We start from the raw sequence: 288358 nt of genomic DNA on the forward strand, positions 1-288358 counted from the left end.
CCATAAAATCGAAAAGTAAAGTAACTGGCAGCATATTAGGGGAAGGATCAGTCGTCGAAAAAGATATATTTGTGGAAAACACTCTTGTACAGGCTACACAACCTGAGAATTGTAAATGGGTTTGTTCGAATTGATTCGTGGACGAACTGATTGTCTATTTTTAGATGAGGAAGGGGACAAACTTGGTTCTAAAGCATACCGAATGAGAATAACTGCTGGGGAAGATGAAGAAGCAGATATATCAGCATTGTCCAGTAAATTCCCCCACATAAACGTTGATGTGTATCAAGAGTCTGAATCAGAAGAGGACGCTGGATTTAGTGAGAGCGACGAAGAAGAATTATCAGATACTCTCTCTCAAGCTCCCGATGATACAAAAAGTAAGATAACAATTAGGGGAGTAACAACTGATTTTTACAGACTTTTAAATGAATCTTTTTTTATGGCTGTTTTGAAGGGTCTTTGAATTGTGAAGTTTCCCAATAGCTTTCAGGTTCTCTTTTGGCTTTTTGTGAATGTCTGAGTGAAGCATAGTAGTTTGATGATGTTGCATGTTTCACATGTTGACTTGTGTTCAGAAACATTATTAACTTCAGAACTTTCTCAAAAGTTTAAAGTGTTCATTTTCTTGAGATGTTATGACAAAACATATTTAAAAAATGAACCGTCTTTGTATTCACTAAAAAGAAAATGGACCTTTGAGTCAAATCATTTTTGAAATTAATGTAAACTATTACTTTACGGAATTTATTTATTATTAATTTTTTTTTTGAACCAACTCATTGTGTCACGAAACTTGAGGTGTATACAGTTAATTACAGATTAACTTTTCCAAATTTTTATACCCTTTCCGAGTTTTTTTTTTTTTTCATTCATTATCACTGTCTTATCCTGTGAAGACTCTTCATTTTCAACTAATATCAAGAAAAAATCAAAGAGGTTAAATTTTGTTGTATGAATTATATTGTCATAACTATTTGCATTTTCTGATTGGTTTTTTCACATATTTTGTCAAATTAGCTGATATATACTTCATTGCTTACAAATTTTTCAGATTAGTCTATAGTTCATTATGTTACTGTATCTCGCTGAACACATTTACCGCTTCTTCATCTGCAGAGTCTTTAGAAGTAGCTTCTTTTTTCTGTTTTTACTGTTATTTAAGAACCAGAAATATCTGTGAGTTGCTTTGCTTCCATTTCATTTTACTCAAAACACCAAAACATGACTAATAGTTTCCTTTTCTTTTTAGTGTTCTTTACTGAAGTAATCGACAGCCTAACCAGGGGGTTTGATGACAATCTGCTATGCGATAACCTTATTCTTGAAATCAATTCATCCCGATACGCATATAATGTCACTGTGAAAGAGGTGAATAATCAAATTTTTCTTTGCTCCAAAGGATGCTATTGATTTCTCTAATAACATTTACCATGACCTGTACAAAGTTTGGAATCAGTTTCCCACTGATTGTAGATAAGGCACAGCATGTTGAAATACACCTTCTCCATTCTATCGAGCAAGTCAAATTTGCTATGAAGAACTCCAGACATGTAAGAAATGAAGATCTGTGAAATTGCCGGTCATTTTGATATTTTAAAGATAGATGTAACAATGAAGAGGTACTCATTTTGCTGTTAAATGATGAATGGTCAAGTGGTCATCAAAACTTTTTGCATATGGAAAGTTAAAATGACCATTAATGTGTATCCTATTGTTGTTTTATATCTGTTTTCTCCATCTTTCAAGTAAATCACTTGATTTTTCATTTATGTGATTAACTTTAAAATTTCAGTTGAAGTTGAGTATTTTTTTCATACAAATTTTCAAATCTTTCTGGTAAAGGATTTGATATGGAGCACTTATTCATTCTGAGTTGAAGACTCTAGTGTATTTGTCATTAGTGTCAGTTATCCTGTTGATTGGTCAAGGCTTCACTTCAATGAAATATTGAGAAAACCAAATGGAAAAATAACACAAAGAAAACAGCAAATAAGTCCGGCCGTACACATATTTGCAGTTGAGGCAACCACAATATTGTGGCCCCGTTGACTGCACCTCGCGGTTGACCCAACCACATTTTTGTGGTTGACTTGCGTTCTTATAAACCGTACTTGCAATTGAGGCAACTGACATCTATATTTTGTGGTGTCAGAGTTTAGTGCCAGTTTCAATATGAATTTTGAAGAAGAAGCACTACTACTTCTTATTTTGAGGAGAAAGAGAAGACGTAGGACGGTACAATCGTTTTGGGTACATCCACTTCTTGTTGTGAGACAACAGGAAGGAAATTTTTATATTTTGTTTGAACGTGGTTGACAATGTTTCATGGTGCATTTCATTAGTTCGGATTTCCATTGTCTAATATGATATAAATTGATTTGAAATCCCTGAGGAATCTGTAAAGAAATCAAAAAGATTAGCTGAAAAAACAATTTTATTACGTATAGTCAGTGGGCATACTGGCTGTAAATCAAATCATCTAAGAGAACAATTCGTTCAGGCCAGTCTCAACATCCTACACAGTAGGTTAATGGACTGACACCTATCAGAAAACAACTACTCCCCTGGCTAATACCACGAAGGGCGTTGGATTATATCTGACAGGTGTCAGTGCAGGATTCTTCGCAGAAGTTATTCCTGCATATGCTGTTGGCGATACAACTGCCGCAATAGATTTTCAATTATTGGAACACACTTGTAGACCGGTTTCGGGCTGTTTGGCCACTCGTCAGTGCAAGGTAGTGTATATTATCAACATAAAGTCGATGATTTCCGATAATTGAAAATCGAATTCCGTCAGAGTATCATTCCTCGAACTAAGCTGAAGACTACAACAAACAACAGGTTTGTCGTCGCCCCATCTGCCTGTGAACGTCAGTGGGCATACTTGGGAAGTATGCCAACTGACTATACGTGAAAGATTTCTTTCTTTATACGAGGAATTGGGCAAATTTCGGATATGCAGTTGGTTACCTCGTTCACAGGCAGATGGGGCGACGACAAACCTGTTGTTTGTTGTAGTCTTCAGCTTAGTTCGAGGAATGATACTCTGACGGAATTCGATTTTCAATTATCGGAAATCATCGACTATATGTTGATGATATACACTACCTTGCACTGACGAGTGGCCAAACAGCCCGAAACCGGTCTGCAAGTGTGTTCCAATAATTGAAAATCTATTGCGGCAGTTGTATCGCCAACAGTATATGCAGGAATAACTTCTGTGAAGAATCCTGCACTGACACCTGTCGGATATAATCCAACACCCTTCGTGGTATTAGCCAGGGGAGTAGTTGTTTTCTGATAGGTGTCAGTCCATTAACCTACTCTGTAGGGTGTTGAGACTGGCCTGAACGAATTGTTCTCTTAGATGATACAATTTTATTAAGCAAAAAACTGAAATTACATTGAAATAACATACAAGCAACAACCCGTAAACTCTGGCAAGACGAAAAAAAATTTTTAATTACTTCAGAATGTCCATTAGTACTTTTGATGAATTAATTAGAATTTTGAAATAAAAAATTGAACGCTGTGAAACCAATATGAGAAAAAGTACAGGACGGTGTACGCGGTTGGGTACGACTGCAAGTTTGTGGTTAGTGTAGTGAAGTAATAACCTGAACAGCAAATAAGTGTCAAAAATCATCTGAATATGACAACTCAAGCTGATGAAAAATACCACTTCTGAAATGAAAAAAAATTGCATCTGCTCAAATGAAATTCCCATGCAATATGACTTGTTTGCTGGTTTTTCAAACATAAATGACATACATTTTCATTCAATAAATTCTCAAATGAAGCATGATAAATCAGTACTAGGGTAGATAATTGCTACAACTTCATGTCCATTCTCTTTCTAACGGTTTTCAATTTCAATACCTGACATGGTATCAGCAAAAGTAGTAGTTGTTTTAATCATATATTAACATTATATCCTATTCTATGGAAATCTTGTGTTGAATTTGACTTACTCGATATAAATTTATTTCATTTCCTCAGTTGGACATTTTTCCTCTAAATTAAAGAAACATTAAGGTCGTCTTTTAGTTAAAAAATGTTAATAATAATAATGTTTATAGGTAAACTTCAATGTAGTCAAAGCTATTCTGATTATGTCTCTCAGGCAGCCTACTGGTGTTCAATATTTTTCACACTTGTCTCGTTTACTGTCCTTCTTTGCTCCGATCCTGAAGAATTACATTCGTAACGAAAGTGCGATGGAGGATTGTTTGCAGGCTATTGAAGTAAGTTGGATAAACTGATACGTGATATGTGAAAGGTCGCCCTTACTAGCTTGGCCTTTGAGATGCGTAGTAGAAAGGGTGAAAAGTCCCAACTTTTTTATGGATTTTCATTGAGTTTCAATTGATTTCATAAAATTAACGAATTAATTTCTTCTAGGATGTAGCAATTTCAAACGAAGAACTTAAAGAAAAATGGGTTATGTTTGTTCTTCAATACTTGTATAATAAAGATTATGTGACTGAGGATGCTATATTGAAATGGTACGGGACCTTGGATAAGAAAGAGAAGTTCCATTCACAAGTTAAACCCTTCACTGACTGGTTGGAGCAGGCAGAGGAAGCTTCCTCTTCTGAAGAGGATAGTAGCGACTGAATAAATCTAATTTTTGTATATTTTTGATAGATGTTAATGTTTTTTATCGAAAATATATCAGAAACTTACTTTTTGCTAGTCATTTTTATAACCGAAATAATTTGATACGTTCATCTTGAAAAACATATATCGTTGCCTTTATTCAAAGTACTTTTCAACCAACCCAACTCATCAATTATTGGCAGAAAGAAACGTGAAATCTAATCGTTTTTGCGACACAAATGAAACTGATGCCGTCAAAAATATTAACACAGAAAATTGAAGGGCTGACTTGACAATGTCCTGTACTCAGTTGTACTCAGCACCTCTGGAATGAAATGCTGAAATTTATTGGATCTCTTCATTATTTTTTTGGCAAGAGTGCCGTAGTTTGGGAGTTTTTGATACTATATTTCACATGGGCAAGCAGGACGGTCTTTAACCTATTGGAGGCCCTGGGGCTCTATGGGGCCCTTATGACTTTGACAGAACACTATTTTGTTAGAATAGACAAAGAAAGTAGATAAACAAGGTTAAATATTCATTTTTATTAACAATCACATGAAACGAATAGACAAATGTAATATAGTTCACAAAAGTAACTTAGCGGTGTGGAAAAATTTCTTTAACAAATATTTTATTAAATTTTACATATAAAACAAATACAATTAAGTGAGAATTAAATATTGTTGTATTAGAGATTGCACTAAAGATAAAAACATAGTTATATATTTAGTTGTATTTTGTAACAGTGAATAAGAGAAATCGAGGTAGGTAACAGGAGTCCCTAGTGGGCCGGTCGGGTCCCCATTTTGTTGCAGGTAGAGTTGCGTGGTTGTAGTGAACGGCTGGGAGGGCTGTTGGAAGAGAGTACAAGCAGTGGAGGCCTCGTAGATTTCAGTCAGTTAGTTTGGAACGCTGGTTTGGAGAGTTTGGTTTCAATTTTCTATGTAATTTCTCAATTAAATTAATTGGTTAATTCAAACTTGGAGCTTCATACTTCGCTTCGTTCGCTTAATTAAAATGGAGTGAGTCACACTGATGAGTGTACTACTGATGATTTTTCTTTGAAATGTGTATGTGCTTAGTATACCATTATATACAAATTTATCTAAGCAAGCCTGATTTTTGGGCGAGAGTAGAATAGCTTCGCGTTTGTAAAAGCTAGTAAGTTGGTATTGTAGACAGTAATTTTGATTCGATTTCTTCGAATTATATAAGTTTTTTGTAATAAATATTGGTTATCGTTTGATGGTCTGACAGGAACTAGGGATTATGTATTTGGTCTGAGGGGTGTCCCTATCGATCGCGTTGCCCTGAGCACTTGCCCAAAGTGCCCATTGGGAAAGAGGAGTCTGTGGGCAAGGCGTCCAAATGCTCACATCAGGAATTTTATAGGTATCTTATGGCCATGTATTTTGAATTCCACATGGTTCTTCAGCATTAATGGTGATGCGGAAATTAGAAAGCAAATTCATTACGGAAAACCTAGGCTTTCAATAATATTTTTCATTTTTAGAGAGATTAAATAACGTATAAGATTGAGTCTTGAGCGAAATATTTGAGATTTGGGTTGTAGTATAACAAAAAGCGTATATGTCTTCTTGAATTCAATTGTGTTGCGCGCCATCTGTTTATCAATAGACTAACTGAATTACGCACAGCTTTATAACTTAGCCAATTTAATGAAATCTGAAATGGGAAAAACGACGAAGCAGAGAAGAAAAACGACGACAGAGAGCACAGAAATATATCCTCAGACAATGACAGAAAGCTTTGTATATAAATTAGAAATTAGTTAGACTGTTGTTGTTATACAGTATTATAATAGGTGGCAGCAGATTGCAGTGTGTTGATCAAAACAGGTGCAAACTTGTATTTTCAAGAATCATCCTTTCAGGAAATTATGAGTATAAGCCAAGATTTGGCACTTCCGTCAAGTGCTGGCGTTCGATGCTGGGTTCAAATAGATACATCTTCGATCAGATAATTTTCTATTATAGCTGTATTTTATCTAGTTGAGCTTGAAATAATTCTGCTACCCTAGTTGGTTAACGAGCCATGTTGCTCATCAGGTGGCTCCATGGGTTATTGTCATGACCTGCCCAAAAAAGAGGCTGAATGTAAAGGTTATAGCGATTCATGCCGCTAACACCAACGTCAAAAAGTTGATGAATTGATATTCATAAACCATTCCATAGAAAATATAAATAAAAAATATAGTTAGTTGCCGCTAACCATTATTTCATTATAACTCGGGTTTTTCAGGCTGGCAAAAGTATGAAAAGGAGCACATCGAAGCCATGCAGTCAAAACCGATACGTCAATAAAAATGAGCAATTGTTATTTTATAATAAACTACATAAAAAAATGAGTGAAATAATAATTTTAATATTTCAAATATAGCTCTGAATTTCACATGTTTTTATTTTCAGAGTTCTCAAATTTAGTATAAAAAAATAAATGGGTAACTTTTTGAGAGGCCATTGGAAAGTTCGCATTGCCGAGCACAAGAAACACACACAGTCAGGAATATCAGAGCATTTGGAACCCATCAACAAAACATCGAGTGGTCCCAAGCAGAGATCGAACACAGAGAGGAACGCTGCTTTATGAGAAAATTCATAGAAGTCGCATACAATGTATTCAGCTAAGATAGCGTAGAGATACGCAACATACGGAAACCCATAATCAAGCGAAAAATAGCCAACTCCCACCAAACGGTCATCTCCCACTAAAACCAATGAAGCGGAAAGAGGAAAGAGGGAATACGTGAAAGTACACGAATGACTCATAAATAGTCATCTCTCGGAGGAATTAGTCTAGTACTCACCCGAAGATGATTGTGAATACTAACAATCGAAACGGGGTGAAGTAACTTGGCTTGGAATCTCTTAATTTTTTCTCATTTTTAATTTTTTTTATTTAATTGCTCTATTTTCCACTTGTATTTTATTCTTCTTTGATTGACGACTTGTTTATTTTGTGGAAATTCATGTTCACTGAGGATGATACACTATAAAAATCCCCTTTATAGTGTGGTTTCATAGTGTATCCTCAGTGTATTTTATTCCACTGTAATTTCATTTCAGAGTTTTTTTTTGCTTAATATAATTGTTATTTTCAGCTATTGTTTTTAATTTGTAGTGGTTCTTTTAGGGATTTCAAACCATTTTATATAATATCAGACAATGGAAGTCCGAACTAATGAAATTCATCATGAAACATTGTCAATCACCTTCAAACATAGTTTCGAAGTTTGGCCAGGAAATACACATGCCACACACGGTCAAAGGCCTTAGAAATAGCTTTTGATTCTTCATGTTTCTCGATTGCGTTATTCCAAATATAGGTAACATGTCAGAAGGTCGCCTGTTGATCTTTGTTTCCGTGTTAGGAATCACACATAAGACCTCGTTAATCCTTAGCTCGCACAAGTTTCGACTTCTGAGGGTTGTCGTTCGTAGGGGTGCGACAGCTGGTTAACGGAAAAACAGATTTTAAACAGATTTTTTTAAACAGAAAGCCATATTGATGATCGCTCAAGATGTTGAAGCTTTCCAGATATTCAAGAATGTGATGGTTTACGGCTTTCTCCATGATTTCTGATATCACTGATAGCAAAGCAACTGGTCTATAGTTATTTGAAAAGATTTTCCTTGCCCTTTTTGGGAATAGGCTGAAAGCGAGCAATCTTACAACAAGAAGAAAAAACCCCTTTCTTGTAAGAAGGTTGAAAAGTCTGCAAAATACTTAGTGAGTTCAATTGCGCCCGTTTTAAATACGATGACGGGCACGTCATCAGTATCAATTGATTCTGAAATTAGTTGTTCAGAAATGTTTACAGAGTAATTACCATCTTCGTTGAGCATTGGATGAACATTTGCAAAAGCGGCGTGAATGTATAGGTACATTCTTAAATTACGAAGAAAATAATTTACATATGCTTTCTCCGGCAATTGCTGAATGATCGTCTAAAAATACTGATTGAGGTATATTTCAATTATTTTGTTTTTTTCATTTTACACACATCGGAAAAGTCTAGGGATATTTTTATAACATACTAAATATCATAAAAATAAATGCATGAGGTCGTTTAATTTCGATTAAATTGGTACACTCGAAAACCCTGTAGATTTCTATGGGTTGAACAAAGCCTGCAAAAACGGTAACTAATCTTTTATCAAGTTTTTTACAAACTGTAGGTTTTCGGCTAAAATGAATAATCTGAAAGTGTCGAGTTTGTACATTCTATGCAGTTCTTGCTCAGCAATTAAACTGGAAATATTGTGCTTTAACATGGAACGCCATCACTTACCATTGGCTGAGATGAATAGAGCTGTAGGGCTTCTTCAAGGTGGCATGCGACAAAATGATGTAGCTCTTCGTTTGGGGGTCTCCCAAAGTGTTATCAGTCGATTGTGGCGGCGTTTCCGTGAAACTGGCAGTCCAGCCGAACAACATCCAGGGCGAGGACGCGCTACAACTGCAGTTCAAGACCGAGTTTTGGTCTTAACCGCAAGAAGACAACCGACAATCATAGCACCTGAGTTGGTTAACGTGTTGCAGCAGACGCACCAGGTAACCATTGGTCGTGATACTGTCAGAAATCGACTGCATGAAGCAGATCTCCACAACAGAAGGCCACTTAGATGTCCACCTTTGTCGAGAGGCAATCGCGGTAGAAGATTAGAGTGGTGTCAAAAACATCAAAACTGGGATGCAAATGATTGGGCCACAGTTTTGTTTACAGACGAATCCAGATTTGGATTTCATCCAGATTCTCGTCGAGTAAGACTGTGGAGACGACCTGGAAATAATGAACGTTTGAGACACGTCCAGGAAGTCCACACATACAGAGGTGGTACAGTAATGCTATGGGGCGGAATCATGATCGGCGGCAGAACCGATCTCGTTTTTCCAAATCGCTCCCTCACAGCTCGACAGTACCTCGACACCATTCTTTTACCTATCGTCCGTCCGTTTGCTGGTGCTGTTGGTGAAAACTTCCACTTAATGCACGATAATGCTCGTCCACATGTCGCGCGTCTAGTGACTGACTGGCTCACCAACGAAGGAGTTGATGTATTGCCATGGCCAGCACAATCACCGGACCTGAATCCCATCGAGCATGTGTGGGACATGCTTCAACGAAGAATTACTCCGCATATGGGGAACATTCACACAAAGTTTCAATTGAGAGAGCTTTTAATCGCTGAATGGGCAAATGTACCTCAAAAAGACATTGACAATCTCATTTTGTCGATGCACGATAGATGTAGGGCCGTAATAAACCAGCGTGGAGGCCATACTTTGTACTGATTCCAATTTGTTTTGTATTATGATTTTTTTTCGGGGTGCCAAAGAAGAGCCATATTTTTTTTAGTTTTGCTTATATGCGCACTCAGTATTTTTGACCATTTAATAAATTTTGTTGTAAGTTACATTCGTTCAATAATCACCCGTCAACTTTTTTTTCCCTGAAGCGATCTAAAAAAAAATTATTGCCATTTTTAAAAATATCCCTAGACTTTTCCGATGTGTGTATATGCTTATAGAAACTTCTAGAATCAATGAGGATTTCATTTTCAATATTATTTATATAGATATCGCAATCCCTCTGAATCAATCGTTTGAAATGTCAACGTAATTGAGAAAAAAGTTGATACAGGTGGAACAAAATTTAATTCCGCATATCCTGCAAATAGCAACACTTTGGCGTAATAAGGGTAATGAATTAGGCGTCACCTGACATATCAAATGCTCCCATTCAAAACGGAGAGCCAGGACTTATATCGAAAACTTGTGTTAATTAATTATCACATTAATTAACTTCAAACCGAACCCGACCGTCAGATCAAGTTAGGAGTTTGGTTTTTGGAAACGCGATATGCGCTAGAAAGAGAAGACGTTTCCAGTCAGCAATGTAGCTTTCAGATTCCGCACATATCAAACCCTACTTGAGACAAGCACGATGTAATTTAATTAGAGGTTTTAGAGGTATAGTGACTGAGGTGCAGTTTGGGGATTTGGGGATATACTTCTCTTGTGAGAGACAAACGCGTCTTTCATGAACAGCCTTATTCAGGAAATTATAATACAGAACATTCGCCGAGAATACGTCTCTGAACCATGAAACTCAGGTCAAGCTACGCCGAAATTAAATATACCGGGTGTAAACCGATTCCGGATCACTCTCATAACTTTTTTGTCTCTCCTGGTATCAATGTGGAATTTTGTTATTTCCAATGGTGTCACAATTCGGATTTATTGGATGAAAATATTTCCTGTAGCATCTTTAGTTTCACAGAAAATTATCCCAATTTTGATTCAACAGTTCATTATACATAAAAATATTCTATTTTGGTGAAGATATACTGACTATGACTTTTTTTGTGAAAAAAAATACGTATAGGAGACTCAATTATTGCCGAAAAAATATAAGGCATATTCAATCGAGATGATTATTTAATCGCCGAATACAAATAGATAGTAGTGTGTGGTTAGCCTTAGGTCAACCTTTGGGAAACATTATTTCTGAGATTGAGGCTAGCCGCACACTCGCACACTGGTGCCTTTAGTCGGATAACTTTTAAACGCGAAAATAGAACACATTATTTTTATGAGAAATCGCACTAAAGCGATATTTAATAACAACAACAGAAAAATTTCAACACGTTCAATTTTTTTTGAGGCTCAATTATTGCCGAAAAAATATAAGGCATCCACAATCGTTCATGATTATTTAATGGCCGTAAATGAATAAATAGCAGTGAGCGGTTAGCTTTAGGTCAGCCTTGGGAAAGACTGATTGCCGAGTCTTAGGCTAGCCGCTTATTGGTAACTTTAGTTGGACAACGTTTTGAACGCAAAAATAGAAGATATTAGTTTTATGAGAAACCGCTCGAAAGCGATTATTTAATAACAACAGAAAAATTTCATCACGTTCGATTTTTTTTGGAGACTCAATAATTACCGAAAAAATATAAGGCATACACAATTGGACATGATTATTTAATGGCCGAAAATGAATAGATAGCAGTGTGTGGTTAGTCTTAGGTCAGCCTTGGGGAAGACTTATTGCCAAGTCCTAGGCTAGCCGCACATTGGTAACTTTAGTTGGACAACGTTTTAAACGCAAAAATAGAAGATATTAGTTTTATGGGAAACCGCTCGAAAGCGATTATTTAATAACAACAGAAAAAATTCATCACGTTCGATTTTTTTTGGAGACTCAATAATTACCGAATTGTGTATGCCTTTATAAGGCATACACAATCGGACATGATTATTTAATGGCCGAAAATGAATAGATAGCAGTGTGTGGTTGGTCTTAGGTCAGCCTTGGGGAAGACTTATTGCCAAGTCCTAGGCTAGCCGCACACTGGTAACTTTAGTCGGACAACGTTTTAAACGCAAAAATAGAATATAATATGTTCAAGAGAAACCACACGAAAGCGATTATTTAATAACGACAACTGAAAAATTTCAACTAATTCGATTTTTGTAGACTCAACTATTGCCGACAAAATAGGGAGCACATTCAATCGACTAGATTATTTATTCTTCAATAATGAAAGATACTAATTTGTGGTTAGCTTCAGACCAGAATTTGGGAAAAAATTATTGTCGAGTCTTAGGCTAGACGCACACGGGCAACTTTAATCAGACAACCTTTCAAACACATAATTTATTATGAGAACACACAGATTCAAATATATAATTTCAACACGTTCGATTTTCTGGAGAATCAATTATTGTCAGTTTTTAATTGTGAATAATGAAGATTTACGCATCATGAAAGTATGTAAAACACAAGGACGGTCCTTGTGTAAAACATATATTGTCATCAGTTGTCACTGATGAATTAAGTGGATGAATGGTTTGTGAAATATTGTGTGGCAGGGATCGATTCGTGAGAGAAATGTTAAAACATATACAGTCTTTGTTTCAAAGTAAAACAGTTCTGATCACTTTTCAGTAACTAAGTATACTTTCTTGTGAGAATTCAAAGTAAAAGTATATTTTAGATTTGTTCGGACAAATGAAGTGGTTGTTCCTTTTCCAGTATAGACTTTATTTTCGCAAGCAGAAATGCTGATTCTATGAAAGACAGCACTATTAGAGAACACGCTTCTTAATAAATCTCTTGGTTATCCTTTTCCTGGTGTTTGATGTGTTACTTTTTGTTATTGATGAGAGTATTTAGCTAATAGTTATCAAAGTTCACCCTCTCTCTTCTGCTACGGCCGCCACTGCGACTCCCCCAGAGGAAAACCACATCACGGGATCCTGAATCAATATTAATGAGCACCTGCACAACTTCTACGACCTGTTTCCGCCATCCGCGGCTAAATTTCAATTCGAATCATAACCGAAAGTAAGGCATAATTTGATGATAAATGCTTCGGCGAAGACTTGATATCCGAAAGGGTCAATCCCAAGAGCTACTAATGGGCGTCTCGGCGCCGCAAAGAGGGACGCCCCGATAGATTACACCTTCGGGATTCCAACTTCGGAAGAGCGTAAGTTTCCGTAATCCCTGATTTGCAAACGGTTATTCCCAGTTTGGCAACATCCAACTAGGCGGATATGGGAAATGGCAGTTGTTGAACAACTGCTAATGGTTTTTAGTTGAAAAAAATAAATAAATGTGAGACAGGACTATTTTCTTTGAACGTCGCGTCGGAAGTACGTTCTATGAAAGTTTTTATTCTGAAAATATTTAAGTATTGGATGATTTATAACTCCATAGTAGTAGTAGTAGTAGGTAGTAGTATCTTTATTCATCATTAAAGCAATCTACAAATCTTTGCAGTTGAACACATAAAATGCTTATCAGACTAGTCAAATATGGATTTACATACTAGTTTAAAATCTTACTATTAAAGTAATTATATAATAAAACAAAGATTAAAAAGAATTCATTCATTAAATGTATAAGATTCACATTAAAATTATCATATTGAAAAATATTCTTCCAGGGAATAAAATGCCTGATCAACAAGAAATTCATATAGTTCACTTTTAAATTCATTCAAGTTATTTGGGCCAGAACATAATTCCAAATATTTATTATAACATTTTATTTGTTGATATCTATGTGATTTTTATCCAAGAGTCATCCTTGAGAATGGTTGATATATTTTGTCCTTATTTCTTGTTTCATGGTGGTGATTATTTGTATTCTTAGGGATATTTTGTTGTTTAAAATCTATGATAAGTTTGAATATATAGAGACAAGGCAGGGTTAAGATTCCAGACCTTTTAAACAATTCTTTACATGATGTCAGAGGCGAAACTCCCATCATACTCATTAGTATTTTTTTTGCATGGATGCATCATTTGCATACCTTGATGATCCCCAAAAGATAAGACCGTATGATAAAGCACTCTGTACATGGGCGAAATATACCATTTTTAAAATATCGTAGCTAACTGTATTTCTTAACTGCTTTAATAAGAAACATACAGAGCTCAATTTAGCTAACAGTTTATTGATGTGTCCTTCCCTTAATGTGTCTATTGTAACTCCTAAAAATTGTATTGATTGAATTTGTTGAATTATTTGTCGATTCATTTTTATAGTTAAATTAGGATCGTAACTAAGATTTTTGGGTAAAAATGTCATAAAAAATGTTTTATTAATATTAACAGATAATCCATTGTTTTGACAGTAATCATAAAATGCTTGGGCGCTTATGTTTGCTCTCGCACAACATTCTTGAGCTGTTTGGTTTTTTAAGCAGAAATTTGTGTCATCTGCAAACACAATTTCTAAATCTGATTGTTTTTCTAAGTAAGTTAGGTCGTTCATGAATACTATGAATAAGAGTGGTCCAAGTACGGAACCCTGAGGTACTCCCTGCGTAACATATTGTATATCAGATATACAATTATTTAGCACAATACACTGGCTTCTCCCATGCAAATATGATCTCAGCCAGTCATTGCCTATCCCTCTCACACCCTGATATTCTAATTTATCAAGCAGTAGCACATGGTCTACTGTATCAAATGCCCGACTTAGGTCAAAGTAGAGCGCAACGTGTCATAAACAAAGGACGTAAGTTCATTTAGGGCAGTGATAGTAGATTTATTTCTTCTAAATCCATGCTGAAATTTCAGTAGTATAATTATTTGATTCAAGAAAATTAATGAATCTGCTGTTGCAACATATGTCAAAGACTTTAGCAAGCTGACTTTGTAGACTGATATTTCTATAGTTTTTTCAATCATTTTTCTCTACTTTGTTTTTATATATGGGTATTGATTTCGACCGCTTCAGTATATTGGGATATTCCCCACATATGAAGGACTCATTGATGAATTTCACTAGTTCGGACTTCCATTGTCTACTATATAAAATGATTTACAAGGAAAAACATCGTCTTTTGTGAAGAATTCAAGGCATTTTGTCGAACTACTTGGGTCAATTGAGGTGACACAGGAAGATCTACTAATTAGTTTCGACGTGGAAAGCCTTTACACCAACGTTCCGGTCGAAGAAGCACTCCAAATCATACAGAGAAAGCTATCCGAAGACGGGAACCTGAAAGAGAGAACGAATCTACCTATAGAAGTAATTATGGAATTACTAGGATGCTGTGTACGAAACTGTTATTTCCAACTGAAGGACGAATTCTTTACACAAGATGAGGGACTGCCAATGGGATCGTCACTTTCACCAGTCATAGCCAACATATATATGGAGTGGTTTGAAACTCTGGCCATCGAAGAAGCCCACAAGAAACCTCGAGTCTGGTTGAGATATGTGGACGACACCTTCATAATATGGAACCATGGGAATACTGAACTAGACGCCTTTCTGAAACACATCAACAGCGTGAGACCTTCCATCACTTTCACAATGGAGAAGGAAATCCACAATGAATTGCCATTCTTAGACGTTTTGGTGAAGAGGACCGACACTAAGTGGGAAACATCTGTATACCGAAAACCCACGCATACGGGACAGTATCTGAACCACGAATCCAACCACCATCAATCGACAAAAAGAGGAATCATCAAGACTCTATTAGACCGTGCTTTTGGGCTCTGTAATACAAAAGAAGGTCTCGAGAAGGAACTAGACATCATCAAAAATGATCTTCAGCCGAATGGATCCTCCAAAGCGATGGTAGAAAAGACTTTGGCTAAAAGACAGCAGGAGCCTCGCAAGGAAGAGAAGCCATCACAACCAGTGCTTGCACTTCCCTAAATCAGAGAATTATCGGAGAGGATAAGAAGAATTGGTTCTAAGTACAACATTAGAACCTGTTTCAGATCCGGTAACACTATCCGTAGCAGCCTCACGAAAACCAGGCCCCCAAACGCGGACTGCGATTCCAAGAATTGCATTTACCGGATACCCTGTGAGTGCGGAAAATCCTATATTGGTGGAACTAAGAGGCCATTGAATGTTCGCATTGCCGAGCACAAGAAGCATACACAGCGAGGAGAAACCAGCAAATCAGGAATAGCAGACCATGTTTGGACCCATCAACACAACATCGAGTGGTCCCAAGCTGAGATCTTGCACAGAGAGGAACATTGGTTCAGGAGAAAATTTAAGGAAGCCGCATACATGTTGTCCAACAACGTATTCAGCCAGGCCAGCGTAGATATACGAAACATATGGAAACCCATCATCAAACGAAAAATGACCAACTCCCGCTAAAACGGTCATCCCTCACGGAATCAGTGAAGCGGAAAATGGAAAGTAGAGAAAGTGAAAGTATTTCAACGACCTATAAAATAGTCATCTCTCGGAGGAATCAGTCCAGTCATCACCCGAAGACGATTGTAGATACCAACAATCGAAACGTGACTTGGAATCTCTACACTTTATTTTTATTATTTTCTTTTTTGCATTCCTTTAATTTTTATTTATTCAATTATTATATTTTTACTTGTAGGTTATTTCACTATCATTTCATTTCAGGTTTATTGTTGCTTAATATAATTTTTATTTTCAACTATTCTTTATTAATTATTCTTTTTTACTTGTTTCAGGGATTTCAAATCATTTTATATAGTAGACAATGGAAGTCCGAACTAGTGAAATTCATCACGAAACATTGTCAATCACCTTCAAACAGACTCATTGATGAGATAACTTAAGGACTCACATAGAACGTGGGCAGCTGCACTTAGTACTCTTCCACAAATTTCATCAATGCCAGGACATGGCTTCAGCGATAATCTTTTTAATATTGATTCAACTTCAGTGGCTGTAACTGGGGTGAAGAAAAAAGATTTTAACTCACGAGGAGGGAGTTTGATATTGTTATAGTTTGGCTTATCGCATGGAACATCTACAAAGTACTCATTAAATGCATTCACTATACATGATATACCTGATATTTCCTGTCCTTTATAGTTTATAGTATCAGGAACGGTCATACTTTCTTTCCTACTTCCCTGCTTCATTTCTCCAACTATTTTCCAGCTTTCCTTCATTATATTTGTGCTGTTAGCTAACCTGTTATTATTGTAGGTATGTTTTGTACTAATTTTTAGATTTTTGTATATGTTTTTCAAACTCGTATATATATTTTTGATAGTACCATTATCAGTGGATTTAGCTAATCTAGACATTTCACAGACAGCAATTCCGGTCGATAATTTGGCTACATTCACCATAGATCATAATAAAATTTTAAAATATTCGTTCAACGTCAATAAGTCGACAACTACCTTCGTGTGTGTCCATAGCATTGAAGGAGAAAGTATTTATGAACGATAAATACAAAATTTCATCCAATACCCTAGATGCGGATGAAATCACTCTTGCTGCAAATAACAATTTGATGAAGAGAGTTAAATAAATGCCTGGAAGTTAGTGAAAATGTCTTCGAACATATTTTGGAATAGTCTTTATATTTTGTGTGAAAAGCCAATGCAATATTTTTGCTTTTATGAAACATTTATTAAACATTCATTAAACAATTCATTGTTTATTCATCCCTAATCCTCTCTTCAATAAAAACCATGACGGCAAATTGATAACTTTAATAAACTTTCTGTAACTGTTAGGTTAGGTCCAAAGTGTGTGGATCTATTCGACCCTCCACTGCAACCCGCAAGGGTTTATTGTGGCTCACACCTATTCACACTCGATCAAATACACCCAGCTTCTTAACGAAGCCGATCAGTTTGCATGTTGAGTGGTCTTTCAGATCAGATGGTTTGAGTACGGCTCTACCGAACTCTAAAAACCTGATTCGATCTCCAGCGGGGCAGGCACTAAGTATATGCTCTGCTGTTTCATTGTTATTGAGGTAGTCGGATAATAGAGGTGCAAGATTCCCACTTTGACACGTTTTTGCACGTCAGCTACACCTGACGATGCCTTAGATTCAGCCGTGCAGAAATTTTTCGCCTCTGGTTTTGGTGAGACCTCACTTGAGCGTAAACGTTTGCTAACCTGCTCATGGGGGGTTTGTTCCTCCACCTGGGACAGATTCTGCGTATGCCGCTCAAGAATTTGATGCAAGGCGGTTTCATAAGGTACTACGCTCTTGAGGAGACGACTCAGTCGTTTCTTGGCTGCACTAACAAACCTTTTGTGTGTGAAAGTTATTTTTTTGCATGATCTACACATCCATGAATAGAGTTACTTATTTTCAAATTGATTACTTCCTTCCTTTCTTTGGAAGATTCCCTCATCCTTTTTTTGTATCAAGATGGAGTAGTAGAAAGCCAAAAACTTTTTTTCCCAAAAATTAATCACTCCTAAAAATATAACCCCTTCAATTCCAATGAGATTCCTCTTGACTGGGAATAAATCAAATAGGTGAATGAATGTCATTACGATGTCATCGATGACATAAGCAGATGAAGCTTATTCCGTGACATTAAAAATCGTAATTCATGAATGAAGTGTGTGTATTTTCTATAATGTTATCCAATTTGGTACTGAAGAGCCTTAGGGCAAGTGTCTTAAGTCGAAACATCGATGTATACCAGTGAGGATGACAGTGTTCCATGTAAGTGCAATTTGTTACCATTAATTTAAAGTAGAACTTAGTGAATGATATTTGATTTTAATTCCACAACTAATGTTTGAAATACAAACTGAGTAGAGAAAAATATCTTCTGTATAATTCAGTGTTCATATAGAAGTATTTGTTTCGAAAGAATTTTCTTCTTTCATGTAATTCAATGTTTATATGAAAATAGCTGTTTCAGGAGGACTTTCAGTTTGTGTGTTAAAGTTATTTTTTTGCATGATCTACACATCCATGAATAGAGTTACTTATTTTCAAATTGATTACTTCCTTCCTTTCTTTGGAAGATTCCCTCATCCTTTTTTTGTATCGAGAAGGAGTAGTAGAAAGCCAAAAACTTTCTTTCCCAAAAATTAATCACTCCTAAAAATATAACCCCTTCAATTCCAATGAGATTCCTCTTGACTGGGAATAAATCAAACAGGTGAATGAATGTCATTACGATGTCATCGATGACATAAGCAGATGAAGCTTATTCCGTGACATTAAAAATCGTAATTCATGAATGAAGTGTGTGTATTTTCTATAATGTTATCCAATTTGGTACTGGTAATTTGGAACATAGACAATACGTTTTTTTGAATAATAAGGCATCTGATACCAAAGAAATAAAAAACGGAGTCTACCAAGGTTCGGTTTTGGGACCAGTTCTATACTTGATTTATGTGATTGATTTCAAAACTGAAGATGACCCTGAGATTACGCAATTTGCTGACGACACGTCATTAACGCTCCAAAACACAAATTACGAGGCTATAGTTAAAGAAATGAAAGTAGCAGAATCGGATGCTAATAGATGGCTGACAAATAATAAATTAAAATTGAATACAAATAAAACGCAACATTACTTTTTTACACACAAACAACTGCCTATAGACCAAAATGAATCGATTAAATTTCTTGGATTCCAAATGGATCCAAAGCTCTCTTGGGAAAAACATGTAGATTTTATTTGCAAGAAATTGGCAACGGGCATTTATATTATAAGAAGTTTAATGGGCATCTCATCTATTGAAACCATTATCACTGCTTATCATTCACTTTTTATGTCCCATGTATCTTAAGGTCTAGTACTCTGGGGCACTCGCCTCATGCAAAAAGAGTGTTTGAACTGCAAAGAAAAGTTTTGCGAGTTATCTTCAAACTGGGATATCAAGAAGACGTTAAAACAACATTTATTAATAATAAATTATTTACATTACCTTCTCTTTACGTCTATTCATGTATAAATTATGTAAAAAAAATCCTCACTTATACCTGAATCAAAACGATTTTCATTCACATAACACCAGACAAGCACAACAGATTAAAATTGAATTCACAAGACTAAATCAGTGCCGTTTTTCGAAAAATTATTATGGTCCTATTTTATTTAACAAACTACCAGAAGATATAAAAAACTTAAATACAGCCTCGTTTACAAATTATATGAAGAATATCTGCCTGGAAAACGCTTTTTATAGTATCGACGAATTTTTATCATTTGACTTCAACACCAACTAATATTTTGAATTTACAATATACGTATACAGTGATATTTATATTGAAATTGTTCACATCTCATTTCCTTATTTGTTTATTTTTTATTTATTCATTTAGTGTTTTTATGATATTCTTATGGTATATGATATTTGACAAAACCTTATAATACTATTGTATTTTTTTATGGCGAATAAAGGATATTCTATTCTATTCTATTCTACTGAAGAGCCTTAGGGCAAGTGTCTTAAGGCGAAACATCGATGTATACTAGTGAGGATGACAGTGTTCTATGTAAGTGCAATTTGTTACCATTCATTTAAAGTAGAACTCATGTGAATGATATCTGATTTTCATTTGACAACGAATGTTTGAAATACAAACTGGAAGATTCCCTCATCCTTTTTTTTGTATCAAGATGGAATAGTAGAAAGCCAAAAACTTTCTTTCCCAAAAATTTCCTTTTTCGTTCAAACACAAGTTACATGTGAAAGCAATGAGCTTGGTAATTCAAATTTTATTCACCAAAATAAAAAAATAACCACATAGTAGTAAAAAACACTTACAACTCCGCTCGTAAAAAACACAATGACTGCCCCTATCTCAACGGTGCTCATCAAATCACTTTTCCCAAACTTTTTGCGGGTCCCGGTCAGAAATCAATCAAATATCAAAGCAGCACACGCATTTTAAAGAGCCCGAATAAATCCGGCTTATGCAAGGTCTAATTCGTATCAAGGGCGAAGCCGTGGGAAAGGGATGGCTCGCCACCACCCCATTACACAGTCATTGTGTGCGACGTCCTCTGCTGATACATCGTCATTATGCAATTTGGAAGCTTTTTACGGTTCACGTGAAAGACAATAATGGAATTATTGTATAATCAAATTACGATTCAGTTGACTTTCGAAGGTATTCATGCGTAAAAGACACGCTCCCTAGCGAATTGCGGGAATTCATGGAGTGCAGAGTGATGATATGCCTTTGGGAAGAGGTATTGTCCAGAAGAACAACTCAACGGTCAGTCCCGGCTTAACACAATAATAAGAATGTACCGAGAGGTTTTATATGCTCGGTTTCATATTATGTTCGCCGAAGAATGCGATTCTTTTGTAAACTGAACGGGAATACTTGTTTTGTTTCGAAGTTGAATAATGCCGTGTAAATGAAATGAAGAAGACTAATGTTACAAACGTTGCTAGCGCGACGCTTTCTGTGTCTAGGTTTTTGGTGAACCATCCTGTCGAATAAAAATAATATAATTAGAGTAATATACGTCCTCAAAAATCTCGCCTACCGGCAGTGGCGTAAAAATCTCAGTGCCGAAAACCGAACTAAAGTCTCTCCAAATCCAAGATAGAGTAAAACAAAACAAAACCGAAGTTTGATGTTCACGTGATCGCCCAGTGTCAGATGGAAGGGGCAGCGTTCATTGGTGAATTCGCCTTCTTGGTACGAGTTCGGTACCAGCACAGAGTTGTAATCAGTCGTTTGTGTGTTTGTGTGGCGTGCGTTATAGTATATTGTTTAAAATTGTTTTCCAAGATATCCAGTACAGACACTGCTGATGACACTATGGGCTATTCTCTGAGTCCAGCCAGGAAACGATCCAAAAAAAGACATTTGAGTGTTAAGATGAAAGAAGTGATTTTAAATGTGTTCAAGAAAGAGATGGAAGAAATTGAGACATCGACTGTCGACGAAGTCGTATTGGAAGTTTCCGATAAAATTGGAGTGTGTTGCGCTTCGATTTACAATGTTTTGAGGAAATATAAACAAAATCATACATTTTCCAAACCGAATACAAATCAGAATCGTCAAACCATTATAAAATCGATAGATGATGCTGATAAACATGCAATCAGGAGGAAAGTGCATGAGTACTTGTTCAGAAATGAAATACCCACGATAGACAAAGTACTCACAGAAATAAATGAAGATGTTTTATTGCCAAGTTTTAAGCGGTCAACATTCCATAAAGTTCTGAAACATTTGAATTTTGTATGGAAAAAACGAGGGCGCAATAGTTTATTATTGGATAGAGAGGATATTGTGTTATGGAGGGGAGAGTATTTGACCAAAATTAAATATTATAGGAAACAACAGAGAACAACTCATTATATGGATGAAACCTGGGTTGATGCTAGTCACACTACCCCTAAAGCATGGGTCGATGAAACTGTGACCTCATCTAGGAGGGCCTTTCTAGATGGACTATCCACCGGATTAACAAATCCATCAGGTAAACTTATATTTATATTAAGACCTGCCTCAATCTCAATATAAAAAAAGTAACCCTCTTCATAATTTCAGGTAAAGGGAAACGGCTTATTGTTTGTCACATCGGCAATGAGAATGGGTTTGTTGCTGAAGGTCTGTAGTGTTTCGAGTCGGAGAAAACTGGAGATTATCACGAAGAAATGAACGGTGAATCTTTCGAGCAGTGATTTTCCAAAGTTCTTCCCCATCTGGAGGATAATGCTGTTATTGTAATGAACAATGCACCTTATCATTCGCGACGGTTAGAGAAGATTCCGACAACGTCTTCAAAGAAGGTTGAAATCCAAAATTGGCTGCGATCAAAGAATATTAGCTTTGAAGACTCAATGCTAAGAGTACAGCTACTAAAAATTGTCAAGGAGCGCAAGCTTGAATACCAAAAATATATAGTCGATGAGATGGCAGCAGGCCAAAACAAAATTGTCCTTCGCCTGCCTCCATACCACTGCGAGCTCAATCCCATCGAGTTAATATGGGCGGATGTGAAGAATTTTGTATCTCAGCAGAACATGATATCGGAAGTCGAGCAAAGATGTGTAAGCTTGATAACATAATAGAGGCACAAATCGAGCCACTGATAATTCGATTGGTGAGGATGACATTACTGATGAAGAGACAAATTCATCCAGTTGAATAATTTTGATTAATATTCCTTTCGATATTACATAAAATAAAAATTATCAATAAAGAAATAATTACGTCTCTTCTCATATAATGCTTAAGTGCGCTGTGAAAAATCCAATGAGAATCTTTTTATATTACACATATTATCTACATTTTTCCCGTTACACTGCAAAACTTGTGCATTTCACTCGTTATTATAAAAAAGTTTTCCTAAGTATGATATAGCATTTGCGATCAACAAGATGTTGGTTCTGAATACGACCCTGGCCAATTCTTGGGATTTTCAATATCAGGCGCGTAGGGCATGTCAATGTTTACATCCACTCTATCTTGTATTTGAATTTGCTTTAGGTTTGTTGATGCTCGCAACAGCTGCAAACTTAGAATAAATGAAAGAAAAGAACTGACTTCACATTCAGAGATTTAGAGATAAAACTTGCTAATTCGAACGGGTCTAGATCTTTCTGATCGGTAGCTAATGCTGTTAATCAAAACTTTACGAAATCCACAATTCCACCACAAACGGGGAAAATTATGACATGATACGACATGACATGACATGATTCTAAAGGTCATTTGAAGGCCAAAGAAAAAAAACTAATCAATACAGTTTCCTCAAGCCTAAACTTGCTTGAGTTTATGCTTGAGGAAGCTATTCCAAAGAGAAACACGTGTCCCGGTTTTTGTAAAACCCTTTTATAGTGAAAATTATACAATAAACTGGATTGATTAGTTTTTTAATATGGATTTTCATCAATTATCGGCCAGTTCTATTCAATTATTGAAGGCCAAAGATTGGAAATGGTAAAGAAAGTTGCAAGCAAAAGAAACGGTACATTGCATGTACGATTTTTCATTCTTGGCTGTTTAACAGTGGCCTTTTTGTAAAAAATTGAATCGAGTACAGACCGTTTCAAGGGTTCACCTCTCATTAGTAAAAGAAAGATTCGACACCAACAACAGTGTGTTAACTTCAACGAGGCTCCACTGCGTGTATGAAACCTTCGTCTAAACCTTCCTCCCAAAAGCGGGAAAGATACATCTCATGTACCAATACTCTAACAGCAAGCAAAATGAGTCTGACGACTGTATCGAGAAGAGATACATACGTATGAGAAACGTATCTACACAGTAGGTTTCGGTAAATACCTACAGGAAAACAACTACTTTCCCGGCTCATACCACGCTGGACATTGAATTATGTCTGACAGACATTCAATTCAGAAAGTTTTTTGAGCTGAGAGTAATTGGTGATGATTCTGAGTAAGTCAAGGTCATAGAGGAACGTAATTTTTTCCGCTGTTTCTTTTCGAAAAAAAATTGTTTTTTTTAAATTGTCCACGACATGACCAAGGTCAAATCTGAGGTCTCCATCGAATGGCCAGGAGAAAAAAGTGAACACATTGTTAATTTTTTTTCTTATCAATTCCGTGATGAAAAATATGGATTCCCACTTAAAAAATCACATTGGCATTCAAATAATTTGCAAAGACGTGGTCACACTGATTCTTTGATTTCCTTCTACCGATTCAGATCATATTTTTGAGACCTTTGTGGAATTTCCTGAAGGGATATTTTCCGGACCTGTATCCGGGACCCTCTCCTAAACAATAATCCGATCTCTGGCTTTCGAGTTTTCCATGTTTCACCTCATAGCCGCAGGCCCGAATTTCTAATTAATGTTCCGTATGAAATTTAATTAATTAGACGATATTGAAACAATGCAGAATAACTTTGTTTTGTTTTACGGTGGAGAATGCCGGATCTGCCTTATATATCCGACTAATATTTACAGGAATATTACAGTACAAAACCGCAGGTTGTAATTTATTCATATAATGGAAAATGATTTAGAAGTATTTGGATTGATGGAATAGACGAAAAAATTGTAATAGCAAGAAACGTCAACGACATGTTTCCTTACGGAGACGCCATCTATAGGATCGACAGAGAACTCAATCCTCGATTATCAGAGATGAATGAGGCTCCTCAATGAGGTCATTTGCAACGTCAAGCTCCAACATCGACCGCCGACGAGATTCGTTACCTGTTCTTCGACGCAGCTTTCACAGCAAAGCAACAAGTTGGAAACCAGAGCACATTCATTATTCAACACCAGACAGTGTTGTTTCGACCAACGGTGTCCCACAAGGCTCTATATTAGGACCACTTCTGTTTTCTTTATATACCTCAACAGTTCCGAATTCCATTGAACATTGCACTGCTCACTGCTATGTTGACGATACACAGATTTAATCCAGGTATTGTAGTGACGGCCTGTAATTTCATTGAATTTCTTCACAACTTTATACAAAAAGCATCAAACTGTTGTCTTCAGATAAATTCTAGTGAATCTAACACAATGTTATTTGGTCCAAAACACAATTTGCCGTTTTCTGGAAATATCAAAATTACTATTGATAATGACCAAGTAGCTCTTGTAGAACACAGAATAAACCTTGTTGTGGAGATAAACTGTAATCTAAGATTCGAAAAACACATAAATAACTTTGTTCAAAAATCTTATCTATCCCTGATATCAAACTACTTCTGTGTGAATCATTAATATTGTCTATTTTTAACAATATCAACTGCGTTTACGGCCTTAAAATGTATCAAAAGTCGTTTACAAAAGTACAAAAAGTTTAAAACTCTTGCCTAGGACTTAAATATGGTGTTCGTAGACGCGAAATAATTTCAAATAAACTAATAACTACTGGGTGGTTGAATATGGAGAAGAGAATATTTGAATTGAAGGGGTTATATTTTTAGCAGTGATTAATTTTTGTTCATATAGAAGTATTCGTTTCGTGTAATTCAATATTTATACAGGGTGATTCAAAAGTACTTTGACAAACTTCAGGAGGTGATTCCTCACAATATTCTAATACGAATTGTCCAAATAAATAAATGTCCGGAAACGCTTCGTTTCCAAGATACAGGATGTTCAAGTTTTATTTATATTTTCGTTTTTTTCAAATAACTTTTGAAATACTGAACTTGATTAAACGAAACTTGGTAATAGGAGGTTTTTGAGGTGTCGATTTCGAACCTGATGTTCTTATTGCTCTTACTCATAGGGGGCGCCACCTACATGTCTTTTTCTTTTTTAAAGATTCATAACTTTTTTGGGCGTACTTCTAGTAGATTTTTCAGTAAAAAAATCGATTCCTCTATCATATCTACGTAAATAAACTACCCTTGTTACTAGTCGCTGTAAGCAACCGTTTTCTACTCGTTTGAAGAGGTCATTACTGTTGGGTACGTTCCTTTATGACATCCTTAAGCAAAATAGTTATTTTTGTATCAAGGGTGCATAATCAGTATTTGTTTAAATAAAATTTGCAAGAAATGTCAACATTTTATTTCAGGAAATTTTGAATATGTAGAATTAACTAAAATAAACGAAACTAAATTGTATTCAAATAAATTGTTGGAAGTGTCCACCTTCAGCGAAGATACAGGCAGTCAGTCGTCTCGTCATTGAATCTCGTACCCGCTCAAAAATTATTGGTGTGTTTCTTATTGTTTCACAGGCGTCTACTATTCGGTTTCTTAGATCTTCCTCATTCACTACTGGAGTCTTACAAACTAGTGACTTCAAATGTCCCCAAAAATAAAAATCTATCGGGTTTAGATCTTGGGACCTTCGTGCCCACGCCTGGTTAGGTTCTTCTACACCCCTACCGATCCATCGATTTGGATAGACTGTGTTAAGGAATTCCCTGGCTGTAAGTTGCGCCATTCAGTCGAAGCGGAAGAAAGAAAGGACCTATACATTTACAGAAAATTGATACTGATAATGCCTTTCACTAACTGCGTGCGGATTTTCGAGAGCCCAAACATGGTTGTTATGAAAGTTTGTGATAGCATTTCGGTAGAAGTTTGCCTCGTTCGTGAAGAGTACATATCTTAAATATTGAGGATTTCCAGCCAATTTTCTCAAAAACCATTGACACATAGTAATGTGTTGGGGAAAGTCTCGTGGCAAAAGAGCTTGTACCCTTTGAATATGGTATGGATAAAACTGTTGATCGTGGATAATTCTCCAAACTGTGGACTGAGTAGAATTGACAGCTTCAGCAATTACTCTTGTGCTTGTTTCTGGATTCTCCTCGAGAGAGTTCAAAACAGCTTCTTCCAATTCTGGGGTTTGGACTGCTCTTGGTCTTCCAATAATATCAGCTGCCCTCTTAAAGCTACCTGTTTCTGCCAAACGACGGTAGAGACTAGCAAATGTTGGAGCTGAAGGCAGTACTCGATTAGGAAATCGCTCCTGGTAAATACGTCTTGCTTCGCGCGCATTGCCATCCGCAAGGACATAAACGAAATGCATATCGGCTAAATGAGCATTATTGTTTAAATGATCCATTTTTTCAAAATAAGTGTTTTTTACTTCTACTTACGGAAACTTCAATAAAACGTCTAACTGTCACAAAATATGTAATTACCAAAACTACTCTCAAACGTCAAATTCATTTCCAAAGCATTCTTCTGAAAAATGCAAAACATTGAAGTTTTCAAGTCCAAATATTTAGAAAACGGTTGCTTACAGCGACTAATAACAAGGGTAGCTTATTTACGTAGATATGATAGAGGAATCGATTTTTTACTGGAAAATGTGCTGGAAATAAGCCCAAAAAGTTATGAATCTTTAAAAAAAGAAAAAGACGTGTAGGTGGCGCCCCCTATGAGTAAGAGCAATAAGAACATCAGGTTCGAATTCGACACCTCAAAAACTTCCTATTACCAAGTTTCGTTTAATTAAGTTCAGTATTTCAAAAGTTATTTGGAAAAAACGAAAATAAAAATAAAACTTCAACATCCTGTATCTTGGAAACGAAGCGTTTCCGGACATTTATTTATTTGGACAATTCATATTAGAATATTGTGAGGAATCACCTCCTGAAGTTTGTCAAAGTCCTTTGGAATCACCTTGTATATGAAAGTAGCTGTTTCAGGAGGACTTTCTTTCAGTTTGTGTCTGAAAGTTACCTCTTTGCATGATTTACATATCCATGTATAGAGTTACTTATTTTCAAATTGATTACTTCCTTCCTTTCTTTGGAAGATTCCCTCATCTTTTTTTGTATCGAGAAGGAGTAGTAGAAAGCCAAAAACTTTCTTTCCCAAAAATTAATCACTCCTAAAAATATAACTTCTTCAATTCAAATGAAATTCCTCTTGGCTGGGATTAAGTCAAATGGGTGAATGAATGTCATTACGATGTCATCGATGACATAAGTAGATCAAGCTTATTCCGTGACATTAAAAATCGTAATTCATGAATGAAGTGTGTGTATTTTCTAAAATGTTATCCAATTTGGTACTGAAGAGCCTTGGGGCAAGTGTCTTAAGGCGAAACATCGATGTATACCAGTGAGGATGACAGTATTCCATGTAAGTGAAATTTGTTACCATTCATTTAAAGTAGAACTCATGTGAATGAATGCTATCTGATTGTTATTCCACAACGAATGTTTGAAATACAAATTGAGAAAAGAATCTTCTGTATAATTCATTGTTCATATAGAAGTACTTGTTTCGAAAGATTTTTTTTCTTTTATAATACAAATGTAAATGTAATACAAATGTGAGAGGTACACTAACGCCACCAAAGTTTAAAACTCAATTTTTCAAACGTTGTTTTTTAATTCAGAATATTCACTATATACAACTCTTTACCTCTGGAACTCAGACGTTTATGATTCACAAAATTCAAGTTAAACTACAAGCAATATCATTTTTCGTTTTCCTTTCTTTACACGCTTTATATTAGCTTCACATGTACTTTCATTATGCTCATCAATAAAGAATACACTTTTAAAAACTATTGTTTTATTGTAGGGTTCCATCAAGAATTCCGCTTTCCAAAAGTGTTCCGTCGCAAAAAAAGTTTGAGAACCGCCGTCATAGACAATGGAACAAAATCTCTTTCTCTTTCTACTGTACTAATACTTTTTCACTTGAAAGTATTCAAAAAAAATCACCAGTTCGAGAAGTAAACGCTACTTGAACGAGTGCGTTACTCTCGAGTTCGAATAGTCACTGAGTGTCAATAATGGGCGCAATATCCGGCGACACGTGACCTGTCGGTATCAGTATCCGCAGCAGTCACGTGTCGTCCATCTCCTCCAGATCTGAGCCCATAATCCACGCTCCAGCGGATCCATGACCATCCCCTATTATTGTTGTATATTTTTTGGCGTTGTTTCCATAACTCATCTGCATAATCTTTAATTGTGTTTGTTTCGTTTCTGCAGACGAGGTTTTGTGACAGTTTGTTCCCCCTTCAAATGAACTTGTCCGGGGAACGTGGCTTAAATTCGTGATTTTTGTAAATTGTGGAAAGTTACTCGTCGAAGGAGAAGGCGGGGACATCAAACTCAAACATCAAATATACAGAAAAAAGTAGTAGTTAATTGGAGAAGAATGAGGCTACTTAGTGAAACTTTCGAATAATGACTGATTTTTTTTCGAATTCACAAAGTGGAAAGAAAAATACTTCAAATAATAATAATAATTATAATCATAATCGCCATAAATATTTATATATATATATATATATATATATATATATATATATATATATATATATATATATATATATAAATAGTACACTCCATATTTTGTTTGAAGGTGATTGACAATGTTTCGTGATGAATTTCACTAGTTCGGACTTCCATTGTCTACTATATAAAATGATTTGAAATCCCTGAAACAAGTAAAAAAGAATAATTAAAAAAGAATAGTTGAAAATAACAATTATATTAAGCAACAATAAACCTGAAATGAAATGATAGTGAAATAACCTACAAGTAAAAATATAATAATTGTATAAATAAAAATTAAAGGAATGAAAAAAAAAATAATAAAAAATAAAAAGTGTAGAGATTCCAAGTCACGTTAGTTCACGACGTTTCGATTGTTGGTATCTACAGTCGTCTTCGGGTGATGACTGGACTGATTCCTCCGAGAGATGACTATTTTATAGGCCGTTGAAATACTTTCACTTTCTCTACTTTCCATTTTCTGCTTCACTGATTCCGTGAGAGATGACCGTTTTGGCGGGAGTTGGTCATTTTTCGTTTGATGATGGGTTTCCATATGTTTCGTATATCTACGCTGGCCTGGCTGAATACGTTGTTGGACAACATGTATGCGGCTTCCTTAAATTTTCTCCTGAAGCAATGTTCCTCTCTGTGCAAGATCTCAGCTTGGGACCACTCGATGTTGTGTTGATGGGTCCAAACATGGTCTGGTCTCGAGAAGGAACTAGACATCATCAAAAATGATCTTCAGCGAAATGGATACTCCAAAGCGATGGTAGAAAAGACTTTGGCTAAAAGACAGCAGGAGCCTCGCAAGGAAGAGAAACCGTCACAACCAGTGCTTGCACTTCCCTACATCAGAGGATTATCGGAGAGGATGAGAAGAATTGGTTCCAAGTACAACATTAGAACCTGTTTCAGATCCGGTAACACTATCTGTAGCAGCCCTCACGAAAACCAGGCCCCCAAACGCGGGCTGCGATTCCAAGAATTGCATTTACCGGATACCCTGTGAGTGCGGAAAACCCTATATTGGTGAAACTAAGAGGCCATTGAATGTTCGCATTGCCGAGCACAAGAAGCACACACAGCGAGGAGAAACCAGCAAATCAGGAATAGCAGACCATGTTTGGACCCATCAACACAACATCGAGTGGTCCCAAGCTGAGATCTTGCACAGAGAGGAACATTGGTTCAGGAGAAAATTTAAGGAAGCCGCATACATGTTGTCCAACAACGTATTCAGCCAGGCCAGCGTAGATATACGAAACATCAAACGAAAAATGACCAACTCCCGCCAAAACGGTCATCTCTCACGGAATCAGTGAAGCGGAAAATGGAAAGTAGAGAAAGTGAAAGTATTTCAACGGCCTATAAAATAGTCATCTCTCGGAGGAATCAGTCCAGTCATCACCCGAAGACGATTGTAGATACCAACAATCGAAACGTTGTGAACTAACGTGACTTGGAATCTCTACACTTTTTTATTTTTTATTATTTTCTTTTTTCATTCCTTTAATTTTTATTTATTCAATTATTATATTTTTATTTGTAGGTTATTTCACTATCATTTCATTTCAGGGTTATTGTTGCTTAATATAATTGTTATTTTCAACTATTCTTTTTTAATTATTCTTTTTTACTTGTTTCAGGGATTTCAAATCATTTTATATAGTAGACAATGGAAGTCCGAACTAGTGAAACTCCATATTTTTTTCCACTCAACCCCAAAATTGCTGCCCCACTTCATCAACTTTATCGAAATATTAGTATAAAAATGCTTTTGAAGAACATCGAAATAAAAATTTTAAAATATATTTTCTAAATAAGCTTAAAACAATAACGAACGATAAATACTAGTTTTATTGTGAAAAAAGCGGCGGGGGCTTGATATGCAAAAATATGGCACAAAGCGCCCAAGTTTTTTTGACAATAACACTAATAGGTAGCTATTATCTATTTTTACTACGATTTCCTAATTCTATGTTTGGAGAAAAACTTAGTTGATTCGTCTCAATACCACGCTATATGTTTTGACATTAGTGTTATTAGTGACATTAGTGTATTTAGATCTCCAGTCCAAGAAAAAAATTGTTATCTATTAACGATCGACAGAAAATGAAGTTATTCTTGGTGTACTGTTTTCAATTCTGTTTTGGTAATTGCGGCACTATTAGAGAAAAATAATGTGTTGAATTTACTTATAGATGAAAAAAATTTGTCCTACGAATATATTTTTGATAATTTAATTTTTTAAATGGATTTATATTTTTCAGAACATCATTTCTTCAACACTTATAGAAAAATACGTGTTCCACATGCTGAATAAAACTGAAACTATTCAGTCAAAATCTCAGAATGAAGTGTTTCTTGAATACGTTGTAGATTTTCATCAAGTACCGACCGATTCCATCAGATATTATTATAATAACGCCTTTGATAAAGAATCATAATTTTCATTTTTGGGAAAGAAAGTTTTTGCCTTTCTACTACTCAATCTCGATACAATAAAAGATGACGGAATCTTCCAAAGAAAGGAAGGAAGTAATCAATTTGAAAATGATTATACATGGATGTGTAGATCATGCAAAGAAGAAACTTTCAGACACAAACTGAAAAAAAGTCCTCCTGAAACAGTTACTTTCAAATAAATATTGAATTACACGAAAAAAAAAAAATTCTTTCGAAACAAATACTTTTATATAAACACTGAATTATACAGAAGATACTTTTCTTTACTTAGTTTGTATTTCAAACATACGTTGTGAAATAAAATCAGATATCATTCACATGAGTTCTACTTTAAATGAATGGTAACGAATTGCACTTACATGGAACACTGTCATCCTCACTGGTATACATCGATGTTTCGCCGTAAGACACTTGCCATACGGCTTTTCTATAATGTTATCCAATTTGGTACTGAAGAGCCTTAGGGCAAGTGTCTTACGGCGAAACATCGATGTATACCAGTGAGGATGACAGTGTTTCATGTAAGTGCAATTTGTTACCATTCATTTAAAGTAGAACTCATGTGAATGATAACTGATTTTATTTCACAACGAATGTTTGAAATACAAACTAAGTAGAGAGAAGTATCTTTTGTATAATTCAGTGTTCATATAGAAGTATTTGTTTCGAAATAATTTTTTTCTTTCGTGTAATTCAATGTTTATATGAAAGTAGATGTTTCAGGACTTTCAGTTTGTGTGTTAAAGTTATTTCTTTGCATGATCTACATATCCATGTATAGAGTTATTTATTTTCAAATTTATTACTTCCTTCCTTTTTTTGGAAGATTCCCTCATCTTTTTTTGTATCGAGATGGAGTAATAGAAAGCCAAAAACTTTCTTTCTCAAAAATTAATCACTCCTAAAAATATAACCCCTTCAATTCAAATAATTTTCATGTTCTGAATTATTTACCTATGCATCACATTTTCAATTATTTTGATGAACTTTCATAGATCTTGAGGAACATAACAAAAATTGAAAGAAAAAAATTATGAAAATTAATTTTCGTTCTGATGAATCTTCCTGGTTGACAGTTTTTTGAAATAATAGGGTTTTGGCACTTGACAAATTTGATTACTGAAGTGGAAAACACGTCAATCCAAAAATCCATTAATATAATAGATCCTCCGATAATCATAATTTGATTATTCCTTTCCAGCGAATAGAAATAACTACTTATCTGAAATTTGATGACAACAAAACAACTACCAATTAGTTATTCCAAAGAAATTACGCTCTGTTACACAGTATTGTGTTAATTATTGAACGTTCTGTCAAATGCATAAATGATTAGTAGGAGTCACAGTCGAATGGAAATTCGTCGAGGAAAAACTTTAAACAAAGGACTGCATTCAATATGAAATTGAATGGAGTATTGTCGGAAATAATTTCCTAATAATTGTTCTCTTTTTCTTCTGGAAAAAACAATTTGAATGTTATCTTGCAAGTGAAATTAAATATATTTCAATTATTGAATTGACGGTTGATGAAAACGTTGAAGTTATGTGATAAAATAATAATAATAATGAAGGGACAATAACTATAATTATGTTTTGACAAGATTTGGATTCTATGTTAGGCCAGGCTGAATGTTTTACAATCGGAAATTAGTCGTTATACGTAAAACATTTTTAAAATCGGAACACTTATGTCAAAATCGGAAAGTAAATGCAAGTTGGATTAAGTTTTTTCTAATTACTAACCTTGCCCAGTTGTCAAAATCGGGTAATAGATTCTAATTGGAGAACTTTTTTTTTATTCTCTTTTTTTTGTTACAACAACTGAATATCAAACCGAATATAATTATATACAGGGTAAATGAGAGAGTAAACAAATAATAATGAATATAAATACTGAACATGTTCCTCCTGACGAAAATCAAGTAGTTTTCATGAAAAAGCTCTAAAACAACCCATTTTAAACTTATCATTTCAACCTTTTTCTTTAAAAAAATATTTAAATACTTAGCTAATAAAGGACAATGAATCTGTTACCTGTATGAGACAAACAAAGATGACATATTTCAGAGGCGTGCTGTTCTGTTTACTTATGTTCCGAGTTCCGAGACATACTGTGACATGTCATTTTGTGCACCTAACCTATCTTCCTCTTTATAAATAAATAACAAAACAACTGTTGTTTATGTGGCTTGTGGAGGTGGTATTGAACTATAATTTATATTTTGCCTTAATTGTTGATTTATAAAGATGATTTTCCTTTTTTAAAGTAAAATATCTAGGTACGTATAAATTATTTCAACTTGATATAGGCGCTGTTGCCAATATGTAAATTAGAAACAAATTCCTTTAAAAATTAAAACCCAACCTTTGAAACATCAATTTGAATACTTTTCGAAGTGAATTTGAAAAACTCTTGAATTAAACTCAACTTTATTTTGTTCAAACTTGCATTTGCTGTAATAACCCAAATTGAGGAAGATTTCCCATTACGGTTTCCTGTGAATACTGTTTAAGTCCTAAAAAACTTATAGAGTCTCCATGTTTTTAACTTAAATGCATATTGGGTTATTTTAATCAGGTGTACGGGGTTACTTCAATCTAATGATCAAAGTAACCCCGTATTTTGAAGAAACTGCGGTTTACGATAAAATTTCGTGAAAAAGTGTTTTTTCACAGTATTGCCTGGTTTATTTTTGTTACAAAACAATGCCTAGGACTTATAGAAAGCCGCTTGGAAGTAGAGAGTACAAAATTATTCGGATGCAATCTATATCAGACGGACGTTTGACGATTCGTGGCGCTGCAAAAGAATTCAAAATGCCCTATGGAACTTCATACAACAGATATAATTGATAACACATAAATAGACCTGGAGCTCAAACTGTATTCACTGACGCTCAAGAAAAGGTTATTCTTAAATCGTAAGCAAAGTGTGCCGAATGGGGGTTTCCTCTAGGTCTGTTTGATTTGCGTATGTTCGTTAAGGCTTGTTTAGACCGAACGGGACGAATAGTTGCAAAATTTTCCCGGGTATTGACTGGGCCTATTCGGTTTTACGACGTCATCAGGATTCTTATAGTCAGCGTGTTGCAGCTAATATAAAAAGTGCTCGAGCTGGAGTTTCCAAACAAAATATAGAACAATATTTAAAACATTTGGAAAGTGTTCTTAAAAATGTTCCTAGTAATATTTTCAACTATGATGAGTCAAATTTAAGCGACGACCCGGTCAAGAAACGCTATATATATCGACGAGGAGTCAAATACCCAGAAAAAATAATAACCTTTTCCAAGAGTTGCACATCTATCATGGTTTGTGGGTCTGCAAATGGTGTTTCATTACCACCTTAGGTCATATATCTATAAGAGCACACATCTATATGACACTTGAAAAGAGAGAGGGCCGTGTGGCTCACCCTGTTGCGATGAGCCTTGTTGCTCAAGAGGAACTAGATACAACCGAAGAGCAAGTGGCTGGATTGACAGCTCAACATTCCGAGACTGGTTTATGATTTGTTTTTTGCCACACGCGAAAAGACTAAACGTGCGTAAAGTGTTAATTGGGGACAATTTGTCCTCTCATATCGATGAAGATCTTTTACGACTATGTGAAGAAAACGATATCAACTTTGTTTGCTTGGTACCACACTCGATCCATTTGCTTCAGCCTTTGGACGTAGCTTTTTTTCGCCCGATGAAAGAGGCATGGCGAAGTACATTATCGAAATGGAAAGTTGAAAACTCAAAGCTGACCACGGTTTCAAAATATTCATTTCCGAATGGACGAACTATATAAAGGGAGGCTACGTCACAATATTTGCTGGTGATACAACGATAATCATAGCAGGCAATAATGCTGAGCAACTCATCAGCAAATCTGAACATATTATTGATCAGTTCAGTACCTGGTGCCAAAGAAATAAGCTCATTCTAAATACTTCTAAACCGATCAGTGTTAACTTTCACTTCAGAAGAAATATTCCAATTGGTCTAGTTATGACATTAAAACTTCTGAAGAAATGAAATTTTTAGGGACGTTCCTAGACGCCAATCTAAATTGGGAAAGGCAGGTGAACTATATATGTGCTAAGTTAAATAGAGCATATTATGCCATAAAACAGCTGAAATCCTGTTTGGATGAAACTGCCTTACTCAGCATATATTATGCCATGGCCTACCCTCATATAAGTCTTAATATTATGGCTTGGGGCAGAGCAAGGGATTTTTCCAGAGTCTTCATAGCACAAAAACGCATCATAAGGCTAATCTTCAATATGGATTTCCGGGATAGCTGCCGGCCAGTCTTTATAGACAAAAAAATATTGACAGCCCCTTCCATCTTCATTTTTAAATGTATTTCATTTGTTAGGCAAAACAATAAATTATATGATAAGACTGCTTCAGATCACAGTTATAATACAAGAAACGGTGTTCTTCTAAAAATCCCTCAGCATCTCATGACACGCTATAAAAAATCCCCTCAGTATAATGCCATTACGTGCTTCAATAAACTGCCAAATGAAGTTAAAAAAATCACAAGTGACAAGGTATTCCATGATTATGTTAAAACTATGCTTTTAGAAAGAGGCTATTACAGTTACCAAGATTTTTTAATTGACAATCTCACAAACAATCAAATTCACAGTGGGCGAAATTTTATTTAGATTAAATTATGTGAATGATGTAAAATGTTTAGTTAATTTGAGGGCATCTATGCTTACTTGTATATGTGTGTATATATGTATGTGTATATATGTGTATATGTGATTCTGTGTTCAATCTCCAACTATTTTTATCTTTACTAGCCTGTAGTACAACTGACTTACCATATATACCCAAGTGTATCAAAAATGGTGAATAAATATTATTATTATTATTATGAAACAAAAAAAATTGAAAACACTGGTGTGGTACCCCCGTTGAATAATGAAAACGGTGCTATCCAACGAAATCTTATAAGCGCAATCAATGCAACAGGAATATGACCGTTCAACCATGATCAAGTGTATAAGCGCTTACCACCTGATGATAGTAACGTTGAGGCTGAAACTGAGAGCGTTCTGACCGAATTATTAAGAACTCAAAGATTTAGAGACTCCTCCCATACTGTCAAACGAAAGAAAAGACTAAATGTTGCTCCTGGAAAGGGCATTTCTGAAGTAGATTTAATAGATGACCCCTCGCCAAGTCTAGAAAAAAAGCGGAAGGTAAAGAAAACTAATCAGACAATTGACCCACCACTTGAAGAAAACATATCTGATGACAACGAGACTGTAGATGAAACGTTTGAAGAAGAGGAAAACGGGAAAGAACATGAAGAGGAAGAAGATAATAGATTGAGCGAAGGTCGTTATGTATTGGTGACATTTAGTTCTCAGCGAGGAAAAAAACATATCGTTACGTATGTTATATTAATGAAAGAACTCCGCTAGTAGTTACCGGCTTAAAATCGTGCCAAAATAAAAAAAAAACCTTCAGATTAATTAAAGACGACATTTCTGAAATTGAACACTCTGCTATTGTGGCATACCTGCCTATGCCTACCTTTCAAGAAGGGACTGAATTGGTTGTGTTTGCTTATGAAATCAATGAGAATGAGGTTTAGAGCTCAGGAGTTTGAGTTTTTTGTTTTAAAATGTTAATTTTAAATAAAATTATAACTAAAACATCTTTTTTGTCTATATCAAAGTCACCCCAAGTGTTTCAAACAGCTTTATTGAAAAATCTTGCGGATAGATTTAATTTTTTTTTTGAGTTACTTCCAAATGACATGAAAATAAGCATGTTGATCAAAGTAACCCCGTTCAATATATAAATTTGATCATGTGGTTTGATTTTTTTTCAAAGATTAAATAAATTAAGAGTTTTTCAAGTTGATTATCGGGTAGAAGACGAAAAACCGACATTATTGTTTTTTTACCGTATTCTTCTGCCAATTTATACAAAAAAAACTGAGTTCTAAAAATAAAAATTGATCAAAATAACTCCATTTTACGGTACTTATTTTAAAATTGATTACTTCCTTCCTTTCTTTGGAAGATTCCCACATTTTTTTGTATAAAAATGGAGTAGTAGAAAGCCAAAAACTTTCTTTCACAAAAATTAGTCCCTCCTAAAAATATAACCCTTTCTATTTGAACTAGAAACTTATTCTCCCTGTAGAAATTCCGAGGAACCACAGTGCGAGCTTGTTTCTATTCTAGACGATGAATACCTGCACATGAATGTGCTTTGAAGTTGAGCTTATTAAACATACTTGCTCTCAGTTAACATACAAGCCACAATAGCTACTTTCGGTGTTGCCAACTATTAACTTGACAAAGCAAGTCATCAAAAGGACTGTATATTTCGGTCGAATAGTTTCGAAAGATAGGAGTTTTGGTGGTTGCATTGACGATATGGAAAAATATACATTCTTCTGTTGTTTCTGAAGACTCTATCATGGCTTCAGAGTTTAGAGCTAGGTTTTATTCTTTTGTTGTATATTGATGATGTAACAGTAAAACATCTGGCAGGTTCACTTTTTTGTGTGATGTAATGTCCTTGAATGCAAAAATCAGTTGTGATGTCAGATCTAGTATCATTCATTATTCAAAAACGATCAGACTTATTATTAATTATTATTTATTCAGGAATATCCATATTCCCAACATTTCTGGGTTTTTATTCCCGTGGAATGACCCAACTTTTTAAATTCGCTAAAATAAGAAGGTTAAAAATTACCCCGAAAGTTTGCTATCTGACTTTTTATTCAAAGGCAGTTATATTTCTGGTCAAATGTACTGATTTATCCTTTTTTGAATAATTTTGAAAGGTTTTTTGATTCTAGAGGAGTGGAAATCCATAAATGCCAAGAATAACGTAATATTTGCACGCTCGATGAACTTCGTATAAATAATAATTTTGGAGAAACTAAAATCAATTTCTTTGTTTCAATGTGACTCGAATCAGTTCCGGAATAGAAAACCTGTATTTCAGTTATCTTGTTGCGGAATGACTTCAGATCATACAGAGAAAGCTATATATCTGAAGATATCTGGATCTAAAAACTAGAACTAGTTTACTGTAGTCTTCACTGATTGAATTCACACTCCCAGAGGAATGCCAATGAAAATGCTATAAAATCATTACATTCCTCAGTGGGCTCAAAAACTGGAGAACATAAAATACCCTTGCTCTTGGATCTCAACGAGCTTAAAAATGAATTGAACATAAACATAGAAATAGATTTCTCCACTACTATTTCCAGATGGAGGAAGGATTCTTTACCCAAGATAATGAACTGCCAATGGGTTCGACTCTTTCAACAAAAGAGTACCGATAAAAAGTGAGAGATATCTATCTACAAAAAAACAACTCACGGTGTATAGTACCTAAACCAAACAACACAAATTAATCAAAAGAGAAATCTTTGAGAGCCTAATTGAACCCTAATCTACAAACGAAGGGGAGTTTTGATAAGAAACTGGGTCATATAAGGAAATATCTTCAACATAATGGTCCCGAAAAAGCTGGTCTTAGTCAGAAGACAAGAGATCTGCAAGCAGAGAAATTGTTGCTACTAATGATGTCCCACTCTTATGCCAGAGAACTTTTGGAAAGGATGAGAAGAATTGGGTATAGTGACATTAGAATCTGCCACCAAATGCGGAAAACGACTTTAAGAATTCACCGTATACCATGTGAGTGCTGAAAGGCCTATATCAGAACACCAAGAAGTAGTTGAGAATTCCTAATGGCAAACCCAAGAAAAAAACCCAGCAAGGAAAAACCTGTGAATCATGACATGTTTGACCCCACCAACATAATATTCCAAACAGTGCATCAAGTCGTATGATACTGGGTTTATCCACAGGAAGGAAAAATAAAGTTTGATTAAGTTGATAAAATGGATATGAAATGCATGCATATTGAATAACGACAAATTCAGCAGAGATAGTGTCTAAACAATAATTCTGATAAGCTACACAAGAGTAAGATTTTGTATGAAATGTTATAAATTCAGAATGGTAATTGATTTTGAGGTGTAGTGGCAATTACAGAGATTTATAAAAAATATTTTCCCTTCTAATGGCATTTCATCACTAATTACATTGTCATGTTGAAAAAAAATTGGTTAGTATTCACTTTATATACTACTTGAAACAATTTTCAGACTATTCGATCCCACCTTTTCTAATTTGGCAAAGGAATCCATCTGTCAGAATGATGGTGATAATAATGGTACATTATTCCACCATTTGCTAGTAGTTAACTTAAATGGGTGAGTACATAAAAAATTACAAACTGCCAAAAAGAAAGAGGAAGTTTAATGAATATCAAAAATATTTCTTTAGGGATGGCTGTCTTGATTTTTTGAATGTTTCATTTTTAAATCACTAAAGAAGAAGTCGGAAGCTGAAAATGGGTATATTCAGAACATAATAAATATTTCATTAACTTTGACTGAATTTCATGTTTTCAAAACAAGCAGTTCTGCTGTTTGGACTAGTGCCTGTTTCCGATTTATTCTGAGCCAGATGTATCAGTCCCATCTTGTATACTTTTTATAGTTTTTTCTGTCTGTTTCGAAAATGAATGCACGGTCAATTTTTGCTATTTATTATCATCATCAATGATGACTGTAAGAATACATCAGAATTTTGATTTTTTTGACCGAAGAGTAGTTTTAAGGTATATCGCATTGTGTAGTTGGCATTCATTATCCATCTAACCGTTCATGAATACAACCCCACCCTTCGTAAAGTAAACAAAAAAGTTCCCACTGTGAATTAAAATTAATCCTATGATGAATCGTGAAATGAGTACCTATGCAAATATAGATCGCTGAAAGGAAATACCGTAAGCAAACATGTATAATTAATATGGCTGTACATATGCTCCATCATTTTTTTTTGTGCTGCTGTCAATAAGACTTCCGAACCTATTGAGTACCGGATCTGGAAAAGAAGAGAGAAAAACGAAACTTTATTTGTAATGGTTGTCAAATATGCGACTTGATTTTTACTCCAAATTAAAAAATGAAAGTTATTGGTTGAAAGAGTGGAATTTTTGCAATAGTTTATAGGTGAATTATCATTTTTCTATTGTTTGGCCCTTTTCATTCCCTTTGAATGTTTGTAGACAAAAAGTTCAATAGCGATAGAGAATAACCTAACGATGATGTTAAAATATCAGTTGAAATATCAGCCATTTTTCATGCGAATTATTTAAATCCTCCAATATTGATCACCAAATATTTAAATCGGTGTTTTGTTTTCCAGTTGACATGAAAATAAATACGGGTAATATATCTGTCCTCTATTCTGTCCGGCACTATATGTATTCATTCAGAGTTTTCCAACTAAAAGTTGCAACTTTGTTAATTTGTCATTTTCTTGATGAATATTTGTGTGAACCTATTACAAAGTGGAGCAGCATAAAGAGGAGAAAACTGAATTATGCCTATCACGTCTATCGTGATTACACTGAGAAAACAGATTTTTTTTAATCTAATTACGAGAATTTGTTACTGACTGAGATGAATATGTTGTTGACAAATTATATTTTCGACTCAAAAAAACTCGAAGATTCCCACGGATAAAGTATGATGAGCTGTTTTCTCGGGTTTCGCTCCGTGTTCTGTGTATTTTATTGGGGATAAAATACACAGAACACGGGGTTTCGGCAAAGTCTCATTTGCCATCTTCTGGTGATGTCTGGTTTTTCAATCAGACTTCTGGTTGAAAAAACTAATATACTATTAGAAATTACGAGGTGGAGAAATCTGTATATGAAATTTATCACTGACGAATTACTTATCTGATAACATCAAGTTGTTGGTATTCAAATTATTCAATTTATATTTAAGTAACTCAATTACAATGAAAATTGTATTGACTGCTTCGTATTCAACGAATTTTGTTGAAAATAATTACCAAGGCATGCCTAAATGAATGGTTTATTTCACATCAAAAAAAATTTTCCTCAGATCGCAAATCGAAGAAATTGTGGACATCACACAATAAATGATAATGTGGAAGAGAAATACATAAACAGTGAACCCGCAAAATTTAAAAGATAATAACCAAATTTCACAAAATCTTCTTTAGATCACAAAGGGAATGCCCACCCTTTATATAAATGTATTTTTTCATGTTTTATTGTTCTTTTGCAGAATGATGAATTGAAACCGTTCAAGTTTCAGGAGTTCTTTCGATAGATTTTAATTTTTTCAATAATTACCAGACCATTGATTATCATATGAATTATAAAAGTCAAGCCTTCATTCCATCAACTCGAACATGGTCAGCCCAAACAGCAAAGAGTGTAAATTTTGTTTCAACCCCCATTCAGCATTTCACTCTGCTATCGGTTCTCGAGATCACGTTCATCTAAATGAGAGTTGTGCTAAATCTGTTTTTCAATTTCTTCCTAGTTCGAACCTCATTCGAATTCTTTTCAAATCCGAATATAATCCAGTGTTAGCAATTCTATAAAAGCTAATATCCTCTATTGGAAATAAAAATCCATTTAAATCTACGGCACCGGCCTTATAATAGAATCAATTGCTTTTATCTGGGCAGTTGCAATTTTAAAATAGTCGTTCAATTATTTGCAGAAACTTATTTTCGGGACCAGTTCCTTTCTTCTAGACAGTGGCGTAACCATAAAAGGAGGTTGAAAGGGAAATTACTGTGATGTTGTTATCGACAGATCAATATGGTGAATGCTTCAGTGAATTCAGTCTCCAAAAATGCAAGAATCATTAACATGTTTTGAAGTTAGTCTGATCATTTCATTATTCTATTGAAAGACTATCTGAGAGTACTGGTTTATCCCCTAAAAATTCTTTTTAATCTTATCTTGAGAACGTCAATTTTTCCTGAATTTTGGAAAACTGCCAAGGTTTGTCCAAAACATAAAGCTCAAGATCGATAGGGAATCAATAATTATAAACCTATTTCAATCCTGAACAACTTTGCCAAGCTTCTAGAAGCAATTCTGTATAGTCATATCTATCAATCCTCTCGACAAATAATATCTGATCGCCAACATGGTTTTGTAAACTCTAGATCCACCATCAGTAATTTAGCTGTTTTTGATCAATATTTATGTGAATCGTTAGACCGTAGATGGCAAGTAGATGTGGTGTACACGGACTTCTCTAAAGCATTCGAGAGGGCTAGCTATAAGTTACTAATTTGTGAACTTTTTTGCATGGGTTTCAATGAAATTTATTGTCAACTTTTGGAAACATAGCATAGCGGACGTAATCAATACGTATATTATCGCGGCTTTTCCTCAGATGTGTATTTAGCAACCAGCGGAGTCTCGCAAGGATCCAATATTGGTCCCTTATTGTTTCTAATATTATTAATGGTATGTGTAACTCAATAACTTGCAATAAATTGATGTTTGCTGATGATTTGAAACTGTATACATCTATAAACAGTTTAGATGATTGTAACATTATGCAAAAGGAGATTGATCTTTCACACAATTGGTGTCTCGAAAATCGCCTCCATTTGAATATACCTAAATGTAAAATTGATTCATTCAGTAGAAAACTTAATACACTAGAATTTCCTTACCACATTGACAACATTATATTGGAAAGAGCTGAGAATATTAGAGATCTAGGAATATATTTTGATCATCAACTAACTTTCAACTACCCTATTAATCATATAATAAATTCAGCTTACCGCGCATACGGTTTTATAATAAGGAACTGCAAAATTTTTTCATAATATGCTAACCTTGACCTCTCTGTATTTCAGTCTGATGAGGCCAAAACTAGAATATGGGTCCATTATATGGAATCCCATATAAAGGGTGTTTTTTATAGAGGTATAGAACTTTAAGTTGGCATTACTTTTCAAGATGGCGACCGATTTAACAGCTGTCAAGTGATTTATTCTAGGTTTGGTTTGGCAATTCATCATGAATAGACTCACGCCTGAACAACGCTTGCAAATAGTGCAATTTTATTCCGAAAATAATGGTTCTGTGCGGAAAACGTATCGCGCACTACGTCCATTTTATCGTCGACAAAATCGTCCATCATTACTAACTTTTTCATTCCTGAATTGAATAACCATGATGTCCGGGAGATGTGGTTTCAACAAGACGGTGCAACATGCCTCACAGCTCGTGCCACAATAGATTTATTGAAAGACACGTTTGGTGACCGCCTAATTTCACGTTTTGGACCTGTGAATTGGCCTCCAAGATCTTGTGATTTAACACCGCTAGACTACTTTTTGTGGGGTTATGTAATGTCATTGGTCTATGCGGATAAGCCACAAACGCTTGACCATTTGGAAGACAACATTCGCCGTGTTATTGCCGATATACGGCCACAAATGTTGGAAAAAGTCATCGAAAATTGGACGTCCATATTGGACTACATCCGCGCCAGCCGTGGCGGTCATATGCCAGAAATCATATTTAAAATGTAATGCCACAAGATTATCTTTCGGATAAATAAAATTCATGTCAATCGAATAATCCATCGTTGTTTTATTGCAACTTAAAGTTCTATACCTCTATAAAAAACACGCTTTACAAGCAATACACATCAGCAATTGATGGAGTCCAAAAGAAGTTTTTAAAATTTCTTACTTTTAGAATGACCGGAACTGATCCTCCAAGAAACTGTGATTACCCTGATCTGCTATGCAGATTTGACTTTGTGGCCTTAGAAAAAAGAAGAAATCAGGCCTCTGTTTTATTTCTATATAAGCTATTGAATGGCAAATTGGATTGTCCTGTAATATTATCAGAAATTGATATCTTTGTTCCAAGAATATCTTCGAGGCACATCAATACTTTTTTATGCAACAGGGCACAAACTAACTTAATGTTGAAATCAACAATCAATCTGATGTGTCGTAATGCGAATAAGCTTTCTACTAACTCAATATTTTTTGTTGCAGAATTTGTGAAATTAAAAATGAGTCTCGTGCGTACCTATAAGTCATTTGAGTTTTTTTTATCCAGCCACAACGGCATGTCACGTATGATTTAAAAATAGTTAATAATAACAACAAAAAAGTAACGCACTATCATGAACATAAACATTGAAAAATAAAAAAGCATGTTCAATGAGAAGGCTGACACTCAGACTCATCGATAATTTTTTTAATGTTTGCAGTATAATTTGATGCAGCCATTCGAATACAATTATTCAAATGTTCATCTGTAAGTCGATTGCGATATTTGTTCTTAATAAACTTCATATTGGAAAAAGAAGATTCACACAAATAGGTTGAACTGAATAATGCTTTCACTTTCAAGGCAACACGGCATAGAACTGAATATTTGTCTTTACTTACAATAGGCCAGATACATTCAGTACTTGAGACTAACGATTTTAAGGCTAAATCATTTTAAAACTCAATGACTTCCATTTCTGTTGCAGCGATGTCTTCGCCAAAGTTCTGCATAACACAAGTTGCAAACTGTTGGATATCAATTTCCATAAAGGGTGAAACAACAAACTGCGCTGCTAAAGCCATTTCATTGAAATCCTTAAAACGATTTTTGAAGTTATTCTTCAGGGTAGAAATTATTTCTACATGATATTTGTTGTCATAGGGTTCTGATGGATTTTGAGATATTTTTTCTGAAAGAATAGGAAAATGCTTGGCATCGCTGTTAATTAGGTTTTGTTCCCAAAACTACAGCTTTTTGATGAATGCTTTTATATCAGAAATCATTTCCGCTAGTTCTTTGTCTCTCCCCTGAAGCTGCAAATTAAGTTCGTTTAATTTCTCTGTAATGTCCACGAGAAAATCAAAATCTCTAAGCCAGATTGAATTTTCTAGTTCCGGAGTCGGTTCATTGCGTTGTTTGAGAAATTGAACTATGCCAGATAGGACATTATTAAAACGTTTCAGCACCCGTCCTCTACTTAACCATCGGACTTCAGAGTGAAGGAGTAGGTCCCCGTATTGACAGTCAACTTCATCGGCCAAGGTTCTGAATAATCTTCTTTGTAACGCTCGAGCTCTATTCTTGTTCACAATTTTTACCACCAGTTTCATAACGTTGTTTAGTTTCAGGAAATTTCCATATAATGCTTGCTGATGGATAATGCAGTGGTAACAGAGAAATTGCGGAAAAGTTTCATCTTTACGACATAACGTCACCAGACTCTTATCACAACCCACCATAGCTGGAGCGCCATCGGTTGTCAAGCCTACCATTTTTGATATTGGAATTTTCTCGGAAGAAATAATATTTTTTAAATGAGAAAACAACTCATGTCCAGTAGTGTGTCCTTTCAGTGGAATGAACTTCAAAAGATCTTCTTTAATCGTAAAATCACTAAAAACCATCCTGACGAACACGGCCATCTGGGCAGTGTCAACGACATCTGTTGATTCATCCAGTTGAAGTGAAAAATAAACACAGTTCTTAACTGTAAAAAAATATCATTGCTCATCACTTCATCACTGTATTAGCAGAAAGTTGCATAGCTTTTTTAGCTGAAACTATCTCGTCTTTAGTTGGCAAATAACAAATCAGCAGCTTCTAAAAACGCCTGTTTTATCATTTCCCCGTCTTCATAAGGTTTCTTTTTTTGTGCAATTATATGGGACACACGGTACGAAGCTTCAGTTGCAGCCTTATTTTTGTCGACTGTTCTTAAAAATATTGATTGTTGTCCAATTAACTGCTTTTTTAACTGTTTCAGTTTCTCTTTTCTGGCGGCAGAATGTAGTGGGAATGATTTTTCAAAATTAGAATGTACAGTTTTATGATGTCTCTCAATATTTCCTTTTTTAGCAACGGAGACCGAAGTATTACATAACAAACACACATTTTTATCTTTAACTTCTGTAGAGAAGTATTGTTCTTCCCATTCCGAATGAAAGTGGTATGTCTTTACCTTCTTACAACTGCTTGCCATAATATTATTTCGAACACTAACGAACAGATCGTTCTCGAACACTAACGCGCTGGTCCGGCTGGTCGGTTCTAGCCGATTCTAGCTTGATGGCGTCAGCGGTAGATCGCTCACCGCAACGTTGCCGCTGTTTATGTTTAATATTATGACAATTAGATTTTTTTGTGGAATTTTCGGAAGCTTCTCTGATTTGTGCAGTTTGTATTTTTGAAATTAAAATCGTTGTGAGAGCTACCAGATAACGAATTATTATTGATGTAGAAGTGAGGTAATATGCTTCAGGTGATCATAATTGAAGAGGTACTTCAGGTAAAGGTTCAGATAATTTTTGAAGGTAGTCTCAATTATGGTTACCTGTAGTACATAAATATTAGTGTAAGAAGCAACTTGTAGTATTCAAATCACTGTTGACAAAGTTACTGTGCTAGCGAAACATGTCGTGATATATTTTTCAAATAAAGTTTGTGGAGATCAAATCGTGTGCTGTAGTTGTGGTGTAGAAAAAAAAGAATTAATTACTCAATTTACAATCTTGCTGAGAAATAGATGTTGTTAAGTAATCCTTTTCAAATCAATTACTGCAATCTCAACCACTGAAAAAATTCAAACCCCCTTCTCAACCCCCACCCCTTTGAAAAATCCACTTTAATTCCTGCTAAATATTTGACACGTTGTATGTGACAGTAACCACCTCTTCTATTTCGCCGTACGTCACCCCCACCTCCGAGGCAGATCCAAGCATTGGCGTGCGCGCCCGAAAAGCTCACTCAAAAGCTCTCATCGCGAAAGCTCCGTCCGCTCTCCACTCCGAGTCGAAAGCTTGCCGAAGAAAGACGTGAGTTCAGCTGTTTGCCGATCATAAACATTTGCGATCCACGTACACGTCATGCTGGTTTACTTGTTGAGATAGGTTGCACTTTGATAAGTTATCATCTCGCGTGTTTTAGTTCGTTCTGACGGTGTTGGTTTTGTTTATTTTTGTGTTTTGAGTGATTGTTTTATTTTTCCGGAAGCAGGACTCTGTTGGGGACTTCGGAAGACCGACAGCTTCAAGATTAAAGCGGTGAGTTGAGAAAGCTCTCCAATTGCAGGTTTTGACAAAGATTCTTTCCCTCAATGTATAGAAACGATGAATAAGTTGAAGGTTAGGTTGCTTTTACGACAATTAAATGCTCAGGAACTGCCTAACTGATTGAAATGAATATGAGTTGGTGCTCAACATTACTGTTTTTGAAGGTAGTTGGAATTTTTGGAAACAAATTATTTTCAGATATTTTACATAAAACCAAAAATTTCGTTCTTTAGTTTATGTTATCGTTTTTCTGTTGATAATATAAATATGTATCCCTTGTTCATCAATGTCAAATGATCAAAATACATATTTATGACCCTATGATTTTCAAAATTTCGTGTATACTCAAGTCATTTGCTTGGCAAAATTTCGAAATTTATCGACGTATTTTATCTGTTTGAACTTGGTACACTCGGGATATAACACTTGAATGAAGTCACGTGGTTTTACTTTACCGGTAGTCGTTTGTTTCAAAAGTAAACAACTCGTGTTTTTATTATATGAGCAATGAAATATGATATTATATGATTCTATACACTCATATGTATTTGAAATTTACGTGGAATGCTTCTTCTCATTTGGATTTTTTGATAATAGAAGATGTGGTTATATGCAAAAGTAAAGGTTGCACAAGTAAACATTGACATTGTCATTATTCATTCCTTTATGGTAATGATTTTTGTTTTATCGTTGAGAGTATTGTTTATCAGTGTTTTTAATATGGTTTTCCAAACGCCAAATAGATTTCACGACGTCTCGAAACGTAATATCCCAACATTAAGATTTTTCTTATCAATATTGTCCTTATAGTACAAAATTAATGGAAAAAGGAGTATTTTCAATAGAGACTGGGTTATTTCGGAAAAAAGCTTGTTCGTTTTATATTGTTACATAGACACTGAATTGAACAAAATCACATTTTCCCGCATTTCTTTTCAATTTCGGGGAAACGAGTTCCCCTAAAAAAGAAACGGGAATGTATATAGTACAAGTACTTAAATTTGATCTAGAATTCATAGACAGGGACATAAGTATATAAAAAATTTCATAAATTATTTCAAAACGTTGCTAGTATCAGTTTTTATCGTTTCCGTTCATCCAGAAAATGTATACATTCAAATAAATCCAGTTATTTTATTAATTATACCAACAAATAGTAATGTCTGTTTATTAAATGTTCAACTCAAGTCTTTTCATTTATAAAACACGTACATTTTACACTTTCAATTCGTTTTTTAACATTTTCATAAAAAATTGTGGCTTTTTGATAGCAGCTGCATAATTTGTGAAAAAGTACGTCCTTTACTTTGCCTGCAAATATCAGACATGGCATTGATTTCTTTTCAGGGACTATGCAGTTGAAATATTCTTCAAATAATATTTGTTTAAAATATAAGTATTAAAACTATTCAAACAATCATCCATATAACTGGAAAACTTTCTTCGATACGAAGAATTTTTCTCTCGTTACAATGCACAATATTCCTACTTTGTTTACATGATACACGAACCGCTTTCCTTCAATTACAAGAGCAATTATCAGCGTTTTAATGAAACATTACCCACAATTTTCAGTAACGAGCAACTGTGATAGTCAAGCAATATACTTTAGTGCAAAACAATTTTCTTTGTAATTTCGATAAAGACCTATTTCGAAATGTTTCACTGCTAAGTTTGAAATGAGATGGTTACATTTGAAGTTTCATTAGTTGAGTTGTTATATCTAAAGAAGTCGCCGTTATAAAAATTATCCAATTGTCGAAGAAACAAAACATAGGAAAACAAGGAACTCAAGAACGAGAAGAGTATTACATTTCTGGAGATTGGAAAAAGTATTTGTTTTGGACTATAATTTTAGATAAATCTGTGAGTTCCATTCAAATATTTGAGGCATTCTTTAATACAGAGCATTCCAAAGTTTGATATTCAGTTTTGATTCGAAAGCATGATTACAATTTTTTTTTGGTAGTTTAAACAATTATATTTGAAGAAATTTGTTACCATTTGCTCTTAGTTATAGGAAAATTCAATTCTCTATTTGTTGTTAACTTTTATGAACTCAAAATGATAAATCTAGATAGCTGATTCGACTTTCTTCTCTGTTGTTTATTTTTTTGATGATATGTTTATAATCGACCAAGACACTTCTGTAAATTGATTGAAATAATTTAACATTCAGGTCGAAGAAAACTAATGAGCCCATTAATTGTTGACGTCTAGTAAAATGATGACTTAATTGACTCAGGTATTCTTAATTAGAAACCTACAAATGAATTGCAACAACTTGTTATATTTATTTATATCAATATCATATCAAGAATGCAAATGAGATATTTGCATATATATTTCTTGCTGTAGACTAGGAGTTTGATTTTCATTTCAATTATCCATCAACTGATTTTTAAAATATGAGGTGATGTATCAAACATATCTTTGACTATCTATGATACCTAAGATAGAAGTATTGAAATCAATACCTCAAGCATCGACCATCATATATCAATACCTCTCATTTGACGAATATTAATGAAGGGTATAGGGGAGCGAGGGGCACGTTGTTACAGGGGTAAGAAGTTACATGCCTTTTTTACCAGGATTTTAAACTCTTTGGTGGACATGTCTGGACTCATGTGTTTTCTTAGAACGTCGGGCATCACATACAAACGATTAGTGACCCGCCAAGCGCCAAGTTGCTAGGTTGTGTGCATGTGACTCGATTTAATCCAAGTAAGTAAAAAATTCTATAAGAAATTTTTGATTTTCCCAAAATTTTCAACCTTGAAGGTTCATAATATATATACCTTTTTGTGGATTTAGAAACTTGCAATTCTAACATCTTAACCATGCCACACAGCCATAGCCCCCTACGACTACGAGGAAATATCTGATAGACCAGAGTTTCGGAGAGGATACACCGAAATATGTCCTGTGGGGTTCAATAAAACTATTGGACGATTTCTACATTCAATTTGCAATATTATTTTTTTCTACTATCGATATCCTTTAATAGTGACTTCAATTTATATTAAAAAATGTGCCAGGGGGCAGGTAGTTACAATTTTTTGGGGTAGGTTGTTACATGTAAGAAGTTACCCCAAAAAGCCCCGAATATGTAACAACAAGCACCAAATTGGAGGTAAGTTGTTACAATCGATTTTTTTTTGTTGAATTGTCCATTGTCAAAAAATTACATAAATTTTAATAACTTTCAATCATATTTTAATAGCTGAATAGGCATACTAAGGTCAGAAGCAAACAAATGTATAAATTATTTGATTGCTTTTGTAACAACGTGCCCCCCGCTTCCCCACGATCGTAAACACTCTCCCCTTCTTAAATTTTCGATGTAACGAATAATCAAGGTTTGGCAAAATGTATCTGAAAAAGGAATAATGTTTAGTACTTTTCGATAAGAAAGACAATAGTGTTGAATCGCCTGTTCAATTATTTTATTTAACGATATAAATGATGACTTTAATGGCTTTAATATGAGCTTGCATGTTTTGGATGAAAATAACTATAACATGTTGCTACCACACCATAATTTGATTTTATGCAAGTCTGAGTGAGTTCCAAATTTTTATGGTACCAAAAAAGTTGTGATATCAGCAAATAGTCTCAGTTTATCAGATATATCAAGATCAACCAGAACACTTATCAATCAGTAAAAATGGGATTCGGCCCAGAACTGATTCCTGGGGCACGCCTCGTCCCGTCCTCTCCATATTGCTCAAACTGCCTCTCCCAAATTCCTGTAAGTCGAATACTTTTGGAATCATTAGCTATACTGTGGTATTTATAGTAGTTTAGCTTCTTCGACAGAATTTCATGACGTAGACAAAAGCCTTACGTAGGTCAAGGAAAAGGACTGCAGTCGTCTCATTTTTATTCAGATTCATTCAGGCTTTCTCTCATGTCAATGACACAGCTATAGTTGCAACTGGAAATTCTTGGGACAAAGTGTTCACAAATAATGAAGAGATATTGCAGAATATCCAAGTATGGCTAAACTAAAACTTATAAACATTTTTAATACTACAAAGCGACCAGCCTAATGAAGATACACTCTGTATACATGAAGTTGAATGTGAATAGAAATATGCTCTTGACCTTTAACAGAACACAAGAAATAAAATACTTGAGGGTCATATATTTGGTCATATATTTGCTTCCTCGCATCTGGACTATTTGATTTATGGTGAACACGAAGTAGTGACTCAATTAAATGTGTAGGATATGTCCTATATGGACATTTTCAAACTTTTACAATGAACTGAGTTTATTGTATAAGTTTCATTTGTCTTTTCTTCAGTATGATTTCCTACCACGTAGTAACGCCTACATCCATCAATTTAGTATGTTTTTAATTGTCAGAGAAACAGAATAATCACAGCACAAGCAAATCTTATGCTTGAAGTCTGCTGAGATGCTAGCTGACAATGTATGCGATCACCATAAATATCCATTTTGTGTATTGAAAGAATTGAATTGAAATTTGTGCAGAACTCTCCAGGCTGTAAACCAAACATTACGCGAGGTTTTCTCTTTTGTGCCATAAAAACATCAGCCAACCCAGAAGACCTGTCACCTAGACCGATGCCGTATCGAAGCCTTGAGGTAATTTAGGTGTAATAAATCCTCAGCAACTGACCACTAGACGAAAGGGTTTTCAAATTGCGATACTCTTTGATACTCTACATTTTGAGAGTGCTGAAATTGAGCTTGGGGTAAAATTACTTAGATCATCAGAAGAAACTCCTTTGGTAAGGGGTATCGTTAAAGCTGGCTTTAATTTCGAAAGGGGGATATTTGCATTTTCTTCGTTGGGATCTACACTGAAGCAGGTGGTTGAAAAAAATTTTGTATGTCTGAAAAAAATGAGCGATCATCAATATGGCTTTAGGAAACAAAGATCAACAGGTGACCTTCTATCGTATGTCACCCATATTTGGAATAACGCAATCGAGAAACATGGAGAATGAAGAGCTGTTGCGCTTGATATTTCTAAAGCCTTTGACCGTGTGTAGCATGAGGGTTTGCCACACACGGTGCTAGGGCTTGTCAGATCCTTTTAGTGTATGGCTTTTCACCTTCCTGAAAGAAAGTTCCCTGCCAGTGACCATCGATGTAAATCTCTCGGATACTTTCATCATCAATTCTGGTGTTGCCCAGGGATCCATATTGTCACCAACCCTTTTTTTTGTATATCAACGACTTGTTGGAAAAAAACAAGAATGTCAGGACAGACAATTCCGTTTTTTGCCTCGATAAGTTTGTTGGGGGTTGAAACTTTGGTAATATAATAAGCTCCAAACAATTTGGATTTAAGTCAAACAAAAATACTCATGATGCCATATTTTCATTTTTATATGAAGTGTATAGTAACATTAATAGACGGGAGATTACAGCAGCAGTCTTTTGCGATTTCTCTAAAGTATTTGACTGTGTTAATCACGAAATTCTGCTCAGGAAACTTCATCTTTATGATATTGAGGGTATTACTCATTAATGGTTTGCATCTTATCTATCGGGTAGAAGTCAAAGGATTAAATATACAACAGTTTCTGATGTTTCTGACATATCTATCGGAGTACCACAAGGATCAGTACTGGGACCTACCCTATTTCTACTCTATATCAATGACTTGACTACCATTGATATAGAGGGTGAATTTACTTTATTCGCCGACGACACTACAATATATTATGGTGCAATACCAACACAAATGGTCTATATAATGCCATTTGCTGTGATATTTCCAAACTTTCAGATTGGTGTACCTTTCAATGTCTCAAAAATTAAAGTTTTATCCTTTAATTTCATTCATTGATAATATTCCTCTAGCTTCGAATTTGTAGCAAACAAAATTTTATCACTGTATGCTGTAATCATTTCAGAAACAGTTTGTTTAGTGCATAAACATAGAACAGAACTTGCCTCTATTGTCTCTCATTACACCACACGCTAGACCCTGAATTTAAGTCTTCCCATACCTAACACTACTTTAATTAAAAATTCTACATTGTATAATGGTCTCATTATATAATCAACTTCCTAACTACCTGAAATACGTAGTAAACTGTGCTGAATTTCCAAAATCTACAAAGGATTTTCTTATCGAGAGGCCCTATTATAGTTTGCAAGAATTTTATAACGATACCTATACATATACATATTTTATACACATTTGTTTCTATACATTATTTTTGTGTTTGTATATGTATGTGTGTGTGTATTTATATGTATATATATATATATATATATATATATATATATATATATATATATATATATATATATATGTTTATATATTCATATAGATATGTTATTTTGTTCATTTGTTTATATTGCATTTATATTGTATATAACCAATGTTTTTCAGAGAATGCGACTTTCAAAATTTTTATTTTTATCTTTATGGTAGGACTCTAGATATTTTTATCAATCTACTAGCTCATATTCTGATTTCATGCACTTGACTATGTTTTTTTTTTCTCAAAATGTTCACCAAAGCTTTGTCAATAAGAGCTTTTCTTTTTGGACAATAAAGCATATTTATTATTATTATTGTTATGTATGGAGCTCTGAGAATGGTGCCTGTTCGAAAAAAAAATGAATTCAGTGATTGCAACTTTTTTCAATTGCTGCTGAATTATCTTTAAAGAATGAGTTAAAATCTGTTTACTGTGAAACTTCCACAGTAGCCTTGTCCGGTTCCTGTCAATAAATAAGAAATTTGTCTCGCAAAAAGGTAATTTTTCTTTTTCTTCTGAAGTTGCGAACGAAAATCTCAATTCCTTCCAAAGCGTTTGTTTTGAAATCGACTATTCGCTACAATGTTTTCCATTTCAAATATCGAGTATTAATTGCCTATTTGAAACGACCATAACTCTTTCAGACCACTAATGAAGTCAGCACCTAATCAGTTTTGATAAATGGGAATCGGCAATAAATTTTAATGCCGCGAGATAACCGAGGAATCGAGCTTCTGTATAAAACTACAAAATACCAACCGTTATTTGAATAATTTACTTTTCATATGCGCCTGGCGTATCGGGAGCCTCTCGGGCTAATCGAAAATGTTGAAAAAAAGCATCGCCCGTATAATTGGATTGCTCAAAATGAAACGTCGGGAGAAATAAATTGATAATTAAATATTTACAAGCAGCAGCTAAGGCATTAAAGCCTGTTAATGAAAACGGGTTCATTAATAGCGGAAACCACTAGAGCTAGCGTTTATCTTTCTAGTGGACAAAACCACCGTGATTCGTGATACAGAGACGTAACCAACTTAAACATTACATTCAATGGCAAATGATAATCTGAACGCTCATAAATTATGTCAGAAATAATGCTGGGTCTTCAATCTGAAATCTAAGGAGGAATTACAAAGAAACTGCCCATTTTGCATATCCCATTAAGAGGAACAATAAATTTCTGGAAGTAGAATTTTTTCTATATATAATACTCTCTCTCGGAAAATGAATCTCATCAACCGATTTCACTACACCTGAATGAAATTAGATAATTCAAACTACATTCTAATATTGAGATCGTCTTCTGATGACGCCAACTTAGTTGCCACCGAGAAAAATGGCACAGTCTAGGTCTGGGAAAAGTGTTTGTTCAAGTTCACATTGCCAGAATTGTTTTTTCAGATGGCACTTTGAAAGTTAGTTTACTCATTTCCAGTCCTTGAGACCTGGAATCCATGTCATGGTTTTCTATGAATTTTGTTAGATGTCTGGTACTTCTTTAATGCAGTATTACGATAGAACATGCCCCACCAATGTTTTTCAAATAGATGATTCTTAACACTTTATCGATCGACAGCAACGAACTTTCTATTCTAGAGAAATAGAATACGTCATCAGCTTTTAGTTGCCTTAGATATCTTGGTCTGGTTGATAACTATTTGAACAACTGAACCCAATGTATCTTGGAGTCTTTGTTGTTATTCCCCAAGGGTTTATTCTTGGCCCTGCATTAATCGTGATGTCTAATGTCTACATTGAAATTTACAATTTTACAAAACATTTAGCGAAGTGTGAAATACAAAATAATAATGAATCCTTATGTGTAGTGACTACATTACTGAAAGATGAAACAAATCTGGTACTTACAAGGAAAAATATATAACGAATCTGGTACTCACAAAGAAAATGGTGAGGTTAAGAAAAGCTTCGAAACGCTATAGACTTTTCAATTGATTTTCAAAGACCTGAAGTGACACATTAAACAGATGTAAGTTATTATGATATTGATTTCCCAGCTTCAGAATACGAGGAATCGGACTGTTCAAAGCATAATTGGAATGGGCATAATTTATATGAAAAATGTCAGGATTTCCCGTATCTGTCTGTTTGATATGAACAGTTATCAGTTGAAGTAGTTCTGGGCAGTTTATCTCACCATTTATTATTTTGAAGAGGAAACTCCGGTTCATAGAAATTCTTCTATCTTCCAATGATTTTTAATTCAACTTGGTTAAGAGTTGACTATACTCATATTCATTTCGTTGAATACCAAAGTGAAAAGCACAATTCCTTAAAAATTTCTTCTGAACATCCTCAATCAAATCGATATTTACATTATAGTATGGGTCTCATATAACCGAACAATTTTCAAGAATTGATCTTACGAAAGCACAATATAAAATCTTTTTGGTTTTAATTGAAAAATCAGTAGAAATTCTCAACACAAAACCTAGTATTTTGGGACTTTTTGCCACAATTTCTGATACTTCAAGATTAAAATTAATTTCGCTATCAAATTCAACTCACAGATCGCGAACAAATATTTCTCTTTTAAAAGCTGTATTATTCAATTTATATTTGAAGAATATTGGACTTCTAATTTTAGCGAACGTAATGATTTGACACTTATCGATGTTTACCTTTAACAAAATATTTCTCCACCACATGGAAAAAGCTTCGAGATCTTTTTGAACTGATGTGTTATACTTCATTATTTCTCATTTCTATAACTATTGTTGCAGTTGCGACAATTGTTGCGAAAATTTTTTGTTGGCGTTTAATGATTTCACTGAAAAACATGGGAAGTATTGAAAACGTCAAAATAGGGGTTAATTGAGTTCACCCTGGCTGTTTAAAACTTTTGATGCAATCACACTTTTGACATTATTCTCTTCATCGCGATTTCATAAATATTTTCAATCCTCACTTAGTCATTATTTAAATATTTTTTTCTACCAGCATTCTACTATAGAAACAAACTTATAAAAGAGTTATAAAACAGATCCACACATGTACCCGATAAATAAACTTTTTCTTCAAACTACAGAAAATAAACTGTTTTCTCACTTGGCTATGCCATAATAAACATCAGTGTAAATACATAATTGAGTATATTTGTCTGAGAAGTTCGATAAATATTGAGACATGGTTTGGGAATAATCGCCTCGTGTTTGATTTTATTAGAAAAATAAGTCAGATTGTTTCAAATATTTGGAATACGTTAAATAATTCAGTTCCTTACTTCACTAATTCATAATTAGACTGGAACCAGAAATATTATCTGCTTTTACGGATATATTTTTTTGTTATCTACTCATCTAAACTAATCTAACTTGCAAATGAAAGGCAACCGAGTGAATGAACATTTTGGTATGAACCTATTCCAGTTATAGGTAAATGACTATAATTTTCCATATAATGAGACCAATGATTGTATAAAACATGCTGTTCAACCTGATAAAATAAGTATTGAAATGTTATTGTTCTGCTGACCAATAATATTGTCATTTCCCATTTGTTTAACTACTGTATACGAAAAATATCTATGCATCTAGTTGGAAACAATCATTTATTTTTTCATCAGCTAAAATTGAGAAAGCTGAAAGTACGAATAACCTCTGCCCCATAAGCATTTTTTGCGTAATTCAGCATCTTACCATATAGTAAATTAGGATCAGAAAACGGCTGAGGCGAAGCTCTTTAGCTTACAGAGACAGGCTTGTCTGTCCATCAGTCGTGCCATCAGTATCACACCGTCAGCGACCATGGAGATCCTTCTAGATCTACCTCCTCTACACATTTTTCTGAAGAGAGAGGCTTGAAGGACTGCATATAGACTTGTGCACATTGCCAATTGCACAAACCAAACGCAGAATGCAAGAAACTGTTGGTTGACACTGGAAGTCACAACATTCTGGAAATGACCTCTGACTTTATGGCCTCCAACTGTGGAAGGTCATCTTGAGTTTAGACAGGTTGGAGCCTGGCTCCCTTACCCTTTGAACTGATGTTTGCCAGAAGGACAAACGGGTCATAACTGATGTGGGTGTTGATGCTAAGGCGGCATGAGTGTCCTCAGCCATCAGTACCGCCCTTCACGGTGTACCTCTGCCTGGCTGGGGTGAGTTGGATGAAAACGTTGTTCATCTTTCAACGGAAGATATAGGAGCCTCATTCGACAGAGTGTCGGGGCCTTCTATATCAGGAGGGGTCGTCTACAGTATAATCCATAGCTTTCCTGACTAATGGGTTTTCATGAGTTTCTGCACCATCGAAAACTCTCTGATTTCTTGACTGAATGGACTGCCGAATGGAAGGCAGCTGCAAATCTCTGCGGATGACTTCATTCCGCACGAATCAAGGAGCATTCACAATCATCCTCATAAGCTTGTTTTGCAATGCCTCCAGAATGGCGATATTAGATTTCGCCGCTTGTCCTCAGACGCCTGAAGCATACATGATGACAGGCTTGAACATCGTATTATAGATGGTAATTTTGTTTTTGAGACTCATTTTAGATTTTCTATTGATCAGAGGGTACAGACGTGCTATCCGACCCTCGATCTTTGATTTGACGCTCGTAATGTGCGGATTCCAAGTGAGCCTACGGTCTATTAGAAGGCCGAGGTACTTTACCCGCGCTTGCCAGTCAATCTCCCTTCCAGAGATTCTCACTTTTCTGGCCGGAGAAGATTTCAGTCTTCCCATGGTTATTGCCTGAGTCTTTTCCGGGTTCACTCGGATCTTCCAATCAAGGTACCAGCGCTCGAGGTCGTCCAATGTACGTTGCATATAGACGACGTCGAGCTCCCGACCCATGGAAGATAAGAGAAAAGCCGTGTCATCGGCGTACAGAGATATCTTCACAACGTTGGAGAGAGCACGGCCCCCTGTGGCACTCCAGCAAGGATCTCTGTGTTATCAGACAGAGATTCCTCTACTCTAACCTGAAATGTCCTGTCTTTCAGGAAAGACCCGATCCACCGGACGAGGCCCCGAGGCAGGTCGAACGCGTTTAATTTGTGCAGAAGACCTTCGTGCCAAACACGGTCGAGGGCTTCGAGATAACTAATAGAACAGTGTGCACTTTTTTGTTGGCGTTTAACTCGTGGATGGTGTTTTCGACCAGCCTTAGAGCCTGTAACTCAGTGGAGTGGTCTCCCCTGAAGCTAAATTGTTCATCAGGCAGAACATTTCGGTCCTCAACTTCTTCGTTGAGCCTTTGGAGAACAACTCTTTCAGCCAGCTGACGAGAGCAGACTAATCGGGCGATAGTTATGTGGGAACAGCGGGTTCTGACCCTGTTTTGGGATCATGACGACGACCGCATGCTTCCACCTTCTGGGGAAGTGTCTGAGGGCCAACGAACTATTTATTATGTTTAGTAAGCATTCAACGCAGTTGTCCGGGAGCCTCTTCAACAACTTGTTGGTTATTGAGTCGACCCCCGGTGGTTTCTTAGCCTTTGCGGCCCTGATATATCCCTTCAGCTCTTCCACAGGAGCCGGACGACGTCATCATCGTCATCTTTCCTGAGGAGTCGGTGAACCCGGTCTTCCAACAGCATATCGCTGTCGATTTCGTCGTCATCGTCAACGTTAAGCTGAAACAGACGTTCCATCGAGTCAGCAAAGGCTACCGCTTTGTCGGCGGGGGAGTAGCATACTCCGCGCTCTCCGTGAATGGGTGAGAGAGCAGTCTTCTTCCCCTTGAGCCTGCGAGTGACTCGCCAAAGCTCGTCACTCCCAGGTTCAAAGGATTCCAAAAGCTCTTCCCACCTTTTATTTCGATGATCAATGATAGCCTGCTTGACTTGGTTGGCCATCCTATTTGCCGCGATTTTATCCCCTGGGAAAAATGTTCGCTGATAGAGCCTTCTTAGGCGATTTCTCTCTCGTATCAAGGCTTTGATACGAGGGGGAAACTCATTGTAGCTCCTCAGCGGACACTCCTCCCTAGAGGAGGCCGCTCGAAACCCATCATTCACGGAAAGCTCGAAACGCTTGACTGCCGCGTCGAGTTCGTCAGGAGGGTCGAGTATCTTTGGAGGGGCGCGCATCTCTCCGAGTTGGACTGTGAAGACATCCCAGTCCGTCTTAGACTTCGTGCAATAATCAGGGAAAGGAAGATCATCGCCCAATACCAGGACTACTGGGTTATGATCAGAATCCAGTTCCGACAAAACGTAAATTTCGCTAGAGAGACATTTCTGAGAAGCGCAATGTCTAGTACGTCAGGCCTAGTCTGCCCGCGATAGTACGTAGGCTCATCTGGTTCCAGCACTAGATATTCATTCGATTAGTGGCTCTGCTCCATGGTCTGTGCTTGACGTTAAAGTCACCAGCAGCAATTGTCGGAGTGTTGCTTCCCATCAGCAGTTCATCCAGTGATTCAGGGAGTAATCGATTGTTCGGGGGATTGTAGACCGAGATTATTCTGTGACAACCCCTACTCAGTCGAATTTCGACACCTACAGCCTCAGTTCCGTGTGAACGGGCACTGTCAATACCGTATTGGACACATTGAAGGGATCGTTTGACAAAAATGCCAACTCCCCCTCCAGCACGTCCAACACGTTCTCTGTGAGAGAATCTGTAGTTTGGAATGACAATAGATTGCCTCCAACTGTCAACTACGAACTGCCTTAAAAAGTACTATTCTCGAGTAGAGAGGACTCCTCCGGGAGAGGGAAATATTAAGAGCAGATAGTTGTTGGTTGACAGATGGATCAAAAACACCTTCCGGTTCAGCAGTACTTACTAATCTAGTATGAATTCATTAACATTGCTGAAAAATTCTACATTTCTCGAAATGAGAAATGGTGTTCCTCAAGGGTCGATTTGAGGAGTCAACGCTGTTGAAATGATGATGATTTATTCATAGCCAAACAAGATTTGTCCATGCTTACTTATAGCAGTATTACTTTAGAACGATGTAGCGAAACTTGTTTTTTTGAATGAATCAGAAATGCCTTTGGGGTGGAAAGGGTTCATACAGAGCCGGATTAACCCTAAGGCAGAGTAGGCAACTGCCTAGGGGCCCAGGATCGACAGGGGCCAGTTGCAGTTCGCAAAAAAACGTTTTATGGATCGAAAATGATAATCAACTATTCTTTTTTTTTTTCAACGCATGTAACACTTCATACATACAGAACCATCTAGTATCTAATATTAGAACTACTATAATCCTTCGGAACGCAACTGGACTTCATTCACGTTGGGGGAATCCCCGATTCGTTGGGTGCGTTCTGTAAGCTTCCGTAGGGTGATAATAATTTGTAGCGTAATAATTCCGAAACTTTCGAAATACGTTTATTACAATAGGTGAGTTTTGCGATTGTGAAGTAAATTTAAAAAAGTTTTAGTGTGCTTCGTGTTTGAAGACTTACGATTTTCACATACACTAAAAGTATTTAAAAAATTCGGAACGCAGCGAGTAGGCGGACTGTTTATGTCGTTTTACGTTGAGGAAATCCCCGAAAAACACTTTATGCTTAGTGTTTACTATGAATAGGAGTAGAGTATTAGTTCTTTTTATGAAAACTGTCTTGAAAAGGAAATAAATCTTGATTATAAAACAGAATTAAATAAGGTAAGTTTAATAATTATTTGTGACATTATAATTTGACCAATATTAGGTACGAAGATCTTTATTTTTCTGAAAATTCAACCATTTTCTAGTCATAGTTTTTTATTTACACATTTCTTTCAGAGAAAAAATGTCCGATCAGCCCGTGAAAAAAAAGCATTTGAGCGATGCAGAAAATGTAAAAAGCGGCTAGGACAACAAAATAAACGTGATGAGGTATTAAAGAAAACGCAAAACCTTTTCCAACTAGGATTTGTTCGTCAACCACTCGAGAATCAACCTTTTCCGAGTACGTCTGCTGCTGATCAAACCAGGAGTTCCAAGGCGGACTCAGGAGATATTCTTAGCGAGTGTTCTGAACAGGCTAACCAGTATAAAAAACAGCTACTTCAGCAGGTGCCGAGGCAAGTGAGGCTGAGAACGACGTCCAATCACCACAACAAAACGTAGCCTATCAAGTTGTAGAATACCAGAACGATATTGGCTTTTGGCAAAATACTACCAAAGAAATACAAGATTATCGGTGTATCAGAGATTTTAACGAATGTCAACACTTTGCCTCTGTGATTTTTCTGCTTCAAACCGTCAATACGAAGATTTTTTTCTCAGTCAATGTTTTTTCGTAAACATATAAGTGGTGGTAAAATGAAACGTGAGTGACTCATGTATTCTCCATCGACTGGAAAAGTATACTGTTTACCATGTGTTCTTTTTGGTGGCGTTGAAAACCAATCACAGTTTCAAACAGGATTTTCTGATTGGAAAAACGCATCGCATAGAATTCAATTCCATGAATTAGTAGACGGCGTTGTCAAGGCCGAATTGACACTTCTATGGAAATTGCATACAACAAAGAAAAATAATATTGGTTCAATGTTTTACAAAGGGTGGTGGTGTCAGTCATAACATTTTTAGCATCCCGTGGACTAGCATTTCGTGGCAATGACGAAATTCTTGGTTCGGACGATCAAATCAAAGAGGCTTGTACAAAATTTTATGAGCATTATTCCGAGGACATTGAGCATGAATTTATAAACGAGATGGTGTAGTTCAAGTAATTCGTCTTATCATTGGAGGATGCGGGAAAGATAACATTGTAGCTGCTGAAGAATCGTATAAATTGATCCTTAATAATATGGTTCAATCAACTTTCCCGATTGTTATGGTAGCATTGCAAATTTATAGAAGTTTGATGATAATAAACGCGACAGGAGAACGAAATTTTTCAAAATTGAAATTATTAAAGAATTCTCTTCGAGCAACAATGTCTCAACATCGCTTAAATTCATTGTCGATAATAGCAATTGAAAATGATGTATTGGAAAAGGTCCACATTGAAGAAGTCGTAAAAGATTTTATATATAAAAAAATTAGAAAAGTCCATATTTAAATCAACAGAAGGTACTGAAATTACTTCACTTTTTCTTTTGTTTACTGCGTTTGGTTAAATATATATTTTGAATTAACAATAACTGAGTCGCGTTTAATTTTTCATGATACACAGATTTCAAATTTCAGAACATAGAAAACACCTAGACTTAGGGCGGAATCAAACGTACGCGTACTCTACGCGTGGGCTGCGCGGGCGACTTTGTACTAACACGCAGCCAACCCGCGTTGAGCACGCATAGAGCCTGCGTCTGAACTCGCCCTTAGGACGTCATCCATGCCTTTATCGGGAATTGTATTCAGAAACGTGGGTAGAAGGCAAACAAATACACCACATGATTTAGTCAGTCAGGGTAGGTAGAAGAAGGGGCCCGAAAATAGTATTGCCTACAGGCCCATACAGGGTTGATCCGGCTCTGGGTTCATACTTGGGATACTATGGGACGATGCAAGTCTAATATTTCAAATCGAATCGTCTAGTCGGTTTCATCAAGACAAAAGTCTGGCGCGATATGAATCCCTCGCGGAATTAATTCTCCTGTCTCCCATTTTGAAACCACTCCAGAATCCGCTCCCGAATCATATCAAATCTTCCAATTTATCTGCGAGAGTCGGTAAGAAGCCGACGCTCTATACGAAACAAAGCAATCTCATCAAGCGATACCATCGCACATTATGACGTATTATTAGCGCATTACGGCTATTGGAGAGCGATTCAATTATTGGAATTGCGCCGTTGCGGAGAGCCAGGAAACTACGATCAAATATCGCAGATTTTCACTGGAGATTACCTTGTTTTCTTTCTCGGGATCCACTCCACTCGCTCTCGAAAGCTCACTTACTAAATTTAATCAAGACTCGCTGTACGAACGGTTGAATAACAAACACTGCTAAAACTGTTGCTCCGGGAAATCGGGAAGATTTTCGAATACCCCATTTTCGGATTTTCCCACAAGAAGATTTATGTGGGGGATACGTGGATATGACTGAACCAGCTCTGATATAGTTTTGAGAAGGTTAAAAAACACAAATGACGAACAAAATAGAAAGTGAGGACATATATCCCAGCATTTCCACTAGCTATGCTCAGTAGGCATTATTAATTCTTTCTAGGCATTTATGAGACTTCACTCCTCCGAAATGAAAAAAAAAAGTCAAAAATTTTAAATAGCAAAGGGGGTCGTGTGGCACCTTGTTGGAAAGGGATTTTAGTCTTCTGTTCAGCAATATAGAGTGTTTCAAGTTTGGTGCAATCATAAATGAGAAAATTAATGTTTACAATTGAATTTAATGTTCAAAATGATGGTGGTCATTTTCACATATTCACTTCTTGACAATAACTTGATCTATTAAACTGACCATCCCTGTAACACGTTTTTTACTAATATTGAATCCTGGAAAAATCTTTGAAGATACTGAAATATTAGACAAAAAGCCAAATAAACAATTAGGCTGCTGTCATTTAGGTATTTAAAGTCACTTAAAGACGTCAGTATAATATTTGTGGACATATTAAATTTAATTATGGCTCATTTGTCCGAGACTCAAAGAATAGACGTTTTAAATATGATTGGTTGTGGTAATAAAACAAGAACTCAAAAAGAGGATTGTGAAATTTTTAATAATAAATACCCTGTTCAACATGTGTCTCAGTCTACAGTTAGCAAAATTGAAAAAAAGTTTCGTGAAACTGAACATGTAAAAATATTGGAAAACTAGGTAAAAATGTTTAATTCACTGATGAAAACAAGTTAGATGTACTTCTAGAGATTGAGGAAAATCCGCATAAGACAACTCGAGAACTTGCCGCCGACAATGATGTAAGTAAATCATCTATTTTGAGAGTTTTGCATTAAGAAAAATACCACCCTTACAAAGTTCAGTTGGTTCAGGAGTTAAATGAAGATAATCCTGATAGAAGACAAGAGTTCTGTGAATTGATGATGGACAGAATGAACGCAGATTTGCAGTTCATAAACAAAATAGTGTTTTCTGATGAAGCGACGTTCCATTTAAAAGGAACAGTTAACAGACAGAACTGTAGATATTGGAGCAGAGAAAATCCTCACTGGATGTGTGCGACTCACACTCAATATCCTAAAAAAAGTTAACGTTTGTGCTGATATAATTAACCCGTATAATAAAATCCATATAATAAAATTAGCACCCCCACGAAAATTTTAAATAGCAAAGGGGGTGCTTATAATTCAGAAGGGGTGCTGGAGGGGGATAATATTTTCATACTGTAAATTGTCAATTTAAGAATAAAAATCGACCTGTTTCAGGTTTTTTTCACACAGTACATAATAATGCTAAAAATGAATTTATTCCATACATATGGACCGCACTGTATACTAGACCATCAACTTTACCTGACCTAACCTAACCTAACTAGAGCTGACTTAAACCATAACGTTTAGTCTTTCATAATAGTAAATCTCTGTCTACTATTAGAGCTAAAGTTTTGAGTTTGCGAAGTATAAGTTAAAAGAAGTTTCACATGAGGTTTTTTCATAAAGCCAGACTGATTTCCATACAGAATTTCATTTTCATCAACGTGTTTGATCAATCAATTATAAACGACCAATTCCAGGACTTTTTCGATAGTCGGTAGTCGCTAACACGAAATCAAATAATTAAATTCAAGCGCATCTCTTGCAAGTTGATTTCCTAAATAAAAGCATATTATGGAATATTGAGTAAATTTTATACACAAATATCATAGATTTTCATCAAAATCATTCAGTTTTACCTTACAATTTCCACATTGTTATTTTCAGGACAATTCCTGAATTTATTTATAATGTCCATTGAAAAATAGAACAAGATCGATCGCATCCAAAAAACTATTATAATGGAAATTCTGTGTTCTAAACGAAACACAAATTCCCAGTATTAGGAGCAGGCAGGACCTTCTGGCCGTTGAAAAATAACAATTTTCAATTTCCCCAAACAAGTTTATTCAATCACGATCCACTCAAAATTATATTTCTACCCGACACACACACGCACATAAACAAATCCAATTACGGCAGCATTTATTCTGACAGGCATTCCCTCTTTTGACTGGTCTCATATGTTAAGGGGTAGTGCGGCTCCAGAGGCAGACTGGAAAGCTTTTCCAAGGGGGATTCGTTGAAGGTTTAAAAAGGCAGAGGACTTGCTTTAGTGATGTACGTTCCATATTATTTCATTTTTATATTTATTATTTATTTTGGGTGGAATGGAATTATTTATTTATTCACGGGCAAGTCAGTTGAACAAAACAAATACAAGTTATTAAGCGGAGATATCACTACATAATGCTTGAGTTATTTGTTTGATAGCACAGAGTACAGTGAGTTCAATAGGTCCTTTTGATGAAGAATTGTTTTGTTTTTTCAATTCACTTAAAAGTACCACTGCTTAAATTTACTAAAAAAAAATTCGTTAGCACTTTATAAGACGCAAACTTGGTTGGTGAAATGATATAGCTCCCAATTATGGGCAAAACGTTCGGAAATAATCTCTTTATTGGACCATAGCTACCTAGTCCGGATAACTAAAGTTACCATTTAGACCATATCGCTGTACTAGAACAATAGTAGGACAACTTGAAAAATGCTCTTTCTGCAGCTATACTAGGATATGTTACATTCAAAACATTGAGTGTGAAATAATCGATATCTCACTATTGCAGTTTGTATTTTTTCAAATTTATTGTTCATTAGTAGACGTGTTGAAAAGTTTGTTTTTTTTGTTCGATATGCGACTCATATCCTCATGTTTTGTGTTGTGAAATAGTATGACATTTTGAGTTGTCTCACAGTTTCCCCAGCTATAAGGATTTTTTATATAAGGTATCTTCAAGTTATCCTCGTATTACATTATCGAATAATATGTCTCAGTTGTTCAGTACGAATAAACAATATTCAATCTAATAGTGACTGCTTTTTGAAATAACTTCATATTGCTCCACGTTAATATTCAATACCTAAAAAACATTCCAAATACCTTGGAGATGTCTTTGTATTGATCCAAATAAAGTTTAGGCTAATATAAAAGTATTGCGTATCATCGAAGAGAATCCAAATTCAATTTATTGTAGAGATACTTTTGATACAGAATCTTAAAAAAATAATGATCAGTCAAAAAAATATCGAAGGAAATAATAGACCTAGTGCAGCGTATATTAACAGGCCAAAAATATCGTTTGAAAAACAAACAGATCTTTTGAGCTTACTCAAACATATCCCAGTAGAACATCATGATTTCTTAAAGAGTTTGAAAACCTTCAATGAAGGGCAGAAGGTAGATCATGAGAGGAGTGAGTAAACTTAAAGTAATTAATACCCTTTTTTATACGTTTTGTCATGAAAGTTCCTATTTTTATGCCAAGGAATAGTGCCTAATAGTTAGTTTTGTTTATTGTTAAGAGTTTATATTCGTTTTATTGTAAAAACAAATATTTTTTTCTTCCTATAGCTGTTTTCATTAACTCGACATTCGAAGGACAACTTCAGAAACGAAAATAAAAGACAAATTCTCAAATTTTCCTCAACAATCCATGCAATACAAGGTTATTGTCAAAAATGAGAAATGACGTTAAGTTTACTGATGTTCAAAAAATATAGAACAATGCAAGGACTTACTCAACAAAAGTAGGAATAACTTATACCAAAAACAAAAAAGTAATTTCAATACTGAGACAACTTCGAGCAAAAACCAAGATATCTTCAAAATATTTTTTTTCCAGTGTAATACAAAGATACCTTACAGAAAGAAGTTAAAAAACAAAATTGACACTTTATAACAATAATGATATTAACATTAGGCTTCCATATACTTTAGACACCAAACACCATAAAATGACATTGTCAGTTTGAAAAATGTAAATATCAGCTACAATTACAACATTAAAACTCAATTTTCTCAAAACAATGTTTGTCAAGTTGTCCTAGTATTGTTCTAGCACAGATATATGATCATTGTAAAATGCAGAGTTGAAGTTTCAGAAACAGGGATACTCAATATCAAAATTGAGCTCTGAATATTTGTATATGAAGATATTATGCACTTGCAGACTGCTTTCGTGCTATTTGGCCACTCGTCAGTGCAAGAAAGTATCTATCAAAAAAAAATTATAATAATAATATAATATATTTCCATAAACATGATTGTGTCATACAATAAATGTATAAATTAAAAAATGAATAAATATATGGTAAATATAACAGTTAACCCACAAAAGGATATATCCTTGTGGATGAGGAGGGACTGCACAAATTTTAAATTTTTGGTTACAAAATATAGCATTAACGCAGTAAAGAGCATTTCAGCGAGTCATTTGAGCAATTCTATAACGTCTATAGAGGGTCGTCTTCAATAGGGTATGTGAGATAAAGAAGTTACACAAATTTATAATCGTTCCGATAACACGTCAAAAACATTTATTTGATTATTTTAGTAGTATTTTTAAACTGACTTCTTCATCTCCCAACAACTTCTGGAGAATATTTCTTTTCGAAAATGAGAAAAATTCAATGGAACGCGCGTCAAAAAGTATAAATCCACAGTTTTAATACATCCACAACTCTTTCTTCGTTCAACAGGAAAAGTGGTTCATTCGTTTTTTCATAATCTAGAATCTTATAGCTCCAGTATCTCATTCGACAATGAAGAGAACTTTCAGAAAGAAGTTTGTCATTTATCATGTTATGTTTTATCCAACAATTAATCGAAACAATTATCCGAAAGTATATCTGTTTTATTGTAGTGACAGTTTCATTTTTGTTGAGGAATTAACAAGAATTTAATCCACCACCATGTAATAGGTTTTGTTTTATCGATAAAAAAAAGTTGTTGATAGAGTTGTCACTGTCAAGTTACTTAAATTAATTTTTTCTGAGATTTGTATATTTATTTTCATTAAAGTTGTTTACTGTTGAATAATCCTGTATTCGAAATATTTTTTACCGAATTTCAAGGTTTCCCAATGACTCTTCTATTGACTATATTGATGATAGATATATTTCAAAACCACACAACCCTTCATTTGAAAGTTTTAAGGGAATTGCTTTTACTTCAAGGAAATTGAAGTGCAGGTAACATAAATTAGAGTGGTCATCACAATTGTCCTTGGAATATGTCGTTGGAAAGGTTTTCGAAAGCAATGTACCGCACAGTGTAGCCTTTTTTCAAAAAGTGAACGTACATCGTTGATTGCCCCGGTACTCCGCCGCAGAGCTACTGTACAACGAATAAATTATATTTTATTCCCCTCACAACGCCGGCCAATCTATAGTTATGTTTGTCTTGGATGGTGCGAGAGTAGTCTGATTTTTTATTAGACTTTCGACCCACTGCAGTCAGGGGAGAATTGATTGAATATGATCCCGTGGTATTGTGTCGCGAGTTTTTGAATAGAGTTTATACACGAGTCTGCAATTATGCTGACAATTGTTGGAGAAGAACAGGATGTAGCCCAAAAAGTGCATTAACCGACCCCTCAATTGGTATTTTACCCTGCTGAAGATTCGTTAACAACTTATGAGAAATGGGATTCACTAGATTCACTAGTAACTTCTCTTAAAAGAGTATGCAATCGCTGACATTTTCTCGGTTACATTTCTTGTAGGGAGTTTTAATTCTCATTATTCGTGATGATCTACCACTACGTGGTAGGACAATGGATTGGCCGAAGAGGTCCAATTAAATGGCCAGCACGATCATCAGATTTTACACCACTTATTGATTACTTTTTGTGGGGATATTTAAAGTCTAAAGCTTATGCTACAGAGCCAGCCAATTCGGATGAATTACGTCCTAGAATTATTGATGAATGCCAAGCTAAAACTCCTGAGATGTTGAATAATGTAAGAGCAAAATTCGAACAAAATCTTTATTGTTGCATGGAGCAAAATGGCGCACATATTGAACATTTACTGTAAATTTCCTATGTGAGTTGCCCTTATTAGGTGTTCCTTTTTTGTGTGTGCTTTAAAAACAATTATTGGGATTTATTAACCTTAAAACAGTTTTTTAAACTTTTCTGTATCATCAGCATTCAAGGAAATCAGCAGGTTGTATTCGTTGTGTAGGTAGGTTTTTAGTATGATTCACTTTTTTATCAGAAGCATATAATATCCACGTCAAAAGGCAACCTTCATAAGGAGGTGCCACTCAATTTACCTAAAATGTAAGGGTGGTAACCAACCCCATCCCCCGAAAAAATCTTCTCGTAATAAACAAATAATTCTTACTTTTTTACGAAACCAAATGGACACGTATTAGCAGGTTGTCATAAAAAGCAAAAATTTATTTTTTTTATGAAAGTTCTGAACGTAAATTGTACCTTAAAAACAATTTAATTTATTTTAGAAAGAGTTGAACTCAATAAAAATACCTTTAAATCTTCAAATTATCTCGAAACTTAATCGTTACAAAAATTTTCTTTTAACAGAGATGTAAAGGTATTCGAAAGACCTTTAAAACAAGGTGCCACTCGACCTACTTTCCCTATCTAAATAAGGGTCGTTGGACGCACCCCTCCGAGGGGGTGCGTACTATAAAAATTTTTATTAGTCTGAAAGGTGTCATCCTTCAATTATAAATCGACGTATCCGAGCTTTTTTTAAAAATCTTACTTTTTATATTCAAAAACGGCTCTGTTAAGTTTTCGTTGTTACACACTGTATAAAACGAACCTACATACAAAATTTCAGTCTCCAAAAATATAGCGGTACAAAAAAACAGCGATGAATAGGTAATTTTCATATGTAAACGCGCCCCTTTTATCCCCAGGAGGGATCCCCAGTTGAAATATTCAAAAATCTTTTCTTGTTGTACATCTTCAACATAAAACGGACCTACGTACCAAATTTCAGCCTCCAAAAATATAGCGGTTTGGGAAAACAGTAATGAAAAGGTATTTTCTTATGTAAACGATCCCCTTTCACCCCCACGGGGGGCGCCCCAGTTGGAATATTTAAAAATCTTTTTGGGAAAGAAAGTTTTTGGCTTTCTACTACTTCATCTTGATACAAAAAAATTGGGAACCTTTCTTTCTTAGTGCGTATCTGAGACCTTAGAAGCACCTATTTATCAAATTTTAGCTTCCTAGGACTCAACAGAGATGAATAAGTGAGTATAAGTATAGACACTTGATGCGGAGAGTTTTTTTTCGACTCTCCATAAGAGCATAAACAATTTTTACAATTCATTAAAACAACCTAATACGTAAATAATTATTTCACTATTTTGATATTGAAATCTAACAAAAATTGATATGTCAAATTCACTGAAAACCTATAATGAAGTTCGAATTCCAAATGGGAATTAATGAATAATATGCTTGATATTTTCGGAATTATTTGCTCTAATACCAGCATACATCGAATAATACCTCGCCTGGCAAAACAAATTTTAATTAATATCATTTTAATTAGTGTTCGTCGGCACAAATATTAATCAATAAGTAAATAATAGTACCTGGAATTTTTGTTTCGGAATAGAACAGTATGAAATTTCGAAAATAGCTTGTTCGAATTCAACACATGCCTCATCCAATTTTAATTGGGGGATAAATCTCTTTCATTAAATGAAATTCAGTCAGGTAATTTTTCACTTCAATTTACATACCTATACAAACATCCTCTTAATTGAATAAAAAACGCATTGGCTAATGAAAACAGTATTGTTTTCGATTCAATAAAAAAGTTTGAATTCCATCATGCGAAAAAGCATGCTGGAAATAATTGTATATTTCATTCAAATGGAAAGTACACACAATGAATTTTTCAACTTTGAGCTTCAGTGTATTCAGGTTTGATAAAGGAACCCACTATAAAGCTGAAAATATCAATGTTACGGGTGTCTACAAATGGATTATGACCAAAATTTGAAGGCAACAAGAGTAACAGAAAAAAATTTGAATTGAATTTTCGTACTTTGTTCATTCAATGTTCATCATGATATAAGCCAAGGAAGTAGTTGTTATACGATATGTATTAGTCAGATCGTACTGTGCAAGGTGAAAATTTTGATTTCAATATTGTATATTAAAGCAACTACATGATTTTTTCCGCCAAAAACCGTCATCTAAGGGCAATATCAATCTAGGTCTATTTTTCACACCCTGTATCAAATAGAGGATCCTATCAAAATCCTCAACGAGATGAATACAATTAATTCCGACAAAAAATAGGATCCTTCCAGATTATTGATATTTAAACAAGTGACAGCAGACTTGATTTATACCCTTAATATCCTGGTGGGAAGTTTAATTCACGTTTTAAAGATTTCCAAAATTAAAAAGATTGTAATATAAATGACACTGTTATGACGTGCCGAGTTTTTAACTTTCATTATTAAAAAATATTATTTCTGAATCTGCATTTCAATGTGCTTCTCTCTCTCTGCAACTTTGACTTATATGAAAAATTAAATTAGTGTTCTGCTCGTCAAGAAATTCATATAAAAGTAATGAAAATATTTTATCCAGAATTCAATTACGGTTGTTGAAATGTTCTTAATTAAACTTTTCATCAAATGCTTTCGGAAAAATTACATTCATTGTAAGTCCGTTCAGTCGGTTCCGTTGAAATGTAGCGCAGAGGGAATCCAAGAAAACTGTTAATTACACGCTGAAGATAGTACTTTGGACTACTATACAGGATGTACAGATAAATACTTTGTTTTATGTGCTTTAGTTTTTCTGAAAATCGCTAATTTCTACAGGAAACAAACTATCGTGACCTGACATGGAAATGAAATGCTATGAAAACGACTTCAAACCATAATACTTCACAACGCGACGTTTCAATCGTTAATATTCATAATCACCTTCTGATGATTACGGCACTATTTCTGATACTTCAGAATTATTATCTGGGTTTGTTGGACTTGAACTGCGTGTTCGAGACTATTTATAGGTTACTTGAGCACGCTTATCCCTCTTTCTTGTCCAGTTACCCAGTTCATGCACCGTAGTCCAATTATTCGCTCAATTAGAGGTCTCCATACATTGCAGATCTTCACACTAGCCTGGCTAGATGCGTTATTACGCAGATTTTCCAAACAACTCAATAGCCCTGTACAATATAGGGCTGTACAACGGATACCTTTACTGCAGATGATGCAACAAGGGAATCTCTGAAACGAATATACATATATAGTCAATCGTTGTATGGAAAGAAACTCATTTTCGAGCGCTTGGAAGTAACACCAGTTCCGAGAACATCTAACCCCAAAGAGTATAATTTGAGTGTTATCAGGTGCTTTGATCTGCCAAAGTTCTCAATCTTGTAGATGCATTCGCTTATCCTCGTGGAACGAGATGTGATTACCTCGTGTCGAAAACTCAGTCGAGTTCATTAGTCTCTCTAGTAATTGCCTGCAAGAGGAATGCTCCTCTTCCTGCTCTCTCATTGTCGTGGACTATGCGACTTATGAGTTTACAGGCTCCAACTAGTACCATTGTGTCATGTAGATACTCCAAACTCAGAATTCCATGGCCTTGCCATTGTCGGGGAAGCGGCCGATTTGGGATAACAAACTCTTTGGGGAGTAGAGTAGAGTAAAATTGGCAGTTCCGGTAGGAAGATTTGTCAGAGTTCGTGCTGATACTTGCCATTCAACTGAATATCAGAAATGTTGTTCATGGGTATTATTATCAATCGTAATGGAATTTGCGAAACATGTGGACTCAAATCTTCGATATAGAACCAGATTGGAAAGAAAATAATGGATAAACAATGGTTTCACCTATATAGGTCGCTATATTCTCAAAGTATCAGAACATCGCAATTCCTGGAGCCACGGTTCACGTTTGCAAGCTTGGTTTTCGTTAGACTATCATGGATGGTTTATTCGGAACTGAAACAGTTTCTGAATGTAGACCCAATTCATCTCATTCTATCCGACGGTCCACTGAAGAAAAGAAGGAATAGAATTAGTTGTGATAGCTTCTCTTCCTTGCGTGGCCCTTGTTGTCTGCTGGCTCTTAATGATTGTTATACTAACTGTTTTGAGTAACAAATCTGTTGAAGATCTTTCTGGTTGTAGCTCAGTTCTCTGCCGAGACTTGTACGAGTATTGAGTAGACTGAAAACCTGATAAAACGTTCATAACGATTCCTCGTTTCGTAGATTGGTGGTGGCTGGATTTGTAATCCAGGTGTTCCCTGATATAAGTTGATTTTCTGTATAAAGATGTTAGACTCATTGTTGGCCCCATTCACCATCATGTCTAGAAAGTGCAGACCATTTTCAGTTTGCAATAATTTTCTTAGTACATCATTCTAGCACTTATAGACTACTCATTTTAGTAACGTCGTACTGGCAATCAGATTGCGATTGCTTCTGATAATTTGATAAATTGAATCATTTAGAAAAAAAGGGATTTTTTTTGTAGCACTTGAATGATTGGAAGTAGGTACTTCGACAAATTGGGAGTGGCTATTACAGCCTGTCTTGTGAATTTTGGATAGTTTGAACAAGTGCCGTGCTTCTTCAAGATCTGTTATAGTTTTCTTTCTTTATAAACTCTAGAATTCAATTTTCGTAGATATCGCTTTTCATCATCAATGCAATCAGGTACAATAGCAAGGTTCAGACCTTTTCCAAGCAAGGATTCCTCTACAATCCGTGAAACAGCGGGGAATCATATTGAAGGCTTCGTGAATGTCTTGATTCGGGTCTTCAATCGAGCTTGGTTTCCTCAACAACCTTCCTCACTGCCGATTCTGTAACCTCCATGTGTTGGAACATCTTTGAACATGTTCTGCTGATCTTGCTGAGAATTTTCGCGAAATCTTCTTCCAAAGGATGTAGTATTCTGAATTCTTCTGATCGTTTGGTGGTATCCTAAAGAAGGACTAATATCTTCCAGCGGTGGTGGTTGATTTGAGATCTTATCGAAGCTCTCTTGGCTAGTTCTAATATTCGTTTGGCTCTTTCTTCTGCGATTAACGATATTGCCTATAAACTATGAAAACTTCGTTACACTTTCTCGATTCAAGTTGCGCTGATGCTATTATGCCAGCATAGTAATGAAGAATAGATAATCACAGGTTTGAAATTGTTCAGTATGACCAGATAAGGCCTATCCAAGTTGCTGCTCCATAGTTGTTTACTTCTATAACCAAATAAATCCAACCGTTCAACGAAAGGTTGCATTCACCAGGGCATGAAATTTCCTTGTGAAAAATAATCCATTCCGAAGCTGACATATATTTTCCTCAATATATTAAGGATCGAAGGTCAGTTCTCACATAGTTGCAGTATACTGACTTCACCCACCAGCCAAAAGAGGCTTCTATGATCCTCTCAGGTAACCTGTTGCCATCCAGGCTGGAATGTACAGCTCTGAAGTTGTACATCTGTACTGTACATTCGATTAGTCAATATTGCAGGTCCTATGCGAGTGCCTGGAGTTATCATCAATAAGATAGTGTGTGTTCGGGGGGAGTCTTGGCCTACACCTGCCGATATAAAAGTCAAAGTGCTGTGGACTTACACTCACCCTCCCTACTCAACAGATACAGATGGTAATATTGTACACACCTCGTATAATTTTCCATGAATAACCGACTCTGTCAAAAGAACATCCGTTTTTGTCGGTCGCCATATTCTTCCATTCGTACAACGACCCGAAAAGTAAAAAGTAATTCACTGAGAGCCAATCCACCGTGAAGAGTAATGCCAAAAGAAAATTAGATAGATACGTCAAATATCAATTTTCAATTTGAATCGGCATGTCGGGGATTTAAAGAAAAGTGGCCCGACCCTCTCGCCGGCCGTAATGGACTTGAGAAAAAACGAATTTGTTTTTTTACGCTCAAATAGAGAAACAAAATTGAAAAGGAAACTGTAATAAGATCGGTTCGTCCACTTCAGTTTCTCGTGTTGTTTTTTCGTTTTGTTCTGGACGCAATCATGCATACTCTTATCCGTTTATACCTGCACCGTTATTTACTGCTTTATATTTCAGGGGGAAATTCAATTTGAAAACGGTTATGGGCAATGATACAGGAAGGGTCATAACTCTCATGGTATCGATTTCGTGAATTACATTCAGGGTGGGGTTTCTGAACTGTGGATTAAAAAATAACACTGACGCATCCTCTTATCGTTCTTCTAGATTAGCAAGGTTGCTCGTGATGTTTGGTTGTATGGTCAGGCGAATGGTTTTTTTCTGGATGGAATTCAGTATCTTTCAGGTATTTTTGGAAACAAGGAGCATTATTTTGAAAAATCAAATCGGTATCAATATTTGTCGTAGTGTATCCAACTTTCGAGCAAGAAATAGCGTTATAAGTTTTGAAGAAGCTGCCTTTTTACTAATTCAGGAATATGATTGTACTAATTCCGTTAATCAGCTGTCGCCCCCATACGACGGTCGCCCCCCTACGGAGGTCTTACCTTTTAACGTTGCAGAATCATTCCAGCTTCAACCAGATAAATTTTCTCGAGAAAAATATCTGGTTGAGGCGGGAATCGAACCCACGGCCTTTCGATCGTGAGTCGGGCGCACTACCACCGCGACCAATTCCCGTACGTTGACGAAAGGCAAGATCCACCGAAAATTTCGCCGCTGTCTGTGAGAGTGTGCAGGAGAATCCGACGCAGTCGATTTTGCATTGCTCTCAAAAACTCATCCTATCTGGACATGAACTAGAAACCTCCCACTCATGTTAAAGAAGATATGGAAATTTCTCTACGGCCAGTGAATGTTACATTTATGTGAATTGAACTCTGCTAGTTTTACGAAATTACTGGAAGAAATTTTTGTTTTTTATAATGAATTAAGGTACATAATTGTTGATAATAATGGCAATAATAATATGTTTTTTGATATTAACTATATTTTTGTATTGCATTTTATATTATTATATTTTGAACATCATTATCATTGTTTCACCAATTGATTTTTTCAATTTTCTTTCTCCCAAATCGAAAAAATTGGCCGTGATCGAGAAATCCCTGCTGGTGCCTCGACTCTACAATAAAAAATTGTAACTCACTCTCAGCGGAATAAACAATGAAAATTAATAGACTGGAGCACATGTTAATCAGTTTTTCCAGACGTGCGCACCAACTGCGGCAAAATTTACAACAGGATGCGCTTAATAGTTGACAAATTCAACAAATTTATTTCACACCTACCGCTTTTTATACCAGCTATTATGACTGAGTTGACAGGAAACGAGGGGAGGAACTAATTTGGCAGAGGCAGGTCGAAAAAGCCAAGCAGTCAAATTATTTTCTAAACATCCTAATCGTTTCGTGATGCGTTTGACGGGTGTTTCGAGATATGAAATATTGATGTGGTATTTTTATACCAATGCGACGTGCCTAAAGGTTTTAATTATTCTTATCAAATCAACTCTGTAAGATGTGTTAAGATTCAGATTGATTGATTCATTACAGTATGTTGAAAGTCGTCATTTATCGCAAAAATTGTAAGAGCTAATCAAATTGGCCATCGGAAAAGAAAATAACAAAAAATGTTTAGTAGTCGTAGTCCAGTCGTTTTAGGTTTTATCTGCGGAAAAATTCCCATTAGGCTGAATTTTCGTATACATCTTTATTACAGCGTTGTAATTTTGCGACATATTGCTCGGAGGTCATCATGAAATTATCTACAAAGTATGCCTCCTTTTTTTTACATGATTTTCCCCGTAAGCACGATCCATGATATGTAATAATATATTTTTTTTATTCAACGAAAGTCATTTTTTGTGGAGGAAAAAATCAGTTTTTTATCGACCTTTTTTTTTGGGTAATTGTTACCTTCCACAATCTGAAAAAATATAAAAATTATAATGGAGAACTTTATACAAGTGTAGAAGAGCAAACTTTTTAGTTTACCCCGATAAGTTACTGCGTAAAAATCAAAGCATTTTTCACAAAGAAAAATCTTCTATTTATCAGTAACTTGTCGTATTTCACAATTTTGCCTATCACAGACGGTGAACATCGGGTGGAATGGAATAGGACAAGAAAGATTACCAATGAGCCTCATTCTAAGAGACGTAAGCTAAAAGAATCAGCGTATATTCTCATGTCTGGAGAGAATTGTATCTCGAATAGCTCCTTAGAAATAGACCGTACTTGGCTACCCATCTTGAAGAAAACTTTGGATAGTGGCGAAATGGCAACAAACTGATATCGGAGAGTACCTTGTATTACATCGAATATTTCAGTTGTCAATCAACAACATTGACATAATTTCATAATTCAAAACTTCTTTGACATCTGTCGAAGAAGTAAAGAAATAAGCTCTCAAAAAAAGGAATAACTGCGTATATATTCGAATTTTTATCCATTTCTGAAGACGGAGGCAGATTTTGGCCTCCGAAACGTAAAAGATAAGTATGATTTTTTTTTTTTTTTTGATAGGCAAAATTGTGAAATACGACAAGTTACTGATAAATAGAATATTTTTCGTTGTGAAAAATACTTTGATTTTTACGCAGTAACTTTTCGGGGTAAACTAAAAAGTTTGCCCTTCTACACTTGTATAAAGTTCTCCATTATAATTTTTATATTTTTTCAGATTGTGGAAGGTAACAATTACCCAAAAAAAAGGTCGATAAAAAAAATATTTATTTTTTTTAACAGTAAATAATTTTTTATTTGATAAAAGTAATCAATTTGAAAATAAGTAACTCTATACATGGATATTGATTACTTCCTTCCTTTCTTTGGAAGATTCTCTCATCCCTTTTTTTGTATCAGATGGAGTAGTAGAAAGCCAAAAACTTTCTTTCCCAAAAATAAATCACTTCTCAAAATATAACCCTTTCAATTCAAATTTTTATTTGAATCCTGAAAAATACACAAAATACAAACTTCAGTATATAATTATTTTGTCATTCCTCGAGTGGACTTATCCACGTCGAGTGGACTTATTCTTGTATTCAAATCAATGTCCACAAACTTTCGAACATTTTACTCCAATTTTTTTGCATCCACATTTGCCGCCACAACCTTTGGTATAATTACAAAAGATTGTGTTCAGTAGATCATCGGGTGCTGGTGATGATAAAGTTTGGTATTGTCTATAGAATATCATTTTTCCACTCCCCACCCTACTGTTCTGGATCAATCTCTCTTCCTAGCCAGTTTTGTATTTGATAATACACTCGATAAATATGCTGTTGAACTGCTGAAGAAGTAGGTGAGAGTAATGGAAATTTCACAGCTGTGCCTTGTCTTATTACTATAGCAAAGCTACAGTATCTGTAATTATCTATCAAATATTCTGATTTTGGAGCACCGTACGTTGCTAATAGAAAATGTATTCCGGCATTGACAATGACATTTCGAGAGCAATTTCCCTGCTGGAATATTTCTGCAGAATTGTTTAAATCGGATTTTTTCGAACATTTTCATGACTTTCATTTTTCCTTTCCCAAAAAGTGCTGAAGAAATAGAATATTTTTCTTGCAATGTGAATACTTGTTGAGGCTATCAGTCGAGTATATCAGACTATTCACAAAAAATGACAACAGTATTTCTACCGAAATCATTTAATGAATAAATTTTCTTATTAGTTTGAAGTTAGTTTGAACGTTTCATTTCTTTAGAATTGATGAATAATGATGATATAAAGTTCGAAAACTTCCTCAAAGTAAGTAAATTTTTCACAAAATGCCCAAGTATTAGATAGAAGTTCTTAAAACACCTAAATACATGAGTAAAAAGCAATAGAGTTTACGCCTTGGTATACGGTATACAATGCCGTATGGGAATGTATTCTAGTCGCTTTCTCAGCGCTCTACTGTATAGTTGATTTTGAGAAAAAATCAAGAGGCATTTTGTTGATAATTTCACGACGGATAATTTTCATAATGACCTCTATTGACCTCCGAGCAATAGGTCGCGAGATATAGCAATAAACTTATTTTTGTGATCTTTTGACTTTTTTTTAACCAGTATGTCGATTTTTCTCATCTTCATCACAACGCCGTGATGAAGGTGTATACAAAAATTCAGCTCACTAGGAATTTTTCCGCAGATTGGGCCTAAAATGACTGGACTATCATGATAAAGAATTAGGAAGAAGGATCCATTCGATATAGAGCAAGATTATATGTGAAATATCTTTTTTGATAAAACGTCAAAAAGGAAAGTCTTGCATCAATCATTATAATTGGATGAGTAGTAAAGAGTTTTGTTCTTAAAATATTTTAAAGCCTCTTTTATTGTAACGAAGTACCTAAATCAATTTGAATCCAACGCATATTATTATCACTGAACAATTTCAATGTTACTAAAAGGTTTTTTGTTTTTCTTGTGCATAAACACAATAGTGAATTGGAGTATAAGTGGAGTATAAGCCAAAATAGAAGACCAAATTATCCACACATATTTTACGCTAGTTTTTATTGATACATGCTTTGAAATTTTCACCTATTAATTTTACCAGAATGGATATTAGAATTCATAATGCAAAAATGTTAAATTTGTAAGGTGATATGAGTATACCTTCGGTATGAGAAAATGAGAACAAAAAATAATTTGCGAAATGACATTAGAATAATGGTAATCACAACAGTTACTGCTGGTTTTGAATTGCTTGGAAATGATTTCTTACATTGATTACTTGAAAAGACAAGCTGAATCGCGGTTAATGCCGCCGAATCTTCATCTTCCCATTCTTAAAAAAAAATATTATCAATTAAAAGTTGACATATAGAATTCACGTGTCTCGTTTCCTTGATATTGCCATGCTAACTGTTAAAATCTGTTTTTTCGTTAACCAGCTGTCGCCGCCTATGAACGACAACCCTCAGAAGTCGAAACTTGTGCGAGCTAAGCACTAACGAGGTCTTTCAACATGTGATTGAGTGGAGCAAATCACCCACATTAACCTACCAGGCTACCGTCTCTGCAAAACAAGTGCGTTAAAAATTGGAATCAAACATTCTCAGGTCTCTAATCCAGTTTAATGTATGTAGCTATAATATGAATTCCATTGTTCGCATTTCATGTTTGATTTTTGTGAGATCAATATCGAAGAGTCCAATAAATCGTTGTGATACTTCCTCGGGTACAGATGTGATTCAAATATTTACTGCTATCAACGCGATCGATTTGGCTGTCTTAACATTATTGAAGCTTCGTTAACGGTCCTGCAAAGGACTACCAAATTGAATCGACCTGACCAACAATGCCCAATAAATTTCAATAGCATCGCATATTGGCATTACATTATGAATCCCAGCATTATCCGATCAGCCCGAGGTTGAGGGCTGCTAATTCTGACCAAACACGACAACCATCTCAAATATACACGCCGAGAATCGCTGAAACAGCGTTGGTATTCCTGCAAAGCGAATTTGAACTCTCTGTTGGTAATCCGGTCAAAATAGACATTTCCATTTGCAGTAAGTCGCTTAGAGTGAAAAACCTGTACATGTCTTATAGAGATAAGACATTTAAAGATGAAGATGTTTTTGTTTTGTCATCTGTCGATGTTGTACAGCAGCTTCAACATTCATCTTTATAACCATGAATATGATGATTTATTCTTCAAGACCAAAACCTCGATGATGTTCAATTTAAAATGATGTATATAGGTAGCGTTACAGTGTATATTTTTATTCGGTAAGACCATGAAAAAATGAATGTCATTCATGATTGTATAAATCATTGGAAAGTGAAAACAATAACCCAAGTTGTACAAAATAGCTATATAAATTAATCGTTCATGAGCGGTAGATTTTAAATCGACACACCACCCCAAAATTAAGATTCAAGGTCATTTATTCTTGTACGGTACACTTTTCTAGGATTTTCAGGTGCATCAACTAGAACTAGCTGCATTAGACTGAAACCCATTTACTTCAGGACTGAAAAAATCATACACTTTTAAGAGCTATCATCTGACCCCCTGAAAATTCAACGAAGGTCTAGAATACACTGACTTGGCCAAGGCATTTGACAGAGTTAACTACGGGGTTCTGATCCTGAAATTAAAAGCATTTGGTTTCACAAACAACACACTTGATTTCTTTCACTGCTATCTGTCCAACAGAAAATAGTTCGTACAGTTCAACAACGTATCTTCGTTCGAATTCACCGCTACTTCGGGAGTTCCGCAGGGCTCGCTTTTGGGACCTCTCCATTTCGTGTTATTTGTTAATGACGTTTCTCGGTATATCGAGCATTCTCAATTTCTCCCAAATGCCGATGATCTCAAGCTTTTTAGAAGAATCGAAAGAGAAAAAGATTCTGATATGCTTCAAGATGATCTCAATAATCTATCGACTCACTTTTCAGTATCTGACCTATCTCTCAACGAAGCTAAATGCAAAATAATGAGTTTAACACGAAGGAAGTCACCCACTATCAAGGACTATTTCATTATTCACATCAATTTACAGAGAATCAATGAGATGAAAGATCTCGGGATCATTTTTAGTGGTGTGTTCAGTTTCTCTAGGCACACTGAATACTTGTTATCTGAATGTTATAGAAAAATGAGCTTTATCTTAAGATCTAGATGTGAATTCAATCACGGTACTTGTTTGTTACTGTACAACTCCATTGTTCGTTCTAAGCTGGAATATGGTTATGTCATTTGGAATTCTTTTCCATTTGGACCTTTTTATATTCTGATACTCTAGAAAAAGTCCAGAAACGATTATTGAGAACACTCTTTTTCAGAAAACACAATGTTTGGCCTTTATTTATATCGTATTCTAGCTAATTACAAGAATTTAATATGCAACCATTGAAAGGCCGCCGTAAGTCTTCGGAAGTGATTTTTGTTTTTATCATTCTCAGTAAACTCAAAGTAGGTACCTGAAATTTTCTATACTATTGATTTTATGTACCTGACGTGAGAGTGAGAAGAAGAGACAATCAATTTTGTGTCTCAAACAATTTGTCTCCTCTTCAACAATGTCTCGAAACAATTAACAAAATGGTGAGGAACTGTGAACTGGATATATTCAGTAAGTATTACAGAGAGACAACTCTTTCAAATGCTCAAATGTGTCTGAATTTTTTTACGGTCATTATATTATTTATTGTTTTATATTGTCATATTTTATATCGATTTTAACTGTATCAATAGAATACTATATTTAAGGAACTTAAAATAAAAACTGTGCATCATGTAAGTGGAAACCATTCTGTTTGTTGTTCAGTATAAATACATTTCAATTCTATATTATTTTAATGATGATTCATATAAAAACATTTCAGAACGATGGCACCACTTTATTATGGCACAACAAGGACATTCCTACCCTTCAAGATGCCATCTCAGCTGACATCAACAAAATCAAAGAATGGTGCGACTGCAATAAGTTATCATTTAATATCAATAAAACTAGCATACTTACTTTCCACTGCAACTTACCTGAGATCTGCCTTGGTGACAAAATCTCAGACAGGGTACATAATTATAAATTTCTAGGATTGAACATTGATGATAAACTGAAATTTAAAAATCACACAATAAACTTGAGCAAGAAGCTTGCCTCAGGTTGCTATGCACTAAGAGTGATTTCTAGAGAACTAGGCTACTCCCATTCAAGAGCAGCTTATTTCACTCTAATAGAACCCCATATTAAATATGGAATTGCCTTCTGGGGAGTCTGTTCTAGACATTTATTTCAAATGATTTTTGTGCTCCAAAAAAGGGCTGTCCGATATATGTGCAAAGCAGCTCCCAGGGATCCATGCAAACCTCTTTTCATAGCTCACGGTATTTTAACAGTAGCTGCCCTGTTTATCTTGGAATCAATTTGTTCGAGAAAAAAAATTATTCTTGTGCATCTCCCCTTTCCTCATATAATACTCGTAGCCACAATAGTAACATAGATCTGCATATTCCTGCTAGCTCCTTTGTTAGGGATTCAATTATATTCAACGGGATCAAACTGTTTAACCATTTACCAGCCCGTATTAAAAAAATTATAGTGCTTAACAAATTCAAGAAAGCAGTTAAAATGCTACTTGTTGATAGGGCCTATTATTTAGTTCAGGAGTATCTTCACGATTCACTTGAATCTTAACTTTTATTTCTATGTCTTGTTATTTCCAGCTGAATATCTCAGTGTATTTAACATTTTTAGCTTATGTTTATTGTAGTTTGTTTAAATTGTGTATGTTTTTTTATGTAGATTTTTGTATCTTACATATTATTCATGACTTTGTCTACAAGATGTAGTTCTTCAGACAAAGTATATTTGATTGATTGATTGATTTACTTCTGTGAATATTTGTATGTGTTCTGTATCTGTATGTATTCGATCACATAATATTTGTATGATCTACAGCCTTTATTTTCCCTTTTTTAACAACGACAGAGCTGAGAGAAATGCGACAACTCAAAATTTTTATACTTTGATTTCCAATACACACAATATATACTATTCTGGTTGGACTGGTAGGTATTCCTGCAAAGCGAAATTCTATCTCTCTGTAAAGTGCGGTCCGGCTCCGTTAATTGAATTCTGCGTTTGCGGATGCTTATTACCAAATTAGGAACGCTTAATTACCAATATGTTTTATTAGTAAACACGACTGCTCGCTTACATTAGGCCGCATTAGCGTTCAAAGCTTTACACTTCTGTTAAACGCTGGCCGCTTATTCGGAACTGCAAATACTCCGGAATATTCGAACAAAGCCGCTCGAGAAATCTAAATATGTATTTTGCTCTGTGCTGGGATAATTAATATCACTTCGGTGTTGATTGTGCCGTTATTTAGTCAGTTGTTTCTGTCTGATTAGTAGGGAAGGACGAAGAAAACTGGATACTTACTTCGGTTCTGAATAACATAATCAACTTCTGAAACAAAAATGAATATTCTCTCATTAAACTTTCAAGTCAACAAGGATTGTTGGTATCCAAACACCAGCAGGTAGCATCGGCAACTCGGCTCTTCTTACCAAGATGTACCAATTCTTTGAATTATATTAACATTTTTTGACCAACTACAATGACTCTTAATATTGAAGCCAATCGGTTCGAAGTTCCCAGGTATTGCTCCCAGAGCAGGGCATTATCCCACTTTCAATAAGCAGTTTGCTTGATGTTCTTGATAAAATAGTGATAGATCTGTAAATTCCAGCAAAAGTCTCCTAGTCCCTAGGAGGGCAAGATAACCGCCATCACACATCTCTCACTCTATTCTTCTGGATAAGCTGCAGTTCTATGGAATAAGAGGTGTAGCTTTATCGCTCATTGCCTCATATTTAACAAATCGTTTACAAGCTGTCACATATAACAGCTGTACATCTAATTATAAACCTATCAAACATGGAGTGCCCCAGGGCTCAGTCCTCGGCCCACTATTGTTCATCATTTATATCAATGATCTTCCTAATTTTTTACATCCCTATGAGTCAGTTTTATTTGCTGACGATACTATGCTCATCTTTTCAGGTGACACCTTGCCGGATTTGCAACAGTCTGTAAAAATTTCACTCTCAAGTGCTGAAACGTGGTTTTCATTAAATAAACTAAAACTGAATAATGAAAAAACAAAGAATCTCACCTTTTGTTTGCCTAGCACTATGTCGAGTGATAACAGTGTGAAATTGTTAGGCATAAACATAGATAGTAAATTATCTTGGCAAAATCATACGGATGATCTACGAGGTAAATTGGCCAGCTCAATTTGTTTGCTCCGTCAACTGAAGCCAATTACAAGTTTTCCAACACTCAAAAATGTATATTTTTCATTATTCCACTCTGTCATTACTTATGGTATTGTACTCTGGGGGAACGCCTCTAGTGCTGTAGATATTTTCCGACTTCAAAAAAAAGCAATCAGGATACTTGCCAATGTGAGTTTTCGTGATCACTGCCAGCGTCTCTTTGCACAATCACGCATATTGTCTTTGCCTTCATTATTCATTTTCTCGGTTCTGCTCGAGATCCACAAAAATCGAATGTGTCTGCGCAAACAATCCGATATACGTATCGTTTTCGCTTAACCAAATCACAGAAAAACTCTCTAAATTATAATCTTTACAACCTGTTACCGCAGGAATACAAAATCCTATCGAACAATAAATTCAAGAAGCGCTTAAAAGAATGTTTACTAACTAATTGTTTTTATTCTGTCAGTGATTTCATGGAGCATTTTCGACATCGCTAGTGTATTTCTATGAAGTGCACTCGCCACTGCGACATTTTACAATAGCTAGTAGCAGTGTACTATATTTAAAAATTTTATTTTACCTTATTTTTGTTTCTCTATGTGTTGTACTCTTTTTAGATATTATTTGGACTTACTACTAACATTATGTAATGTAAGGTAGTCAATAAACTTTCATTCATTCATTCATTCTTCCATCAGATTCAGGAATGATGATTCAACTCCACTTTTCTTCAATGTTGGGATGGTTTCATTCGCAGTGAATGATCCAACACCTCATTAGTATTTTCGAGAAAAACTCTTGTAGGAAAGTTGATTTCAAAAAGGTTCTAAGGAAAGCTCAACTGCTCTAATGGACACATCGAAGAATCTTAGGAAAATGTTGGGGCTTAGAGCCCGGTATAAAACCACTTGGTACATGTGATACCAATGATTACGTACAAAGGCTTGGCTCAATTATTTGCATCGCATCTGCATCTGCATCGCACTATTAGCAGCCATGAAAATCCTTCTAGAGTTATATCTTTCCCGTAGAGAGAAGAGTGAGTCCAAACTGAATTATGCATATTGTCAATTGCAAAAATCAGGGTTATGCGGAGCCATGTAGACTACTGGCTTGCAGTGGAAGTTACAGAATTCTGCGATTATCCTCCGAAATAATGCCTCCAAGAGTCAAGCTAACTTTGCCTCATATATCCCTATTATCTAGTAGTAAGAACTAGATTCTCAAGAAAAATGGAATAATGAATACAGAGAGCTGTTAGTATACAGTCACATTCCAGTTCCAGTCCAGTTCGGAGATATCAAATTGCTCAACACTTGCACCCATAATTCAGGTGGAAATCTACCGCATCAACCATTCCGGCTCATCCTGTAAATGTGTTCCTATATCTGTCGATATATTTTATTATAAAAAACAAAGTAGCATAAGGTTGTCATAATAAGAAAAGTCAGGTTGTGAAATTGATTATTTAAAAACCAACATTTTTAATAAAAGTATTTTGAGTTGTTCTAAGCAAGAATTAATTCCACAATTAGTGACCCCGATGGTTAAGATGTTCTTGCAGAATTTGAATAAACAACGGCTGACCGAAATTTTACGGCACTTTAATCAAGAAACGGGAGGAACGTTAGCTGACCTGAAACTTAAACTAGAAGCCCACATCCATCAAGCTCTCCCAGAAAGTGTAAATGCTCACGGTTTTGATTTCACTGATCTCCTTAAAGAAATTGAACAAAAAAAAATTAACTTGGAACTTGACGGTGATGCAAACTCAATACGTGAACTTGAAAAAGCTAATAACTGCATTACCACTGACGAAATAATTAATAAAGTGAACGGTTTAGAAATCTTAAGTTCAAAGCTAATACAAAAACTAGATGATAATAATAAAAAGCTGGGAATGTATGAAAACTTTATGGGTCACTATGTACAAAACACTTCAGTTAGTGAAAGAAAATTCAACGAAGTAACACCTTCTTCCTACAATTTTACTGGGAATCAGGGTTTCAGTAAAGGAACAATTGCAGTGTTCAAGTGCTGAATTGGTGTATGGAACAACCCTCAGGATCCCAGGAGGACTGTTCCTTTCACTACTTATTAACAGTTTCTTCAAAATCTTAGAGAAAACATGATGAAAATGAGAGCAACGCCTGGAACTAATCACGATAAACGAAAAGTTTTCTTGCAAAACGAAATATCAACTTGTTCCCATGTGTTCATTAGAGTTGACACTGTTAAAAAAGGCCTTCAAACACATTATAATGGACCATTCAGGGTGATTAACAGAAACGAGAAATATTTCACAGTATTAATCAATGGAAAACATAAAAATATTAGTATTGACCGTTTGAAACCAGCTTTTGTTGAAGAATACGAGAGAGACAGAACTGGAGAAATTACATGTGAAACACAAAAGATACAGAGAAGCACCAAAAAAATTGTTCATTTCGAGTGATCATCTTCACTGGAGGGGGAGTACTGTGGTTGTCACAATAAGAAAAGTCAGGCTGTAAAATTGATTATTTAAAAACCAACATTTTTAATAAAAGTATTTTGAGTTGTTCTAAGCAAGAATTAATTCCATATCTTGGATAGCTAAGCAACCCTCGAAGCACTTGGCTCTCACTGGAGATCGCCCAATATTATATTTCATCAGCCTGCCGACTTGCTTTAATTATTTCCATTTATAAAAAAAAACGAGTTTGATTCTAGGAACCATGGATCGATCAGTTTCGTATCATGTGTGATAAAATTATGGAAAAAAATATTGTTTAGGTCCTTCTACCTTTATTTTTGGTGCCCCTCAAGGTTCTCTGTTGAAACACACTTTATTTTCATCTTATGCCTTTGATTTGCATATATTCCTCAAATCTGATCATCAGACCTCAACGTAGTACAAAGACGAAAGCAGATTTCAATGAACTTCTCTATTATATTTCGAGACATCATTATATAATGGAATTTCACCCTCCTCACGATCCAATACTGGTAAAAACGATTGATGGGAACACTACTTCAAGACCTGTACTCTATCAACAAACTTTCCAAGATGATCCAACAATAAGCTGCAGATACAGCCTCATTTCTGAGGCTACACCAATCATTTCTTGAGGAACTTATTATGATCTTTCAGATATGGTCTACTATACCTACCACTATAGTATGATGAATGTAGAGATCATTGGAGTTTTTCTCTTAGTTTAATTCGTATATGTTGCCTTCGTCTAGATGATTCTCTCTATACCCTGGAGCGGATAGAAACCAACAAACTAAAGGTAGTTTTACTTTGATGTCAAAGAAAGTGAGATACTGTTCGTCATAGACATTTTTCGTGAGTCCAGATATATTGTTCGATCTTCGCAGCTTCAACCCAGACTGATCTGCTGGTAAAGCTACCGGACTGAGTCATGACCGGTGGGAGAAATCGTATCTGGTAAAGTTTGGGTCGGTGAATGATAATGAGAGTATTAGGAAAAAAGTAATGGAAACTTTTGTGCTCGAATAATCTAACAGACTGATAACATATTTCTACACATCTACTGCACATCTTGAGGGAGGGGCTTCTCTCCGGCCATGACTCAGTCGGGCAGCTGTATATTGGTTCTGTCCATGATAGTCTTTGATAGAATTATTCTCCTTCATGAGAACCAAGTTAGGATGAGACAAAAATTATACAGTATAAGAATTAGGAGGGGGTGATTTCTCGTACACCAATCGTAGTTGTTTAATTATTCAGATATAGGTATAGTATATCTATTTGTTTATATACCTTGATGACCAAGTCCTGTGTGGAGTTTCTATTTCTCAGTACTTTACGACCATTGAGAGTTTAATAAAACAAATGTAACGAAAATGACGTAACAAATTACTGCATACACTTAGAATTCGACTAGTTTCTGCTGTTAATCGTCATACGGTCCATTAAGAAGATTAGTTTCGCAATTATAAATATTACTGCTATCCTCCATAATTGCTTTTTTAATAAATTATACACCTCCGTTTCTGAACGTAGTGAGTCTCACTTATGTGTTATGTGCTCATGGCGTTCTTCTGTAATAACAAGCCATTTTAATTAAATTTCCTCCATTCACTATATGAATATTCCCTGAAAGCTCCCCTCTCTCATAATTAAACAAGACACACGTCACCCAAGCTGAAGGGGAGAGAATTTCATAAATTTGATCAGCAGTTAAAATCTAACAACCTCGGTTTAACAACAGACTAATTGCTATGGTAGGCTGAATTTGCCGGGAAGTGAAGTGTCATTTCTTGCGCAGAATAGATAATGGATACGGGACGATTGGGGAGCTTTCATGAAGACACCATTTTGCTCCATCTGGTAATCAAACCAATATAAAAAATCCTTATAAAAACAGCCTATTCATCAGAGTTTAAAAAAAATTCCATCATACTCCAAGAACAGTAATACCACACTATGGGAACTTGAGGGTAATCTTTGGGAAAGAATATTATTTCTAAAAAAAATGATTTGGTAGTAGATGAGAAATTTCGAAACGAGTGAGGAAAACAGCAATGAATATATTGAGAATATTCATGAAGGGAATCAAAAAAGACCATTCACAGAAAAACGACGAAAAGCTAATCTACATTTTCATATATCGAGAATTCTCAGAGTTGAATTACCCAAAGAGTCGAAACCTTGTCTTGTCTCGTCTCATAATTTGTTTAATTTTTAATCATCTTAACCAAGTCATCAAACTTCAACATTTTATCTGAAAGATATATTATTGGTCCCATCTATATGATATTTCACCAAATCAGGTGTTCACGATGAGTTTGAGCAATGAATTTTTTTTCTGTGACGGGAAAAAAGTTTGATTTTATCTCTTTTATCTCTGATGACAGGTAACAAAATGTCACTTTTCATGAAATTACTTTTTTCCCCGGTCCCTGTGGAAAAAGTGATGAGTACTGGTCTGTAGCACCTACACCAAACACCCTGTATATTCAAAAATTATATCAAAATATAGCTCTCATGAACTCCTAAAACTTTTGTATGAAACATTTTTGTGTATCTCCTTCAACAAACCAGATATTGCCTGTCACATAAAATGTGGGACACCCGGTATATATATATATATATATATATATATATATATATATATATGACAAGACTCAAAAACAACAATGTGTAGAGATTTTCACAGCATCACGGAAAAGTACAGATACAGAAGTACAGCGAGGACACCCTGTACATGTATTGAAACCCACAGGCTTGACAGGAAACAAGTACGAAAGAGTGGGAAATATAAATTCCAAGATTTGTGTACCAAAGTTCATTAAATGTCAAAAATCGGACAACTGATATAGGTTATAAATAAATGTCAGAAGAAATCTAATTGATATCTGTTATGAAAAATTGGAAAATAAATAATAAACTAATTGTAAATAGTTAGGAATGGTGAAATATTTTAAAATTATTGTTATAGACTATTTCCTTAGATACGGACATCAAGTGATGCTTTTGAAAAATATGTATAGTTAGACATAACTGAGGTTAACCGTTTAGGTACAAAATTGTTAAGTAAAGATGAATCTAAATTTAAGAACAAATGTGAAGATCATAGAATATATAGTTTTTTTGATATTGAAGTTGAAAATTTGTAGTTATGAAAATTGAGAGGTGGTAACTAAGGAAAGTAAGAGATTTTCAACTTTTTTGTCAAGAAAGGAATTCTTCTCAAGGTGACGAAGGTGAACACCACGTAAAATTTTCTGTCTCCAGAAATTTAAAAAATATTATAAAGTAAGTTATAAATAGAATATAATTGTATTGTATACGGATAATTAAAAGTGACTAAAGTAAGGGCCCACCTGATAAGTCAAATTTCCACGATCCAGCTCCAAAGTTTAGAAAACTCACACCACACTCACCAATATTGGAGGAAAACCAGGTATTTACCGATTCCCTGTTAAATAAAATATGTGCATATATAGAAGAAATTGTCCAAGAATGAAATAACAGAACAATTGAAAGAAACTTTGAATCCAGAAATTTCGTTTGCAAACAAATCACAGTGACCCTGAATAATCAATTGACATTTTACACAAAGAGTGCGTTCAGATATTCACACTGAATTAGTTCGGTGTAGGTTTGGAACATTTTTAGAATTTTCTCTTTTGGTAATTTATATATTTTTGAATTCAACATTTCTACATTTGTTATTAAAATTGTTCTACATTTTCTGAAATCAGTTATGTCTTTTTCAAATTTCTTCACAGGAACATCTGCAAGTAAGATCAAATTTGGGTAAGTAATCTTAGTAAGTAAAGGTATAAATTTAATTTTTCAATATTGAATCGTCGTTTTTCCCGTCACAGAAAAAAATTGTTTATTATACACGGGAAAAATATTAGATTTTAGCTCTCGGTTTTTTGTCTCCCTCTGCTTCGCGTCGGTAACACAACCTCAAGCTAAAATCTAATACTTTTTTCCCTCGTATAATAAATAACTGTTTAGATAATTATGTATTCCAATACAGAACCTAGACAACTCTAATATAATTACGAAGGTATTGCTTTTTGATTTTACCTTGAGTTTGCAACTTTTGTAGCACCCTTATGTTTCTTAATATATAAAATGTATTTGAACATGGAAGATATTCGAGAAAAATATTTTTGGGGGTCTTTTTAAACATAATAGAATCCAAAACAATGCTTTTCAGAATTTTTGTGCGCGCCAATTTCAAAAAAAGGTTTGAGGAATTTGGAACTGGTTTTCATTAATGTGTCGTGGTAAGATTCACTTAACATTTGGTGTTCCATTCATACCAATCGGTTCGTAAATATAAAAGCCTTGTCAATTTGAAGAAATACGACAAATATTTGTAGGTAAAAATACTATGAAAACATTCTTGAATTGATTTGGCTGAAGCTGTAATTATCTGCATTTATATTTTGTTAGACCTACAGCAATGACTTTAAATTAAAGTCAACGAATTCTTTCACGTTTCCAAATGAGTAACCGCAGTTTATGAAACGAAAAATCCGCATTCATTCTGCAATTTGTCAAACCGACACGAAATCGAGTGTCCACTTTGATTCTCTTTGAACTTCTGATGGGGACTAAAACGTGGACAAACACTCATAAATGACTGAAATTAATATTGGAAGCAATGCGCGGAAACCAACATTAATATATGCGACGGCTGCTTGAAAGAAGGAGATATAAATAGACAGCCCGTCGCCAAGTTAAATATGAAAGCGAATCCAACATAAACATCATTTTTCAATTATTTCTGTTACGTTCAACCGAGCATTTACTGTAACGACAAAAATATTAAACTATGAATAACTGAAGAGTGTTCGGCTTTGTCAATTTTGTTGTACCGGTCACTGAATGTCGGGGATAGTCCAGTTAATGACTGTTTTCCCATACTTACCTATAATTTTTGCCAAACAGCACCATTACTTATACAATTTTTAATTAAAATCTACTCATCTTCTACTTCAAAATTGACCCTGTACCGAAAGATGATTTTTCCTTGAGGAAGAATTTCATCTTCGGTTCGGAATGGGTAGATTGGGTAATCTAAAAGTTTCAATTTTTCAACCAATAATCCTATATTTTCAGACGGTTTTTCGCGAATAACTAAAAAATATGTATTTGAAACGAATGTTAGGGTTAATGGTATCTGTAGATACAATACAAATGAAGTAAGAGCTTGTTAACAGATTCAAAGTGAAGTAACCAGATCATTTCCAATGGAAAACTCAGAGACTATTTTTAGAGGTGCTTGAAAAAAACCTTTATTTTCCTCAGAAAATTTTCCCATCAACAAAACTAATCGCCTAATTACCTCTCCAATTGAAAATAATACTTAACACTTCATAATTCACATCATTAATGTCTTTGTAATATACTTTTGAAGTTTAACCGGTTGAAAGTATACAGTTTTGAAAAGGAAAGCATCTTGAAGTGAAAATGTTTTTTGTAACTCAGCAAAAAATTGGATTCCCCTATAAATAATTCAAAAAATATTGATGAGACAAAAAATATAGCTGTTTATATTTATCAATGCTTCAATTCATGGTTTTGTCAGTTATTTTGAAGAAACATTTTTTGTAAAATTACCACTTTTCACTTCAAACTCAGTATTTTTCAAAACTAAGCACTTCAAATGCTCAAACTTCTAGAGCATATTACAAATTCAGGAATTAAGTGAATTGTATAGTGATTACTATAATTTTCAATTGGGGTGGTAATTAGGGAACGATTTTCACATTTTGTCGTCGCCAAAAACATAGGAACAAACATTATTTTTGTCATGCCTCACTTAGAAAAAAAAATTGAAGGTTCCTTCTAACACCACAAAAAAGCTTTCATGAGTTTCCCCCGATTGTTTTTTGTTTTCTCCACGTCAAAACTTTCAACTTTGGACAAATGCGAAGCAATTATCATTTTGCATCAGATCTACAGAAATAATAAACTTTTTTTTTGGTTTTTTCTTAGGTGACACTTTTACTAAGAATGATTTTTTCGACAAACTGCTTTTTGAGTTATTCGCGAAAAACCGTCTGAAAACCGCTTGAAAAATCAACCTTTGGACCCGCGAATAAATAAAAAAATATCTTTTATTTTTCGGAAAAAAATGTATAGACTGAAAGTTACTTGGAATTGGCCAATGGATCTATTACTGGAACCATTTTCAATAAATCTTTCGTCACCACCATGCTACGATATCTTTAATTTATTAATTCATTACGTATTATCATTTATTCTTGAAATTACCATAAGATTGAGCCAAACTTTACTTTACATACATATAATAAGCATTACTGAACGAACTATCTATTTACCCTTCCCAAAGCCCTAGAGAAACTGTTTGTCATCTACCCTATTATCATCGTCATCACAGTCATTGTCGAACAGTTTATGCTGCTGAAATAATTAGCCAATTAATATGAAAAACAACAACAAAACAATGAAAAATTCAGAATCATGGTTGGTCTCCTCTGCTAGATAATTTCATTCCAGATAATAACTTCATCCCTATTAACTACAGGCTATGATCTTTCCTTACGAATATGCCATCTAGAGGTTCAACAGAAAGTTAATTCATGAATAACAAAGGTAACTAAGACTTTCCATAATAGTCTGTTGCAAAGCAAAGCTTCGTCATTGACCACCTAATAAGTTGAAATCAGAACCTAAACTCCTATACCAGACAACGTTGTTTCGACTCGCCATAGACCTCATCAGTAATGCTAGGCTGATCCATGAATGCATTACCTCTTTACTGTAACCAAGTATGAGAACAATTTCTCAATTTAACAAACTAATCAATAAGAAAAGTTATCGACTAATTTTTTTAAAGATTATATAATGTAATAACTTTTTGGATATTTCTTTTAGATCACCTTCATGAAGATTATTCATCAATTTGGTTGAATTTTTGGTTTGTGCAAGGTAATATGCCAAGATAATTTGGTGAATAGTTGCTCATATTTCTAAAAGAACATTTCTGTTATTCTAGCAAAATATAGTTGATTTATAATGTGATATAGGCTATCAAAATATTTACAGTGTCTCCTATAGTAATGAAAACGATACCCACGGAATATATTAGTCATTTTTGTGGAGAAAAAAACATCGTTTTTGATTCTATTTGACATTCAAATTCGAAAGTATTTGAAAAATCCTTGATTGCAATGTGTTCATATATTTTATAAAACCACAACACGTGTTTCGTTAACGATTGCTCCTTCAGATGTGTTCCGTTCGATGAACAGAAATATTTATTATCGTTCTCAGAATCTATACATCCCGTGGGATTGATGCATTTCAAAAAGTTCAGCCTAATCTCAACGACAGAATTACTGTGGATGGGACTTCTCCACTATCGATTTTCGACTTCGTAACCAGAAACAAACTTCCAGGAATCCGCATTCCTCTCGTTTTCTTATCTAAATAAATCTCCTGAAAATTATGTTGACACGGGACGATTATCTTTATTTGTATAACTTTAAAGGAACGGAGTAGGCACCTATCTCGAGACGTTTCAGGATATTGTCAATCATTGTTCGATCTGTTTACAAAGTCTTGACCGCGATTCTGTTGCTCCTTCTTCTTCTGTTCGATTGTTTTCCTTTCAAATACTCAGAAACAAATTAAATTTTCGTCGTTCCGGATTCGATTTTTATGGTAATTCTGTTTTTCCAACTAGAAAACTAATTTTATTCCGGGAAAAATAAATCGAAAATGTTTTTAGTGCGGGTAATAAATGGGGTGGAATGATAGCTTCTATAGTTTTGAATATCTTTGCTTTATTTTCTTTACATTGAAAGGAATGAAATTTTCTTGAAATTTCCTACAAAGTATAATGACTAGAGTGTTATATTCAGCTAGAGACTGCGATGTTTTTGATATGAAATTCTTTGAAATACATTTTTTGAAGGAGTCATTTCTTCTGGAAGTTTTTAAGGTTTACTAACATTTCAAATATTACCACTGCGTAATATAAATAACTGAAGAGTCCAGTTAGTAAATAACTTACCAATTGAATAAATTTTGCCAATATATATAACTGAGCAACCACTCAATTACAAGTAGAATTGTTTTATTAGGTATGCCGCAAGGCTCAGTTCTTGGTCCGTTCTCATTAATAATTTACCATATCAAACCTTTCCATTTTGAAATGATATAACTGTTTACAACTCAGATTCAAATCAACATCGAGGAATTCATATGGTTCAAACAAAATTGGTGAATGATTGAAATCTGATAACTCGGTTAGAAACCGCAAAACCGGGATTAATAATTTTTTAACATTAAAATAATGGCTTTACGTGAACCTACTTTATATCCATTTTTTAGTCTTATTGAAGTAGATACCAATCTAGATATGTATATTAGATGTAAGAATTTGCATAATCACCCAATCAGGAATAGTACCTTGTCAAATCGATCGAGTTTATCATCCAAGAATTTCATAAACTTCAATTTTTACAAAAAAGTACCAGACTCCAAAAATCTCAATTCATTTGAATTTGAACTAGCTGTTAAGCTGCTGCTGAAAAACAGCTTTTACTGTGTTTTTGTGAACTGTTATGTGAACTGAGTGAATAATTTTAATATTCACTTTGCTGGATGATCACATTTTCATGTATAGGTATGATGTTACATCTATCTTACTTTTACATACTTGTTTTTTGTGCTGTACGAGTATGTATGTTTTATTATTACCTATGTATATTACATGTATTGTAGATTTGGGCTTGTGTGATGAACATTGCTCAGAAAACACTAATGAATCTATTCTATTTTTTTACCAGTGTCATGCTCGAGGCGACTGAGACTTTTAGATTAGATGCACACAATTCAACGCGTTGCGTTGTACGGACGTTGTACGGGCGTTACACACGCTATACGAGTTCTTGGTTTTGAGGGATATTGAATCTGTTGTGAGGAATGAGAAGTGCCGAATTCATTGGAACTATTCATTTCCCAGCCACAGGTTAATGCAAGCTAATAAACTTATGTATCAAATTGGGCTGTTCTTGTCGAGGAGTTTTCAACTCCGGGTAAAAGGAATGTTGATCGAATGGTGGAGGAAAAACAGATGAACTGGGTCGTTGGTGGAATAATACTCTTTCCATTATCGTACCTCAAGATAATAACGACTTGCCACACTAAGGCAGAAATTTTGTCATTTTTGACTCATTATCTGCTTATGATGATTATACAATATCGGAGCATAAAATACCATAAACCTTTGTCTATGAGTTTTCTCATGTAGTGGTATTTTAACTGATCTTCAGATATGAATGATTCGTTGAAAAACGTCTATTTTTTTGAATGTATCATTTTCGAAATGAGTTCTGTACCGTTTGTAAACTATTGATGTTATTCATTCGTTTGGATGTGTATATTTCTCGATGAATGTTACAGGTTCGGATTTCCATTGCCAAAATAAATATATTAGAGAACTATGATAAAAAAATTAAGTTGAAATGAATGAAATATTAGAATTATTAAAAATACTAGAAATAACCAGACCAAAATCTTTGAAAGAAGTAGTTAAAACATGAAATATGAATGAATTAGGAAAGGAACATGTAATTTGTAAAGAAAAGCCATTTTTTGAGACCTGATATGAAAATGATATAAAAAATGGGCCAAACAATTCGAATTCCAAACATATGCAAACTATAACAAAATATGAAGAAATGAAAAATTGAAAATAAAATAATAAAACCAATAGAAAAACGCAAAATATTGAGAAATGGTAAAAAAAAACTGAGAAAAAAGATTTACTTCACCTGTGCGTTTTCAGCCACCATTTTTTAGACAACGGAAGCCCAGAAAACTATAAGCTTATAATTGAATAGAACGGGCTGATACTTGATGAAAATCCACATCAAAACTTATTAATACAGTTTATTGTATGATTTATAGTGGAAATCATACAATAAACTGTATTAACGAGTGTCCGATTTCCAAATCCCATTAAGAATTTTACCTCAGTGCTTGTGCATCCCTATAAAAAACTCTAGGCTTCACCTCTCGCGAAAATCAAACAGCGAACCTCATCGCCCCTGGGAGTAAAAAATTTTGGGCTACACTGGTAAGAACATTGTTATAATCCGCACTTGTACTATGCCACCCATCATTATCACTAATATTACCGTACTGTTGATGAAAAGTGAAACAGACTTACATAAACAACTCTACGGGGCGCGTAAATTGCTTTTCGCAACATTCAGTATTATTTATATTTCCAGTAGAACAACAAGCATCAGTGCTTGCAAAAAATAGAGCCAATTAATGATACCACAATAACATTTACATTCGGGACGTGACAACTGTAGCTCGATACTCAGTTAGTGCAGGGCCGGACTCTGACTTTCTTGTTTTTTGGTACTTTGAATACGGCGATTTCCACTTCTTTTTTTTAGGTACAAAACACAAGCGTATCTCCGATTTGTACCTTTCTTGGTTGAATCAAATGTGCCAAGTTACTTGAACACTTTCCTTGAAAATATCTATAGAAGAGAGATAAATCTGCAACCTTCATTCGATGTTCCAGACTATCAAGGTTGCAAATGATGTTCGCGTCTCCATTCAGGCGGATGGCTCCAAACAGGAGAACAATATTCCAAAGGAGGTTTGATCTGAGCATTATAAAGCAGCAAACGTTGCTTAACTATTTACAGTTTTCTGGTGCGGAACAGTGTTCAAAGCTTTCGAGAAGCAGCCTTTGCAATTCCAGCGACATGATTGTGCCAAGACATTGGTTATTATTTCAAATACCAACAAACTTATCGCAGCAGGAAGCGGAAAGGTGTGTCTTGACATTATTTCATCCGATTCGGAGACATTTATGTTTTTGGAGAAAATCGATGCCTGGGTTTTTATGGCATTGAATTGAACCTGGTTACTTTCACCGTAATTGGAAATCACTTCTAGATCCTCATCAAGATATGCAACCTCCTGCTGCCGGTGAAGATGTGCATCCGCAGCCAAAATCCTGGAATCCAAATGGAATGTGCTGTCGTCAGCAAAGCAATAAGCAATAATTTCAAAAACTGCAACCTCACTATTGGATCTCCACAAACTTTTTTTGAAAAAATACAATCACAACATGTTTCGCTAGCACAGTAGCTTTTTCAAGTGTATGAAGCTACTGTGCTAGCGAAACATGTTGTGATTATACTTTTTCAAATAAAGTTTGTGGAGATCAAATCGTGAGGTTGTAGTTTTTGAAATTACTATGGATCTTCATCAAGTAACGGCCGAATCAATCAGAAAAAAACAATAAGTAATATATTGGATTCTTTTTTATTCCAATATGGGATTTTCAATGGCAACTTTACAATTAATCACTTGATTCAGTTTTGAAAACTTCTTTTTTCAATTAACCTTCAGATCATAGACATGACAATATGGACTGCCCGTTATATCACTTTTACATACATTCCAATGCGTATCCCATACATTTTCGAAAATGACGTCACTGCACAAAAACGCCATCAGTAATGTGGGTTGCATAACACTAGATCTTTTTTATTTCTTCAAGTTTTGAAAACTTCTTTTTTCAAATAACCTTCAGATCATAGACATGACAATATGGACTGCCCGTTATGTCACATTTACATACATTCCAATGCGGATCATACAAATTTTCGAAAATGACGTCACTGCACAAAAACGCCATCAGTGATGTGGGTTGCATAACACTAGATCTTTTTTATTTCTTTAAAACAATTAATGACTAGCAGTCATTAATTGAATAGCAGTCATTAATTGTGAAGTTTTGAAAACTTCTATTTTCAATTAACCTTCAGATCATAGACATGACAATATGGACTGCCCGTTATGTCACTTTTACATACATTCCAATGCGTATCACATAAATTTTCGAAAATGACGTCACTGCACAAAAACGCCATCAGTAATGTGGGTTGCATACCACTGACCTTTTTTATTTCTTTAAAACAATTAATGACTAGCAGTCATTAATTGTGAAGTTTTGAAAACTTCTTTTTTCAAATAACCTTCAGATCATAAACATGACAATATGGACTGCCCGTTATGTCACTTTTACATACATTCCAATGCGGATCACACAAATTTTCGAAAATGACGTCATTTCTTCAAATGACGTAATTTCTTCAAAGCTAAGTGAAATAAATTGATGGATGTAGCCGTTACTACGTGATAGAACATCATCATAAAAAATGAGAATTGAATCTTCCTTATGCGTCCGAGGGCTAAAAAATGTTTTTATACCACTTCCATTTGTTATTAACGTTATTACAGTTCGTCCTACTGGGGTATTTTCAAACGAATACAATAAATGTTACTTGTGAAGCACTGTTTGGAACCTTTGAAAGAGAAAGATCTTCCTCTTGAAGATGATCACATAGTGATCGAAACACGTGTCGAGGTGTTAAAATAACGGTTTGGTGTTGGGAAAAAACTATCCTTGTTGGACGAAACTGCAGTAACATTAGTTACAAATAAAAGTGGTATAAACACTTAGGAAGTTTCAATTCCCATTTTTCACCAAGTGAAATATTTACCATTCTTGATAAAATTGAAAAGTTGATAGAGAAATGCTGTTGCTTATTCAATTTTGGTATTACAGTACTTTTGCAGCCTAATTTTTTCATAAGTCTTCATTTAAATTGGGGTTTCAATAAAATTGTACCGACCCTGATTCCTCTGCCTATATAGGACGATAACGTTTATAATAATCAGCTAATTTTGTTCTGACGCAAAATAGTAATGATTTGAACTCATTAAATGTTACACTAATTACGAGCAGATAAGGATAAGCCAGATCTCAATGGAAATAGCCTGCGGGTTGTATCATTATTGTGTTTTTGAGTGCAATGAAAAAACCGACACATGCAATATTATATGTAAAAGGGATTATGGATATTCATTAAACGAAACACATTAATTATGCGATTTCGTGATTTTCTAATGTTAGTTATGAAAATTACATGCATATAATAACACAGGCATATAATAATATTAATTGGACAAGTTCTGGTTGTTTACTTGATCCGTAAGATAGCCCAAAAATTATTTAAAATAATTTTCATACTAGTATCGAAAAAACATTCAATGTATAACTCTGATGGTGACGATTTTTTGTTTCATGAATAATTATTTGATATCACGACACACACCTTGGAGTGCTCATGATATGAGAGGTATAGTTTCTTTTTCTTAAAGAACAATTATATTGTTTCAGGCTAATACTTCAAATGGATTTTTCAGTACTTGAATGGGACTACGTTTTTTACATTCCAATCAAATAGTCACTTTCATGTTTGGGTTATGAGTAATGTTTTTATCTCATTTGCCAATAAAAATTTTCAGATGAAGTTTTATTCCAGAATAACGACCGATACCGAAATAAAATACTGCTTATCTACAATGAGAATTTTCTATGAAAAATGCTGATTTTTTGCGACAAAAATGAATTTGCTTCAAAAGTTATAAAGTCTTTCTATTTCTAAGTTCTGTCAATAGTTTCCCCGAGAATAGTTCGCAATTTTTTCTGAAGGAAGGGGTATTGCAGCAAGTAAATGAGTACTCTTTTAAGTTAGTCCAAGCTTTCGGAAAATTTTATTTCTATCATCAGGGAAACTACAATAATATAAATTTTACAGTAAAACCAAAAATATTACATGCTCAAGACTTACATCTTATGTGAGGGTGGTTACATTGATGTTCAAGAAGAAATGATGAGACATTGGTGAAGATGAAACTTGATATACAATTCTGAATGATTTATATATATATATATATATATATATATATATATATATATATATATATATATATATATATATATATATATCAAGATATATATCAAGTTAGTAAGTACTTTTTATCTATTGTTTTACAATTTTGCTTCAATGTTATCAATTTATTGTAGATGTGTTGATAAAGGGAATAAACATTCTCGAAAGCTCGACCATATAAGTGAACAAGTGGTACTATTATATATATATATATATATATATATATATATATATATATATATATATATATATATATATATATATATATATATATATATAATAGTACCACTTGTTCAAAAATAGCATTTGACTTTTCATTATTATATGCGAGCGCTTTCTATAGCAGAGTGTGCTATCATTTTCATGGCTTTACTCAAACTGAACGTTTTATCTTCTTGTTTGTTCTTTTATACGGTTAGATCGCCTTAGTGAATTTGTTATACGGATTCCTTTATTGACTTGTTTTATAAGTTTGATGTTTTCTGGTGGGGGAAAGTTATGTTTGGTTTGTATGGCGTTATACCTTTGGATCAGTTTTTTCTTGGTTTGGCTGATATAGAAATTGTTGCAGTCCGAGCATTGTATGCTGTACACTCCGTTTAGGTTTTTGTCTTCTGCAAATGGCTTTATCAAATAACAAACAAAATATAAGCGAATCGCTGAAAACAACTTCCATAATAGGAAGGGGGAAACAAAATAATATAACTTTACTTCTTTACTTTACCTTTACTTCTTCATCTTTTAATACTCATTTGTATCAAACAAAGTATTATGACCTGTTGGGCACGGTGTTCCACAAGGTTCAATCTCTGGGCTCCTGCTCTTTGTTATTTAGGTATGTCAATGACATATGTAATTATATGTCTCCCTATAAGTCCATTCTCCATGCAGATGACATAACTTTAAAATATAGCGATCAATCATCTAACATTCCACAAGTAATGGAAGAAGCTGAAAATCTAGCAAATTAATTGAAGTTGAATAGTGACAAAACTCAAAATCTTGAGTTCACCACTGTAGGTTCAGCTAACAAAAGTGTAAAATTACTTGGTATACTCTCGACAGTACTCGATTGTCCTGTGGTAGTTTGTGAATATCCCTGTTATCATAGGTGAATATTTATTTGTTTATATGTACGTAGGCAACCCCTGTGTTCCTTGATATTTTAAAATTTTTACAATTTAATTTTTTGTTTTATATGTTTATTTAAGAATGCCTACACACCTGACTTACTACAAACATGAAAATAAACATGAATAAACTATTCTATTCTATTCAATTATATGAATCTCCATTACATCTGAATTCATCGGTTATTTCTTACTAAAAAATCTCGTAACAACTGTGCACTCATAAACCTGAATGTCAGATAAATAAATCCATTCATAAGAGTATGTAAAATATGAGTTTGCGCTCACGTAGATTAAATATAGTTGTTCATTAAATATAATTCCCTATCTCGACCGGGTTTTAAAAATAACCTTCGAAAAGATCATCAGTGTGTCATCCGTCTATCATAAATTTCGTGTATTTCGAAACTCCCACATAAATATTTGTCGCCACTATGAAAATATCATAAATCCTCAACATCCCTGAGACTTCAGTATGCGTTTTAGGGGCGTAAGAGACTGGTATTTTTATTTAAACAGCTGTAAGAGTCATTTAGCAAATTAAGAAGATTATCTCAGAAACTTCAGATGACAAGTGGATACAAAAGTTGGGATGCTGGCAGATGTTGACTTTGGTGGCATTAAAAACCACCCACTTAGCGGAATTAGGTTCTTAGAGATATTTGAATGCGTTGCCTTGCACAAATTGGATGACTTGTAGATGTGCTGAACATTGAATTTTGAAGGTGTTTTCAATTGGGAACGGGCGTACCTGAGTTTTTTTGTATCTGATTTCCTTTGACACTTATTCATGCAGATTCAAAAAAATGTTCTGAAAAAACTCATAAATAAAATAAATCAGTTGCTTTGTTGATCACTCCTTTGATATGTGAATCAAAATAAGATAATGGAACTGAGTGCTCAAGAAAATGTAAATGATGACGCTCGCCTTGGACGCTTCAACACATCAAAAACTGATGAAAATGTTGAGAAAGTGAAGAAAATTTTTATGGACAATCATCGAATCACTATCAGAGAAGTTTGCTCAAGATGTCGGCAAATAGGTTGGCTCATGCCATGCAATTTTTTCAAAAATTTTGGGCATGTGGCATGTGATATCGAACTTCGATCCAAAATTGCTAAATTTTGACAAAAAAACCATAGCATGAGTACTGTCATCATCTGGCAGGAGTGCCAGATGATGACAGTACTACCAACTGATCGCCCAGGAATTATTGAATGACGTAAACGGCGAACCAGACTTTCTGAAAAGAGTCATAACTGGTGACGAATGACAGTTATGACAGAAATCAGAGTCTAAGATCAAAAAGAGTACGCCAAGTTCGATCGAATGTGACAGTTTTGCTCAGTGTTTTCGTTGATTACCGTGGTGTAGTGCACCACTAGTTCTTACTACATGGTCGTACGGCTTTTGCATCACCACAATGCACCTGCTCACTCGTAATTGCTTCTTCGTGATTTTTTGGTCGAAAACAACACCATGGTCATGGTTTGGCCATGGTATTTGCCAGATTTGGTCCCCTGCTCCTTTTTACTGTTCCCAAGATTGAAAAGACCCATGGAAGGACGATGTTTTGCGACTATTAAGGGAATAAAAACCAATTCGCTAAGAGAGCTCAAAGACATACTAAAAAATGCATTTCAGAACTGTTTCGAAGGTTGGGAAAACGCTAGCACAAGTATAGTATGCCTTAGAGAAACTACTTTGAAGGAGACATAACAAGATTTGATGAATAAATATTTTTTGAGAAAAATGAAAATTCACCTCGTACAATAACTCTCCCAAGCGTTTTCATTTATGTACGGAACACTTGAGAAAACTATTGTATAATGAAACACATGTTGCGGTTTTGTAAACCGTCTAGTGAAAATGTCACAAAAAATTGTCACTTGAAGAAATAATTTTTTTGATTTCGAAAAGTTTTTTCTGTGGATCAGAACGAAATTTTAGGAGAGTGGAAATAAGAAAAAAGTCATCAAATAGATGTAATGGAAAAGAATTGAATGAATTTTATTGAATAATTCTGAGCAAAACTTTTAAATCGTTATGAAATTTTTTTTACATACCTCAGTGCTAATCAACTGCTCGAAAATTGATTTTTTTTGTTTTTTACAGGTGAGTGACTGGACCAGAAGTGTACTCAGGAAATATGTGTTAATTTTCAAACGATATATTAAGGTATGTACTTTTGTTTGAAGGTGATTGACAATGTTTCATGATGAATTTAATTCTTTCACACTTACATTGTCTGATATTATATAAAATGATTTGAAATCCCTGGAAGAACTAATAAAATATTATAATTGTTATTTTCAGCTATTCGTTTTTTAATTCTTCTTTTTTATTAGTTCTTTCAGGGATTTCAAATCATTTTATATAAAATCAGACAATGGAAGTCAGAACTAATAAAATTCAAGTTATGTAATCATTTACCGAAATTAGCTCAGATGTGAGTTTTTTAAATACAAAAAATAATTGAGGCTTTTTAAAACAATTTTCTACGAATCATTGAGTGATAATGGATTATCGAGTTGGAGCACTAACAGTCTTGTATGAATGTTTCAATATAAAGTGAAATATCGTTTAAATTTGTTGTTTAGTTTTATGTTCTTGAGCACGATATCAGATAAGTGACAAAAGTAGATGTTTTTGACAAATATATGCCAAATCCTGTAGTATAGGATGAATAGGAAAACATTATTATTTGCAACAAAATTCGAAATATTATTATTTAATAATTTTTGATATGGTTGATGGTCTCCGTTCCGAATAATCTATTTTTCAAATCTCTATTTACAGAAACACAACAAAAATTCAATATTTTAAACTAGAAGGGCCTAGTACAAGTTTTGTGACAAAAAATCACAGATATTTGTTTAATCTGCAGTTTATTTTTCTGAATTAATTTCAGTGCAGCCTAATATCTACATTTAATTTTCAACAGAATTCAAAATTTAGTCGTTTCCAATCATTTGTTTCGATATACAATTGATGTTCCATGTGTTGGAGATTTTTCAGATATTAAATCAACATATAACATTTTGTTCCATATCTCTGTTTATCAATGAACTCTTTTATTTGGTAAAATTTGTGAAACAATAGAGTGAACATATTAACAAAAATTGTTATCTCCGCGTTTCAAAAAACTGAAGAGTTGGCACCTGCGCACTCTGAAACCAATATCGTAAAAGTGATGCAATAAAACCACAATATTTCAAGAGCCTTCATATAATGGTAAATTTCGATAAAAGTAATTTATCTGAGAGGTCCTGTGCCTGTTCTGTGTTGTCTGAGGAGAGTGCTTCATCGACGCTCCTCTAACTCACAAGGATATTTCCAATTTAGTTAAAAGGCCTGGCCGTTTCGTTAACTTCGATTCTTTATAAGAATCGACACTTATAACGGTCGAATTATGGGCTTTATTAGATTACCGCTTTTAAGTTATGAACCCATAACTTGAATTAAAATTACTCGGAAGAGATTATCCGGGAGGCTGGCAGACTCGAATAATAAACCTTGATCTGCTAATTGATGTATAGGATTTGTGAAAATTCGTTCCTTTTTGCACGAGATATGCTTTATACACTGTTTCCCAATAAAAAAGAGTAATGAATGCTCATTACAAATGTAAAACGCTAACACAGTGCTAAAACAAAATTTTGTGACATCGTTACGGTTTGCCACAGCGATAATAGGAGGTACATCCTATATGTGTATCGCAAAAGGGTCGCAAACAATAGATTTTATGTGCTTTCAGGTCGATTTATTACTTGCAGTGGCGTGCATTTGGGTATTTAATCAAAAATACCTGTTAAAACTAATAGCTAAGTTTATTCACTTATATGCAATCGATATCATATTTCGAATCGTAATTAATATGTTTACTCATTTGAGAAGATGTTTGTTATGAGTAGAAATCATGATGTAAATCATTTGTAAAAACCATGATGAAACACAAACCTATACCTATACAGTGCTTTTCTTTAATGTCCCCCCCTTTTTTGAAACGGGTCAACTCAAAAAATTGAAATTTGGGATAATGAAATCAATACATGAATACTTTATTTTGAAGTAAAATTGACAGATGAATCTTTCAAGATGACGACTGGGCGCTATCTGGAAAAAAAATTAAATAGAAAGGGGGTCCTGTGCTACATCAGTTTGAAGCTCCTGACAAATGCTTCACAACCCTAGAATATAAAGTCAATACCTTCAACTAATACAAAATGGCGGAACTTTTAATAATTGCCTGAATAGGTACATTGACATTTAACTACATAATATGAGGTAATAAGCTTAAGGTCAGTTCAGAAGATGCTCGAAATGGTTGCCTTGAACTTCTTGATTATATGAACAGCCTATCCGATATTTCACGCCAAACATTTTCTAACACAGTAACAATATCTCTACAAATATTTATTATTCTCTGCTGCATATCCAATATTCAAGCAGGTTCAGTTTCGTACAACTTTTGCTTCGAATATCCCTATAAAAAAAACCAGAGGTGTCAAATCTGGCAAGTGGGCTGGCCATTCTGTACGACCTCGACGGCCAATCCAACGACCGGAAAAAGTACTGTGGCGGTGTTCCATCTTGTTGGAATACAATATCCATATCGAATTCATTAGCATTCGCTTCGACGATTTCAGTGATGAGAGGGTGAACAGTAGTTTCTATCATATTCAAATATAGTTCCCTTGTTGAATTTTAATTAATAAATAAAGGTCCTACAATATGGTTTCCCAATATTCCTGCCCAAACGTTTTTTCTGGATATTGGGTATGTGTTTCCCAGAAAACGTGAGGGTTGGTGTCACACCAATATTGGCAATTTTGTCTGTGAACATTGCCATTTAAAAAAAATGTACATTCGTCACTAAAACAAATATTGGGGAGATAGGTAGGATGCCTTGCAATGGTTTCCGTCATGATTTCGCAGAATTCTGTTCTTCGATCAGGGCCATCTTCAGTTAATTGGTGTACCATTTTGAATTTGTATGGATGATACCTATTCCTCTTCAAAAGTCTCCACACGGTAGAAGCAGACACCTCACAAACATTCGCGACGGAATAAGTAGACTGTTCAGGATTTACTACCATCTCACCAATTATTTGCACTTGCTGTTCTTCCGGAATGGACCGATGACCTGGGGGCTTTTTGTTATGTACATTACCAGAAGTGGTGAATTTGGATACAAGTTTTCTCAAATATTTTCTACAGATAGGACGATTCGGAAACGCTCATTGAAAATCGTTTCGGTCTCGTGAAAGTTACGCGTCGCACCGTAAATATCACCATTCATTACCAATGGTCAGAATAACATATTTTTTGTATCCGAACTGATCAATCTAGCTTCATCAAATTTTCACAGTCTATGTATGCTGATGATAATCAGCACAAGCCAAAATACTATTTCTTGTTTAGGAATATCGTGATAATCATTGGAGTGGTTATATTCTATTTTATATTTGGAGATAAAAGTAATTAGATTGTTCGACAAATTTTTCTGCTTTATATTTTTCTATAGCCTATGAAAAAAAGTTACTTCGTCCAGCTTGAAAGTAAAATTTCATCTATGCGCAATACTCATTTTCGATGAGATTTAGCCAAAATCCTTCTGAAGCTTCAATCATTATGTCACGCTCTTCCCAACCAGTTAACGTCATCAAATAATTTAATGAATCATACTTCATGGTCATTGGAAATTTTAATTGTATTACTTATTGGTATTTGAGATAATATTCAAATGAGCACAATAATGCAAGTTTATGTAAGAAAACATTGTCCGGTATTGATGAAATTCCTGGTCTTGTTATAAAAAACGTTGCCAAAGTAATTTCTGAGCCTTTGACTCATATAGTTAACTCCACTTTCATAGAGGGGAGGTTTCCTGATATACTGAAAATGTCAAAGGTTTTGCCAATATATAAAAATATGGGCTCGAGATCTGACTGTGCATCTTACAGGCCTATATCGCTACTTAGTCAGTTTTCTAAGATTATTGAATACTGTTTCTATCAAAGATTATATGATTACTTTGAATCATTTAGATTATTTTCTTCTAGTCAGAATGTTTATAGAAGACATAAATCCACAGTTGGTGCAATTGATCAACCCATTAAACATGTGTTGGAAATCTTGGAAAACAAACAGCAGACTCTGGGGTTATTTTTTGATTTGAACAAAGCTTTTGACCTCGTTGACCATGACATACTGCTACACAAATTGCAGTGTTATGATATACGTGGCCCTGCATTGAATTGGGTTAGATCTTACCTGACTGGCCGTAGTCAGCTGGTCTGTGTGAATGGAATTGACTCTGTAAGTAAATGTATAGTAAGAGGGGTACCTCAAGGCTCTATTTTGGGACCTCTTGTATTTTTGGTTTTTATTAATGACCTCCCGAAATTTTGTTCGAAAGCTTCCATTACTATAATTTTTGCGGATGACACTAACATCTTGGTATCTGCGAAAACTATGTCCGAAGTAATTGTCAAAGCTAATGAAGTTACTAATCAAATTGAGGAGTGGTGTTCTACAAATGGCCTGCTGCTAAATTCTGCCAAATCTCATATGCTCAACTTTGTTACTAAAAATATAACTATTGATAAAAGCTATTTGTTAAGATTAAATAATGAAACTTTACATCAAGTTAATTGTATTGTTGATAATTGTTGAGTATTGATATTGATAATAAACTTACTTGGAGGTTCCATGTTGATAGTGTCAAACTGAAGCTCAGTAAACATATATATTTACTTCGTAGGCTGAAACAAACAGTCTCTTTTTATGTTCTCATGCTTTTATATCACAGTTTAATTCAGTCAGTGATTCCTTATGGTCTTGAACAGAGGGGCTTATCAGCTAAGGCTGATGAAGTGTTTGTTATTCAGAAAAAGGTAATCAGAATTCTGGCTGGAATCTTCAAGTGCAAACTGCAGGCCATTATTCATTCGCTATAGTGTATTAACAATGCCTAGTTTGTATATCTACCAAACTCTGATATATATATATATATATATATATATATATATATATATATATATATATATATATATATATATATATATATATATATAAGAAACAATATTTCAATTATTCCTGGAAATGAGCAAATCCATGAATATTTCACCCGAAATAACCCTCAACTTTATCAGCCTTATAGTAGATTGACAGTATCGAAGAATCACCCCATGTGCTGTGGGGTTAAACTATACATATAATAAGCTTAATGATGACATTAAGTCCTCAAACATCAACGTCTTCAAAAGGCAGCTCAAGGTTTTTTTATTGCAGAAAGCATACTACTCTGTGGATGAGTTTCTCTTTGAATCATAATTTGATTGTAGCTTAGTAATTCCATTTTCATTTAAGTTATGCTTTGTATTTGATTTTTTTATGATAGTTTGACCTGTTGTATCAGCCAGTATTTTATGATGATGTTTGCCTAATGTGATTGTAAATGAAAACTGATTCAATAAATGTTTGATTGATTGATTGATTGATTTATGTCTTGCTCATATCGTTATCAAGTAAGTGATGGTTTTCAATCATTTTCATCATCCCTGTACATGAGATGATTGTTGAAATTTCAGCAACGCACCAGTCGCTCCAATTTCCTTCATTACAGTATTTAACAAAGTCTCTAACCAATTAAAACCTCATTTGTGAGCCGTTCGATTTTTTGGTGTCATTATACGGTAATTATACAAAACGCCTAATGGATACCAGTTCCTTCTAAATTTCTGTCGTTAAACGCAATTAAAAGAGAGAGGCTGAATGCAAATGTTTTTCATTTTCTCCTGTTTCAGATTCTCTAGCATAAACAAAGAAATGTTTAGGTTATAAATGTGCCCACATGAGAGATTTGGAAGGCTGTTGAGAACAATTTTCCTTCTGCTTCGAGAATTTGTTCACTTCTGCAAGGGTTCTCATTGAAGTCTAAACATTGTATAGATACATAGACTATCAATTTGAATAATTTACGACCTTTACTATCTTTCTTCTGCAGTAAATAAAATGAAAATGTTGAAATGAAGAAAGCAATCATTTTTTTAAAATTAACTCTATTAAAATGTGAGAAGATAATGCAAAAAAATAACTTTCAGTCACAAACTAGAAGAAAAAGTCCCTTCGAAATAGCTACTTTCATATAAATACTGAATTACACGAAAGAAACATATTTTTGAAACAACTTTTATATGAACACTGAATTATACAAAAAACACTTTTCTTTATTGTTTGTATTCCAACATTCATTATGCAACTGAAACTGATATCAATCACAGGATTGCTAGGTACATAATATAGTAAATGGAAAATTTAAAATGTCACTCAATATTTTCATTTTCTGGTTTGCGATTATGGAAAATTCGCTTTCAGAAGTCACAGAAATATTCCTTGTTGTTTTCTGGGTTTTTAGTCTTCTACAGTATTAAAATTAAGGTCTACTTTCAAATGTGAACAAGGACAAATTGAAAGATCATAAGAAGCTTAATATTTCTTTCTTATTAGTCAGTGGGCTATGCTTCCAGTAAACAAATCTAAAGAAATTGCACTGACGAGGGCTAATGAGCCCGAAACCGGTCTGCAAGTGTGCCCGTTCCAAAATTGGAGTATGACTCTTTCAGTTGTATTGCCAATTGCATATGCAGGAAATTTTCTGTGAAGATTCCTACACTAACGCCTGTCGGATATAATCCAACACCTTTCGTGGTATTAGCCAGGGGAGTAGTTGTATTCTGATAGGCGGCAGTCCATTCAACCTACCGTATATGTATATTCAAGACTGGCTTGAACGTTTAAAGTTAATTTCTTTAGATTTGCTTAATGTTTCTTCAGGGGCTTGTTGTATTCATAAATTTTGCTCACACATAAAATGAGTGTATAATGTTTCATTACTTATTTTTTCAGTGGGCGTTTTTTTTTTAATTCGAAGAAGTTATTATTATTTGCGAAAAAGGTGGTTTCCAAAGAATCATTTTCTTCCAGAGTTTCCAAATTCCATTTATCAAACTGAATAGATATAAACACTGACAACATTTTCGTTAAACGTTATCTTATTTTCAAAATGTTGTGATGTAGACCTGAAGTGTATGCAAGTCTCAACTATAGGGTGCAATCCCATGCCAATTTTTTTGGGGGTCTTGAGATAACTCTTAAGAATTCATCACCCCTTCCTACCAAGAAAAAGATGAAGAAACCATCGAACGTCCTTGACGATAGTTTTTTCAACTATGATTAAACCCACAAGAAAAAACTAATTTTCAACCCGAGTCGAGCCCGTCCCTGATTATCCGCCGACAATTTCCAATTTCCTCCAGTTAATAAAACGTTTCATTATTTCACGCACGATTTACTGACAGATTTTTCACGTTATGCGACAGGAAAACTTTCATAAAGTCTCGCGCACTGATATGACGTCCAGGTGGAACGGCTCGTTCAAGTTCTGTCTCTTTTTGACACGTGTTTTCGAACGAGATCAGTTTTGAACGTACGACGAAAGGGAACATATTGTACATCGGATAGTCCGGAAAAGGGGGATAAATAATGTGAAGCAATAATAAAAGACAGTGGCTGCTCAGTGAGGGTTGTTGTAGTATATTGGCACGAGTGATGTAAAAATTTAACATGTATAAAGTATAGGAAGGGTCCTAACGGGATGGATTTTTTGAAAAATGTAATCATTTTCCTAATCATGTACTGAATGGTACTAATAATTGTAAAGGTTTGAATATGTGAAGCCTATTTTCCGAGTTTTTTGGTTGTGGTCTGCAGGTTTTTATGCCTGACGTTTTAGTCATGTTTATCCTAGATGGTTTCATTCTGATACCATGAAGAACATTAAACAGAAGGCTAAATTCAGAAAATTTCAGGAAATTTAGACGTGATGAGGATATATTTGAATTCCAACGTTTACGTGCTTTGATTAAAAGCCAAATAAAAACCGCACATGATAACTATCTTGCAAAACATACAAACAATGTTGTCTAGAGATCCTAGCAGATTCTGGTCATATGTTCACTCTAAGAATAACATCACAAGAATATCAGGATCAGTAACCTACTTAGGAAACAAACTGGAGAATCCTCAAGATATTGTTGATGCCTTCAGTAATTTTTTCAGTGAGGTGTATTTAAAATCTGGCTCACTTTTGAACAAAGTTGGTACAGTGGATAATAATGTTCATATTCATTTTTACCCAATTCAAGAAAATGAGGTTGTATCTGCAACTAAAAAACTAAAGGACAAACTGACATCAGGCCCAGATATGATCCCATCATTTTTGTTGAAGGATTGTGCAGGAGCATTGGAAAAACCTTTAACGACAATTTTTAACTCATGTCTGATGTCTGGAACATTCCCAGATATTTGGAAATTAGCTAAAGTATGCCCTGTATACAAAAGTGGTGAGAAATCATATATAGAGACCCATCTCTATTTTATGTATGTTTTCTAAAATTTTGGAGATTATTTTATATAATCGCATATATACTTCTGTACAACGGCAACTATCTCAACATCAACATGGATTTGTTACTAAGCGTTCTACTGTTACAAATCTAGTCATAATTACTCAATTTATTTCCGAAGCATTAGATAATAATGGCCAAGTTGATGTTATATACACGGATTTCTCTAAAGTATTTGATAAAATTGATCATGGTGTCTTGCTCAAATAAACTGATGAGTTTTGGTTTTTCAAATACTGCCTGTCAGCTGATGCAATCCTATCTGACATGTAGAAAATAATTCGTGTCCTATAACGGTTATAAATCTAGAACGTTTATAGCTTCTTCTGGTGTGCCTCAGGGCTCCAACCTAGGTCCTCTTTTGTTTTTATTGTTTATAGGAAGTAGTTGATTGTGTAAATCTTCAATCTCAATTACAATTTCTTGTTGCATGGTGTAGCAATAATAAATTGAAACTCAATGTGGAGATATGTGAAGTAGTGTGTTATAGTCGAAAAAAAAAAGGTTTATACATTTCCTTAAGTAATACAGGATTCAGATCTGCTGAGATGTAATGAGATCAAAGACCTAGGGGTAATATTCGATCATAAATTTACATTTGGTAGACATATTTCACAAAAAGTTTCAGAATCTTTCAGAGCTTATGGTTTCATTATTATAAAATGCAGAAACTTTCATAATATTAAAACCATGAAGCTGTTGTACTTCACCTACGTACGTTCGAAGATAGAATATGCAAGTATCCTCTGGAGTTCATTCTATGAGATTCATAACATAGCCATTGAAAGAGTTCAAAGAAAGTTTTGTAAATATCTAATTTTCAGAATAGATGGTCCCTACCCTGAGAGAGGTATCAGTAATGATGTCATATATGAACGTTTGGAACTTTTTAGTTTAGAGCATCGCAGAAAATGTGCGTCGCTCATATTTCTATTCAAGTTAGTGAATGAGAGAGTTGACTGTCCTAAAATTCTTAAACAAATCAACTTCAATGTACCACGGCTAGCTTCACGATTTCAATCCATTTTTAGACATCTCAGAGCAAGAACTAATATTATGCTTAATTTCCCAATATATGTTATGTGCACAAATTTTAATAGCATTTGTGCCCATGGTGATTTATTCTTTACTAACCTTCATAACATTATTAGAATTGCTAACATGTTTTCGAAGTAAGTAACTAGAATTAGTTTTTCTTTTTTGTTTATAGTTAAGCATTGTGAATAAAATTTGATATGGTCCTGTAAATGGGTAACTGTTGGACAATAAAGCTATTATTATTATTGTTATTCTACTAGACATTATCAAAGGCGATGTGGTAATAGTCACAGTGCTCTAGTTTGTGCTCAAATTGTTGTTCTCTTGGCTCTGAACACAGTAACTATGATGCTAGTGTTTGACTCTGGTTTTATATTATTACTAGTGGGCGTGGTTTGGTTTGTTTTAATTGGGTTACTTGACCATTTTTGCGTACCTTCAAGGGCAGGTTGCCAGATTTTATTAATGTTCCTTGCCTCTTCTTTTCTATTGAAATTATTCCGGTGTTTTTTATTTTCAATTGCCCCTCTTAGTAGTTGAGAGTTTTATCGAGTATTACTGCATTTTCGAATGATACAATGTGACTGTCTTCTTTGTGGAGAGCATGTTAGTGACAAATAATTTTTTTTAAAGTAATTCAATCTGAATTGCGCCCGTACGAAGCTGAGAAGGGTCGCTACTTGAAGAATAATAATCTTTCTGAACCATGGTGTTTATTTCTCAACTTGTCCTGTCCAAACATTCAAAATCATAAAAGAGTTGCTTTACGGTCCCAACGGCGCCTCGTATTATGCATATAACGAATACTCAACATTCATTACGAACAGTTGATAAATATCCATTCGACCCACTGCGTTTACACTTGCCGTAATAACTAACATCTGCGATGACGTCACGACAAGCACCACCAACAGAGAACCACTTGTGGTCGGGTGCAGCAGCGGCTACGGTATAACTAATCCCCGAATTATCCAATAACTTTAATGGATATATTGTCCTCCCAAATTGGGCTTTAATTAATAATTTCGGCTCTCCGGCTCATGCATACCTCACAACAAGCACCGTGCATTTCTTATTGTGCCATTGTGTGCCATTAATGGCTTCTCGGCTCGAACGGGAAACTAATGATCTTTATGGTTTGATTAGATCCATTAGTGTGAAAGAGAACACGCGTTATTTCGGTATGAAGTGAATTTTGTGGCAGGAGAAGTAGTTAGAAAATAGTGTCACATCGATACCTGACGAGTATAACTTTTCAGGAATCAAAATGAGTCGGAAGAAGAGAGATCTCTCTCAGATACATTTCAGTGTACAGCGTTTAGAAAGTATTGTTTTCCGGCAGGTATTTGCCAAAACTAACTGTGTAGATTTTGCAGAACCTTCTGTGTGCTGGTGGTATTACCCAGCACCACCACATTTTCAGTTGAAACATCATTCTTCTTCTTCTTGAATGAAAAACAAGGATCAATATCACCAAATGAACCATCTCATACGCAGAACCCTCTCTCTTCACTGAACACAGGTACTCTTTTATCAATCAGTGGTATGGCAAGTTGGTGAAGAGACAATAAACGAATTTCTGTTACATCTAAACTCTTTCGTTTCAAACTTCAATTCACAATGGAACAAGAAACTTGAGGGGCCTTCTTGTACGATCTTGTGAACAGTATTGAAGATGGTACGTTGGGCCACAGATTGCACAGGAAAACAACATACATAGACAGGTATCTGAACAAAAACTCTAATCACCAGCCACAACTGAAGAGAGAGATAACTGAAACATTGCATAGAGCGGTAAAAGCACCTGAAACGTTGCCAAAAATAAACTCTCACTTTTTTAAATATAATGGGTAGAAATTGGGTAAAACGGTTTTTATGAACTTTAACCTTAGGAGGCCATTAACACCTGGCTGTAATTTTGCTCTATCTGAAACAACTAAGTTCCTTGGCACCTTTATAGACAGCAAGTTAACATGGGAACCACACATTGACCACGTCTGCAAGCTGCTTAATAAAGCTTATTTTGCCATTTTACAGCTTAAAGACACAATTGCCAAACAGGGTCTTGTAAGTGTGTACTATGCATTAGCTTATTCACATATTTCATTGAATATATTAACCTGGGGACGATCGAGTCATTTACAGCGCGTCTTTGTTGCTCAGAAAAGATTACTGAGACTGATTTTCAATATAAATCGCTTAGATAGCTGTAAAGAAACTTTTATAAATAATAATATTTTTGCGGTACCTAGCATTTACATCTATAAATGTCTGGTGTACGCGAAAACTAATATACTTTCTTTCAATACCTCTGCGGAAAGGCACATGTACGATACACGACATAAAAAATTATTGTCGATACTTGGGCATAAAACAGCTGCATTCAAAAACTCTCTATACTATAACTGTATTATTTTGTATAACTGTGTTCCTCAGCCTATGAAAGAAATGACGTTATCTTCATTTACAAATGAAATAAAAAAATATTTGATGCTGAATGCTTTTTATAGTATAGATGAGTTTATTAAATAGAAATAAATGACCTGTCAAAGGGAAAATAGGAGGAATGAGGAATCTAAATTATTTCCTCATTGTGTAAACTTTTTGTGCAATGTAAGTATTTTGTTTTATCCCATATACACCTGACAAATATTGTGTTTTGTCTCATATACACCTGTTTTTTTGTGAAATTGACAAGTTATATTATACAATCATATTTGTAAATATGTTCATGTGTGAAAATGTGATGATTCAGTTTTTATTCATCTTGTTACATGACTCTACATTTATTTGTGACATTTGTGATATTTATTTGTGTGTGATATTTAAGTGACGTGCCAAATATACACTATTGTATCAAATATTGGTAAATAAATATTCTATTCTATTGACATATTGTGATATTCTTTTATGAAGATAAAATAAAATATTTTTTTCTATTGAAAAAAGGTTTATTACATAGGACGTAAAATGAGACGAAGGCGAAGAATAACATTATTACAATTGAATAAAATTACAAAACAATATGGATCGTATTAGCATAGTCAACAGATTTCACTTCAACATGAGTTTTAATGAACATTATTTCTGAGGAAGCCTGTCATCCAATTTTAAAAACTGCTTAGCCTCAGCACTGAATGGTTTGCTTTGGTTTGTTTTGTTTTCGCCTCATGCTACTGATATATGGATCCGAAGTAAGTAAAAGTCGATTGAGTATATCTTCTAATATCTTCTCTGTACTGTTAGAAGTGTTTATTTCCAGCTTCCGCAGCTTCTTCCGATAATTGTCCAATCGGTAACAAGGCATGAGCTTTAACGTTTGATGAGTGGAGCAATAGTTTGTGTACTGTAGGCCAAGAGTATAAATGTATGTACATTTCTCCTGTACTCTTGGCGAAACTTGAAAATTTTTCTAAGTTCATTTCAAAGCCAGATGACAAAACCTTCAATATTGTTTTGATCTTTATGAAGTATTACCGTCATTAGTGTTGCCATACCCAACCTCAGGAATGTCCACGAGTAATCCCCACTTGTCTTTAAAATCTTGTTGACATTGTTTCTCTGCATCTTGAATATTTTCTCGGTTACATTTTTGTCGATTACGCGACTCTTGTAGACTTTACCATGTACCTAGTAAAATCTCACCATTAAGCCATTCGTGGTCTTTTTATGTATTATTACAAGCAAACGATTTACCACTTTAAAAGTTTTAATGACTTTTTGAAGTTCGTCACTTTTTTCCGGGGTGTCTGTCCTTGGTTATTTCAACTAACTTTTCTCCCAAATCCTGTCAAGCAGTCGCTGTTTACTTGCTCTAACAAGCTCGTGTAGTTTTTTTCTTGTCATAGATATAACAGAAGGTCCACAATCTGAAACAATTGATAAAATATCACTCAAAACTATAACTTTGCGTAAATTTCAACAGAAAAATTCTATGAAATGTGAATACTTGTGAATGATTTTGCTTCATAAACTCATTCTAGAAACTTTGAAGTGTCATAAAACGAAAGTATTATTTTGTTGCAATTAGTTGCACATGTTTAAAATATCTACGATTACTGAAGAATGACAAAAATACAAGTTTTTTCATACAAATGATTTTACACTCTATATTCAAAAATAAAGCCTATTAAATAAAACTTATGTATCTTAAAATGTAGTACATACCTTGACTAACAATATCCATAGCAATTTTTTTCACCAATATAACACAAATTATAAATCAATAATCTACCTATCTTAATGTCCATTATTGCCTGTGACAATTGAAGTTGACAAATTTCATGTATGGCCAGGTTTTAGGTGATTTTACCGCTCTGTGCGTTGGTTGGTTTCGGTCACTACACCATTTTCAAAACTAACTAGATAACGTGTCCAAAATTTTCGAAAAACATTGCATGGAATGAGCCAACCGATATGCCAACATCTGCAACAACTTCTCTAATAGTTATTGGATGACTCTATACAACAAATTTCGTTACTTTCTCAACATATTTATCGGTTGTTGATGTGCTGGGGGGTACAGGACGGGCGTCGTTGTTTTCATTTTCCTGCCCTTCTGTGAAAAGCGTGTGCCACTTGGAAATATTTTTCTGACGCAGAGTACAATCACCGTATGCCACTGTCAACATTTCTAATTTTTTTAGCACTCAATTCCATTTTCACGCAAAATGGAATTGAGTGCTAGCAGGACATAAAAACAATCGCTAATCGAATGTACACAGCCCGCGAAATTTGAACATTCACCTTATTTTTTTAACAGTCCACGTACTACTTAGATGATGATATATAGATAATTTCTATAGTAAATTGAATTTAGTTACTAACCATATAAAAATTTGGCGAACCTCCAACTCATATTCAATAAAGTTTAGTGTTGCCTCTATGTCCAATATTTGACAACATAATTGATTGCAGCAACATTTTCCCGGTGGATGAATCTTTTCACGTCATATTCTAATAGTGCATATTCGTTCCGAGACCATTTTATTAAAATATCCCCTTTTTATTGCGGAATATGCTAGGACAGAGGTCGCCCCGATCTTATATCCTTTTCAATATAATATTATTAAATGAATGTTTGGAAAGATTTAATATTAATACAAGCAGGACTCACTCTTTCATGTGAATGTTTACTCTGCCGAACCAAGATTGAAATTGGTGTTCAAATATTAATGAAAAACAGTTCGGCGTTCTACATGTGTGTACAAACTTTTCGATAGTCGAACTCTGATAATATGAACATTTCTTTATTAGTTTTCCCAAGAGTTCAAGTTGAAATTGATTATCGATCAGAAGAGTGCGTAGCTTTTTTTGATCTGCAATGTTTGCTTTTTTTCTTGAATAACAAGAACGAAGTGCTTGCATAACAAATAAAAATGGGCAGAGCACTTTTCCAATACGCAGGATGTTGATGAATATTCACAGTAATGTATAGTAATATATTGTTTCGATGACTATTGAGGAAAGCGTCAATTATGTGACCGTTTTTTGTTGGGCAAGTAGCCAAAATGATTCATAACTTACCACTTCTAACCAATCACAAATCACAAACTTCATAATTCAGTACCTTCAAGACCAACCATAGATTTACGAATTCGTAACTTACCAGTTGTGTTTCAATTATTCTCAATCGCATGTAAGACTTAAACTTTTTTTCATTTTTTTCAATCAGTCAATTCTTGGACTATTTTAAATCGACTGAAATAACGAAAAAAAATTTGAATGATTTTCAGGTTGCTTTGCGTTATGAAATTCAATGATTTTCACTAGTTCGGACTTCCATTGTCTACTATATAAAATGATTTGAAATCCCTGAAACAACTAAAAAGAAGAATTGAAAATGGTTAGCTGAAAATAACAATTATATTAACCAAAATAAACCTGAAATGAAATAATAGTGAAATAAAATACAAGTGATAATAGAACAACTGAATAAATAAAAATAAAGAAATGACTGGACTGATTCCTCCGAGAGATGACTATTTATAGGTCGTTTGAGTACTTTCACTTATCCCCGCTTTCCATTTTCCGCTTCACTGGTTCCGTGGGAGATGACCGTTTTGGCCATTTTTCGCTCGATGATGGGTTTCCATATGTTGCGTATTTCTACGCTGGCTTAGCTGAATACGTTGTTGGACAACATGTATGCGGCTTCCTTGAATTTTCTCCTAAGCCAATGTTCCTCTCTGTGCAAGATCTCAGCTTGGGACCACTCGATGTTGTGTTGATGGGTCCAAACATGGTCTGCTATTCCTGATTTGCTGGTTTCCCCTCGCTGTGTGTGTTTCTTGTGCTCGGCAATGCGAACATTCAATGGCCTCTTAGTTTCACCAATATAGGATTTTCCGCACTTACAGGGTATCCGGTAAATGCAATTCTTGGAATCGCAGTCCGCGTTTGGTGGCCTGGTTTTCGTGAGGCTGCTACGGATAGTGTTACCGGATCTGAAGCAGGTTCTGATGTTGTATTTGGAACCAATTCTTCTTATCTTCCCCAATAATCCTCTGATGTAGGAAAGTGCAAGCACTGGTTGTGACGGCTTCTCTTGCTTGCGAGGCTCCTGCTGTCTTCTAGCCAAAGTCTTTTCTACCATCGCTTTGGAGTAGCCATTCCGTTGAAGATCATTTTTGATGATGTCTAGTTCCTTCTCGAGACCTCCTTCGTATTACAGAGCCCAGAAGCACGGTCTAATAGAGTTTTAATGATTCTTCTTTTAGTCGATTGATGGTGGTTGGATTCGTGGTTCAGATACTGTCAAACATGAGTGAGTTTTCGGTGTACAGATGTTTTCCACTTAGTGTCGGTCCTTTTCACCAAAATGTCTAAGAATGGCAATTCGTTGTGGATTTCCTTCTCTATTGTGAAATAGATAGAACGTCTCACGCTGTTGATGTGTTTCAGGAAGGCGTCTAGTTCAGTATTCCCATGGTTCCATATTATGAAGGTGTCGTTAACATATCTCAACCAGACTCGAGGAAAAATGGCCAACTCCCGCCAAAACGGTCATCTCCCACGGAACCAGTGAAGCGGAAAATGGAAAGCGGGGATAAGTGAAAGTACTCGTACGACCTATAAATAGTCATCTCTCGGAGGAATCAGTCCAGTCATCACCCGAAGACGATTGTAGATACTAACAATAGAAACATTGTGAACTAACGTGACTTGGAATCTCTCCACTTTTTATTTTTATTTTCTTTTTCATTTCTTCATTTTTATTTATTCAATTGCTCTATTTTTACTTGTATTTTATTTCACTATTATTTCATTTCAGGTTTATTTTGGTTAATATAATTGTTATTTTCAGCTATTCATTTTCAATTCTTCTTTTTTAGTTGTTTCAGGGATTTCAAATAATTTTATGTAGTAGACAATTGAAGTCCGAACTAGTGAAATTGATCATGAAACATTGTCAATCACGACGTGGTAACGGCTACATCCATCAATACATTGAAAATATATCTGATTCAAAATATATTGTCAAACGTGTATACTATAAGAAATGCATAAAGTGGCGAAGAAATTGATATTTCTCGAAAGAATGAGATTGAATTGAGTCTCAAATAGTTTCATGTTATACCAACATATATGTGAAGTAGTTGGTAGAGTTCCTGGTTTGAATCCTACTAAAGGCTGACATTTTCATTTTTTCAACCACTTTGTCTCCAAAAAATTTGGAATTGAATAAAATAACAACAGAAACTATTTTCGAATGATTTTCATGTTGGTTTTTTGCTAAGTTATCCTGATCGTAGCAGATAACAGTGATAAAGAGATGAAACAACTTTAGGGAGCTGAAGAAATCGCCCATGAACAAATATTTCTTGAAGATAAACCACTATGTTTGGAATTTGTCTGACTAGATATTATGGTGAAGCGAGTCCTCCACCACCAACACCACCTCAGGGTGGTGACATGACATGAATAATTCTGAGTTTAACAGGTTGATCAGTTCGAAGAAATCAGCTAATTGAACCCATTACTGATTCATGAATATATTGCTGGAATTATCTCTGCCTAAAGTACAAGCCTCTACAGAAAAAGAAGATGGAAGCCTCTTTCGCCAATGGTATTCTTGGACTGAGTCATCTGTCAATTCCATTGTTGGTTAACAACACTCATACTCGTTAGCCATTATTGACCGAGTTGGATATTCTCGGAGGTGTATCTATGACTTGATTTCAGCAACAATCTTGTGTAATCGCTATTCATGTTCACAGAAAAAGTTTGATTTCCTATACGAAAAGTGACTCAAAGTCATGGTCCAGGATGGTTGAAAGTCAGCGCTTTTAAAAATCTTCAATAACCTTATTTCTATTATAATAATGAATTTGACAGCTTTTCAACTATAGAATTCGTCATTTACAATTTTTCAAAGGTTTGAAATGGAGTCTGAAAAATGAAAATCATTTTCAAGATGATGAAATGTCATGGGTAATTGGTTTACGACCTATTAGATCGATACTGTTCTGAAGTCTGTGATACACTTCGTGAAAGGAGTTATTCTCCGCACTCCACTGTCACATCATCTCATCAGCTAGACGATGAGTTTACAAAGTCTCTGCCGCCCTAATTCATTTTATGTGGTCCAATAAAACAGTTATCCTCCATGAAACCGACATTTGTTGAAAACAGATCCGCAAATAATACGCGCGAACTGTCGTTCTAAGGACTTTAAAAATTGTTTATCCAGCTTTTACCGTTCCTTAGCTGGGGGCGGACAAGAAGATACACTCACATTTTACGATGAAACAACTGAAAATATCAGCGTTTTACTACGAAGTTATTGCAATGACAACTTTATTCTATTACTTTTACTGCTGCGGGTATCTCTCTTGGGGTTTGATTCCGCATTAACTTTGAATTTGGATTTATAACGTCGCGACATTTTGGCGAAGTAAGTAAAGTAACAACAAGAGTTCCAGCACACTTTGGATCATTTTTACGTGTTAAACGCCATAAGGAAATCTAAGGTCCATTTTGCATATTTTGATACCACGGATCGGATCCTTGTGGAACACCCTACAGCTTCGTCACCGGCCGTGAAACTTTATACATAAAAAAATCATGCCGTGTCGGGGGCTCGATCCAACGATCTGCAGCTTACGAAGCAGACGCTCTACCATCTGCGCTATCGTGACGCTTGATAAGTTATGTGAATAGTTTGTATCAATGTGACGATACCAGTGTTGAGTTATTAACCCAAGAAATAATGTTTTCAAATATTTTTGAAAGAGTGGTAATGATAGTGACCGACTCATGGACGTGATGATAAACGTTAAAAATCCTCCGACGCATATAAATGAATATAAAAAACGGATGTGCTGTCAGAATGACACCACGACACCATCGATTTTAGGATTTTTGTGGCGAATTAGCCAATTTCAACGAGACCAACTCATGCAAGCACTGTTCGTTGTTGGTAGAATGATCAAAGATAATGAATGGAGAATTATTTGCTGGAAGAAGTGATAGACTGTGATGCTAGTCAACTGTATTCCCAATGTTCTCGGCGGCCGACAGTTGCAAAGTACCTACTGATAAATAAGAAGTTGTTAAAGCAGCGTACCTATAGAGAAAATTGGAATATAATCAAAGATTCACTCCAAAGATATTTTTTCTTTCGGATATCTATTTGGGAATCTGATTGAAGTAATTGAAATGAAATCTTGATCGAATATTCTCACGAGAGAAATATAAGACATTAGGACAGAAAGCTTTATCTCAAAATCGTGAGAGTGAAATACCTGTTTGAATCCAAACGGTGAGGGATAAGCAATAAAGTCTCTGAAAGGAATCTATTTTTTTCTGTGTTTATCGTTAACTGGCTGTTGCATTCCGATGGGCAACTCTCAGAAGGCGATATCTGTGTAGAGGAAAATGATATATGAATTCTGAAACAGGCAGTTGAAAAACAAGTTTTCAAATATTCGGAAGAATATATTTATATAAATTGATATTATAATTGTATCATTTATGTTTTTTTTTTTTGTCATTTCACGACACTACACCATGCTAAAAAGGTAACCTAATTTGTCGGAAAATAGCTCATAAAAATGTTCAGGATTCTAAATGTCTATCATATATATATACTTATGAATTACTCGCGAAATGATATGCTCAGGAACAAACAACTAAAATTCTGTGTCAGTCAGTCATCACTAAGAGAATTAACATATGTTAGGTGTATGTCGAATGGAACGAGTTTTTAAGTATTCATACAAAGGAAATTATCCTAGGGTTTCTGCACTCGAAATCGAAAGTTAAAAAAAAGTATCCCTCGATATATACATGATTAATTTGTTCACTTTCATGATAAAGCTATAGCCGTATATTAGTCTAAATTTGCCAAGGGCATAGTTTTTTTTTTCAAAGAATGCTCAGGATATATCAAAGGAGGTACCAACTTTTGTCTTCCTTTCAAATTTGTTTCATGACTACCTAATATTAATTCGAAAAGAATATGTGTGAAAAAAAAAAACAGACTAAGTCACTGAGCCCTCACAAAATGAATGACTATTAGGTATAACAAATTACCATCTAATTTGAGGTAACATTTCTTCTAAGATATCAAAGAGTGATTTAAAAAAATTGTGTTAAATTTTCCATATATGCTCAAATAGTAATACTGTCTCAATATGCTGTGACTTGTATAGTCGAATATGCACTATGCATATTGCCATTTTTTTTTTCAACAGGACTTGCTGTATTTTGATTGAGACCAACATGATAGATATATACACTTGATGATGTGTCTATTATTCAGGTATCATTTTTCTCCTCTTTTTGAAGTGAATATTACTGGAGTTTTTTCCCAACACCAAATCGTTATTTTTACATCTCGACACGTGTTTCGATCACCAAGTGATCATCTTCAACAGAAAGATAAAACTTTTTGAAGTGTTTATTCGAATGTTTGCGAGTTCCAATTATGCGGAAGAAAACAAATAGGATTCCTTCATCTTTTGTGTGAAAGTTGACGGGTCCTGAGGTATGCCATGCCGTAGGGAGCTAGTAACAAGCCTACTTGCTGAAGGACTTTGAGAGAAGTCGATGGCGTTTGGTATATAATACCATAAATCAGATTAACAACTACTACTATGAAACTTCACAAATAGAGCATACCATTCAATTAGGGTTAGGTGTTTTCAGGCAATAACTTCTATGAATGTAATAAGTATTACATTGATTAGGTGACAAGGTAACTTCTCTTGCAATATTTGAAAATGTATCGTATACGTTTCCATGTAAGTATGAATAAACTATAACAAAAAAAAATCACGTATCAGTGAAAACACTCGATTTATTTCATATCATCACAACTTGAATATACTGAAAACTATAACTTCTCTTGTAAGCAATGTCATCAACGAGCAATATTTCAAAATAAATTGTATACTTTTTCTTGCAGGTTGAGAAACACTATGAAAATAAATGACGTATGAGGGAAAAATCTTCCTTTTAGTGACCCAAAGTCTGCTTTTTCACAACTGATAAAATGTCTTTTGTCTGATTTCATCTTTCACCTTTTTTGGACTGTTCACTCGAATATTTGAGAGTTCAATCATATATACTTATGAATGACTCGAGAAATGATATGCTCAGGAACAAACAACTGAAATTCTGTGTCAGTCATCACTGGGAGAATTAATATCTGTTAGGTGTATGTCAAATGGAACGAGTTTTCAAGTATTCATACAAAGAAAATTATCCTAGGGTTTCTGCACTCGAAATCGAAAGTTAAAAAAAGTATCCCTCGATATACATGATCAATTTGTTCGCTTTCATGATAAAGCTATAGCCATACGTCTAAATTTGTCAAGGGCATAGTTTTTTTTTTTTCAAAGAATGCTCAGGATATATTAAAGGAAGTACCAACTTTTGTCTTCCTTTCAAATTTGTTTCATGCCTACCTGATATTAATTCGAAAAGAATATGCGTGAAAAAAAAAACAGAACAGACTAAGTCACTGAGCCCTCACAAAATCTATTAGGTATAACAAATTACCATGTAATTTGAGGTAACATTTCTTTTATGTTATCAAAGAATGATTGAAAAATTGCGTTCAATTTTCAATATATGCTCAAATAGTAATACTATTTCAATATGCTTTGACTTGTATAGTTGAATATGCACAATGCATATTGCCATTTTTTTTGTCAACAGGAGTTGCTGTATTTTTGATTGAGACCAACATGATAGATATAAACTTGATGATGTGTCTATTATTGAAGTATCACTTTTCTTCTTTTTTTGAACTGTTTATTCGAATAATAAATTAAATAAATAAAAAAATTGAATAGGATTCCTTCATATTTTGTGTAAAAGTTGACGGGTCCTGAGGTATGCCGTAGGGAGTTATTAACAAGCCTACTTGCTGAAGGACTTCGAGAGAAGTCGATGTCGTTTGGTATATAATACCATAAATCACATTAAAGACTACCACTATGAAACTTCACAAATAGGGCATACCATTGAGAATTGAGTTAGGTATTTTCAGGCAATAACTTCTATGAATGTAATAAGTATTATATTGATTAGGTGACATGATAACGTCTCTTGCAATATTTGAAAATTACGTTTTCATGTAAGTATGAATAAACTATAACAAAAAAAAATGTAAGAGTGAAAATACTCCATGTATTTCATATCATCACAACTTGAATATACTGCATTCATCTGAAAACTATAACCTCTCTTGCGAGCAATATTTCATCAACGAGCAATATTTCAAAATAAATCGTATACTTTTTCTTACAGGTTGAAAAGCACTGTGAAAATAAATTACGTATGAGGAAAAAAATCTTCCTTTCAGGAAGATTTCATTTTTTATCTTTTTCGGACTGTTTACTCGAAAATTTGAGAGAGAGAGAGACAAATTCTGTAGAAGAAAACTCGAGTTTCTGAGATACATCTTTTGTGTAAATGCTACAAAATTCCACAGAGAGAACATCACATTGGGACTTGAGTTGGGAGTGTTAGGTGATAACGTCCATGACAGTTATATGTACGACCTACATTAATTTTCAAATAATAACTTCTCTAGCGAGCAATATCAATACTATCAATGAGCAATATTTGAAAATTATTCGTATGCTTCCTAGCAGGCATGAAAGCGCTAGAAAAAAAATATACGAGGAAAAAATCTTCCATTTATTTAATGTCAATACAATTTGAATAACCCTTCAACGACATTTGATATATTTGAATGACAAATAATATTTGAAATGTGGTTCACATCTAGTCCTAATATCCATTTCCAAAAGTTTTATATTCTTTGTGAAAAAATTATCAATACATGTGCATAACGAACGTTCAATGATCACCATGTTATTTCGATATTAAGTATATATACGGTGGAATTATTTCTCTAAGTTTCCTGTGCCCGCCCACACACATCCTCCCTTCAGTAACACTTCGGCAATAAAATTCAGACAAGTCGGTGCATGTCATTAGCTTACTGACGGTCAGACTGGCCAGGTGCATAGTGGAATTAGAAGTCGACTGTTGAGATTTGGGTGTGGTTCGTTGAAATATTTCTTCATAGGTGAGCTGAATACTCAATAATTTCATCTTTTATGAATATTATTCAACTCTACATGATGCATGGTTTGATAGGTCTCGGAATTTTCAAATTTTTTAGTGAGAAAACTACCCTTCTGCCAGATGTACAATAATATATTTTTATATATCCAATTGATGAAAAAATATATTTATAATCTATACTTTGAATAATGAGTTATGAGTTTAAGTTGAATATGCTTGTTTTGGTGAATAATTTTTTTCATGAAGAAATTCACTTGAAGATATTTCTCATGAATATTTTTCAGGTGTGATTATATATATATATATATATATATATATATATATATATATATATATATATATATATATATATATATATATATATACATATATATATATATATATATATATATATATATATATATATATATATATATACCTTCAATATGAGATGATTCTTAAGATAAACGAATTTCATTTGATAATAATGAAAATATCGATTGATAGATTAGTGCTATAGAATTATATTAATGGTACCTATAGGTTTTAGTACCTCATCGATTGACACACGGGAAAATATTCTAAATTTGCAAATGGTTGTAACAGTAGTAATTGTCTGACGATATGATACAATCTCAGCATACATGAATTTATGTCTTTCTGAAGAGGTGTCTATCCTACAACAGGTGATCAGAATTTCATTAAACAACCATTGCAGTGGGATCATCCGAAAAATAGCAATATAGGTATGACATATTCCCACTTTGAAACTTCTATATATTCATCATAAAATGTTTGTATATCTTCTTATTTATTTTCATACTTTGTACACAAAATGTGGGTTGTAAATTTGATCTAGAGAATGATTTCTATGATTGGTGCTTCGATTCCCTAGATCCAAGGCCAAAAAAATCCCTGAATTATTGAAATAAATTTATAATTGTTGAGATAATAGCGGAGTTCTCTGGTGGAATGATATGTTCATGATGTCAGGTACAGATCTCCAAATGAACATTATTTCAATGAAGAATTTACTAGGTCAATTATTTTTACGGAAACTTTTTTCAATATAGTCAATATGAAATTGTTTTATGCCTCATAAAGGTAATTTATTGTTACTAGTTGGGTAATGTTAACACCTGTGATGATAGCTCAAAGTTAAATTACATATTTCGACGTCAAAAGCTCGGATGATCTGAATAGGGAAAAGTTGGGAATGTTTTACATAATAATCACTAATTTTTTATTGAGGTGGCCGTTACTTGATGGAAATCCATAGTTATGACACTATAAGTTAGAAACAATAATAATAATAGAATAAATTCTGCGAAAATGTAATCGTGTTCTACCTTATAGTGCAAATCTTTCACTACGTGAAATAAACGTCAGAGGTTTGGATTATCTGGAGAGAGGAAAGTTCAGAATGTTTTAAGAGTATAATAATTGTCGATCATTATTTACTAAATATCATAAACAATGTTCGTCCCGAACAGTTAATGCAATGAAAATTAGGCTTGTGTGCAATTAATTGGTTTCGAATATTAGGAATCAGCGGCTATTCGTACTTTTTCTGAAATTCTGTAATTTGAAATCGGTAGTGAATAAAGAAATCCTCGCGATATTCAAGAGACCACGAACCATCGAGAACTAACAGTACCACATTTGAATTAAAACCAAATATTATATCTGCCTCAATTTATTGTTAGATTTTTTGAAAAAAAAAATGTAGTGATACTCCCGAATAGCTGTGTTAGAAATTCAGTAAAAAATTTCCAACCTACTGTCAGATCGTCTGGAATGTATCGAAGACCTTACAGGTGTAACGCATGCTGGAATTATGCATTGGGAGTTGAAGACAAGCTATAAGTCCCCTGCTTCATGATTTCAATCAATGTCAAAGGGTGCAGATCGGTTGAATTATTGACCGGAGTGACGCAGAAATGTTATTCAGATTTTTTTTTTTGGAATATCCCTAAAGTTATAAGTGAAATACAATTTTCGACAAGTATTCACATAAAAAATTGAAACACACTGAAAGTCGATAAAAATCGCTAACCAGAGACCCACGGCTTCGAATTACTAAATAATGCTAATGAAGAAATTCCAAAAAACGACGTCCTTCAAACCCGAACAAGAGTAGTGATACTGAAAACCTCAGCCGTGAAAGCCTCAACCAAATTCAGATTCGTTTTCTCAAATTTACATGGTGGTGCAGGAAACTGATTCATTTTGATTGAAATACTTCAATTTCAGATAACAAACTGCTCCTAACAAATCTCCAAATATATATATATATATATATATATATATATATATATATATATATATATATATATATATATATATATATATATATATATATATTCAAAATTGTCAAAAATGCTTTCCTTATAAGTAATTTTCTGTGTACCTACCTGAGAACTACATTGAACTACTTTATCTCAGCGAGTAGGTATATCAATATTATTGCTGATACCTACATTATCAATTGATATAGAAACTGGTATATTTAACTCGGTAGGTATTATTGTAGAAATGAAGGCTATTTTTTTTAATGATTTTATTCAAAGTAAGTATTCAAACAATACAAGGGGTATTCAAGAGTTTCATCTGACATAGTAATTTTAAGTCGAAATATTGCTAATTGCGCATGATGATGGTTTCCACTTTTTATATTTGTATGGTATTGCTGCTTCTAGAGCACATTTTCCAGTATTCAATTCATGTTCTCATCCAAACTATTTTTCTAACTTTTTTCTAACTAGTTTATACCTCACTTGTCCAGACACATTCAATGTATGGTATAGTACCATGGGAGAGTGCAGGGAAAACTATTTCATAATCTATTTCGGGAAAGCTCTATACTATAGCTATACTACTATCTTACATATATCGACATAAAAAAAAACAGATATCAACATAAAAAAATTACCTCAAAAAATAGCGATCATGAATACAACACAAGAAATAAAAATAAAACGTACTGAAAAAAGACATAGAAAACGACTGGGCCAAAAATGTTCGACTTATGAAGCCATCCAAACTGTATATTACACTTCCATATAATATTAAATATGAAAAATGAAACCCAGATAATACCTGAGAAGTTACATTTCATAAAACTCTAGAGAAATTATTCATGAAGTAATAGAATGATATAAAGTGCCCTGGTTGTATACTTGGAACTACTTATTTTGTCATATTAATGAACTTTTCAAATGTGCTCCAATAAAAGCTCACCTATATTTTACTTTTACAACTTACACCACTGTTCCAGTATTAACGACACTTATATTCTATTTTATTCAATCTTAGTATACCTCATCAATTGTGTATATCGAGATCAATCAGTTTATATTAATGTTTAATTGAATGAATAAAACATAAAAATGATACTATTTATGTATTTTGTTTAATTTTTTGGTACATATAAACAATCCAAAATTATTTATTCATCATATTCATCATTTTCTCGACCATATTGCTGTTGTTTTATCTGATTGATATATTCATGGATGTGTCACGCACAGTTTTGAACTGTAGTGACTTTTCCTAGTTTATTTACTCCAACTCGAAATCAATATTACTCTTCTTTGTGATATATTTTTTGGTAAATAAAGTTATTATTATCAAACTCATTATTATAACCTATCTACAGATCGCTTCTATGTAACAAGCCTAGAAACATATTTGTACCCATGGACAAGGCAATTGAGAATTTTCTGCTGCAGTATATAAGAAAACATCTAGATTTCCATGGTATATAGATATAATCGTAGGCTCTTCAAGAATAAAAAAAGATAAACATTGATATCCAACATAAACTTTCGATAATATCTTCTGATGAAGAGGGATTGCTGTGAATACTGTCTGAAATGCAACTTCTTTGGTCGGAAAATAAATCAACGAAATCTATTGAAATACTATAAATTCAGAATAGATTGCAACAAAATTGTCAATCAAATACACATATATTTTTCTCTTTTCTCATCACTCAATAAATAAAATTTCCATCTTTATTCTTCAAACTCAGACCTCCATAGAACAGAAATCAGAAAAAGAAGACAAATCATGAGCGGCATTAACGTAAACTAAAGATAACTCTTCTAAATCCGATAAATATTATAATGAATAAGGTGATAAACAATATATTGTTTGTAGGTAAGTCTTCTATGATGTCGACACATAAGGTAATAAGTCTGAATTGTATTGAACTTAATGCTAAAGACTCAGATGATGGAAATAGGGAAAAGTTATGAATTTTGCAATTTCTCATTATTTCCTATAATTTATTAAAAGTGATATTATATAAAATTTATGACATTAAAAAATAAAATAAATACAACAATAAAAATTAATTGGCGCTCCGGGGCGACTTCATTGATTCCAGTGGCGCATTTGCTTTTTCAGCTGCAGGAAAACCCGGAAAAACCTGCAGCACCACATCATCTGAAGATCTTGATCTAACAATGTCCTCTCTCTCATAAAACAAAATGTAGGGTGTCTCCAGAGGCTCCAATAAATTCAATATGAATATGTTATTGAATAATCATAATTGGTAATTTTTCACTTTATATCACTTATAATGTTTGACTGAATGTTTTTTTTTTATTCAAAGAAAATCACGTTTGTATCTCAATCAATTGGTTTCCAATAACGACATTTCCAGACCTAAGTAACATTTTGAATAAGCTTTAATTCGAAACAGACTCGTGTCACAGATACCGAGATGACGTCGATTGATCAATTATTTTTAAATTTTGACATGAGTGGATAATCTGCAGTGTTGGCCAATGAAATTTGAGATCATTAAAATTATATACAAATATATATATATATATATATATATATATATATATATATATATATATATATATATATATATATATATATATATATATATATAAAATAAATAGTCAATCAAGAAAGTTCAAATCTCGAGGAATAATTTGCTTAACAATAATAATAAATTTTTCGTTGACAGTTACATGTGTGGGAATTGTAAAACTTAATTGTAAGAGTTATTGAAAGTATTGAAAAGAATACAAAGCATAAATATAAGATAAGACAGTCACATACATTAATTTTCAACTAAAAATTCGGAAAGTGAATAAAACATTTCTCCACAGAAAATGTTACAGGTCTTTTTTTTTAAATTACCGTCATTTTTATGTTGTTTTATGGTATCTGGGAGTTTGTTAAAAATTCAAGGTCCTATGTAACTGGGTGCAAAATATGCAGTATTCACCTTCGCAAAAGGAATATATATAGATTGTTTACTTTTATTATTATATCTATGAATATTTAATTTAATTTGAAAAACGACTCGTTTTTGAAAACATGAACAGCTATATCAAAAATGAATATACATGGAAGAGATAAAATTCCTTAAATTCTGAAAATAGGTTCACATGAGTCCCTAAATGGAATATGTACCAAGGTACGCAATATACGTTTTTGACTAATGAAAACATCCGATGCTGAGGTGGAATTATCCTAGAGATATATACCATACCTGAGCCTTGAATCAATTTGGGTGTAGTAAATTGCCAGTAACTGTGCCTCATTGAGGAAATTTCGAAGATTCAAAGAAAGAAAATTCAGGAAATTCAACTTGCCTATTAGTGTATCACAATGGGTTTTCCAACTCAAAAATTCATCTAAATATACCCCAAGAAATCTGACATATTCCCGAGTATTTTGTATTGCCTTCTGACGATTGTGGAAACGTACTACTTCTGTTTTTTCCTCTATTGGAAAATAAAGAACCTTCATTGAAGTAATTTGTTATATCTTTCATCATATTGGAAGGGCGAATTCACATTCAAAGAAACGATTTTACCTGAAAGTATTCCTGCAGGGTTATTCTACTAAAAAGCTAAAAAAGTGGCTATAACCACCTATAACTGTCATTGTCACCAGTTTCATTTCAATATAAATGATCTGTATTAATTGCTTATATATTTTGAATGCATTTTTCATTCTCAGGGGTATAAACTCATACTTTCTTTTTCATTTTGACTTCTATAACTTTAACAGCAAAATTTGACACTAGGGCTACAACGTTTTATAACCACTTCCATCGTAGGTTATAAGAATGTCCGAAATGAAACTTGGAAATATACTGATAAAAATGACTGAAAACATTGAGAGAATAAAGAACGCCTACGGTTGATTATAAAAAGGTGCATATTACTTCCAAAGCTTATAAAACTGAGTGGAAAAACTACCTTAACTTCAAAATAAACAAAGAGTCTACAGCAGCGATTGAAAAAGACTACAACTGTGATTAAGAACACATTGTCAATGTAGTCGGCTATAAAATTAGTAGAATAACCCTGCTGATGTTGCTTTCGGGACGACTTATAAGTCTCAAATAAACCCATTTTTTTTTTCATTTGGTACCATTTTCACCAATGTAGAACACAACTTGCTGTGCTGAGAACTAATGAATAAAAAATATTTTGGAGCTGACGATTTTCCAGTTATTCTTTTGAAGACTATATTACATCTAATAGTCCCACCACTTTCTCACATGATTAATTTATCATTTGGGTTTGAAACATATCCCAACGAACAGAAATTAGAATGGGTGATTTAAAATTTCAAAGAAGTCCCTTATTTGTCTACAATCACAGACTAATCCTAACCTATTCCAAAAAAAAAAAAAAAAATGAGTACTCTTCATGACAGTCATCATGGGTTTGAATCAGAACTTGCAACCAATACTGTAACATCTGAAAGCGGGAGAATGTATTATAGGAGTTTCCACGCTTTCGGTTATGTAACTCACAAAGTCTTAGCGAAAAAAAATTTTTTTTTTGTGGCAAATCCTCTAGTGTATTATATGTTTTACCGACGAATAGCAAGCAATATGTCCGGATTTTTATATCGAGATCACAGGTAATGTGAAACATGAAATTAGATGGTTCCGAGTTAGTTATATACCGTGAAGTTCTGTGCATGAACCATTGATTTTTTTCTGTTGAGTCTATATCAATGAAGATCATTTCACTATGTATGCAGATGACACATTTCTCATGATTTTCCTTAAATAATTACTGATATATAAGTACCCTCAGTTGGTGGTTCAGCTCATCCTACTTGTTTTTTCATTTTCAACAGGTGAAAAAATCAATGTAATCAGATTTCAGGCTCATCAGGAAACATGTGAAAAAATATTCTTGAATATCAACAGTAAAAATTTAAATAATCTTGAAAAATGTAGGGATTCTTGGAGTTAATTCAGAAAATAATTTAAATCACCTATTTTATAATATAAGATCTATCTTATATGAGAATTCGTGGATCATGTTATATTGAGTAGAATCATCAATGATAGATATCTGTTTCTAGGAGGTAAACTCGGTACTCTTTTCTAGTGTTTCGATTACCCATAAATGCATTTTATGCTGTATTGCTGAATAGCCCAATATATACTGCTTCAAATGACTATCGAAAAAAGTTTGGTATTCTAACTGTTCTTAGGCTGTTAATTTTTATGATTTCTATCCATTCATTGATTTTCTTTATGAAAATGGAAATCAATTCTATATTCATATCGCAAAAAATGTATAAATACCAGGCACAGAAAAATAAACTCAGTATTCCTTTCTCCCGTTCCAGGTCTAAATGTAAATCACTAAGCTTCTAAAGACAGTATGTTTTCAATTCCCTCTCTAATTATGTGAAAAACTGATGATCTGAAACTATTGAAACAAAATAAAAAGCGTTCCCTATACAGTTCACAATACCTTGGTTTTGTAAAGTGTCTAGTGAAAATCACACAATGAAATGTTTTTTTTTTTTTTTCAATTAAGTTTTCATAGATTTTCATCGGCCAAATCCATGAGTTATTTGAAAACTTGTCTCTTAAAGAAAACTTCTTATCCACTGAACAAGTATCTAATATATTGACAATTCAGTTGCGATTCACAAGTATATCTAATGATCAGTGTAATTTTGAGCTTCTACAAATTTACACCCCTAGTATTCAATAATGGACCGACCAGAACACAATTTTTTTTTGAATATTTGCGTATATCTTGTATGTCTATATTTGTGTTACATGGATCTAGCATTTATTGGTATATATCTGACAATTCCTATGTGAATGGTAATTTGTCTTTAGGGAAAATATGTCTATCTATAATGAACTGAATAACCCAGATTAATAGGGTTGAAAGTGATTGGAATCTCAACTCGAATTCTTTCGGACATCAATTCAATACTTTTTATTCAGCAAGAGATTTCTTCACGTTCAATATTTGCAATATGAGACGTCACCGATGTGTGTCTACTTAACGATATAAATGCAATCCCTGACAATAATACTTCATTTCATTTCCATATATAGACGCGATAACATCAAGTAGTCCTCTCTGCTCTCATTTATTGTACGTAGGTAGTTTTCAATAGTTGAAAGTTATTTCTACTAAAATTATATTCAACTTCATGTATTAGCTTTTTTTTTTCAGATGGCATTATTAACGGATTTGATTTCACATATTGCCAGCATTTTTGGACTAATTTCCAGTAACTATAATGAGAATGCTGCTCGGGATGGAATTCATGAATGTTCAAAAGGGGTGCGGAGAATCAATAGAGCACTTCAAAAAGCTTCATCTATAGGTGAGAAACAAAAACTCATGGCGCAACTGCGAAATATCAAAACTTTCATGAGAAAATTCAAAGGGCTTCGAAAGCAAGGTCAAGGACTCACAACTCGAAAACAGACTGCCACCCATCGAGTTCATTGGGATGACTCAATTTCCGCATTCGACTCTCGTATTAGATCAGGGGTCATCTCTAATCTCAAACATAAAGATACGAAAGGATTCCTGATCGATTGTAGGACTCTTTTCAAACGGAGAATTCAAAACATATTGAAGAATGATGAAGCTGTGAAGGTAAATGCTGTATTTGCTGGAGAGTTCGTTTGCTCCAAGGGAGATAAACTGATCACTGAATATAAATACTTCACTACTTCGAATTCACCAATTTATAAAGATATAGATATTGATAAATGGTTTGAGGTGAAAGTAATACAACCAATCATGACTGACCTTGAAGAATTTCAGGAAAGAGACAGCGGGTGGTCATTAAAGGCTATCACAAACTTAGGGGTGAATATCAATAAGTTTGTACCCCAACTTGGATCATCGTATATAGAGCTGCCGAGACAAATTAGGCAAAAAAATGCATGCATAAATGTTAAAAACGATGATTCAGCTTGTTTTGCTTGGGCAGTAGTATCGGCTTTATATCCCGTTGAAACAAATGCTCAACGTCTTTCAAAGTATCCTCACTACTCCAAAATCTTGAACTTAAAAGGAATTCAGTTTCCGATGACTATCAGACAGATTCCCAATTTCGAAAAGCAAAATAATATATCGATCAATGTTTACATTCTACAAAAGCAGAAAAAACAATTCACCACTTTGCCGAGATATTTAACTGAAAATAAAAAAGATCGCCATGTTAATCTTCTTCTTATTCAAGATGTGTATGGTAATAACAATACTATTGAAGATCGATATCATTTTGTATGGATCAAGGATTTATCCCGTATGGTTTCTACACAATTAAGCCGAGAAAATGGAAGAAAATATTTTTGTGATCGATGCTTGCATTACTATCGTTCCCAAGAGAAGCTGGATAGTCATACAACTGATTGTATCAAACTGAATAAGACGGCGATCAAGATGCCAGAGGAGGGAAAAAACATATGTTCAATGAAAAATTTCAAAAATAAAGAAAAATGCCCTTTTGTCATATACGCTGATATGGAAAGTATTTTGAAATCTACAAATAATAAAAAGCAATATCAGGTACACATTCCGGCTGCTGTTGGATATTATCTGAAATGCTCGTATGACGATTCACTTTCTTTATACCGCTCATATCGTGGAGAAGATTGTATGAAATGGTTTGCGGATGAGCTGATGCAGTTGTCTGAAGATTTGGAAACAGTTTTCCTTTGTCCATATGATATAGATATTTCATTTGAAGAAGAGATGGAGTTCCAGAAGGCCACAACTTGTCATGTTTGTGAGAAACCTTTCAAATCTGAAGATGTAAAAGTCCGTGACCATAACCACCTACTACCGCATAGAAACTATCGTGGACCAGCACATGAAGGATGTAATATTAACTACCAAGATAGTCATACAATTCCAGTTGTCTTCCACAATTTGAGCGGTTATGATGCACACTTTATTATAGAAGATATAGCTACACGAATGGATGGTCGAGTTGATTTACTACCACTCACAAAAGAAAAGTACATTTCTTTCACCAAACATATTCAAGAGTCCACAATCCAGTTCAGATTCATTGATAGCTTGAGATTTTTAAACTCATCTCTTGATACTTTGGCATCATATTTAGAAGAATTTCCCATACTCAAATCTGTTTGCAGTGACTTATCTGAAGAACAATTGTTGTTGCTAACACGGAAAGGTATTTATCCATATGATTTCATGAACAGCTTTGAGAAATTCAACTATACGTCTCTACCAAGTCAAGATCAGTTCTTCAACAGACTAGAAAATAAACGGATAACTTCGAAGCAGTATAGATGTGCTGAAGAAATTTGGGAACGATTCAATATCAAAAGTCTTGGTGAATATAGTGATCTCTACATGAAAACAGATATTTTACTTTTAGCTGACGTCTTTGAGCAGTTTCGCTCTAGTTGCCTTAAAACATATGGTCTAGATAGTGCTCATTATTTCACACTCCCAGGATTCACATGGGATGCCATGTTGAAGTATACGAAGCAAGAACTGGAGTTGATTACAGATCAAGATATGTTCCTATTCATTGAGAGAGGAATTCGAGGTGGATTGAGTCAAGTATGTTCCAAACGCTGTGCAAAGGCTAATAATGAATACGTGAGCGATACATATAATTCTTCAAAGCCAGCCTCCCATCTCATGTATTACGATATCAATAATCAGTATGGATGGGCAATGAGTCAATCTCTACCATATGCAGGATTCAAGTGGACTGATACTAACATTGATGTCACACGTGTTCCAGATGACTGTGATACTGGATACATTTTGGAAGTCAGCCTTCAATATCCACACAATCTCCATGATCATCATAAGGATCTACCGTTTTGCCCAGAACACATAAATCCAAAGACTGGAAAACCGCCCAACTCTTCTTCCGAAAATGTCAAGTTGATGGCTACTTTGAGGAATAAGGATAAATACGTCATTCATTATCGAGCATTGAAACAAGCATTAGTCAATGGGTTGTTGATTAAATCTATCCACAGAGTGCTGAAATTCAAGCAATCTCCATGGTTGAAGAGCTATATTGACTTGAATACAAGCTTGAGGAAAGCGGCTAAAAATGAGTTCGAGAAGAATCTCTTCAAGCTCATGAATAATGCTGTATTTGGTGAGTATCATAATCATGATTTTTGGGCTGAAACAAATGGCTTTTGATTACTGTTTCAATATGAGTTTGTATTGACTTCAATCCAGCCTGAAATATTTCAATTGAATTTTGTCTAGAAATATAATATGAAAAACTATTCTTTGGATGTATGTAATATATCAAAATTTAATATTATTTCTGAAAAATTTTCTGGGTATATGGGAATTCATTATAATCAACAAATATTTTTTTCCAGGCAAAACAATGGAAAACATAAGGAACAGAGTGAATATCAAACTCCTCACCAAATGGCTTGGACGTTATGGAGCCGAAGCATGGATATCTAAACCAGAATTTAAAAACTGTACAATTTTCAATGAAAATCTTGTAGCAGTCGAACTACAAAAGCTGCAGATTTTTTTGAATAAGCCCATATATGCTGGTATGGCTATTCTGGATTTGGCAAAGACTACTATTTACAACTTTCATTATGAGTATATGAAGAACACCTTTGGTGATGACTGTACAGTTCTCTATACTGATACGGATAGTTTGATCTATGAAATAATGAATCAAGATCCATATAAATCGATGAAAAGAGACTGTCACATGTATTTCGACACTTCAGATTACCCATATGATAATATTTATGGAATACCACAAGTAAACAAGAAAGTTTTGGGTATGATGAAAGACGAATTTAATGGTGTACCAATGACCGATTTTATTGGATTAAGATCTAAATTATATACAACCAAATGTCGAACTTCAGATAATGAAAAGATGCAAGTTCGTAATCAGATGGAAGCGGAAAACTATACCGCTGATGAAATCGATATTTCTTTAAAAAATATTGGCGTTACTAAAAAAGCAAAGGGAGTTAAAAAATCAGTTGTACAAAGTAAAATTACCTTTGAGAACTATGTCGACTGTTTGGAGAACTTTAGTAAGAAGGTAGTTGAACAGAACTTGATTAAATCAACGAAACATCAGGTATCATCGGTGATTCAGGAGAAAATCGCCCTGAACCCTTATGACGACAAACGCTATCTCATTCCTGGAACGAACCTAACATTACCCTGGGGACACTACTCTATTGAACCAATGGATCCGGATATTGAGGACTAGATTATAAACCATATTTAAAATAATATCCGTCATTCAAAAAAAAATATCAAATATCGTTGAAGAGTTGTTCAAATTGTATTGATATGAAATAAATGGAAGATTTTTTTCTCATACTTTTTTTTATCACAACGCTTTCATACCTGCTTGAAAACATATGATTGATTTTCAAATAATTGCTCCTTGATAGTGTTGATACTGCACAATGTGGTGCTCTGTCTGTGGAAATTTAAAGTATTCATTATTATTATTCGGTAAGCAGCCCGAAAAAGGTAAAAAAAAAAACTGACAAAATACATTTATCAGGTGTGAAGAAGCAAGACTTTGTGTCACTACAAGGAAGATTTTTCCCTCATACGTCTGTTTTATTTTCATAGTGCTTCTCAAGTTCAGATCAATGTAGGACATTCAAGTTGTGATGATATGAAATAAATGAAGTACTTTTACTTATACTTGTTTTTTTTTTCCTTATAGTTTATTCATACTTACAAGAAAACGTATACGCTTGATTTTCAAATATTGTCAGGGACGTTATCATGTCACCTTATCAGTGTAGTACTTATTACATTCATAGAAGTTATTACATGAGAACACTTAACCGAAATCTCAATGTTATGCTCTATTTTGTGAAGTTCCCTAGAAGTAGTAGTAAATGTGATTTATGATATTATATACCAAACGCTATCGACTTCTCTCGAAGTCTTTCAGCAAGTAGGCTTGTTACTAACTCCCTACGGCATACCACAGGAGAAAAATGATACCTGAATAATAGACACATCATCAAGTGTATATCTATCATGACAATGGCAATATGCATTGTGCATATTCGACTATACAAGTCTCAGCATATTGAGATAGTATTACTATTTGAGCATATATCGAAAATTGAATGACAATTTTCAATCATTCTTTGATATCTTAGAAGAAATGTTACCTCAAATTAGATGGTAATTTGTTATACCTAATAGTCATTCATTTTGTGAGGGCTCAGTGACTTAGTCTGTTTTTTTTTTTCACACATATTCTTTTCGAATTAATATTAGGTAGTCATGAAACAAATTTGAAAGGAAGACAAAAGTTGGTACCTCCTTTGATATATCCTGAGCATTCTTTGAAAAAAAAAACTATGCCCTTGGCAAATTTAGACTAATATACGGCTATAGCTTTATCATGAAAGTGAACAAATTAATCATGTATATATCGAGGGATACTTTTTTTTAACTTTCGATTTCGAGTGCAGAAACCCTAGGATAATTTCCTTTGTATGAATACTTAAAAACTCGTTCCATTCGACATACACCTAACATATGTTAATTCTCTTAGTGATGACTGACTGACACAGAATTTTAGTTGTTTGTTCCTGAGCATATCATTTCGCGAGTAATTCATAAGTATATATATATGATAGACATTTAGAATCCTGAACATTTTTATGAGCTATTTTCCGACAAATTAGGTTACCTTTTTAGCATGGTGTAGTGTCGTGAAATGACAAAAAAAAAAAAACATAAATGATACAATTATAATATCAATTTATATAAATATATTCTTCCGAATATTTGAAAACTTGTTTTTCAACTGCCTGTTTCAGAATTCATATATCATTTTCCTCTACACAGATATCGCCTTCTGAGAGTTGCCCATCGGAATGCAACAGCCAGTTAACGATAAACACAGAAAAAAATAGATTCCTTTCAGAGACTTTATTGCTTATCCCTCACCGTTTGGATTCAAACAGGTATTTCACTCTCACGATTTTGAGATAAAGCTTTCTGTCCTAATGTCTTATATTTCTCTCGTGAGAATATTCGATCAAGATTTCATTTCAATTACTTCAATCAGATTCCCAAATAGATATCCGAAAGAAAAAATATCTTTGGAGTGAATCTTTGATTATATTCCAATTTTCTCTATAGGTACGCTGCTTTAACAACTTCTTATTTATCAGTAGGTACTTTGCAACTGTCGGCCGCCGAGAACATTGGGAATACAGTTGACTAGCATCACAGTCTATCACTTCTTCCAGCAAATAATTCTCCATTCATTATCTTTGATCATTCTACCAACAACGAACAGTGCTTGCATGAGTTGGTCTCGTTGAAATTGGCTAATTCGCCACAAAAATTCTAAAATCGATGGTGTCGTGGTGTCATTCTGACAGCACATCCGTTTTTTATATTCATTTATATGCGTCGGAGGATTTTTAACGTTTATCATCACGTCCATGAGTCGGTCACTATCATTACCACTCTTTCAAAAATATTTGAAAACATTATTTCTTGGGTTAATAACTCAACACTGGTATCGTCACATTGATACAAACTATTCACATAACTTATCAAGCGTCACGATAGCGCAGATGGTAGAGCGTCTGCTTCGTAAGCTGCAGATCGTTGGATCGAGCCCCCGACACGGCATGATTTTTTTATGTATAAAGTTTCACGGCCGGTGACGAAGCTGTAGGGTGTTCCACAAGGATCCGATCCGTGGTATCAAAATATGCAAAATGGACCTTAGATTTCCTTATGGCGTTTAACACGTAAAAATGATCCAAAGTGTGCTGGAACTCTTGTTGTTACTTTACTGAAGTACTGTTTTATTGGTGATGACTCCTATTTTTTCAGTCCAGATCTTGCAGATCTTGATAATGGACAGTCTATAATTTTTTCTAATCGGAGAAAATCCAATGACTGTTCAGCCTTCATGATATGAATAATTTTTTCTGAGTTTACCAGGTTGATCAGTTCGAAGAAATTAGCTATTTGAATAGAACTGACCGATACTTGATGAAAATCCATATCAAAACTAATTAATACAGTTTCTTTTTCACTATAAAGGGTTTTACAAAAACCGCGCTTTAGCCAACGTATTCACCATATTTGCCCTCCTGCCAATACTGAAGAGACAGCGTATGTTTTTCCACCAAATATTTTTCAAAATCCTCAACATTTGTTTGGATATATTCTTCAGAATTTGTTAACTTGTGACTGACGTCACAAAGAAAATGTTATCATTTCGAAATACCGACCAAAATTGGCAAAGTAACAAAATACTCAATGTATTCTTGATGAAAAAGCTATCTCTAATGTAGCATTTGTATTTGATATCTGAATAATCTGAAGTAAAGCTTTGGATGTTTGATCAGAAAAAAATGCTTTTGATTTTCAACACAGAACTCGAAGTAAAAATATAATTATGCATCATCGATCCATGAAGGTGGTTTACCAGTCTCTCATCAATAACAATCTTTTTCAAAAAATGATGAGTGAATTTGGTGATTAAGCAAAATGCAACCGCGGAATATTTTTCTTCCTTCAGTTTGTTTTTTGAGGTCAGAAATTATTTTTATCATTTCTTAGTAATTATCGTGTCTACAGGCAACAATTTTGCTTCTCAAGACAGATGTGAGTTGCTGCACAGTATTCCAATTAATTTTCTGTTGGTGAAAACTGTAGCTGGATACAATAGTAACATCTCTGGAAGATTGAAAATAGATGAATAAATAGACAATGAAATAGATGTAACCGAGAAAATCACATAATTGAAATCCGGAATGCAAGCAAAGTATAAAAATCAAAATAAGAAGTTCATTACACACAATAAGCATTCATCTAGCTCAAAAATTTCAACATCAAGCACACCATCAACTATCACCAAAGTTCTAATTTTCAATCATAATATAGATACCTGTATATAGAGAAAAAATATCAAGTAGAGTAACAATGAAAAACGCTGAATATTTATTTGAAGAAGTCTTCATACATTGACCTGTGAAAATGAGAAATTAACAAACGAAATGTCATTATGACCAGTGGCGATAATTTCAATAAGAAAATATCATTCGATGAATTTTACATCAAGAACAACTTGATGTAAAATAAACAAAACGGGAATAACATAATAAGAAGGAGTAACAAATAATTGATAACTGCACAGACACATAATTTTGAATGATTTTTTTCTTGGAAGAAGGATTGTTTTGAAATATAAAAATAGTACTTCGAAGTTTTCGAATATATTTGATAATAATTTTTTTGTTGTTTCTAAGTGAAGATAATTTCAGTCAACACGGACAGATGACAAAACTCCAAAAGAAATGTAAAAATGCAACATATTTCAACGTTGTATAATTTTCTTTATTAGATAATATATCTGACATTCAACAAAATCTTTTGACATTCTCATGTTAACAACAATTTAATTGAAATCGCGTCGATGAAACCAGCCATTAGATGTCATTAGAACGATAGTAATACACCAACGTTTTCCATGATTATTATACATTTGATATTGGTATCGCTATTTATTGATTGGTATCAGTTGCAGAGTTATTGGAGCCTTTAATAAGTTTAATTATCAGTAATTCGAAGCTAATTGATTGCATTTTGTAATAAACCGTAGGTTAATGATCTAATGGATTATGTGAATATGGTATGTGTTTGTGCTCTTTGTACAGATTAAATGAATGTTCTACCAGTTGCTTTTTTGTTTGCAGTTGATTGTAGGCTGTTGATTCAATACCGGGGGATGAAATTTGAACGGAACTCTAGCTCACTTGTTTATCTTGTCAAGTGTCATTCTTGTTAGTTTGTTTTCTTATACATCGAAATGGCACTTTCAAAATGAAATAGTTTGAGTTGTTTATTGACCTTTCTGAAAACCTTATGCATTCTGAATAAATACAAAAATTGGAATGTAGAAGTTTATATAGTTTTAGAAAGACTTCATTTCTCCAACTTTAAAATGTTCTAGAAAATCATCTATATCTCTTCTGAAGAAAAGTGAATTGAAACTTTCTATGTTTCTTACCACTTTTATTTGTAACTAACGTTACTGCAGTTTCGTCCTATAAGGACATTTTCAAACTTATACATCGAACTAACGATGGTTTGAATGAATGAATGATAATCGTATATTACAAGTTTTTTTACAGTTTTTACAATTTTGTGTGTGTATGTGTTTGTGTAGGACCCTGCTATAGGCTTATGCCTCTTCAGGGTGGGTAGGTTGTGTGTGTGTTTTGTGTTTTATGTTGGTGTTTGTGTTGTTGTTTTTGTGTTCCAGTTTTCTTCGTTGTTTTTTATGTTGATCCATGTGGTAGTCCGGGTTAATTGCGGTGGTCGGTGGTCCAGATGTTGTGACTTGGTACGGGTTTTTGGGCCGGGGTTTTGCGTGTTTAGGATTTCGGTACTTTCCGGGGCGCTGCTGTCAGGTATCCGCTATCTGTATCCCAGTGGGAAATCCTCTAGGATGTCCTGGATCGGCTCCGGTGGGTCTTCCATCGCTCCCAGGAGTCTGGCTGGGGGAAAGGGGAGCTTTTTCCTAGGTTTCCTTCGGGATCCTACACGGGGGATCCATGGCGATGTGAGCGTGTCGATGGCAGCGGTGTTGTTGCTGCTCATCGTCCTGGTCGCATATCGTCCTCGGAGTTCCTGAAATCTTTGGTCGATTGGTCTAGTATTTATGAGGTTGTATAAGTGTAGGGAAGGGTATCGGTAGTGCAGGTTGTGTATGTTGCGTAGTATTCGTCTTTCGGTGGTAAGGATGCAGTGGGACAGTCTCGGAGGAAGCGTACAGTATATCATTGCTTTGTAGTCGAGGACTGGTCTTATAAAGGTATTATAGGTATGAAGCAGAGTTCTACTGTCGCAACCCCCAATCTTTCCTCTCAGAGCTTTTAGAAGGTTAGCTCGCTTCCGGACTTTGTCCAGTGTCTCTCTCAGGTCGATTTCCCAGTTGAGGGTCCTCGTGAAGGTGACCCCCAAGTAGGAAACCGAGTCCTGGAGTATGAGGTTTTCCCCCGAAAGTCTGAGATTCAATGTGTCCGGGTTTAGTTTGGGACGGGTAGAGGTATTAGGATGGCGGAAGAGGATTGTTTGGGTTTTTGTGGGGTTGATTTTGATACGCCATTTGTTGCACCACTGCTCGAAATGGTCGATCATATTTTGGGCTTGAATTTGCAAGCGGCGCGTGTTGGGGGCGGAAGAGTATAGGATGGTGTCATCGGCGTATTGAAGGATTTTATGGGTTGTGGGAACATCATGTGCATAGATGAGGAATAGGGAAAGGGCGAGGACTAATCCCTGGGGGACTCCGGCTTTTGGGGAGAAAGGGGTGGATAAGGCTTCACCGACTTTGACGCGGATATGTCGGTTGGATAAGTAGGAAGCTACTAGTCGGATAAAATGATGAGGCAGATTGATTTGGATAAGCTTCCAGATCAGGCCCGCGTGCCAGACCTTGTCGAAAGCATTTTGGATGTGTAGGGAGATTGCAATGGTGCAAAAAGATGCGTTGATATGTTGGGATATGTGGGTGTGTAGTTCTACTAGTGCGTTCTGGGTAGAATGTTCGGTCCTGAGACCATGTTGATAGGGAGGGATAATGTTGTGAAACGATGGTTTATTACATTAGCCTTTATATAGCACCCCTGTAGGTAATAGTTCAGGTACTTGGCTTGATTTAGTGCCTGAATTTACAATTTACAATGCGGATGTGTTAATTTGAAAACCGCTGAGTAAACTAAATCGATTTGATCATTTAACAGGTGGCACCCGCGATGTTTATGCTTGTGAATTTCCAAAAATTCCAAATAATTGAGTTTGTATCCCTTCCTTGCATAGTGCAAAATTTCTGTATCGTTTAGATTCGGGAACTTGTGGTTGCATATCAAAGAATGTTTTGAAAAGGTCGAATAATTTTTTACTAGTCTGATGGACCTTTCATGTTCAGCATACCGTTTTTGAAAATTTCTACCACATTGTCCCACATAAACACTATTACATTCCGGACACTTAAGCTTATGAACTCCAGATTTCCCCAACTTGTCCACCTTATCTTTGGCATTGAAAAGGAAATCAGATAACCTGGCATGTGGTCTGGATGCCACTTCCACATTGTTTTTTCTGAAGAAACCCGCAATTATATCTGTCCTTTTTCCAAAACATGTTAGGCTTACCCATTTCTGGATTTCTGGGTGTTTGACCTGAGGATATATTAATCTGTAAGTGAATTTACGGCTTTGTTTTCTGACTAACTTCTGGATAGTATCTGCGTTGAAACCATTATTATGACCTATCTGTGTAATTATATCAATTTCCCCAGCTAGATTGTTAGCAGACAAATGCAGTGAGAATGCTCTGTGCAACGTTGAATTGTAGGCTGCTAATTTATGACTGTCTGGATGGAAAGAATCGCTTGGGATGGTGATGTCTGTATAGCTAGGTTTTCTGAAAACATTGAACTCAAATTTATTCTGATTATGTGTAATGGACAGGTCTAAGAAATTTATCTGTTTCTCTATCTCTGTTTCGAGTGTGAACTGTGAACAAAATTTGTTGTTGAACTGTAGATAGCTCTGATTTAGGCAAATATCGAAAGCTGTTGAAACTTCAAAGAAAATGATATGGTCTACTTTGGCTTGATCTAATATGTCTAAAAGAAGGGGCTTTTACTCGTTGTACGGTATGTTGGAGAACATACTCTTTACATCGAATGAAACTAACATTGAATTATGTGGCGTGGTTTGGTTCCTTATGTTTTCTACTAAAGTAGTGAATTTTCAATGCTGCGAGGTGGGACGAAATTGGTAATATTTTTGAACAACTTGTTGAGACGTATTCCTAGTTTTTTTACCGAACTATTTATATACGAAACTACCGGCCATGTAGGCCATATAGGCCTTATAGCTTAGGACAAGAGGGATTCATGTTGGTTTCTCTGACTCCGTGAACATGATTTTAGTATCTAAATGTATCTCTCAAAATGCCAAACCTCTCGCAACGTTTTCATTAACGATCAACATCGATTATGCTGCACCTGGAAAGTAAATTGATGTCATCTCCGAGAACACAGGTTGTTGCTTTCAATTCTGTTCATTCGTCTCCGACGAAGGTGAAAACGAGAAGGTTTGTAATTATTTTCCGAAGCACTCCGGCTGTTAATTGCATTTGCATCTTGACAGTTTCTTGTTGGTGGCTTGTCACCACGGGTTAAGGTAAGAAAGCTGCTCCCCTGAATTATTCATCGGGCTATATACTCTTGACGACATACTTAATTGGATATACGCCATCGTGATTTCAGATATAGATTATTTAACGTCTTGGATCGATAGTCATTAAGGCTCATCGCGGAGCGTGTTTTCAAATTTCTGTTTCGTTTAATAGTATGAATATTCAGGGAGATAAATTGAGATATCGTCGGAATTGTGTGGGCTCAAATTGGTGTCTCCATCTGCATTCTCGATGCATGTGCTCGTATCGGGCCAGCGATGGGCGTATCGTTATCAGCGAAGGATTGCGATTATTGGGCGTATACAGGATGTCTCAATAGTAAATTACGGTGTCGTACCCAAGGATTTCAGTAGAATCGCCGATGAACAAGATGAACAAGTAAAACAAACAAGAACAATATTGGAAGGTACAATTGGAAACTTCGGCATAGGATGATGAATAGGATAAAAACATTTATTCCACATATAAAATGAATTATGGCAAGCTCCATGGAATTGATTTTTTTAGAAAGTTTTTTGAAAATGTCAACTGGTTCAACTTTATATAATACCACTGCAACTGATGCATTGTTTAGTCGCTAATAACCCTGGAGGTTGATGCGACTATAAATAAAGTGAAAAAAACTGTAATTCTATTTAAAACACCCGTTTCACCAACCGAGTTGAGTTTACTAATACATCAACTCCAATTCAAACTATTTGTATACAGCAACAGCGACAAATTTTTGATAAACTCACATCAATGTATTCACTATTATTTACTGTTTTTTAGGTTAATAAACGTCCATAATCTGAGAAATGAACAAAGCTAAATCAATAGTGAATCTGCTGAATTATAATTGAGGCAAATTGGAAAGATCAGACCAAAAAGTTACTGCGTGATATAAACCGTTGAAGAGTACAATTAGTAACTTGTCGTATTCATAAATTTTGCCAACAAATTGAATGATCAACGGAAAAATTGAATTTCTGTATTCAGTTTCCTTTAGAATGTTAACGTTTCAAAAAACATTTTTTTAATGAAAGTTTTTGGCTTTCTACACCTCCATCTTGATACAAAAAAATGTGGGAATCTCCCAAAGAAAGGAAAGAAGTAATCATTTTCAAAAAAAATATCATGCAAAAGAAGTAACTTTCAGACATAAACTGGAAGAGAAAGCCGTCCTGAAACAGCTACTTTATTTTCGAAAAATGCCTCAACCAACACAAGTAATTTTCTCTAACAAAAGTCAAATGAAGGAAATGTCCAGATGTCATATTTGAAAATCTACGTGAATACACATGCATGGTATTTTCTAAGAATTCATTTTGGATTCATATTTTCGTTTTCAACCGCTCGTCTTAGAAACGACAAAAATAAGACAACAAATTCAATTTTATATCAGAGTAACTCAAAATCATCACAAAATTCAATTGTTTTCAGCCGAAAGGAATGAAGTCATTGGAATTAATCATCAAAAACTTCAAATATGTACTTCATTGTGTTTCTGCTCATTCCTTTATTCCAGTACCGTTTGATATTTATTCTTATTTTTTATTGTAAATATATGTAGCATATATGTAGCATGTGACTTCTTTTTTCCGCGTTAAGAATCACACATTAAAAGGTAAAACCTCGTTAATCCTTAGTTCGTAGGGGTGCGACAGCTGGTTAACGGAAAAACAGATTTTAAAGAGAATACACATAATGTAGTGGAATAAAATTAGTTGCAACTAGAGCCCAAAAATATACGACATATGACCGCGTTGTTTCGACCCATCAGAGATGTCGTCAGTGATGCCACTCAATGTTTACCAAGCCTTCGCTTATTCACCAGTCAGTTATAACATCATCACATGGGGACAAGCAATGTAATCGTGGATTTATTGATACAAAAAATTAATAATCCGACTGGTTTTCATTTCAGAATATAAAGAATCGTGTAGGGTGAGAATAAAATTCTTACTGGGAATTCGTTTACTGAAAATATTATTGTACGTTCATGATAGCATAAAACATATCGAGAAAAACCTGGATATTCAGTTATTTGACAAGAAATCACAATAACATACACCTAAAAATTGGAAACCTATCTTCTGAGCGTTTGCCAGAATGGCGACAAGTTTCTACTATAACTATACTATACTTTCAAATGGAACACCCCGTATATAATATCATATTATGATTTATTATCACTTTGTCAACAAATTCATATACTATTTCCCTATACCTATCTATTACCGTTTAGAAGATACAAATTAATTTCGATATTTTTTTACCAAACATGAACTTTTATGAATGCTGATAATCTTGAACTCTCTTGCAATAAAACGATCAAATTTGAAAAGGAGTGGAGTGATACTATGAGGATCTTCACTCAGAGTCATATTTCCATTTGCCTCATACAGGATCTTCAAAAAATGCAGATACTTTGATCTCATGAAAAAATGAGTGGAACTCAATTTTTTCAAATGGAACACCCTGTATATTTCAACATTTTTGAGCTCCACATCCAATTTTAGATTAACTTTGTTCAGATAATACTATTTCTATTTTGAACCGTTTTCGAGATAAACTGTTTCAAACGGAAACTGATGTGGTTTTCTTGCTCGTTTTTTTGAATTCATCACTTATTTTGGATATTCAACATTTTTTTTATACTTAGTAATATTTCTTTTTGATCTAGTTTTTTAACTGTCTCAGATCAGTCAATTCGAAATTGGTATGTACCTACCTTAGAAAAAGTTACAATTTGTATACATTGAGGTATTGGTCTCTAACGTAAAACAGTACACATTAATATTTTTTAATAGTGTGCTTTGGAAAAATTAATAAACCAATTATATAACGTCAGACTTTCATTGTCAAGATTAGGTTACAGTAATGAAGATTTCTTGAATGTATTAATAATTTAAGGTGAGTGCCATAGAATTGCAAGTAGAACATGCCGAGTATTTCATGAAAGATATCCTCAACTTCCGAAGCCGAATAATAATGTGATAAATCGACTACTAAAAAACTGTAGGTTGAATGGAACCTTCCGTCCAAAAATCATTCGTAAGAAGACTGAAGTGGATGATGATGACAATTGTATAGCCGTTTTGGGATACTTCCATGCATTTCCAAATGCTTCTCTGCACGAGGCTGAAAGGGACATAGGTATACCCTACGTGACAATTTGTCGAATTCTCAATAAGCATAAATGGCATCCCTATAAGTTCTACTGTGTCCAACATTTGAAAGAGACTGATTTACCTCGTAGAGTGGAATTCTTTGAATGGTTACTTGTCAAGACTCAAGAGGATGAACATTTCCTTGACAATATCATATGGACAGATGAGGCCAAGTTCACAAAAAATGGAGTTTTCAATAGACACAACAGTCATTATTGGGCGCCAGAAAATCCCCATGGTGTCCGCCAAAGAGGTTTTCAAGAAAGATGGCAATCAATATATTTTGTGCCATAAAGGATGAGTCAATTTTTTATATCGAGTTTTATGATGATAAATTGAATGCATCAAAATATGAAGATTTACTGAGGAATGGAATTCAAATGATTTTAAATAATAGACCAGGAAGAGAACGTGTATGGTACCAAATGGATGGTGCTCCACCACATAATTCTCATTCAGTCAGCGAAGCTTTAACCGAAATCTTCGAAGATAGATGGATTGGTAATAATGAACCTTTTCGTTGGCCTCCTAGAACACCAGATGGCAATCCATTAGATTATTTCGTGTGGAGTTTCATTGAAAATATCGTTTACTCTACTCCAATAACAACAATGGATGATATGAAATCGAGAGTTACAACTGCTTTCAATAGTTTGACTCCAGACTTGATCAGAAGCGCTACACATGACAATCTTTTGAAGAGATTACATGTTTGTTTGAGTAGAGGTGGAGATGTGTTTGAACATATTCTGAAATACACTGATGATTAAATTAACTCATTAATTTATGGGTTTATTATTTTCAGTTTGTGTTTCAGCGTTAATAAAACTATTGTTTGAAGAGAAGTTTCATTCGATGGTTGAAGAGTATTTTAATAATTATCTTTTCATTGTATTATCTGTGACTAATTGAGAAATATCAAACGAAATCTGTTTTACAAAAATGAGTGATGAACAAGGAAACCAAGTCAATTTCCGTTTGAAACAGTGTATCTCGAAAACGGTTCAAAATAGAAATAGTATTATCTGAACAAAGTTAATCTAAAATTAGATGTAGAGCTCAAAAATTTTGAAATATACAGGGTGTTCCATTTGAAAAAATTGAGTTCCACTCATTTTTTCATGAGATCAAAGTATCTGCATTTTTTCAAGACCCTGTATGAGGCAAATGAAAATATGACTCGAAGTGAAAATCCTCATAGTGTCACTCCACTCCATTTCAAATTTGATTGTTTTAGTGCACGAGAGTTCAAGATTATCAGCATTTATAAAAGTTCATGTTTGGTAAAAAAAAATATCGATACTAATTTATATCTTCTAAACGGTAATAGATAGGTATAGGGAAATAGTACATGAATTTGTTGACAAAGTGATAATGAATCATAATATGATATTATATACGGGATGTTCCATTCGAAAAATCAAAGAATCCGCTACTTTATAGTGGAAGCGACAACGCCGCATCGTCTGAAATATTTCAGGCATGTAGGTCATATTGATTTATGCATAGTGTGGAATTTTCAGGTTGATTCGTTGAATAGTTTGCCAGAAACGGCTAATTAACGCTCATCATGAAAAGCCCTGTATACTGTAATTTTGTATTTATAAACATTGTTATCTTCATTGCATAATCAGTGTGGATGAACTTTTCGCATCTATTTGTGTATTGACGATCCTCAAATGTATGTTATGACAAAAAAGTTATTAAACGAATTGAACTGAATGCTTCATAGTGAAAAACAGTGGACAAATTTCGTTCGGCACTCGATGTCGAAACTTGGCTTCGCATTGGACCGCCTTTGAGAGCCTCGTTTATCTTTGTAATTTATGGATTGACTGGCGTTTCTATAAGAGGATATTCCAAAATCGAATTTTTCAATCACATTCCATTTTGCCATTTTCAGCTGAGATGATTTTGCTGACCTGACCGGACACAAAAATCTGACTTTGTTCTCCGGTCTATTTTCGAGTCCGTTGTTCATTTGGGAACGTCCCCTTCGCCCCTCCCGGCCGGAAACAAGCAGTCGATTTTAATTAGAAAATGCTTTCAAATTAGTCGAAGTCTAGAAAAACAATTTAATTAGCTGAGAAAAAAAAACTCGGAGGAATGAACTTTTTATTGTTAAGCGAAACATAATGAAGTTTATTATGATAGGGCGAACGAATGAATCGAGATTAAACAGTGGGAGGGAGCGAAACAGAAAGAGAATTCATAATTTTTGAGGTAGTTAAACGAAATAGGTAGTAATTTTAATTAAAAAGTTGGAGAAGTATCTTTTGTTTTACTAGCGAGAAAGAAGCAAATAAAGTTTAAGAGTAGACGCTTTGTTCGCGTAATTAGGAGGAAATTAAACTGTTCCGATGGTCATCTGGAAGAACATTCTGATGCTGAGTGTACATGAATTCATTCGCGGTTTTATCAAGGCAACTTTCAAACCGTGCGAGGAAATTCGAATAGGAAAAAAATAAAAATGGAATGGAAAACTTTGGCTACAGTGCCACAAGCCCCATAAGTTACTTGGTGACTTTTTATTTCGAAAAATGAAGAAACTTTTCCTCTGTTCCTTTTCTGTGTCATTCTGTGTAGTCATGTCCTTTTTTCCAATGTTTATTGTGTTTTTTGATTTTTCTTCAATTATCCCTCTTTTACTGTACTTGTTCCTCTTTTCATTACTTGTTGCACCAGTTGTTTTAGCGTTGTCTCTAGTTTTTCATTCCAGATTTTCCTGATAATGATGATGATAATAAACGTTTTCATTGGAGTTTTCAAAATAAAAATAACAGAGGCTTCATTACAATGCTACGTCAAACGGCAGAGGTCTAGTCCTGAACGAATTTTAGAGTTAATCTTTCACTCTACTGTTTTTATTTTTGCACCCTGTTCATTTCTATAGCTAGATATCGCTTCGGTGAAGCTGAGCTGATTATCTCAAGCTCAAATTATTGAACCAGATCGAAGGCCAGCATTTTGTCACATTGAAGAGACGTACATGACAGGACACCTTGCAATTTATTAGCGAATTCTATCAGATATTTCAATCTTATTTGAGCACTGCCTAACATCAATATATTTTCAGACGAATGCGAGATTCTACGAAAAAAACCTGTCGCAATGAGAAGTCAATTGAATCCAGTAATTTCCTTCTCCTCAGCGATGATTGATTCCTATATCGAGTGGTCCAACGAAAAGTATGCACCTTGCTTTCCTCCTTTTTATGTAACTTAACGCAAAAATGCTCGGACAGGTCAATTTTGCTTTTGAGGGGGACACATTTTAGATGTATTTTTCTACCTGTGCCTTCAACCCCTAGCGAGGGTGAGTAACAACCCTAAAATTTTAAAAAAGTGGAAAGTGGGTTCGAGTGATATATCATTTGGAAGGGCACAAAATTCTCTTTCCAATGATACCTAATTTGTTGTATTTACTTGAATAGTTATAAAAAAAGCAAGAACGTTAACTCGATATTTTTGGTGTTGATGAAAATGCGGAAAAAACAGCATTTTCATCACTACAACATTCCTCAATTTCTCTCGTGTGTTTTTGATTCAAATAACAACAGCAGATAAGTGTACAAAAAGAATTTAGGCAAACGTTCGTTGATTCAGTTCGGTTGCTTTTGAAATTATTTCAACTTTACTGTAAAACTGGTTTATTCCATTCCTGAACGAGTTGAAATTGTTAAACTTTATTATCAACATAATATTTGTGCTAGACTTAAAGTAGGCCTCTTTAATAACAGTCATCCCGGGAAAAATGTGATTGATTCGTACTTTGCCAAGTTAGTCCAAAAGTTTGTCGATACCGGATCTGTCTGTAATGTGAAACACCAGCCACGGAAACCGATCAGAAATGAAGCAGTGGACATGTTGAATTGGATCATACTCAAAGTACCCGTCAGCTTGCTGCAGCCTCAGGTTTCTCTCGTTCGCCCATAATACGGATATTAAAAGCCTATAAATTTCATCCGCACAAAATTAAATTAGTACAGGAACTCAAAGAAGATGATCCTGATAGAAGGCTACAATTTTGTGAACAACTGAGCCAGCTACTAATTGATGATCCGCACCTATCATTCAACACGTGCTTTTCCGATGAGAGTACATTTTTTTTGAATGGAGCTGTGAATAGGCATAATTGCCGTTACTGGGATGACAGTAACCCCCGCTTATTCCGAAAGGTCCATACCCAGTACCCTCAAAAAATCAATGTCTGGTGTGGCATATTAGGTAGTCATATCGTAGGGCCACTTTTTATTCCTGGGAATTTAACTGGTGAGGTCTACCTGAACATGCTTGAAGATACAATTGCTCCTCTCCTAACAGAAATAATTGAAAATGATCAAAATCATAATGATGATCGGCTTCATTTACAGCAAGATGGAGCACCTCCTCACTATGTTGCTCCGGTAAGAGAGTTTTTAGATGACCGGTTTCCTGGACGGTGGATTGGAAGGAGAGGCCCCATCGAATGGCCTGCCAGGTCACCTGATATATCGCCTTTAGACTTTTTCCTTTGGGGACACTTGAAAAATAAATGTTTTGCTACGCAGCCCGAGTCCATAGAAGATCTTCGCCAACGAATTACAGCAGAGTGCAGAAGTATAACTCCTGATATGCTACAGAATGTCAGGAATAGATTTGAACAAAATATGTATTATTGTATGGAAGCAAATGGGTCATATTTTCAGCACTTGCTGAAGTAGGATTCTACTAAGTCAATTTCACATTTCAAAATACTGGGTTGGGTGAAATACAACAAATTAGGTATCATTAGAAAGAGAATTTTGTGCCCTTTCAAATGATATATCACTCGACCCCACTTTCTATTTAAAATTTTAGGGTTGTTACTCACCCTCGCTAGGGGGTTGAAAGCACAGGTAGAAAAATACATCTGAAATGTGTCCCCCTCAAAAGCAAAATTGACCTGTCCGAGCATTATTGCGTTAAGTTACAAAAAAAGGAGAAAAGCAAGGTGCATACTTTTCGTTGGACCACTGTATGTATTTGACATTTTGTTACTATAAGAGTATCTAAAGGATTTTTCGTGGTGTTTCAGTGTATTTTGGAAAAATGTGTCTTTAAAAGGTAATAGTAACGACGAAATCTGTGTTGTCTTTTGCTCCTGAGAAATATCGGAGCATGAGAATCCATGTCATGTACGGGTATTAATTTTGCTTCGATATCTTGAGTCAGTCAAACACACATCAAAATCCCAAGTGTTATAAATCGCCCCGACTCCGACGTGCTTCATAAAACAACAGAGATCTCATTCCGAGATAGCCCTCGACGGGAATCTCCTTACTTATCTGTATCCTGCCGCAAATTTAGGTTATTAAATATTGCTTGGTGTCAGAATTTCAACTTTCGAAGAGGAGAATAACAAATCTCCGCGATCCATCACGAACTCTAAGCGGCAGAGATAACGCTGAACACCGATCTACCGGCAAAATACGCGAATTTACTTCTCGGGGAAGTTTTGTTTGCTTCCAGAATTATCTTTCGGGAGTTATTGTGGTCTGTCTTTCGTTCATGGTTGAGATTTATCACGGTTTTGATTCAGAACGTGAATCACAAGACTGATTTATCTGAAGGGAATTTCTTATGTTTTATTTTTTTAGTGGTGACGTAGTCTACTTGTACTTTTTTTTGTAACATTTTTCAGCCCTGTCCAAAAATTAAATTGTTAATAAATTCATAATGAACAAAAACGAGTTGAAGCATATGTGTCATAACTGCAATAGTTTGAAAGTTATTATAATTATAAAACCGAAGGAGCGAATGAAAAAGACAAGTATCAAGGTATCACAATATTGAAAGTTTTTAAAAAAATTGAATAAATTAAAAAAAACACACAGTTACTTTTATTATAGAACAAAGTATTGAAAAATTGAAAAAATAAAAAAAAATTTGTTTATAACAATTTTTTTTAATAAACAATTAAAGAAAAAGAATAAAAAAAAAGTTTTTTCTAAACCTTAAAGAACAATAGAATTTATGATTTAAAAAAAAACGGTTCCTTAATTTTAATATTTAGTTGCAAAAAACGATTGTTAATTAACAAACGCATTTTTTAGCAACAAAGAAATTTTTTTAAGAAATCATTTTTTTCTTTTTTTCATCATGATTTTTTTCAACTACCATATAGCAAAAAAAATTTTCGAATTGCTTATAAACAATGTATTTGTTTATAATAAATTTATTAACAATAGCTGTAAAAAATTAAAAAAATATATTATTTATTAGTTTTCAGTCAGGAGACATTGAAACAATGAAAAATAAAAAAAAATTGTTATGTATTTTTTATAAAATTATAATTTTCAATTGTCAATAAAAAAATAGAAAATAACAATTTTTTTATTTTGGCAACCGTAATCTATTTTTTTGCCTATTAAGGATAACTTCACCAAAGGAAAAAAATACCAGGGTTTTAGTTTAATAATTATAGGGATTTTTATATTAACTTTCAATTCAGAAAAAGTTACTAATTAACAAATTTATAATTAACGTTAAAATTGGGATAAAAATTTTTTCACTGCGGATTATTATTTATTGGTGTATCCCAACATTACATGAATTTTTTCATTCCTTAATATTTACATTTAATATGTTTAAATATTTTTTTTTGTTTTTATGTCAGAGTGACGAAAGGCGCGCGGAAGCCAGACTACCCGCTTTTGGCTCTATTTTCAGAGCTCTGTAAAAATTATAAATAATCGAGATACAGTTTCAGGAGTCGAAACTTTTTTTACGCAAATTCATTGATTTTTTTCAAATCTTTTTTCAAATTTCTAAAATTTTGAAAATTTTCCGAGATATTAAGAAAAAACTAAAGCCCCATTTTTTTTCACTTAATTGTTTATAACTTTTGTAATTTTTATCGGCGCGTTTTTGGACCTTTCCTTAAACTTTCTAGGCAAAAATACGAATCGAATGACACCTTGGTAGTAATTTTTGGACAGGGCTGAAAAATGTCACCAAAGAGAGGTAAATTGAGTACATGTAACGTTTATGAAAAAGAAGACTATGAGAAGTCATTGTCGATGGCTTTGAGAATGGTTATGTTAGAAACTCAACGCTGTATGACTTGAGCAAGGTATTAGATTGTGTTCCCTATCATATTCTACTTCATATAACGAATTAGTTCGAAGTCACATGGTGATTTCTCATAGAATATTCACACAACCAAAAGTAATATTCCCTTGGAGACGACAAGCTATCTAATTCAGAGGCCTGTTGAGGTCAGTGTTTCGCAAGGATCTATTCTTGGACTTCTATTTATAATTTTCATGGATATACTTTCATTTGAATCTCTACCAAATGGATGGACCTCTGACTGTCAACTACGAACTGCCTTATACTGTTCCCGAGTAGAAACGACTGGATCCTCCGGGAGAAGGAAATATTAAGAGCAGATAGTTGTTGGTTCACAGATGGATCAAAAACACCTTTCGGTTCTGGGCCAGGTGTTTTCAGTCGCAGACCCAGGGCAGAGATATCAACCTGCCTAGGAACCTATGCGTCTGTATTTCAAGCGGAAATTTGAGTTATTGAATTGTGTGCGGAAATATTAGAAGCAGCCAACTTCATATACAAGTCAATAAAAATATTCTCGGACGGTCAAGCGGCGTTGGAAGCCCTTGGCTCCTACCCAGCAACGTCTAAATTGGTAGCAAATTGCCAAAAACGACTCTCCTTGATAGGAAGACTTAACAGTTTGTCTCTGGTTTTGATTCCTGGCCATACTGGCCTGGAAGGCAATGGGGCTGCTGACTCCCTTGCAAAGGAGGGTGCTGCAAGCAGTTTCATCGAACCAGAACCTGGCATTGTTTTGCCAAACAAATACCTGGATGGCAAGAAGATTTAAGAACTTCTGGCCAAAGCTTTCAGGATTGACTCACTCCAAAGCGTTCATTCACCCTTCGAAGCTTGAAACCAAACAGTTGTTGGACTACAGTAGGGATGAACTACGATGCCCAACAGGCCTTCTTCCAGGTCACTGTCTTCTGAATCATCATATGCAGAGGCTCGAACTATCGGAAGACTGTGTGTGTCGCCTATGTTTGGAAACTGATGAAACAGCAGAGCATATACTTTGTGCCTGCCCGCTGGGGACCGAATCAAGATTTTAGAGTGTGACAGAGCCGTACTCTTGTCATCTGACCTGAAAGACTACTCACTATACAAACGAATCGGCTTCGTTAAGAAGCAGGGTTTATTTGGCCGACTGTGAATAGGTGTGAGCCACAATAAACCCTTGTGGGTTGCGGTGGAGGGTCGAATAGACCCGCTCACTTTGGACCTAACCTAACATGAATGGAACGGAAGTTGAATGTTATGCTTATGACATATTTCATTCAGAAATAGTGGTTTTCTAAGATGCCTTCGAGATAGTCTCCAACTGGAGATGTAATAATAATGGAATGATGATTTTCCTCTTCTCCAGATCTACTATTTCTGCATACATGATTATCGATCAGCGAGTTACGATTTTGTTAGATCACCAATTTTTGAGAATTGAACGTTTCGGTGTACTATCTGTTATAAATATAACCCTATGCCATCAGATCTTGTCCGATTCTATTCAATGTTATTCAAACTTCAAGAGTTTGACCACCTAACCTACATACTTTTCTAAAGAAGAGACTTCTTTTTGATATCAGCAGACTCTCCAGGAGGATCTAGAGACTTTCTATTCGTGACTTGTGGCATCTGTTGAGCCCCAAGGCCATATCTACAAATGTCGACAATCTTCCTGTTAGATGATCAATTTCCTACAGTTGTAGTAACAGAAAAGAGTTATTTTTTTGCAAAAATTTCTGAAAACAAAAGTTTTTGGGAAAGCCAGCACTTTGATTTGTTGGATGAAACTTCTTGAGTGATGAAGGAATTTCGAGATAGGCATCAAGATTGACTAGTAGCTCTACTAGTCAATCTGATGATACTAGAAAACCACGGTCGGATATAGTTGATTTCCTACACTAAGTTCCTGAATAGTTCAGCAGATCCTGCAATTCTTTGTGAAATGTGCTTTCTGTAGAATATCCGAGGCAAACTATGGAGTCTTTGCTTTCTTCACTCTTTACAGCTTTTGCTTGTTCCCAATGAAGTTATTTTGTAGATGGTTGTATGCTAGTTATTCAAATATCTATCTACATAGAATATATATCTACCGGGTGTCCCACATTTTATGTGACAGGCAATATCTGGTTTGTTGAAGGAGATACACAAAAATGTTTCATACAAAAGTTTTAGGAGTTCACGAGAGCTATATTTTGATATAATTTTTAAATATACAGGGTATTTGGTGTAGGTGCTACAGACCAAAATTCCATTTTCTAAAATCGAACATCCTGTATATCATTACATATTCAGATGCTACGTAAAATTCTAATATCATTTCATGTTTGGTTTTTGAAATTCGGTTACGGCGTTGTTGAGTTATTGCTTAAAATGTAAAGTCTTGAGAACGACTATTATTTTTAAAAATATCTCATACAATTATTCTCTCTGCATCAGATCACATGAAAATTAGTCAAAATTTTGGGTGTTCGAAGTAATGGTTTCAATTTTGAGTTGTGGAATTCAGTCAGGAATCATTTTGAATATGAAACAATTGCGAAATTAAAAGAGGTGTATTCGAAAACAAATCTTTAATTAATAACAATGTAAATAATATAACTTGATAAATCATTTCATAAGAATGGTAGTTACCTAGAAATAAGTCATAAAAATTGTTCAAAGTGATACCCATTAGATATTATACAGGCTTCGAAACGTCGAATCACTTCTCTCGTACAAGTCGCTCTTATAATATCAGGCGTAATATCACTGCACGCTAGTCGAATTTTCATTTTCAGATCATCCACATTCAAAGGGGGATTAGTGAAAACAATATCTTTTAAATAACCACATAGGAAAAAATCAAGCGGTGATAGATCTGGGGAACGAGCCGGCCACCGAATTGGACCCTTATTACCAATCCATCTATTTGGGTACGTTCTATCCAGATATTCAGTAACAACCTGTGAATTGTGAGGAGGAGCACCATCTTGTTGCCACCAAATTCCTTGTCGTTCTGCTATGGGAATATCTTCCATCAACTGGATCAAATCATTTTCTAGAAAATGTAAATATCGCAATCCATTGAGATTTTCATTGAAAAAGTAAGGTCCTATGATGCGGCCATTGAACAATCCACACCATACATTAATACCCCAAGTAGTTTGAAAATTACTTTCGCGGACCCAGTGGGGATTTTCTTGAGACCAATAGTGACTGTTATGTCGATTCACAACTCCATTATTGTGGAATCGCGATTCATCGCTCCACAAAATTTGACTGAATATGTTAGGACTTTCATGTAATATTACCTGAATACAAGCAATGAATTCAAGTCGTCGTTCAAAGTCCGTGGGTTTCAAACCTTGTACCAACTGAATTTTGAATGGGTGTTATTTATTTTCTTTCAGAATTCTCTGTACATTAGATTTACTCACACCGACTTCTTCTGCAAGAGTACGGATAGAAACATGTGGATGAATAATAATATAAGCCAACACATTGATCTCTAAATCTTCATTTCTAACAGATCTCGTATGATGACGATGCTTTATAGTAGAAGGAAATGACCCAGTTCGCAATTTTTCTACAACTCTCGAAAAAGTCATTCGTGACGGAATGGGTCTGTCTGGAAAACGTTCTTGGTATAGACGTTGTGCTTGACGGCAGTTTTTCTGACATTCCCAAAAATTAATAACATATCAATGCAATCACTTGGACTAAACGCGAAAGGCATACTGGAGTTTTCGCACAAAGAACACAGTTACTGTTTTGCAAAGAATCACTGAATCGAACTGACAAGTAGATACAATTCAACAACATTTGTTACTATGGCATCAACAAGCATAAGCTACTTGATGAAATTGTGCAATATAAAGCAATTCACCCTCAAGTTAGTCACATTCTCAAGAATTTCAATATTATATTCAACTGATATCGATATCGTATCGTAGAGGTGAGAATAATGGTTTGTATTCAGTAGTAGTCTAGTTCAATTTAATAAAAGATATAGACTGGATTCGTGTACGAGTAAATAAGTTTTTTTGAAACTTTATATTTAAGGAAAAGTGCAATAACTCAACAACGCCGTAACCGAATTTCAAAAACCAAACATGAAATGATATCAGAATTTAACGTAGAATCTGAATATGTAATGATATACAGGGCGTTCTATTTAAAAAAAATGGAATTTTGGTCTGTAGCACCTACACCAAACACCCTGTATATTTAAAAATTATATCAAAATATAGCTCTCATGAACTCCTAAAACTTTTGTATGAAACATTTTTGTGTATCTCCTTCAACAAACCAGATATTGCCTGTCACATAAAATGTGGGACACCCGGTATATGGAAGTAGAGGCCCGATTGTGGCATACCAGAAAGCAGTTGAAATTAATAGATCACTCGGACGTTATGAGGTGTTTATCTATCTCAAAGGCTACTTTGACTTCAAAAATTGCTTCAAGAATTTTTACACTGAAACAGTTGGCTTGGCCGAGACTGAATTGATGGAGCAATGTATAATTCATGTAGTATTCATTGCATTCAGAATTTTTGTATAAAGTAGAGTGCTCTGGGTTATACATTCAATTTGAGATAGTCCCAAAGGAGTAGCCAAAGGAAGTCTGATATCAATCAAATGATTTGACTGGATTGACACATTATACTTCTATAAGAGAACCAGATTCTCTATAATTCTTTGGCGAAGTAATAAGCTTGTACAATCTAGAAACATACTTGGAGACTCACTGAAATATTCCATCTCATGAATAATGAGTATAATTTGTGAGTTTCCTTCGAGGAATAATATCAGGTACTGACCAGCTGATCAAAATGTAGGCTTTTTGTGATCTCCGATATATTTTTCGACTCTATTGATGGTTCATCCACAACTTCTTCCAACCAGCCACACGACCAAACCGAAATAAAACATCAAGTCGATGCGATCGAAGAAAGCAACTATTCAGTCAACAGTCAACGAGTTCCATTACAGCAATCACCCGGAAGTCGGTTCGATTCTCCCTATTTCACGGAGCCGTCCCATTCGGGATTGCTTTCAATTTTTTCATTTCGATCGACCATAAAATAGCAATTCCAATTCGAAAACTGAAAAGAAACACAGAATTGATCGACACATACAATCACTCGGATTTGCTTAACATCGCCAGTTGGAAATAGCTCAGTGGTCTCTTGAAGGAGCCGATCAATTTCACGGGTATATAGCCCCGTCTACAGGACGCAGGGCCGAATGAGTTGATATTGCGGTTTTTACTGGGTATAGTTTGTGAGACAGTTGAAAATGTTGAAGAAATTGAAAACAGATATCATGGAGTATTAATTTATTGAAAAAAAAAATCAAAATACAAAAAAAATAGGAATGGTCAGCACCATGAGAAACACTGATAATGTATTTTGTGAAATATATTTCGTGTAATGAAACGCACATTGAACAGTAAGTCCTTGTTAATCCACAAATGATGTATCACTATCCTGGCAAAAACTTCAATGCTGGTAATTTCATAAACTACACCTCATGATTTGAGCTTCACCAGCTTCATTTTCAAAAATACATCATGTTTCACTATCGCAGTAGCTTTTTTACTATAACAATGGATCTGCAATCAGGCAGATAAAAAATAAAGTTGGTAATGAAAAGCTGTCCATACCGCTTATCATGCAATGTTTCATAGTTCCTTAATTTATGGATTGATAAACTGGGGCACATCTGTTCATATCTCGTGAATATTTAAAATTTAAAAAAGAGCAATCAAAGCTTTAGCTGGAATAGGTCAAATGGAGAGCTGTAAGAATTGGTTTATTAAGTTCAATATGTTTACTCTGTCATCATGTGTGATATACTACAACTTGATTCACATTCAAGAAAATTTACAAAAGTTTATTACAAACGGTAACAACCATTCGTATAATATTAGGAACAAGAATAATATTAGAGCACTAAACCAAAGACTAGAAATAACAAGGAGATGTAACTCATACATATCATTGTATTACAGTATGCCCCAATCAATGAAAAATGCAACCCTCGTAATATACATTTATTTTATATTATTGACTTGTCATAGCACCAAAGTGTAATAACTTGACCAATAAAAAATCTAATCTAATCTAATCTGATCTAATCTAATATAATCTAATCTAATCTAATCTAATCTTCATCAAGTAACGGCCAAATCAATTAGAAAATCAATGGTAGTATGTGACAATTTCTTATCTTCAAGTACTAACAATTGAATATATCCTGAATTTCACTAGTTCGGACTTCCATTGTCTACTATATAAAATGATTTGAAATCCCTGAAACAAGTAAAAAAGAATAATTAAAAAAGAATAGTTGAAAATAACAATTATATTAAGCAACAATAAACCTGAAATGAAATGATAGTGAAATAACCTACGAGTAAAAATATAATAATTGAATAAATAAAAATTAAAGGAATGGAAGAAGAAAATAACAAAAAATAAAAAAGTGTAGAGATTCCAAGTCACGTTAGTTCACGACGTTTCGATTGTTGGTATCTACAATCGTCTTCGGGTGATGACTGGACTGATTCCTCCGAGAGATGACTATTTTATAGGTCGTTAAAATACTTTCACTTTCTCTACTTTCCATTTTCCGCTTCACTGATTCCGTGAGAGATGACCGTTTTGGCGGGAGTTGGTCTTTTTTCGTTTGATGATGGGTTTCCATATGTTTCGTATATCTACGCTGGCCTGGCTGAATACGTTGTTGGACAACATGTATGCGGCTTCCTTAAATTTTCTCCTGAACCAATGTTCCTCTCTGTGCAAGATCTCAGCTTGGGACCACTCGATGTTGTGTTGTTGGGTCCAAACATGGTCTGCTATTCCTGATTTGCTGGTTTCTCCTCGCTGTGTGTGCTTCTTGTGCTTGGCAATGCGAACATTCAAAGGCCTCTTAGTTTCACCAATATAGGATTTTCCGCACTCACAGGGTATCCGGTAAATGCAATTCTTGGAATCGCAGTCCGCGTTTGGGGGCCTGGTTTTCGTGAGGCTGCTACGGATAGTGTTACCGGATCTGAAACAGGTTCTAATGTTGTAATTGGAACCAATTCTTCCTATCCTCTCCGATAATCCTCTGATGTAGGGAAGTGCAAGCACTGGTTGTGACGGCTTCTCTTCCTTGCGAGGCTCCTGCTGTCTTTTAGCCAAAGTCTTTTCTACCATCGCTTTGGAGTATCCATTCCGCTGAAGATCATTTTTGATGATGTCTAGTTCCTTCTCGAGACCTTCCTTTGTATTACAGAGCCCAAAAGCACGGTCTAATAGAGTCTTGATGATTCCTCTTTTTGTCGATTGATGGTGGTTGGATTCGTGGTTCAGATACTGTCCCGTATGAGTGGGTTTTCGGTATACAGATGTTTCCCACTTAGTGTCGGTCCTTTTTACCATAACGTCTAAGAATGGCAATTCATTGTGGATTTCCTTCTCCATTGTGAAAGTGATGGAAGGTCTCACGCTGTTGATGTGTTTCAGAAAGGCGTCTAGTTCAGTATTCCCATGGTTCCATATTATGAAGGTGTCGTCAACATATCTCAACCAGACTCGAGGTTTCTTGTGGGCTTCTTCAATGGCCAGAGTTCCAAACCACTTCATATATATGTTGGCTATGACTGGTGAAAGTGGCGATCCCATTGGCAGTCCCTCATCTTGTGTGAAGAATTCGTCCTTCAGTTGGAAATAACAGTTTTGTACACAGCATCCTAGTAATTCCATAATTACTTCTATAGGTAGATTTGTTCTCTCTTTCACGTTCCTCTCTTCGGATAGCTTTCTCTGTATGATTTGGAGTGCTTCTTCGACCGGAACGTTGGTGTAAAGGCTTTCCACGTCGAAACTAATCAGTTGATCTTCCTGTGTAACCTCAATTGACCCTAGTAGTTCGACAAAATGCCTTGAATTCTTCACAAAAGACGATGTTTTTCCTTGTAATGGTTGTATTAAGGGAAGTAAAAATCTAGACAAGTTTTGAGTAGCCGAATCTCTGGAGCTGATGATCGGTCTAAGCGGAACGTCCTTCTTGTGGATTTTGGGTAGACCATACAAGTGAGGGGGCTTACTGTGGTGCGGTGTTAGCCATGATCTTTCCTTGTCCGAAAAATAGACTTGGTGTTTTTTCAAAATCTGGTACAACTTCCTTTCGATTGATGCAGTAGGGTCCCGTACGATCTTTGTGTATCGTTCCTTCTGCAGAACCTCTTCGATCTTCTGTTCGTAGAGAACGGTATCCATTACCACAGTAGCGTTACCTTTATCTGCAGGTAGGATCTTGATGGTGTTGTCTCTACGTAGGCCGTTCAGAGCTCTACGTTCTTCCTTGCTGATGTTAGATGTTGGAACTGGTTCTCGATCCAACTGTTCTCTAATTTTCCATCTGAACTCTTCTGCCTCGGTCTGGTCAATGAGGGAACTGGTGGATTCCACTGCAGTAATTATCTCCAAAGTAGGCACAGATGTTGGCGTAATGGCAAAATTCAGGCCTTTCCTCAACAAGGATTCCTCTATTCCCGTGAGCGGGCGGGAACTCATGTTGATGACGTTGGAATAAGAGCATCTTGCTTCCAGTCTAAGACTTATACCCTGCAAGAAAAGGATTTAGCGAAACCGCTAATCTTTATCTGAATTGAAATTATTACATACATAATTTGTTGAGGATAAATCAGTGCCGTTGTATAAAACATTGTATCCATCCTTTGGCAGGGACACTGTCTGTAAATGATTTACAGCATCATAAACATAATTTTTTGGACCCATGAATGTAATAATAATAATAAATCGGCTTCATTGATAATACAAAAAAACAATACAAAGATACATTCGGAAATGAAAATAAGTTACAGGAGATTCGGGTACTCATTGGCGAAGTCTAGCTCAAAGATACTCTAACTCAACCAACAAGCACCACTCCAAAATGCACGCCAGCATACCGAAATAGAAAGACAATTAACAGTGATGGTGCCACGAAATAAGAAACATAAATAAAAATTATAATTTGTGATTATCCTCTGAAGAGAGTTGATAAATAATTGAATTTAATTTATCTGTTGTTTATTAATTTGTCCAGTGAGCAAAAGTTAACATTACTGACTATCAAAGATATAATTTTTGAATTTGTATTTGAATTTCCTGATATTGAATCTCTTCAATTGCTCGGGCAATGAATTATAGAGTTTTACAGCACCGAAAAGAAATGATCTCTGAAACTGTGCAGTGCGATGTTGTGGCATAGTTAATTTGTTTTTATGTCTAATGTTTCTTGAGTGAATTTTTTCACGCAGAATTAGTTTTTGTATTAAAAGGAGAGAATAGGAAAGGGTAATCAATTCATGAACAAAACAACCCAAATGATGAATCATACGGTTTTTCATATTGAGCTAGCGGGAGTTTTTAAAGGTTTCAGAAATTGAATCATACTTACGAAGTCTATAAATTTATAGGCGGCAACAAGAATTTTGCCCATTTTGTGTTATTTTTTTATCTGAATCATATAAATTTGGCCCATATTTGAAGTCACATTAGTTGAAATGGCTTAGCACCAAACTATCACAGAGCATTCTTTTTAGAGGTTGGCTCAAAATTAAACGATTACAGTATAACAGTTTCAATAACATATAATAAGCTTTTTTCATTAAATTTTTAACATGACTAGTGTATCTAAGATCAGTGTCAAGCATCACCCCTAAATTTTTAGCTGTATTGACAGGAGTCAAGATAGTATGTCCTAGTTCTGAATGGAAATTGTTTTCTGCAAATTTACGATTCTTCTGCGATCCAAAATGCATCATCATTGTTTTATTAGGATTAACTTTCAAGTCATGTTCACTTGATAGCCCATTGATCAAATCAAGATCAGTGTTGAAGAGATTTTGTGGCTCAGCATACTCATCGATTTTAAAGTGCATCTATAATTGTATGTCATCAGCATACGCCTGTATTTTACATTTCTTAATGGACGAGATAATGTCAGTAGTATAAACGATGAACAATAAAATGGAACCCTGTGGTACTTCTGATATAATATCAAGAGATAAGGAGTGATGACCATCAACAACAACTTTTTGAGGTCGACCAAGTGAATAAGACCAGATGAAAAATAAGGTTTCTTGCAAATCAGCTCATGATTGATGGTATCCAACGCTGTCGAAGAATCTAGTAGAACCAGAGTGCTAATCATTCCCTTATCAAATCCCTCAACAATATCTTGCGTAACAGTAGCAAGAGCTGTAGCCGTACTAAAACCCTGCCTAAAACCACATTGCGATGGTGATAACAGATTGTTGGTATTGAAATATTCATTAATGTGTAAATAAATAACACTTTCAAAAATTTTACTCACGGTTAGGAGTATACTGACGATTCTGAGATCAGAATAACTAGCTGGATCATTATCTTCGGGAATGGGTTTCCCAACGCCAATTTCCCACAGGTCTGGAAAATGTGAACGTTCAAAACAACAATTGATGATATGTGTGATATATTTATCTATAAACGGGCTACACAGTTTCAACATTCTGAAATATTATCAACCCCTGAAGCTTGACTTTTAATATCATTCAGTATTTCATGAATAGCTTCTTCAGTAGCAAATCGTAAGTTATTTTCCCTGATTAAATAAATTATTGCTGTAAAATTCAATATTTTCATCACAATTATTAAAAGCATTTTGTACCAATTGGGAAAAATAGTTGTTCATTTCATCGGGACTTGAGAGGTGATTGGGTAATGAATATTGTTTTTTTGAATGAATATTGGGGTTAAAGAGAGCATTCCAGGTTTTGCCTAATTCGATATTTACTTTGAACTGTTTTCCAAACTGGTAATTTAACATCAATCTCATTTTCCTCTCATCAGTAGTTTCGCTTTTGGATATATCCTCTTATTGCATCTTTGAAGAGTTCAGAAAAGTTTTCTCAGGGCCTATATACCCAAAAGCCGGCCCTGTCATCCTGTCTCCGTTGCACTGTCGGCTGCAAAGGCCTTTTGCCTCTTTGTTTTACTACCATCCGTCACTTACTTCGTTTAGTGCCACTTAGTTCATTCTGTTTTGCTTTCTCCTCCTTCCGCTTATTTATTTCGGATTAGACTCATTCAATTTATCATCTCATTACCTATTTACGCTCGACGGAGTACAGGGTGGAAGCAGGCAACCCATTCGGAGATTTAATTAAGAATTTAATGGAAACTATTGTTGACGTGTCGATACAGGATGGATCACCGAAAGGAGGGATCGATTGCTTTTTAGGCTGGGAGATTTGGGTACAATCTGGGTATTTTTGGATGGAGGTATAAATATTTCAATTTTTTGTAGTTGAACTGGGCACAATTAACAGGGAAAAATTTAATATATACATTTTTCATCTATTATTTCTTCCTGTAGAAACGTTTTAAATTCAAAAATAAGTATGCATGTCGGCTAGAACATTGTCTTCAATAGAAAAATAATCATATTCTCATTTCCTTTAGCGTACCACATGTGATAATCAAACGGAACAGTTCCTCTCATAGATTATTTATACTCTTCCTGCCGACATTGCATTTTATCACTTTTGCCGCCACAATAACGTTTGATGTATTAGCAAAAGTAGTCGCACTCCGATCAGTTTGAAATTTTAATTCATTCAAAACAAACACGCAATAATTTTCTAGTTTACACAAAACGAGATCCCAAAACGTTTTTCAATCTTCAAAAGCACATGTTCTGTTTATGGCAAATATTTTAAGAAAGGCAGGAGATAGAATGAGTCGTGATATTTTTTATTCAGAAACTCCATTCAAATTATAAGTCCTTATGATGCACTGTTTGGAACCTTTGGTGTAGTAATGAATATTACTGGAGTTTTTTCCCAACACCAAATCGTTATTTTCAACACCTCGACACGTGTTTCGATCACCAAGTGATCATCTTCAAAGAGAAAGATCAAAACTAGAAACTAATGCGAGGTAACCCTATTTATGTTATATGTATAGGTAACCCATACAGGTAAACCATCCAGGCGTACCAACCTCACAGGTATACCAACCTTAGGTAATTTTACAATATTGCCTCACCTATTATTTTACAATATATGTTTATATAAAACAATTTTCAGCTATATAAAAATTAATTTCACAATATTGCCTACCCAAATTTATTTTTGCAATGTGTCCTTATGTAGTAATCAATAAACCCAACAACATTATTTTATTTTAACAAGCTATATAGTATGTTCATTGGTATAGGTCCGTCATCGATATTCATAATATTATTGTGTTTACTTATTTCTACACTCTCATAAGCATCTAGTTGCCTGTTGTTGTTAACTTGTCTAACTAATCTTAATGAACTGAAGTCTATGGAATGGTTTTGTTGCAAAATATGATGGGCGACTGTTGATTTTTCAGGTCTTCCATATTTTAAGTGTGCTATGTGTTCCTTATATCTTACTTTAATAGATCTTTTTGTCTGTCCATAATATTTTGCATCACAGTCCTTATATTCAATTTCGTAAATTCCAGACTTTTCCGAATTCTCGACTTTGTCTTTTGGACTTCCCAAAAGGCTCTGTAGTGTATAACTTGTTTTAAAAAACACCTTCATACCTAGTTCCTTGAAAATCTTTCCAAAGTTCCTCGTATATTGGTGGTATGGAACTGAGATGTATTTATTTTGGTTTTTGTCCTTTCTGAAAGTCGAGATTTCGTTTATTCTTAACCTAAACTTCTTCTTCCTTATTATGTCATCTACAATACCCCTCGAGAAAAATTCCATTTATGTTGTTATAAGTTCTTGTTTGAATGAGTTTCACCTCTTTGAGAAGGTGACTACAAAGATTTCCCCGAATATCAAATATATTTCTTCGGTAGTTTGGAAATATATTTGGAAAGTGTGAATATTTGTGAGAATCACCTGCTTCCTTGAATTAATATCCCAGTTCAATGCTCTAATTTAAACATACACTATTTACTGAAAAAGTATTCGATTCTGCCCCGATCAGTAGTTCTTTCAACCAATCAGCTACATTTTCTCACATACCACACATACCAATTCGGGACTGAAATTTAAAAACTACTCTACCGAAAAGCGTAAACTTTAACTCTGAAATAAGCTGTTCATAAATGTTATTGCTTTTTATAGATTTCATGCTGCTTTTGTTAATTTCTGACGAAATATCCTGTTCAAGTAGTCTCAAGCATTGTCCTTTTATTTCATCAACGCGAGGAGTACTATATTCTGTTGTGTTCTCTTTGATACGTCTATTAATAACACGTCTGGTTTGACCAACATATGTTTCTGCAAAGTTTCCTAATGTACTGTCATTTTCTTTGTACCCATTTTGGATGAAGTAGAGTATACATTTGAAAGCATTAGTATTTTTCCTATACAACTTACAAATTCTTAATTCTTGCGGAAATTTTTGTGGATGGAAAATCCAATGAGAATAGCTCTCAATTGAATTTTGAATTTATACTCCAGATAATATCGTTGAAAGCTGATACAAAGACCACTATTCTTACTTCAGAGGATGCAATTTCGTCTAAATTAGGAAAATACATTCGAGAAATATTTATACAAATGTGAACATAGAGTAATGGAAGAATAAAGAATTCGAAAGACTCCAATGTAAGCATATATCTATATAATCCAAACCAATAATTTAAAGAAAAGTGATTAGATTTTTTATGTTTGGAACAGATGAACTCAAAAACTACATTTGAAATTGCAGCGGCCTACATTTCATTTTAAAAAATTAAAAATATTTAGGAAAATTGCAATGATTTACCATACGGTGAGGTGGTTAGTTGATCTCAGATATTTGTCTGAATGTTTTTTTTGACATTCAAATTACAAAATGAATACCTAGAACTGATGAGGACGACAGCATTCCGAGTCAAAAAAATATTAATCGAGATATTAATAAAAAACCAGTGAATGAAGAAGAGAGTGACTGAATAAAGGATGCCATTAAAAAATTAATCAGTTAACTTTCCGGGCACGTTCGTCAATTCTGCCTTGAAATGAGCAGCTCTTTTAAACGAAAAAACTTTATACTTGATTAGGAGCGTTAAATTAGGGCCGACGAAACTTAATTAAATTTCATATAATGAACTAACTGAGGAAATGCTCAACAAAAATAATTAAAAACCTAAATTTACCCCGGCGTTGTACACTAAAGTGACAATCTTAATTAACAGGGCTGTTCTTCGGCTACTCTCGCATACTACTTCTCGCTTATCAGGCGACTTATCAGCCCTTCATTTGGAATAACCTTTCGAAGTGGGTCGCAGCGAGTCGTCGGATTGTTTACCTTTTCAAAAGTGGTTACTGAGAAGGTTCCAAAGCCATAGCATTGGATCCAGGATCCAGGGATTTCGATGATCATAATCCTCTAATCGGGGATTATAACCTATCCAGAACATTCCGAATTAGCATTGAGGACATGTAAAAATAGATGAGGTGAAAAATGGACCATCAAACAAACCCGCGATACACATCTTTTCACGAATCTCAAGAACTTTTTCACTCCTCATTCCAATTGTTGACATTTGGGTTTGTTTAGAAAGTGGCAAGCTGGATACATTACGAAGAACCAATACTGCAATTCAAAACTTATTACTTTCATGAAATTATCGAACTAGTTCTACAAAAATCCATCGAAAACATTTTTTTTGAAAATTAAATACTTGGACATGGCTTATATATAAAACATATCTCTTTCCTCATCTTTCATGTTGGTCAAACGGGAAGAATGTTTGCTAAAGGAATGGAAGAGTCTGTAGGCGTAGCTTTTTGAGCAGACTAAGTGTACATTCGTAAACCAGCATTAATTTATTCGTTATCGTGGCTGACATGAAGATTCTGTGTTTATTGTTGAGGTTACCAGATCGTCTTGGTTCGTCCCTTATCATCTTCACAAGTGAAGGCACAAGTAGAGACTGCACATCTGACTCACTAGAAAAAATTAGAAATCTGCTATTTCGCTTTATTGGCGGTTCGAATGAAATGCAATATCAAGGAAGTAAATATGATTGAATTGTAATATCGTCAAGCAGCTCCACTCCTCAGCATCTTCTGTGGTTGCTATATTCAAATCTGATAATCTAATCCTCTTACACAAGTCAATAAAAATATTATCGGATAGTCAAGCGGCGTTGGAAGCTCTTAGCTCTTCCAAGCAACGTCTAAATTGGTAGCAAATTGCCAAAAAATGACTCTCCTCAATAGGAAGACTCAACAAATTGTCTCTGGTCTGGATTCTTGTCCATACTGGCCTGGAAAGCAATGGGGCTGTTGACTCCCTTGCAAAGGAGGGTGCTACAAGTGGTTTCATCTGACCATAACCTGTAATTGGCATTGCTTTAGGTTTTGCCAAACAAACATTGATCACCTGGATGGCAAGAAGATGTAAGGACGTCTGGCAAAATCTTCCAGGACTGGCTCACTCCAAAGCGTTGATTCACTGTTCGGAGATTGAAACCAAACAGTTGTTGGACTACAGTAGGGATGGACTACGATGTCTAACAGGCCTTCTTACAGGTCACTGTCATTTGAATCATCATATGCAGAGATTCGGGCTGTCGGAAGATAGTGTGTGTCACCTCTGTTTGGAAAATGATGGAACAGTAACCTAACCTAACCTTAATTCTAATCAGAGAAGCCTCATCCTTATTGGAAACGGACAGTCATCACAAGCATACTCGATAGTTTGGAACATTAAACGAATATAGGGATGTTGTTAGTATTCTACGAATAATCTCTTGGAATGTTTTTGACTGATTTAGCACGTTTGATCACTCCGTTAGAATGAAAAGATATCAAAATTTGAAAAAAATCAGAACAGTTGCTCATTGACCAATTACATTTTGATAATCTTTTCCTATTACTTTCATAAATAAAATAGAAACTATTAATGAGTTATGGAGTTTCAATTAAGGTCTGTAAGAGAACTAACACTATCAAATATATCTCAATTTCAGATCTGTTCTTAGAATTGTTATTAATTATCGACAGGTCAAATTCAGCTGGTTGTTTAGTGAGCAATCCTTAGGAAACCACTGCTATTTTGGCGCAAACGAATCGACTGAAAATAATTTTCCCCACCATATGAGACCCTGTTTCCCTCCTTGGTAAAGTAAGACCCCGTTAATCCTCGGTTCGCTTTTCAGAGTTTTCTTTTGTATGGGCATTCCTGAAGATTGATGAAAAACCAGTTGGAGTCCATCAATAATCAAGTGATTGATGAAAATCATTTCATATATAAGAAGCCATTGTGTAGTGAAACATATTAATAATAATATTAACAGGTCTTTATTGCCAGGAAAATACAAATATAGTTATATAGTTATACCTAAGTATAAGCTGATGGTTGTATCACAAAACACAATCTCTATTTTCATTTTAGAATAAACTGTTCTGTGAAAATCCAACACTGAATTATTTTTCAAAGTTATTCAACGTTATTTATTCATATTTGTCATCGGTATGTTTTTGAAATAATAGAGATAAACATTTCCCGTTAATCATTAACGCTGGCTTTGCAAGATATACAAATAATTTTCCCTTCAAAGCAGCACATAACTAATTATACCAATAATCATCTGCTTGGAGAGAAGAAATGAAAGAAGACAAACAGTTTCAGAACTGTTGAATAGAACATTAACACCTCATGCCAAAAAAGTTGCGCTGCACTATAAGGAATAACAAAACAATGGCAGCTGTAACTGAAACATCTATAAAAATGACTTTCTGTTGAATTTCTGAGACATTCGCTCTTCATGGATAAGCAATTTTTAGGGAATGTTCGATATTCTACAAGATTTCTTTAATTGAAAATATTCCTTTCGGTTTGATGTTTTTGAAGTAACTTGTCACTTTTCGGATATTATACGAGTCAATTTCTTTTCAAAAGTAACAACAATCATTTCTCTTCCCGGCAAGTATCATTCCACATTACTTTCCCGTTTCCACAATATTCCCAAACGAATTCGTTACCAGAATGAAAAATGACGTCGATTCCCCATTCCCCTTCGAATTTCCTGTCGTTAATACTTTTCCAATAAAGAACGCTGCAAACCCTAAAATAATTACACGGATCCAATGGAAAAATAATGAAAAATATAACTGAATCACATCAGACTTGGAAAGAATTTCCAATAAAACAATATCACTAAAACCCAATAAACTGAGTAATATCGAGAAACAATAAGATCCAGACCACAATCCACAATAATATGAAGTCAAATACTAAATTGAATCCAGGAAATTATTAATGAAACACAACAGACATCGCTTATCGGAATAAGATTCTTACAGTGTGAACAGCTGAGGAAGCCGGATTGTAGTCATGAGATTCAATTGAGAACGAAAATATCTCAAAAGTTTGCAGGAAATAGAAAACGTTGATTGACTTTGTAGGTCCTAAGAAGTTGACCAAACCATCAAACATGCCATTATCTTGGCGGAAATTTCTGTTGTTGTGTTGAACCTCATATTATCAGCTGGGATGGCAGTAAAGCCCTTGACTGAACGATTTTACTTTCTAGAAATTGCTGTATGGGACTTTACCTGCAAAGACAGTTCTACAGAATATTATGTCTTCTTCATGTCTTCTTCTTCACGTTTACTTCACGTTTCATACTTGTGATGAACTTTTCGAGTAGTAATGAATATTGCTGGAGTTTTTTCTCAACATAAAACTGTTATTTCATCCTCTTCAAGAGGAAGATTAAGTTTGATCTTCCTCTTGAAGGTGATCAAACTTGATCTTGATCTTGAAGAGGATCACTTGGTGATCGAAACACGTGTCGAGGTGTTGAAATAACGGTTTGGTGTTTGGAAAAAACTCCACTAATATTGACGTTTCATGTTAACAGTTTGACTACCTGATTTTGGCACATTCTGGTGATGTTAGCAAAAAATCGTTTACCTTTTCACGTGCTTTTTCAAACTGTTTCATAAAGCTCACTTTCATATGCAATACAAGTGCGTGCAGTACAGGTGCTTGATCAAATTTTGCCTTTTTTGTTTTTCACATGTTTGATTTGGAAAATTCCATAAATCTAATTATCTATTCTGGTGTTCAGCTTCAGCTTTGTTGTCTACTTACCATGTGAAACTTTGTTCAGGTAACCAACCCTTCAACCCAAGAGAAAATTTACAATTTTCAGATCACACATAAAAGCCAGTCATGTTATTCAAATTGATTTTGACCACAATTGACACAATTCTAAATGATCTTCATTTTGTAAGACTGCATGTTCCCGTGTCAGTGGCCATTAGATGCCGAGACACGTTAATATTATTAAAAAAAAGACTGCCTGTTCCTTTGTTTTGACAAATCTGAGTTACAATTTTGTGTTTTCATTACAGTCAACAGGTCAGAATTGCAAAAATGGAACACGGTTATAGTCAAAAAGGAAGAAATAGTACAAACATTGGTCTAAACTTCTTATTTATGTACAGTGTCATTCCCAAAGTATGCACCAAATGGGAACCTTATTTATTAAGGGTTTTTCAACAAAAAGTTACTCCTGATGGAAAGTTTGTGCATTTCCTAAAACTAAACATGCACCAACAAAATACAATAAAACACACGTAATTTACGAGGATCCGTCAAATATTTGATTTTGAGACAGGAGTATAGTACTCTTATTTTGAAAAATTTCAGGAAAAACATCTAGATTTGAAGTCATGGCCATCTAAGTGAAGTCTTATTTTTCTACCCATTTCTTTAAAAATGGGGACAGCGAAAAAAAAATTGCTCAAACGACAAATAGACAGCATCCTATATACGACGGTTCATTTTAAAAGCCTGCAATATTACAAATCACACAACTATGGTGTTAACCACGGTCAATTTTTTTATAATTTTCAAAGTTTGTGGTGCAACGTAACTTTTAATTTTTGTTAACACCAAAAATCACTCAAATTATACAGTATTGTAACAAGAACTCATTATTCAATATTACTGGAGTTTTTTCCCAACACCAAATCGTTATTTTTAACATCTCGACACGTGTTTCGATCACCAAATGATCAAATAGGAAGATAAAAACTAGAAACTAATGCGAGTTAACCCTATTTAACCCATACAGGCAAACCATCCAGGCGTACCACCCATACAGGTATACCAACCTAAATTAATTTCACAATTTTGCCTTATCTATTATTTTACAATATATGTTTATATAAAACAATTTTCAGCCATATAAAAATTAATTTCACAATATTGCCTATCCATTTTTTTTTGTTGCAATGTGTCCTTATGTAGTAATCAGTAAACCCAACAACATTATTTTATTTTAACAAGCTATATAGTATGTTCATTGGTATAGGTCCGTCATCGTTATTCATAATATTATTGTGTTTACTTATTTCTACACTCTCATAAGCATCTAGTTGCCTGTTGTTGTTAACTTGTCTAACTAATCTTAATGAACTGAAGTCTATGGAATGGTTTTGTTGCGATGGGCGACTGCTGATTTTTCAGGTCTTCCATATTTTAAGTGTGCTATGTGTTCCTTATACCTTACTTTAATAGATCTTTTTGTCTGTCCATAATATTTTGCATAGCAGTCCTCACATTCAATTTCGTAAATTCCAGACTTTTCCGAATTCTCGACTTTGTCTTTCGGACTTTCCAAAAGGCTCTGTAGTGTATGACTTGTTTTAAAAACCACCTTCATACCTAGTTCCTTGAAAATTTTTCCAAAGTTCCTCGTATATTGGTGGTATGGAACTGAGATGTATTTTTCTTGGTTTTTGTCCTTTCTGAAAGTCGAGATTTCGTTCATTCTTAACCTAAACTCCTTCTTCCTTATTATATCATCTACAATACCCCTCGAGAAACCGTTATATATATTAGTGGCTGCTATTTCCTGTATTGTACGTCTTTCTTTTGTGAACCTATCATGTGTTAGAGAAAAAAACTTCAGTAATATTCATTAATACACCAAAGGTTCCAAACAGTGCATCATAAGAACTCATTATTCAATAATCAAATCACAAAACAACAAAATAAAATAGGTATTATGGAACAAACTCATTGATTTTCTGGAGATTATTTTGGAGAATTATTTTGGACAAGAAAATCTCCAGAAAATCAATGAGTATGTTCCGAAATACCTATTTTGTTTTGATGTTTTGTGATTTGATATTATTGAACATTAAGTTCTTTCTACAATACAGTATAATTTTGAGTAATTTTCGGTGCTAACAAAAAATAAAAATAACTTTGCACCAAAAAGTTAGAAAATTATTTTACTCTTCAAAAAAATTTACCATTTTTTCTCGAAATTTTTTAAAATAAAAGTACTTTACTCTTGTCTCAGAATCAAATATTTGAAGGCTTCTCGTATATTGCGTGTGTTTTACTGTGTTTTGTTGGTGCATATTTATTTTTAGAAAATGCATACATTTTTATCATTTTGTCGAAAAACCCTTAATGAAAAAGTTTCCCGTATGGTGCATACTTTAGGGATGACACTGTATAAACAGTTTTGAAAAGTTTCCAAGTAACCTCATCATTGTCTGTTTTTCGCAAGCCACCTTGTAAATGGAAGAGGGCGCTTGTATCGTCCAGAGATCGAGACTCGCGTATAAAAGGATTTCGGGGCTCGTAGTAGGCTTTCAATTAGTTTTTTGATTGATTTTGTAGCCGCCAGTAGCGTTAGTTAATTGGCAGCGTTGATTGCGACCCGAGGCTCCTTTGATCTTCTCCAAATATAATTGGCGTGTTAAGATTGATTATGAATTTCGTTAATCGATTCTGCAACTGCAGATATTGAATTTGTAATCAAGTAGGTACTCCGGTTAATTGAAGCTGTTTTCAATCCTCGGTCTTGGAAGTAAAATATAATTAGCTAATTGGTGGAGTTGGCGATGGAAGAAGACGGAAGCATACTGCAGTACAGGCCGGAGTGTAGTATTTGTGTAAATAAGTGGGCAACGAGTTTTGTGACACTTTCAACTGATTAAAAAATTGACATTGAGATCATATATTCATCCACTTTGGAAATTGTGATTTTTGAATATTTCATTGACAAACATGACGAACTTTTGAACCATAGCATAGCGATTGTTGGAAATTCACACGGGAACAGTTTGAAACTAACTATCGCACCCCTACAACCCTGAGAAGTCTAAACTTGTACGAGCTAGGGACTAGCAAGGTCTTACCTTTTAACGTGTGATTCCTAACACAAGTAGAACGATATCAAGTGGAAATCAATCGTTCATCCTGGAGCTTGAACCACCGACCAACACGGCGGTCGATTCGAGTGAGTGATCAAAGCACCCACGTCGAACCGCCCGGCTACCGACTGCTCAACATTTCGTCTATAATATCAGTACACATTATCAAAAGCGATAAGGTAACGGACGAGAAATCTAGTTATGCACACATCAGATACTACCATTTTAGTTTTGACATTCGGTTCCATTCCAAGTGCGGTGACTTCGTTCCTAATGCTTGTATTGAATGAACTATTACATGTGCAATTAAATACAGGTAGCCACACTTTATTTATGATGATTTCCCTTTCCTTTCAACTGATATTCTTTGTGCTTCTGAATTTCCATCTCCTCCCTATATAGTCTTGATGCGTAAGTTAAAATCTATCGTTGGAAGGATTTTTACAAGTACAATTCTCCTTAAAACACCGAAATTATACTCGACTTCTACACTCTGCCCTGCACGGAAGCTGTTCTGTAATCTCGTGAGTCAAGAATTTAATCTTTTATTCAGGGAATTAGTCATTAACAATTTAAGAGTGAATTTCATTTTCCTTGGTGCTTGAAACTATACCAGCTTATAGGTTAACGAACACCGTGGATAATTAATAGCAACTGAAAAACAGCTCATGTCGCGTAGATCCGGATAATTGGATGTGACTAATACTCAATGGATGTAGTTTAGTTACAGGGTAGAGCAGAAGGTATTGAATTACTCACAAAGTCAAGGAAAAACTTACTCATTTAGCGGTGATTTGTATTTCAGTCAACAACATTTCGGCAAGATTTCGTAAAATGTAGCCCATTTGTACCCTATAAGGGACAAAAATTTCAATAAATATCTTACAGAAAGACTACCCATTGAAATATTAAATAGTATTGATATTATACCCTGTCTATCAAAGAGTGCTCCAAAACATTATCATGCATAGTGCAAGGCTGCTTGTACAGAGTCGCAATAAGGAAGGGCCGATTTTTTAAAATGATGTGGCTGGGTATAGGAACATTTTTCAGGTGGAGTGTAGGGACACAAATTAGCAGTTTCTTCAGCCCTATCAGTACTTGACATTTCAAGAATTTTTAACTTTAAAATATGTAGACACCACAGGCGTTAAAACGAAACCGATGACTTCGATATTGTAACATGATTTCCACCAGCCGATTGCAGTTAAATCCGATTGGCCAGCGTAAGGAGACTCGTTTATTTCACCCAATAGATGCAAATGTGCATGGTGATTATGCTTTGATCACGCATCTATCATTGTTTGGGTTACTTTGTTTCTTGGATGGACAGAGTTTGTATTCCACTCAAAAAAGAGGTTTCAAAACCTGGTATACCTTTCTGGTATATCTCACTCATTTGCTGCAAAAGCTTTACATCATGTTATTGCAAGAGAATTCGTGCAACTATAACTATATGATATAATCCAAGTCACAGGAATAGTTTGGTAATTGAGAAAAGTCATTTTTAATTATCTACTTTCAATTTGTGTTTATTACAATGTGATTTACACAGTTTTGTGAAGAGTTTTTATTAATACTTTTAATTATTTCCTTCTTCCTTTCGAAAGATCATTATTTTGGAGAAGTGGAATAATCAAGACCATTTTGTCTAAAACTACCCATCAGATAAATATACAGCGTGACCCATTTTTAATGGAAACACCCCCCTAAAATTTGAAGTTGTGAACCGATTTTAATAATTTTTTTTTAAATCTCAAGTACTGAAAGGTCTACCTTGGAACAAAATTTGAAATGTTTATTAAAGTTTCAGGGCATACTACGATATTTTTCTTAGTCGAAAATCGGGATTTTTTATTAGCGATTTTTTATTGAAAAAATCACTACCCCACTGGATTCAAAATGCCTCTAAATAGGTGTGACCAAAATTTCATGAAAAAATATTCAATATTAACAAAGTTATGACAATTCAAAAATTCGAAAACTCACACAGCTAACAGTCACAAAAAACACCCTATATCAACAGATCTAGCCATGAGAATATTTTTTTCATGATTTCAACAATAAAGTGCCGCCAGATGAAAAAAACAAACAAATAGCGTAAATATTTTTATTGAAAATAACGGAATTACATTCAAGTTTTCACGCAAATTAACTAAAACTAAGACCTAATATTTCAGTTTGAAACTTAGTTGCCATGGAAATGATATTACAGTTTGACACTTGTGAAAGATTTGAGTGTACTATTGTCAACAATATTCACCTTACAGTTCTTCGAATTATCAAGTGTCATGGCTGCAAGATTGAGCGTAAGAGAGAAAATTGAAATTATACGCCTTTTGGGAGATGTCGTTAGAAGTGCTAGAGAGGTTTGTAGAGTATTTAATGAGAGACATCCAGATCGTCCTCGTATTAGCTGCAGTACGGTAAATAAAATAAATAAAATATTCAATGAAACTGGTGTAGTATCAAAAATGATGTTAAAAAGTAATCCTGTACAAAGACGAAACAGCAATGACAGGAATGATCAAATCATTTTATATTATTTCGGAAATAATCCTAATGCCAGTATAAGGAATGCCACTTTAGATTTGAATATTCCACGAGAAACTATTCGGAGATGTCTCAAGGCGAAGAATATTAAACCTTTCAAGTCAAAATTTTTACTCACACTTCAAGAAGGCGACGAAGCAAGACGCCTGGAATATTGTTTATGGGCCCAAGGGGAATATTTAAACAATAGACATTTTCTAAAAAATATTTTATATACCGGCGAAGCCACTTTCACTACATATGTAGTAGTGTAATCACATAATTGTCGCTATTGGGCAACGGATAATCCTAACTGGGTAATACACTGTAAAAGCCAGTATTCCCAAAAAATCAACGTCTGGTGTGGTATATTGAACGAACAAATTATTGGTTCTTTTTTCTTGAGGGAAACATTAATGCGCAGAGGTTTCTAGAATTTTTAAACATGCTATTCACGAGCTGCCAATCAATGAACGATCAAATTTAATTGTCCAGTTAGAAGGGTGTTCAGTTCATTATGCCAGAGCTGTGAGGCAATGGCTTAACGAACATTTTCCAAACCGATGGATAGGCCGTGGTAGTCCGTTTATAGAGTGGCCACCCAGATTTCCAGACCTCACAGTTTTGGACTTTTTTCTCTGGGGACTTCTCACACAAACGGTTTACAAAAACCGCTCAAGAGATAGAAATGAACTTTGTGCAAGAATTCGACAGGTATGTGCAGATATTGGCCCTCAAGAACTGAGGAACGTATTCAGAAACATTCGTAAGCGCTACGACACATGTATCGAAATACGTGGTGGATTAGTAGAGGCTACTAGAATATGAGTTGGAATTAATTGTTGCACTGAATCGAAACATTTCATTAATTAGTTACGTTTCTTAACATTTTTTGCTTCTTTGTTAGTTGAATTGTGTGAATGTAAATTCGTTATTTTCATTAAAAATATTTACGCTATTTGTTTTTTTCTTCATCTGGCGGCACTTTATTGTTGAAATCATAAAAAAATGATATATTTTGACTGTTAGCTGTGTGAGTTTTCTGTATAAATATGAAGAAAACATTACGTAAAATTAAGAATAGTTTGAAATGACTGAAGAATAAAAATGATTTGACATCAAATATAGTGCACATATTGAAATTTCATCGACGTTTCATAAAGGTTTATCATTATAGAGTTCATAATTGGAAAAAAAGTAGTTCCTTATTGAAATTTAATATATTTGAGCCTTGAAGTTTTAAGAATTTAAATTTCGAAAAAAGATTGAAATTACTTCTGACAAATTAACTGAAGGAAATGAAAGTCATTCATAGGGTACCTACTTACAGAACTCTAATATTGACCTTCACAATGGCCGATCAGATAACCCTCCAAGGTTAATTGAAGGTGAAAGTTTTGTAACCGAAACCCATGTCATGTTACTCATGACATCTTCATTGAATGTGTTCACAGAAATATATGATACTACTGAATACATTGATACTACACAATACATGTTTCTCAAAGGTGAATAAGTAGTAAAAATGAAACAAGAACTATCATAATTAATTGACTTTTTCTGTATTCTAATTTTCAAAAATGTCTGCGTTCCAAGGGGTCTCCACTTTGAGTACAAATGACTCTTTGATATCCTTTGACAATAATTTATTCAACTTTGAAGGTCACCGCCAAGGTCAAAATAAAGATCACCTTTGGATTTCTTGTTGAACGTTACCCTAAAACTGACATAATCTATTTCAGAAAGTACTGGGGGTTTCTAATGTTTATATTATCCTGATTAAGAACTGAATTCAAAACAAGCAGTGTTGTTAAAGGAGCGGAATTGATACACTTTTTTCGACGCACGTTTCACCACCCAAGTTGGCGTCTTCAGGAGATGAATTAGATTGTCTATTTATACATTTCTGTCGCGTACTTTTACCACTTTGAGTGATCTCTTATTTATTCATCTGAGATAATGATTGAGACGTCACTGAAATGAAATCTGTTTCCTTCATTGACCCGCCTTCTTTTATATGCTCTTGTATACATAAATACATTTGCTGGATCGATTTTACGTCCAGTCGAACAACCGAAACGGGATGAATTTACCCAATTTTGTGAGTTGCTTGGTTAGCTCGAAACAATTTAACTAATAAGAATTGGCCATTACTTTATTGGAAATAAGAAAACACGAGTTGCAATGATAAAATGGACCGGACATTTCAGTGGCGTTACAACGCAGATATTTCGGTAGGTTTTTAGGATTTATCTTCGATGGTACTTAAAAAAAGTGGAAACTGTACAGTCGGTACAGTCATGATCTCTTCTAGGAGAGGAGAGTGAGGTTGATCTTTTCTCATTTTTATTCATTTGTTTATTTATTCACGGACTCAGGACCCATTTCAGTGAGTACAATTTAAAAAATTTGAAATAGCTACACATAATACCCAATACAAAAGTACAGATATAATCAAGAAAGGAATGAAAGTACTTATTTGTTCTATATTGTGGTTGAGAAAATGTTGTATTTCTAGTGAATTTAGAAGAGACTGAAAGTCTGAACTTGGATAACGTTGAAGGATAATGAACAATTTCATTAACGATTTGACAAAATATCTCCAAGTCTTTAGTATCCCTTCTGTAACGGAGTGTTTCAATTTCTATGAGGGAATGTAGTTGAGAATAGTTATATATCTAGTTCTCAGGAGTAATTCTGGATTCAAACGGAATGAATTTTCTCTGAATTCATGGATGAGGCTTGCATATGATGGGTTCCATACAGAAGATACGTATTCAAGATGATATCTTACCACATAGTGGTACAGAATTTTTAAGCAATTGATATTAGTGAAATCTGAGATGCATCTTCTTCGGGAGCCTAGCATTTTGAGAGACTTTATCAACAGTGGTTGAAATGAAAGTGAGCTGTCCAGAAGTAAACGCGAGTCTTTTATTTCTGTAACATTACTGAGTGGAATTTGATTTATAGTATAAGAGAACGTTAAAGGGTTGTGGCTACGGTTTAGGGCTAAAAATTATGAAATGGCATTGTCAAAACACCAACTATCCAGTTGGCTTAGCTTGCTCTGGAGTTCTACATAGTCATCCGGTGATTTTCTTGAAAACTTTCAAATTATCTGCAAAGCTTAGAAATTCTGCAATAGAAAAGTAGTACTGAATATCATCCATAAAAACATTGCAATGGTCCCAAATGGAATCCTTGGGAAACACCGGATGCGGGATACAGGGTGAATCACAATGGAAAACAGACGGATATTGAATGCAGCTAATTTTTATAACAAAATCATACAAATCAAAACGCTGCCTTATCTGTACAGGAAAATCACTTTTCGTACTGATGTTCATAATCTGAATCTCAGATTTGAGGGTATTCTTACCCCACCTAGTTTTAAAACAGAATTTTTCAAGCGATCTTCAAGCTATAATATATACCAAGTGATCAACCTGTTACCAAAAGAAATAAGAAATTCAGAACTTTCTGTTTTACGGAAAAGATTCAAACTGCTTCTGTTCGAAAACCAACTTCAAGTATAAACTGCCCAAACCTATACATTTTGGGACCAGAATAAGTCTCAATGATGAACGTCTTCTCCAGTATCATAATAGATATTTGAACAATCCCAATTTGTTTTTTTTTCATGTATTACTTTTTTGTCTTAGCTCAGGTAGAATCTTTTTGAGGTTGGGTAGAGAAACAACTCAGTAGCACTTGTGATAACTAAGTTGAACTTTGCCTTTTGTTATATCAGCAACTATCTCTGTAATTTATCCAAATATTTGTATGTAACTACAGCTGGAAAACAATGAAGACGATTATTATTATTATTATTATTTATTTTTAGTAGTTCAAGCATAGGTTCATGAAAAATAACGTTCTCTCACTTGAATTAAACAGAAAAGCCCGTTCTAGTCACCTTTCTAGGCAATAGCTTTCATCAGTTGGTGGATATTGGAGCAACACGGCAACCTAACATGCTTAACCTAAATTTCATACCAGGAAACTGAATAGCTGTTTGAACTTTTTTTCTTTCAAAAATTACACAAACAACGGTTATCAGTTTAGCTTTCGTACTGACATATCCGCAGTACAAGCTTAAAGCAAGGCAGTGGAAAGGATAGTTGGGGGATCTGAGTCAGTTGAATAATATTCTGTAACTATCAAAGCCTCCGAATGTGTTCTCAATCAGCTACTGTTGACAAAGCTACGTCGTGAGAGAAGAACCACTTAATATTTTCAAACCTACTTGTCAGGCAGCAATATGCTTCAGTCAACGGAATCATTTCCAAACGATGGGGGTATCTCAGAATTCCGTCCTGAGATCACTACTGCTCATCATTTATATCAACGACATATTTCACTTCTTCCCAGATATGTGTATTGCTTCCGCTGGCGATATTTCCCTACTCAATGACATCAAAATTGGTCTGGGTGTGTCATTAAAATTGAGGAAACTGGTGTACCTGATTATCTCTCGACTGGGTACCGGGACATTCAATAATTAATCAGAGAAATGCTGATGAATATACTAGAGACATATCATAAACTCCCTGAGAAACTGATGAAGAATTGATTCCAGCGATGTTGCAGTATTTTTCAGGGACTGGAAGAAAGTAGCCGGTTCTCAAGAAGCAAAAAACTAGATAGTCGCATATGGATTGGCAGTCAACTTGAGTAGGTTTTGTGAAAATGAAGGAATGGCGATCTTGTCATTTTGGCATAATAATTTTAACCATATTGAGTATAGAACAGTTATCTATATGAAAAAATTCTGTATTCAAAAGATCTAAAAGATGATGTGGCACTTGACACCACTATGGAGTGTGAAATCCTTCTAGAAATCCAGGTACTAAAGTTAACAAAGTGAACCACTTTTGGTATTGCCTTTCTCCACCCTGCTTCCACGCCTCTGAGGTCGGACGTCGTCATCAATACTACGTGTCCTATCACTATCTCTGTAATACACTTAGAAGGCCTGCATATATCAAACATCTGCCCATTATCCAAATTGACTGCCGTAATCAACTAAAAAGAATTCAATCCACTTCCACATATACTTTCATATTCCGTCTGAAAGGGTTCTTTATTGTTTCTTGTGAAAAATTGTAAATATCATTCTGGTGCTTGTTGAAGTAAATCCGTTGGATATACACTGGATGGAGATCTTCCAGGAAAATGTTTCGGTAATTGTTTGGGGTTGATTTCTTGAGACTCAAGCATTTATTCATCACAAATTTTGAAATTCATGTAAAGTTTCAAGTGCGGTGTATTTTATTGAAAAAAATAACAATTGTTCTCAAAGCTTTGGTCTTCCTTCAGATATGAGGATTGTTATTTTTACTGTCTTTGTTCAGAAGTGACTGAAATGAATTTTTGCCACTTTTTGGTGAACATTTATTTTCTACACTAATTATTAAAAGAACATTTCAGAAGGCGTTCATTGAGAAATGTCTAGTAGATTAATATAGAATATCAAGAAAACTATTCCAGTAATTTGACTACATAACTTTGACTTTTTATATCTTTATTACAATGAAGAAAAGCATCAAAATATATCGAATTATAAGAAAATATAGGTACAAGAAAATATGCAGTTTCTAGTTACTCTAGTTACCCCTATTACTCATATCACGAATACTATCTAGTGTGTCCTACGCAAATCCTAAATAGGTGAGTACCTTAGAATCAGTGAATATTTTATGTGGAACAATTCTAAAAGTATATCGGCCAGACCAAACAAGCTATTGGATCTGGTTTCAAAGAACATGCAGCACAGATCAGATTTCGGAGACTAGAAAAGTTTTATGTCTTTCGTCACACATAGTATAACAGTCATGAAAAAGATGCTTTAGAACGTTTCGAATAGTAAAATATGGCATCAGAACTATAATAAGTGACGAAAGCATTATTCCAAAGAGCCCATTGCTTACTTTTATAAAACTGATATGAAACATAAATTCGAAAATCATCAATATGTACCAAAAACAGTAATAGTTTCAACACCCGTAGAATTCCAATGAAAGGGTATATTTTCAGGAGATATTTTTGGAAAAGAAAGTTGTTAGCCTTCTATTTCTCTATCTTGATACACATCTTTGTTAAGTTAATTTTTGAAATTGGTCGCTTTCTTCCTTTCTTTGGAATATTTTCACATTTTTTGTATCAAGATGGAGAAGTAGAAGGCCAAACAATTTCTTTCCCGATAATTTGTAGGTTATTACAGGGGTCTCCAAACTTTGAAGCCTTCGGGCCATAATGATTTTTTCAGTTTGTTCCAAGGGCCAATTTCTGCCCTTAACTATATTTCTAGACTAGGATAGTTGCAAAGTGCGTGACCTTAGCAAACTTACGCTTTTTTTGCATTTCAATTATCATTGTGTATTGTGACACTTGAAGACATCTAGTGGCGAGTAGTGGTACTATGTACTATCTTTTTCAGCTACCCGCTAGGTGGCATTAGGCGTAATTAAATATTTGGAATTACCGCGTTGGTTCGAGAAAGTTCTGGTTCTAGCTAGTGTATTCCGATCACCTCGAGATGGCAGTAATAATTGCATATAAAAAGGCTAGCGGCGCAACTGCGAGTTGGTCTGCATAGGAAAGGCGAAGGAAGCGAAACTGTCTATTGTGAAATAAAGTAACACCCTTCAATAAAAGTATTTTGATTTGACTTATTGTTTTTATGTGTGATTTGTTAGTATGGAAAAGAAGCGAAAAATCGACGTTCCAGAACGTTCCAAAAAAAATTGAACTTTCAGTATTTTGTGATTGAGTCCAATAATAAGGCGCTATGTTTAATTTGTAATGAAACCATAGCTGTTCTCAAAGACTATAACATTAAACGACACTATGAATCGAAACACCTTCAAAGTTACTCCAAGTATACAGGTAGTTTGCGGAAGGAAAAATTTGAACATTTGAAACGCGGACTCAAATCGCAGCAATCTTTGTTTACCAAAGCGAATACTAAACAAGAGTTTGCCACTCGCGCCAGCTTTCGTGTGGCTCTTGAAATCAGGAAACGTGGCAAACCATTCACCGATGGAGAAATGATAAAATAATGCTTGATTGCAGTAGCCGAAGAAATATGCCCCGAAAAGGTAAATTTATTTAAAAGTGTTAGTTTGTCAGCAAACACCGTGGCTCGGAGGGTGCCAGACATCGCAGAAAATATATCATCTCAACTGTCTGACAAAAATGAACATCATGAGTGGTTTTCTCTAGCATTGGATGAGTCAACGGATGTGTCAGATACTGCTCAGGTGTTGATTTTTATTCGCGGAGTAGATAAAAGCTATGAAGAACTTCTCGATATTGATAGTATTCACGGTACGACAACTGGGGCAGATATTTTTAAGGGAGTTGAAAATGCCATTGATAAAAAGAACCTTCGATGGAGAAATTTGAAATCTATAACAACTGATGGAGGCAAAAATATGAATGGTAAAAATAAAGGAGTGGTTGCATTTGTGTCAAAGTCTGTAGAAAATGATGGTGGTTCAAAACCATTAGTCTTACATTGTATCATCCATCAACAGTCCTTGTGCGGAAAATGTTTGGATATGTCTGAAGTTCTAAAACCAGTCATATCAGTTGTTAACTTCATCAGATCCACTGGGCTGAATCACCGACAATTCCGCGAGTTTATTCAACAGATTGGAGAAAATGATTTACCATATCATACTGCCGTACGCTGGCTTAGTTGCGGAAAAGTCCTTAAGCGCTTTTTTGAACTTCGAGCAGAGATCGACATTTTTTTAAATGAGAAGCAGCGCCCTTTTGCCGATTTAGAAAATAGTGAATGGATGTGGAAGTTAGCCTTCTATATCGATTTGACAAATCATCATGAATGGACTGAATTTGAGATTGCAAGGAGAAAATCAGCTTCTCTCTGATTTATACACCAATATCAAATCCTTCAGGCAGAAAATAATACTATTTCAATCGCAATTACGTAAAAATGTTTCACACATTTTGAAACATGTGGAATATTCAGCCACACTACAGAGACTGAATTTCCCGTCAATTTTGAATTTTGAGTGCTTTGAAGATAAATTTTGATATTAGTTGGAATTCCATAAGAGTCTTTTACTGGAACAATTTGATAATTTGCATAAATTTGCTCGTGGGTTGTTTTCTATTTTTGGTACTATTTACTTGTGTGAGAAAACGTTTTCCAAGATGAAGTACACAAAGAATGTTTACAGATCTCAATTACCCGATAATTGGTACAAGTAAAATTGATACACAACTACAAAGTATTGTCGATGGAAAATCACAATTACATAAATCTCATTAGTGTTTTCGTTTTACTGTAATTCATTTCAATTATTTGTTGGTTATTAATATACTTTAACTTAGATACTTGAGTTAAGTTTACTTTGTCATCATTTCTGTCGTTAAGTTTTACCTTGCAAGTAAATAAAATCGAGTAATTATCATTCTGTGTTTTCTTCTTCAATTTATCACAGCAATAGTAACAACAATTAGGTAATCATTGGCTGTCGCGGGTCAGATTGATGACAGTAAATAATTGGCTGTCGCCGGCCGGATTGATGACACTGGCGGGCCGGATTTGGCCCGCGGGCCGTAGTTTGGAGACCCCTGGGTTATTACATTGATTTACATAGATTTATTATGATCTCAAGAGACGTAAAAATGAGTTGTGAGTGTTTCCTTCTATAAGTTATTGTCCCCTACAAAAGATAATCCGTAGAAGTTAGAATTCCTGTGAGCTGAGAATTGATGATATCTCACAGTTCTCATTGCGATTCCTGTCATATATTCAACGAACTTTTTTCTGTTACAGATAAAGTCGAGGCCTAACGGCCCCATGATGACGATGGACATATCCAAAACAGAGGCCACTAAGACCACCCCCGGCCAGGCCCCCCAAGAATGCGCAGGCTGCCTCAAACCCATCACTGAGCGGTACCTGCTCAAAGCACTCGACATGTTCTGGCACGAGGACTGTCTCAAATGCGGCTGCTGCGACTGCAGACTCGGCGAAGTCGGTTCCACTCTGTACACCAAGGCAAACCTGATCTTGTGTAAAAGGGACTATCTGAGACTTTTCGGTAATACCGGCTATTGCGCAGCCTGTACAAAAGTGATCCCCGCCTTCGAAATGGTCATGAGGGCAAGAAGTAACGTTTATCATCTAGAGTGCTTCGCGTGTCAACAGTGCAATCATAGGTGAGCTTTCAATGGGTTTTAATATTATTAGATTTTGTTTGAAAAGTTTTACGGATCTCGAAACCATCCTCGTTTCGGGATATCATTGGTGGGGTACCTCAAGGATCGGTTCTGTGGCTACTTCTGTTTATTTGATGTTTGATACGACGATAGTTTGCCAAAAGAATCGACAGTTTTACTTGTTAAAGTCAACTTATACATGAACTAGTTTGAAAAGTTACCTGTTAAAGAAGTCCACAACAAATATCAAGTTTGGTTGAGATACATTGCAAGGAACTAGATATCTGTTTGGGATATCTCAATAGGATGAGACCCTATTATAGCCAGCTTATACATGAAAGGGTTTGAAATGTTACCTGTTAAAGAAATCCACAACAAATATCAAGTTTGGTTGAGATACATTTCCAGGAAATAGACACCTTTTTGGGATATCTCAATAGGATGAGACCCTATTATAGCCAACTTACACATGAAAGGGTTTGGAATGTTACCTGTTAAAGAAATCCACAACAAATATCAAGTTTGGTTGAGATACATTGCAAGGAACAAGACACCTTTTTGGATCATCTCTATAGGATGAGACCCTATTATAGCTCGCTTATACATGAAAGGGTTTGGAATGTTACCTGTTGAAGAAATCCACAACAAATATCAAGTTTGGTTGAGATACATTGCAAGGAACAAGACACCTTTTTGGATTATCTCTATAGGATGAGACCCTATTATAGCTCGCTTATACATGAAAGGGTTTAGAATGTTACCTGTTAAAGAAATCCACAACAAATATCAAGTTTGATTGAGGTACATTACAAGGAACTAGACACCTTTTTGGGATATCTACTTAGGCTACTTCAAAAAAGGTCTCTAGCAAAATTGCTTCGAAAAACTGGTGGATAATAATATTGGCTTGAAGAAAATGAAAGACCGGTAAGAAACAAAAGCCTTCTCAATCATTTCCTTATTAGTCTATGGGCTATGCTTGAAGACTGGCAGTGAACGTTTAAAGTTCATTTCTTTAGATTTGCCTTCTCAACCAGTCAGTGGACTGTCGAAAAAGATAAAAAGAATTAAGTCTGAGTATAACATCAGAACTAACCTCAAATCAGGGCATTCTCACAAAAACTGAGCTAATTGTTTGAATAAATTTGACATTTGACTCAATTACTCAGACATTTTTTAATTCAAGTCAAAATAAGTAATTTGTTTTCATTACAAAGTAACGTTTTTATATTTCTGAAATTAATAATGAAATTTTTCTCATTTTTGATATCAGTTCCTTCTCAACTGACTTCTCTGAATATGTCATTTCTGGTTATTTCACAATTGAAATTGATTTTGATAACTTATTCTTTTTTATAAGATTGTTTTTTCGAATCTGCACATTTGCAGACAATAAAAGTCCAAGCCTGTAATATCCAGGAGTTGATTATGTTCAAACAGTTCATCTGAATTTATCACTTGTGGAGTATCTCAAGGATCGATTCTGGGGCCTCTTCTGTTTATTGTATTTGTAACGGTGGCATTCTCATCAAACTCAAGTATGTGGATGGACTTTCATGTGCGATCTTTTATTTCTCGAACTCTCTCTCGTCTATTAGCACTACTTTGAAAAAATAGATGAACGGTTCGAAAACACAGAAAAATATTTTTGTAACGATTCATTCAAGAGCATGTTTTCTGTTGATATTACAATAGATCAAATACTCAAATGCTCATGAGGGCCAGAGTTAACGTTTATAATCTAGAGTGCTTCGCGTGTCAGCGGTGTAATCATAGGTGAGCTTTTAGTGGGTTTTAGTATGATTTGATTTCGATTAGGAGTCGATTATGTTGCAGTCATTGGTGGGTCTATATGACGGGTGATTTTAGCTTTTGTAATGGGATGTTATGAATTTCCGGGAAGTGTTATTGGTTGCTTGGGAGACGTCTTTACAAATGTTGTTTATTTCACAGAAATGATCGGGCGAGGGTAATTTTTGTATCTGACTCCTACGACAGCTTTTCCGCTACCCTTTTGATATTAGACAATTTCATTGTATTTGTTACACCTTGAATTGCTATTCAATGAACCCTTCTCATCCTGGAATTATATATTTCCTTTTCGAAATGCAATTGTATAATGAATTGTTGAAGAATGTGAAAAAATGTGATGGTTGATGTCGTAAGTTATGTTTCGAATCTAGCAGACGATTGGTCTGGAGATTCAAATATTTGATTAACGATGAGAAACTTCTGATGAATCGTTGAATTACCAAGTCACACAGAAATGAATAAAACCACTTTGATAACTTCCGTTTCAACTACGTCAGAATTATTTCTGCGACATCATGAAGAGATTTTGAGGCGTTATGAGGAATTTGAGGGCTTTTTTCGTTTTTTGAGGAAATTTTGGGAGGATTTTGAGGCGTTATGAGGAATTTGAGGGCTTTTTTTGTTTTGTGAGGGAATTTTTCAAATAATCAAAGTGAGAATTATATTTTAAACATTAATATACGTCATTGTTACCTTCGTTGTACTGTACTGTTTTTTTACGTGGAGGATCAGAAAAATACATTGAAATATTGGTATTCTGAAATGTTCATCATTAAAATATTCTCTTCGACCCCGTTGTTGTTTTCAACCACGATGTTCAATAACTATTCTGATATCTTCATCTTTCTCAGATACCTTTTTACGGAAAATCATCAAAATATTACTTGTGAGGAACGGGCTTTGAGAGAACTGGAGATATACGAATACAGACGATTAAGTTACGATCGAAGTATAATTGGTAAATCTTCCGTATGGAATTGTATAAAAATTGGTAACAGGAGAGATATCAATACCTAATCTTGATTATGCAGTTTCTAGTCCAATGTTATAAGTTTGGACTCTCATTGTCCAGTGTCCTTATTGCTGTACCAATTAATGAATAAATCGTTTGATTTTTAGAATTTGCTGATTGTTTTCAACAACGTACGTCACAACTCAGCAATATAATTCAATTGAACTGTAAAAAAAATGTTTTTATTTCACTGTTTCACTCGTCACTCTTCTCGCTTTCGAATGATTCTGTATTCTGAACCAGTTCTGGAACGAATTAAATCGGCCAAACATTGATATTTTAAGATGTTCATCACAGCCTCAACATCAGCCTCAAAAAAAATCAGGAAATAATTGAAGTGCTTCTATTTATCGATCAGTGCACAACCATGGCAGGTGTCCGGAAGTTATTCGTAACACAATTCCAGCATTCATCGGGGAGTTATGCGAGGTATCGGTTAGTTTTTCACTCGCAATGTTAAACACTTTGATTTATAAACTCATATCACCGTTTTATACCCGTTAAATCGCTTTTGTAGCCTCATGATTTATGAGAGTATCGGCTCAATATGAAAACAGATTTTCCATATAGACTGCGCCCGGGTCCGGCTTTGTGTGCCTTTAAACCTTTTATGTTATAAATTCTATATCTATTATACCGGCTGCTAGATTAAAATGCGTCGGAGAGTGGCGACTTTCATTAACTAGATGCAATATCGACGAAGTGACATTTTACCGGATACTGTTCAGTTTTCAAATTTCGCGATTAACAATGCACTAATTTTTGTTGTGCTAATTTCGAAGCGTAGCATCTATCTTTCAAAATGGAACAAGTTATAGAAACGATTTCCAATTTTACGAAAGTTCGTAAAAAGCCAAAAGATGCAGGTCTGGCTATAATATCAACTATTACAGAATACTATGAAATGAGTAGTATCAAACTAGTGGAAGCATATAAATTCTTTGCAAAGAGAATGGACTTGAATTTGAGAAACAAAAAAATTCTAATTCATCGTCTTATCGACTCCGACTCTGACATCAGCGGACTGAACAGCGACGATATTATGTCGGGCGAAGAAAGCCAAGCGACAAAGGTCCCAAAAAAGAGGGCAAAAAGAGCCAAAATCAAATAAAACCACACCCGCCGTATCACAAAAGCCGGGCGTGGTACTGAAAGATCAAATTCAAAAGCCCACTCAGAAAACTGAGTCGGTAAATACAGAGGAAACAGAAGTCCCGCCACCTGACTCAATGGAAGTAGGCGACGAAGAACTAGTAACAGACGCCCCGAAAAATGACCTTGCAGAAACACACAAAAAAGCGGATAAGCCTCCACCTATAACCATCCGTGCAAAAGAAAAGTGGATTGCTGCTGCGCAAAACATCTCCATATTGGGGGCGGTGAATACAACAGATGGAATTAAAGTCCATCTTAAAAATACTGATGATTATAGGAGAATTACTCGGATCCTCGATCAAGAGAAAATACCCTACAACACTTATACAATGAAAAGCGAAAAACCACTCAGAGTAGTTTTTCGCGGGGTCCCGGAGTCGATGGAGTGTGACAACATCAAGACCGAACTCCAGGGTAAAGGATTTGAGATCCTTTCCGTAGCCCGCCTGAGTAAAGCTAACAAGGTACCGATACCGTTCGTGCTTGTTTTGGTCCCAAGGAGCCAAAACAAAATATCTGAGATCACCGAAATTCAAAACGTGCGTGTAAGCGCCGAAACACAGAAGCCGAGAAACCGAGCGGGTCAATGTAACAGATGCCAAAAGTTCGGTCATACGCAAGGCAACTGTGAATCAGTTCCAGCCTGCGTCAGATGTGCCGGACGTCACATGACCAAGAAATGCTAAAGACCTAAAAACTCGCCCTTGCGATGCTTTAACTGCAAGGGAGAACACCCAGCGAGCTTCCATGGGTGCTCAGAACGCACTGAAAATAAAAGGGCCTCAGATAGGCCGAACGAAAACAGACAGACCACAAACCCAAGGCCTGTCGAAAGAAACACAATCAGGAGCGACGTCTCGTACGCGAGGGCCGTCTCATCGTCAGAGAACGCCTGCAGTTCTCCCGAAGATCTCCCAACGGCCTTAGGGCAGCTGCAGGCACTTCAAGTGAAGTTTCCGGTACTGCAATCCATGCTTGCAAGAAATAGTGCCTAAACGGCCGCAAAGCCAAAGAAGTACGCTGCGACTTCCATACACAGGGCCAAGAGCCAAAAGAAGCCGACAATCCCCTGCGGCCCCGCCACAGGAACCCAAAGGAAAATCGAATAGCTATAAGGATAATGGGCCATATATGCCCAAAAATCTGACTGGAATAAGATAACGAGTGTAATTAACAATGTATTCCGATGATGAAACTTTGAAAGGTTGAGAGAGCTACGAGTGAAGTGCAAATCAAAGATAGTTTGGAAGATTCATCAAAAATTGATGAAAAGAAATTGTATTTATTGAATATATTGGGTAGAGACTTCGCGTCTCTGTTAGTACATTAGATCTGTTGAATTATTCGTGTTTAAAGTAACCATGATTAGCAAAAATCTGTACTTTGTGATCTTGACAACGTTACTTCAAATTTCTGTATGGTTGAATTGATAACTTTTTTGAAACAGACGTCCAAAGAATATCAGATTTCATAGAAATAAGAAAACACAGGCTAGTCAAAGTAGTCAACATTGAATATATTTGATTGACCAACTGCCAAACTAATAAATTGGACAGAAACAGGCCTACTTTGACATTTGACATTCAGTTGACAAAGATAATAACATATCGAGATCGGTATTCATTTGCCATAGGGCCTATGACATTTGCAGTGACCTATGAAATTGAGATGTATATAAAATGAACAAGAGAGGGCCCAATATTGAATCTTGAGAAACACCGTTTACAATTTGTATTAAATCAGATTTCTCACAACTCTTTAAAGACGATTGCGAAGGTAACTTTTCAGTAGTGCTACAGCATATATTGAAAGCTCTAGGTAGCCCAAAATAGCAAAGAGAAGGTCATGGTGTCTGCGATCGAACGCCTTAGTCCAATAATATCAGAAGACAGAGTTTGTTATTATCAATTGATCTGTGCACATCATCCACAACTTTCAGAAAAGCAGTCGTACAATTGTGACTGTGATTGACACTCCGATAATATATCGAAGTCATTCAGATAATCACGCATCTGCGAGTTCAGTATTTTTTCAAAAACTTTTGAGAGCGCACATAAAATGCTAAATGGCCGGAGATCGCCAAAACTTTCGGGGTTAAAATTTTTGGCCAACGGAAGAACATTTGCTTGCTTCCAGATGGATGGATAGGAATTAGTAGATATGCACTGATTGAATAAGTGAGTGATATGAGATATGATAGAAGTATTTGTCACTGAAATGCGAGAAAAAATTAATTTATGATGTAAAATATTAATTCCACGTTTATAAATAGAGCATTAGTATCAATACCGTTCCGATGATGAACTACGGTTCATCTGAAGTCTCATCTATAAGACTTTCATCATTGAATTACCCTACTTGATTCTCTACTTTGGTGCATTGTGGAGTATTTTTTAGGTGGAGATCTCTTGTCAGTAAATACTGGATCAGAGCTCAATAGTAGTCTAATTTATAACGTCGCAATTACAAATATATCTGCTGAACTTTTGAACGTAATCTTAAGGATGGAAACGAAAGTATTTATTGTGAGACTAGCAGCCTTTTTCAACATCATGCCTATAGGTAACATTTATTTTTCAATAACAGTGGATCCAGATAATAAAGTTTTGCTTTGAAAAGATAGACTGATCATTCAAATAGATAGATAAATACTTTATTGTTATTGTTGTAGAATTGGCCGCCGTGGTAGTGCGCCCAATTCACGATTGGAAGGCCATGGGTTCGCCGCCTCGACTAGATATTTTTCTCGAGAGAATTTATCTGGTTGAAGCTGGGATTCCAGCTGGTAGACTGGTAGAAACAAATCTAATGAACTTTAAACGTTCAAGCCAGTCTCTATATACCTACACAGTAGGTTGAATGGACTGACGCCGTTCAGAAAACAACTACTCCTCTGGCTAATACCACGATGAGCGTTGGGTTATATCTGACAGGCGTCAGTGCAGGAATCTTCACAGAAAATGTCCTGCATATGCAATTGGCAATACAACTGAAAGAGTCGACCTTCAATTTTGGAACGGGCTCACTTGCAGATCGGTTTCGGGCTCATTAGCCACTCATCAGTGCAAGATAGTGGCCGTCATCGACCTAAAGTCAATGATATTCCATAATTGAAAATCGGAATTCTTTCAGAGTATTTCATTCTTCTTCGTAAGTTGGAGCGAACAACAAAATGTCACTCCATCTAGTGAATGAGGTACTAACCAACTGCATATCCAAAATTTGCCCGATTCCTCTGAATAAGGAAGAAAAACTTTCTTATTAGTCAGTAGGCTATGCTTGAAGACTGGCAGTAAACAAATCTAAAGAAATGAACTTTAAACGTTCGACCCAGTCCCGGATAAAACTACACAGTAGCTTGAATGGACTGACACCTATCAAAAAACAACTACTCCCCTGGCTAGTACCACGAAGGGCGTTGGATTATATCCGAAATAAAAAAAAAAGTATGTGTGAGATTTTTTATCCGTTTGAAAGACATATTGATGCCATTATGTGTAGAATATAACAATGTTCAAAAGTCCGCCATGGCTTCTCTTGATGGAGTCATCCGAAACGTCAAGTTTTCCATGACCCTGGTGCATAAATCAGGCTGAAATCGACCGATGGCATGGGTTATGTTGGCTTTGAGAACCGTTGTGGTTTGTGGCTTATTTATATACAGCTGGGACTTGAAAAAACCTCACAAGAAAAAGTCTAACGGGTCAAATCCCACGACCTCTGTGACAAGATCACATCACTCCCTCGTGAGATGACCATGCCCTTAAATCGCTCGTGCAGAATATCTAATGTGGCAGGAGCTGTTTGGCACGTAGGGCCATTCTGTTGGAATCAATATCTTCCAATTCAGGCCAACGCCGTTCTCGAAGAAATATGAATCGATGATACAGCCAGCCCAAAATCCATACCAAACAGTGACTTTTTCGGGATACATTGGATGCTCTTTGATCTCATATGGATCGATATCGTCTCACATTCAACAATTTCGTTTGTTCATGTGCCAATTAATCCATAGATGATTGTTTATCAATTGTCAAAGTTCAGAAGTCCCTGTTGAAAGATCCGTTACTGAGCCAAGGAATTTCAGCCCTCTGCTGACCACATCATTCAGCAAATCACAGTTTAGATGGAAAAGCCAGTCTTTTACTTAGGTGGAGCCACGGTTAGAGAAGCTGTCTTTCTGTTTTGGAGCAGCTTTTGGTGACATCTTGTTTGATCATATTCTCATTGTTGAAATTCCTCCTTTATGTACAATTTGGACCATCTAAAGAAAAGTTTTGGGCCAGGGGACGAAATACAAATATACAAGAGGTTCAACATTCATCTCAGTCACTGACATGGATATGTGTTGAATGACCCCCAAATGCAAAAAAAACAAGCGTGATTTCACACCCAGTCACCTCCGCTGCCAATAATTCAGATTGTAAAATATCGAAAGCATTCAGATGTTGCATCGAATAAATAGGAGGCAATCAGGTTGAATGCAATGGGTACGTTATACCCAACATACAGTTCGGGCAATGAAAGATTACACATGTATCGTCAACGTATGAATTCATACCAGAGTATGTGGCTACTGCTCTGAACGACCTAACCTTTGGATTTTATGATTTTGAGTCAACTTCTAAAATTCGTCAAAACTTCAATAAGTTCTCTGGAAATACAATATATTTCATATTCTCAATTCGATTACTGACAATATAAATATATCACTTTGCGGCCAAATTTGAAGTTGCAATTTTTAATTATGATATAAAATTTACTCACAGTGGAAATAACTGTTTATGGACAACTAAAGAATGGAAAGGTAGGAACTCCTCAATGAACATGAAAACAATGTAAACTGTGAAACATTAGTGAAGGTCATGAATTGGTTTTAAAATCGTAATAAAATTACCGACGACTCTCGTTTTTATGGCTATCTCTCTTCAATGTATCGAGTGAATCCTTAAGAGCTTTCGCTGTTTCAACTGACATGTGGATGGCCGTTGCCTGTAGAACTTTCGGTCTCCATGCAATGGCTCCATTACGCAATAACTCATCTGAGTAAACTAAAAAGTTAGCCCTAACTACATTTATATTATGTGTTTAATCTTATCTTGAACGTGAAGGAATGACATTTTTTATAACATTTCAAACTACCAAATGTTGCACTCACTCAGTACTGTAATAAATAATAATAATAATAATAATAAGAGAGGGTGTCCTCAGGGACGCCCTCTGAATTGACCAGCGCGGCGTCACAAAAATATTTACAATCCAGCTACTAGAATTATTTTGAGAATTTACAACTGTAAAACGTGTCGTAAAACTACGAAGACTGTGTATGTTTGGATGAAAACAGTGTTACTTCAAGAAGACTCTCATCTACAGTGTGTTCAATACGTGCAATGTGGACGATTATTTCCCTCAATACATAAAAACGATAAAAAAGTTGAATCCCAAATTAGCTTTCACTACAAACAAAAATAAAATAATGAACTTATTCCAGAACAAGGTTAGAGCAAAATACATATAGCTTTGCCGGTCTAGGAAAACAAATGGATCGAATTTGGTTAAAGAGTTTGAAATACAAAATTCAGAATGTATGTAAAATGACATTACTGTTCTATACATTTGGCGGTTCAAGTTCACTATATTGAGACTTACAAACATCTTTCTACAACGCCCGTAAAAAAGATAATTCCAAGTCACTTGAAAACCTAACAAATTTCTATCTTTGTCATTTACGCCCATAAAGAAATCAAATGAAGTTTAGAAATCATGTGACTTTCTTCTGCTATTTTGAAAAATGGCAAAGAAAGCAGTCGATAATAATACTGATGACGCATGTGCATGTGTAATCTTTTGTTGCCCCATCTGTAGTTAATCCGAACGCAATGACAAACGGCTCCAACACGCGATTACTCATTACTTACACGTTGCGCTGTACACGGTCGCTCATTATATTCAATTGACCTGTCACTGCTGACTTATTCCATATGCTCGCCCTGGAGCAGGATTTCGTTCGACCTTTTTCGTTTGACAACGACACCGGCTTGTTTTTCTTGTCGTCGATTGAATGGACGGTTAATACGGGAAGTTGGTATGAGAAGCCGATTTATGATGCTGCCGGTTGATCGAATCATGCGTGTAGTGGTTATACGAGGCGATACGCTTCAACTTGGCGTATCGAGTTTTTTCCAGGACAGAGATACGATGATTTCTTAAAGACTTGAATTGAGAACAGTTATAGTTCATATAATGAATATAGTTTGATAACACCTCTTTTTCTCATTGCTCACCATCGCTATTGGAATCACTACACAGAAAAAAGTCTGCGTTGTTATCACACTCGTTATTACTATTAGTACTTGTCCAAGAACGCCACATTTCAAACAGATAAAAAAAGTTTTAAGTAATTATAACTGCACTAATATCGAATTTCAACACCCATGTCGCGATCAGTTCCTGAACTGAACATTGTCAACACGACTGCTATAACCATCCTCGCATTCTATTCGTCACCGTAACATGACGACAAATTTAATTTCATGACTCTTCAGCCAATCATAACAATCGGTTAGTAAAAATTATCCAACACGAACCGCCAATTCTTCAGTCAACGTGGACTAGTTGGCAGCTGCTTTATTTCTTTGTATTGGTTTTTTTGACCTTTGAGAACGTCGACACCTTTAACTATGTGCAATACCGGTTACTTTGACTATACTAATGTACAAGAACAACATAGAAATTATTGTTTCATGGTGAATTTCACTAGTTCGGACTTCCATTGACTGATATGATATTAAAAAATGTCAAATGAGAAGAATTGAAAATCATAGCTGAAAATAACAATTATATTGAGTAGAAAAAACCCTGAACTGAAATTACAATGAAATAAAATACAAGCAACAATTAAAAATTGAACAATTAAAGAGAAAAAAAAAAGAATTTCAAACCAAGATACTTCAGGAACTTTCGACTGTTAGTTTTTGGAAATTGTAGGATGTAGAAAAACCAAACTGAAAGTTTGTGATATCACATAATGAGAAAAAGAATTACTTCGCTTGGAATTTATTTCATAATTCTCAGGAATACCAGAGAAGCTTCGATATTACGATAAGTAATGAACAGTATCGAGGAAAAAATTGCAACAAAAAGTGAAGGTCCTCATTTAAAATTTCGTAATTGAGGGAGCCAATGATACTCTGTATACAAATGTGATGATCATATTCTGTATAATGTATAGGTTCCAATGGCAAATAAAAAAGAGGAAGCAAAATAGAGAATTTCGAAATTTTTTTTCCGTATTTCTTAGGAATGAAAAGAGCTAGAACCGATTTTTCACCGAAAGTATGCAACCTATTGAAATATTTTATGGATCTTTAGTAATTTTTTCAAGTCGACTTATTTGTTTTCATCTATCTGCTTTTTAAAATCATCCCAAACATTTCTGGTGTAATCATCAATTGTGAAAGGCAACTATAACTACAAATACTGGATACATTTGTGATTCCGCCTAGATAGGAACCACAAAGAGCCCGAACAATGCCATCAGTAACAGTATCAATTCGCAGCGAGAGGCCCCTTTCAATTACATCAAAAATGAGGAACATTGCAGGCCCATTAAATCTGCGGAATACAGATATAACTATAATGGCGCGGCTAACAATGCCCTTCCATATATTTTCGTTTATTAGCCTCGATTTCCACCTAACTGCCCGCCATAAAGTCGAAATCTGAACATCGCGATAAACCGACCATTGTTTACTTGATTGTTAAATTTATGTTTGTACAAATTAAATCTGCTGCACTGCCGCTATCTGGCGGTAACAAAAGTTGACAATCAGGTAAAGTGCCCGCCACCGTGCGGCCTGAGCGGCAAATCATTGTTCCTCACAATGTCGGGGCCATTATAGTTGAAATTATATCGCCGAAAACAAAGTGCTCGGATTTGTACATCATCCATAGAATTCCGGATTTATGGCGGTGCCTGCTGCCGTCTAATGAAATTTGAATCTGAGGGTGATATTTGTCCACCGCAATAGAAGTTTTTACTATTTTCAACTGACTTGAACAGAGGGAAAGATTTCAAAGTTATAATTTTTGATAATTCTGTTCCTCTCGGTCAGCTTTCAGGAGTCACATGTTTGGTTTGGTAAACACGACCGAATGAAGGTGGAGGGTCCAACCAACACCATTTTTGTGTCGAATATCTAAATGTCAGGTCGAGTAGATCACGCCATTGCAAGAACTCATACTTCTTCAGCAAGGAAGTCATCAAGCAGAATACAACTTACTCCAACGAAAATGTACCCAGAATCTCTACTTTATCAGCTCTTCTGAAAGCACGTATTGATAATTAATGAGTAGATTTTGTGGCCTCTGGCTGGCTATATTGTTATTCATCCTCAGTTTCTTATACACTACTGAAACCTACTTACTGATCACTTTTTTGTTGTTTGGGAGACGTTTGATTCTCCATCAACTATTTCCTACAATTTTCTGGACAATAAGCAGCATCTTGCGATTTTTGCGTATTCTTACTTCAGACTCGTCTTGCATGATATGAAACATCATATTCGCATGAAATGAAAAGAGCTTCTTCCATTTTTCGTTGAACTGTCAGCAGCCAAAATCTCCGTTATACAGCCCTATTTTAGTCAGATGTTACCTAAGTAAAGGGTGTATAAAAATAATACGTGTAATTATTTCATTTCCAGAACTAGCTTTATACCACTACCTCTCAGCTGACATTTAGGACTCGATAAGTAAAGACGGATTTTTCCAAGACGTACAAGAAATAAATGCTGCTTATAGTCTGGGTCTCATTGATTTAGATACCTGTGTATATAGTCAGAAATAGGGATGTCTTTTGTTGGTGCATCTGCATTAGTGCTACCCCAGCTTTTTACTTAATACTTTCTGAAAGTAATAAGTGAGTCTGTGATCTAGTATCAATACCAGACATTGAACTTTCTCCAACTACTTGTATCTCTTCACCTTTGAGTTTTTGAAGTTTTAGTCCCACTATCTTAGTCTTGAAGGTTGCTGCACAGGTTTTCCTTATTTACCCTCACCTATTGGAACTTATTTGTTTCATGCTGCTTTGGTATCACCATAATGATGAGTGGTTGCTCAAACGCTACATCTTTTCATCACACACACAAGTACACTTTTAGCCATTCCATTCACAAATCTTATTATTCAGCATGACATTAATATTGATGAAACATTTATTTTATATGAAATCAATCTAATAGAGCTGATAGATACAATAAAACAGTTCAAAAATAAAACTTCTTGTGGCATCGATAACATATCGATAAGAATTTTTGAGAATATGCCAATCTTTACTCTAGAGTTACTAGTCAATCTTATTAATGACTCCTTTGCCAAGGGAACCTACCCACAATTCTTAAAAGCAAATGTTGTGATCCCCATTCACAAAGGGGGTGACACCTCAGATCCCTCAAACTTTCGACCCATCTCGCTTATTCCAACCCTTGGTAAAATTATAGAAAAATTGGTAAAAATTAGGTTGATGAATTTCATATCTGCCAACAAAATCTCAAATCCTCAACAATTTGGCTTTCAATCCAAAAAGAGTACAGGGGATGCAATTTTCCATCTGCTAAAAAGACTTTACTCTGAGTTGAACCTGAAAAAAAAATGCGCAGCAGTCTTCTGTGACTTATCGAAAGCTTTCGATTGTGTGAACCACGAAATTCTGCTACGCAAACTCCAACACTATGGTTTCAGAAATCAAAGCCTCATCTGGATGAAATCATATATGAGTCAACGAACCCAAGTTGTGAGAACTGACACACTGTCAGATATTGTCTCTGTTAGACACGGAGTACCCCAAGGCTCGGTACTGGGGCCAGTATTGCTTTTGTTGTATTTCAATGATCTAGCTTATATTGATTCTGAGGGAACGTTCACAATTTTTGCAGATGATACAACCATCCTGTGGCATGACACTAATGAAAATGATCTTCAAAACAAAATAGCACAAGATATTCTTAAAGTGTCAGAGTGGTGCAACTCCAATCTGCTATTCTTCAATATAGAAAAAACCAATCTGATATCATTCAATTGCAACTTGTCAGGCATTCCGATGGGTGATGATTTTATATCAAACAAAAAACTAAATAAATTTCTTGGAATCAATCTGGACAGCAACCTCAATTTCAATAACCATATTAATTTGCTGAGCAAAAAAATAGCTTCGGGATGTTATGTTTTACGAACGGTGTCAAATGAATTGGGTATTGTAACTGCAAAAATTGTGTACCACGCTGTGGTTGAATCGCATCTAAGACATGGCATATCATTCTGGGGCACCTGCAACCAACAACACTTCAATACAGTCTTCATTCTCCAAAGCGTGCCATCCGATATCTGTGCAAAGTTGGGCCTAGAGAGTCTTGTAAACCCTTGTTCAAGGAGCAAAAATTACTAACACTTTCTTCTTTATTCATACTCGAAACTGTGTGCCTAGTACATAAGAACAAATCATCTTACGATGTTGTTGTTGGTTTCACTCGCCAAAGCGACAAATTAAGACTGCCTATTCCATCATCAAATTTGATTGAAAACTCATTGATCTATAATGCAGCTAAAATATATAACCATCTACCGACCAGTCTTAAAGATATCCAATCACCTTATCAGTTCAGGAAATCTGTAAAGCAAGTTCTCATTGACCGGGTGTTTTATAGTGTTCAGAGTACTTTGATAAATATATGGATGGAATTCTGAAATAAAATTATTCCCTGTTCAAGCACTGCTTATGTTGATTTTAATAGCTCCTGCAATTTTGAAAACAGTGTCTGTTTATCTTATTTATTTATATATTTTATTTATTGACTTCCTTATTTTCCTGTTAATGTCTGACTATTCGTTCATTTAGGATTTATATAAATATGTATGTGTGTGGTATTTATGTGCGTTTATATATGCATTTTCATTTATTTATCTATAATTGTTTTAGCTGTGCACTAAAAATCGTAACCATATGTCAGTATGACACATACATTAAACCAATGTATATGTATAATATACAGTGCTAGTCAAAAGTCCCCTCCCCCCCTCGTATCTTTTGAACGGGTATACTTCTAATAATGAAATTTGGAGGGTGGAAATAAACGGATGTAGGCTTCTTAACTGGATATAACAGGTGACGCAATAGTCATAAATGACGTCACAAGGCCACTGTGACCAAAAATTTTAAATGGGACCCTATGGCAAGTGATAGCTCGTTTGAAAGGTATTGAAAATACCTATTCAGTCATACCAATTTTGTTTGGGTTTCGGCTGATTTTGATTGATAAATTGAAGAAATACGAAAATTATAGTTTCGCATTTAATTAATAAAGATTTAAGAACCAGTTCTTATAATAAGTGTTCAAAATGTGCTCCATCTACTTCCTGGCAGTAATGCATCCTATTGCTAAACTCTTGTCGTACTCGTCCCAGTGTGTCAGCGGAAATTGCCCTACATTCTTCAACAATTCGTTGTTTCAGAATAGCAATACTGTCAGGTGCTGTAGCGTAAACCTTAGATTTCAAGTACCCCCATAGAAAAAAATCTAATGGTGTAAGGTCCGGTGACCGAGCTGGCCATTCGATCGAACCTCGTCGTCCAATCCATCTACCACGATATTCTTCATCTAGGTAACGTCTTACTGCACCGTAATAGTGTGCAGGAGCACCATCTTGTTGAAACGTTATTTCCAAGTTGTCGAATTCATCTGGATTATCTTCTACAATTTCAAGAATTAACGCCTCAATATCAGTTTGTAACATCTCCAGATACAATTCACCGGTTAAGTTAGCATTGAGAAAAAGAGGCCCAACTATGTGGTTTCCCAAAATACCTGCCCAAACATTTACTTTTTCTGGAAATTGAGTATGTTTTTCACGAAAGATGTGAGGATTTGTGTCACTCCAATACCTCACATTTTGAGTGTTAACATTTCCATTGAGAAAGAAAGTACTTTCGTCATTGAAACAAATTGTCTGTATGTAGCCTGGTTGTTGGTTCATTTTATCGGACATAGTTTCACAGAATTCTAGTCTTCGGTCGGGGTCATCATCTGAAAGTTGGTGCACCATTTTTAATTTGTAAGGATGAAATTTGTTTTTAGCCAACACCCTATGTACTGTCCTTTGACTGACTTCACAGATAGACGCAACTTGGGCTGTGGAAGAAGTAGGGTTCACTACCATTTCTCCAAGTATGTCAATTTTTTTGTCATCACTAATTGTTGGTCGACCAGATCGTTTGGCATCTTGAACACTACCTGATGCTTGAAACTTCCGAAGAAGCTCCCTCAAATAAACCCTCGATATAGGGCGATCGGGGTACCTCTCATTAAACAGTCGTTCCGCTGCATGGAAATTGTTTCTACATTCACCAATTATTAAGATAGCTGCTACTTTGTCGGCTACAGTACGTACCATTTTGCCTATGTAAACACTTAAACGTCTCATTAAACAATAGCTTAGGTAAATTTTCATGGTATAAACACTTTTGACAAGTAGATAATTCAAACACGTCAACCTTTTTGACAATGAACCAGAGGCGTACTTTAAAATCTTTATTAATTAAATGGGAAACAATAATTTTCGTATTTCTTCAATTTATCAATCAAAATCAGCCGAAACCCAAACAAAATTGGTATGACTGAATAGGTATTTTCAATACCTTTCAAACGAGCTGTCACTTGCCATAGGGTCCCATTTAAAATTTTTGGTCACAGTGGCCTTGTGACGTCATTTATGACTATTGCGTCACCTGTTATGACCAGTTAAGAAGCCTACAACCGTTTATTTCCACCCTCCAAATTTCATTATTATGAGTATACCCGTTCCAAAGATACGAGGGGGGGAGGGGACTTTTGACTAGCACTGTATAGTTATTGTAGTGAAACTCATTTATACATGATTAGCTTTGTCAACGAGTTTATACTTTGAACAATAAAGCATATTTGATTTGATTTGATCCCCTTCTCATTCCTTATCGCCATATTCGAGCCTTGTTACCAGATTACTGTCTTTTCACCAGATTTATCCTATTCATCCTGGTTGCTTATCCTTTTTCCTCCATTCATTCTCTTCCTTTCATGCTTTTCAATAGATTGGCGAAAAGATCACACAATCTTCTTTCAGTATACATACATCTTTACGTTCGCTTCCTGCCCTTGGTCTTGCTCCCTTTATTGAACCAAGATCTGCTTATCTCGTTCCCTATGTTTCCAAACCATCATCAGTACTCTGCCCAACAAAGAAAATACAAAAATTTTGGAGAAAAAAGTTTAGGCCGGGCTAGGACCACTTTCCACCCCAGCTTGTTGATGTTTTCTTGGATTTCTCTTCTTTTGGATGGATCTTCTATTAAGGCTAGCCTCGATTCGTTTTGACGAGTAATGTTATTCAAAATTTATTACTGAGAGCAATTCCCAGCTTTGACAGAGCCTAACTAATGATAATGTTCGTATAGCACTTTATTTCAAGAGTTTCTTTTGAGATCGAAGTAATCGGCTGCTGCAAATTGATATAAATAATTACTCTAAGCGTTCTCCTTCTATCCAGGAACTTGATCCAGAAGGAAGGGGCACATTGTGAATTGGTTTGATATGAGTTGGACCATTTCTATATTTAAACTGAACGGTTTTTGAAGTTATGGCGAAGGATTCGGGATCAACAGAAATATATTCTAAGTTTATTTAACAATCGAGATTATGGTGTAAATAAGTACGAGCATGTTTCTGAATGAAATATGATTCGAGAACGTGTTCTTTATTAGTGAAAAACACCTGAAACGCGTAACAATTCAGCAAGCCTCGATAGTGAACCGATGATAAAACTTCCGTACATCTACTTCCGTAAAACTACGTACATCCGGACAGATCCCGGACTATCATCGTCTTCCGTCTCTCCCACGTTTCCCGTTCCAAAATGTTAATCTCAAACATTCTGAGACAAATATCACATTACACTTCCGAGGGTTGTACTACTTGAAGGGAATTCGTTTACAGCTCGCTTGTTGCATTTTACAATCCATGCATTTGCACAAGTCGTTACCTGTGAGAGGCGATCTGCATATCTTTGCATTATTAAGTTCGGAGAAGATGCTTGCGGTGTTGAGATCATCAACTGTGAAAAATTACTGCTTTTATCCAGTAGGGGGGGGGGAATTTTATTTTACAAATACGAGTCGGCTTCTTGATGTTTTGTGTTAGTTTCAATACTACTAGTTTGGGCCACAGGAGTCGAATGTAAGGTGTTACAGTTGAAGGACGTTTGGAAACTTTATATCTATTTACGATCGAAAAAGGAACCATTTTTTAATATTCTGTATCTTCCAGCAATAATACAGTTGAAATAATTGGGACCTAACATGACTGGATGAAATTCTTCTGTTGAAGTTTTCGAAAACGTTTGATATTATACAGGGTGTAACTGAATAAGTGTAAAACATTCAAAGAGGTGGTTCCTTATCGAAAAAAAGATAGGATCTTTCATATAAAGAAACTCAATTGGAGCATCCCTTGTTGAGATACATCCCCTTAAAGGGGGTACATAAAATTTGTATAACAATTTTTTTACAAGCACTGAAAAAATTACAATATTGAAATCAACCTGACGTTTTGTACTACCAAAAAGACACTTAGCCAGTAATTTATTTGGTTTACCCCATGGTTTTAAGGAGTGGAAACGAAGTGAGAAACGAAAAAGCCCAATTGAAAGAATTTTCCCTCAGACCGTAAGTTTCCAGAATATTCAATAATTTTACATGATTGACGCAATCGAACGCTCTGCTTAAATCACATAAAATGGCAGCAGGGCACTCGCCCGCATCAATAAACTTCACTAGGTCATCATGAAAATAAGTAAAGCAGTTTGAGTTGATTTTCCTGATTTGAAACCATGTTGCATTGTATTAAAATTCTATGAAAATTTATGAATTCCATTGAACGTTCCAAAAACGCGTACTCGAAAACCTTAGAGAAGCTCTGGGAAATAGTGATTGGTCTGAAATTCTCTATGGATGATAGTTTTTTGTTTTTTTGAATAGGAATTACTTTTCCAACTTTCAGAACCGTTGGAAAAGTACCAGTTGGGAAAGAGAGGGTTACTATATATGTAATTGGTTCAATAATGACGTGCAATATTTTTTTTATAATAAAAACAGGTATTCCATCTATACCCGATGATTTTTTGTTTTTCATTTTTTTAATAATAAACTCAAGCAATTCCATTTCACTGTATGGCTTCAGAAACATTGTGTGTAGATTAGAGTCAAAGCCGATGTTGTTAGGGCAGTTTGTATTATAATCTTCTACGTGCTTTTGGGCTCTGTAATACGAAGGAAGGTCTCGAGAAGGAACTAGACATCATCAAAAATGATCTTCAACGGAATGGCTACTCCAAAGCGATGGTAGAAAAGACTTTGGCTAGAAGACAGCAGGAGCCTCGCAAGGAAGCCGTCACAACCAGTGCTTGTACTTCCCTACATCAGAGGATTATCGGAGAAGATGAGAAAAATTGGTTCCAAGTACAACATCAGAACCTGCTTCAGATCCGGTAACACTATTCGTAGCAGCTTCACGAAAACCAGGCCACCAAACGCGGACCGCGATTCCAAGAATTGCATTTACCGGATACCCTGTGAGTGCGGAAAATCCTATATTGGTGAAACTAAGAGGCCATTGAATGTTCGCATTGCCGAGCACAAGAAGCACACACAGCGAGGGGAAACCAGCAAATCAGGAATAGCAGACCATGTTTGGACCCATCAACACAACATCGAGTGGTCCCAAGCTGAGATCTTGCACAGAGAGGAACATTGGTTTAGGAGAAAATTCAAGGAAGCCGCATACACGTTGTCCAACAACGTATTCAGCCAAGCCAGCGTAGAAATACGCAACATATGGAAACCCATCATCAAGCGAAAAATGGCCAACTCCCGCCAAAACGTTCATCTCCCACGGAACCAGTGAAGCGGAAAATGGAAAGTGGGGATAAGTGAAAGTACTCGAACGACCTATAAATAGTCATCTCTCGGAGAAATCAGTCCAGTCATCACCCGAAGACGATTGTAGGTACTAACAATCGAAACGTCGTGAACTAACGTGACTTGGAATCTCTCCACTTTTTATTTCTATTTTCTTTTTTTTTCATTTCTTTATTTTTATTTATTCAATTGTTTTATTTTTACTTGTATTTTATTTCACCATTATTTCATTTCAGGTTCATTTTGGTTAATATAATTGTTATTTTCAGCTATTCATTTTCATTTCTTTTTTTTTAGTTGTTTCAGGGATTTCAAACCATTTTATATAGTAGACAATGGAAGTCAGAACTAGTGAAATTCATCATGAAACATTGTCAATCACCTTCAAACAAATAATCTTCTACGTTAATACCTTGTACCAAGACTTGGGGCGCTTCAATAAAAAAGTTTTTGAGTTCAGTCACAATAAGAGAAGGATTTTCAATGGTTTGATCTCCTTTTTGATAACGATATTTTCACATAATTTCTTACCTTTGTTTGAAAGTTCTAATACAAACACCAGTGTTCGAGGGTTGTTGTCGGACATAGTTATTTTCTCCTGATAATACCTTTTGTTTTGTTTCATTAATAAGTTTTATATGACTTCATACAGGCCAAAATCGGGAAACACTCAAGGACATACTGAATTTTGTTTCACTTTTCAAAGTGTTAACTACTTTAACTGAACACAATTCTTCAGAAACACGAAGAATAATTATTAGAAATTCATCGATTTTCAATCACACCTCGTATAACTATTCACACTATGACCTTGAAAGGACCGATCGTACGTAAGCCGGATATAGGCAGAAAACTACCCCTATTATGATACATCCACGGAAATTCCTAATTTCCCAAGAGTTCGGATCGAAAAATAGTATTAAGGAATGCTCGGACGCCGAGTGACATATTTGAAATTTTAATCAGCCCACTCAGGTCTCCGGGCGCCCGAAGATATATGCACTACATGTGCACCTTAAAGCATATACGATGAGGAAATAGAGCGAGATTCCTTTGCGAAGAAAATTGTATGAGGAGCGTCGCAGGAAGGACTCGCAGCAGGACAATCAGGAGATGGCAGCGCAAGGACCGTTAGAGAACAGGCCACATATCTATCACAATTCAAATAGTCCGCGAGACCCGGATGCACGAATGATTTCCCCCATGGCTTATAAACTGCTCTAAAAGACAATGCGCTAGCCAATCTTCGTATACGAGGTGAACGAGAGTCCTTTTCTGGGATTAGATATGCAGAAACATGGAAAATGCGTAATGGTGTCAGGTGTGGGATATATTTGCAAACCTGAATTGCTTCAAAGAATTTTATTATAGATGCATACAAGTGTTCATTACTTATAATTAGCCAACACATCATAATTCCTTACCTGTGAGCTATAGAATATCTTTGTATCTATTTCTTCAAACCGGGATATTACACTTCAGGTAATCAAGCAATATAACCAATGATAAATGGAATCAGTGATTTCTATATAGTTTTCAATTTCATTGTGACTTTGTGTTCCTGGAATAGAAGCTAATTGATGAAGAACGTAGATAGATAGATAGATTTATTGATCCTTTTTGCTACATAATGTGTAGACGGGATGAGTCATAATTATAGTTATGAACATGCATACATGTAAACATACAAAGGTATAAACAAACATATAAATAAAATTCTAGGTCTAGGTAGAATGCAATGCAATGTAAACTAGGTTTTACAATAAGAATAATGTTGTCCAGGCATCATATAAAATCCTATGTAATAATATCAATAACATATATATATATATATATATATATATATATATATATATATATATATATATATATATATATATATATATATATATATATATATATAATATAAGTCCAAATAAGATGTGGTACAAATACATTATTTAAATATGAATAGAAAAAATAGGAACAATATGAATCACCAGCTTGCTTAGAAACAATAAACAAGGAGAGGTAACAAGAACATTTTGAAATAAAGTTTTCAATAGAAATATGATCGCTCATTACTTACTTCAAGTGTAAATTCATCTACTGTGTAAAAACTCTTTTCTGATAAATAACGTTTCAATTTTTTTTTGAAGATATGAGGAGACAGAGTCATTATATCGTTTGGCAGTAAATTATACATTCGAATGCCGGCATATTTAGGAGATTTTTAATATTTTGCATGATGGTGTTTTCGTGTTATAATCATATCTTTTCTTCTTATATTATAGCTATGCATCTCTGTTTTTGTTTTTGGAAAAGTTCTTTATTTTCATGTAAATATGTCAATGTTTTTAAAATGTACAGACTTGCAACTGTCAATATTTCATTTTGTTGGATTATATTTCTACATGAAGTTCTGAAGTCTAAATTAAATATCAACCTCAGCAGTGCTTTTTGTTTAATAAAAATCCTGTCTGATCCAGTAGCTAGTCCCCAGACCGAAATGTTCTGATACATGATCGAGTGAAATTTGGCATAATAAACTGATGTCAGTGAATTTGTATCTAACTTGCACTTAAGAGATTTTATCAGATAGTATGATTGATTCAATTTCTTACATATATAATCTATACGTTCTTGCCATGTGAGGAGTGAGTTAACCATAGTTCCTAAGAATTTTGTCGAGCTGGTCAGTTCTAAAGGTTCATTTTGGAAACTGATATTGAGATTATGTTGACTTCTCGATGAATTCGCGAATTGCATGTATACCGTTTTGTTCTGGTTGACAATGAGTCTGTTCTTGTTACACTACCCATTAAATTCGATTAGAACAGCATTTACCATTTGTGTCATATCGTCAGATGTTTTACTAGAAAGAATGATAGACGTGTCATCTGCATAGAGGAAGATCATTTACATATAATAAAAATATTAGTGGCCCAAGAACGCTGCCCTGAGGGGTACCTGTTGTAACTGAACATTTATCTGACTTGATGTTATTCTGCTTCACCTGGAAACATCTATTCGCCAAAAAAGAAACAATCAATTGATTTACATTACCACGAATTCCAAGGTTGGAGAGTTTGTCTGCTACAAATTTAGAGTTCAAAGTGTCGAAGGCCCTGCTCAAGTCAAAGAAGACTCCTAGAACAATATATTTTTCGTCAATTAAATCATGTATGTGTTGTGTGAAATTTAGCGTTGCGGTTTCTGTTGAGCAGTTTTTCCTGAATCCATGTTGGCACTCTGTCATCAGATCGAAGGTTTCGAGGTAGTCGTTTATTCTGAGAGATGTTAGTTTTTCCAAAATTCTTGAGAGTACGCTGATGATTGATATAGGACGATGATTTTCGATAGTCTTTTTGTCACCATTTTTCAATACGGGTACTAAGCTGATGATTTGAAAATTAGGGTAGTTTATAATTGGTCTGAACAAGAAACAGGAAGTACTTGCTTTTTCAGATGACTTCAAGTGTCGACTACATGCTTGCAGGATGATTGATGTACATGACCATTATACGTCAAACAGTAGTAATTGCAATGAGTTGTTTTCCGGGGTTTTGTCGTCACCCTTTTGGAATCCTAATAAGGAGAGGATGCATGTAGCAATCTATGAAAGTATAATGGGATTGAACAACGAATCAACCTTGTTGGCATTTAGTAAGAGAATCAAGGTTGAAGAACAAGTGAATATGACTATTGGAGATCGAGAAATGAAACTGTCGGAGGAGGCTGAATATTTCTTTGCCAACATATAATATGAGAAAATAACTGAAGAATTGCGCAGGAATTGGCTTGAAATGATTACAGGACCACTTCAACTGGACACTGTTCACTTCAGAAAACACCTGTACAAATTATTTACAGAAATCTTGGCTGCAGGCGACCACAATGTTACAAATTTCCAACAAATGATTTGGGCGAATTAATAGGGGTGGAATGGGTGGCATTCAAAAATTTGGAGAAACTCAATAGGTCTAATGAATGTGGTATTTTCTGTGAAAGAAATGGATAGGTCAGATATCTCCCGAAAAGTGATAGAATTCGAAATAGTTGTTGAGAATTCGATTGAGGTAAGGTTGTTTGTCCTATCGTCGGTCAGTCAACGGGTCTTTCCTATGTTTCATTTCCAATTGTAGGGGTTGCAACCACCTAACCAGCGATAGTTTTTGGATTTCCAGTGGACTGTATTGGAAATGATAAATGTCAGCTTCTTATAAATCGAGAGCGATATCAAATCGGATTTTGCGAAGCATTCGAAAGAGTTTTTTTTGTGTTTTTTGACCGTACTTCGACAATCGACAGTGTACTGATACACGGACAATCCATTTTTGACCACGAGCGGGGAAGTTGGTGAAGGAATTTGAAATCATGATGAATATTTTGTTGAAAATAGTAATGAACCGAATGTAAACATATGATACATAAAAAATCTTAGTTAAAATGAACTCTACGGGAATTTTTGCGAAACTGAAAGTCTCATTCATACTGAAGTTTGGGAAAAACTTGAGGATTTTTCTGTGGATTGCGCTCTGGATTGGGATATACATTTCATATCAATACAGGGTGTATCGAAACTAATGACATGACATCGTAATAAAATAAATCATACTTTCATCAGCGATTTTGTGTATCACAAAGTTGAATATCGCATCCATTAGAATTGGGAGTCGGATAACTTCATCATAAAATGAAAATTGTTTTCAGTTTTAGGGAATCGTATTAGATTTCCAAGATCGAAATCCACAAAAAACTTCCAGTTCATATGGTATGGGCGCTAAAAACCTGAAGTCACTCAAAAAACTTCGAATCTCTACATGAAATAGTTCTCTCACGTACAATATCGTTTCTCAGAGCACTTTTGTCAACGTGTGTATATTATGGCCTGTTAAAAATTAATTAAATTTTCAAAGTTGGGAGTCCTGTACCATGCTTTTAAATTAAATACATTGTCCAGACAGCCGTCGTCCGACAGTGTTGCCGTCCTTTTCCTCCATTGTTTTGCATTCCGTTTTCCAGTTTGTTGAAATAAACCACTGGCAATCCACGCGAAATAATCCAGTTTTATTGTTCGCAATTATTAAATATATTTAACTGCATTAGCGAGTGGTCTCCGCGATATATTGTCATGTATATAATTGCAGTTTTTGTTTCGATTGTGTTTTATTAGTCCATTGTGCGCTTTATATTAGATTTTGTTTTGTTTTCGGTCGGGCATTTGTTCTGCGCTTTACGGATAATTTGACAATGAAATGATTGCTCTTTTCAAGTGTAACTATAACCCATGAAAAAGCGATTTTGTTTGCGCAGAATGAAATAAACACTAGTCATGTATTTCCTTTTTAATGTTGCGGCCATTGTTTGCTGCCATACAATATATTTCGTTTTTCGTGACTGACGGACCGTAAACCGAGGCAGTTTTTTTATTGAATATCAACATGAAATTGTTATTTGGCCTCGGTTAACTCACAATTGACAATATTCAGAAATATGGTAAATTCAGTATTAATCTTTCTGAAAATCGTAATACTGGCTAGTTCAATCCAAAGTAAGTGGTGGTTAGAAACTGAATGCTGTTTAAGTACCGACGCGACGCTTGCGAGTGTATACAGCATGACTCACGGTCGATGGTAGGTTAGACGTTTCTGGAAAACGCAAAGCATGATTTTTCTGAAAATTTCACCTCTCACATTTTCTTACCTGTTCTATCGATCTAAAATATTTTCATCATTGCGGCGTTGCCACTTCCATCAAAAAGTCCTAGCAACATTATTTTTTTAAATGGAACACCCCATATATTAATACATTTTTGGAATCGCTCTGGTATTTTAATACTTTTTTGTTGATAATGTCCTATACATATCTCTATCTGTTTTCGAGATAAAAAATAAATCGTGCTGAATATGATCCAAAACATAGCCTTAATTGAAATCAAGTACATCAGTACTCTCAATTCATGAAAAGTTGATATTTTGATGATAGTTTGGACAAACTCGAAATATTCAAATAACACCAAGAAATCGACTCCATATCATACAGGCCGTGCTATAATTACTATTATTTCCATTGTGCATAAAAGTAGTTAAAAGTTCATTTTTTCAAATGAAACCCTCTATATATTACTCGGTAAATTGAAAGATGGTGAAAAATGCTTCAAGATAATATATCATGTCCCTATACCTAAATCGTCAAGATTTCTCAATAAAGTTGCTTCTTCTAGAAACATTATTTTTTTTAGAGTTTGGATTTAGGTAGCAGTGGAATTATCAAGCTTATAGCAGTTCGATTACTTTTATAAGTAATTTACAAAGAGTTATCGATGGTGTTTCGAATCATTTTCCAAAATGAATGCAAATATCGACTATTCAAACGAAGTTCTTATGAAATTATTTATTATACACACGAACAAAGTGATGAAATCATTGTCAGAACGTGTAAAAAATTTAACCAAATGTATCCTGAATTAACACCAATGAACGAGAGGAAGTTTGTAAGGTTACAAAATAATTTCCTTAACTATGGCTCAAAGTTTCCAGGGAACAACTGTACCAAAAATCAGTCATTTCTAGGTAAAAAGTAAGATTTTGTGGGCTAAAACATGTGAAAGTACAGACAATAACAGAATAGGATGAATCAAAATAACAAAATTGTAAACAAAATATCAAATTTTCACAATAAATGCTGAAAATGTTGTCCATTACATTCTAAACACTTTGAAATGTTTTTTTGTACGCGACTTGTGGTTGCTTTTTCGATTTCCTGGGGATCCAGATCTTCAATACTCCGCACTATTCGTCGTCGCAATTCTTCTGTGGTGAGTACTTTCTTTTGAAACACCCCATAAAAAAGTCAAGTGGCGTGAGATCGGGTGATCTCAGTGGCCAATCCCAGGGCCCTAAACGCCTAAATAAACGATCGTCGAAGAGTTTGTCAAGTTTCCTGGAAACTTCCTGGGTGGAATGAGTTGACGCTCCGTCCAGTTGAAATCACGAATTCCTCTAAAGGCAAATTTTCAAGAAAATCGGTTACAATCGTCCTCAATATTTGGAGATATCTCTCTGCAGTTAGTGTGTCTTCATAAATAAAAAAGCTAATTTTATTGTTCTTCAGAATACAGAAAACATTCAGGTCAAATTTTTTTGAAAATCCATTTCTTTTGTAACATGAGGATTATGATCAGCCCAAAAATGTTCATTCCTTCTATTGAAAATACCATCCCTCGTAAATTTTGATTCGTCGCTCCAAATTATTTTTGACATTAATTCCCGATCTTCCTGTGTATGAATCAAAAGGGATTCACAAAAATGCATTCTACGTTCGAAGTCTTCTGCTTTTGGAGCTTGAACTTTGGTAAATTTATACGGAAGCATTCCGTGATTTTTCAAAATTCGTTGTACTGAAGCATGTGCTACACCTAAAAATCTTTTTCTGCACTGCAATGGAAGCTTCTGGATATGCATAAAAATATGCCAAGACGTTAACAGTATTGTCCTCATTTGAAGAAACAGGTTTTGGTAATGTTGAAGGCGCTTTTAATATGGAGCCATAGTTAAGGAAATTATTTTGTAGTCTTACAAACTTCCTCTCGTTCATTGGTGTTAAATCAGGATACATTTGGTTGAATTTTCTACAAGTTCTGGCAATTATTTGATCACACTGTCCGTGTATAATAAATAATTTCATAAGAACTTCGTTTGCATAATCGATATTTGCATTCATTTTGGAAGATGATTCGAAACACCGTCGATAACTCTTTGTAAATTACTCATAAAAGTAACCGAACTGCTATAAGCTTGATAATTCCACTGCTACCTAAATCCAAATTCTAAAAAAAAAAAATAATGTTTCTAGACGAAGCGACTTCATTGAGAAAACTTGACGATTTAGGTATAGGGACATGATATATCATCTTGAACCATCTATCTAATAATATAATAATATACATAGGGTTTCATTTGAAAAAATGAACTTTTGACTACTTTTATGCACAATGGAAATAATAGTAATTATAGCACGGCCTGTATGATATGGAGTCGATTTCTTGGTGTTATTTGAATATTTCGAGTTTGTCCAAACTATCATCAAAATATCAACTTTCCATGAATTGAGAGTACTGATGTACTTAATTTCAATTAAGGCTTTGTTCTGGACCATATTTAGCACAATTTATTTTTTATCTCGAAAACAGATAGAGATAGGTATAGGACATTATCAACAAAAAAGTATTAAAATACTAGAGCGATTCCAAAAATGTATTAATATACGGGGTATTCCATTTAAAAAAATATAATTGCTAGGACTTTTTGATAGAAGTGGCAACGCCCCAATGCTGAAAATATTTTAGATCGATAGAACAGGTAAGGAAATGTGAGAGGTGAAATTTTCAGAAAAATCTTGCTTTGCGTTTTCCAGAAACGTCTAACCTACATTCGACCGTGAGTTACGCTGTATACTATTTTGATTTTGAAAAATGAGTTACTGTATTGAGTACCAATAAGTTGAAATGAACAGCACAAAGTCGAAGCTCGAACGAATGAAGTATCATGTTCCTCAGGGCTCCGTTTTAGGACCACTATCGTTCTTGATCTGTATCAATGGTGAATGCAGTTTCATGAAACCAGCAAGATGTACCTTTTTTGCAGATGATACGACTTTCTTCTAGCAAAGACTCAACAATCCTACAACTAATGACATTTGGTTTGCTACCAAGAATTCATATAATATTTCCACGTGACCATTTCTTATAATGATTAAGTATATCAGTACATTAAAGAAATGATGTGATGCGAACTGACCAGTATATTTACTTTCAATTTTTGATTAACTGTAGATTACATCCATTAAACCTTATGACAACACAAGTGACAATTCCAATGTTCAAATCACTCCACAATAAGGACCTCATGGTTTCTTTGTGCGTATTTTTAAGATCATTTCAAATACGGTATCTGGAATAAATAGGCATAAGTGAAATTAGACATCTGTAGAGATCATATACCAAGTATCATACTGCTCATATTGTATTACAGGTATTCCAGTTGCTGATTTCTTTCTGTTTTGTTCCAGATTTTGTGTGGGTGACAGATTCTACTTGTGCGAGAACAAAATACTTTGTGAGTACGACTATGAAGAACGATTGGTGTTTGCCAATATGGCGTATAATCCTCCACCACTATCACACCTCAAGAGGCAGACATCGATACCACCTGTAAGTACCCCCAGTTCATCCCATCACCTGATGTGAATGACAACTCATAACCGAAAGCAATGCCTAATTCATTGACCTCTTTGAAAATGTTGATACTCCCATTTTGAGTAGTTAAGTAACAGTAACTGTAGGATCTTTACATGAGTGGACTGTAGTATAATATGGGATTGTATGATTTGATGAAGTTCCCAAAATAATTTTATTCTGGACAAAAAAACAGCGAGAGAGATTAGGGGAGAGTGGGGTCAATTGTAACAATTTTGACAACGTACAATTTTGCTCGCAAATTAAATATTATATTTTGATCAAACGAAGCTCTACTGATAAAATAAGCATTCTTCATTAAGGTTAAAACATGTATTTAACTGAAATCAAACACTTTTTGAATTTAACACGTCTATTATGTATTTATGTCAAATGTTACAATTGTACCCATAAGGGGGTCAGTTATAACAGCTTCAGGTACAATTGTAACGCAATAGAAAATGTCAATAAAAAATACAAAAAAAAATATATTCAGGTAGAACAGTGGTTTAAATGTATGTAAAAAAGTAACTAAACTTGGTGATATTTAGATAACAATACAATTGAACTAACAACTAATCTTTACAATTCAAACAATAAAAATACAAATCATCTACATTGTCTGCACACTCTTCATGACACCATGATTTACAATCTAGGCATTTATTCCGAATTCTCCGTTATTGTCATGACTGTATGGTTTCAGACAGTAGATAAAACTTTATCTTCCTCTTGAAGATGATCACTTGGTGATCGAAAAACGTGTCGAGGTGTAAAAATAACGATTTGGTGTTGGGAAAAAACTCCAGTAATATTCATTACTACACCAAAGGTTCCAAACAGTACATCACAAATGGAAACTAGGAGTTCATCATCGACTTCTGACATATCAAGAGCCAGACTATCCCTCGAAGTGGACGCTTCTACGTGCGCGTCAAGGTTCGGTTTATCAAGGATCTGATTATTACCTGCTTGGGAAATGGCCAATTCTATATAACACAGTTCAGATTTTGAAATGTTTTTTGTGAGAACCATATCAGCTGTTGAAGTTGAAGCTACTGCTTCCAATTCTTGGGTTGAAACGTTATTATTTAGAGGCCGATCAGTTACTGAACAAGGAGCAAGTTCGTCAAAAACATTTCTGTTGAATGGATATATACCACATACTCTAAATCCTCATTGAATATTGTTAGGTGTTGTGGCTAATGGCAGTGATTTTGCTACAATTCCTGGCAGTTCGTATATGGTCATCGTTTGTCCAAGATGATTTTTCAACCAAGCATCCATAGCAGTATTTAGGTAACTCTCAAATGGCCCATAAACGCTCCTATCTAATGGCTGAAGTTTATGGGAAATATGCGGGGGGAAAGATAATAACACTATCCCGTTTTCCGTGCAATAGTCGATCGTCGGTAGGTAAATATGAGAGTCGTGGTTATCTAAAACTGGTAAAACTTTATTATCTTTAGAAGGTTTGGAAAACTTAGAAAAATGTTTAATGAATTATAAAAATGTTTCATTATCCATCCAACCACTACCATTCGCTGCTGCAATAGAACCTGGTGGGGCGCTATTTAAAAAAAAGATTTATACTTCTTTCTTGGGAAAATGAAAAGTGGTGGAATTGAATTTCCCAGTGCATTAACGGCTATACAAACAGTAATTAACGTTCCTCTCTCTCAACCCAACCTGTTTGCAGTTTTTCATAACAACTATCTTTTTTGGCCTTTGCCAAATCTTCTTCATTCAACACCTTATTATGTGGATGATAACCCATATATATATATATATATATATATGGGTTATATATGGGTTATATATATATATATATATATAAAATAACTTATGAGTGGCTGATGCAACAACGATGTGAACTCGGTAGCAGGTAGAAGCATACTGACGGATCGGTCAGTGGCGTTGGCGGGATGTTTGAATCTATTTAAGCATTCATTTTGAGCTGTATCACAATTGACCCGCGTTACAACTGACCCCACTCTCCCCTACGTATCTGTGGTTCTTACCTGAGTATATGTCGCCTCTAGTAGCGGCTTGTAGACAGAGTCCTGGTTCCAGGATAATGAACGTGAAGACGCACACGTATATAAACACCCCAACTACAAATTAATACGTCCTCGTATTTTTAGCAACCTCTGATGATATTATTTGTTTCAGGTGAACCTTCCCAGCCATCTTCTGAATGGACATCGACCGCCGCTTCCACCCTCCAATGGCGATATGAACAATAATATGTCCGGTTCTGGACAACAACCGCCCAGTTCGATCGCCAGTCAATCTTTTCAAGGAGCGAGTCATTTGAAAAACGGCCCCCTGTCACTGGGGGCAACTAGCTGAAAGTATTGATGAATGTGATTCAAGTGATACGGTTTCAAGGCTGTTGAACGTTTGAGGGAAATTGTTCATTTGGAACGTTCACCAAAAAAGATAGAAATGTCCAAGGTACAGGATAGTTCTTGTGGAGATCTCGGAAACTATAAGAGATATGGTGATGATTGAATTGGGGTAAAGTTGCGTAATTCAAGTGATTAACATGTTATTGCAAAAATCTAATAACTTCCATAAGTATGCCAAAAAACTCCGAAATTTGCCAGATCCTTTTCTGTTTCTGACTCTGAAAAAAAGCTGACAAAACAAATTTTTTATCCCTGTTGCTACCAATTATCCTCAACGAGACAGCCTTGACGGATTCTCAGTGCAATGTTTCGTCTTGAAGAAATCACCATCAACTCCATTTCTTTATATGTTTCGTGAAAAAAATGCATTCCATATTCATAGAATTTTTTATTACGAATATATAACGATGTTTCTTTTGAATTACGAACATTTTAGTGTTATAGAAACTGAGTATGATATGATATATGATTTGATATGATATGATATTATATGATATTATATTATATTATATTATATTATATTATATTATATTATATTATATTATATTATATTATATTATATTATATTATATTATATTATATTATATTATATTATATTATATTATATTATATTATATTATATTATATTATATTATATTATATTATATTATATTATATTATATTATATTATATTATATTATATTATATTATATTATATTATATTATATGATATGATATGATATGATATGATATAATCTTTTGATATGGAGTAAGATTTTCTATGGATGATTTTCACTTTGTGTAGTTATTCACAAATAATACACCAAACTGCAAAGGAATCACAGTAACATATATTTTCAGCAAATCAAACATTTCTTCGGCGAAAAATAACTCACCATAAGGAAAAATCATAAGCTATAAGATTCAACATATAATTCAATAACAACAGGTATTGGAAATGATATAGAGTGTACTTCTTTTACTATTCCACTATATGAAAAAATTAGGTTGATATTTCCTCAGTAGTAACGTTGCTATCAAAACAAAATCTCTTAATGCTGTCTTGAAGGAAAGAATCGAAAACAAAGACGAAGAATTTCAGTTTTTTTGGCATAGTTTCAAAAATAAATAAATTTTTTCAAGTTTTCTTTTCAAATTGCGCAAATTTGTCACCAACCTAGCATCTTCATGATATCCCTATGGCGCATTCAAGGATCTCTGTTTTCTGAAGTTCAGCGATAAAATTGTTTCATTCAATTTTATATCATCCTTCAATATCTAGATCATCTTATTGCTCGCTGTATCGTATCGATAATTTTTGTCAGGACAAAATTAACGCACCACTTTATTCAATCCTATTATTAGGAATTATGTTAGGAATCACACGTTAAAAGGTAAGACCTCGTCAGTCCTTAGCTCGCACAAGTTTCTCAACTTCTGAGAGTTGTCGTTCGTATGGGGGCGACAGCTGATTAACGGAAAAACAGTTTTTCAACAGATTTTTTTAAACAGATTCACAACATAAACATGAATTCAAATTAACTTACGAGTATATTTGAATAACAATGAACATCTACAAATTTGCGAAAAATGCATAAACGCTCCAGCACAATTCCATATGGAAAAAGAAAAAATTAGTAAAACAAAACAAATGTAATCTGGATCAACACTTATAATATAGTGTAGGCCCTCCTCCATTTTTCATCCCTGCATTCATACATCGAAGCATGCTTGATATCAAATGGTGAACAAAAGCCAGCGAAATATTCTCTCATTCTTTGAGTTGGTTGTGATTAGCAACAGGGAGTCTACGCTTTTTTTTGTGAGATGATTCTATAGATGCTCTATAGGATTCATGTCCGGACTGTCAGGGAGCTACACCAATGAAGGGATATTTCAATCACTTATGTTGACAATGAGCTATCTAGCCATATGGAGACAAACAAAAGGCAATACATGTTCTACAATAATATTGTCTGAGAAATATTGGCCATTCATAAAACTTCCCAATCATTGACAGTTTAGATGTGAGGTAGTCTTGTAAAACTCAATCTCCACACTTTGTGTTCTCTAGTGAGCAAGGATTTCTTGGTCGATCTCATGTGGCTCAATCCTACTTCAATTAAAATAATTCTAACCGTTCTAGATAATATAGAGATAATCTAATCATCTACTATTTCAACTGTTAGCAAATTCCGTCATCAATTCTGTCGGTTGATTACCGCAAATTATGCGTTCAATAAAAACAATCTCAATCAAAAGTTTATATCTCACAGATACTTTGCTCCAGCCAGGATTTTCTGAGATATATTTAACATAACCCCATGAACTTGTCGTAGCGTAAGTTATTGATAAATGAAAATTATCTAGAAAAATCTCAGTGGTGCGTCTATTTTGTTCAGGAGTTCAGTTCTATTCTCCTTTGTCCTAGAAAAAATTTCATTCACCTCTGAAACACCATTTTATTTTCAAAGCGATGATTGACTTTGTTTCTTCTCGTTATTTCCTGAAATACTTTTCTATGGAATATTGCTTACGGCTTACTGTAACAAAAAAGTCATGCACACACCAATCTGAGATCCTGATACGTCCGAAGAATTTTTCTCTTTGATATATTGGACTATGTAAAGTGTAAAATCAGCTCGCCCTGTACATTAATGATCACGATACTTGTAAATACTTATAGATTATTGTAACTATTTTGCATCAATGCTCAAAACGTATACCACTAAGAGAAATTGTGCAATATTTACGGACTACTTGTAAGTATGTTCCTGTTGTTAACACTACATGCATTTCCATCATTATTTATAGATGAGAGAGATGAGAGCAGATTACTTTTTATATTTGGGTGTGAACGAGTGTGTGGTTGTTTAATTTTGACTTTTGGAACAATCAGAGTTATTGATAACATTCCACGCGATTCTACATATATCTGCTTTTATCTTTTATCAGAATCAAAAATCAATTCAAGTGTAGTCCGTCTTTGTATATATTTCCACTTATGTACATAAATATTGTTGATGTAGACCTCGAGTCATTTATACTCTATTCAGAAATAATTACTCACCCTGTATAAAACACTGCGTGAGGGGGTGTATTTCTAATATCAGGTAGAAGAACTCATCAATGTTCTAATTTCCAAATAAGAATCAGTCTTTGTCAGAGTAACGTTTGATTTCTTCTACCTGTTTCACGTTCTCGTTGTATTTCCAGAGAAATGCATTTAGAAATGCTGGAAAAGCACCGTTTCCTTCGGATAATGTTTGTTCCGATGCCTCCGAGTATTATCTTTACATTATTATTTTACAGTTGCCATTTTGTTTTTAGATCACATGTTTATTATTATTGTAAATATCCAAAAAGTTTCATTATCACTTATAAATATTTAGGTGCCAATTTTTGATCATTGTGTACAGTACAAATATGAAGTTTCGAAATGTATCCGATTATTATCAAACCAAATGAGTTGACCAAAGATGTGTAAATAAATATTTCGATTCAGAAGTTGTTTCAATCTTTCCAGAAAACTCCTATTTTTTCCAGGTTGAACGTAGTGCAAATTGATTAAAAAACATTTAAAATACAGAAAACTGTTTTGGGTCACAAAAATAGTAAAACTATGTTGTCTCGAAACCTTCAACTTTAAACAAAAATAAAATTCAAAATTAATTGTTACTCCAGATAAACTTTGTTGACAAGTCAACATGAAGAAAACTACTCAAATTCATTTTGAAGTTTGAGAAACAATCAGGTTAGTCCACATAGCTACATACATGTAGTTTTTTCAACAAACATACCAAACAAGCAGTATGAATTTAACATTTATGTTATATATGCTTCAACATCATTTATTCATGATGCTTCACACAATGGAAAGCTGAATTTGGGTAAACTTATGAATCTTTTGAGACCATTCGGAAAAATTTATGATTTTAGTTGAAGCTATTCATCAGACATTGTCTAGTCATTTTAGGTCGATTTAGGCTTGTATTTCGGAAAATTGACATACCCAGCTGTGAATTTATATAAACTTTGTATTTTGGCATCATAAAATCATTCTCAAAATTCACATGTGATTCGACGGCCGCAACTTCAAAAATTAGGGTTCAAAAGTCAAAAAACCGACTTTTTGCACATTTTTTGTCAATATCTCGTTTCCAATGGGTTTTATGTTGATTGTATTCATTATCAATATTGTAGAGAATTAAATTCTCTACAACTTTTGTTTCAAACATTTTTTCATACACTGAATCGTTTTTGAGATAGAGGGCAGCGCGAGCGCAGATTAAATATTATTTGAAATCAACTAGTTGCCCCGATCGAAATCAGCTCATTTTAAGGTTTATAAATCATTACTTAATGAATAATTTTAAATAATTTCCATTAACAAATACATTATATTTGAATATTTTTTTCATTTATGAACCGATCTATGAATTCAATAATGCAATTTATTCCTATATTTCAAAAAGTCATTAAGCGATACACTTCAATTACATTTTAATTGTATTCTCTTTTACGGTAATTGCATTTTAAGAAGAAAATAATTCAGTTAATCTTGTTTAAAATTTCTAAACTCTGAAATTTTTTTATAACTTTAAAATTTATACCTGGTAGCTTCTTCTCTTGAACAAGACATTTTCTTTAAAGTTGGCAAAGCAAATGTGAAAACGGAAATATACTCCTCTAAGAGTTTTGACAAATATTCAAGATCTAAAAAACACATTTTGTTCCTTCAAGCGGCTGTGATACGACTTCTGTGCTTTTTAAAAAAGGAAAAAAAAACGTTTTAAGAACATCTTTTTTTTTATTTTGACATTCACAAATGTATCAAATGAGATTTTTTAATAGAAATATTATTTGAAATTATATTTCTTTCCTATTCATTTTTATTTATTAAAGAATAATTACTAGAGATTAGATTCAAATTATAATGTAATATATATTTTCCCTCTACCAATTTATAACTACACGAGAAGGTAAGTGATACTTAATTGAAAATAAATAATTAATGAAAAAAATATTGAAATATAATGTATTTGTTAATAAAAAATGATAATTATTTATAATCATTTATTAGGTAATAGTTTATTGGGACAACCAGTTGATTTCAAATAATATTTAATCTACGTTAATCTGCGCTCGCGCTGCCCTCTATCTCAAAAACGATTTAACATTTGAAAAAATGATTGAAACAATATTACAGCGTAATATTGTTCAGCGTAAAAACCATTGGAAACGAGATATTGGCAAAAAACGTGCAAAAAGTCGGTTTTTTTGAATTTTGACCCCCAATTTTTGAAGTTGTGGCCGTCGAATCATATGTGAATTTTGAGAATACTTTTATGATACCAAAATACAGAGTTTATACAAATTTACAGCTGGGTATGTCCACTTTCCTAGGCAAATCCCCTCAAATGACAGGCCTAACAGATAACAAAGGGTGTGCCTCGATGGTGTCACTGGTGATTATCGAACACTTCCATTGGAGTCCCTCAGGGAACTGTATTAGGGTCATAATTATCCGCCATTTATATTATCGGGATGTTGTAGATGGAAACTGAAGGCAATATTCATAGTTTTGCAGACGAAATCTCCATGTTATATAGTTTTAACACTTGGCAGGAACTCAGATCAGTTGTAGAAAAGGACATCATCAAATAAAAAAAATTTAAGAAAATTTAAAACAAATTTACTTTATATTTCCCCTTTACTTTTCATACCAACGGGCTTTCAATTGTGCGACCCTTTTGAGGGTTCCTCAAATAGTTGAGGAATTTTCTAAATTTAAAATAAAATAGTCACAACTGTAATATGGAATACTGAGATGGGAAAAAATTAACGTAATGAATTGCGTAAATTCATCCTCATAATAATGTAGCAAAAATCCTGTACCTACTCAAGCGACGATTCATTTAGAAGAGCCGGAATATTAGGTATCAACTGTACTGCTCGTATCTGTACTGATCGAAGGCAACTCCGTCGGAAGCATAGAGGAGAGATGGAAGCTGGTATGGAATGAATGTAAGGCATGGGAGGAAGAGATGTGACTGGGGTACAATGAAAGAAAAACATAATGCATATACATACCAGCGAGAAGGAATGGAAGACTTCCGGTCATCAGAATAACTGAGAGAGAGCTAGGAAAAGGTAGCTGAGCGCAGCACAGATGCCCTTCCTGATCGCCTCAAGTGGGGCGTACCGGACGACGCCGATGACTGTGCTCTGCGTGATTTCCGATATAGCCCCGCTACACGTGGAAGCAAGGAAAAGATACTGGGAATGGAGTACGAACGGGGGGAGAAAGAATGACTGAGGTGTATGTGGACGCCGAAATAATGTCGGAAGAAGGAAGAGTAGGTATAGGTTTGGCATGGAAGAGGGAGGGGGGAGAATGAGTCACAGGGAATGAGAGGGTCAACGAACAGAGCAGTGTGAATGAGGCGGAGATGATTGCGATCGAGAGGGTGATGGAAATGTGGAGTATGGAAGAGAGCGTCAGTGACTCCGCGGTGGCTGTAGAAGGTATGAAAAGGGGAAGAACGACGAATAAGAGGGTAGTAATGATACAGAGGGAGATTGAGGAAAGGAGAGGAAGAACTTGTATTGTCTGGCAGAAAGTACATGCAGCAAACAACCTGGGAGGCGCACGAGAAAGTAATAAAAGGGCTGAATAGGGAGACCGTGAAGTGGGAAGTGGTTGAGATAGGTAGTGAGTATGAAAAGCGACAGAGAATAAAGGAATGCATCCAAGGCGACTGAGCGGCTGTTTTATAAGTTTTGTAAAACAGTCGGGCATGAATCGCTGGATCTGTGGAGGAAGGCTGTACAGCTGCTCACAGGACACGGTAACTTCCCAGGATACCCGTTTACGTTCAACCTGGGACCGGAAGTGTCGTGCCCCTGTGGATACGGAGAATCAGAAACGGCAGATCACGTGATTGAGAGATGTATGAACCGGGACAGGACTGGGTGGCGTGAATGGAAGGAACGGATGGAAAGAGAAAATGGGAGAAAATGGGAAAGGAATGAAAGAAGGGATGATTGGATAAAATGCGTGAATGAATGGGCGGAGAACTTGGTGAGTAGCGAATGAGAGAGAGAAAGAGGTCAGCTACTGCTTACAGCTGAGCGAAAAATACAAGAACATGAGAGCCTAGTCAGGCTATCCAGACAAGAAAGGCTACTCAGACCTGGCAAGTTGAGTGATGGGAGAAGGAAAAAAAGAGTAAGAGTTGGAAATGTAATTGATACTGTATTATTTTTGGGAATGGAAAAAATAAGAAAGGGCCTTCTGCTCCGCTGATTCGTCCTCCCGCATTGTCAACGTTCTGCATCGATGACGCATGAGGGGGGTGAGTTAGGAGGAGTAGGGGTTCCCTTAACAGTGATAGCGCTGTATAGAAGGTAGAGGCTCAGTTGAAAGGTTTTCGGCCAGGGCAATGAGACTGAAGGTAATTTTCGTGTACTGCTTGGTACCACAGACAGTAAAAAGTGGATTCTTCAAACAGAAAGAATTTTTTTCCAAAATTTCGTCAATCAAAAAAGAGCGGCTTGAGTTGGAGTCGGCTATTATTTTCATTAGTGAAATTTATGCCGTCGCTCAGGAAAGCAACAACAAAATATCAAGTACAAAGTCGAAATTTCGAGATTGAAATCGAAATTTCGAGTTCTGAAGTCAATATGAAAGTATGTGGTACTTCTGCGCTTCCGTATATTGAAGCATGAATCTGCATTTTGATTTTTTTGTTCTCATATGAATATGGGCTTTATCTACTTTATTGCAGATTGTGGATGAATATTCTGCATCTATCACAGAAAATTAGTACCACATACGCTGAATGAAGCATGAAAGTACTTTTGATCCAACTAAAGATGATCCGAACTATCAATATTATTGTATTAATATTCAGTTACTACTCAATTCCACCAGAAACTGTTGTAATGACAAAAACAGGTTAAGATGAAAACATTTTCTATAACATTTTCATAACAGTAGGCACCGAATTCTCAGAAATACTGCATTGAAAGGAAAACATCGTTGTCGAAATTGTTATTCTATATATTTTATCATCATTTTTCCCCATCTGTTTAATATAATTTCCATACGTTACTGCAAGAGACAGACTTGGGCAATAACGCCAGTCATTTTTACTACACACATCGGAAAAGTCTAGGGATATTTTTAAAAATGGCAATAATTTTTTTTTAGATCGCTTTAGGGAAAAAAAGTTGACGGGTGATTATTAAACGAATGTAACCTACAACAAAATTTATTAAATGGCCAAAAATACTGAGTGCGCATATAAGCAAAACTAAAAAAAATATGGCTCTTCTTTGGCACCCCGAAAAAAAATCATAATACAAAAAAAATTGGAATCAGTACAAAGTATGGCCTCCACGCTGGTTTATTACGGCCCTACATCTATCGTGTATCGACAAAATGAGATTGTCAATGTCTTGTTGAGGTACATTTGCCCATTCAGCGATTAAAAGCTCTCTCAATTGAAACGTTGTGTGAATGTTCCCCATATGCGGAGTAATTCTTCGTTGAAGCATGTCCCACACATGCTCGATGGGATTCAGGTCCGGTGATTGTGCTGGCCATGGCAATACATCAACTCCTTCGTTGGTGAGCCAGTCAGTCACTAGACGCGCGACATGTGGACGAGCATCATCGTGCATTAGGTGGAAGTTTTCACCAACAGCACCAGCAAACGGACGGACGATAGGTAGAAGAATGGTGTCGAGGTACTGTCGAGCTGTGAGGGAGCGATTTGGAAAAACGAGATCGGTTCTGCCGCCGATCATGATTCCGCCCCATAGCATTACTGTACCACCTCTGTATGTGTGGACTTCCTGGACGTGTCTCAAACGTTCATTATTTCCAGGTCGTCTCCACAGTCTTACTCGACGAGAATCTGGATGAAATCCAAATCTGGATTCGTCTGTAAACCAAACTGTGGCCCAATCATTTGCATCCCAGTTTTGATGTTCTTGACACCACTCTAATCTTCTACCGCGATTGCCTCTCGACAAGGGTGGACATCTAAGGGGCCTTCTGTTGTGGAGATCTGCTTCATGCAGTCGATTTCTGACAGTATCACGACCAATGGTTACCTGGTGCGTCTGCTGCAACACGTTAACCAACTCAGGTGCTGTGATTGTCGGTTGTCTTCTTGCGGTTAAGATCAAAAATCGGTATTGAACTGCAGTTGTAGCGCGTCCTCGCCTTGGATGTTGTTCGGCTGGACTGCCAGTTTCACGGAAACGCCGCCACAATCGACTGATAACACTTTGGGAGACCCCCAAACGAAGAGCTACATCATTTTGTCGCATGCCACCTTGAAGAAGCCCTACAGCTCTATTCATCTCAGCCAATGGTAAGTGATGGCGTTCCATGTTAAAGCACAATATTTCCAGTTTAATTGCTGAGCAAGAACTGCATAGAATGTACAAACTCGACACTTTCAGATTATTCATTTTAGCCGAAAACCTACAGTTTGTAAAAAACTTGATAAAAGATTAGTTACCGTTTTTGCAGGCTTTGTTCAACCCATAGAAATCTACAGGGTGGTCGAGTGTATCAATTTAATCGAAATTAAACGACCTCATGCATTTATTTTTATGATATTTAGTATGTTATAAAAATATCCCTAGACTTTTCCGATGTGTGTATTTTGGAATTGGAATTGGATGGTTGTCGTTCATATGGGAATGACACCCATTTTGACCCAATTCCAAAACAATTCCTTCTGAGACTGAAAACAGTCCAGATGACTTTGAGCATTACGTGGAAACCCCATTACGTAAAACAATTCTGTTCAAATAAATGAATCCTCTTTCCTCTCCTAAACCGCTTCGGTATTGTACCAAATCAAATAGACGAATTTAGAATGAAGGGAGTCCAGGTCGACCAAGCCAAGTCAATTTACGTTACATAACCAACCTTATTATATACAGCAATTTCAGATTTGCGGCATAAGAAAAATTGCACCTCTCCCCTATTTCTCCCTGTCTCCCTCTCTCTTACGTCTCGCGAATATTTCTCTCTCTGTTCTCCATGATGAGACTGCTATCTGGACCATCTTTAATTTCAGAGCTTGTTAACTCAAACTTACAACAATAAACGAGTTATTGAGGGGATTTTTCTTTTGTGCAGAAAATTAAATTTGAAATAATGAAATAAACCCTGGAGTAAAGCGTTGAGAAATTTTGTGTTTGGTCTTTGTTTCAGGTACTCTCATCAAGAAAGTCACTTAAGTTCTTTAATGAAGGAGACTGTACAGTGTAAATATTTTTATCCATTCAAAATGGGTCTTTGAATATTGAATTCAAAAACTGAACAGAAGTTAGTTTGAGTCCCATCTTTTTATTTGTATGACATCCATGGCAAGATATACAGTGTGTGTCACTTTCAGCGTTCATTACAAGATTGAAATTGAGAAGTAAACTGTGTCAAAGCTATTTTCCGTTTTTTTTTGGTCGTGGTCTGCCTGACGTTTCATCTACTACTGCGGTAGACATGATCATAGGCGATGGGGTATCGGTCGTAATGCTCGACTCCGGTTATCAGTTAGAGTAAAAGCGATTTTTTAAATTATTCACTATTATACATGGCGAAGAGTAGAACCGTGGCGTAATGAAGTTTTTTTTGAAATGCCATATTCGCTTTCCGTCGCAAAATTTACTAACAGAAGATATATAATCGCATATGTTATCAAGCGGTAATTACATAGGCTGCTTTATTTTATGTTTGTCTGTTTTGTTTTTATTAAGAAAACATTACATTAATTCATCAACTGCTTTATGAAGAATATTTTTCATAAAATTCTTTATTTTTCAAAATATTTCAGAGTATTTTAGTTGAATATGAGGGACAATGAAAATTGTGAATTTTATCCAAGACTAATATGCCCTTATTTCGTTGAACTACCCTCATCTCACTGGGAAATCTAGTTTGTAGATGCACACCATACTCAGATTTGAAACTGGAGTCATCTATACTGAGAAAAGTAATTTTATTTCGTTCGTTGTGCAGATATTAACCTCTGTTATCAGCTGTATGTATCGTTATAGTATTTATGAATAAATAATGATCCCCCTCTTATTTTTATAACGGGTCAATTCAAAAAATTGAAATTTGGGATAGTGAAATTAATCCATGAATACTTTATTTTGAAGTGAAATTGACAAATGAAACTCTCAAGATGGCAACTGAGCGCCGTCTGGGAAAAAAACTAAATGGAAAGGGGGGTATTGTGACATATATTTTTGAAGCTCCTGACAAATGTTTTACAACTCTAGAATATAATGTCAATTATCTTCAACTACTACAAAATGGCGGAGCTTTCAATAATTGCCTTAATAAATTGACATTTAACTACATAATATGAGGTAATATTCTTGAGGTCAGTTCAGAAGATGCTCGAAATGGTTGCCTTGAACTTCTTGATTATATGAACAGCCTATCCGATATTTCACGCCGAACATTTTCGAACACAGTAACGTCAATATCTCTACAAATATGTATTATTCACTGCCGTATATCCAATATTGAAGCAAGTTCAGTTTCGTACACCGGTTGCTTCAAGTAGCACCATAAAAAAAGTCCAAAGGTATCAAATCTGGTGAGCAGGCAGGCCATTCCGTAGGACCTCGACGACCAATCCAACGACCGGGAAAAGAAGTATCCAAATTGCAAATCTATTGCAAAATTAACGGGAAATTCAGTCTCTGTAGTGTGGCTGAATATTTCACATGTTTCAAAATGTGTGAAACATTTTTTACGTAATTGTGATTGAAATAGTATTATTATCTGCCTGAAGGATTTGAATCAGGGAGAAGCTGATTTTCTCCTTGCAATCTCAAATTCAGTTCGTTCATATGATTTGTCAAATCGACATAGAAGGCTAACTTCCACATCCATTCACTATTTTCTAAATCGGCAAAAGGGCGCCGCTTCTCATTTAAAAAAATTTCGATATCTGCTCGAAGTTCAAAAAAGCGCTAAGGACTAAGCCAGCGTACGGCAGTATGATATGGTAAATCATTTTCTCCAATCTGTTGAATAAACTCACGGAATTGTCGGTGATTCAGTCCAGTGGATCTGATGAAGTTAACAACTAATATGACTGGTTTTAGAACTTCAGACATATCCAAACATTTTCCGTACAAGGACTGTTGATGAATGATACAATGTAAGACTAATGGTTTTGAACCACCATCATTTTCTACAGCCTATGACACAAGTGCAACCACTCCTTTATTTTTACCATACATATTTTCGCCTCCATCATTTGTTATAGATTTCAAATTTCTCCATCGAAGGTTCTTTTTATTAATGGCATATTCAACCCCCTTAAAAATATCTGCCCCAGTTGTCGTGCCGTGAATACTATCAATATCAAAAAGTTCTTCATACACTTCATAGCTTTTATCTACTCCGCGAATAAAAATCAACACCTGAGCTGTATTTGACACATCCGTTGACTCATCCAATGCTAGAGAAAACCACTCATGATGTCCATTTTTGTCAGACAGTTGATATGATATATTTTCTGCGATGTCTTGCACCCTCCGAGCCACGGTGTTTGCTGACAAACTGACACTTTTAAATAAATTTATCTTTTCGGGCATATTTCTTCGGCTACTGCAATCAAGCATTCTTTTATGATTTCTCCATCGGTGAATGGTTTGCCACGTTTTCTGATTTCAAGAGCCATACGAAATCTGGCGCGAGTTGCAGACTCTTGTTCAGTATTCGTTTTGGTAAACAAAGATTGCTGCGATTTGAGTCCGCGTTTCAAAGCTTCAAATTTTTCCTTCCGCAAACTTCCTGTATACTTGGAGTAACTTTGAAGATGTTTCGATTCATAGTGTCGATTAATGTTATAGTCTTTGAGAACAGCTATGGTTTAATTACAAATCAAACATAGCGCCTTAATACTGAAAGTTCCATTTTTCTTGGAACGTTCTGCATTCACTGTCGATTTTTCGACAAATCAAAATACTTTTATTGATGGGTGTTACTTTATTTCACAATAGGCAGTTTCGCTTCCTTCGCCTTTCCTACGCAGACTAACTCGCAGTTGCGCCGCTAGCCTTTTTATATGCCATTATTACTGCCATCTCGAGGTGATCGGAATATACTAGCTAGAACCAGAACTTTCTCGAACCAACGCGGTAATTCCAAATATTTAATAACGCCTAATGCTACCTAGCGGGTAGCTGAAAAAGATAGTACATAGTACCACTACTCGCCACTTGATGTCGTTAAGTGTCACAATACACAATAATAATTGAAATGCAAAAAAAGCGTAAGTTTGCTTAGGTCACGCACTTTGCGACTATCCTAGTCTAGAAATATAGTTAAGGGCAGAAATTGGCCCTTGTAACAAACTGAAAAATCATTATGGCCCGAAGGCTTCAAAATTTGGAGACCCCTGTTCTAACTGAACAATAATGTTCATTGTCGTACTGACATTTTTTGTCGTTTTTATGAACGAAAAAACTTAACAAACCTTATCGGATTGTTGGAATTGTCACATGGCATATAAAAAAGGATATTTCTGAAAATATCGATATTAATGTGTTTGTCTTCAGGAAATTATTGAATGTTCTGTCATTTTGTAGTAAGTGAAGATATTGACTTCTTATTCTAGGCTTGTGAAGTATTCGTCAGGAGCTTCAAAATGATGTATCACAAGACTCTTTTTATTTAACTTTTTTCACACATGGCGCCCAGTCGCCATCTTGAAAGTTTTATCTCTCACTTCACTTCAAAATGAAGTATCAATGCATTTATTTCTTTATCCCAAATTTCAATTTTTCGAGTTGACCCGTTCAAAAAATAAAAGGAGGGGGGACATTAAAGAAATGCACTGTATATACATATATTGTGTTAATTTTTGACCTTTATTTTACTGGTAAATTTCAAATTTTTTTAGTTCTCAAGCCTGCTTTGTCAACAAAACATTAAATCATTTCTGACTCTATTCTGTGGAGTTATTTTCTTGTTCTTGGATGGCAATACTTCTCTCAACACCATAACGCTCATCGAACCGGAAGTTGCGAACACGTAAGACTTTCGTTCCTTTCCTCTGTTTCCAGACTAGAATCGCTCGTGTATGATACGATAGTTACATTTAAATACGAAGTTGGTGTTCAATGGCGCAGAACCGCTATTCATCGCCCAAAACATGGCTGTTCCGGCTAAAATATGTATTTGTATTCGATATCGGTGCGCCTAACATCGCATTGATACTGCATTACACCGCTTCCACTTACTCCGAAAGCGACTTTATGTCCCGAAAACTTGATAACAACCGGATTTTCCAAGACTTATAAATGTATAATGTCGCTTCTGTGGGGAGAATCGCTGATGTCTTTGCCTTCACTGTTTTATGGTTTATGTCGCTATATCAGTGGTTTCGAAAGGATTTCTTACGGTTTTATCACCGCTTTCTCTGTTGTGACAGCTCAGGATTGGAAAAGATTGATAGAAAATGATTATTAAATTGTTTGCCCTGTTTGGTAACGTGTTAGGTCCTTGCAAGTCAGACGGAGAGGATGAATCTCTGCCAAATAATGACTATTGAATACACTGACCAGTTACTTGAAGACAATTAATAAAACTTTCTATGAATCACCAAGTGATCATCTTCAAAAAGGAAGATGATCACTTGGTGATCGAAACACGTGTCGAGGGTGTTAAAAATAACGATTTGGTGTTGGGAAAAAACTCCAGTAATATTCATTACTACACCAAAGGTTCCAAACAGTGCATCATAAAAACTTCCTATGGCAATAATTGAACAATATTTGCACTATGATCTTCATTCAAAACGCGTTTCAGTACACACTAGCTTCATCAGTACAAGCTAACCTATAGATTATGCCCAAAAGTTCATGTAGGAAGAACGTCTAGAAATTTCAAAACAAGAATTCCAGAACATGAAAGCTTTGAACTGAATAACAAACATGATTTCAAAATAAACTTCGATCTGTGACATACATATGTAACAGACAACATATATATTTTCAATATACCTTGCTTCTGCAGGTACATATATATGAAACTTCAAGACCCTTACATGTGCTTGTAATACCTCAGTCATCTTGGTAAAAATTAGGTAGGCATCTCGGAGTTTGAGATACGCATCTATAAATTCGTATAAACTTGTTTTTTGAACATAAATATGGTAAAGTGTACGCGATTATTAGAATCTAAGGTCAAATGTCACAAAAATCGATTTTATGCAAATATCTCGTTTCTTATTGGATTTGGATCAACTTGCAGCAGCATTTGACGAAGATAACTTTCCAGTTCAGAGATTATCTGATGATGGAATTCAAATCTTGTTGGCAGTCTATAACGCTCCAAAATGTGTAGACAGTATCGATCATCTTTATTATGCACAAAAGTTACAGAACCGAATATAACTGTGAAGTCATCAAATATTCCACCTAAAGTGCAGAAGCTCACAAACATTTCAATCGTGTTTATTATTATTAAGTTCAGACTTAAATACTACAGGAACTTTTTTCCCAACACCAAAACTTTATTTCAACACCTTCATATTCAAGAGGAAGGTAAAGAGGAAGATCAGTTTGATCTTCCTCTTGTATATGATCACTTGGTTATCGAAACACGTGTCGAGGTGTTAAAATAACGGTTTGTTGTTGGGAAAAAACTCTGGTAATATACATCACTACACCGAAGGTTCCAAACAGTGCATCACAAGTTCAGACTTGGTTAGGACATGATTTGGAACTTCAGGAATGAGGTTGGACAATGCGTAACGAATTTCTGGCAACTAACACGACAATTTTAGCACCTGCTCCAGAGGAATTGCTCAATAAAATATTCTGTATCCGCAAGAGTGGTTGAGGTTCGTGATATGGATGAAGGAAATTGGGTTGCAAATGCTCTCTAGCTTGTGGCCAGCGTAATGGGCAAGCTTGTCTCAATGCTTCACTATATCAGAGCGATGTCAATGAAGACAGGACCTTTGACTCCGAAATCATGGAAGACCTAGAGACAAATGTCCTTGAAGACGATACAGTAATCGACGATGAAGATGAAGGAAATAACTCAAATCATAACCTGTTGTTATTGCAATTTTTATTCAATATTTATTTTATTTTCACAGGCATATATGAAGGTATGGAATACTTTTCAATGAAAATATTAATCAAGAATTTCATTTTTCCTTTTTTTTAATTAATTTCTGTCTTGTTAACCATGCAGTCAGGGCCAGTTCCACTCCTTATTGAGATGAGTACTATCAATTTCTGAATTTGATGTTTTTCTATTTCTGAATTTTGGTTTAATAATTCTCAAAAAAGGAACAATATTGATTTTATTGATCATCTTCATCCAAGTTTCCGACACTAACAAAATTTGAAGCTTTTGCAGAATATACCGTTTCTTCAACTCTAAGGAGACAAAAACACACGTAATTCGTCATTCCTCTGATGAATAAGCATCCACCGAATTAAAAATTCAATCGCGGAGAAAAGCGGACGGAACGTAAGTGGACAATCCTCACAATTCCGCCCAGAATGAAGTTTTTGCGAGTGGCTTTTGTGCCGATTTGATACGGCCATTGTTATGTCGTCTCCTGAATGGAACCTGATTGACATGTTCGGTTTTCCACAATACTGCCTACCCGATCCAACACTTACTGCCTTTAAATACTTAATCACTTGATTTATTAGAGGCCAAGGACTGAGCGAAAGTGAAATGATGATAACTGATTATTACTCTTTAACCGTCGTCATTGCAGAATGTGGAAGTGGTGAGGTCCCAGGTGACTATCCTTTGTCGAAACCATACTCATTGTGTTGATCTGATTATACTGGAAAATAATGGACAAATATTTTGCTCAAAATATTTGGAAATTAGGGTTTTTCAAAAAATTACATTCTTGCATCTTTATATAGACACGTTTATTATATATTTTACAAAAAACGCAACAATTATTTCGCCATACAATGGCTTTTTAGGGCGTGTCTTTACTGACTATAGAATAGTTAGAATAGAATAGTTTACGTGAATAGCTACGCGATACAGTTGAACAAATATTTGTAGCAAGTCAAAACACAAAAATTTCTAAATATGACGTCATATATACAAATAAAACCATCACAATGCTTGTATAACAGAACAGTGTACATAATAATGGAAACAATCAATCAACTAATGTTAAAAATAAGAACAAATGTTACTCACTCAAAGTCACATGAATTATCTATGTTGTATAACATGTATTCATCTGTAGAATAAAAACAGTGATTCAAAAAAAATGATTTGAGTTTTTGCTTGAAACAGTAGAAACTGAGTTGTTTTATGTGACATGGTAACTTATTATAGAATTTAAAATTCAATGAATTATTTTGTGAGGTGCTCAGTCTGAATCTCTCAGTTCTTATCAGATTTCCTGATCTTGTAGGATATTCATGTTGTTGCGATTGATTTATTTTTATGAATTTCAATCAATGTTTCATATACAAAAGCTGTAGGAAGCGGCATTATTTTGAGATGAATAAAAAGTGGGCGACAATGATCTTTCAAGTTGGCATTAGATATTAGACGTATGACTCTTTTTTGCAATATAAAAATTTTTTTGGAATGACAAGAATCCCCCCACAACACTGTGCCATATACCATGTGACTATGGAAGAGTCCGAAGTACGAAGATTTGACCGCTCTTATACCGGCGAAATCCTTCAGTCTACGAATCATAAATATTGCACTCGATAATTTCTTGGCCAGTTTGTCAACATGACATAATCAGTTCAATCTGTCGTCTATATGAACCCCCAGTAGCTTAACACTTTTACCCGAGGTTAAATACGTATTTGTGGAAATTATAAGATTTTGATTTTCAGCCTCATTAAGGAGAAGTCTATTTGAAACAAACCAGTTACTTGCAGACTTCATGGTGGCGTTGGCAAAAACACTCAAATCATTAACACTACCGTGACAGTCCACCAAAGTAGTATCATCCGCAAAAAGAAAACATTTTTTAGGAAGTATGTGGTAGTATAGGTCATTTATATATAATATAAACAAGATTGGTCCCAGTACAGAACCCTGGGGCACACCATGTTTGACAGATTTTACATTCGATTTAATCCCGTGTAATGATACACACTGTGATGTATTGTGCAAATAGGATTCAAAGAATTTAAGGGACAGTCCGCGGATACCATAATAGGAAAGTTTCTTGAGCAGAATATCATGCGAAACACAATCAAATGCCTTAGATAGATCGCACAACGTTATGAATGAATGTTTGCCCTCCTCAAAACCTATCACTATACTGGATATGATATTCAAAAGAGCATCGATTGTGGACTTACCCTTTCTATACGCAAATTGTCCAGGGCTGAAAAGAGAATTAGCTTCTAAGTATGCTATTAATCTGCTTTTGACAATTACCTCGATAACTTTTCCAAGTATAGGTATTATTGAAATAGGTCTAAAGTTGTCGATAATATGAGGGTCTCCTTTTTTAAAAAGAGGTAGTACTACAGATTTTTTTTAATATTGCAGGAAAAAATCCATGAGAAAAACACTCATTTATTAATAGGGATAATGGGTACGCAATCATATTGGCAATACTTTTGATGATTCTACTATTAAGCTCAAAATAGTCCGAACAATTGGAGTTCTTGAGAGACTGGATACTTTCCATTACTTCCCTCGGGATCTCTACACTCTACGTATTCAATGCTTAATATACCTAATTTTACACTTTGAAGTACCTACATTTCAAGTACCTAAAGTTTTGAGCGAGTTCCTGAGATAGGTAATCAATTTTTTGACATTTGAGCGGCCGTATCCCCGAAGGTATAGTAAAACAGCAAGTTTCGATATCAGATTCATGAACAGCGGATGAACATTCGTTAATATAATAATTATATAACTCAAGAAAATTGGCTTAAGCCGTATGAGACGACTTTATAACTTTTTAATCTGGAGAAGTGACATTTGTTTCTTCGGCAATGAAAGATATTATTGAAACTTCACTAGAGTGTTTTGTCACTGACAAGTTGCACAATTAGTGTCAGAAGTAGACACAAATAGATTTAGAACTGTCAAAAATAATTCAAAATTTTTCAGTCAGTCTTTAAAATTTAAACGTGATCACTTTTCATGGCGGACGAAGAAACGGACAACGTCGAAACGGTAACGGAAGAAGAACCTCCATCAGCTGATGAGCAACCTCCACCAGCCGAAGAGCAACCACCACCAGCTGCAGAGTGAGTTATCAATAATTTCAAAATTCAAATGTATCCAGAATATTTGGATTCAATGATCATTAACCCGAGGTCAAAATTTGGTGTTGGAAATTATTTTCCAAAATAATGACTTTTGAATATCACAAATGTAAAAAAAAGTTCATATTATTTTCTACAGTGTGACCAATTTTTAATGGAAACACCCTCCTAAAATTTGAAGTTGTAAACCGATTTTAATTTTTTTTTTGAAATGTCAAGTACTAAAAGGTCTACCTTGGGACAAAATTTGAAATGTTCATTAAAGTTTAGGGGCATACTACGATATTTTTTCTTAGTCGAAAATCGGGATTTTTTATTAGCGATTTTTTTGAAAAAATCTACGCCACTGGATTCAGAGTGCCTCTAAATAGGTGTGAACAAAATTTCATGAGAAAATATTCGATATTAACAAAGTTATGATAACTGAAAAATTCGAAAAGTCACACAGCTAACAGTCACAATATATCATTTTTTTATGATTTCAACAATAAAGTGCCGCCAGATGAAAAAAAACAAATAGCGTAAATATATTCAATGAAAATAACGGAATTACATTCAAACAATTCAACTAACAATGAAGGAAAATATTTTAATAAACGTAATTAATAACTAATTATTGAAATGTTTTGATTCAGTGCAAAAATTAATTCTACCTCATATTCTAGAAGCCTCTACTAATCCACCATGTATTTCGATACATGTGTCGTAGCGCTTACGAATGTTTCTGATTATGTTCCTTAGTTCTTAAGGGCTAATATCTGCACATACCTGTCGAATTCTAGCGCAAAGTCATTTCTATCTCTTGAGCGGTTTTTGTAAACCTTTTGTGTGAGAAGTCCCCAGAGAAGAACGTCCAAAACTGTGAGGTCTGGAGATCTGGGTGGCCACTCTATAAACGGAATACCACGGCCTATCCATCGGTTTGGAAAATGTTCGTTAAGCCATTGCCTCACAGCTCTGGCATAATGAACTGAACACCCATCTAACTGGACAATTAACTTTGATCGTTCATTGATTGGCAGCTCGTGAATAGCATCCCAAAACTCTGTGTTTAAACATTCTAGAAACCTCTGCGCATCAATGTTTTTCTCAAAAAAGAAGGGACCAATAATTCGTTCGATTAATATCCCACACCAGACGTTGATTTTTTGGGAATACTGGCTTTTACAGTGTATTACCCAGTTAGGATTATCCGCTGCCCAATAGCGACAATTCTGTGATGACACTACTCCATTTGTAGTGAAAGTGGCTTCGTCGGTATATAAAATATTTTTTAGGAAATTTCTATTGTTTAAATATTCCCCTTGGGCCCATAAACCATATTCCATATTTAAATGCACTCGGAACAACATATTTTTATTCATTTAATTCACATATAAGTTACGCTACTATTCTTTGGTGTGGTTCATCGGATTCTCTCTCAATTTTTCGTTTACAGAAAAAAGCTGTCAGGATCTTGTCCTGAGCTATCTGGAACACTGCCAAACTCTCTTTATTAAGCACAGACTAATGCCCTTACCGTGTTTGTACTTGAACTTGGAAAATCCAAGTTCTAACAGAGATTCACAAAAATTCCTCGATGCTCACCAAGCAATTGGATGTACATAGCTATGCTACTAGACAAGCAGATAACCTGATATCAAATAACAGGTTCCGCCTTACCAAATCTAAGAAAAATTCACTAAATTATTATCTCTACAATATATTACCATCGAAATTGAAATCATTGAGCATACATTTATTCAAAATAAGATTAAAAAACTTACTTTTGATGCATTGTTTTTATTCCACAGAGGAATACATTGAACATTTCAGACTTTGTAAGGAATACAATTCGTCTCGCCCAATTTTCCAATTTTATGTTACTTTTTATTTTTTTCAACTATCGTTTCTTGTTTTAATATTATTTTCAAAAATTACATTATATTACACTATAGATAATATTTTAACAATTATTATTCTACGATATTGTCTTTTTTCCCTTAATATGACATGCTACAAACAAACATGTATTGTAATGTAGTCAAATGAATATATTCTACTCTATTCTATTCTATAGATACAACACTTGATATTTTGTTTACCAAGAATTTAAAGTTTGGAATCCTGTAAACCAGAAATTTGTTTGTATCTTTTCTGGTTACCTTCTGATAGGATGATATATTTCTATAACCAAGAAATTTTTAATCAATTCTAGAGCTCCAGCTGGGGCTGCTTCTAGTGCTTCACCAACACCCAAGCAATCAGCGAAAGGTCCTCCAGCTGAAGGAGCTACTGCTCAACCACCACCCCAACCAGCTCCAGCTCCACCACAGAGGTGAAACAATCGATTTATTTTAACAACGATTTATTCAAAATTGATATTGGTCCTTTCTAGAACTGCCCAAGATCCCCTCAACACTGAATTCCTGTACTACAGTGCTGTTTTGAGGATTTTGGGTCCAACTCTCACCCATGAAGCAGATAGAAGGGTTGTCATACCTTGGGTCAGGAAATTATTCAGACCAGAATATCATAGTACGAGGTTGCGAGAAAAAAGGAATCGGTAGGTTGAATTAGGTCTTACGAATCACGTGAAGCTAATGAAAATATCCACGAAATTTACTTGGCACACTGTATCTTTATGAAAATATTCGTTGTATGTATATCTAAAAGTAATTTATCACTAATGCTCATTTTTGTGATCCATAATATAGTTATCTAGCCTACTTATCTACATCGCTGTTGTTGGATGAAGCAATAGGAATTTTCCGCACTTTCCCTCCAGAAGGTGCTCTGCCCAACTGTTACGAAATACCGTCATGCCAAGTTCAAGCAGCAGAATGGGAATACGACAAAGCATGGCAAGAGACTCTAGCTGGTCTTCCAGATGATTTCCAGATGCTAGAGTGTTGTGTACACGCTAGTGTGGCTGAATGCAAGAACGATCACAAACTGGATAAGGTAAAGTTTTAAATAATTGGGGGATTTAGGAAATTTGTGTTTTTAGTTACATGTTTGGTCTCTGTAAACCAAACCATTGATTCTTTCGGAAATTCCTCGATTTTATTATACATTTATATGAATAACTTTTTTCAAGATCAATTGCCCTAACACCAAACTGATATTTTTGCACTCGACGCGCGTTTCGCTAACAAAGTTAGCATCCTCAGGAGAAGAAAATTGATACCTAGTCTAGTCTGGTTAGTCCTTATATACTAACATTTGTCACCTGAGGTTGTATACCTGAAGTCCAATATGGAATTTCTCGGTAATTAACTACCTGCAAGATCTTAGTAATTATTCTCTTCCTAATAGAAGATTAAACAGCGGGCTAAACGGGATGGGTCCCTTATCTCCATTTATGCTGTTTTTACATGTTGCTATTTCTAGACTCTCACATGCATCGAGTAGCCTGGTGTCATGCACATGCTTAATCAGTTTCAGATTATTTTCACCAATTTTGTGGTCCTTGTCTAGAGCATGTTGGGCGACACTGGATTTTTATATCCCTCCGTATTTCATGTGTGCACAATGCTCCTTGAAGCAGGTTTTAATCGCTCGTCGGCTCTGGCCGATGTATTTGCTGTGCAATCTTGACAACTGATTTCGTAAATCCCCGACCTTTCTGTGTTTTCTAGTCTATCTTCTGGATTACCAAGAAGCTGTTGTAATTTATGAGAAGTTTTATATGCAACTTTCATATTTACTTTATCGAATATCTGTTGAAGCCCTCTCGTCTATTGGGGTTCATATGGGATTACTATAAACTTGTTATTACTCTCCTCTTTTTAAAACATTGAAGATTTACGAAGTACTTCCCTAAACTTGCATTTTCTAATTATCTTGTCAACTATATCTGGGTTAAAACCGTTTGCTTCAGCTACATATCGAATCACTTTATTTTCATTGTCGTATTTATCTTTCTTTAAAGGAAAAGTTATCAACCTGTGTACCAGAAATTGCAGTGCCGCCATTTTGTGTTGTGGACAATGATTCGAGTCGTTGGGAATGTATCTGAAAGTGCCCGTGTCTTTCCTGTAAATGTCAAATTCTATTTCTTCTGTTCGTTTCTTATGACCAATACATCTAAAAACGGCAACTTTCGTTCTTTTTCTACTTCATATGTGAATTTTATACTCCTACACCTGTTGTTTAGTGCTGAAAGGACATTCTCGATTCTGGTTATCCTTGTATCCACTACAGCAAATATGTCATCAACATACCTGATCCAGACCCTAGGGAAGTAACTAAGATCTTTCCCAGCTTTCTTCTCAAACCTACCCATGAATAGGTTCGCTATAAATGGAGACAATGGGTTACCCATAGCCGTTCCTTCACGCTGTTTATAATATGAGTCATTATATTGAAACCAATTTTGATCCATGCAAAGCTTGGTGAGTTGAATGTATTCTTCAACAGCTTCATTTGCTAAGTTGTTCGATTTCAGAAGATCCCTCAAACACTCTAGAGCTTGTGATATTGGGACGCTTGGAAATAAGAAACTCACATCGAACGATACCAATAATTCGCCTCTTCCTAATTTAATATCTTTCATTTCCTCTATGAATTCTTGTGAGTTTTTTAACACTCGCGTCGGTTGGGCCGATCGGGAGATTTTCAGATTCTTTTGTCAACCATTTAGCGATATTATACGAAGGCGAATTAATTGCTGAGACTATTGGTCGAATCGTAGAAAACCACTCATCGTTATACATTTATATAATTTATGAACGGGTCAACCCAAAAAATTGAAGTTTGGGATAATGAAATTAATGCATGAATACTTAATTTTGAAGTGTAATTGACAGATGAAACTTTCAAGATGGCGACTGGGCGTTATCTGGGAAAAAAATTGAATAGACATATTTGAAGCTCCTGACAAATGCTTCACAACCCTAGAATACAATGTCAATAGCTTCAACTACTGCAAAATGGCAGAACTTTCAATAATTGCCCGAATACATTGACATTTAACTGTTTAAAATCTGTTTTTCCGTTAACCAGCTGTCGCACCCCTACAAACGACAACCCTCAGAAGTCGAAACTTGTGCGAGCCAAGGATTAACGAGGTCTTACCTTTTAACGTGTGATTCCTAAGACGGGTTGGACGATAGCAAGTGAAGATCGATCGTTCAGACTAGGGCTTGAACCACCGACCAACACGGCCGTCAATTCGAGTGAGTGAACAAAGCACCTACGCCGAACCGCTTGGCTACCGACCGACTACATAATATGAACTAATAGGCTTGAGGTCACTTCAGAATATGCTCGAAATGGTTACCTTGAACTTTTCGACATATGAATGGCCTACAAAGTAGAAGGAGACACCTCACAAATATTCGCGACGGAATGAGTAGACTGTTCAGGATTTACTACCATCTCACCAATTATTTGCACTTGCTGTTCTTCCGAAATGGAAGGATGACCTGGTAGCTTTTTGTTATGTATACTACTGGTAGTTGTGAATTTGGATACAAGTTCCCTCAAATATTTTCTACGGATCGAACGATTGTAAAAACGTTCATTGAAAATCCTTTCGGTCTCGTGAAAGTTACGCGTCGCACCGTAAATAAAAATTGCTTCAGTTTTTTCTTCCAATGAAAGAGAATTGACCATTTCAGAGATTGTTGACGTAGTACCTTCCTACTAGTAAAACCGAATACTGAATGATGATATTCTAACTGAACAATGATGTTCATTGTTGTACTGGCATTTTTTGACGTTTTTATAAACAAAAAATAACTTAACAAACCTTATCGAGTTGTATAGAAATGTATAGAAATCATCCTTTCGAATTACGATCAAGCAAAAAAAGTTTTGGGCTATGGATCTCGATAAAACTCGTCTCTAAATATTATACAGAATGTTAAAAAATTATTGTAATTTTTTTATAATTTAGAACAAAGATACCCTTTTTTGGGATGCACTGTTTGAACCGTTGGTGTAGTAATGAATATTACTGAAGTTTTTTCCCAACACCAATATTTAAAAACCTCGACAGGTGTTGAAATAACGGTTTAGTGTTAGTAATATTCAAAGATAACTTTGTTATCCCTAATTGAACACCCTGCATTTTTTTGGTCTGAACAATCTGAAATTCAATTATCTTTCATTTCATTTTGGAATTCCCTATACCTAACCTGAATAGTTTTTCCGATATCGGCTTTTTCAAATTGTAGTTCCTATTTCAATATTTGTTTGATTTGCTCACAGGATTCTCATCACAGTTGTTATGCTTCAATTCATTAAAATATTTATTATTCACTGAAATAAAGTTTCATTCACAGTCATGTTCTGACAGTCATCCATTAAACAAATCATACATTTTTTCTATTATTCAACTGTGGTTGAAAGAGTGTAGTAAACCTCATTCTTCAAATATCCCTATAGAACAAAGTCTAGGCAAGTCAAATCTGGTGATCTCGCTGGTCAACTTTGTGGCCCTCCCCTACCAATCCATTTATTCGGAAAGCACACTTCAAAAATTGTCTGACACTGAATTTGGAATGTGCCGCAGCTCCTTCCAATTGTAACTACATCCGTTTCTGATGTAGTTATTCAAGGTTGACTTGAAAAACAGCTTCTTCTGACACTCTGAATAGAGTCGATTTATTTTTATTATTATTATAATTGCTTCAGTTCCTATTGCATCTTCAGATGCAAATATGTGAAAGAAAACCAAAACCTAATATGAGCACAATTTTTGGTATGTCACTGAAAAAAGAGGCAAGAGCTGGTCATAGGAACACACCACAAATGATTTGTATAATCACTGTTCAAATTCCAGATTCTTGATCAGGAATTTCAACTATTCCTATACATAGCTAGACCTTACGCTTACCTCATCAGGAATGGCAACGATCGCACTAGAATAGCAGCATGGCTCCAGATGCTGTGCTCTATTCATGGAAAGGACAGTTGCTCCAGCATGAAAGCAATGAGAAATGATTATATGATGGCTCTATTGGGGTGAGTGTTCTGCTGAATTACTTGAAAACATACTGAAATTTTGATGTTTCCAGATATCTTCAAGACCTTAGAGCGGTGGGGCCCTTCGCTGACTTACCAAGTTGGAAAACTTTGGTACCTCTTGCGGAGGCTGCAAAAACTGCTGCAGAAAATAAACCCATCATAGATCCCACCGGAGCAGAAGCTAACGAATTTCTTCTGAATCAACCAGTGCCTGAGGATGGTGCTTTCTGCTACATTGCTTTGACTGGAGATCTCATTTCTAGTAATCTGATTTCTTGAAAATATTTTCGTAACTTCCGCTACAATTTCAATGCAATGAATATCGTAATATATGGCCAGTTCATTAATACTTTTCAATTGTTTCGAATATGAACCCAGGACAACTATTTATCATGCAGAGGAGAGAACGGCTTCTAGAAAGAAATATGTGATAGTAGTCTTTTCGATTATCAACTTTCTAACAAGTAAAAATCTCATGAAATTATTATTATCACCAATAAATTGTCTTCAGAGTATTTGAATTACTTTCTGAACTCAGGTATGATACGAAGGACAATTTAGAAGAGTTGAGAAATGAAGAAAACTTATCAGTTGCTATATTCAAAATAAATATATTTAAAGAATGAAAATATTGTTTGGCATAGATTAGAAATGGGTTATATTTTTGATTTTCATCTGTTGGATAACTTTTGATCTACCATAAAACATTGTTGCTAGTTGAATTGAAAGAGATATATTTTTAGGAGAGATACAGTTTTGGAAAAAGAAGGTTTTCACAAGTATAATAATAATAATAATAATAATAATATCGTTTATTATGCATAAAAATACATTCATACATAAAAGGAAAAGGGTTAACCAAAGGCTTTCTTCCACCTCTCCCAAAAATTATACAGTGAGTATAAGAAAATAATTATAAACATACTTATTTACTATCATAACAATAATAGAGAAGAGAAAAAAATAATAAATTAAATAGTTGCTAATAACTCTTAATATTCTTAACATTATTTTGGTCAATTCAACAATTTTATTGCACTACCATACATTGAATTTTAAATTTTTCAAATTAGCACTGGACAGTAAGCATCTGTGATTTTATTTCTTTCTTAAATTGATGAATAGTATGATTTTGAAGGGGTAAAACTTTATTCAGATAAAAAGGGGCTATATAAGAAAAACATCCTTGAAATTTGGAAGTACGGTGCCTAGGTATGTTGAATGAGTTAATTCTCAAATTGACCATATGTATGTCAGAATGCCTGCTTAATAAACTATATAAATAACTAGGTGTTTTAGTTTGAAACAACTTAAACAAAAACATTTTTATCAAATATTGGACTCGGTACCTCACATTCAGCTCCTTTATTTTCAACAAAAATGGGGTGACATGTTCACCATATGGTATACAGTATACGAATCGCATGCAGGCATTTTGTATACGTTGTAACTTATGTTTGTTATATTGCGGCAAAAATTGTAACACACCGAACAACAATACTCGATATGGGGGTAAATAAGAGTTTTAACTAACCTGTGTTTCATTTCTTCTGATAACTAATTCTTGAATTTATATAGCGATCTGAGTTTGGAGAATGATACGTTGAAAATGCTTGTCACATGTTCATGGAAAGACAAAGAGATATCTTTGGTTACGCCAAGATTTTTAGCACTGTCTACCCAGTCAATGTCTGCGTTATCAAGAGTGAGCCTAAAGCTGCACTGAGTTTCTACTATTAGCCTTTGAGACCCTATGCATGAGGCCAAAGTTTTATTCAGATTGATTTTCAGTCCATGATTCTCCGAGTATAGGAATGTTTTGTGCAAATCTGTGTTTATATTAGCCACGCAACTTTCAGTATCGGTGTTATGAGAAGACAAATATAACTGTATATCATCTGCGTACAGATGTACTTGACAATGTGATAAGAAAATGGGGTAATCAAAAATAAACACTGAAAACATCAAAGGTCCTAAAATACTTCTCTGCGGTACACCTTTTAGGGATGACCATGAGTAATCATCCGGTTGCATCTTCTGTGATCGGCCTGTGAGATGGCTGGTCATCTATTCAAAAGAAATGTCATCGATGATGAGTAAATCGAAATTAACTAAATCGAAAGCTTTACTTTGATCAAGCAGTTCTACATTATATTTGATATAACGACTAAACAACTCGAAAATTAGTTCATATCTGATTAGATTTATGTTTTCAGCTAATTTCAATATTCTGTAGAACAATTTTTAAATTATTGGTGGATATGAAATAATCTGAAATCATACTTTCGTGAAGAAAGTGGTTTCTGTAGTGATTTGAGAACATTTTTGAAATCTTATGCGATCACCTGCTGAATTCGAAATTATAAGAAACTCGTAAAATCGATATTCAACTCGACTCGAATCTCTTTGTTTATTATTGTTTTCAGGAGAGCATGTATTATGGTATCAATAATGTGATTTTTACCAATTTTTGACCAATTTCAAAGCAATTATTCATGGCCAGGGTGATAGACCGTGAACTTTTTTTCTGGTGAGATCAAATAAAACTCATTTCGGAACTCAAGTATGATATGAAGGACAAATTAGAAGAGTTTTCAAATTATTGTTGTATATGCAATAATCTGGAATTATAGTGATTTGAAAACATTTTTGAAATCTTATGCAATCAGCTGCTGAATTCGAAATTATGAGAAACTCGTACTAGACTCGACTCGAATCTCTTTGTATATTTTTTGTTTTCAGGATATCATGTATTATAGTGTGTATTATGGTAATTGATTTTTACCAATTTTTGACCAATTTCAAGGCAATAATTCATGGCCATGGTGATAGTCCGTGAATTATTTTTTTTTTCGGTGAGATCGTCGATCTAATCAAAGATCAAACTAACCTCATTTCAATTAAAAATGGCACCAAAATTTAGGATTATTTCATTAACATAACAATTTCAATAATATTCTCAAGAATCTATTTCAAATTAATATTTTGTTATATTTTCAATTAGATATAAAATATACTATGGTAATAAAAAAATTAGGAGTGATCTGGTACTCTAGATGTTGGGAAACAAAATACTTGTAATGGTAGAAACACAATATTTTTTGATGTATGACACTCAGTATTTTTACAGTTCACATAAATTCTTTGACAGTTCATAAAAAAAGATAACAGCGAGGTCCATAGCAGGATTCCTGTTGCCTTAAACATTGGTAATTAGAAACACAAGCGTATATTCATATTCGGTATTTATACAATATTTCAACGTATCAGCCTGGAGCAAACAACCGTAATAAACACACTCGAAGCTCCTAATTAGCATTCTGCGATCTTAAATAATGGCCTGTATTAAGAAACGCTTAAATAATCTGAGAACAACCAGGTGGGTGCCAACTTTATCGCTAAATGCCTCTATTCTTCATCCTAAACTTTCTCCTGCAGTTAACTCTTCATGATACAGGGAAGCACTACTTAATATGTATACGAGTTTATGGAAAGCAGTGAAAAAGTTTTGAGAATGAAAAGGGCTATCTTCCGCCTTACCTCTCGATGTGAAACATCTATAGCTACACGTAAAACCACACCACCACACCACTGGTGTGGCGACGGGTTGCCATGCGCAAGCGACTGTGCAATTCTCTTCTCACTGGGTAATACTATCTCTGTCGCTACACTGAGCTCTGTGTTTCACTAAATGAATGATTGAAAATAATTTTGAATGAAATATGTGTGACAGAGATAATTTAGAAAGTAAAAGTGTACAGCACCCTGAAAAGAAAGCCAAATCACACTACTACAATATCAAATCACCATTAAGTCAATTATATTTTTATATTTTGAGCCCTCGCTGGTGCCAAAGAAATATCTGGCGATGACCAGGAAAAATCTACGCTTAACAGTAGGATTTATGACTGACCACTGTCAACAACGGAAATACCTCCATAATATGGGGCTTGTGGACACACCTCAGGCATGTCCTATGCAAGTGCCCGGAGTTATCGCCAATAAGAGAGTGTGTGTTCGGCGGGTCTGGGCCTACACCTGCCGATATGAAGGAGATGTATTCCAGTGACCTGTCCGTCTTCCTGAAAAGGACAGGATGGACGATGACCTAGGAGGGCAACTCCTCGGGAGGATGTAAAATGGGTCACATGAGGCCTGAGTGTTGTGGGCCTACACTCACTCTCCCCACTCTTCAGATACATATACAGTACCCGCGTATATTTGGTATCTCTCAAGGGGCAGTAAATGTAAAATCTACTCTCTTGGTTGAAAAAATTAACTCAATTTTCATAGCATATTATATAATAGAATTATTCATTAATTAATTTCAATTTCATTTTTATGAAACACACAAATACTTGCTTGAAGAATACATTTCATAAAGACTGACAAAATTCTATTTCAAAATCATATGATACCGAGTAGCGCATGGGTGTTTTTGTTATAAACAGGAACAATAAATAATTACTTAATTGATTTCCTAATGATGATTGAATTTATATTGAAACATATATTATTGATATCTAAAATTTGAAATTTTTTGTAATATATTGCTAAAGCTAGGTAAGATTTTTGAGTTTACTATAACTACTCGTATATTGAAGCCACATGAAATATCTTTATGTGTATTTTAATTACATATTTTTGGTCAAAAAGTTATCAAATTGGACCAAAATCTCTCAAAACCTCCGTCAGAGGTTGAGTCTTGTTTGAAGATCATCAGTGTTATTATTAGATTGACTGGTGCCTCAGCTATTCTTGTTTCCTTATAACAGTCAGTTAATTTGGCACATGTTTGGCAATACATCCCCTTTTCAGATGTATTAACAATAACCTTTGCACGGACTGGTTATTAGTCATATTAGGAAAAGCTAGATGAAGTTCCAGAAATTAACATGAGTTTTCGCTACCTCTTGAACATTTACTACAAAGTAAACAGGTGGGAATTTTTGCAGCAAAAGATTTACAAACACAAGACGAGATGGACTGTATGGAATCATTCAATCCAGAGCGGTCAGAAGTATTGTTTTTGCTATTGTTTTGCCCAACAAAGTATTCAATAAGAACCCCAATAATCCTATTGGAACACTATTAGACGATGAATCTTTCAAAATAGCAGTAAGACTTAGGATGGGTTCATCTATTTGTGTGCATCTTACTTGTGTTTGCGTTAGTATAGTTGATGAGAAAGGTACATATGGTTTGAATTGTAGGAGAAGTGCAGGACGTACATCTCGACATCACCAAGTGAACGACATATTGAAAAGAGCTATGTTGTCAGCTGATGTTCCTGCAATTCTGTAACCCTTAGGTACCAGTCGAGATGATGGTAAACGACCTGATGGCGTGTCTCTCATACCATGAAAATACGGTAAACCTGTGGTATGGGACTTCACTTGCGTTGACACGGTCGCGGCTTCCCATCTAGCCAAAAGTTCCTAGTCTGCTGGAACTGCAGCATTGTCTGGCGAGAAATTGAAAAGAAAAAATACCAAAATCTTGGTAACAACTATCTGTTCCATCCAGTAGCGGTTGAAACTTTTGGTGTTTATGGCCCGGAGTCTGTTATTCGTTTATGAACTCGGAAGGAGAATAGGCCAAGCAACGAAAGATCACCGTTCTACCTCTTCTTTGATAGGAAGAAGTAGTATTGCTATTCAACGTGGCAATGCTGCTTCGGTTCTTAGAACTTTTCCTCCTTCACATAATTCTGATGAGATCATGCATTGCCCTAATTTCAGTACGGAACTGAAATCTCTTCGAAACAAGCCGAGATATGTGGATATTCATCAGTCTGTTATCAAGGGTAATTCACAAGTGATTGATCCACCTTCTTCTTTTCCAGTGCGGTCAATGGACTTGAGTCATTCTTGCCCCTCAAATATGAGTTGCAGTCCTCGTAGTTCTGGTTCCTTTCAGTGAAAAAGTTTCATGAAGTTTCATGATCCCTCTACGAAACCCTTCTTCACTTGGAAGGATCGATCGCAGCTTGAGAAATGGTTTTTATGGAGATTCTGTGAAACATTTTCTTCCTTACGAATCAGTAGAGAGTTGTCCTGAAAATCTAGAGAAGAAAATTAGATTGGATAATTTAGGAAACACTTGCTACATGAATAGCATTTTACAAGTGTTGTTCATGACGAAGAATTCCAAGAACGAGGTTTTAATGATGAACGAGAACGGGTATGTTTCCTACTTATTCATCAAACTCAAACACCTGTTGATGCAGCTGCAGTTTCGTAAGAGGGTATTATCTTTTCCTCCAACCGATTTCGTGGAGTCTTTGAAGTCCACTAGATACTCGTTAGGACAACAAGAGGATTGTTCCGAATTCTTGGGGTTCTTGATGAATAATTTTCGTGAGCAAAACAATAGCAAAATCAATACACCTGACCGCTCCGGATTGAATGATTCCGAACAGTCCATCTCGTCTTGTGTTTGTAAATCTTTTGCTGGAAAAATTCTCACTTGTTTACTTTGTAGTAAATGTTCAAGAGGTAGCGAAATCTTATGTGAATTTCTGGAACTTCATCTAGCATTTCCTAATATGACTAATAACCAGTCCGTGCAAAGGTTATTGTTGAATCATCTGAGAATGGAATTTTCAACAGGTGATGATAAAACATGAAATTAGTCTATGGAAGGAGAATACTAAATAGTCTTATTTCTCCAAATTCTACGTGCACTTGGATTATCAGCAAAGTATTAAAAAAAACATTCAAAATTTACATTATCCTTAATGAAATAGTTTCAACTCTTCATCACTCCAATGATTTCATCGAGATTTTTTTTCAGGATGTGAAGAGAAGAGTAAATAATAAAATAGCAGAAATTTTTCAAAAAATCAGAAATAGCTTACTTCCTGGAAATATCAATATCATTATAGTAAATTGATAAAAAATATCGAATCAAGATGAAAAAAAATAAAGAATCATATCAACTATTCACTTTAACAAAAATATAAGAAGCTGAATAGCGCCACCCTGTGAATTTCAAGTTGAAAACTTGTCTAGCGCAGTAACTCTTTAGTTTATGGGCAAAGCAAATTCCTCTCTTCATGAGCTTCAACAGATTTACATAAGATTATTCGAAACTGGCAGCCTTTAACTTTAAATCTACTTTAATAAGTGAAGGGTGCTTCAGTTCAGTTTCAGGAACTTATCCCTGCTCCTAGATCCTTATTGGCAAGTAGGATTTTCAAGAATATTATGAATCTATTTTGTATCCAGTTAGTTTGTTCGCCTTTTGGCAAAAACAATCTTTGCATAATATTTATAAATATTCAGTTTGTCATTGATTTTTCCGAGGACTTTAATATTTCACAATTTGGAAACAATAAAAATTGTAACCCAAACAGTCGTAGTATCCCAAATTCCTATATAATCAATTTGAAATTCGTAGAACTTTTCAATTGATTCTTGACACAGAAATACTGAACCTGATACGTTCAATATGGTTTTTCTCTCATTTTCAATAGTACAATAGTGTACTATCTGGTGAAGGTAATTCATAAAACGCTTGCCATCTTTCTTTGAACATAACTTTGATTCTCTACAAACTACTTCCTTTCTGTGCTCTAGCTCTGATTCTCAAAAAACATAATAAGCTATTTTTTGAGTCACCTGTAGTTAAATTGTTTCTTTCGAGACTGAAAAGTTTTCAGTGTGTGGTTAGTGCTTACAAAGGAAAATAAACAAGGAAGAATTTTCCTGTGACTGACACACCGTAATCTAATCAGTATTTATACTGCAGAAGGGCTACTTTGTCCCCAAGTAGATACAAATTTCTCTAGAGACATGAATTCGTTGGTCAAGAAGTGAGCGAAGACGTAATATGTCTCCACTAAGAGTGCTTTCAAATAAGTTTGACAAGTTTGAAATAGATCACTTTCTCTGACTTAACTCGATAAAATTTCCCATTCTGCATAGGGCTGTCCTGAAGAGGTTCCAGAGACGATTGAAGTCACATATTCTTTAACAGTATTCATATATCATACATGAATATTACTGGAGTTTTTTCCCAACACCAAATCGTTATTTTTAATACCTCGACACGTGTTTTGATCACCAAGTGATCATCTTCAAAGAGGAAGATTAAAACTAAGAACTAGTGCGAGTTAATCCTATTTATGCTATAAAGGTAACTCAGACAGGTGAACCATCCAGGCGTACCAACCATGCAGGTATACCAACCTTAATTAATTTTACAATTTTGCCTTATCTATTATTTTACAATATATGTTTGTATAAAACAATTTTCAGCTATATAAAAATTAATTTCACAATATTGCCTATCCAAATTTATTTTTGCAATGTGTCCTTATATAGTAATCAGTAAACCCAACAATATTATTTCAACAAGCTATATAGTATGCTCTTTGGTATAGGTCCGTCATCGTTATTCATAATAATATTGTGTTAACTTTTTTCTACACTCTCATAGGCATCTAGTTGCCTGTTAGTGTTAACTTGTCTAACTAATCTTAATGAACTGAAGTCTATGGAATGGTTTTGTTGCAAAATATGATGGGCGACTGCTGATTTTTCAGGTCTTCCATATTTTAAGTGTGCTATGTGTTCCTTTCATTTTACTTTAATAGATCTTTTTGTCTGTCCATAATATTTTGCATCGCAGTCCTTACATTCAATTTCGTAAATTCCAGACTTTTCCGAATTCTCGACTTTGTCTTTTGGACTTCCCAAAAGGCTCTGTAGTGTATGACTTGTTTTAAAAACCACCTTCATACCTAGTTCCTTGAAAATCTTTCCAGAGTTCCTCGTATATTGGTGGCATGGAACTGAGATGTATTCATCTTGGTTTTTGTCCATTTTGAAAGTTGAGATTTCGTTCATTCTTAACCTAAACTTCTTCTTCCTTATTATGTCATCTACAATACCCCTCGAGAAACCGTTAGTGGCTGCTATTTCCTATATTGTACGTCTTTCTTTTGTGAACCTATCATGTGTTAGAGGGAAAGTCAAAAGACGATGCACTAAAATATTCAACCCAGCACGTTTTTTCTGTCCACAGTGATGTGAACTGTCAGGAATATACCTGTACGTGTTTTTTTTCTAAATATATCGTATTCTAACCCTCCATATTGGCTCCTCAATACCAAAACATCAAGAAATGCTAGTTGTCCCTTATTTTCTAACTCATATGTGAATTTTATTGATGGACATCTATTATTTGAAATGGAAACAAAGTCGTCAATATTCGATTTTTTGGTATCGAATATCGCGAAAATATCATCCACATACCTTAGCCAAATCCTAGGAAAATACTTCGACTTTTCTTTGGTTTCCATTTCGAATCTGCTCATGAACAGGTCTGCCAGGTAGGGGGACAGGGGGTTTCCCATGGCCGTTCCTTCCTGTTGTTCATAAAAACAATCTTCTACCTGGAACCGATTTTGTTTCATACACCAATTGATAAGAGAAACAAATTCTTCTATTTCGTTATTATTGAAATTATTTTTCTCTAGTAATTCCCTGAGGTATTGCAAGGTCTGTGGAATTGGGACGCTAGGAAATAAGGAACTAATATCAATAGAAACCAAAATCTCACCTTCTTGCAGAACCACGTTTTTTGTATGTTGTATGAACTCTAAAGAGTTTTTTATACCAAAACCTGGTTCCGCAATAGACACGGTTTCAAATTCTTTAGTGAGCCACTTTGCTATTTGGTAGGTAGGAGCTCCAATAGCTGACATGATGGAGCGCATTGATTTTCCCGGTTTGTGAATTTTTGGAAGGCAATATAGTTTTGACACCGTTGGGTTGGAAACTTGTAACTTCCGTTTCAGTTGAGGGGTAAGTATGTTGTCGCATTTCCTAAGGACGTCTTTTACTTCGGCAATCATCTTTGGTAACGGGTTCCTGGACAATTTCGCATACGGTCCGTTAGTAATGAGAGTATTGACCCTTTCGTAGTAGTCCGATTTTTCCAGAATTATTACTTTGTTACCTTTGTCGGCTTTCAAATAATATTATGAATAACGATGACGGACATATACCAAAGAGCATACTATATAGCTTGTTAAAATAAAATAAAATAATGTTGTTGGGTTTACTGATTACTACATAGCAAAAATAAATTTGGATAGGCAATATTGTGAAATTAATTTTTATATAGTTGAAAATTGTTTTATACAAACATATATTGTGAAATGATAGATAAGGCAAAATTGTAAAATTAATTTAGGTTGGTATACCTGTATAGTTGGTACGCCTGGATGGTTTACCTGTATGAGTTACCTTTATAGCATAAATAGGATTAGCTCTCACTAGTTCTTAGTTTTAATCTTCCTCTTTGAAGATGATCACTTGGTGATCAAAACACGTGTTGAGGTGTTAAAAATAACGATTTGGTGTTGGGAAAAAACTCCAGTAATATTCATTACTACACCAAAGGTTCCAAACAGTGCATCATAAGTATATCATCTAATCAATGTGGAAGTAGATAAAATTAATTACGTTCGATTACATATCACTACGGTAATTATTCACAGGTTTGGTGTTTCACAATATTTGTTGTCTGAATGAAACAACTGAATTCTATAAGCGGAATTAAATGGATATGATATCGGAACTTCAAATACAAACAGAATATTATTAATTAGATAATGAACAGACATAATCTGAAAAGTCCATAAACAATTTAATTAATTTCAAAATACTCCATTCACTGCCATATATTCGAGTTAATTGAACGGGTGATTGGCAAAATAAAACGGGCAGAAGCATACAAAAAAGTCAACCAGCCTGGCAGATTATCGCTCGTACATCAACAAAAAAATGTTAATGAATCATGAATTCGGAGTTGTTGATTCGTTCAAATGCCAACCGGAATCAAAGTAAGTAAAACGGATTTCGTGTCACCACTTCCGTCAATAGATATATTTATATCCTCTAATGTGAGTCCAGTGTATTCATTTATTTTCGACAAACTGCAGTTTACAGGTGCGGATTTTGAGCTCCATCAATAATTTTCTCAATTAACTTTTTATGTACTGCATTCATTTTCATCCATTTGACCTTTTTTGAATATACAGAGAATGCTATTCATATAATGAAATCCATAAATGATCGTTATCGTTAGAAAAAAAGATTCTAATCCTTACTAACTGTCTAGACTTCTCTGAAGTATTTGACACTGTCTATCACAGGATATTTCTTGAAAAACTTCAGCGATATGCAATCAGAGAAAATACGCCATGAATACTCTCACAAGACAAGTACTGATGCATATTCACTATCTCGAAACGACGATTCTGTCACAAAGTATGAATTACATTGCTCTTAGAATATATGCTTACCTCATTACCAAAGGAGCACAAAATCGTAATAAAACAAGTCAATGAATATAGCTTCACCTGTTTATATGTTTGTTTGTAACTGTCCTTTTCATTCCATATTTATTCCCGTTTGAATGCTCGGGATCTGTTTTTGACATAATTATCGACATTATTGCTTGATCCATTCGCGGACAGATGGCGCTTGTATGTAACCTCCTTGATATAATTAGAACTTTATTTACATGTGACAAAATGGTTTAGACTTTCACGGCTGAGGTTTTCAGTGTTATTGCTTTTCGAGTTATCTCCACTCTAACGGAACGGGCTCGGAGAATATGTGAACCAGAACATCTGGAGAGGGAACTGAAATACCTAGAAGTGACCTTGAGATCGAATGGATACAGTGCCTCCGAGACCAAAAGAGCCATGAGACCGAAGGGCACCACGGTTCAGAAAGCGAAAAAGGATCAGATGGTTGCACCCGCATATCTACCGTTTGTCCCTAGGGTCACGGATAGAGTTGGAAAACTATTGGAAAAACACGACATCGAAACAGTCTTCAAACCTACGAGGAAGATACAACGAAGCTTCAGGTCGGCTAATGACAAAAGAGACCCATTATCAGCAGCAGGGTTCTATCTCATTCCGTGCACTTGTGGAAAGGTATATATCGGAACCACCAAACGATCCATGGGAACAAGACTAAAAGAGCATAAAAGGAACTGCAGACTAGGCCAAACAGACAAGTCAGCTGTGGCAGAACACGCACTGAGTGAAGGAGACCACAGAATTTTGTTTGAGAACACAGAATTAATTGCCCCCAACCAGGGATACCATAGCCGACTGGTTGGGATACCATAGCCGACTGGTACGGGAGGCAATAGAGATCCACAAACACACGGATAATTTTAACAGAAAAGAAGAAGCGGTGAACCTCAATCAAATATGGAACCTCATTCTGAAGAACTCGAGAATAACGAACAGAACAGCAGGCAGCAAGATTGTTAATGTTCCAGGTTCGAGTGCAGGTACGAATACAACCACAAATGCAGGTACAAATACAGGTACAACTGATCACCTGACAAGGCATAAATACGCTTTACGAAGCCTGAAAGGTAGCCATCGAACAGCAAGCCATGATGGTTAAACCTCTGAAGAAGCTAGCCACTCGCGCCAGCGAAACGTCAGGAAGTAATTCCAAAAATCCACGGCTTTCAAACTCAAAAAGCAATTCATTCACATGTATTCCTTCATTTGAAATAAGGGATTTTTTTTATCAACACGCCCACCTGCTGCCTTATTTATAACTGTCCTTTGCGAGTCGGCTGCCTTTCTTGGGCTTGGTAGCTGATTGTCAGGCTTCCTCTCCGGAATCGGAAAATATCAATGATAATTTTTCTAAACAATATACAGCTGATTGATCCCAAAGTTTAGATAAAATAAGGTAGGTGCGGCCAATAAGGCCTAGCTAAGCGGAAATTTAAATAAATCAAAGACTGTTTGAACAAATCAGTAAATTTTAATGTTCATTAAACATTTATGTCAATCACTATTAATTAAAAACGGAAAACAGCAACTTCTGCTATAAACATAGTTAAAATTAAACATTTTTAAAAACACTGCCTTTAGGCCTATGGTAGTATATTAAGGCCTAAGACTTTAAACTACAAAAATAAATGAAATAATCTTCTTATATTTGGTAATTGAGATCCATAAAATAATAGTAATACGATAATCACAGTAAAGACTTAAAAATAACATTTTTTCTTCAATTAGGCACAATCTGGACACTCAAAATCATCATCATCCTCCTCTGTTAAACCAACGCACTCCTCGTGGTACCACTTGCTGCATTTGCAACACATCCTCATAGCAGTCTCTTGCTCCTGTTTACATGCGTGACAGTACCAACTTTCTCAATTCTCTTTCCTGCTCTTTGCTCCTTTTGTGCTTTTCATTTTTGAGGTCTTTTTTTCTATTTTGTTTTTATCAAACAGGTCTTTGGTAACTGGAGTTCCTCTATAATTGATGGCTTTTTTTCTGACTGTTGGTGTCTTTTCGGTATTTTTAACTGGTGTAGGCAGGAGTTGCTTAAATGATGCTCTTTTCACTTGAGCGAGGGGTACATTATCCTCATCGTCAGAACTGGAACTACCATAAACCATTCTGTAAAACATTTCAGATGATTTTTTTGGGGTATTATCAATTCTTTGTTCTTGCATGGACTTCGATGTCTGGGGTGTCTCGGAAGCTGTTGGCCTAGATGGGACATGAGGTGGCAAATTTTCTACATCTACAACGTCTGGTACAGGAGCTGGAGCTTCTGACAATACAGATGGAGCAAAGGCTGTTTCAGGAATAGCGTGCGGATTAAATGAATACAAACCAGTCGCTCTAAAACCACTTGTTATGTTACTATGTGTCATACATTTAGACCAGACAGTAGTAAGTATAATATTGAAGCGTGCCTTGGTAAGCTTTTTGTCTGGATTTTGTTCCTTGAATAATAAAACTTCTGAATCCCAGTGGTGTTCAAATGATCGATAGACAGCTTTGTCAAGTGATTGCAGTTCATGGGTTGTATTGGAAGGTAAGCAGTACAATGCTATGTCGAGTGAATCTGCAACTTCCACGATGGATAGATCTAAGTGACAAGCTGCCCCGTCAAATATTAAGAGGCCCTTTCCTGGAGTTTTGTAGCGGGCTTGGTGCTTCAAAAACTCTTTAAACAGTTCATTTGTCATATAACCTTTTGCAGATTTTTCTACTAATGATCCCGGTGGTAAATTATCATATAACTCAGGCTTCAAACGTTTGCCTTTAAAAATTATCATTGGTGGTATGCTAATACCAAGTGCGTTCACACAACCGGCGATGGTGACACTTTCGGCGTGTTCTGAAGACTGTAAATAAACTCTTTTGGCTCCCTTCTGTGCCAAAACAGTCTGCTGGTGGTGAATCGTTAGGCGGCAGCCCTTCTCATCCATATTGTAAATCTTCTCAGAGCGAGTTTTGAGATCCAATTTATCATAAACTTCGTTCAGTCTCTGGAAATGATAATCTACGATAAATTTATTAAGCTTTTGAGCCCTGGCCGGGTTCATAAACTGAGCCTATCGACGTGATATCTCCGGATGTCTCTTCATAAACGCCCTAAACCAATCCTTACCAGCAACTTTAGCTTGTTGATTGAAGGGATGATTGATGGCATTCGTCTCGCAAAATTTAAAGACTAACCGGCGGAGAATCTCTGGAGTAACAGGTAATCCTATTGCAGCAAACCTTACAATTCTACTCACAAGCTCAGCTTCCTGTTCTTCATTAAGTAAAGGTTTTCGGCCCAAGGTTTTTTTTAAACTGGCGGTCTGGAGGTGGTTTCGTATAGTTCTTCTGGGTACTTTGTACCTTTCAGCAGCTTTGTACGTACTCAACCGTCCACATTGTACTGCTCTGACTGCTGCCACCAGATTATCTTCAGACCACAATGCTCGCTTGGAAGGCATTGTGATTATGAAGTTCGCCTGAAAACCATAAATCAATTAAAAACAGTTGTTATTTCATTTCTAAAGGTCTTGAATGAACAGTAAAACAGTCACTCGATGATATTAATAAAGGAGGGTAATAAGGCCTATGGTCAAATTTTATAGGCCTTATTAACAACCAACCACATTGTCAAGAAAAGTTTAAAATATTATTATTTTGTCTAATTTATACTATTTTGTACAATACAGGTCTTTAAAACATTAACTAATAGAAAAGTTAACTATAAAATAATGTGGAAAAGTGTAAAAATGAAAAAAAAATACTTACGTTTGGTTCGACCGTTATATTATAAATCGAGACGTGTGTCCGCCGGCCACAATGAGCGATGTCGCGGGCTTGCGAGTCGTAACAGGTTTGGGGCGCCATCTAGGATGGTTTGCTACCTATGACTGTGATTTCGCTTAGCGGGAACCATTTAAAGTTGTGTTTCTGTTACTTAGGCCTTATTACCCGATAGGCCTTATTGGCCGCACCTACCTTAAATATAGTTCAAAAAGACTAAAAAACACGCTTTTATAGCAAACGAAACTGAAAAATGAAAAATAAATAGTTTAGAAAAACTAAAAAACACGCTTTTAAAGAACATCGAACTAAAAAGTTGGAAATAATTCTTTTGAAAATAAATAAGCTCAAAACAATAATGAACGAAAAATACTAGTATTACTGTACTTACTCAAAACAATAATGAAGGAAAAATACTAGTATTTCTATGAAAAAAGCGTGGGCACATTTTTTGTTAATCAAGCGATTGTCCTTTTTTTCACAATACTATTAGTATTTTTCGTTCGTAATTATTTTAAGATTATTTAAAAAAACATTTTCAGTTCGACATTCTTTAAAAGCGTGTTGATTAGTTTTTTGAAACTATATTTATTTTGAACAGAGTATATATCAAACATCATTTGTATGTATAAAATAAACAATTTTCCCAAACATACGAACTGCAAAATAATCAAGTTGACTTCTACATCTCCTGAAGACACCAATTTGATTCGTAAAACGCGCGGCGGTCATAGTATTGCAGTTCTGGTGAGGAAAAAACGTCTATTTTATATTCATTCTACGCCAAAGGTTCCAGTTTCACCATTTATCATGTACATGCTGTGAAATCACAGAACATTCAATTGGGTTACTATATGGGTTTTCCATATAACCTCACATATTTCCACACCTAATTTCCGAAAATTATTCAGGATTCCTTGGTGAAATTTCTAGGAATCTTATAAGAAAAATCCGTTTGGTCAATCAACACAAAATTTTGCAGTGGATTCATTTTTTTAAATGAAAATCTGAATCGCCGAATAGGAGCCGAAAAATTAACCAAACCATTTTTCGCTTCACCTCCCTCTGTATGATGGAGAATATCTCCAACATGACGTGTACACCGGCTATGCAAAGCCCCAAGGACGAAAATCAAGCAACAAAACCAGGCGAAGTCGACGTTATAGTCCTTGCCCTTTCATGGAAATAACTGTCATCTATTTCGCAGATAAGATCGTAATTGAATCGGCTTGACGGCAGATTTGCACACAGCCAAACTGTATGGAAAGGGATCGCTTTCATTTTGGATTTCCTTGAATTATATCGGTCGCGCTGAACATTGGAAACAAAAAGTTCGAGTGAAAAATTTGACAATCGTCCATTAATGGGCGTGTGGATTGAACTAAATTCTACATGCTTGACTCTTTCTGTATGGTGTCGAAGACAATGCTTTATCATGGATAACTGGTTTCCCACAACTTTGAAAGCAGTATTTTTGTTTCGAAAAATAAGTGGAATACTAAGTGAAACTCGTGTAATAAAATTTTATAGACATCAATAAAGGGGTTCCACAGGGTTCAATTCTAGGACTGTTGTTATTCTTATCATACATCAACAATAATTATGAATTATTTCTCATTTATTTGTTCATACACTGTTCTACAGGTTACACCCAACTACAGAACGTAGATATAAGTCAAATTACAACAAGTTATGAGGTAAAAACAATACATATAGAATTAGCTGTAGTGAAAAGACCTAATTTCGAAAATAGTACAGTAAAAAATGTGGAGCTGACAACTTGCGGAATTGCATTTCACACACATGTTATGCAGATGTATGCAGACGATATTTCTGTCCTAGGGTTAGATACACCTCATAAACTCCTCGATAGATGGTGTAATAAAATAATTCAATCCTTGGCTACATGGGCATATCAAAACTCTTCATTTGATAAGGCGCAGTATCTTCAGTTTCATAATAGACAAAACACGTGTAAAAAATCTGACACCATAGCTTCAACAGTTTATATGAATAAGAGACATGGCGGTACTTTTTTGGAAAATATCTCTGTATTAACAAGTATACAATCTATAAAGAACATGTTTCAAGTTTGAAAACGCTGGTTGTTAAGTATTTATTTGGCAGCCATCAATGAAAAATGGTTGTGTGGTACAATACTCTCATTTGGAAGGCTCCAGCCCAACCAATATGAAAACTGAACTAGATTCTACTTTGGGTAAGCCTGTTCCTCCGTTTACAACAGTAAAGTATTGGTAGAAAAGTTCAAATGAGGTCGTACGAGCTACCAAGGCGAGCATCGCAGTGGTCGACCATGTGAGGTGGTGACTTCAGAAATAGTGGGGAAAATCCACAAAGCGGTACCGATATTCATTTCAAAAAGTGCGGTACATCGTATATTATCTGAAAATCTGTTCATGAGAAAGCTGTGTACAAGATGGGTGCCGCGTTTGCTCACACTCGAGCAAAAACGGTGTCGTGAAAATGTTCCAATTGAGTGTTTAGTGAAGTTTCACAGCAACAGAGCAGAATTCTTGCGTCGTTTCATAACAACAGATGAAGCACGGGTTCATCACTTCACATCCGAAATAAAAGAACAATCAAAACAGTGGACCCAAAAGGGGGAACCGGCTCCAAAGAAGGCGAAGTAGGTTTCAACTGCAGGCAAGGTCATGGCATTGAGATAATTTCCATTGTCTATCTTTAAAAAGGTTAACCTATCAACGGCTAGTATTATACGAACTTATTGCAACGTTTGAGTGAAGAGATCAAGCAAAAACGGCCACATTTGGTTGAGAAAGAAGTATTGTTTCATCAAGACAATGCACCAGCTCACGGATCCATTATCGCAATGACTGAAAATGATGAGTTGAAGTTTGAATTGCTACCTCATGCACTATATTCGCCAGATTTAGCCTCCTTTCTGTTCCTAAACTTGAAAAGAGGCTCAGTGGCTAAAGATTTTTCAACGAAGAAGCAGTGATGTCGGCAGTTGATGTCTATTTTGAGGAGCAAGACAGTTTTTATTATAAAAACGGTATCGTTGGGAAAATGTAGTAGAGTTGCGAGGAAATTATATTGAAGAATAAATACACTTTTCTCCAAAATTTTTTTTTTTTCCTTTTTTTAGGGTACTTCTGGTACCACCTAGTGTTACACACTAGGCTACAATCCCCATATACAACAGTAGTAGGTACATAACTCAATTGGTTAATAGTGAAAGCGATCCCAGGTGGAATTTGTAAACCGATTACACACTTAGATTTTGGACAGCAGATACATTTTTTAATGTTCAACAACCTCCTGTTGGTCGTTCAGCAGGTAACCTGAACGTTTACTCTTATTTATTTCCAGAGAAAGCGAGTTCAACTGCTGTCCCTCAGCTTCTACATAGAGTGTGTCATACAAAGTGTTAAAATCGGGATCGTTCCCCATAAGGTGGACTGCAGAGGTGGAATTGGCCTTCATCAGACCAAAACTTTCGACATACATTTTTGTAATTGTGGGATCTAAAACTTCTATTGAATTATGGCTCCTAGTTCTTTTATGAATTTAATGTTTTTACTGGTTTGAATGGTTACGAAATCCCTACATCCAAGTCTAGTGGCCACGTTGAGTTTCCGGAAATGAATTTAGATAAATGCTTAAACTGAAAGTTACATTGTTCGAACCTGATTCTGCCTTCTGAAGAATTTGAGAACTGTTCCAACACGTATCCAGATGTTTATAATATGTTACAAGTGGAGAGTTGTCTTCGGTATAGTGTTCGTTTCAGGGATGGATTTACTATGATACACACAGTTTTTAAGTTTTAATTGTCCCAAAAAGTATTTGGTGCATTTCGAATGTTCTATATACAACAAAATGAGTTTCTTATTAGTCAATGGGCTATGCTTGAAGACTGGCAGTAAACAAATCTAAAGCAAATGGAACTTCAAACGTTCAAGCCAGTCTCTATATACCTACACAGTAGGTTTAATGGACTGACGCCTATCAGAAAATAACTACTCCCCTGGCTAATACCACGAAGGGCGTTGGATTATATCAGACAGGCGTCAGTGCAGGAATCTTCACAGAAAATGTCCTGCATATGCAATTGGCAATACAACTGAAAGAGTCGACCTTCAATTATGGAACGGGCACACTTGCAGACCGGTTTCGGGCTTATTAGCCACTCATCAGTGCAAGATAGTGACCATCATCGACCTAAAGTCAATGATATTCCACAATTGAAAATCGGAATTCTTTCAGAGTATTTCATTTCTCTTCCGAAGTTGGAGCGAACATCAAAAATGTCACTCCATCTAGTGGACGAGGTACTAACCAACTGCACATCCGTAATTTGCCCGTAATAAGCCCGAAACCGGTCTGCAAGTGTACCCGTTTCATAATTGAAGGTCGACTCTTTCAGTTGTATTGCCAATTGCATATGCAGGACATTTTCTGTGAAGATTCCTGCACTGACGCCTGTCTGATATAATTCAACGCCCTTCGTGGTATTAGCCAGGGGAGTAGTTGTTTTCTGATAGGCGTCAGTCCATTAAACCTACTGTGTAGGTATATAGAGACTGGCTTGAACGTTTGAAGTTCCATTTGCTTTAGATTTAAAATGAGTTTCCTCGTATACTGATAAATCGTCGAAGAGCACTTGAACACTCGAATTTGCAAATGATAATCTGTGTTGTCTAAGTTACCACTTTCCATCTTTTCACATTTCTAATGAACTGTCAGTCTTAGTTTCGTCCCCTTGGTCTTTAGTATTTGGCCGCTATGAGGATCTCATGACTTCGATAGTATTTTTGGGAGTAAAAGTCAGTCAGAAAAGGAGCATCGACTATTTTAGTTCATGGTAGCTTGAGAAATGTTCCTCACTGTGAGTTGTGTGATGCAAAAAGGTCCTGGAAGTGACCTTGAGATCGAATGGATACAGTGCCTCCGAGACCAGAAGAGCCATGAGACCGAAGCGCACCACGGTTCAGAAAGCGAGAAAGGATCAGATGGTTGCACGTGCATATCTACCGTTTGTCCCTAAGATCATGGATAGAATTGGAAAATTGTTGGGCAAACACGACATCGAATCAGTCTTCAAACCCACGAGGAAGATACAACAAAGCCTCAGGTCGGCTAAAGACAAAAGAGACCCATTATCAGCAGCAGGGGTCTATCGCATTCTGTACACTTGTGGAAAGGTATATATTGGAACCACCAAACGATCCATGGGAACAAGACTAAAAGAGCATAAAAGGAACTGCAGACTAGGCCAAACAGACAAGTCAGCTGTGGCAGAACACGCACTTAGTGAAGGAGACCACATAATTTTGTTTGAGAACACAGAATTAATTGCCCCCAACCAGGGATACCATAGCAGACTGGTACGGGAGGCAATAGAGATCCACAAACACATGGATAATATCAACAGAAAAGAAGAAGCGGTGAACCTCAATCAAATATGGAACCCCATTCTAAAGAATTCGAGAATAACGAACAGGACAACAGGCAGCAAGATTGTTAATGTTCCAGGTTCGAGTACAGGTACGAATACAGGCACAAATGCAGGTACAAATACAACTGATTACCTGACAAGGCCACTCGCGCCAGCGAAACGTCAGGAAGTAATTCCAAAAATCCACGGCTTTCAAACTCGAAAAGCAACGACGCGTTTTTTTTTTTGTTCAAAATTGACGTAATCTCCATCAATCATTCCAGCTATACAATCATTCCATTTCACTACCATTTTTGTAGAACGATTTATCTTTTGCCTCAAAATAGGGCTCAGTTTCCCGAGGCTGGACAGAAGTGCCCACCTCAATCTAAGGCTATGGCTGGAAATAAACAGAAATGTCCACCACAATCTATTGCTTGGAATGAGGCTGTACATAGCTGATCACCTCCAACAGCAAGATTACTTCCTGCGGCGGGCACCAAAAGCTCCGCCTTGAATAAAGGCAAAGAACCGGCTGCCCCTGCAGGAAAGCTACCTCACTTGTGCACCTCCACGGAGGGAACCCCATTAAAGATAAGAAGCCGCGCAACGACATTAATATCGCTGCACCTTCCAAAACTTTCGAGGATGCCACCGTGAAACACCTCAAGATTGCCAAAGAGAGTGTGTGTTCGGCGACTCTACCGATACCAGATACCAGAGGCCTCAGTTTCAGCAATAACCTCTTCATTCGATTGAAATTTCTTACAGGTAAGCATTTTTTTGAGATCTGCAAACAGTCAATAGCCGCTGGTAGTCAAATCTGGCAAATATAGTATATGCAGGAGCAATTTGAAGCCCATTTTATGCAATATTGTCATCATTCCAATTGATTTGTGATACTGCCCATTGTCTTGGTGAAGCAGCATGGTTTTTTCTTCAAATGGGGTGGTTTTTCCGTAATTTCGGTATTCAGAAGCTTCAATAACGTCATATATTATTCACTGTTGATGGTATTTCCCTTGAATATCACTGGAGTTTTTTCCCAACACCAAATCGTTATTTTTACACCTCGACACGTGTTTCGATCACCAAGTGATCATCTTCAAGAGGAAGATAAAACTAATAACTACTCAAAACTAAAGCTACTTATACTAATCAGATACATCATACAGGTAGGTAATCAGTAATACCACCCATACAAGTGTACCACCCTTAATTAATTTTACAATTAGCCTTTCTATTATTTACAATATGTCCTTATGTATGTTTAAATGTTACAGCTATATATAGAACAATTTTCAGCTATATAAAATTAGTTTCACAATATTGCCTATCTGATTAGTATAAGTAGCTTTAGTTTTGAGTAGTTATTAGTTTTATCTTCCTCCTGAAGATGATCACTTGGTGATCGAAACACGTGTCGAGGTGTAAAAATAACGATTTGGTGTTAAGAAAAAACTCCAGTAATATTCCATACTACACCAAAGGTTCCAAACAGTATATCACAAGGTATTTCCCTTCTCAAAATAGTTGATGAATATAAGACTACGTACATCCCAAAATACCGAGTTCATAAACTATCCAGCCGATTTTTGTGCTTTCGGGCGCTTTAGACGGGGATCACCAGTTGTTGTTGTTCTGATAGATATATGTTTCATCCATTGCCGGTTTGTTATATTTAAACATGGCCAAACATTGCTCAGAATTATCAAGACGTTATTTTTGGTCAACAGTGAGCTTCCGCGGCACTTTGAACATAGGTTTCATGTTCTATGGTGTTTCTGCCTCATTTGGACGTCCACTACGTTCTGCATCATCGGTGTCTCTACGACCACGTTTAAAGTCAGCAAAATTAACTTTTAATTGTTGTTTTTGATGGAGCGAAGTCCTTATATAACACTTCAATTCAACGGTATTTTTTCCTGTCAAGAAGCAGTGCATATTTAAAACCCGAAGTTGTTTTTGATCCATTGTTTCGAAAATAACAAAAGTAGTGTCAGTCTTAGCAAAATAACTCACAAACTCTTGAAGGTAAGTATTAACTGAAAAAGCGGTGAATGTAATAAGACTAGAGCCATCTATATGTTAAGTCCTAGACTTTTTTCAGCCCATGTAGTACCAATATTTCAATAGTCTACACCTCGCACCACTTTTTTGGACCAGAAACAGTCCAATTGAAATCTCACAGCAAAGCGGCTTACAGAGAGCAGCGTCAGTGGCGGTAAGTGGTGTCTGTAGGGGTGAGTGCGATCAGATAACGGCGTGAAATCAGCGCGTAACAACGCGGTTTACCCTATTATAACACAAACTAGGGCCTCGCCCGCCCCCCGATACGACCTGCCATGACTTGAAACCCGCTCCGAATGCATTCTCGTTCCAGATAAATCGACCCGATAAAATATGGACTCCACTTTCGTATTAATATACGAAATGATGCATGGACGCCGGGTGATGTATGAGTTTCTAACAAGCGGTTCATTTGCATATTAAATGTTTATCAAATAAACGATTACCACGAGCCCGAATGATACTCTGTAAATGGGGGTTTTTGTTTTAGTTTCGACTATCCATATACGAGGTTATATGGTGTTAATACCACTGAAAACTTTTCAATTTTTGTAAATCCCAAATACTCTCCATATTTTTCGTCTTGAATTGTTTTTTTGCTGCTCAAGAGCCACCTAACCAATCCAGAAATTACCATATGCCATATGGCCTTTCTCTACCTTTTTTTTTGATGACACTCACTCATGATAATCATTTCAACTGAATTCTACAAGTATACGATGAACCAGATTAGAAAAATCAGTTACACACGAAATATATCAATTTTTGATTTGAAGTGCTTCTTCATTCATATAACAGTTCACTTTGCAGAAATTGGTTTTAACAGGATGGTTCAGCCGCTACAATTCAGTGCAACTATATACGAATCTGTAGAGAAAAACTCTATCAGATCAGTTAATACATGAAAGGACAGGAATGGGAAGATCCCACCAGATCACCTGAGCTTAGTCCGTAAGACTTCTTCCAATACACTTCAAAGACCTAGTAATATGGTACCACCACGGTTCTTCTGCCAACGACGATTTTTTCATGATATATTGTGTGATAAACTTGTCTACTTTGGTTTTTTTCGGAAAGCAGTGTCAGTCTTAGAAAACTACCAAAAAATTCATGCTCAAAAAGTCGTTGGGGATGAAGTTGTATCGGATGCTCTACCAGTATAAAAGGGAATGCTACAAGGATCTATCCTCAGGCCTTTCCAGCCTGTATATCTGTGATTTTCATTTGTTTGTGTAAAAATTCAATATAAATTACTATGCAGATGATACGCAGTTATATTTATCTTTTCCGCCCCGTTATTCTACATATATCTGTTCAGTCATATATAATAACAATCTGCAAGCCATATTTGACATTTCTACAGCCCATAAGCTCAAGCTTAATTCTAATAAAGATGCAATAATGATGTTTGGACCTAAGGACAATAGAGAGCACACCAACTCTACTTCTTAAGTAAGCATCGAAAATGAAATACTTCCCTCCATGACCAAGATAAAGAATTTAGGATTGCGCTTTGATCCAGAACTTCGCTTTACTAAACATCTCAACTGTCTGAACCAAACTTCCTATGACGTTCTCAGGCAGCTGTTCTCAAATCGTGATTTGCTCAACAAAAACTTAAAACTTAGACTATGCGAGTCACTCATCATGTCAAAAATGTCTCATTGCGCCAGTATTTACAGACCTAGCTTCAAGACAATCAGATGCTCTTCGGATGATTCAAATGTTAAGAAACTTCGAACACTGCATCAACCCACCAACCCACATAAAATTTTTATACCTCGTCAACGTGATTACTTTCTGAGAAAGCTTAGAACATTCTAAAAAATTAATAGTTTCACCAAACGGAACGGTTCAGTTTTAGTCATCTTCAAAAATGAATCTTCGGGTTTCGATTGTATACAATATAAAAAACTTCGAAAAAGACTAGAGACTTACTCAGCTGTCTAGTCTCTTGTCCGTTCCTAACCTTGTCAATAGAAAAATGAATTTTCTACAGCGGTTGCATCAACCAATTTCCCCATCTTGACATCACAGTATCACTGTTAACTCAACCTTTTTGTTATTGTTATTCATTTGTTGCTATTCCCAGGTTGACTTGGAAAACAGCCCAGAATCAGTTGTGCAAAATAACTCTCAAACAATCAAAACACAAATAAGTTGTCGGTTTGGACGAACCGAAGGAAGGTTACCCTGTATATTGAATTATCACTTCGAAAAAGAATATCATAATGATAAATGAACCTTTTCTTAGTTCCATTCCACTTTGTGTGCTCAGACCGTTCTATCTAGTTTTGCAATGATATCTGACATATGCTCATTGTTTTACTGGAAAATAGTTTTTGCTCTACATTAACTCTGCCATTCAATTTCTTGGGTCACGGATATTGCCAGAAATGTCAGCTTATACTTTATATTCTAAATAATAAGTCTAAGGGGACAAAATCTGGCAATCTGACGTGCCGTTCTATTTTTCTCGTTCTTACTGTCCATCGATCTCATAAGTATCTGTTTCCAATTCATACACAATTTCAGCAGGAGGTATTTTGAAGTATAAGTATTTCAATATCAATAATTCTGTTAAATTTACATTGAAAATATGGACCGAAAGTTGTGCCTATTTCATACAGTATCTGCTCGCACATCGACCTTTCGTGGTCGATACGGTAGTTTGTGTGGATTTTCATCAGACTCACTAATAGAAAGTGTTTTGTTAAATAACATACTCTATCAAATAGATCATTGAAGCGTTAGCGATCAGATGTTTATTTCTATTATTCGCCTTCAACCACGTTATGAATTGAATTATTTTAAGAGAATGGTAATTTGCCTTTTTGAAAATGTCCAATACTAAAACCTTCCCAATCTGTAACCGGAAAGTCCACCTTGTTTTGATTCCACACAATTCCACAATAGCAAAAAAAAATCCAAATAATATACAGTTCAATCGAGGAATAAAATTCACTCATGATGAATTATGCGCCATTTTATGAATATACTGTGTGAATGATCTACTGGTTACTATAAGAGAATTAATTGGTAAATAAACGATTATCAAGATGCGGTCCTCACGTGCAGTTGAGCCCCGCCCGAGTCCAGTTGGCAATTAAACTAAAGACATTATTTTCCTAATTCCATTGCTATTCCATTAGAGGACTGCGTGATGCAGATAGCTCGCTATCGTGGTCACTGATTCCGGGTGGCTCCGGGATGCTCAGGGCTACTATTAATGGGTACAGGTCTAAGCGTGCTGCGGCCCCAAATGCGACTAATTACTTTCTCAACTCGACGATACTGGCCCGTTCATTCTGGCCTTTTGTGTGAGGCCGTCATGTAGTAGTGAAAATTAATGTACAATTGAAGCAAAAATGTTTTTGTGTCAACAGAATTACCTACTTTAGTTAGTACTAGCCCATTTCAGCTGGCCTTTTGTCCAACAATAAATCAATTTTTTCAATCTAGGAGCCAAATGGAAAGTCTTAAAATATTTGTACCTAATATGGAAGGAAGATCGGGAATTTTTGTCAAAAATAATTTGGAGCGACGAATCAAAATTTACGAGGGATGGTATTTTCGATAGAAGGAATAAACATTTTTGGGCTGATCATAATCCTCATGTTACAAAAGAAATGGGTTTTCAAGAAAAATTTGTCCTGAATGTTTTCTGTATTCTGAAGAACAATAAAATTAGCTTTTTTATTTATGAAGACACACTGAATGCAGAGAGATATCTCCAAATATTAGGGACGACTGTAACCGATTTTCTTGAAAATTTGCCTTTAGAGGAATATAGGAATTCGTGGTTTCAACTGGACGGAGCTACAGCTCATTCCACCCAGGAAGTTTCCAGGAAACTTGACGAACTCTACGACGATCGTTGGTTTAGGCGTTTAGGCCGTGGGAGTGGCCCCCGAGATCACCCGATCTCACGCCACTTGACTTTTTTTATGGGGTGTTTTGAAAGAAAGGATATACAGTTCTCCAGTGTCTACCAAAGAAGAATTGCGACGGCGAATAGTGCGGAGTATTGAAGATCTGAATCCCCAGGAAATTGAAAAAGCAACCACAAGTCGCGTACAAAAAAACATTTTGAAGTGTTTGGAATGTAATGGACATTTTCAGCATTTATTATGAGAATGTGATATTTTGTTTACAATTTTCTTATTTTGAATCATCCTATTCTGTTATTTAACATGGAGCCATAGTCAAAGAAATTATTTTCTAATCTTACAAACTTCCTCTCGTTCATTGGTGTTAATTCAGGATACATTTGGTTGAATTTTTCACACGTTCTGACAATGATTTGATCACTTTGTTCCTGTGTATAATCAATAATTTCATAAGAACTTCGTTTGAATAATCGATATTTGCATTCATTTTGGAAGATGATTCGAAACACCGTCGATAACTCTTTGTAAATTACTTATAAAAGTAACCGAACTGCTATAAGCTTGATAATTCCACTGCTACCTAAATCCAAATTCTAAAAAAAATAATGTTTCAAGAAGAAGCGGCTTTATTGAGAAAACTTGACGATATATCATCTTGAAGCATTTTTCACCATCTTTCAATTTACCGAGTAATATACATGAACTTTTGACTACTTTTATGCACAATGGAAATAATAGTTATTTTAGCACGCCCTGTATGATATGGAGTCGATTTCTTGGTGTTATTTGAATATTTCGAGTATGTCCAAACTATCATCAAAATATCAACTTTTCATGAATTGAGAGTACTGATGTACTTGATTTCAATTAAGGCTATGTTTTGGACCATATTTAGCACAATTTATTTTTTATCTCGAAAACAGATAGAGATAGGTATAGGACATTATTGACAAAAAAGTATTAAAATATCAAAGCAATCCCAAAAATGTATTAATATACGGGGTATTCCATTCAAAAAAATAAAGTTGCTAGGACTTTTTGATGGAAGTGGCAACGCCGGAATGCTGAACATATTTTAGATCGATAGAACAGGTGAGAAAATGTGAGAGGTGGAATTTTCAGAGAAATCATGCTTTGCGTTTTCCAGAAACGTCTAACCTACCATCGACCGTGAGTCACGCTGTATAATCTCTAAATTTGATGTATCTATATATAGTTTTTTTCTTCTGTCATAGACGAATATGTATCTGTCTTATAACTGAAATGACACTGGTTTTAAAGTGTGTGTTGCTGTAGCTGAATAATGTCCGCTTTAGAACCCCCACAATCCCGTACAACATTTCGCAGTAATTTTCAAAAAATTTCTTTTGTTAAACAGTTATCACCCCCAAAGACAACTCTCTGAATTCAAAACTTGTACGCGCTGAAGATTGACGAGTTCTTACCATTCAACATGAGATTCCTAACACGTTGAACATAAATTCAAGATTTTGTGAAAAAAATGCACAACAGCAGTGCCTTGACATCTCTTTTCGCAATTCGATTGTATTCTTCTTCTTTGAATACTCAAATTATTTTACTATTCACCAAATACTGATTCATTGAACCTACTTGTTCAAAGCACTAGCTAAAAGTGAATCCGACTAATGATGACCAATTTGTACTCACCCCAAATAGGTGACACGTCGCCGCCGCTGACCGTCCACTATTTGTTTGATCAGGACACAACTGCAGCATCGCTAATCTTTATTAATGATGTACTTAATTAGTCCGTGTCAGTTGGTGTCTATGCAGAAAAGCTAACCGTAATCCTTCCAACTCAGATTGTTTATATTAACGACGGGGATTCTGGATAGTTTAAGGATGACTTGATTGATGCCGAAAGGAGAAAAACAGCCTCATCGGAGGCTGTTTAATTGAATAATTTAGCTTGATTATCATTGTTTCTCGCCCTGGTCGGATCGAGCATATTCGCTTGATGAAAATGGATCGGCTAAGATGGAGGATCGTTATTGCCATTGTCTTGGATTGAATTATTCCTTGAACTGTTTCTCCAAATCGCCAGTGGTGGAACGTGTGCATTTAGAGAAACAACTCGAACATTTGTTGTCTGAAAATTCCTATTGAAAAACGATAAATGTTTTATTAATAACGATAAAAATAAAAACAACAATAAAATTTAATTGGCGCTCCGGGGCGACTTCATTGTTTCCAGCGGCGCATTTGCTTTTTCAGCTGCAGGAAAACCCGAAAAAACCTACAGCACCACATAATAATAATAATAATAAGACGTTTATTAATCCGAATTCACAATTACATGACCAGTATAATAATACATATATTTTGTGATATACAGATTAATTGGCCTATTGTCAGCTTTCTGATACAAGATCAGGTGCTGTTGAGGCTCAGAGGGAAAATGCATATACTGAGACTAAGATTGAGATTATTATATTTCGAACATTATGAAAACTGTCAGGTGAGTACTAAATATCTTAATGTTGAGATAGCTTCTCTTTTACCATTCTTTTAAATGACGCCATCGATTTTGTGAAGTCAGTGATCCGAAATTTATTCAGAAGATTTGCCGTGCAGTATGTGAAGGAACGTTTGAATATCTCTTTCTTATGGAAGGGTATAGCTATAATTCCCGTTCTACGAATATTTACATTATGAACATGGCTTCTAAAGATGATTTTTTGTGTAAATAAGGAGGTTTTTCGTATTTTAAGATTTTATAGAAGAAACAGGTTGTATGAAGTAGTCTTCGATTATACATATTCATCCAACTTATTTCCTTCATTTTATGCGACACTCTCTGTCTTCGCCTTATACCAAATATCAACCTTACACAAGAATTTTGTAATTTCTGAATGCGCCCGGAATCTCTATTATCTAAACACAGCCCATATATGCTATCACAGAAGTTCATGTGTGAGAGAACAATTGAATCACATAGTTCTTTCTTTGTGCTTTGATTTAGAAATTTTCTCTGGGGGGTAGATCATTTTCAAATTAGCATAGCCAATTCTCAACTTTGACGTGACATGCTCCGTGAATTTGAGTTTATTGTCAATTTATCAAACCCAGATTTCTAGCGGATGTTCTGAAAGAAATAATCTCATTAGCTATACTAATGTTCAACGATGTCTGCAATTCTTCTCTGATTCTATCATTACAAAAAAGTAGAGCCATGGATTTTTTGGATTGATTTTCTATAAATGTTCATTTGATATTTCAAAAAGTTTTTGCAGATCATAGTTGAGGGAATATTCTGCTGCTGCAGTATCTGATGGGTTCAAGAAAAAGTATAGCTGCGTGTCGTCTGCGTATAGATGTTATAGAAGATAATGACTTTACGAACTGTGCAGTATAAATCGCATAAAATAATGGACCCAGAATACTTCCTTGAGGTACACCAGTGGTGACAGCAATCGCCGTCGATGTCTCATTTTTAAACACTACTCGCTGTAATCTGTTCGTTAGGAATGATTTTATCAAGTCGCAAGGTCGCACAGAAAAGCCGATATGATTTAGAATTGCAAATAGAATTCTATGATTCAACATATCGAACGCTTTTGTGTAGTCCATCATCTGATGGCGTGAATTAACTTGTTGAAAGACTTCATTCGTGCAGTTGGTCTCCGCCCGCGATAGTCCACAGGCCGGTCATCCAGGAAATTAGTTTTGATTAAGGACTCTTTGGGAACAAGTTCTCGCTTCGTGTGAGTGTTATATCACTAGTTTATCGCTCGGGGTGTAATTTGCAATGCACAATGTCTTACACTTAGGACTGGGGACATGGCCGACCTAAAATGGTATTTAAACTCGGTTTATGGGAGTTGCATGACTTGTTTCCAGGACCACATGCAGTGGAATAAACGTCGTGATACGATTTCGAAGACTTGTAATGGAGATATTAAGTAAAGAAACAATACAACTTCGAAACTCGTAGAATGTGATGAAATTGGTGGTGACTGTCAACCTCTCTCCTTCGCCACAATTTCAATTTTGCTTCGAAGTATTTTTTATTCATTGCGTTTATCTGTCTGAACGACATTAACTCAAAAACTACTCAACAAATTCTCAGATAGTTTTCAACAACGGACTGAGAGATTCAAAACGGAATTTGGTGTTCATCATTTATTAATGTTTTGTGAAAACTGGAGGAAATATGATATGAAATATGCCATACGAAGTCGGGGCGACGGTTTTATTGAAAACTATGCCTAATCTCATTGAAATGGGTATAACAGAATAGTTCACTTGATATTGATCACCTTTGATATGTTTCCCAAAAAGTCCACAAAGGTAAATGGTAGTAGTCTAACTTTAAATTTGATAAGTGAAACTATGAGCCTCCTGTGTAAAATGAATATATTGATCTATGAACATCAGTATTTTCAATAGATCCATTTTGATGTTTGAGACAATGGTCACATGTAATATGGTAATTGGAGATCTATTCAGGCGAATACCATATCAACTCTTATTGAATTAAATTTGTTTTTAACCTTGAGGTAAATTATCGCGAAACGCATGATTAAGAAGGGTTGCAAGTGCGTTGTTTTTGTTTCACGTAGCAAATCACATAGAAGGTCAAGAGCAAAGTTTTTTTGTGTATGAGTAGATATGTTTCTAGTTTGAACTCATAATTAATAGTTGTGAATATGTCTGAATGGATTTCATTACTAGTTACAAGGTGCCACGCTCTCTCAGAAAAAATAGATTCCTAATTCAACTCATACCGGTTGATTTATGTGCAAATCTGATGATTGCAAATGATGAGATATGTGGTCTCCATCTAGTAAAATAGATGAAAACTGGTCATATCCAAATGTCAGTACTTAAAAATGAGTAAATGCTCCACTCACTGTTATAAAACTTCTTCCAAGATAATAATACATTTTGAATTATTTTGCAATATACGAGGTCTGTTCAAAAAATGAGGTGGATGTTCAAATTTCGCAGGCTTCATACATTCGATCAGCAATTTTTAAATTTGGTGAGAGGAATAAAAGTTAGAGTGTTTTATTCATTCAGTGATTTTCTGCTATCGAAAAATATGGATCCATTTTGAGCAAAAAACACTCGAAATATAGATAGTGTCATACGGTAATGGAAAATTGACTTTAAAGAAAAAAGTTCAATTCAGTTTCAAATAATATATTGATTAGAAAAACATGGAATCCTTTATATGTACGTAATTAAATTTGTGTATATCAATAGTAATATGAACGGGTTAGTGAGGACTGTGAGAACTCTAGGAAGTTTAGAAAGTTGTGACTGTCAAAATACTGTCACTTTGCAAACCTCAAATGATTGTTTCTTCGATTTCCTCACGCCCTCAACCTTTTTGAGGGCCGTTCACTAGGATCTGGATCATCTCCATCTTTAAAAGAAAAAAATAAAAGCATAGAATCAGTGGAGGAAGTTGAATTTCAATAATGGATTGAGTAGTATTAGGATATTGCAAGCATTTACCTTTTGAGTTTTCTCCTTGTGGAATGTCCAACGACAACAAATTGTCCATCTCATCCTCGGCTCTCCTGCTCCTCCTCTTGCACCGTTTCAGTGTCATTGCAGGTGCCCTCACAATTTATGCATAAGGAGGAGCAGGATAGACCTGCCTTCCTGCACCCACAATTTCGCTGCAGCAGCACTGGGTGGTAAAGCTGCTACGTTTGAGCTGAGCGTGAACGCTGCCTTGCTAAAGGAGATATGAACCTCAGGTGGTTGAGTGTGGGTGCGGTTTTCCCTGTGAAACCGTACTCTCTCTCTCTTTTAGATGGTCGTTGATTCCTATCGTCAGGCGCATATGACCAATGCTCCTCCTGCTAGTTAACAGGAGCTTCGTCGGGGGGCGCAGCGCTCTTGCACAAAGCAATGCTGCCACCCATTTTTTTAAACTTTTTATAATAAAAAACACTAGTTTTTTTTAACAAAAATAATTTGATTTTTTGAAGTCGCCTCCTACTTGGGAGACTTTTTGATAATTTTCACATATATAGCCCCCTTTACGTGGTTATCCGAACCACCCGGCCTGGATACCGGCGTGAATAGAGAGGGCCACTTATTCATCACTTTTTTAGACACTCCACATTTCAATTTCAATACGATACGACACGATAGCACATGGCATCCGCGTACCTTCTTTGTGGACGGACGTTATCAGCACGTCCGTCCCCTACCACGGCCACCACGGAACTCCGAAACCGTACTGAAAATATTCTGCTGCGACGAATACTGCTTCTTGGGAGGCGTTGGGGTTTTTGAAGATGTTGATCACGTTGCCGAGGCTGGGCATCTTCACAAGCGTATTTAAAAATTTCGTCTTTCCTTGCCTGAAGAGGGCAGACGTCGTATCGCACCCGCTTTGTAAACAAATCATTCCATTGAGGAATTTTCCGTTTGCTTTCATTGCTTTCACCTTGAAATTATTCAGTGAAGGTCATTTGCCTACTGGATGAATTAGCATATTGTTGCATAGAAAAGGGTTTCAGTACTTTGTTTCAACTAATACCTGTAAAAGGTAAGTGAACTTTAAAGTCAGGAAATCATTTAAAATGTATTGAATTTTACTTAAACAGTTACCGGCAATTGTGATAGGAATTGAGAAATTTTCTACAAGAGTTCAACGAATAATTACTTTAATATTGCATTTCCGTGTCAAATCGCCTGAAAATCCCGATTTATGGAGTTTTGGGGGTTTTCCTTTCCTAAGCGTTCTTTTCCTTAATGGTTGACCTTAGATAAAATGTAGTGCAGTGACATAAAATGTAGGCAATTTCATCTTCTTCCTTTTTGTATAGATAATATTTCTACACAAAATGCGTAGTTTTCGAGCTATTCGCAAAAAAACAAAATGAAGTCGATTTTTTCACAATTTTTGCAAAAAAAACATATTTCCCGTGAAAAATTCTGTTGGCAAACCTCAGATTCGTGTTCAGCAGCCCAAAATACCATATAGAATCAAATTTCAAAACTTGCAAAACTTCCCGCAAACTGCCCTTTTTTGACACAAGCTGCCTAGATTAATATCGAAAATACCTAACAAAATGAGTTCAGTAATGGTAATCTATTCAGTAATCTATTTAAATCTTAGTCTTTGTAGACATTGTATTGTTGATGTAAAATTGATTTGATATGCCATAGCTAATCATAATTTGAATAAGTACCAAGTACGGCCGAATCAATAGAAAAATTTAACTTCATATTATTACTACTCCCTCCTATATTGAAGCTCTTACTAAAAGCAACGCAACATTTGAGATTATTTTTCAGTATCTATCAGAATGTCTCAACAGAGTCATCAATTCACCCACCAACCACCCTATGTTTTTGACCCCCGCATGTGACAGGAATAAAATCAAAGCATCGCGCAGTGCATAAATTGATGCAGAATTCTGTTCGGGCCTAGTTTAAATCCTAACAATATCGGCCATAATAGCGCTAATAGCTATTCAGAAGCGTTATGCGGTAATATCTCGTTAAACCGACGACCACAGTGCCGGTTTACGTGTCATTTGCGGCCGGGTCGGAATTAAAAGTTAGGGTCGTTTTATCCGGCCAATATCGGCTGCGATTGTCGTGAGCTTCAAATGCGCGTTCAGGTCATGTTTTGTTTGGGCAGATTTTTGCGGGGTAAGTGGGAGATCTATCATTCTGTTGCGGACTATCCGGCTATTACTGGATTTGAGAAATGACGCCACTTCGAAGTTACTTTCATGTCGCAATTTTCAACTGAAGACAGTTCTCGATTTCATTTTCAATATAAAAGAGTGGCCTTCTGAAAATTTTAAGTCTCAAAGTTGAAGTTTTAATGCAAAAAACCCTGTTAGACCTGTTGCGGACTGTATGAATGTACGTCAGCAAGAAAAGTATGCAGGTTTTTATACGATACACTGGATAACATAGAATAAAAATAGGGACTCCACATCTTTTTATGAAGCCATCATGAAGGATATTTCTTTTTTTTCTAATGTTACAATTAGCCTGATTTGCGAAGAATGAATGAAATTGAGGAATATTCCTGGAAATTTGTGTTTTACACAAATCGGCGAAGAACAAAAAAATGAAACAGTGTCAATTTTCATAATTCTTAAATCTAATATCTAATAAGAATAATTTATAAAGTCTTCTACATTATATGGTTCTACTTCAATGAGGAAGAATTTAACATTTGTTTTAAATTTGTGACTGTTCGATCCCCAAAACATAATCCCAAATCTTAGTGATGCACCAGAATTAGCAATATATATAATTTTTAATGAGTAATAAATTACTACACACATCGGGAAAGTCTAGGGATATTTTTATAACATACTAAATATCATAAAAATAAATGCATGAGGTCGTTTAATTTCGATTGAATTGGTACACTCGACCACCCTGTAGATTTCTATGGGTTGAACAAAGCCTGCAAAAACGGTAACTAATCTTTTATCAAGTTTTTTACAAACTGTAGGTTTTCGGCTAAAATGAATAATCTGAAAGTGTCGAGTTTGTACATTCTATGCAGTTCTTACTCAGCAATTAAACTGGAAATATTGTGCTTTAACATGGAACGCCATCACTTACCATTGGCTGAGATGAATAGAGCTGTAGGGCTTCTTCAAGGTGGCATGCGACAAAATGATGTAGCTCTTCGTTTCGGGGTCTCCCAAAGTGTTATCAGTCGATTGTGGCGGCGTTTCCGTGAAACAGCCGAACAACATCCAGGGCGAGGACGCGCTACAACTGCAGTTCAAGACCGATTTTTGGTCTTAACCGCAAGAAGACAACCGACAATCACAGCACCTGAGTTGGTTAACGTTTTGCAGCAGACGCACCAGGTAACCATTGGTCGTGATACTGTCAGAAATCGACTGCATGAAGCAGATCTCCACAACAGAAGGCTACTTAGATGTCCACCTTTGTCGATAGGCGATCGCGGTAGAAGATTAGAGTGGTGTCAAGAACATCAAAACTGGGATGCAAATGATTGGGCCACAGTTCTGTTTACAGACGAATCCAGATTTGGATTTCATCCAGATTCTCGTCGAGTAAGACTGTGGAGACGACCTGGAAATAATGAACGTTTGAGACACGTCCAGGAAGTCCACACATACAGAGGTGGTACAGTAATGCTATGGGGCGGAATCATGATCGGCGACAGAACCGATCTCGTTTTTCCAAATCGCTCCCTCACAGCTCGACAGTACCTCGACACCATTCTTCTACCTATCGTCCGTCCATTTGCTGGTGCTGTTGGTGAAAACTTCCACTCAATGCACGATAATGCTCGTCCACATGTCGCGCGTCTAGTGACTGACTGGCTCACCAACGAAGGAGTTGATGTATTGCCATGGCCAGCACAATCACCGGACCTGAATCCCATCGAACATGTGTGGGACATGCTTCAACGAAGAATTACTCCGCATATGGGGAACATTCACACAACGTTTCAATTGAGAGAGCTTTTAATCGCTGAATGGGCAAATGTACCTCAACAAGACATTGACAATCTCATTTTGTCGATACACCATAGATGTAGGGCCGTGATACTCTGTACTGATTCCAATTTTTTTTGTATTATGATTTTTTTTCGGGGTGCCAAAGAAGAGCCATATTTTTTCTTAGTTTTGCTTATATGCGCACTCAGTATTTTTGACCATTTAATAAATTTTGTTGTAAGTTACATTTGTTTAATAATCACCCGTCAACTTTTTTTTCCCTAAAGCGATCTAAAAAATATTATTGCCATTTTTAAAAATATCCCTAGACTTTTCCGATGTGTGTATTTATAAATTTCCAAATTCATTATTTGAATTATTGATTTGAAAATGAGAAACGTATTTGATTCGATCTCAAAGTTTATTTTGGCATTATTGACAGTATTCCAAATATTCTTAATTCCGTAGCATACTGTTTTTCAGATTGAAATTTATCACTCTCAAGTCAGTGACTAGTTTAGTGATCCAATAGTTTTTCTAAAAAAAGGGTTGGTTGGATAACATGATCAATTTTTGCTTAAAAAAACTATTGTATCCTTGCCGATGTCTGTAATTTGATTAAATTCTTCTTTAGGGCTCTAAAACAATGAATTTTCATAAATATATCTTCCACAAAACTTATACGATTATTATCGTTTCAATTTCACAAGAAATAATGAGTTCTTAATTGAATTACACACCGAAAAGTAGTTTTTTCGTGTTGAGGATAATGCTATTTTCAAAACCATCAGACATATTAGATTAGTATTCAAAAAATAAAAATAAAAAACAACAAATTTTCGAGACAACACCAACGCAAATCGACATGAAACAAACGAATTGCTTTATCTGTGATTCTGATAAGGTGGTGTCTGTTTTTCAATCAATGACAGAAAGAAATAAAATGGTATCATAAACCAACTTTTTCTGAGAGATTTCTTAATTATTTTTCGAAACATAATTTTCAAAGTAAAATCAACATTATAAGGAATTTGAAAGCAAGAGCAAATGCCATTTCCAATTCAGAATTCCATAACAAAAATCTCCAATTAATTGAGAATTACCTAATAAAAAATAATTTTCCTAGAGCCCTTCTTAGAAAAATAATTAAAGATTCACAAGATTCACACACAAGATTCCATTTGTAGAAAATGTATCTGTTAAACTTGGAATTCTACTCAGTACAGAAGAAATTAAAGTGGCTTCTTCAAATGAAAGTACAGTTGGAAAGCATTTTTCTCGAAACAAAAAACTGAAACACCACAAGAAATACAATACAATATCGTGTACAATTTCAACTGTGGAAACTGTCACAAATGATATGTTGGTCAAACCGGACGTTATCTTGAAACACGAGTTTCAGAACACATGAGAGACTCTAAGAAACCGAATATGAAAAACCCCACAGCTCTCGTGGAACTTGAAAAAGAATATGGACACATTTTTGATTTTGATCATCCAACTATTCTAGATGTTCAACCATATTTATCAAACATACTTTTGAGCGAAATGATACATATCCTGAAATGCGATAGTGTTAACACTAGAAGAGATGTCGATGGTTTCAATACTGCATATTTCAATTTGAAACGTAAAATACCTGAATAATTTATACTCTTCTAATTCTTTTTCTTTCTGCCATTGATTAAAAAACAGACACCACCTCATCAGAATCAGAGATAAAGCCATTCGTTTGTTTCATGTCGTTTTGTGTTGGTGTTGTCTCGAAAATTTGTTGTTGCAATGTTTTTTACTCTGACGAAAAAACTACTTTTCTTGTGAAACTGAAACGATAATAATCATATAAGTCAGTGGAAGGTATGTTTATGAAAATTCATTGTCACAAAGCCCTGAAGAAGAATTCAATTAAATTTGAAACGTCGGCAAGAATACAATTGTTTTTTCAAAAAAAAATCGATCCTGTTACCCAACCAACCCCTTTTTCAGATTACTTGTAATATTGTTTTTGCATCCAAATTATTCACGATTTTTTGAGACAATTTGATATAGGGCAACAATTACATCTTGAGGCCGAGAAATCCCTCCAAATTGGACGTAACGCATCCGGTGACAAAGGTAGACAGCCTGTCCTCATCGTGCGTAACGGTCCTTCCAGTAGATCCAGAAAGAGCCCCGCTTCCATCTGGATAAAGACTAGCGAGCGGTTGCGGTCCGCCGAATATAAACAGGCAATTGTCTGAAATGAAGCAATCAGTGGCCCGGTCGGCGATAAGAGCGCCGCGTAACGACCCGCCTGGGAAACATTAACAGACTCCTCGTCAGATTACTTGCACATCTCGACGGAAGAGCTGAAGGCGTTCCGACGCCGCGTCAACTCTGCAAGCCGCCACGGCGAGTGACGGCGTACTTCGTCATTAGGGGCGATTTATCCGACGATTATTGTTGTTGTTACAAGTCGTTGGCGGCGGAGAGCGGGGGATATGGATGATATCCTTTTGGAGACATGCAAATTAATTTTTCTCGATTTTTTTCAAATCAGAACTTACCGCCTCAGTTCAGTCAATGACCTTTTCCCGTATAATTTTGCCAAACAGCACTGATATTCGGATTAGGTTCTACACACAC

General features: G+C 35.1%; 4 protein-coding genes across 6 annotated transcripts in view; all 4 read left to right on the top strand.

Annotated features, from left to right (window-relative positions):
- Positions 1–4692, top strand: part of eIF2Bepsilon (eukaryotic translation initiation factor 2B subunit epsilon) — an 8095-nt gene extending 3403 nt beyond the window's left edge. The window contains exons 7-11 of one of the 2 annotated variants that reach the window (XM_023156638.2): positions 1–111; positions 165–380; positions 1253–1371; positions 4086–4250; positions 4408–4692. The exon at positions 1–111 is cut by the window's left edge and continues 197 nt beyond it. In XM_023156638.2, the coding sequence (XP_023012406.2) occupies positions 1–111; positions 165–380; positions 1253–1371; positions 4086–4250; positions 4408–4623 (827 nt within the window). In that variant the 3' untranslated portion in view covers positions 4624–4692. The remainder of the gene's footprint in view (positions 112–164; positions 381–1252; positions 1372–4085; positions 4251–4407) is intronic. The other variant, XM_023156639.2, reaches the window with a different exon arrangement.
- Positions 4693–47702: 43010 nt separating this feature from the next.
- On the top strand, positions 47703–223648 carry LOC111502538 (LIM domain only protein 3). 2 transcript variants are annotated; one of them, XM_074181467.1, is made up of 5 exons: positions 47845–47980; positions 105358–105420; positions 191572–191957; positions 220994–221135; positions 223332–223648. In XM_074181467.1, the coding sequence occupies exons 3-5, from the start codon at positions 191596–191598 to the stop codon at positions 223509–223511; spliced, it is 684 nt and encodes a 227-aa protein (XP_074037568.1). In that variant the 5' UTR covers positions 47845–47980; positions 105358–105420; positions 191572–191595; the 3' UTR covers positions 223512–223648. The 2 variants fall into 2 exon arrangements, with proteins under 2 accessions (XP_023012408.1, XP_074037568.1); XM_023156640.2 differs by lacking the exon at positions 105358–105420 and having other exon boundaries at positions 47703–47980.
- On the top strand, positions 127592–141244 carry LOC111509150 (uncharacterized). Its single transcript, XM_074181474.1, has 3 exons — positions 127592–128298; positions 136754–139688; positions 139924–141244. The coding sequence occupies exons 2-3, from the start codon at positions 136754–136756 to the stop codon at positions 140793–140795; spliced, it is 3807 nt and encodes a 1268-aa protein (XP_074037575.1). The 5' UTR covers positions 127592–128298; the 3' UTR covers positions 140796–141244.
- Positions 223649–242601: 18953 nt separating the features above from the next.
- Positions 242602–250148, top strand: LOC111510361 (uncharacterized). The gene is made up of 6 exons (XM_023166269.2): positions 242602–242824; positions 245040–245159; positions 245220–245387; positions 245539–245785; positions 249612–249793; positions 249847–250148. The coding sequence occupies exons 1-6, from the start codon at positions 242718–242720 to the stop codon at positions 250073–250075; spliced, it is 1053 nt and encodes a 350-aa protein (XP_023022037.1). The 5' UTR covers positions 242602–242717; the 3' UTR covers positions 250076–250148.
- Positions 250149–288358: the final 38210 nt, after the last annotated feature.

Source organism: Leptinotarsa decemlineata, unplaced genomic scaffold (genome assembly GCF_025532065.1).
Source record: "Leptinotarsa decemlineata unplaced genomic scaffold, Ldec_3_MD MMD2_tig00026314_RagTag_RagTag, whole genome shotgun sequence".
Taxonomy (NCBI): domain Eukaryota; kingdom Metazoa; phylum Arthropoda; class Insecta; order Coleoptera; family Chrysomelidae; genus Leptinotarsa; species Leptinotarsa decemlineata.

Bases quoted from the DNA above. Each gene is read 5' to 3' on its own strand.
- LOC111509150 (XM_074181474.1), top strand. From the start codon at position 136,754: ATGGCATTATTAACGGATTTGATTTCACATATTGCCAGCATTTTTGGA. The intron at 139,689-139,923 runs GTGAGTATCATA...ATTTTTTTCCAG, and splicing joins CATGAATAATGCTGTATTTG to GCAAAACAATGGAAAACATA.
- LOC111502538 (XM_023156640.2), top strand. From the start codon at position 191,596: ATGATGACGATGGACATATCCAAAACAGAGGCCACTAAGACCACCCCC. The intron at 191,958-220,993 runs GTGAGCTTTCAA...GTTTTGTTCCAG, and splicing joins TGTCAACAGTGCAATCATAG to ATTTTGTGTGGGTGACAGAT. The intron at 221,136-223,331 runs GTAAGTACCCCC...TATTTGTTTCAG, and splicing joins GGCAGACATCGATACCACCT to GTGAACCTTCCCAGCCATCT.
- LOC111510361 (XM_023166269.2), top strand. From the start codon at position 242,718: ATGGCGGACGAAGAAACGGACAACGTCGAAACGGTAACGGAAGAAGAA. The intron at 242,825-245,039 runs GTGAGTTATCAA...AATCAATTCTAG, and splicing joins CAACCACCACCAGCTGCAGA to AGCTCCAGCTGGGGCTGCTT. The intron at 245,786-249,611 runs GTAAAGTTTTAA...TTCAAATTCCAG, and splicing joins ACGATCACAAACTGGATAAG to ATTCTTGATCAGGAATTTCA.